This window comes from Pelophylax lessonae, assembly GCF_965119305.1.
Source record: "Pelophylax lessonae genome assembly, chromosome: 10".
NCBI lineage: Eukaryota > Metazoa > Chordata > Amphibia > Anura > Ranidae > Pelophylax > Pelophylax lessonae.
In genome coordinates, this window is record NC_138777.1 from 76,291,151 (window position 1) to 76,579,508 (window position 288,358).

Below are 288,358 nucleotides of genomic sequence, written 5' to 3' on the forward strand. Positions count from 1 at the left end.
TGGGCACCAATCTTTGGCCATATTCATTGGCGAGATGACGTAACTTGGAAAACAAAATCAGAGAAATTCCCTGCTCAACTTGCCAACCAGCCTGCAAATCCTGTCTAAAAGCTTGCATTAAAAACAAGTTTAGTTTGCACACATTTGCAAATACATGCGTAAGCTACAGAGCCCCGTCCAGGCACCCCGGTATTTTCTGTAGTCTTTAGTCAAAATTTTAAGAGCCTCCACAGTAGAAGCACATGCATTATAATGGATAGGCAGAGGGCAGGTGAGCCTTAAGGGAGCTCCCCTGGAGGGAGCCCCCTCCCCCTAAAGGCACAGGGGTGCACTGGACACCCAGCACATAGCACTACGGCAGCAAAGGTTCGTACCAGACCATTATCTGAGCATGCAGCTTGGCAGGTCAGGAAAGCGGGGGGGGGGGGAGCCTCCCTGCCCCAAAGCACCCCCCCCATGTTGAGTGCATGTGGCCTGGTATGGTTCGGGGGGGCACTTGCTTGTCCTCTCCCTTTCTTGACCTGCCGGGCTGCATTCTCGGATAAGGGTCTAGTATTGATTTTTGGGGAGGACCCTATGCCATTTTAAAAAAAAAAATTGGCATTGGGTTCCCCTCAAAATCCATACCAGATTTGAAGGAACCCCACGCCATTTTTCCCGTTTTTGTTTTTGCTGACTTTTTTACATTTAGCTGACTGAAGGCTTCCCAGCCTGCTCCTTAACGACCAGCTATTTACAGCTTGTTTTGAGAAAAAAAAAAATGCATGTAAAAACGCATCAAAAACACAACACTTGCATATTTGCTGCGGGTCCATTGAAGTCTATTATACACAAAATGCAATCTGCTGTGGAAAAAGTCCCTGACCCTTTCCAAAAATGTGACGGGTGAAAAAACTCATACAGTGCATCTAGAAAGAATTCACAGTGCTTCACTTTTTCCACATTTTGGTATATTAAAGTCTTATTCCGAAACGGATTAAATGTATTATTTTCCTCAAAATTCTACAAAAAATACCCCATAATGACAACCTGAAAGACGTTTGTTTGAAATCTTTGCAAATTTATTAAAAATAAAAAACAGAAAAAAAATCTCATGTACATAAGTATTCACAGCCTTTGCTATGACACTCAAAATTGAGCTCAGGTGCATCCTGTTTCCACTGATCATCTTTGAGATGTTTCCAAAACTTGATTGGAGTCTACCTGTGGTAAATTCAGTTGATTGGACGTGATTTGGAAAGGCACACACCTGTCTATTTAAGGTCCCACAGTTAACAGTGCATGTCAGAGCACAAACCAAACCATGAAGTCCAAGGAATTGTCTGTAGACCTCTGAGACAGGATTGTATTGAGGCACAGATCTGGGGAAGGGTACAGAAAAATTTCTGCAGCATTGAAAGTCCCAATGGACACAATGGCCTCCATCATCCGTAAATGGAAGAAGATTGGAACCACCAGGACTTTTCCTAGAGTGAGCCGCCCAGACAAAATGAGCAATCAGGGGAGAAGGGCCTTAGTCAGGGAGGTGACCAAGAACCCAGTGGTCACTCTGACAGAGCTTCAGCATTTCTCTGTGGAGAGAGGAGAACCTTCTAGAACAACAACCATCTCTGCAGCACTACACCCTTTCAGGCCTGTATGGTAGAGTGGCCAGACGGAAGCCACTCCTCAGTAAAAGGCACATGACAGCCGCCTGGAGTTTGCCAAAAGGCACCTGAAGGACTCTCAGACCATGAGAAACCAAATTCTCTGGTCTGATAAAACAAAGATTGAACTCTTTGGCCTGAATAGCAAGCGTCATGTCTGGAGGAAACTAGGCACAGCTCATCACCTGGCCAATACCATCCCTACAGTGAAGTATGCTGGTGGCAAGATTAGGCTGTAGGAATGTTTTTCAGCGGCAGGAACTGGGAAACTAGTCAGGATCAAGGGAAAGATTAATGCAGCAATGTATGGAGACATCTTTAATGAAAACCTGCTCCAGAGGGCTCTAGACCTTAGACTGGAGTGAAGGTTCATCTTCCAACAGGTCAACGACCCTAGGCACACAGCCAAGATAAGAAAGGAGTGACTACGGGACAACTCTGTGAATGTCCTTGAGTGGCTTAGCCAGACTTTAACCCGATTGAACATCTCTGGAGAGATCTGAAAATGGCTGTGCACCGATGCTCCCCACCCAACCTAATGAAGCTTGAGAGGTCCTGCAAAGAAGAATGGGAGAAACTGCCCAAAAATAGATTTGCCAAGCTTGTAGCATCATACTCAAAAAAAAACTTGAGGCAGTAATTGGTGCCAAAGGTGCTTCAACAAAGTATTGAGCAAAGGCTGTGAATACTTATGTACATGTGATTTTTTTTTTTTTTCATTTTTTATTTTTCAAAAATGTTCAAAGACTTCAAACAAACTTCTTTCACATTGTCATTAAGGGGTATTGTTTGTTGAATTTCGAGGAAAATAATGAATTTATTTCCATTTTGGAATAGGGCTGTAACATAATAAAATGTGGAAAAGTGAAGCTCTGTGAATACTTTCCAGATGCACTGTAGATGTGACTGTAGTGCCTTTCTGCAAACTGCAAAACGCAATAAAAAAAATGCATAGGTGTGATCCTAGTGTTAGGATCAGTGGTGGGATTCAGCCGGTTTGCACCGGTTCCATAGAACCGGTTACTAACTTTCTGCAAGTTCGCAGAACCGGCTGAATCCCTCTGCGCGTCTCAGGACGCGCAGTACAATTGAATGTCCCGCGCTTGGACCGTGCAGCCACAGACGTGGCGGCCGGGGAGCGGAGCAGTGCGCCCTGACCCACCCATTCTGTGACAATAGCGAATGAGAATTCGCTATTGTCACACGGATCCTCCTCCTGGCCAATCAGGGAGCGGGTCCTCCCGCTTCCTGATTGGCCGAAAGGCAAACACCGTGCTATTGGACGAGGAGGAGGTGCCGCGGGAGGACTGAGGACTCGGAGACGCTGGGAGCCGGGGACTGAAGAGGAGCTGCGAGACAGTCCGTGAGGTAAGTGCATGGGTCTCGCGGGGGGATCGCTGGCACTCATTGGGGGCAATGCTGTGGCTGGCACTCTGCAATCATTGGGGGCAATGCTGTGGCTGGCACTCTGCAATCATTGGGGGCAATGCTGTGGCTGGCACTCTGCAATCATTAGGGGCAATGCTGTGGCTGGCACTCTGCAATCATTAGGGGCAATGCTGTGGCTGGCACTCTGCAATCATTGGGGCAATGCTGTGGCTGGCACTCTGCAATCATTGGGGGCAATGCTGTGGCTGGCACTCTGCAATCATTAGGGGCAATGCAGTGGCTGGCACTCTGCAATCATTATGGGCAATGCTGTGGCTGGCACTCTGCAATCATTAGGGGCAATGCTGTGGCTGGCACTCTGCAATCATTGGGGGCAATGCTGTGGCTGGCACTCTGCAATCATTAGGGGCAATGCTGTGGCTGGCACTCTGCAATCATTAGGGGCAATGCTGTGGCTGGCACTCTGCAATCATTGGGGGCAATGCTGTGGCTGGCACTCTGCAATCATTGAGGGCAATGCTGTGGTTGGCACTCTGCAATCATTGGGGGCAATGCTGTGGCTGGCACTCTGCAATCATTGGGCATTGGGGCAATGCTGTGGCTGGCACTCTGAAATCATTGGGGGCAATGCTGTGGCTTGCACTCTGCAATCATTGGGGGCAATGCTATGGCTGGCACTCTGCAATCATTGGGGGGCAATGCTGTGGCTGGCACTCTGCAATCATTGGGGGCAATGCTGTGGCTGGCACTCTGCAATCATTAGGGACAATGCTGTGGCTGGCACTCAGCAATCATTAGGGGCAATGCTGTGGCCGGCACTCTGCAATGATTGGGGGCAATGCTGTGGCTGGCACACTGCAATGATTGGGGGCAATGCTGTGGAACTCTGCAATGATTGGGGGCAATGCTGTGGCACTCTGCAATGATTGGGGGCAATGCTGTGGCACTCTGCAATGATTGGGGGCAATGCTGTGGCTGGCACTCTGCAATGATTGGGGGCAGTGCTGCGGCACTCTGCAATGATTGGGGGCAATGCTGTGGTCACTGTGCATTGAAAGGGGGCACGCTGGTCTCTCTGCATTGAAAGGGGGGCACGCTGGTCACTGTGCATTGAAAGGGGGGCACGCTGGTCACTGTGCATTTAAAGGGGGCACGCTGGTCACTGTGCATTTAAAGGGGGCACGCTGGTCTTTCTGCATTGAAAGGGGGCACGCTGGTCACTGTGCATTGAAAGGGGGCACGCTGGTCACTGTACATTGAAAGGGGGCACGCTGGTCACTGTGCATTGAAAGGGGGCACGCTGGTCATTGTGCATTGAAAGGGGGCACACTGGTCTCTCTGCATTGAAGGGGGCATGCTGGTCACTGTGCATTGAAAGGGGGCATGCTGGTCATTCTGCATTAAAAGGGGGCACGCGGGTCACTCTGCATTGAAAGGGGGCACGCTGGTCACTGTGCATTGAAAGGGGGCACGCTGGTCATTCTGCTGGGAAAGTCGGAACTGGTTACTAAAATTTTTGAATCCCACCACTGGTTAGGGTGTATTTTTAAATCAGTCAGTTTAGCAAACAAGTCACCTATCTTGTCAAGCCAGAAGGTGCCGAATATGATTAGTTGTCCAGGTGTTCAAGCACATCAGTGACATTCTTTAGAAAATTATGCAGGACAGTCACACTTGTAAAATAAAATCTTCACTTTTACTTTGTCACATTAGAGAGGGACTTTCTCCAGGTGAAATCACTTTTCTTTTTAAGCCTGCAGGTCTTTTATGTTCTACTCCTGCTATAGTTTTATTCAATATTTCCCTTAACACTTTAGGCTCAGATATATTGTAACAAGCTGGCATAGCCTATTGCCACCCTTGCTGTTTGCAGAGCTGATGATTGGAAGGGTTAACAGTCTACAGGGCGGAGGTACATCAACAGGTCCAGTGACGACATAGGATGATACAGTTTCCATTCTCTGTCTTTGATACAATTTTGATTGTTACCTTCAGGACTTCTCACACCCTAGACACTCTGCGGAGGAGATTCAGGACACCATGATGCAGCAAGGCCCTGTTGTGTGGGCACAGGTATGGACAAGTAATTATTTAGTTGGTGTTTGGCATAGAAGGGGTGAATACCCTGCAAGAAAAAATAATTGGGTGCATTTAAGCAGCCTTTTGCCAAGTAGAGTGTCACAATAATTAATGTTAGTGCATAGTAATGTGCAGGTAGGTTGATTTCTTAATTGCAGGTCTATGCATAGAAAATGGCTTGGTCATTGGGCACTATGGTATAGTAAATGTTCTGCAGGACAGCAGTATTGGGTAGTAGTTTTTCAGATCATATATCGTACAGTTTGAGATAGCAGTACAGGGGTATTATGAAGAATATTGTAGGCGAGGTGCTATTTAGATTGAGACAAAAGCGCATTTGTTATTTAGCATTTTGCAGCTAGCACAATTTTTGTATAAAACAGCTTCAGGTAGAAAAAGATTTATAAAAGATACTTAACGAGCTCCATACTATGCATACTTTCTTATTTTTTACTATGCGTGACATAATTACATAGAGGTCTGTAAAAGATCTATAGGTTACATGACACATACAGTGTCAGAGCCTGTATCGGAATAAAATGTAGACGTATGTATCCAAGGGATTACTCATTTGCCCATATCATCCTACATGTTGGACAAGACAGCACAAGAGCTAATTAAGCTTTGTTAGACGTTTTGTGGGTGATAAAAGCAGGGATCCATTCCTTTATTATCATAGTTAGGAACTTTCATGCACACAATTCTACTTTTGCAAAGAGATTGGGCAATATGACAAGTGGCAAGCTAAACTGTATTTACATGTATGGTGTAGGGTTGCCACTTCCTCCTTTTAAACCAGGACACATATTAATTACACAGGTTCTGAGGCTGATATAATGCACATAAGGCACTAAGTGAGTTTAATTACCACCGTAATCAGCCACAGAACCTGTGTAATTAATGTGTGTCCTGATTTAAAGGGATGGGGTGGCAACCCTAGTATGATGGTCTCCCACTTTTTTAAAAAGTTGAATATCTACAACTGTTTATCCAATAGAGAGTGGTTTTAGGTTATCCACAGGATATATGACTAAAAGGGGTATTTTAGTGGATAGAATGAATGGGTCAATCCACTAAAAGGGGTATTTTAGTGGATAGAATGAATGGGTCAGTCCACTAAAAGGGGTATTTTAGTAGATAGAATGAATGGGTCAATCCACTAAAAGGGATATTTTAGTAGATAGAATGAATGGGTCAATCCACTAAAAGGGGTATTTTAGTGGATAGAATGAATGGGTCAATCCACTAAAAGGGGTATTTTAGTAGATAGAATGAATGGGTCAATCCACTAAAAGGGGTATTTTAGTAGATAGAATGAATGGGTCAATCCACTAAAAGATGATATGGTAGCAATATGTGGAGCCTGGTTAGCTTAGTCACCCCCCTGAGTTTTTATATGTTTTGGACACATCAGCATTGAGATATCTCCCTGCCATAATTCCTCACTTTGTTCTTCTTGGAGTTTCTGATGTTCCTGCCAACCTTTACATGTTTCAACTCCTCCTGTTGCTTTTTTCATCATATAAAAGGATTAAACCCCTTATAATGGTCACAGCAGGTGTGCAGAACCAGGAACTCAAGAACAGAGGTCTCTCTAAAGCCGTCTATAGACTGGGTTGCAGGAAAGAAAATCGATTGATTCCCCCATCAACACAGACAGTTTTGATGAGGGAATCCCTCCTGAGGAGTCATTGTGTTCTCACAATTGGGGAGGTGGGGGCGGGAAGCCGCCCCCCACCGGGAGAAAACAGTCATTATTGCTAGGGGCTATAGCAGCTGCTGTCAATAATCACATGTAAAATCTGGCAGTCTGGTTGTACCCAAGTTAATAGATCAATCAACTTGGGTACATTCATTCTACCCATACATGTTTTGAATCTTGAATTTGGAACCGTCTATAGCTGGATACACACTAGACAATTTTCTTTAGATTTTTTCCTTCAGACTTACGGAAACTATATAATATGAGGTCAGACCTAAACACTTTCAATTTGTATGCAATCAGGCAGTCCCTTGCACTACATAGAAAAGTTAAATCTAAAGGAAATCTACCAACAAAAGTTGTATATTGTGTATCCAGCTTATGGCCAGTTTAACAAAGTCATGCAAGGCAAAAGAAACTATCTGATGGTTTCTAATCTCCAGCATTTACCATAAACTGAAATATCAGTTTTTTCAGCAGAACAGGCCTTTAAAGGAGATAAAGATAAAGTCACTTTGAAGGCACCAAGGTTCCAAAGTCCTCATCCTTTAGAATAATAGGCAACATGGAGAACATGAGCATGATGGTCTAGTAGTTCTTAACATGTTTTACTGTGTGAGTGTAGCTGCGCGTTGAGTTTTATGGCTATTCAAATAAAAGATATCAATATTTATTACATTGTAAACTTTATGACTATTCAGAATACCTTGAAAGTTCCTTAATCTTTCTTTCCTATATTTTTCTTCTACTTGGGGTGTTGATACATGTAGATTGAACAGTCATAGGCCCATATACACTCCGTATTGCAATCAGAATGCCCTTTTAACATGAATAAATTCTAAACTGATTCTATAAAAGCTAACTAGAGGGGGGTTTTATGACTCTAGTGGGGTTGATAGGGCTAAGCTATATGCAATTGTAATCTCTAATACTTAGAACTTTAGCCACTTCTTGGCTTTATCTGCTGTAACTTGACTAGGGTTGCCACCTCATCCCTTTAATCCAAAACACATTAATTACACAGGTTCTGAGGCTGATATGATGCACATAAGGCACCAAGTGAGTTTATTTACCACCTTAATCAGGCACAGAACCTGTGTAATTAATGTGTGTCCTGGTATAAAAGGATGAGGTGGCAATCCTAACCGTGGCGTGTTGCTAATGAGCTGATTGCCAGCAAGAAGCTACATTGCTAAATAGCAATAAAATCACCAATGTAGTTTAGCCCTGTCACTGTGCTCCACTGGGCGTGGGACTGCCATGATTGTTCTGTTTACTCTGGATAATATGCCAGTCCTATATAAATATAGGTAATAGTAACACAATGATAATGAAAACCATTGAAAACCCTATTGTGTGATAGCCCATATTCATTTTTCTTATACCATAGTAACAAAAGTATCCTTTCTATGAGTACGTCTACCAGTCTAAAACTATTGTTGATGATCAGTATGGTATAAATCAAACTCTGTTCTGTGTTCCTATTCTGACACTTGCAATTTCTGGTGACATTGGCCTGCTCCTTCATCCTTCTCTTTCAAATGTTGGGACTATAGAGCAGGGGTGTCAAACTCAATTTAATTGCGGGCCACATCAGCATTATGATTGCCCCCAAAAGGGCTAGCTGGTTGTATCTGCAAGACTAGATGCCCAGAGCATCCCCTACCCTTACGTAAGACATCAAGAGCCTCTCCACCATCAGAAGTTGAGTCCCTCTCCCTCCCTTACATCACAGTGCACCCTCCTTACCTTGAGCTGCCTCTGGGAAGAAGCTGGAGGCATTGCTGGAAAGCAGAAAGTACAGGGTCTGGAATAGGACCAGAGGAGGACTGGAGCTCTCTTGCAGCTGCAGGAGAGGTGCAAGGGCCACATAAAATGGCCTGGAAGGCCGAATTCGGCCCACGGGCCTTGGGTTTGACAGATGTGATATAGAGGGTAATTCTAGGGGTAATTTTTTGAGCAATGAGGAGATAGAAATTCAGGCCAGTAGTTCTGGATGCTGCTGAAACCAGATCTTTCAAGTGGGCAGGAGTGCAAGGACAGAATTGTCTGACAGTTCACCTAGGGATCAGATCATTTGGAACAATCACACCTTCATATGGTCCCTCATTCACTTGGCATGTACAATTTATGATTACTGGCACATTATTCAGTTCCCCAATAGTAATATTGTGAGACACTGGGGTTGATTACCTAAAGGCAAATAGACTGTGCACTTTACAAGTGCAGTTGCACTCTGCAAGGGCAGCTGCTCCAGAGCTTAGTAAATAAGGTAAAGCTTCACTTTGCAAATAATACCCAGTCACGTGCAAGGAAAAGAAAAAAAACAAACATTTTCTTGCTTGCACATGATTGGATGATGGAAGTTAGCAGAGCTTCTGCTCATTTAATAAGCTCTGGAGCAGTTGATCTTTCAGAGTACAACTGCACTTTGCAAAGTGCACAGTCTATTTGCCTTTAGTAAATCAACCCCAGAGACTTGGCTATAACCATTTACCGTATATACTCGAGTATAAGCCGAGTTTTTCAGCACATTTTTTTGTGCTGAAAACGTCCCCCTCGGCTTATACTCGAGTCAAGAGAAAAAAAAAAAAGTCCCTGCCCGCTCCGACGTGCTTGAGCTTTAAAAATGGCGCCGCCCAGTGCATACATGTCATTGCGCACGCGCCTCCGCCGCTCGGGAGAGGCCGGGAATAGCCGAAAGTATACGAGCAGCGGCGGCGCGTGCGCAATGACGTGTCGGCGCCGGACGGCGCCATTTTTAAAATGAATGCGCCTCTGGAACAGGTAAGTGAAACTGCTGCACTACCTGCCATTATGCACCTGTACCATGCCCACAGCACTGCATCTCCTGTAGTATGCCCACAACCCCGGATCCTCTTGTACCATGCCAGTCACCCTGCATTCTCCTGCACCATGCCAGTACCCTGCATTCTCCTGCACCATGCCAGTACCCTGCATTCTCCTGTACCATGCCAGCCACCCTGCATTCTCCTGCACCATGCCAGTCACCCTGCATTCTCCTGCACCATGCCAGTCACCCTGCATTCTCCTGTACCATGCCAGTCACCCTGCATTCTCCTGTACCATGTCAGTCACCCTGCATTCTCCTGCACCATGCCAGTCACCCTGCATTCTCCTGTACCATGCCAGTACCCTGCATTCTCCTGTACCATGCCAGTCACCCTGCATTCTCCTGTACCATGCCCGCCGCCCTGCATTCTCACCCTAGGCTTATACTCGAGTCAATCATTTTTCCCATCTTTTTGTGGTAAAAGTAGGGGCCTCGGCTTATACTCGGGTCGGCTTATACTCGAGTATATACGGTATGCTCCATTCGTCAAGATCAAATTAAATCTCTTGCAATGCAAGTGTCACACAACTGTAAAATGGTGCAACAGATTTTTATTGGCCACCTTTACCGGCACACTACATTTTATCTCTGTCATTCCACCAACCCTGACTAGTAGGGAGTTCCTTTAGAGAGAACATCTGTAACAGAGAGAAGCATTTACCCTGCTCCCCTTACTGACATTGTTAAAAAATGTGAGTCACAATCATTATACTGTATATAGGAATAAACTGGGCCTTAGCTAAGTAAAAGGGTTTTTCTAATTTACTGGGATGATGAATAATATTTTGTGGGCGAAGAATTAAGAGACAAGAGCTGTACAATATATAATTAGGTTTTCCTAACAGCTTAATAAAGCCTAGCACACACCACTAGTTTTTTTTCTTTTTTTGTTCAACCAAGCTGGCTGAACAAAAAATGACTGGCAGCTGAGGTCAGAACTGCTGTACTAACAATCCCATGTTAGTACGGTACTGTTCTATTGTGTTCTGATAGGAGGACAGCCCTGCCAGAACACTCCGGTCAGCACTCTCAGCCGTTGGCTGAAAGCATTGACCGGAAGCTGGTCGGCAGACCTTTATTGGTCATGAGCCTTTGATAGAAGATGGCCAAATAGCTGGAATCTGTCAGACCAGCTGCCATACACATGGGCCGAATGTCAGCGGGTTTCTATTAAACGGGCCAATGTCGGCCAACATTCAGCCCGTATGCACTAGGCGTAAGGCTTGAGTGGGCCTCGCTGGTTTCTGTATTTTAACCAGTTCTGGACCAGAAGGATTTGCCCCCTTAATGACCAGGCCATTTTTTGCGATTCGGCACTGTGTTATTTTAATGGACAATTTCTCAGGCGTGCGACACTGTAGCCAAATAAAATTGATGTCCTTTTTTCCCCACAAATAGAGCTTTCTTTTGGTGGCATTTGATCACCTGTGCGATTTTCATTCTTGCACTATAACCAAAAAAAGAGCGACAATTCTGAAAAAAAAAAAAAGAAAAACAATATTTTTCACTTTCTGATATATAACATTCCCAAAAAAAAAAATGTAAAAATCAAAATTTTTCAACCTTTTTGGTCAGTTTGTATTCTGCTACATATTTTTGGTGAAAAAAATCGCAGTAAGCATATTTTGATTGGTTTGCGTAAAAGTTATCGCGTCTACAAACTAGGGGAAAGATTTATGTACTTTTTATTTATTTATTTACTTTTTACTAGTAATGGGGCATTCTGCAATTTTTAGCGGGACTGCGACATTGCGGCAGACAGATCGGACCCCTAACTGACATTTTTTACACTTTTGGGGGGACCAGTGACATTACTTCAGTAATCAGTGCTAAAAATATGCACTGTTACAGTAATAATGACATTGGCAGGAAAGGGGTTAACACAGTGGTGATCAAAGGGTTAAATGTGAGCCTAGTGGAGTGTTTACTAACTGAATGGTGAATGGGCTTGTGAAATGATCGTAGAGACCTGTGATCCTATATAGGAGCATCACAGGCGCTCTGTGATCATTTCAGAGAGAAGAACGGTCAGCTGTGTTTACAACAGCTGACTGTCCTTCTTCTCTCTCAGCAGGGAGCGATCGCGGGTGCCCGGTGGCAATCACGAGTCCCGGCCCCGTGGATCGGCATCCCCGCTGCCTAGTGAGGGTCAGAAGCGCGTTCGCCCCCCAGCACCATGCGCGCGACCGACATAGGGCTATGTAGTTTTGCGCAGCCGAGCCAGCCTGCCGCAGGCAAGTGGTTAATGAAAGGCACTAGCTTCCCATATATCCATAGGTATGAAATGATCATTACCCAAACTTGCTGGTTATAGCTAAATTGAGACACAACCAATTGTCCATAGGTACTTTATCGGGATAAATGTTCTTGAGGGAAGAATGATTTGGCTGGATTAGATAATCCTGGAAATCACTATAGTCAGTGGCGGCTGGTGCTCCATGGGTCAGGGGGGGGCGGCAGACGGACCACACCATACCCCGCCCCCCCGGACCACACCAAGCCTGCACACCATACCCCCTCCCCTGGGTCGCCGGCTCACTCACCATCTGGAGGGCAGGCAGGCAGCAGTGGCTGCGGCGGCTTCCCCTCAGTCTCCTGCGTTTCCTCCCTCCTCCTTGGCCAATGGCATGGCTTCTCCTTTTAATTCGGCCAATCTGGAAACGGGTCTCAGGACCCGCTTCCTGATTGGCCAGGAGAAGGATCTGTGTGACAATAGCGAATATTCAGTCGCTATTGTCACACAACCGGGTGGGTTCAGGGCGCATTGCTCTGTGCCCCGAGCCCACCCTTTTATGAAGCCTATTAGAGCCTCTGGCTTAAAAAAGAAAAAACCATTGGAATCCATGCGTCCGGTGCCCTGCATGTAGATAAGGGGGCGGATGCACGGATGGGGGGGCAGCGCCCTTGCGCCCCCAATGGACGGGCCACCACTGACTATAGTTATCACTGAGATATGATGGTCATAGAGGTATCTGGCATCACCCGCCTCCCTCTTGCACAGGAATAAACAGGCAGACTCAGGCGATCCACTGTTATGGCGCTTTTCCACTGCATGGAACTGAACGGTTCGGCTCGCTTTTGCGCTTTTCTACTGCATGGTACCGCATGGTACGGTGTAGGAATGGTTCGGTACGGTACGGCGGTGCTTTTCCACTACATGGAACCGAACGGTACGGCTTGCTTAAACGGTACCGCCTCGGTTGTGGTTCCAAGAGAGCTGTACCGGTACCATATCCCACAATCCTTTGCATGCAGCCTTGACTGTTTGTCACTACTAGCCACTGATTGGTCAGAGAATCGTTGTTATCCCACCCACTTACTATTAGTGGAAAAGCAAACCGTACCAAACCGTAGCGAACCGTTCCAACACCGTACCATGCGGTACCAGCAGTTGAAAACCAAACCGAGCCAAGCAGGGCCGAGTGGAGCCGAGCCGGTACTTGCAGTGGAAAAGTGCCATTAGTGTTTTTTGAAAGACCTCTCCATGGTGCTATCATGTCTACATATGCCTGACTGCTATCTAATATCCACAGCCCACTTTAGCTTTCTTTTAAATATTTGGCTACACTACCTGCTTTTATATTGAACATTTACTGGCAGGTTGGACGGCTAAGTTTGGCAAACATGTCAAGATTTCTCTTGTTCAGCCTAGCGCGTCCAATGAGAGAATACCATAGATTCCCCAATTCAAACAGCGTGGATGGAGAAATCTTCCAGTGCCAGCTATTGTACTCTGATTGCCGGCACCCACAGCTGGCAGAATACCCGAACAGAGATCACAGCTGATTGGCTGCAGCCACTGTTCAGCTGACTGTTTTCTTTCAGGTTCCATTGATTTCTCATTTGAACTTTGTTGAGCCTGTCATTCTGGAGCCACACATTTTTTTTTTTTTTAAAAACATGCTGTAGTTTAAAATAATAATTCACTTTAAAAAAGTGCTGAGCACTGCATCTTTTGTCAAGGTGCCGCAAGCCTGCAATGCAACAGGGTGTGCTCCGTCTGCCAAATTCAGGGTAACTCAGCCAGTGCGAACAAGCCCTCCAAGTGCACTAAGCTTCTAAAGCAGCCATGAATTTAGAAAACACATTGTAACACATTAAAATTATATTAAATCCAAGAGTAAGCTGCTTGGAAAACTGATCGCATGTATATTAAAAGAAGCAAATAATAAACTGACTTCTGTACACATCTCTGCGCTCATGTCATTGGAAAAACATAAAAGAAAGATTTCGGCCTCAAGTGCTGACTCAACATCTATTAGTATTTTATAATCTGCAATACAGTTTTCTGTTTACAGAAGTTTTTTTTCAACTTTTTATTTTTTTTATATATACTACACAAATTAAAAAGTGTATGCATAGCCAAATTTATTTTTTTATTTTACTTTTGGATAGAGTAGAGAAGATTTAAAGCCCTGTAAGGGTATTTATTTTGTGTGGACTTTTGGGGAATTTTCTCTTTACTTCTTATCTCAGAGATACATAAGGAAGTTAGCAAGATTCCCCTCTTAAATACACTATATTACCAAAAGTATTAGGACACCTGCCTTTACACCCACATGAAAATTAAAGCGGTTGTATCCCCTGTGTAAAAAAAAAAAACCTGCAGGACAATGGCATAATGTGCTAGTATGCATCGCATATTAGCACATTATGAAATACTTACCTTAGAACAAAGCCCCCACATGGTTGCCCGGACACCGCTGTGGGAGCTGACATGTTCCCTCGGCGTCTCTTCTGGGTTTATTTTCCAGCAAGGAGTCGGCAAGGAGCTCTGAAGGCCCGGCAAGATACATCGGACCTTCAGAGCGCATTCGCCGCTGGTGTCATCGACTGCATGCAGGGTGAATATCTCCTAAACCATGCAGGTTTAGGAGATATTAATTTTACCTACAGGTAAGCCTTATGATAAGCTTACCTGTAGGTAAAGATTAAAAAGCGGAGTATACTACCGCTTTTATGACATCCCAGTCTTAGTCCGTAGGTAGGGTTCAATATTGAGTTGGCCCACCCTTTGCAGCTATAACAGCTTCAACTCTTCTGGGAAGGCTGTCCACAAGGTTTAGGAGAGTGTCTATGGTAATGTTTGACCATTCTTCCAGAAGCCCATTTGTGAAGTCACTGATGTAGGCACTGATGTAGACAAGAAGGCCTGGCTCGCAGTCTCCACTCTAATTCATCCCAAAGGTGTTCTATCGGGTTGAGGTCAGAACTCTGTGCAGGCGAATCAAGTTCCTCCACCCCAAACTTGCTCATCCATGTCTTTATGGACCTTGCTTTGTGCACTGGTCCAAATTATTTGCTGGAGGGGGGGATTGTTTTTCAGGGGTTGGACCTGGCCCCTCATTTCCAGTGAAGGGAACTCTTAGGGTGTCAGCATACCAAGACATTTTGGACAATTTCATGCTCCCAATTTTGTGTGGGAACAGTTTGGGGTTGGCCCCTTCCTGTTCTAACATGACTGTGAACCAGTGCACAAAGAAAGGTCCATAAAGACATGGATGAGCAAGTTTGGGGTGGAGGAACTTGACTGGCCTGTCCAGAGTCCTGACCTAAACCCAATAGAACACCTCTGGGATGAATTAGAGTGGAGACTGTGAGCCAGGCTTTCTTGACCAACATCAGTGCCTGACCTCACAAATGCACTTCTGGAAGCAACATTCCCATAGACACACTCCTAAAATTTGTGGACAGCCTTCCCAGAGGATTTGAAGCTGTTTTAGCTGTGAAGGGTGGGCCAACTTAATATTGAATCCTATGGACTAATGGGCCATACACACTATAAGATTTTCTGAAGACTTTTTCCTTTAGACTTACCAAAACCATATAATATGAGGTCAAACCTAAACACTTTCAATTTGTTTGCAATCTGGCAGGCCCTTGCACTACATAGAAAAGGTAAATCTGAAGGAAATCTAACCACAAAAGTTGGATAGTGTGTATCCAGCTTTAGACTGGGATGCCATTAAAGTTCCCAACTTTTGGTAATATTTTGTAGTTGTCTCTGGAACAGTTGTCACCATTGGACAAATTCCCCTCACCTCTTGTTCCGGAGACAATTCTAAAATGTTGTAGTTCCCCTTACTGTTTTTTTAGTGACAATGATCACCAGTACAGATAGAGGGAGAAATCTCTGTAAGGCCCCTTTCACACGTGTGCGACTTGTCATGCGATTTGGGACTGCAAAATCGCATGACAAGTCATTCTCCATTATTTCCAATGAGCCCCATTCATATCTGTGCGACTTGAACTCGCACCGACTTCAAAGTAGTCCCTGCACTACATTTGGCATGATTTTGATGCATTTTGAGGAAAAGACATTATAAGCCCAGTCAAACTCGCGGCAAAAAGTTGCGTCAAAATTGTGGTAAAATCATGCGACTTTGAAGTCACACAAGTGTGAAAGGGGCCAAAAGGGCGCACTGACAGCAATAAAAATTCTAACTCTTCCCCACCCTATCCAAAACCAAAAAAAAAAAAAAAAGGTTTTGCCTAGATTGAAATATGTAAAGTGTTTAATAATTTCAATAACATTTTTAGATAAACATATTTTTTAGAATTTCTAAAGACCTGATTATTTTTTAAACAACCCTACAATGCCTCTAAAACAAAACAGAGCAAGAGAATACCATCAGCACACCACGGATCTCCAAAATAGGTCTAAAGCTTTATTCAAGGGATCACATTATAACAGAAGCAACCTTTTGGAGCCTTGCAGGATCCCCCGACACATGCCTAAAAAAAGGGGTCCTGCGAGGCTCCGAAACATTAATTCTGTTATAGTAATGTGTGCGCTACATAAAGCTGTGGATCCATTTTGGAGATCCGTGTTTTGCTGGTGGAGTGGTGCTAGGGTTGCACTGAAACCTGTATCGGTATTGGTGCTGATACTAAGCATTTGCACAGTACATGTACTCATGCAAATGCACTGATACTACAAACGATACCTTCCGGACCGGTTTTCAGTGCAATTTCAGGTGCGGTTCAGGAGCAATTCCAATGCGAATTGTAGTGTATGAGATTACAATTTGCAGCTGAACCGGACCAAAATCGCACAGGACTCTTTCAAATCGCATTGCAAATAGGCTGTAAAAACTCACTGAAATGCACATGAAAACTGATGTGAAACTGATCTGAAACGGATGTGAAACTGATGTCTCTGCAAATGAAATCTGTGCGGTTTTCCCAACAGTTTTCATGCATGTATGATGTGAACAAGCCCTAAAATAGCTATCAGTAATTGATATCAGCAGTACTTAAGAAAAAGTATCGGTACTTGTACTCAGGCTTAAAAAAACTGGTATCAGTGCGTCGCTAGCTGGTGGCATTCTCTCACTCTGATTGTCCTTGGTTCCAGCCAGTGGTCGCTGCAACACCCGCTTACATGTACAGCCATTTCTGCAGGAACGTGTACGTTGGCAATGGTACATTGGAATTGTAAAGGAAAACAGATGCACCCGGTAATAGTAGAGAATGTAAAACCTTAGGGCCCTTTCACACGGGCGCTCTGTATGTCCGCAAATCATCCTATTTTTTTGCGGATGATTTACGGACATAATGTAAGTCAATGGCATTGCGGATGTCAGTGGAATACCATCCGCTGACATCCGATTTTCTTCCTTTCAGTTCAAAGAACGGAGAGGAAGCAAAATCGGATGTCAGCGGTGTCATCCGCTGACATCCGCAATGCCCATAGTCTTACATTATGTCCGTATTTCATCCGCAAACGGATGGGATGATATGCGGACATACGGAGCGGATGACACAACTGTCATCCGCTCCGTGAAAAAAAAAAAAAGGACCGGAGCAGAGGCAAAAAACTGATCGCCTGTGTGAAAGAGCCCTAACTCTCTAGTGGGTGAAAATTCCATTCTTCACTCTCTTGAAAAACTAACAGTACCACAGCTGTGTGACACTTTTAGATGTTAAGGATATCATGCCCTGAATGGGAACCATGGTTCCTTGTAGTCTCTTCTGCTGTAAACACTCTTTCCCTGCCTGCTAGCAATTTTTTACTGACATATATGTGACAGCCTCGCATGTGTAGCTCATTGTGTCCAATCTCAGCATTCTCTGAGGTTTTCCTCCATAGCCAGCCAATAATGATTGTGGGGTAGCAACAGGGCATTGAGGGGGAGCACAGAGTTTGCATTGCTGGTAGAGAGCATACAAGGGGATAAGTCTGCCATAATTGTCAAATTATGGCAACAGTCCTGGAGACCACAATTCTGTTAGGTTCCACTTTAAAAATGGCATCCTATCCTGCTTTACATAATATAACAAGAGTGATGAATTCTTGATTGTTTTAGTCCTTTTTTGCCATAACCTATGTGGCCAAACTGTCCTGTTGGGTCCCAAGCCCTACTTCATAGAAATGATGGTTTGCATACACCGCCCTGAAAAAGCCTTAAAAAATAAAACAAATGCAGCCACCACATCTAAGGACTGATAGGCTGCAATATATTACATTTTTGTTTTTGAGTTTAGATACACTTTAAAGCCTACATACTGCATAGTATACTGGGATTTGCAGTTCTACAATGGACTGTAGAACAACAGAAAACATTTGCAAAGAGATAACTATTACAATTTCCTTTCATGACAGTGGAACACTTCACCTTTTGGGCTTTTCCACCTGTGTTTGTCCTGTGTGGTGGTCAAACTACATTTTATAGGATCAGACTGTAATTAACTTATCATTGTCATTTAAAACATGACCTGCTAACCGGTCAAAAGGGCAAGCCTTCAGAGAACAGGAGGTGTGATGCTGAATGCATTCATTAGGTCACTAAAAGAGCATACAATGAGGGACACAAGGCCAAGCAATTCATCTGTCCAAAACTGAAATATCCTCATACAATTACTGGGGCTAAATAGTTCTGAGGGAACATTTTTTTTTTCAACTGGAAATCCAAGGCATTCAAAGGCCAAACTTTGCTGAGAAACATTACTCGCAATACAATGGAATGGGGGAAAATGACTGCCTCTAGAAAGTACCAACATATATACTGCATACATATACTGTGTATATATATATATATATATATATATATATATATATATATATATATGTAGCACTGTCCCTGTAGGACTTGCTGTATGATGACTTGTTTGGCTTCCTCTGATTACAAATGGCACTTTTCCACTGCAAGTACCGGCTCGGCTCTACTCGGCCCTGCTTGGCCTGGTTTGCTTTTCCACTGCTGGTACCGCATGGTACGGTGTTGGAACGGTTCGGTACGGTACGGTATGGTTTGCTTTTCCACTAAAGTAGTACTAAAGTTAAGTGGGTGGGATAACAACGATTCTCTGACCAATCAGTGGCTAGTAGTGACTGCATGCGAAGGATTGTGGGATATGGTACTGGGTATGGTACCTCTTGCAACCACAATCGAGGCGGTACTGTTTTTGAGAGCCGTACCGTTCGGTTCCATGCAGTGGAAAAGCGCCGCTGTACCGTACCGTACCGTACCGAACCGTTCCTACACCGTACCATGCGGTACCAGCAGTGGAAAAGCACAAAAGCAAGCCGAACCGTTCGGTTCCATGCAGTGGAAAAGCGCCAAAAGTTACTTAGGGTACAGTTCACACATCCCTCCTTACTCCCGATGGCTCATCACTCAAAAAACAGTCCAGGGGTATTGGGGTTTTTAGTGTTTATTTTGGAACTTGGATGCGAGAAGGAAATAGTGGCATACTCCAGCTGGAACTATTCACAATGGATAAGGACAACTCTCACTTGGCCACATCAGGTTGCTTGTGGAAGCACCTGCACTGCCTAATCCATACTGCCACATGTATGGAAAGGGTTAAGTCTCCTTGCTCTCTCTCTTCAGCAATAGACTTGTTGAACTATATCCTCTTCAGGATAATCACTAGCATCCCCTTTACTGACACCTGTTCACTGACTCTTCTAGCTGCAGGGGTGGCCTCCTCTCAGGTCAGGTCCTTTGACACAGATCGGTACTCACTGTACTGCAGAATCAGATCCTCCAGTGTCTCCCCCTCTCAGTCAGCTTCACCGGACCTCTGTGTTCAGTTCCTGGCTAGCACTCTCCAGGTTGACTACCTGAGGCCGCATGGCACCTCTACAAAGGAGGAGGCAGCCGCCTCTTCTGGAAGAATGGTCGAACACACCCACAGACACACTCCTAAACCTTGTGGACAGCCTTCCCAGAAGAGTTGAAGCTGTTATAGCTGCAAAGGGTGGGGTGGGCCAGCTCAATATTGAACCCTATGGACTAAGACTGCGATGCCAATAAAGTTCATGTGCATGTAAAGGCAGGCGTCCCAATACTTTTGGTAAAATAGTGTGTATGTGTATATGTGTGTATATATATATATATATATGTATATATATATATATATATATACACAAATGTTCAGAAACTTGACCTCCCCTTCCTCCTGCATATTCCTACTGCCCGTTGATAGAACAATATGAATGTGAATGGACAAATGATACGTGCACTACTCAACAGTACCTGAAAGAGTTGTAGCTGTAAGAAATGTATTGGTAAGGTACCTCTACTTGCATTTTTTTTTTTTATGTGACAGAGTCTCTTTAAGAGTTGAAACACAGTTTACCATGCAAAGCACACATTAACCCAAAGTGTGTTACATGCATTAACGTGACAATGCCATTCATTTTGCCATCTCATAGTAAGACAATGCAGCTCCAACGCACATGCATTGCTGCGTACCACAGCACACACACTACCATGCTTTGTGTTTCATTGCATTAATAATATGCTGCATGGGTGTTTTTTGTCCATTCTTGTCTATTGGCGGTTTAAAATTGGGCTGTCTTAATGCAACGCATGTTGACATGTGACAGAATTGAAGACACAAAAATGGCAATGAGTGAAAGGGCTCTCAAGCCCAACTGAGCTTTCAACTTAAAGTAGCTAAATACATTGCAGGTGCATCAAAATATAAGGTATTTAAAATCCAACAATTTGGTTTCTTTAGAAAGCAGCCGCAGACTGGGTAGAAAAGCCTGACCCCTGCCAGCACACTACAGGGAAGAAACCTTTGCTATCTGTGTGGAAGCAGTGGTCTCTCCAAAGATCAGAAACACCCCCTTTTGAGTAAGAGCTTGATCTGCAAGAAGCATTAACTTTAATGATTACATATCTATAGGTCTGATTCAGCAAGGGGAGCAAGGAGCGTGTTGGGCCTCTGCAGAGAGACCTGTGCTGGCAGGGGCAGTGGTGTATTTTAGTTTTGTGCTGCCCTAGGCAAGACTAAAATTGGGCGCCCTCCCCATGTAAATTTTCCCCACTCCTTTTTTAACGCATGTGTCTTCCTCCAAAATTGAAGGACTACAAGTCCCAGCATGAACCCCTGAAATCTCATAAGAGGGGGGGTGAGGGGGTGGGAGAGAGAGGGTGGGTGAGGGAGAGAGAGAGGGGGGGGTGGGTGAGGGAGGGAGAGAGGGGGGGATGAAAGGGAGAGAGGGATTGGGTGAGGGAGGGAAAGAGAGGGGGTGAGAGAGGGGGGATGAGAGAGAGGGGGGAATCGAAGAGAGAGAGAGAGGGGGGAATCGAAGAGAGAGAGAGGGGGGAATCGAAGAGAGAGAGAGAGAGAGGGGGGATGAGAGAGAGAGAGGGGGGGATGAGAGAGAGGGAGGGGGGGGATGAGAGAGAGAGAGAGGGGGGGTGAGCGAGAGAAAGAGAGGGGGATGAGAGAGAGAGCGAGAGAGAGTGGGGATGAGAGAGAGAGAGTGAGAGGGGGGTAAGAGAGGGGGATGAGAGAGGGAGATGAGAGAGGGGGATGATAGAGAGAGAGGGGGTGAGAAAGAGGGAGGGAGAGAGGAGGGGTTAGAGAGTGAGAAGAGGGGGTGAGTACGAGAGAGAGGGGGGTGAGAGAGGTGGATCTAGCAACCAGTGGCCAATAGAGTCTCAGGTGGTGGGGGGTGGCTTTTTTGCTGCCCCCCTGCAAAGTGCTACCCTAGGCCTGGGCCTTGTTGGCCTAGGCCAAAATACAGCACTGGGCAGGGGGCAGGCTTTTTTACTCTGGTTGTGGCTGCTTTCTTAATAAAAATAACTACTGTATAACATTGCATGCCTTTGATGCATCTAAATTGTTTTTGGCTGGTTAAAACAGAAAGCTCATTTTCATTTTGTTCACTATAAGAAAGGTATGCAGCTTGGTCTGAAATATGTTTTCTTGCACTGTGAAAAGTCAACAGGCTTCTTTCACTCTGATTTTTGGTTTTGAAATTCCATTTAAAAGTCATTTGGGAAATGACAAAAGGCGCTAAACCTTTTGCCAATATTAGTGTGTTTGCTGAAGAAGCTATTTACATTGTTCCTGAATCAACAGTGATCTTGTATAAGACAAACAGTGTTTGAAAGGCTCACCTTTGGCATGATCTAGTATAGTAATAATGGCATGCACAGCACAGGCTTACAACGTTCCTGTTGTTTTATGATGACAAAAAGGCTTTGGACATATTCCTTATGTAACAAGATCCATCTATCTGATTTTTTTTTCACCTCAGCTTTGCCTTGTGAAATAAACAGTTCAATTTTGTCTTAGGCCCCCATTCACAATAATGTTACGGTAACGTGAGGTACCGCTTGCTTCTTGTGATGGTGTGCTGATTCACCCCTGATAAAGTCTCCAGTATACAAGGAGTTTTTCAGACCGTTATCTTGCATCTATAAAGGGTCTCGCCACAAAAAAAGTAATCTTTTAGGCTGGCCATACATGGTACAAATTTCTTTCCTGCAACCACATACTTACCAACTGTCCCGTTTTTGCCGGGACAGTCCCGGCAAATAGGAGCCTGTCCCAGGTAATTTACATTGTCCCAGCAAGCGCCCGTTAATCGGGCTGCCCGTAAATGCCCGTTATGGGCAGCCGTGTGCTTGTAAAATAAATGGTTGCGGGCCGACATCGTAACTGCGCATGCTCCAATCTCGGGAAAGCTTGTACAAGCTTGGCGCAGTTGCGTAATGGCGCCATTAAAACCTAATTATTTCAGATAGTGTAATTGGGTTTTATCGTACTTATTTACACCTTGCACTTTATTGATATTTACATATTACATTTTTTGTATGGTCACACCTGAGCACATTTCACACTTTAGAATTGCAGGGAATTGTGACCATTAGATTGTAAGCTCTTCTGAGCAGGGCCCTCTAAATCCTCTTGTATTTTATTGTATTGTATATGTACTGTCTCCCTCTAATATTGTAAAGCGCTGCGTACATTTCTATAGAAATCCTTATTAATAATAATAATAATAATGAGAATTTTAAATTTTATTCAGAAGTAGTGAAGCTGAATGGGAGAAATTACTCCAACTCTGCTACTTTGGCCTTAAGTTTGAAATTCCCTGTTCAATTTCCTGTAATTCTCTCTTTATTGGGTAGACCCTATAATCTGATGATAAGTAGGTGGAGATTAATTATCTGGAGTGGGCGGTGCTTCAGGGAAGTGGGTGTGGTAAGTAATTGATAGCTGTGCTGCAAAGTGTCCCTGGAAATTTTTTTCAAATGTTGGCAACTATGCAGCCACAGGTTTCCTGCAAACACAGCAGACCGTTGTTCTGTCAGCAATCAACACATGGCATCTGTGCTCCTCCTATTTAGGAACACAGGTCCCTGTTTTGATTCCATAAGCCCCCCCACACAGTTAGAAAACAGCCCCTAGGCATACATTTAACCCTTTGCTCGCCCCTGGTGTTAACCACCTCCCTGCCAGTGTCATTAGTACAGTGACAGTGCATATTTTTAGCACTGATTACTGTAGTAATGGCACTGGTCCCCCCAAAAGTGTCAATAATGTCAGTGAGGTATCTGATCTGTCCGCCGCAATGTCACAGTCTCGCTAAAAAACGCTGATCGCCGCCATTACTAGTAAAAAAATAAAAATGACATAACTCTTTCCCCTAGTTTGTAGACGCAATAACTTTTGCGGAAACCAATCAAAATATGCTTATTGGGATTTTTTTTTACCAAAAATATGTAGCAGAATACAAATCGGCCTAAAATGATAAAAAAAAAAATGATTTTACTTTTTTTTTTTTTTTGGAATGTTATATAGCAGAAAGTAAACAATATTGTTTTTTTTTTCCAGAATTGTCGCTCTTTTTTTGTTGATAGTGCAAAAAATAAAAATTGCACAGGTGATCAAATACCACCATTTGGGGGGAAAAAAAAGGACATCAATTTTATTTGTGTACAGTGTCGCACGACCGCGCAATTGTCAGTTAAAGTAACGCAGTGCCGAATCGCAAAAAAATGGCCTGGTCATTAAGGGGGAAAATCTTCCGGTCCAGAAGTGGTTAAAGTGGTAGTAAACTCAACATCCTGACTTTCCTCCATTAAATTCATTTATAAATCATGTACATGGTGCGGCGTTTGCATTCTTTCTAACCTTTGCCGTTCTGTAGAAATCGAGCCAGGCTCAATTTGATGACGTCACCAGCGCATGTACACATTGGAAGCGATTCACAGCGCGCTCTGTGTGCCATCAGTCCATTCTGGAGGATGCCGTGCCCAGGTCACCCACTCTCTGCGGCATTGCATTGCAATCACGGCAGAGTACAGCGACAGGCACGGCTTCCAGAAACACCCCAAAGCACATGCATGAGATTCTATCCATCACCACAAGAAAGGGCAGAAGTTACTTATAGCATAGAGGCAGAACACATCAGTCAACATGGCGTTGTCGGCTTTGGATGAAAAGCATAGAAAAAAAAAAAAAAAAAAAACTGGCTGCAAAAAATAAAAAAAAGACAGAGGGAGATAATAAATGAGGCGGAATGGTGAAAAAGCACTGTACTGGCTGTATAGAATGTCAGGAATTAAAAGGCTGAGTTTACTACCGCTTTAGGGTATATGTGAACCCTCACCTTGTAAAACAACCCATTCAGTTTAAAATAGAAATGAAAGGCAAAATATTTGTTTATAAATATAAAAGCATCATAAATACTTTTTTTTTTCTTTTTTTATAAGTGATCACATGACCTCTGTTCTCTGCTTAAAGCGGTAGTATCCCGCTTTTTGACACTTTTACCTACAGGTAAGCCTATAATAAGGCTTACCTGTAGGTACAATTAATATCTCCTAAACCGGCACGGGGATGGGCTTGTGGAATCAACACAGAGATCTGTGTTCCTAAATAGGAGGATCACAGGAGCTCTGTGCTGATTCCTGAGAGAACAACGTGTGTTTATTACACGGGGAGTGATCACGGGTGCCCGGCGGCAGCTTCCCTGCTGGCCCCCAGGATCGCTCCCGTGGATCGCATTACTGGTACGGTAATTAGCGCAGCCGAGCCAGCCTGCTGCAGTATATATGCGACAGGCAGTCGGCAAGTGGTTAAACACATTACACTTGTTAGGCACACAGTTAACCCCTTGATTTCCCCTTGATGTTAACCCCTTCCTAGCCAGTGTCATTAGTGCAGTGTACAGTATTATCACTGATCACTGTATTAGTGTAACTAGGGAAGTCAGTGTTAGTTAGTGTCCTTCTTAGCCAGTGTCTGCTAGTGCCAGATTTACCGCCACACTATCACAGTCACACTATAAGTCGCTGATCACCGCCATTACTTATTGTTTGTACAGATCAGTATATTGATCATGATGAGAACTATACTAGTGTCCCCAATAGTATAGTGTTCCCAAAACACAGTTTGGTTTTAAACAAAGACGTGTATCAAAATATATTTTGGTAGAAAAATATACTATGTATATTAGTGCGCCAGAGAGGTGGTTTCTAGAACCTGGTATATGTAAATAATTTATATAGAAAACTATATAAATAAATAAATAATATAAATAAATAAATTCCGTGATAATAAATTAAATGCAGCTGCTAGTAAAGTGCGGGTGCCAATGTTGAAAGAGAAAGTATTCACAATAGTGATACCTCTAGCGCTTGCTGTTCCCTAGTGGAAATACATATAATTACATAAGTGCTAAAAATACATTGTGGAAAAATTAAAAGTTCAAATATATATTAATGGTATTGAATCACTTCAAAATAATTGTCCATCCAGTGTATAGTGATAAATCAATCAACAAATTAAATAAATCAGTAAAATTAATAAAAGTCCAAATCCAATATGTGTAACTAAAGTACTGATGCTTCTTCCTTAATAGCTTTGGTGCTTCCTTTCCCGTGAAAAATAAATAAATTGCCCACTCACCAGATACTGTGGGTCCTATATGTCTTATGACATTAGAACCAATCGTGCTTCAATAAGAAGATCCTTTCCAGGTTCGGATTCCCTCTCCCTGGATATGGACAGGCGCTGCGGTTAATCTTTCACCATGGGATGAGTCTCCTCCAATCACGGTCCAATGTATGAGATGTGCTTCCCTGTAAATCACCTCCAATCACAAGCCGTGATGGGGGAATAAATGGATAGTGTGGTATTGTTTTTCCAAAAATTTTATTACACACACTCCGCACACTCAACGGTATAAATCCATAAAAGTCCAATAGGTGAGTAAAAAACAGGTGTCATACACTTCCACAGTTCAAATAAAATTGCAGCAAGGTGAGGAAAAACCGTGTTCAATCCAAAAGTGACAAACAAACAGGACAGGATCGTCATACACGTGCGCTTGTAGAGTGGAGAGCGGTAGTTCCGGTTTGCGTTCCACCCAAGCAACGTATGACGTCACGGCGTGAATTATATTGTGGCCTAAATTTATGAAGAAATTTGATTTTATTGGATATGTTTTATACCAGAAAGTTAAAAATATGTTTTTTTTCCCCCTAAATTTTCACATTTTTTACGTTTATGTAATAAAAAAAAAAAACCCAGTGGTAATTAAATACCACCAAAAGAAAATTATATTTGTGTAAAAAGAATGATATAAATTTCATGGTCATGTAGGGGGTTAATCCTTCCTGAGGGCAAGTGTATAAAGAAATCTATGGTGTTCAGAGGGAAAGATTTTATTGATATGATTCCTTCATGCTAGTTTTCTAGTTATGGTTTAGGGAGGGGTTAATGGATCTCTTGTGCGTTTCTGGTGGAATTTCCGCTTGCTTAGCCACTTCTGAGCGTCTACAGAAAACACCAACAATGCAAAGACTAGTTGTTCAGGTCTTGCTACTAGAGAGCCCCGGGGACAGGTTCTAACAGCAATGGTATTAGAAAAGGGAAAAGTATAGTTGTTTAGAATTTGGCTTCTTTACCTGGCAAATGTGTTAGGACCGTGTTATCATTTGATCTGCAGCCGTGTTCTCAGACCTGTTCCCAGGTAGGACATGCATCTTCTATTGTAAGGATACATTCCATTACAGTTGCTGGGTCAGCAACTTTTAACCACTTGACTCCCAGGGCAATTCTGACACGTGTCACGTACTGTACAGTGCATGCAGAAAGTATTCACAACAATTCACTTTTTCTACATTTTGTAATATTACAGCCTTATTCAAAAATGGATTCAATTCATTATTTTCTTCCAAATTCTACAAACAATACCTTACAATGACAACGTGAAAGAAGAAGTTTGTTTAAATTCTATGCAAATGTATTGAAAAAAAAAAAAAAACACATGTACATAAGTATTCACAGCCTTTGCAATGACACTAAAAATTGTGCTCAGCTAAATCCGGTTTCCACTGATCATCCTTGCGATGTTTCTACAACTTGATTGGAGTCCACCAGGGATGAGCTCGGGCATGTTCGAGTTCGTACGTGCCCGATCCCGCCAGGTTGTCGACACTGCACTCCGCTAATCACAGGCAGTGAGACGTTTCCCGATCCGCAGCTGCACAGATCGGGAAATGTCTCACTGCCTGTGATTAGTGGAGTGCAGTGTCGACTTCCTGGCGGGATCGGGCATGTAGCGACTGAAACACGCCGAAGCTCATTTCTAGAGTCCACCTGTTGAAAATTCTGTTGATTGGACATGATTTGGAAAGGCACGCACCTGTCTATAAAAGGTCCCACAGTTAACAGTGCATGTCAGAGCACAAACCAAGCCGTGAAGTCCAAGGAATTGTCTGTAGACCTCTGAGACAGGATTGTATTAAGGCACAGATCTGGAAAAGGGTATAGAAAAATTTCTGCAACATTGAAGGTCCCAATGAGCACAGTGGCCTCCACCATCTGTGACTTGAAGAAGTTTGGAACCACCAGGACTCTTCCTGGAGTGGGCCATCAGGCCAAACTGAACAATCGGGGGAGAAGGTCCTTAGTCAGGGAGATGACCAAGAACCCGTTTGTCACTCTGACAGAGCTCCAGCATTTCTCTGTGGAGAGAGGAGAACCTTCCAGAAGAACAACAATCTCTGCAGAACTCCACCTATTAGGCCTGTATGGTGGAGTGGCCAGGTGGAAGCCACTCCTCAGTAAAAGGCACATGACAGCCACCTGGAGTTTGCCAAACAAAATTCTCTGGTCTGATGAAACAAACATTGAACTATTTGGCCTGAATGGCAAGCTTCATGTCTGGAGTAAACCAGGAACTGCTCATAACCTGGCCAATACCATCCCTACAGTGAAGCATGGTGGTGGCAGCATCATGCCGTGGGAATGTTTTCCAATGGCAGGAGCTGGGAGACTAGTCAGGATCGAGGGAAAGATGAATGCAGCAATGTACAGAGACATCCTTGATGAAAACCTGCTCCAAAGCAAACTGGAGCTCAGACTGGGGTGAAGGTTAATTTTCCAACAGGATGACAACCCTAAGCACACAGTGTCACGTACCTGATCCGAAGCCGGAGTGTAGAGAGGGCTCCCCTTGCGGCTAGGTGCAGAGTACCCCTGGAAGTGGGACAGGGAGTGCTGTGCCCGAAGTAGCACGGGTTGCCGGTTGGGGTGACCAGGATGGAAGCAGGAACCAACTTGTTGAGAAGTCCCAAGCAGGTCTGGAACACTTTGGCAAGCCAGGCAGTTACAAGGTGCAGACAGGAACAGACTGGGAGAAATACTGGAGCGAAGTCAGGAGCCAAGCCGAAGTCAAGTATTGGAGAAGACAACAGGAATCCGAGAGCAAGCCAAGGGGTCAGGAGCCAGGAGAAGCAAGTCAGACAGTCCGGGTCGGCAACGGGAAGGCAAGATCAGCAGGTAAACAAGGCACAGGGAACACGGGAGGCTGTTGATCATCCAGCAACTAGATGTTGTGGCTGCTGGCTTTAAATAGGCCGTTTGGCGCCAAGCGCCATTACGCATGGCGTACGCGCGTGCGCATTGGCGCACGCACATTCCTAACTGCGTTTGCCCGTGTTTGGGCGCGCATGCGCATTCGCGCCAATGCGCGAATTCGCTGATTCGCCAGGATATTGGTAGTTCCCTGACAGTGCCCCCCCCCCTGAGGGGCAGCCTCCGGATGCCTAACAGAGCCTGTTTTTCAGGGAATCTTTTGAAAAAGTCACGTAACAGTCTGGGAGCGTGTATATTTCCAGCAGGTTCCCAAGAACTTTCCTCCAGAGAATAGCCCTTCCATTTGATTAAATACTGGACTTGCCTTCCTCGTCTACGGCAGTCCAGGATGGATTCCACTTCATATTCCGTTTCTCCATCTACTACAACTGGAGGTGGAGGCAAGCTATCTCTTCCAGGAAAAGGACCAGGATTGGCCGGTTTAAGCAAAGACACGTGGAAGACTGGGTGAATCTTGTAAGTATCTGGAAGGCATAATTCAAAGGCCACAGGATTGACCATCTTCTTGATCGAGAAGGGACCAATGAATCTTGGACCCAGTTTCTTGGATGGGCAGGCCAACTTAAGATTAAGAGTGGACAGCCACACTTTGTCTCCCACCTTCAAGGCCGGGCTATCCCTCCTTCTCTTGTCATAGCATTCCTTATAGGCTTCTTGTGCCTTTTGCATGGTCTTCTGTAATAGCAGAAAATTTTCTTGCAGGAAGGCTACCCTATCTTGAACAGCAGGTACTGTAGTCTCAGACACAGGGTTAGGTAAAAAGGATGGGTGAAACCCATAGTTTGCAAAAAATGGAGACTGGTGGGTGGAAGCATGAATTGTGTTATTGTAGGCAAACTCCGCACACGGGAGTAAGGATACCCAGTTGTCTTGCGAAAATGTGGAAAAGCAGCGGAGATATTGCTCAAGGGTTTGGTTGGTTCTCTCCGTTTGACCATTACTTTGGGGGTGATATGCTGAAGATAAGCAGACTTCAATATTCAAGGCTTTACAGAGAGACCTCCAAAATCTGGAAGTAAATTGTACTCCACGGTCGGATACAATGCTGCCGGGTAGACCATGTAGCCTCACTATTTCCTTGACAAAGGTATGTGCCGTGTCCACGGCCGAAGGAGTGCCAACCATGGGAATAAAATGGGCCATTTTGGACAAGCGGTCTACTATCACCATAATTGTGGAGAATCCCTCTGAAGAAGGTAGGTCCACTATAAAATCCATGGACAACATCTCCCATGGTTGTCTTGGGACCGGAAGTGGTTTCAACAGACCCCAGGCTTGGACGTGACTGCCTTTACTCCGAAGGCAGGTGGTACAGGAACTCACATAGTCCTTACAGTCCTTTCTTAGGTTTGGCCACCAATAGGATCGCTGAATTAGCTCTAAGGTCTTTCGGACCCCAAAGTGACCGGCAAGTTGATGGTCATGAAGAGCTTTAAGGACCGTGAGTCTGGCTTCCTGGGGTACAAAGAACTTGTCTTCATGCAAAAAAAATTTCCCCTGTCTTTTGAGAGTAGCAGTCTCAGGAGCAGTACAGCGGGCAGAGGCCAGTTCAAGGGTGGTCCTAAGATCAGGCTGGAGTAAAAGAAAGTTTTGAGAGGACAGAATTGTACTGGGGGTGACATCCACAGGGGTTTCAGGGAACATCCGCGAGAGGGCATCTGCCTTCCCATTCTTAGAGCCTGGCCGGTATGTGAGATGGAAGTTAAACCTTGAAAAGAATAGTGCCCATCTGGCCTGCCGAGGTCTTAGGCGTTTGGCTGATCTGAGATATTCGAGGTTCTTGTGGTCCGTGAATATCATTATTGGGTGGGCTGCGCCCTCCAGCAAATATCGCCATTCTTCTAATGCGGCCTTGATGGCCAATAGTTCTCGGTCCCCTACATCGTAGTTCTTCTCGGGCTGACTGAGTTTTCTAGAAAAAAACGCTACTGGGTGAAGCAATGCCTTGGGTCCCTGGCGTTGCGATAGGACTGCTCCCGTGGCCACTTCTGAAGCATCAACTTCAAGGACGTAGGGTAAGGCTGGGTCTGGGTGTTGTAGCACCGGAGCACTGGTGAATACAGCCTTGAGCTTGTCAAATGCACTTTGGGCCTCTGGGGACCATTGGAACCGAGTGTTTTGCCGAGTCATTTGCGTAATGGGGGCAATGATGCGGGAAAAGTCCTTAATAAATCTTCGGTAAAAGTTTGCGAAACCCACAAACCTTTGGATGCCCTTTTTGTCAGAGGGGGCAGGCCACTCCAGGATGGCAGACACTTTCTGAGGGTCCATTGCTATTCCATCAGTGGAGATAATCAGACCCAGAAATTGTATGGATGACTTCTCGAATTCACATTTTTCTGCTTTAGCATAAAGCCCGTGTTTTCTGAGAGTGGCCAATACTTTTTGTACATGTATTCTGTGCAACTCCAGGGTAGTAGAAAAAATAAGGATGTCGTCTAAATAAACGATGAGGAAATTGTCCAGGAATTCTCGGAAAATATCATTTACAAGGTGCTGGAAAGTGGCGGGGGCATTACACAGCCCGAAGGGCATAACCAAGTATTCGAAATGCCCGAAACGGGTTCGAAAGGCAGTCTTCCACTCATCGCCCTCGCGGATCCGCACCAAATTATAGGCACCTCGTAAGTCTAATTTAGTAAAGACTTGAGCAGAACGAAACCTCTGGAAGAGTTCAGGAACGAGAGGGAGTGGGTACCGGTTCTTTATAGTTATTTTATTCAAGTCCCTGTAGTCCACACATGGCCTGAGAGTGTGGTCTTTTTTCTCCACGAAGAAGATTCCGGCTCCGGCCGGAGAGGAAGAAGGACGAATGAAGCCCTTGCTGAGGTTTTCATCGATGTATTGGCGTAGGGCTTCAAGTTCCGTCTCTGAAAGTGGGAAAATACGGCCAAAAGGGATCTCAGCACCAGGCAACAATTCTATTGGGCAATCATAGGGACGGTGAGGTGGTAGAGAGTCCGCCTTCTTCTTATCAAATACGTCCAGAAAACTATGATAGGCGGAAGGAACGTCTTGGCTGGCATTGGAAACAGGCTGAATGGCAAGACAGCTGGCAGGAGGAGGTATCTCAGGAGTCATACAATGTTGGAGGCAGTACACTGATTTGAAGGATACTTCCCCTTTGGACCAGTCTATCAACGGGTTATGGGCCCGTAGCCACGGAATTCCCAGAATTACAGGAAACATAGGTGAAGGAAGGACGTCAAAGTGAAGAAGTTCCTTATGGCCAGGGCCAGTAGTGGCAAGTACGGGTAAGGTCTCCTGAATGACGGGCCCGGACCTGGGAGTGATGCCGTCTGCAAGGTGGATTTCCAGTTTATGGCGCTTGGTCTGGAGTGGAATGTGAAGGTTTCTTGCCACAGAGATATCCAGGAAACAGCTGCAGGCTCCGGAATCAATGATTGCTGGCAGCTTGATCTCTCCTTCTGCCACCTGTAATGAAACAAGAAGGACTAGGTGAGCGGGAGAGGGTCCCGGAATTTGGAGATGCAGATGGTTGAAAGCAGCGGGCTTACTTGGTCTCACTGGGCAGTCACGGAGAAAGTGTCCATCTTCCCCACAGTAAAGACATAAGTTCAATTGCCTGCGACGAAGCCTTTCAGCAGGGGTTAAGGCTGAGCGGACCACTCCGATCTGCATAGGCTCTTCAGGAGACATTGGGCTGGTAGCAGTGGGTAGAGGAGCAGGAGATGGTGGCACCTTGGGTAACATCCAAGTAGGCTGATAAGACTGAGCTCGTTCAGACCTGCGTTCCCGCAAACGTCTGTCCAATTGGATGGCGAGTTGAATGAGCTCCTCTAATGAGGTGGGGGTCTCTACTCGTGCCAACTCATCTTTCAGGGTTTCAGACAGACCTAACCGATATTGGTATTTGAGGGCGGCCTCATTCCACCCTGTGTCTGCGGCCCACCTACGAAAGTCCACTGTGTAATCCTCTACAGGGCGTCGGCCTTGCTGTAGCTTATGGAGCGTAGCCTCGGCAGTGGCCATACGTTGTGGGTCATCGTACAGCTGTGCCATAGCCTCGAAGAAAACCTCAACGGAACTGACAGCAGGATCCTTCTGTTCCAGTAACTGATGGGCCCAGGACTGAGGTTCATCAGACAACAGGGAAATAATAAACCCCACTTTAACTGTCTCTAAAGAAAAAGTTCTGGGTTGCAGGGCCAGGTATAACAGGCAGGCATTTTTGAATGACTTAAACTTGCGGCGATCCCCCGAGAAGCGTTCAGGTATAGGTACTCTTGGTTCTGGAGGCGGAGCCATCATCGTAGGAGTTGGAGCTGACTGTCCTGAAGTTGCAGGAGCGGAGGTGGAGACTGCAGCGGGTGGATTTGGAGTCGCTGCCAGAGATGGTGTAGTCAGGTACTGTAAACGACCTTCCAGTTGGAAGTACCCATCCTGAAGATTCTTCACCGCCTGGGTTAATGCGGTCACTTGCTGGCACGGGGTTTCCAGCGGGGAGGCACCTCTCTCGGCTTCTGACATGGCTGGATGATACTGTCACGTACCTGATCCGAAGCCGGAGTGTAGAGAGGGCTCCCCTTGCGGCTAGGTGCAGAGTACCCCTGGAAGTGGGACAGGGAGTGCTGAGCCCGAAGTAGCACGGGTTGCCGGTTGGGGTGACCAGGATGGAAGCAGGAACCAACTTGTTGAGAAGTCCCAAGCAGGTCTGGAACACTTTGGCAAGCCAGGCAGTTACAAGGTGCAGACAGGAACAGACTGGGAGAAATACTGGAGCGAAGTCAGGAGCCAAGCCGAGGTCAAGTATTGGAGAAGACAACAGGAATCCGAGAGCAAGCCAAGGGGTCAGGAGCCAGGAGAAGCAAGTCAGACAGTCCGGGTCGGCAACGGGAAGGCAAGATCAGCAGGTAAACAAGGCACAGGGAACACGGGAGGCTGTTGATCATCCAGCAACTAGATGTTGTGGCTGCTGGCTTTAAATAGGCTGTTTGGAGCCAAGCGCCATTACGCATGGCGTACGCGCGTGCGCATTGGCGCACGCACATTCCTAACTGCGTTTGCCCGTGTTTGGGCGCGCATGCGCATTCGCGCCAATGCGCGAATTCGCTGATTCGCCAGGATATTGGTAGTTCCCTGACACACAGCCAAAATACCAAAAGGAATGGCTATGGGACAACTCTGTGAATGTCCTTGAGTGGCCCAGCCAGAGCCCAGACTTGAACCAACTGAACATCTCTGGTGAGATCTGAAAATGGCTGTGCACCAACGCTCCCCATTCAACCTGATGGAGATTGAGAGGTCCTGCAAAGAAGAATGGGAGAAACTGTCCAAAAATAGGTGTGCCAAGCTTGTAGCATTATACTCAAAAAGACTTGAGGCTGTAAATGGTGCCAAAGGTGCTTCAACAAAGTATTGAGGAAAGGCTGTGATACTTATGTGCATGGGATTTTTTTTTATTTTTTATAAATTGGCAAAGATTTCAAACAAACTTCTTTTCACGTTGTCATTGAATGAATTTCATCAATTTTGGAATAAGGCTGTAACATAACAAAATGTGGAAATAGTGAAGCGCTGTGACTGTATATGTAAAATAAATCTACATTTTTTTTTACTAGAAAATTACTTAGAACCCTCCAACATTATATATTTTTTTTTCAGCAGAGACCCTATAGAATAAAATGGTGGGTTTTGCTATTTTATATGTCACATGGTATTTGTGCAGTAGTTTTTCAAACTCAATTGTTATGGAAAAATACAGTTTAATAAATGTATTGCACACAAACACTGTATAATACCCATTTTTATTGGTAAAATAAAAAACATGATTTTACACTGAGTAAATAGATACCTAACATGTTACGCTTTAAAACTGGATACACCCATGAAACTGTGATACCTAAAAATCTCCGTAGGCACACTTTAAAAGCCTTTACAGGTTACCAGTTTAGAGTTCCACAGGAAGTCTAGAGCTAAAACTATTATTGCTTAAAAAAATTTTTTTTTATTCATTTGTTTTATTTAAAACTTTTTTTTTTTTTTTTACAGTCCCTTTAACCACTTAAGCCCCGGAAGATTTTACCCCCTTCCTGACCAGGGGGTATTTTGTGATTCGGCACTGCGTGACTTTAACGGACAATTGCGCGGTCGTGCGAAGCTGTACCTAAACGAATTTGACGTCCTTTTTTTCCCACAAACAGAGCTTTCTTTTGGTGGTATTTGATCACCTGTGCGATTTTTTGATCATGCGCTATAAACAAAAAAAGAGCGTCAATTTTGCAAAAATAACAATGTTTTTCACATTTTTTTATATGAAATTCCCCCCAAAAAAAATGTAAAAATCAAAATTTTTTAACATTTTTGGCCAATTTGTTTTATGCTACATATGTTTGGTAAAAAAAATCGCAAAAAGCGTATTTTGATTGGTTTGCGCAAAAGCTATTGCGTTTACTAACTAAGGGAAAGATTTTTGTCATTTTTGTTGTTTTTTTTTTAACGAGTAATGGCGGCGATCTGCGATTTTTTCTGCGGTAATGCGACATTGCAGCGGACAGATCGGACCTTTGACTGACATTTTTGACACTTTTGGGGTTACCAGTGACATTACTGCAGTAATCAGTGCTATACATATGCACTGTTACTGCAAAATGACACTGGCAGGGAAGGGGTTAACTTTATTGGGGAAGGAGGGGTTAAGTGTGTCCCTAGGGGCTTGCTTCTAACTGTGATTGGACATGGCTACTGGTGTAGGAACAGAGATCAACGGTCCTACATAGTAGAACCGTATGATCACCATTCCTACACAGGGGAGAATGACAGGCGGCTTGTTTACATCAGCCGCCTGCCTCTCTCCCTCTGCACCGACGATCGCCGAGTGACCAGCGGACATCGGGGCCGCCGGTCACACGCACGGACTTGCTAGGGAACGAGCCGGGGCGGGAGCGTGCCTCCGCGGGCGCGCGCTCGCCCGCTATTGGCTCCCAAGCAAGTGACAGGCTAGTGACGTATATATACGTCACTTTGCCTGGCCGGGGCTGACCGCCGCCGTATATAGTCGTGCGGCGGTCGGCAACCGGTTAAAAGCCTTTACAGGTTACCAGTTTAGAGTTCCACAGGAAGTCTAGAGCTAAAACTATTATTGCTTAAAAAAACATTTTTTTATTAATTTGTTTTATTTAAAACTTTTTTTTTTTTTTATACAGTCCCTTTAATTTTTTTTATCACATTTTATTGCTATCACAAGAGATGAACAACATCCCTTGTGATAGCAACAAGCATAACAAGGCCTCTTTATGGAGAGATCTGGAGGCGGTGGTCATGGCTGTTAAAGCTCTTCAATCCTAAAAATTATGTCCCAGTTTAGGGCCATTCTGATCGGATCCATTCGAATGGCTAAGCACTAAAAGGATGGTACCCGAGCCTTGGCTAAGAAGTTTTTGCCTGTAATGTGACCCATCTGGGCGCTGGACCCTGATAAATGGATACCCTGGTTATTTATTATCTCAAGGAGTTTTCCAGCAGGGTGTTCTACAGGATGGCTGTCATGGAGTTGCATTAACTGTATTTTTTATTTTTAAATGAGCAGAAGGGACGGCATTTACAGTAAATGAAAAGTGTCCCTTGTCCTGATGGCTGTGATGTTCATTGACATCTTCAGTCCTCTGTCCCACTGATTAACCCTCAGCTGAGATCTTCTGGTGCTGCAGGGGTCAATACAAGCTGCTGGACCTGTCAGACGCATTCATCAAAAGTGTTACATAGTTACAGTATCTCACAAAAGTGAGTACACCCCTCACATTTTTGTAAATTGTTTTATTATATCTTTTCATGTGACAACACTGAAGAAATGACACTTTGCTACAATGTAAAGTAGTGAGTGTACAGCTTGTATAACAGTGTAAATTTGCTGTGCCCTCAAAATAACTCAACACACAGCCATTAATGTCTAAACCGCTGGCAACAAAAGTGAGTACACCTCTAAGTGAAAATGTGCAAATTGGGCCCAATAAGCCATTTTCCCTCCCCGGTGTTATGTGACTCGTTAGTGTTACAAGGTCTCAGGTGTGAATGGGGAGAAGATGTGTTAAATTTGATGTTATTGCTCTCACTCTCTCATACTGGTCACTGGAAGTTCAACATGGCACCTCATGGCAAAGAACTCTCTGAGGATCTGAAAAAAGAATTGTTGCTCTAAATAAAGAAGGTCTAGGCTATAAGAAGATTGCCAAGACCCTGAAACTGAGCTGCCGCATGGTGGCCAAGACTGTACAGCGGTTTAACAGGACAAGTTCCACTCAGAACAGGCCTCACCATGGTCGACCAAAGAAGTTGAATGCATGTGCTAAGCGTCATATCCAGAGGTTGTCTTCGGGAAAAAGATGTATGAATGCTGCAGAGGTTGGAGGGGTGGGGGGTCAGCCTGTCAGTGCTTCAACCATACGCCACATCACTGCATCAAATTGGTCTGCATGGCTGTCATCCCAGAAGGAAGCCTCTCCTAAAGATGATACACAAGAGAGCCCGCAAACCGTTTGCTGAAGACAAGCAGACTAAGGACATGGATTACTGGAACCATGTCCTGTGTTCTGATGAGACCAAGATAAACTTATTTGGTTCAGATGGTGTCAAGCGTGTGTGGCGGCAACCAGATGAGGAGTACAAAGACAAGTGTGTCTTGCCTACATTCAAGCATGGTGGTGGGAGTGTCATGGTGTGGGGCTGCATGAGTGCTCCTGGCACTGGGGAACTACAGTTCATTGAGGGGACCATTAATGCCAACATGTACTGTGACATACTGAAGCAGAGCATGATCTTCTTCCTTCGGAGACTGGGCGGCAGGGCAGTATTCCAACATGATAACGACCCCAAACACACCTCCAAGATGACCGCTGCCTTGCTAAAGAAGCTGAGGGTAAAGGTGATGGACTGGCCAAGCATGTCTCCAGACCTAAACCCTATTGAGAATCTGTGGGGCATCCTCAAACAGAAGGTGGAGGAGCGCAAGGTCTCTAACATCCACCAGCTCCGTGATGTCGTCATAGAGGAGTGGAAGAGGACTTAAATGGCAACCTGTGAAGCTCTGGTGAACTCCATGCCCAAGAGTTTTAAGGAAGTGCTTGAAAATAGTAGTGGCCACACAAAATATTGACACTTTGGGCCCAATTAAGACATTTCCACTTAGGGGTGTACTCACTTTCCCCCATCTGAAAAAGTTTGGAGGTATGCTATACTGTATAAGAGGATACCTTTACTTTTGCTTCTTAGTAGCTGTATTAATAATAATATTAGGCAGCATATTTTTTTATAATCTTTTTTGTTATTACTTTGGAGCTATTGAAAAAAAAATTGAAAAAAAAAAAAATGCTAACAAAAGTGGAGTAGCTGTGCTTAAGGCCAGCCATAGAGGAACCACGGGTTGCAGGAGAGAAATTTTCGTTGAGCCATTATGTTCTCCTGGCAGCCGCTAGCAATAATTGCATGTAAAATCCGGCAGGCTGGTTGTACCCAAGTTGATTGAACAACTTGGGAACATTCAGCCTGCCCATACATGGTTTGAATCTTGGCCGGTTCCTAGAGTAAGCCTAGGTTCACATTACTGAGTATTGCAAACAAGCACAAAATCATACACTTTCCCAGCATGCAGAGAAACGCGCTGCTCATTAGCAGGCACGCAGAGGTGCTATTAATTCTTAACGGCACTCCCACACATCAGCAACTGCGTGTATTCATTTGTGCACGCCTCAGAATGTCTCAGCCCCATGAGGTATGGTGCTGCACAATTAAAAATGAAAAGGTCCAGGGACTTCTCCCTGAATTGCTTGCAGGTACGGTAGCCCATTGAAATGAGTTGGCTGCCCTACATGCAGCATGGAGTCTGACAAATGTGAACCAAGGCAAGGTGCCCAGGCAACAATGTATCAAAATAACAGCGTCACAGACAGGTGGGTTATATATATATATATATATATATATATATATATATATATTGTTTGACTGCTGCTGTTTCTAATTGTTGACATATATCAATAAAAACAAGTGTTAAATGCAAAAATGAGTAGCGCAAGTCCACACACCACAATGTGTACTCTCTTTAGTGCAACCTCCAAAATAAATGTAATAACCAATTGTCTGGAAAAAAAAAAAAAAAAAAAACTCCAAACCTTACCCCTTTACAACTAAAAATACATACAAAAGAGTGCAACATTAGAAAAAGTGCAAATGCAGGAATTTGTGCAAACAATGATAATGTGCAAACAATGATAATGTGCAATTTTTTGATGTTTGCAGTGCACATTATCATTGTTTGTTCATTATCATTGTTTGCACAACTTTCTGCATTTGCACTTTTTCTAATGTTGCACTCTTTTTGTATATATTTTTAGTCGTAGAGGGGTAAGGTTTTGAGATGATTTTGTTTTGTTTTTTTCAGACAAATGGTTATTACATTTGTTTTTTTTAGTGGCTGAACACATTAGGTGTAAACTGATGGAGATAGCATTAGTGTTTATTTACTCATTTATGTATATTTTTTTTCTATGTGTGTGTTCACATTCAGTATGTTAAAAATCAAAGTCTCTATCATTTTCATGTACGTCTTCCATCTAAAATATCTGATTGATCCTACCAGTTACCGTTCTTCCTTGCTCTGATCACACAAAACAAGATCTGTTCTTGTGTGGTCAGTTTTCATCCTTTGCCTGGCCATTCAGAGGTACAAGACACTGTGCAGACACACAGCATGCCTGTATTGGTTAGCTTGTTCAGCCACCACAACCCCATCCAATCACAGCCTGCCTCTGACACACAAATGTTTCATTTTGGCGAGCCTGCAGTATGGGAAGTTTCAGGTTGGGACAGAGAACCTCTTATGAGGGAGAGGCAGGCCTAGCCGGTTCCTGTTTAACCACTTCCGGACATATATACTGCGGCAGGGCAGCCCGGCTGTGCAAAATCATGTACATGTACGTGATTTTTGAGCATGAGATTTTGGGGTGCGTACGCGCCGCTGAAGCGATGCTCCCACTGTGATTGGACACAGTAGAAGCCAATCAGCAGGTCTGTCGTTCAGTGGAATGACAGAACGGCGGTCTGCCTATGTAAACAAAGCAGACTGCTGTTCTGTCAGGGAGGAAAAAAGCGATTTTGTGTTTCAGGTCTCTCTTTTCCTCCACTCAGTCAGAAAGCACTCCCTAGGAGCACACTTAACCTCTTGATTGCCCCATTCACTGCCAGTGTCATTTATGCAGTAACAGTGCAATTTTCTTTTTAGCACTGATCATGGTATTGGTGTCACTGGTCCCCAAAAAGGGTCACTTAGTGTCAGATTTGTCCACTGCAATGTCGCAGTCCCACTAAAAATCGCTGATCACCGCTATTATTAGTAAAAACAATAAAAAGTCCATAAATGTATCCCATAGTTTGTAGATGCGATAACTTTTGCGCAAACCAATCAATATACACTTATTAGGATTTTTTTTTACCAAAAATATGTAGCAGGATACATATTGGCCTAAATTGATGAAAAAAATAGATTTTTTTAAACTTTTTATTAGATGTGTTTTATAGCAGAAAGTAAAAAATATTGTTTTTTTTTTTTTTTTTTTTTTCAAAATTGTGGTTCTTTTTTTGTTTATAGCACAAAAAATAAAAAACCAAGGTGATCAAATACCACCAAAAGAAAGCTCTGTTTATGGGGAAAAAAGACATCAATTTTATTTGGGTACAACATCACTTGACCAAGTTAAAGCAATGCAGTGAAGTGATTAAAAGAGATAAAAAAGTGAGGAACATTCACCTTCTTACTCCATAGCAGATAAGGGATGAGTGAAGAGGGATTTCAATAGTGTCCGGCATAGAAAGACATTACAACTCACATAAAAATTAGTATTTATTAGTATCAAAAGAGTTATGTAAAAAGAACAACAAATAACTATAATATGGAGTACATCATATCAAATAGTGTATCTCACAGAAACAGTTAAACATCAGATGTGGGTAAATCTGAGGCTGTATCTACGCGTTTCGCCCAGGGAGGAGGGCTTCTTCAGGATCCCATAACAGATATAATAGACACCACTTCAGTGAGAGATGAGGAGAGTAAATTATTGCCCCGGTCAGCAATGTTATTGTGAAGTGACCAGATCTAGGATATACTCCAAAAAGAACATAAATATGTATAAAAACAGTATAAAGCGAAATCCGCAGACATAGACAGAACGCCCTTAAATTGATCAGAGATGAAAAGTGTGCTAGCTAGCATTCACTATGTCTATGCAGGCACTGTGTGCAACTGAATGAATAAACCAATCCCTCAGGGGGTCACAGATAAAGCCACCTCTGCCTATTATATAGGACAGTGAAGGAGAAATGATCCTCTGATAGAAAACAGCCATATATACACAGGAGCAGGACTGCTCACAAGCCTCCCTCCTCGCCGCACACCGTCAGCAGAATGTGGTTCTTTTTTTGTTTATAGCACAAAAAATAAAAAACCGAGGTGATCAAATACCACCAAAAGAAAGCTCTGTTTGTGGGGAAAAAAAGACATCAATTTTATTTGGGTACAGCGTCACTTGACCAAGTCAAGTTAAAGCAATGCAGTGCCGTATCGCAAAAAAATGGCCTGGTCATTAAGGGAGTAAAACCTTCTGGGGCTGAAGTGATTAAAAGAGATAGTTTAGGCCAGCCCTCAAAATATCCACTCACCTGCTTGCATTTGCCAAGTAAAAAAAACTTGAGGGCGAGTGTGAGGCTGCCTCGGAGAAGGGGGCGAGTGCCGCCAGCAGGCGGGTTTAAATGGGAGCCATTCTCCTCCCAGCAAATGACCAGGAAACTGGGGATGAGAGAGGAGAGAAAGAGGAGAGCCTGCCAGATATCACAGAGCGGGGATCGCCCACTGTGACACAGCTTTGATTTGATTTGCCCAGCGGCCGCCGTTGGACGAAGTCCCGCCTCCTGGACTGACTCCTATGATAGACAGCAGACTGGTCCATTTCCGGGACGTGTGACGTCAGTCATAGGAGCCGGTCTAAGAATCGGGACTTTATTTGATTGCGGCAATTAAAATCAAAGCTGTGTCAGTGGGAGATCCTCGCTCTGTGTAATCTGGCCGCCTCTCTTCTCTGTGATCCCTGTGCATTGGTGAAGCTGGGCTGATGGGCCTCTGTGAAGCCTTCAAGGGTAGATGCTTAAACATGAATTCCATCGATATCATTCCATATTGTGTACACTTACCTTGGGCCATATATTATATATCTTTTTCTCCTTTGTGTTACAAATAAACATATATGTGACTAACGGCCTGAATACACGATTAGACTATCGCCCGATCATTCGACCACTGACTTTTGGAAAAGTATTTGTTGGTCGAAAACGTTGCCAAAATACACGGCCCGAATATCGGCCGACCGCTGCCCGCCGACCATCGAAACAGTCGAATCGAAAAACATTTCCGGGCATGAGTGATGAGGTTATACAGATTTCAAATGAACGACCTCAACACCAACGTATAGAATATCGTTAATTCGCAAACGAGACGACAGAATTTTTCGGGTTTTTGAAACAGTATTTTTCGTTCACAATATCGATATCGCTCATTGATGGCTGGGCATTAACGAGTAGGATATCGGCCGATCGCTCGCTGAACGGAAATTTTCGGCCGATTTTCTTATCGTGTATTCGGGCCATAAGGATTCAAAGAGCATCTGGCCATACACAAGGACTGTGTACAAAAGAAAATAACAGATTCTTCCGGATATACCACTGGAGGCTAATTATCTAATTAGATACAGGCACTGTACAGGCACTTTAGCTGATCTGGTTTCTGATTTCCCATTAGGACCACCTCTAAGCAACTTTCGTCTGATTGCCTGAATCAGCTGAAATTCAAAAGGTGTATGACTATCACTTATCATAACTATGATAAAGGATGAGTCACTGCTGGGATGATTCATTGAGTTTTGCCGATGGGCTGCTTGTAACTGACAACATACTTCACAATTTAGAAGAAGACTAGAGCTCTGCCTGCTGGCCGAATAAAAAGGCTACAGGATATCAATCTTTCACAATGTTTCAAGTTCATCTGACAAAAAAAAAAATAAACATTTTTTTAAACATTCTATGGTTCTAGGGCTGGCTCACACCCAAACTGCACAGGAACGCAGTCCGTGCGCCTGTGCAACTCAGTGTGGTGCGATTTTCAGCCCATTCAGATGAATGGGCCCTCTGATTCCTCCTGTATTGAATTGTATTGTAACTGTACTGTCTGCCCTCATGTTTTAAAGCACTGTGCAAACTGTTGGCGCTATATAAATCCTGAATAATAATAATAATAATAATAATGGGCTGAAATTGCATTGGATTGCACCAAAAGTGCATGCACTACTTTTCAAAAATGCACTGCATTTGCGATCTGTGTTTGGGGTGTCGGTAGGATTACAGTGCCTTGAAAAGGTATTCAAACCCCTTGAAATTTTCCACATTTTGTCATGTTACAATTGTAAATGTATTTTATTGGGATTTTATGTGATAGACCAACACAAAGTGGCACATAACTGTGAAGTGGAAGGAAAATGATAAATGGTTTTCAAAATTTCTTGCAAATAAATATTTGAAAAGTGTGGTGTATATTTGTATTAAGCCACCTTTACTCTGATACCCCTAACTAAAATCTAGTGGAACCAATTGCCTTTAGAAGTCACCTTATTAGTTAATAGAGGCCACCTGTGTGTAATTTAATCTCAGTATAAAAACAGCTGTTCTGTGAAGCCCTCAGATGTTTGTTAGAGAACCTTAGTGAACAAACCGCATAATGAAGGCCAAGGAACACACCAGAAAAGTCATGGAGGATTTTAAAACAGGGTTAGGTTATAAAAAAATATCCCAAACTTTGAACATCTCACGGAGCAATGTTCAGACCATCATCTGAAAATGGAACACAGAAAACAAGTGGAAGAAGGTGTCCTGGTCAGATGAGACTAAAATGTAACTTTTGGCCTAAAAGCACAATACTATATGTGGCAGAAAACGAATACTGCACATCACCCTGAACACACCATCCCCATCGTGAAACATGGTGGTGGCAGCATCATTTTGTGGGGATGCTTTTCTTCAGCAGGGACAGGGAAGTTGGTCTGAGTTGATGGGAGGATGGACCCAAATACAGGGGGATCTTAGAAGAAAACCTGTTAGAGTCTGCAAAAGATGTGAGACTGGGGCAGAGGTTCACCTTCCAGCAGGACAACAACCCTACACATACAGCCAGAGCTGCAATGGAATGGTTTAGATCAAAGCATATTAATGTGTTAGAATGGCCCAGTCAAAGTCCAGACCTAAATCTAATTGAGAATCTGTGGCAAGACTTGAAAATTGCTGTTCACAGACAAGCTGACAGAGCTTGAGCTATTTTGCAAAGAATGGGCAAAAATATCACTCTTTAGATGTGCAAAGCTGGTAGAGACATCCCCAAAAAGACTTGCAACTGTAATTGCAGTGAAAGGGGGTTCTACAAAGTATTGACTCAGGGGGGCTGAATACAAATGCACACCACACTTTTCTTATATTTTTTTTTTTTTGTGGAGGATGCGGGCATTGATCCCATCTTTTCTTATATTTTTTTGTAAAAAACCTTAAAAACCATTTATTATTTTCACTTCTCAATTATGTGCCACTTTGTGTTGGTCTGTCACCATAAAATCCCAATAAAATTCATTTACGTTTTTAGTTGTAACATGATAAAAATTTGGAAAATTTTAAGGGGTATGAATACTTTTTCAAGGCACTGTATATTGACACTCATAGCAAATCGCACACTCAGTGCATTTTAATCACAGTGTGAAAAAACGTGCACAAAACGTGGGTTTCCTCAGGGCTGGGACAATGAGTGGGCAGAAGGGACGGCTGCCCTGGGCACTGTGGTATCATGTGATGTAGGAAGGGGCCACAAGAAGATTGAGGGGGGGATTTGTATTTGAATTTTGGGGGTGGCAGGAAGAAAGTATGGTTCTGGGAGGGGGTTTGTGAAGAGTGGCGATTTATGGGATTTGTGTTGGGAGGGGGAAGAATATTTGTGCAATGAGAGGGGATTTAGGGTAAATTTGTACTGGGAGGGAGAAATTTGAAGTGGGGGAAGAAGGTGTGTGCTAGGAGGGGAAATTTTGGGGGGGATTTGTATTAGAATTTTGGGGGTGGCAGGGGGTACTGTAATTATGATTCTGGGAGGGGGTTTGTGAAGAGTGGCTATTTACGGGATTTGTGTTGGGAGGGGGAAGAATATTTGTGCAATGAGAGGGGACTTAGGGTAAATTTATACTGGGAGGTAGAAATTTGAGAAGGTGTGTGCTAGGAGGGGAAATTTTAGGGGTAGAGGATTTGTGCTATGAGGGATGAATTGCTTTTTGGGGTGGGGGGGATTTAAGCTTGGGGGTTTGGGTGATGAGGGGGGCAAAGATTTGTACTGAGAGGGGATTTCAGTTTCAGTGGGGGTGGACATTTTTTTTTGGGGGGGGGGGGGTTGGCGCGATTTGGCATGTTCGCCCTGAGCTCTAGATGACCTTGTCCCGGCACTGGGTTTCCTGCACCGCATTCCCATGTGAACGAGCCCTTAGTCTTGGACATATTTGATAGGATGTTTTGCTATGCTTGCTTCCTTTCAAAGCAATGGAAGGTTTAGAGATGATGAAATAAAGTGCAGCTCGTGACTCCTAAGAATCTTTGCTGCCTGTGTCCATTCAAAAAATCTGGGATAGGTATGATGGTCAGCCTTCAGACCCAAATACAGTATGTGTATATATATATACATCATATGTCTCTCAATGAAACTAAATGAATGATGTCTGAAGATGAGTCAAGTGCAGTCACTGTGTAGAAGATGTCTTATACAATAACACAAGAACTGGAATGTGCACATACCTTGTTATTGCATATTTTCCCAAACATAGTTGGTAAATCAGGGGTATGGGAATATGGCTTATAAATATATATAAGAAATATAAATATTGCAAATGCTAGATATCTGGATGTCATTGTTGATCCTCTTCTATGAAGCTTGTAGAAGTGATCAGGCGGCTTTACAGCCACCTTTAAAGTGTTACTAAACCCACAACAGTAAAATCAGTGTGTATATGCAATAAAGCATACTTGTTATACTCACTGTGGAGGCTAAGGAGTCAATCCTGCACATTGTGTAAAAAGGCTGTTTGATCCTGTGTTCTTTGAAAGTCTCCAATCCATCTCCTGCTAGTACAGAACCTTGGGGGCAAGCTGCTCATGCTCAGTTGGGTTTGTAATGCTAGAGAGGGATGTGAGGGGGGAGAGTGGATGTGATCAGCACAGGGCCAATCAGAACTGTCCAGACAGAGGGTCAGTGGTACTGCAACCTCATAGGACAGAAAGAAGGGAATGAAAACTCCTCCTACAAGCTTTAACCAGACACTGATAGAAGTCACAAGACTGCTATATACTGCTGATGAGAAATGGTATTTAGCAGTTTATATTTACTAAAATAATTGCATTTCCGTGTTCTGTGTACTGTGGGAGACCAAATATTAGTAAACGCAGTGTACTGGGTTTAGTAACACTTTAATTTCTATGTAAAAGCCCTGAGCCTGCTTATAAAATATAAAGCAAGCTCGTGGCTGCATCCGTGAGGTTGTTTCAACCCTTTCAATGTCATGACATCGGATATCTGTCATTGGCAGCAAAGGGTTCAAATTTACTCGCTGTTGATTGACTCCACTGTCTCACTGCTGGAAGTCCATTTCAAGCATCCACTACTCTTTAGGTAAAATAATACTTTTTAACATTACTCTTGAACTTTCCTCCTGTTAGTTTGAGGTCATGCCCCAGTGTTTTTGTTCCCAGATTGAAAATACTGCCCTTGTGACCCTTATTTACACCCTTAACCCTTTCCCACCCACCTCAGCATCCCCTTAACCAGGCCATTACACCCAGAGGATGGGAAGGTCTGCCTAATCATGAGACCATTGTGAATGGCTGCCACAGTGGTCACATGATTGAGAACTGGTCCTGCTGGGTGCTAATAATATAAAGACTAAAGCCGGCCATAGACGGTTCGAATCTCGGCTGGTTCAGCAGAGACTTCCTGAAATTCGATCCATGTATGGGTAGACTGATTGCATCCAAGTTGACCCATCCATTGACTGGGGTACAACCAGCATGTAGGATTATTTCAAGCATGCGTCATTTGCAGGTGGCTATAGCCGCTAGCAGTAATCACTATGTTGCCCTGACAGGGATGGCTCCTAGCGCCCCCTGCTGGCAGAACACAATAGCTCGGTGGGAGGGATTCCCCCATCAATACAGACTGTGTTGATGGAGAAAAGGAGTGACCTGTGATTGCAGGAAAGAAAATCGCATCATCTATGGCCTGTCTAAGAGCTGTCTTCGAGAGCTCAGTTTCTGTACTGGGGACACGCAGTGACCACTCTCTGCATAGAAACCTTTGCCACCCATAGATGCATATCTGCAGCATGTGGGCGTTAAAACTCAACCTTGTTGCTGCCACACATATGCATTTTGTGGGCAGTAAGTGATTAATGTATTTAAAGATTTCAATCAATGTATTCTTTGTTTCTTTGGGATTGAACACTTGAGTTCCTCAAGTCTCTCCTAATTAAGGATGAGCTCAGACATGTTGGGATCCTAGACTGAACCCACCTGTGGGAGCCCGCCTGGAACCCGTCACTGTACAGTACTGGGCCAATCATATGCAGCCATGGCATTCCCCTCCCTGCGGATGAACATATACTGTACATGCCACTTGTATACATGTGCCTTTAGGGTGGGAATGTCTTGGATGCTTATGATTGGCCCAGTACAGTAACAGCTACCTGGCAGGACCTCTCAGGAAGGTTTAGATTGGGATCCCAACACGTCTGAGCTCATCCATACTCCTAATATGTTTTATTTCTCAGACCTTGCACCATTTTTGTTGCCTGTCTCTGGACTCAGTCTAACTAATCAATATTTTTGTAAGTGAGGTCTCCTGAACTATACACGGAATTGTAAGACCCCGTTCACACTGGGGCAACCTGTCAGGCTGTGGACCCATTCTAATAGGAGCGACACAAGTCGCTCCGACTTAGAAAAGGGTCCGGAGCTTTTTTGGGGCGACCTGGAGCGACCTGCATTGACTTCAATGTTATGAAGTCCGTGTCGGCCGCTCCGAGGTCGCCCCGGCAAGTCGGATCACCCCAGTGTGAACGGGGTCTTAATGAGGTCTAACTTTACCTCTTCGGAGTGGAATCAGAAAATCTGGCCATACACTGCTGGAATTTCAGGTAATTCCTACTGGCATCTCTGAAATTGGAGCAATGTACCGGTACAACTCTGTACCACAAAAGTTGAACACTCAATAGATTTTTGTCAAAGGAGCTTGTTGGAAAATTGTCAGTTGAAGAGTGCCTGCATTAAGTGAGATGTAGGCACTTTTCTGACAGCCCAGAAGATCAGATTCACCCATCCATACATGATGAACTAAATAGATCTTTACTTGTATGGCTAGCTTAACTCCTTCCTCTTGCTAGTGATTCCTCTAGTGATACACCTCAAAATTATATTTGCTTCCCCAGTTGCTGGTCCACACTGTGCCTGAAATGAGCACCCCAAATCTTTTTCTTCTGTAATTCTGGCTAACACTATACCCCCCAATATTGTTCTCTGTGGGAGCGAGGATTCATTTTCCCTTCCTTTAACCACATATTTCTCGGAGGTTAAAGTTCAAAGTAAAATCACAACCTGAAGCAAAATTGCAGCATAATTTAGGGTATTTCCACTTGCATACTTGGATAGCTGGTAATGTCTGGAGTTAGGAAATCCCTCTTCCTTATTTATTTATAGGAACAGGTTGGCGGTTTATGGTATGCAAATCTTAAAAAAAAAAATTCCAGGTATGGATATTTTATGGATCTAGCTTGGACCAATGTAACTATGTATATACCATAACTGGCAAATGCCCCTGGAAGCTGGAAATCACTGAACTAGACACCACTACTTAGATGATCTCTACTTGCTTCAAGGTCCCGTGCTGAGTGGCCTGGCATGCTGAACTGTGAACACAGGGGGGTCAGCTGCTCAGCACAGGCACCATTCAGAGAATGCTTTGCATCTTCTGAATGAATGGAAAGCATTCTCTTAATGGACTAGGTGGGATGTTGTTCTCAGTCTCCCCTTCAAATCAATGTCCTCAGTTCCCACTTTACATCACATTCCCCCTTCATAACACAGTCCCCCTTGCAGGCCCAACAGGCTCCTTCTCACATCACGGCCCCCCATCAGTGTTGTATTTTGGTTTTGTGCTGCCCTAGGCAAGACTATAATTGGGCGCCCCCACCTATGTAAATTTGCCCCACTCCTTCCTTTTTAACGGATGTGACTCCCTCAACAACTGAAGGACTCCAAGTCCCAGCATGAACCCCTGAGATCTCACGGGGGGGGGGGGGGGGGGTGAGGGAGGGAGAGAGAGAGAGAGAGAGGGGGGATGAAAGAGAGAGAGGATGAAAGAGAGAGGGGGGGTGAGTGAGGGAGAGGGGGGTGAAAGAAAGGGGGGAGGGAGAGAGAGAGGAGGATGAGAGAGAGAGGGGGGGATGAAAGGGGAAGAGAGAGAAAGGATGAGAGAGAGGGGGGATAAGAGAGAGGGGGGTGAGAGAGAGAAAAAGAGAGGGGTGAGAGAGAAAGAGAGGGGTGAGAGAGAAAGAGAGGGGTGAGGGAGGAGAGGTTGAGAGAGAGTGGAGTGAGAGAGAAAGAGGTGAGAGAGAGAGAAAAAGAGAGGGGTGAGAGAGAGAGAGAGAGGTGAGAGATAGAGGAGGGGTGAGAGAGAGAGAGAGAGGGGGTGAGAGAAAAAGAGAGAGAAAGAGGGGTAAGATATAGAGGAGGGGTGAGAGAGAGAGAGATAGAGGGGGTGAGAGAGAGAGAGGTGAGATATAGAGGAGGGGTGAGAGAGAGAGAGAGGGGGTGAGAGAGAGAGAGAGAGAGAGAGAGAGAGAGAGAGAGAGGTGAGAGATAGAGGAGGGGTGAGAGAAGAGAGAGAGGGGGTTGAGTGAGAGAAAGGAGGGGGGGGTGAGAGAGAGAGAGAGAGAGAGAGAGAGGTGGGAGAGGCGGCTCTAGCAACCAGTGGCCAAAAGAGTCTCAGGTGGAGGGGGGCGGCTTTTTTTGCTGTCCCCCTGTAAAGTGCCGCCCTAGGCCAGGGCCTTGTCGGCCTAGGCCAAAACACAGCCCTGCTCACATCACAGCTCCCCCTTCCTCACATCACATTCATCCATTAAATTAGCATCCCCCTTGTAAATAAAGGCCCCCTCTGTCATTCATAGGGGATGGGAGATACTACAGGTCTGGACAGAGGGCGGGAGTTGCCCAACTCTTTATATTGACAAGGAAGTTATTGGTTGCTAGGACTGCCTCGCGTGTGAACAACCCATCTCCCGCTTGTTAATTTGAAAAGTTTGCAGTGGCAGGTAGGTGAGGATACACAGGAGAGGAGTCCACTCACGCTGCGTGGTGTGGCTGCGATATGGACAGGACTGTCACTCGGTCTGTGTCTGGACCACTGTCCACCATTTAGAGCCGGTTCACACTAATCCGACTTGTCAGGCTACTTGGTCGCCTGACATGTAGCTTCCAATGCTGTGCAATGGAACCGTTCTAATCATAGCGATTCAAGTCGCTCCGACTTAGAAAAAGGTTCCTGCACAATTTTTTGGCAAAGTCGGAGCGACCTGCATTGACTTCTATTATGAGAAGTCGCTGCAAGCCGCGCTGAAGTCGCGCTGCACGGGCGACTTCATTAGTCGCCCCGAAGTCGGGCGACTTTGAGTCGGATTAGTGTGAAACCGACTCTTAATGACATTTAATTCTACAATGTTATAGGACTTTCAATAACATGTCCAGATGTATACACTATGTATGGTGTAATAACAGGAAAGATATATAAAAAATGAACAGTGTTCAGCCTGTTATAATATATTCTACAAGCACACTGAGAGGTTATGCCTTCAAATGTCCATTTAAAACTTTGTGCTTACATTTTTATTGGCCAGCCATATGTTCCTCATTGGAAAGAATAGAGCTCTCCCTTTGCCTATTGTCTCCCTTTTTATCTGTATTGAGTAACACTTTCTTGTTTTTCAAGGGGCGGTCTACATATTGTAGATGTACAATACCATCTGCACAGAGCCTGGGGGAAACCTGCATATCTGTGTGTCTACATTTAACTACCATATCTATATTTCATGTGTATACCTAGCAAACGCGATACTTGTTTTGCAGCAAAAGCAATACAGACTAAAGAAGTATAGGATGTGCATATGTGAAACACAGGGCACCCATTAGGGGAACTGTAGCATAGTTGAGGGTAGACTGTTCTTGAACATTATGACAGACTTACCTCTGTATATCCTCTGTGTCAGCAGAGTTTAGTGTGGTCTCTTGCCAGTCCATCCACCACCTTCTTCTCCATTTTTTTCCCGATTTGGAATTCTTCCCCTTTACTCAGTCCCTGACGATGGAAAACCTGCACATTTGCACCAAAGTTAAACTTGTCAGGTACCGGGCTCCAGTGTTTGTATCTTACAAATTCCACAAATGGGCTGGGAGTTTACACTGCACTGTGCATTTGTCACCACCCTGCCCCCTCCTTTTGCCCACCATAGTCTGGTCCTCTCTTGATCCAGAAGTAAAATATTTTAGGTTTTTTGGTAAGGTTGCATTGGACAAGTCAGCAACTGGAGCTAATGCCTTGTGAATAATGCCAAGGTTTGCAGACTTCTGACTGTGTCCACATCAACTACTGATTGTGGAGATAAGGCCCGTACACACGTACCGATCGTCGCCCGAACGATCGGCCGTCTTTTGTCCGAGGGCTGTCTTGTCTGTTGAAAAGTGCAAAAGACTGCACACGAATTTTGTCGGCCAACAACAGCCGACTGCAGAAGTGATGTCATGTGATGGAACTTTCCTTGTCTTTTTTCTTTTCTGAGCATGCCCAGTCTTGCTAATCGGCTGTCTGTCAGCCAAAATCTGTACTGACTGGTGAACAATCGGCCGTTCTGGTGTCGGCATACAAAAATTTTAATGCTTGCACGACAGATTCTGTTCGGCCGAAAGCGCACTGTCGGCTGTCGGAAGCATCATACTAACAAGCCAAAAATCGGCCGATCGTTCGGCGGCCGAACATTTTCGGCCGACAATCGGTACGTGTGTACGGGGCTATAGTTTAGGAACAATGTGCATAAATAGAGGTCTTGGAAGCTCCAGCCAGTTGGAGAACAATGATCACATTTTCGGTGCATGCAGTGCTGTATCTTGGCCTAGGCCAACAAGGCCCAGGCCTAGGGCGGCACTTTGCAGGGGGGCAGCAAAGAAGCTGCACCCTGCACAAAAAAAAAATAGCCTCCTCCAGGGTGGGCAGGAAAAGGGTCCCGCCAGGCTTATGGGACAAATTGGGCCAGAGTCCAGGTGGCAAATCAGTCTGGCACCCCCATAAAGCGGTCACACTGCTACCTGCCAGTATCATACTGGCAGGTGAGGACATTCGGACAGACCACAGATCACTGACCACACTTAATACAACTGGCCCGATGGCTGCCAATGCTAATAAAAGTGCCACTGCAACCTAATGCTCCGCCTACCCTCCTCCGCCCCCAGGTATGACGGGCATCATGTCAATTATCTAATTTCATCTCTTTAAACATCCTTGTCCTTGAGCGAGCTTATTGAATTGCATCTTATTCAATTAAGACTTTTAATTATATATGATGGCAATAATATTTTGGACCTGCTCACCTCATATGTGCGATCGCAATATGTCACTGGGTTAGTAAGATTACTCCAATCTTATAAGATATTTGGACTTGTGTTTGCTGCCACTAATTATTCCACGTATTTGTATAATGACTCCGGACTTCCTATTTATTATACAAATAAGTGAAATAATCCGATGATTACAATCACTGGCAGCAAACACAAGTCCAAATACTTTAAAAGAAATGAGTAATCTTACTTATCCAGTGACATAAAGCTGTACTAATGAGCACTGATTAGCTGGCACTGATAAGCTGCACTGATGGGCACTGATGGGCACTAATATGCTGCTCTGGTAGCCACTGATGAGGCAGCAATATGCAGTACTGATAAACTTAACTGATGGGCACTATTGAGACTTCACTAATAAGGCAGCACTGATTTGCTGCACTAATGGGCACTAATGAGGCTGCACTGATGGGCACAAGGTGCACTGATAAGCTTCACTGATCGGACTGCACTGATATGCTGCCCTGATGGGCACGTATAGGTTGCACTGATGGGCACTAATAGGCTGCGCTGATGGCCACTGATGAGGCTGCTCTGATGGCCACTGATGAGGCTGTGCTGATGGCCACTGATGAGGCTGCGCTGATGGCCACTGATGAGGTGGCACTGATACATTGCACTGATAGGCACTGATATAATGCACTGATAGGCTACACTTATGGGCACTAATGAGGCTGCACTGATTGGCATGAGGCACACTGACAGGGCTGCACTGATATGCTGCCCTGATGGGCACAGATATGTTGCACTGATGGCCACTCATGAGGCTTCACTGATGGCCACTGATGAGGCTGCGCTGATGGCCACTGATGAGGCAGCGCTAATACGCTGCACTGATGGGGCTGCACTGATAAGGCAGCACTGATGGGCACTGCTATGATGCACTGATAGGCTGCACTAGTGGCCATGGATGGGGCTGTACTGATGGCCACTGATGAGGCTGCACTGATGGGCAGTAATGAGATGGCACTGATAAGGCTGCTCAGATGGGCACTGATGAGGCTGAACGTATGGGAACTGATGAGGCTATGCTGATGGTCACTGATAGACTTGTGGTCTGGGGTTCACAGATGACAGGGCGGGTCATAAACAGTAAGGGGTGTGGCCTTTTACAGGAAGGGGTGGGTCATATGTATATTAGGGGGTGCACAAGTTTAGTCAGGCCTAGGGCAGCACAAAACCTAAATACACCACTGGGTGCATGACAAAATATATTCAAGGTGTTTTGGAGTAATTGGACTTCTTCTTTGGTAGTGTAGCACCCTGCTAGATAGGCTGCTAGGATGTCAGGCAACTGTCATTTTGTCTTCTTTGTACTCATTAAAGGAATTGTTGATTTCTTTGGGTTGTTGTAGACCTCACAGGTTACAGGTTTGACTGCTTCCCCCTGCCTTCTGGAAGGTTCCAAAAGCATAGGGGTGGGAGAGTCAAATGGGCAGCTTGAATATTTATTGTGCTTCAGCCAATTCTAGGGGAGGTGTGTCCTGTAGGTGGCTGGGGGGAATATAAATGACCTGGGGTCTGAAGCAGCCGGGCGTCTTGTCCTGTTGGAGACGGTTTACATTCTCAGGGCCTGCGGTCCCTTTGGGGCAGTACTTCTGGAGTTTGCTGATGTTCATCAAGGTTCTATCTGTGGCAGGGCTGGGAGGCCTATTCTCAAGAATCTTTGGAGCCAGCAAAGAGACATCACCTTAGGATCTGGTCTGGAGAGCTCTCAGAGGAGTGTCTGGTGGAAGCTGGAGAGTGTGTAGCTGTCCTGTTGCATTGTGAGCATTATGCTCTCCTTCACTGAAGAGTGTCTGATGGAAGCTGGAAGTGAGTAGCTATCCTGTAGCCAAAGAGAGCCTGGAGGAGGCTAGGAACTGTGCAGTTGTCCTGTGACATAGAGGTGTCTGGTGGAAACTGGGAAGTGTTCAACTGTCCTGTGATATTGTGAGTATTTACCTCAGCTCAAGATCCCCGGGACTGTGTCCTGTTTTTTTTGTAATAGGTGCCAGTGATAGCTCTTACTGAGACAGCTCTTACAGGGTCTCAGTTCTGGCCATTACCCTTTGTCTTTGGTATTAAGTTCAGAGAAGCCTAGCCTAGTGAAGTATGTCCTATACCACCCTGCACCCCTCTTTTCTGTTTAGGTTTATCAACAATAAAGCTTAAAAAGACAACCCCTGAACTGTTTACTGGAGACAGAGTGAATGGACTGTTGTTAGGGTGAGTGATGGCCTCTGCACTGTTTGTGAAGGAAAAACTGTTAATATCAGTGACTCCTTTGAGGGTGGGGCTACAGTAGTTTTAGAGCTGCAGGTCATGTGGACTGACGTCCGTGTCCCTATATGATATTAGTTCTTCACTGCAGGTGCAACAGACACTCCAGAACACTGTTATTATAGGAGACAGATTATAGTCCTCATGGCCAACAACCCTAAGCCCAAAGCCTTAAAAAAAGAGAGGAGCCCAAATCCCCCGAAATGTACTGGCTATTTTTAATGTCATACACCAATAAAGTGCTCTTTTGTTGTTCTCCAACCGGTTGCAGTTTCCAAATTGTTCTTTTTATGATCGGTACTCCTAACCTATCTCCACAATCTGCATATGACTGAAAGAATACACTTGAGATCCCTTCACAAGTTGAGCCGCCATAGACCTATCCACCACCGACAAGGTTTAGTGCTACTTCATATGTACATTATAAATTTCTGTATGAGTTACTGACATGTATTGCTCTTATTCTATTCCCAGATTTAATGTTCCACCTTTCATTAGGAGCTGTATCCTATCAATATGATGGCCAACAGAGACCTTAGAAGCAGACTATTCAGTTCTGTGGGTGCAATCAACATACTACAACCAGAGTAAACATATTCTTTCACAAGATGCTAGAGCAAATTAATCTTCTAGAGCAGCGTTCTCCAAACTGGGGCCCAAGGGCCAGATGTGGCCCTTTGCTAGCCTTTATCCGGCCCTTGGGGTAGTGCCATCTTAAGAGCATTAAAGGGCCCGGGCAATGCAGTGAACTGGAGCCCTGCCTACACAATCACCTACGAGAATAAAAATGCAAATTATGCAAATGTAAAATTATTGATAAGGCGATATTTATTGGTACAGCAGTGCCAGGCTAATGACAGCTTCCAAATTCAGCGCCTAGGTCCAGTGAACACACACGGACGGGAGTCATACTTGACTGTCCTGTATGCGCCTGTTCCCGTGGAGGTGACCAGGCATTCCTGCAGTTGTGGGCTCCCCCTCCACGGCCCAAGTGACCTGACAGCAGTGCAGGGCCGACAGGCGCTTGCCACCTGATAAGTTCGGCAGCGGGATGTATACGGGAATCAGGACTAATGCTTGGCCGGGGCTGGTTCGCCGGGCAAGTGGGGCCCCCGGGCAACTGGCCAGCGTGCCCATTTGGTAAGATGGCCCTGCCTTGGGGTACTATTCCTCCTACTGATATGAGGCACTAATCCTCCCACTGACATCAACAAGGGCACAATATTTCTTCCACTAATACTAATAATGGGATACTATTCCTCCCACTAATAGGGGTGTTCTGTCAGAATACCATACCCTATCAGAATTCCATACCTCCATCATTTCCGGTTGCGGATCAGCTGTGGCTTCGTCATGAATCAGCTGTAGCCACGTCACAAGTTCTACTGCGCATGCGCAATATAGGTAGGGCATTTTGATAACATCGTAAGGGTCAGGCAAAAGTCCAAGTGTGCATGCGCCGGCGCATGCGCGTCAACGGGTCGGGCAGCGGGGTCTCTGATAACAAACATCCATCCGATCTCCATGGCCCACACTGCGCTGACCCGACGCTGCGCCGAGTCGCCACTGCAGCGACCCGACAATCTGATCTCCATGCCCCACACTGCGCCGACCTGACAATTAGACAGTGGGCGTGCGTGTGTGTGTAGGGAATAGGATTGTCCCATTATCGGCTCGGTGCAGTGTATGCCATGGAGAACGGATGGATGTTTGCTATAAGAGATGCCGCTACCCGATCCGTTGGTGCGCATGCGCCCGCACATGCGCAGTAGGACTTTTGCCTCACCCCTTACGATGTTATCAAAATTCCCTACCTATTCCGTGCATGCGCAGTAGGACGTGTGACACGGCTACAGCTGGTGCATGACAAGCCTGCACCGGAAATGACGTAGGTAGGGAATTCTGATGGGGTAGGTTTTTCTGATAGAACAGGGGCATTAAATCTTCTCCTACTTACCACCAACCCTAGGGACATATTTATTCTCACTGATGCTGGGCCCGGGATATTTTCTGCCTCCACTGGCCACAATCTGGCACTCCTAAAATCTGAAGAACAATAAATTGAAAAGTTTGGAAACCCCTTTTCTACAGTGTCATTCAGTTCCTCCAATTCTATTGAAAATGATATACACTAGTAAAAATTATTCTGTGCCCTATGTCACTCCGTAGGTATAGAAAAGCTTGCATAATTTGGCCTTTTGTTACATATTAGGATTCCTCTATTACCTAATAAACCTATTATGTAATTAACGCAGCAAATTTCACAATCTGCCATCTACTGGATCTTGTCACCGGATAGAAATGCTGAGATCTGTAAATACAACTGATTTTGAGTTTCTTTTCAATAATAAAGTGACAAGTACTGAATAATTTTTGCAGTATAAAGTGCTATTATAAACTGATGTCACAGTTACACATTCATGACAGTAGAAGTGATAGTTTCTGGTCAGAATAGGAGCTGGGAATCTTCTGCTTTTGTGTTATTACAAGGAACGCAGAGGAGAAAACCTTGACCTTTGTTTTTTTTTCCAGCGTCTTTGTTTTACACCCATTAGATCAGTGTTATGTCTACTGGTTTTATTCCCAGACCACACAGCGGGGGCCTCAAAAACAGATTAGTAGAAATTAGGAACTATATAGAATAATATTTTACTAAAATTCTTATGGCATCTCCCTGTAGAATTTAGCGTGTGAGTGTTCTGTGTGTTCCTGTTTAGGCCCCATTCACAACCTGAGCGTATCATTTTCAGGCGTTTCTTTGGGCGTTTTTCAGGCGTTTTTTCAGGCGTTTTTTGCAGGTGTTTGAGGCTACGTTCACATCTTGGCGTTGCTATTTACAGGCTTTTTTAAGGCATTTCTTCAGGCATTTTTATGGGCGTTTTTTCAGGGGTTTTTTCAGGCGTTTTACAGGCGTTTTTACAGGCGTTTTTGTGCAGGTGTTTTTAGGTTGACTAGTAACCAATGGAAAAAAAAAATAAAAACGCCTGTAATCTGCCCAAAAAGAAGTTCATGTACTTTTTTGAGCGTTGGGCGTTTTGCTTAAAACGTCAAAACGCTCAGATGTGAACAGGGGCCATTGAAATTAATAGGATTTTTCTTGTTGGGTGTTTTTTGAGCTGATCCTAGAGCAGAAAAACTCCCCAAAAACGCCCCAAAACGCCTACATGTGAACTTAGCCTGAGGGCAGGCATTGACATCTAACAAAAACGCCTGTAATCTGCCAAAAAAGAAGCTCATGTACTTTTTTAAGCTTCAGGCGTTTTGCTTCAGGTGACAAAACGCTCATATGTGAACAGGGGCCATTGAAATGAATGGGATTTTGCTTTGTCTGCGTTTTGAGACTTCATAGATGAGCGTTTTACGAGCTGAAAAATGCTCAGGTGTGAACAGGGCCTCATAGTCGAGAAGAAAGTACTGATTTAAGAAGATGTTTTGCAAGGAAAGTACAATTCATAATAAATAATGATCAATCTGTTACATATAATGTAATAATGATAAACAAAGACATGACACTAACATAGCCATGTTTATCAACAATGCCATGTGATCAAGATCTTGATAAACAGAAATGTGATTGCCAGGACAGAGCTCACATTGTAATCACATTGTTTTGTTTATAAACAAAGGATAAGGGTTTCCTGTTTGAGTTACAGCCTAAGGGTCCTTTCACACGGCCGCTCCGTGTGTCCGCAAATCATCCAATCCGTTTGCGGATGATTTGCGGACATAATGTAAGTGAATGGCACTGTGGGTGTCAGCGGAATACCATCCGCTGACACCCGATTTTCCTCCTGTCAGTATACTTACATTATGTCCGCATATCATCCGCAAACGGATGGGATGATATGCGGGCACACGGAGCGGATGACAGAAATATCATCCGTGTGAAAGGAGCCTAAGTGCCGGTTCACACTACCGCGGCACGACTTCGGGGGCGACCTGTGAAGTCGCGTGCACTGCAATTTCGGCGCGACTTGCACAGACTTCATATAATGAATGTCAATGCAAGTCGCTCCGATGTCGCCCGAAGTAGTACGGGAACTATTTTCTAAGTCGGAGCGACTTGAGTCGCTCCTATTAGAACAGTTCCCGTAGCACTGCATGGACCGCAACTTGTCAGACTGACCAGTCGCCTGACAAGTCGCAGTAGTGTGAATGGGCACTTAAGCCAGTCATAGATGGTGCTATTTTATTTCCTGTCCTGCAACCTTGGGCTAAGCTATTTCGTTCTTCCAGCGAGGGTGGGGGTCCGGGGGGATGCCAATCTGGCCGGGAGAACACACAGTGATTATTGCTAGCAGCTATAATTGCTGTCAATAATCGCATGAAAAATCCAGAAGGCTGGCTGTACCCAAGTCGATCGATAAATTAAGTTGGGTACAACCAGCCTGCCCATACATGGTTTAAATCTAAATCAACTATCATCTAAATCTATAAGGCTGGGTTCACACTGGTGGGAATTGGATGTGCATGTCAGGAGACTGTGACCAGCTCTCAATGAAGCCGGTTCATACAGCTCTGGGACAGCTGCGGAGCAGTTTTCAGAAGGGTCCTGTGTGTCTTCTGGTCTGTTTCAGGTCCAAATTCAGCCAAAAATTCAGACCAAATTTGAACCTGAAATGGTGAACAGGGATGCACCGGACCCCCTGCTGCGAGCCGCTCCGCACACAATGTGAACCCAGCTTTAATCAAATCCAAACTTTCTATGGTTGCTTATAGACAAGCCATAGATTATGCATGTTTTTCCTGCAACCACAAGTTGGAGGAAAAAAAATCACTTGATTCCCCCATAAACACAGTCAGTGTTGATGGGGGACCCCCCCCCCCCCCCTGTGGAGCCTTTATGTTTTACCGGGAAAGCACAATGATTTCTGTTAGTGACTATCGCCACTGGCAAAATTCACACGCTGGTTGTACCCAAATCAATTGAAAGATCAACTTGAGTACAATCGGCCTGCCCAGAGATAGGTCGAATCGTGGCTTGTCCCTGCTGAACTGGCTGTGATTCGATCTATCTATGGTTGGCTTAAGTTTGGATAGCAAAAAAAAAAATCAACACAAGGTGGGGGGATACTTACATTTATTCAGAAGTGTCCCCTGCACTGGTGACTGCTGTCCTAGTTGAGCTCCTCTGTCCTCCCCCCCCCCCCCCCCAGACCCCCACAGTGACAATCCCTTGTTCTGCGGGGGGGGGGGGTAAATTCAGCCACTGAAACTGTCACAGGCATTCAGCGGGAATGCCAACTAAGCCCACCCTTTCAACCCCCTTCTCCATTCTTAGAAGCTGTGCTATAGCTGGCATCAATGAAAAGCAATCGATGAGTGGAGGATGGGCAGTGCTTTGCAATGATGGAAGCTATAGTACAGCTTCAGTGAATGGATGGCTATACTAATGCAATGCACAAAAAACTGTACTTTATAGTACACTGCATTCTGGTGTGAATGGACCCATGTCCCCCAATGTGTCTATAATTATGCGGTCCTATATGTAAACCAAAAGCAATATTTCTTTTGAGCTCGAGTGGTATGCAAGAAAGTGTGTGGTCTTTGTTGACACCATCTAAAATCTTGCTGCCCTCTCAGGACCAAGGGTATCCAAACACACTGAAAGACAACAACAAGAAAAGGGCGCACCAACTTTGTGCATTACCACTAAAAAAGTTTAATAAAATCAGAAAAAACAACATACATTAAACTCTCAAACATATGAAAGTAGCACACATGTAAAAATAAATTGGACCCAGGGCCGACCCTACCATGGGTCCCATTGGGTCCATTGGACCCAGGCAGCACTTGGAGAGGGGTGGCAAATTGATTCCCAAGATTTTTTTTCCAGCAGTTTTGGGTGTCATCAGTTTGCAGCGCGTTACAGGGGGCATTTCCCCATCTCATACTGCTGCCCGTAGTGCAAACTAATAAGGAGGCAGAGTGTCTCCTCCAGGGAACGTCCCTCACGTAGTCGTGGTGTGCGCAATGACGTCAGACGTCCATCTCACACAGGACAGGCTGGATCTTCTAGAGTGGTGAGCGCGGTAGACACAGGAGTGACAGGAGAACTCAGGACAGACAGTGGGTGTTTGGTGGACTGGTTTGGTGGTGGGTTATGAAAGAAGGTACCAGTATATATAATATTTTCTAATTTTTATATTGATATAAAATAATGGATGTGGGGGCCTTTTGGTGGGCATGATTTTTTTGGGGAGGGGGGCAGCATTGCATTCTTGGACCCAGGCAGCACAACATCTTGGGCCAGCTCTGATTGGACCCAATCGCCTCCAAAACAACCAGGATATTCCTACGGTGCTGAGTGACGTGATAATATCCGCATATAGCTGTCTGACATGTTTTGAGGGAGGACCCTCTTCCTCAGTGGCAAAACATGCTACTCATGTTTTGGCTCTGAGGAAGAGGGCCCTCCCTCGAAACACGTCAGCCATCTCTATGCGGACACCATCACGTCACCCAGCACCGTAGGAATATCCTGGATGTCTTGGAGGCGATTGGGTCCAATATATTTTTACATGTGTACTACTTTCATACGTTTGTGAGTATAATGTATGTTGTTTTTTCGGATTTTATTAAACCTTTTTAGTAGTAATGCACAAAGTTGGTGCGCCCTTCTCTTGCTGTTGTTGTCTTTCACTATATGTAAACCAGCCTTGTTTTTTGGCACATTTCCCCTAATGGGTTTACTCAAGGACGCACCATTTGCAGTCACTGCATAGAACGCATGGAGCAATGAATGTTTGGCCTGCCATGCACACCTTGCCCAACGCACAGACAAAGCAATTTACCTTGATTCCTATGAGTTAAGTTCACACCACAGTGCTGCAGTGATCGACCGATATCGGTTTTTCGTTGCCGATACCGATATTTTGGCCATTGCATATTGGTATTGGCCGATATTTTCGTACATTTAAAAATGTTTTAATTTTTTATTTTTATCACTTGATAGGTACTCTTGTGGAGGGATCTAGGGGTCTAAATGACCCCAAACCCCTCCTCTGCACTTAAAAGCATTCAAAACGCCAAGTTTGGCTATTTTGAATGCTGTTAAATCTGGCGCCGAGTACCCGGACGTGGAGACCCAATCAGAGCCGAATGCGGCTTTGATTGGGTCTTCGGTGGCCGTGCAGGCTTGTTGCCCAGGTCTCCCGCCCCACCGGAAGGCGGCGGGAAGGGGGGGGGACATCCCTCCCTCCTTGTAATGACAGCCGAGCAGCTTCTCAGCCGCATCAGTTGTCATTACAAGACAGCCGACCCTCAGCTATGGATGCCGGTACCGGGGTGATGCCTCTAGCTGCAGGCATCCCTCTGGTACAGCACTTTCCCGAAATATCGGTAATGCCGGTAACCTCCGGGGCCGATTCCGATATATCGGGGAAAGGGCAGATCGGCCCTCGATATATCGGCTTTGCTGATAATCGGTCCATCTCTAGTGTGCACCACAAACAAGCAGGACATGCGCAGCGTATTGTGACGCACTACAGGGCATCGCAAAGTGCTGATTAAACATGAGTAAACTGTCATATTGTGACACTTCATCAAGGCTGAAAACAATAAACAGTGCAGGCATCATTTCAACACGTTGGCACGGCTCCCATCATAGCGCACACCAGCAACCAGGTATAATGCGGCCACTGGTGAGAACGAGCATTTCAACTGTATGTATAGTCAAGAGAGGAATCAGAACCCCTGTCATGTTTTTATGACTGTCAGCATACTAGATTCACCCTCTGTGCTATCCATAAGCTTCGGACAGCCAATTCCAGGATGGCAAGCAGAGAGGAGACAAGAAACCTCCATTTCTTGATGTCTCCTGTGGTCAATGAACCGCGAGCTTTCATCTCTGAGCGTTTCCTGCTTCACAGCTGTCAGAGTGTGGGAAAACAACTGACTGAGTGCAGTCTGTGCTCAGTCTGAATGAGGGGAGTGCAGAGGAATCATTATAGATCCAAGAAACCCTTGATGCCTCTGTAAAGAGTACCTGTCATTCCACACATGCTATCACACATTGGGCTTCTCAGCAAAAAAGTTAAAAAATGTTTAAAAAATAAAAGCGTTCAAAGATTTAAAATAATAATAATAATTAAAAAAAAAAGAAATACATTTGAGCTCACTTTACCGCCGCATGCACGCACATATGAATGCAAACGCACACATACATAGTAGTCATCGCTGCACACATCATAGTGAGAGGAATAATTCTAAGGCCATTGATTACAGTTAACTCTATATTTGATGAACTGTAAGGGCTCATTCACACTAGTGGTTAGGTGGCAGTATAAGTCTGTGCGTTTTTATTAGCCTCCCAGCGGTCAAGGGTGTACATATGTTGTGGCAGGAATTATACCCCTGTTACTTTTGGCGGGTGTAGCACCCACTGAGCTGGACCCATTCAAGTGCCCCGGAGTTGCGCGCAGTGCATAACGCAATGCATCGTTTTCTATAAGTGATTCTTGAGCCCTGGTTCACACCAGTGCGGCTTTGAAATCGCTCTTCTTCAACGCGATTTCAAAGCGGCAGTTCAGCACGGTTTACACCTGATTTCATTGCGGCTTGCGACTTCGTTTAACAGAAGTCTTTGCATGTCGCAATGAAATTGTAAAAAATCTTAAAAAAGTAGTGCAGGAACTTTTTTTAAAGTTGCTGCATCATGAGTCGTGGCGATATGATTGCCGGCAATGCGGTGTGACTTGTCATGCGATTTAGATGCGATTTAGAACTCAAATCGCATGACAAATCGCACCGGTGTGAACCAGGACTTAACGTTCAATAGGGCCCCTTCACACATGCTTTGGTCTCTGAGGTTGGGTTCACACTTATGCAAATTGGATGCGGGTTTCCCTGGCATTAAATTCGCATGACAGGAGAGTGTGACCGACCGGCTCTATATGGAGCCGGTTCACACAGCTCCGGGGCGGCCGCGGTCCACACTGGTAAGGGGTCCTGTGCGTCTTCTGGTCTGTTTCAGGTCCGAATTCAGGCAAAATTTTGGACCTGATTAACACCTGAAATGGAGAACAGGGACTCATTGGACCCCTTGCTGTGAGCCACTGCCACAGCTAGTGTGAACCTGGGCTGGGCTCACATATATGTGAGTTGGATGCGTTTTAGATCCCATCCAATTCGCATGACATGTGAATGTGACCTGCTCTCTATGGAGCTGGTCCACACATGTCCGGGGCAGCCTCAGTGCGAAAAAGGATCCAGTGCGTTTTTGTCTCCGGTTCAGATGCAAATTCTTGTATGGCTGAATTTGCGCCGGATTCGGACACAACTCGCACAGGACCCTTTTTTGGGTCTGCACCAGAATCGGATCGCATGGGTGTTCACACCTATGCGATCCGATTCATGTCCGATACGGAAAGCTTGCACTGCCATATGTGAACTGATCTGGGGGTGTCGTTAACTTTGTATTGACACCCCCAGCGATTCGCATATGGCAGTGTGAACTGCCTGCGAGTTGAATGCGATGGGGTAATCCGCAGTGGTTTCGCAGGGTTCCTGCATTGCCTATGTGTGAACCAAGACTTACAGAAAATATGGATATTTTATTTTGTTTGTGTTTACTAAAGTTATTTTGAATGTATTTTTTATTTATTTTTTTACAGAAAATATAGGATTTACAGCTGTTATACGTGTCCTTTAGCTTTTACAAAATATCTTGTGTAACAATGTTTTGCGTTTTTGGGCCTCTTTCACACTTGTGAAACTTGTCCTGTGACTTGGGACTGCAAAGTCGCATTATAAGTCGTACCCCATCATTTGCAATGAGTACCGTTCATATCTGTGCGACTTCAAAGTAGGGTTGCTACCTCTTTAAACCAGGACACATATTAATTACACAAGTTCTGAGGCTAATATAATGCACATAAGACACTAAGGTAAATTGATAGCCATCTTAAACAGCCACAGAACCTGTGTAATTAATGTCTGTCCTGGTTTAACCACTTGCCAACCGCCGCCCGACTATATACAGCAGCGGTCAGCCCCTCCCAGGCAAACTGACGTACCGGTACGTCACTAGCCTGGGAGCGAATAGGGGGCGAGCGCGCGCCGCCGGAGGCACGCTCCCGCCCCCGCTCGTACCCGAAGAAGCCAGGGCGTGTGACCGGCGGACCCGATGTCCGCCGGTCACTCGCGATCATTGGGTGGAGAGGGAGAAAGGCAGGCGGCTAATGTAAACAAAGCCGCCTGTCATTCTCCCCTGTGTAAAAGCACTGATCACTCGGTCCTGCTATGTAGGAACGTTGATCTCTGCAGTTACACACAAAGCCACATCCAATCACAGTAAGAAACACGCCCCTAGGGACACACTTTACCCCTCCCTCTCCAATAAAGTTAACCCCTTCCATCCCAGTGTAATTTTTACAGTAACAGTGCATATGTATAGCACTGATTACTGTAGTAATGTCACTGGTACCCCCAAAAGTGTCAAAAATGTCAGTCAAGGGTCCGATCTGTCCGCCGCAATGTCGCAGTACTGCAAAAAAAAAAATCGCAGATCGCCGCCATTATTTGTTAAAAAAAAAACAATAAAAATGACAAAAATCTTTCCCTTAGTTAGTAAACGCAATAACTTTTGCGCAAACCAATCAAAAAATGCTTTTTGCAATTTTTTTTACCAAACATATGTAGCATAAAACAAATTGGCCAAAAATGTTAAAAAATTTAGATTTTTACATTTTTTTTGGGGAATTTCATATAAAAAAAACGTGAAAAATATTGTTTTTTTTGCAAAATTGTCGCTCTTTTTTTGTTTATAGCGCATTATCAAAAAATCGCACAGGTGATCAAATACCACCAAAAGAAAGCTCTGTTTGTGGGAAAAAAAAGACGTCAATTTTGTTTAGGTACAGCGTCTCACGACCGCGCAATTGTCCGTTAAAATCACGCAGTGCCGAATCGCAAAATAGGTCCTGGTCAGGAAGGGGGTAAAATCTTCCGGGGCTTAAGTAGGGTGAGGTGCCAACTCTACTTCAAAGTATTTCCTGTACTCACTTTAATGCGACTTGAGATCCATAGACCTCAAGATTACACAGGCATTGTGCGACTTTCAGGACGTACAAGTGTGAAAGCGACTATAAAAATGTGCATTTTAGCATGTGTGCAAAAAAAAAAAAAGGCTATGGCAGGGAAAAAGTTAATACCCACAAAGACATGTTTTATGAGGAAAAAAAGTGATATGCCCTTTTTATGACAGCTTGTCTATTGCATTATCTGTGGCCTAACAAATGGCTTCTCTTTGGGGTTGAGGTGTATTGTTTTCAATGAGGAACTGACCCGAATAGAGAGAGAGAGAGGGAGGAAGATTCCTTGCTGACAGTGAGAGGGGGATGTAACATTCTTGTATAGGAGAAAAAAAAACAGGGTGTGAGGAGTGAAAGAAAGCAGCAGAATGCAGTTGAGGGAGATGAGAGAACGCAGGCGGGCTTGGAAGGAAAGAGGGCTTGCAGAGAGATGTGTGGAGACAAGGTGTAGGAGCAGGTGTGACTGACATATACAGGTGTGAAAGAGTCTACAAGAAATAGGAAGGAAGTCAGCGTCAGGAATTGTATAGAACGTAGCAGAGTATACCTAGACAGGGAGACTAGGAAGGGACAGAGACGCGGAGGGACAGGAGCATTAGGTCAGAGAGGCGTGGTATAGCTTTAAAGGCAGGGACAGGTAGGAGCACTTAGGTAATGGCAGGGTGGGGCGTAGAAGCAGGCTAAGAGAGTAGAGAGCAGCCCAGTGACAGGAACAGTCTGCTGCATACAAATAACGCCTTAGGAGAAGCCAAGGAAGCAGAGCCAAGGCAGGCCCACTCCGGTATAGGACAGGATTTAGTCTGGGTACAAGCAGGTGAACGTGGCATTGGGATTAGATATCTGCACAGTGTGGGAGATTGAACTTCCACCCTCAAGGCTTGAAAATGCAAGACAGTCACTTCCTTATGTCGGCCCTGCAGCCAAACCTGGAGATCACCTCGCTGGCGCTTCCTACCGACTCGCAACTGGACCGCAAGCTGCGTGAAGAGAACCAAGAGCTGCGCAATGCCCGAGTTCAGGAACAGGTCCGCGCCAGGATGATGCAAAAGGGGTCTACGTCATCAAAGGCCAGCTCCGTATATGGAGGTAAGAGAGATCTAAATATCTCATTGATTTGTGACCTAATCTTGACACAGCTTCTAAGAACATTATAAATGTACTATGCTGTTATTCCAGAGCACCGGCATGAATGGGGTTAAGGAAACGTTGCTGTTGCACTTGTTAGACTTGATAACCTATAGTTAGGCTAACACGCCCTCCCCCTCTATGCTCTAAAAAGAGTGGTCATTAGCCCATTTGTACAAGGGAAGGTCAACCCATTCATTGCCCTATTGGGTTTGCTTCGTTGATCATATCTAGTTTGCCATGCTAATCACTTTCTGATTTCCTTTTTGATCGTGCCAGAACAAACATTATTTGACAGTTCTTTTACACATATAGACCATCTTTCTCCCCCCCCTCCCCTTCTCTTTTTTACCAATTTGTTAATCTAATCCAGTGTTTCTCAACCTTCTTTTCAATTGAGGCACCCTTTAAAATCATAGACAGTCTTGGGGCAACCCATTCTAAAATGTAAAAAAAATTCTCATAGTTTAACATAATACAGCAACATCCACAGGTAGGACACCCAACGTTTGAGGTGATTTACTCCTCCAATGCAAATACAATTTTGCACACTGGTACTGACTAGTATTGCAATGTTTCTCTTATCCCTCAATTTATCTCCATCTATCAGCTAATGTGACCCCCAATGCTGAGGGAGAGGGGCAGAGGAGGGTCAAACAAGGATGCTGTGGAGGCAACAGACATCCTCCTTATCAACTGATGATCTTATTTGTTAGGATGCCCGTGTCTAAAAAAGTCGTAATAGTGCATAGTGAAAACCTGTGGCTTTTTGTAACTAAAAAGCAGGCTTCATCCATCTACTGGCCGTTATACAGCACATGATTAATTTTTAGTCATTTTGCCAAGGCACCCCAGTGTGCCTGGGCACCCTGGTTGAAAAACGCTGATCTAATCGGAGGTAAAGCCATGCTTCAGGCCACAACGGCCAATCGTGGTCCCTGATTGCTGGTTGCTGTGGGTAACGGATCCACTTTTGCAAAACTTTCTTGCTTCCAAATTTTTAGAACTGGCTTCTAGCCTAGAATGTTAGGGTTGTCCTTGTGTATGTGTTAAATCACGGGGCTTTCAACACATAGAACATCAATCAGTTGATTCATCCTGTAAAATATAACATGACTTGGTTATCCTGTCCTGATTCATCCTGTAATTAAGTACTGTTTGCAAACAAATTCTTGTTGTAACTAATAAAAACAGGGAACTGGGATTTTCTCCATTTGTCACCCTACCCAGCCCCAATTTTTTTGAGCTGCTAGAATGTTTTATTGCATTCCTTCTCACTTTAGTGTTTTAGGACTGGTCTTGTTAAAGCCTCTTAACATGGTAATTAAGGGTTCTTTACCTAAGTGCTTTGAAAGGAAGTTGTGCACTAATCTTGACAGGCCAGCAGAGTGATTGTCATATCCAATTGCTTTTATAAAGACTTATTGTGGAATATGAAATAATTATTCACACAGCAGCACATAGTAATATACCTGTCATGCAAACGATGCAGCCCCACCCTGGAACAGCCTTCAACATCTTTGGACCCCTGAGGGTGCTGACATTCATCCATGCCATTTCATTTACTCCACTGTGCCCATCTGGCATTTTACATTCACATGTGGCTGCTACTGAACACATTGCCTGGTGACTTTATATAAGAAAATGAAAATTTACTCTTCTCCTTCACAAATGTTTAATGAAAGTGTGACTACAGAATTGGTACTGACATCCCTTTTCCATTCTGTTTTTCAGTGTATGGTTGTATGATATTAGTTCTGTTTAGGGCCCATTCACATGGATGACTTGGCTGTACGCCATCAAGAATCATCGCTTCTTTACAGCGGGCAGCGCAAGTGTTTTGCGATCAGCCATGGTCAGCAGCCTGTACAAATCAATGACCAATATCGGGGCTGTTCACATATAACTGGAAATCATAGTGGTTACATGCGATTAGGGACAGATGAAGCAAACTGTCTGCATCCATGGCTGTTCATCTGTTCCTAATTGCAAGTAACTGTTCAGATGTGGGGTTGTATGCGAACCGCCATGGGTACCTGTCATTAAATGGTACAGGCTGCTGGCCGTGGCTGACAAACACCTGAGTATACCCACCACAGAGAAATGCTGATTCTTGGTGGTGTATGGCCCAATTCAGCCTTGTAAGCACTAAAAGTGTACGTATAGCTCAGTGATGGCGAACCTATGGCACGCGTGCCACAGCTGGCACCCAGGGCGCTCTCTGTGGGCACGCCAGCTGTTCTGGGAAGCTGCTGATGCCTTGGCCCTCTAATCGTCCCTCCCCCGCACGGCAACGGCGCTGTGACAAGGGGAGAAGTGAGCATGGGCTGTCAGTGTATCTCCTCCGCTCACCCCCTTTACGCAGCGCTGGACAGGGACAGAGCGGCACTTGCAGAGATAGCCGCCCACTGTGATTCCTCCTGCCTCCCCATTAGCTGCAGCCAAGCACCAATGGGGAGGTTGACAAGTGCATCATGGGACATGTAGTCCCGGAAGACTATAGGTCCATTTTAGTGTCCAGCTCAACATCGCCACCCGGAGAGAGAGAGAGAGAGAGAGAGAGAGAGAGGAGTCATTGCCATAAGGGAGAGAGACTGGAGTAGCATACGGTGAGCCAGGGGACAGAGAGGATACCACCCCTGCAGTGCCAGTTGCGGGCCTTGCCACAGGCAACCCAGGGAGTGGACATCTGTTCAGAGGAAGCGTTGCTATGTTGATGGGATTGGTGAGAGGCCCTTGCAGCCATTATCTGTGGCTGTTCCTAATTGCAGTGTTGGCACTTTGAAAAAAAATAAGTTGGTTTTGTGTCGCAGTTTGGGCACTCGGGCTCAAAAAGGTTCGCCATCACTGGTATAGCTAAACTTTTTTTCGTTTTGGGTGACAATGAGTTAAAACACCTGTCTGTTTATCATTTTGCTGTCTGTGTACCTTACTGGAAATCTCATTTCCTGTCCCAAAGATGCAACAGGAAGTTGCTAGAAATCTTCCAAGTGACGTGAGTTCCCCCTGGAAAGCTGGCCATACGTGGTTCAGTCTTTTTCCATTTAGCCAATGGGCTGAACGAATATAACTGAACTGATTTCCCCCAGCCATACATTTGAGGTGGGTGGGGGAATCCTGCCCGCTGTGGTCTTGTATTCGGACAGTGGGACTTCCCTGCCATCAGAATACACTGATCAGCACTGAAGCCAATTGCCTGCAAGTGTGCATCAAATGGAAATTTTCCAGCAGGTCCATTTATGAGAAGTCGATCAAAAGATTGATTTCTCATGAGCAGAAACAGCCATAGATGGATTGAAATTTGGAGGGGTACTGCTAAACCGGCTGAATTTTGATCCATGTATGGCCAGCTTTAGACAACTGTACCTGGAACATGTCTACATTGGCAGATTTCCCCTTATCTAGAGACAAAATTGCTAATATTGTGGATTTCTCTCTTCTTGGTGACAATGGACACCAATATACAGTAGATAGATTTGTATTGCTGTCTATGTCTCTATCCTGGAGATCTATACCACTAACAGAGGGTCTAACCCTTCCCACTCTATCCAAACATTTAAAAAAAGTTTTTGTCTAGAGATACTTTTTAGGCTACTATGTGTACATGATTTTACCACCCAGGGGCTACTTTCAGTATTTTTCATATTTTAATTTTGTTTTGCTTTAATTTTGTGTTTTTTTTTTTTTTTTTGCAACTCCTTCAGGGAGACATTCACAAGGCCAGAAAAGTGGAGATCACTGACCGACCCCAGAATCTATACAAAATATTGTTTTGCTGTCCTTGCCCCACTGGGTACATTTCCCATTACTTCCTGTCCTCCTGACACCAGGACCAGAAGTGAGGGACACAAAGGGCAAATCTTAAGCCTCGTACACACGCACCGATTGTTGGCTGTGAATTTCCGGCCAACGTCCGATCGGCCGATCATCGGCTTGTTAAGCCTCGTACACACGCACCGATTGTTGGCCGTGAATTTTCGGCCAACGTCCGATCGGCCGATTATCGGCTTGTTAGTATGATGATTCCGACAACCGACTGCGACTTTTTGGCCGAACAAAATCTGGTGTGCATGCTATAAAATTTTTGTTGGCCGTCAACAGAACGGCCGATTGTTCGTCATTCAGTACAGATTTCGGCAGACAAAAATCTGATGAGCAAGACTGGGCATGCTCAGAGAAGAAAAAACACAGGGAAAGTCAACCATCACATGACATCACTTCTGAAGTTGGTTTTTGTTGGCCAACAAAAGTCCAGTGCAAGTCTAGAGCACATTTCAACCAACACAACAACTCTGGACAAAAGACGGCCGATCGGTCGGCCAACAATCTGTGCGTGTGTACGAGGCTTTAATCTATTTGCAAACTACTAACGACAATACCATTTTGTTAGCTTTCTTTCTCTTTTTTTTTTTTTTTTTTCTTAGTAGAGGGTAAGAAGCTCTATTTCTGTCTGTGTCCCAACTGATCTGATTTTCCCTTACTTCATGTCCTGGTGTCAAGGAGAAAGGAAGTGATAAGAAATGTCTCCAAAGGGGACATACAACAACAACACACTTTTGTTGTTGTCTCTATCCTATCTGAGATATTTCTGACATAGGACAGAGTGAGGAAAATATCTTCATAGGGACAAAGCCAGATATAAATATTTGCTATACGGTTTAATCCTTCCTTCCCCACTGTTTCAAAAACAAAGATTTTGGCTAGAAAGGGACTGAAAGCCTTTTAGATCCATGAGGCTCAACATCCCATCCTTTGGCACTTGCTATGTGGCCCTTGGACCCCAGAAGACATTAGTGGGAGAAGTTGAGACCCTGTTCCTCCAAGTTGATAACTTCTATATTTTTTATATTTTTTATTTTTAATGTAAAAATTTTGTGCCATTATTGGTTTTTACCTTTTTGGGTCACGAAATCCTTTAATAATCTGATGAAAGCCATGGACCCCATCCCCAGAAATATTCACATAAACAAAACTTTGCATGCAATGAATATATGTACTTTTATTACATTTGATTGCTTCATGCATGTCACGTGGCATGCACAAAGTTTGAATTAAACATTAACAACAAAAAACTTGCTCCTTTTTAATGCAAAAAGTACCGTATTTATTCGAGTATACGTGTATAACGCGCACCCCTGAGTTTCGATTAAAAATCGGTATAAAATTTTGTTTCACACCAAGCATTGTAATTGACAAAAAAATGTTGTTGAACACGTGAGGCCATGATAAAAATCATTTATAAAAACTGGTATAAACACAATACCGAAATAAAATTACCGGTAACAATATTTATTTAAAAAGCTCGATTTCCGTGAATTTCAGCATGATCAACAACTTTGAGCTTGAATGAAGCGTCATATGCAGAACTTTTTCTCATGATACCCTGAGTTGCCATCTAACGGGTACCAGTATATCAATTAAAATATGAAGAACACTGAATTACGGTACGCAAAACACTGAATTGTACAAAAGCAATGCTTAACGTAACGTGTGGGCGAGGCGAGGAAATGAAGCGGCGACCATACAGCGGATAATAAGAATTCTCACCCCCAATTCGGGCCGCCCACTGTACACGATGAGGGGACGTTTTTTCTTCGCCCTTGAGTACAGTGAGTGGCTGCAGCCGGAAAAGGTGCAGTGCGAACTCACTATTCGCCTGCGCCCTCAATGGACCGGCCGCCACTGCCACCCCACCCCAGCCCTCGTTTATAACGCGCACCCAAACTTTGATTTCTTTTTTGGTAGAAAATTTTGCGCGTTATACTCGAATAAATACGGTAATGACCACTTAGTACAGAAATACAATCCTCTTGTGCAAATTTACCAATCCTAATGGGATAGTAGCCCGGATCCCCTTACATCTTAAATTACATGACTATTTATGCAATAAGACACCACACCATCTGTTTATGGATAAAATAAAATTAGGCCGCGGCCGTTTTAGGCTCCGTTCACATGTTGGCGTATGGATCGCGGGCAGAACCGCCGCGGTTCCGCCTGCGATCCGGAAATTATTGCAAATCGCGGGACGCCTGTGCGTTGCCCGTTGATTTGCAATAGCCCCCCAAACGCTGAGCGATGTTGCCGCGATTTCCGCCTGCCGAATCGCGGTAACATCGCGCAAAAAAAATCGCGGGACGCAATACGCTCCAAAGAAGCTCTTGTACTTTTTTGGGTGTAATGCGTCCCGCAATTTTTTTTTTTTTTTTTTTTTTGCGCGATGTTACCGCGATTCGGCAGGCGGAAATCGCGGCAACATCGCTCAGCGTTTGGGGGGCTATTGCAAATCAACGGGCAACGCACAGGCGTCCCGCGATTTGCAATAATCTCCGGATCGCGGGCGGAACCGTGGCGGTTCTGCCCGCGATCCATACGCTAACATGTGAACGGAGCCTTATTATTTGTATTAATAATAAATATCAAATCAAACAATATAAAATCCAACATTCAAAATATATAAATACTGAAACACAACAAACCCGATCACCACAATCCAGGCTGTACATAAAGAATAGGATTTAAAATATTATCCAAACACACAATCACATTAAATAGTCCCCCTTTGCATAAAACAAAGGTGACCCACGAATAATAAATCTGGCCGCGACAGCCAAGGGAGGGGGAGGTGAAAATAACAAAGTCCTTCTTCTACCTTCTTGAGGTGGTCTGAGGGATTAGGCGGCAGCGGAGCCCCTTAAATAGCCCTTAGAGCGGCACTTTAGGGGGTAAAAATTAGCGGGAAGCCGGGGTGAGAGCCCCAATCTCCCCAGATACAAGGGAGATTTGGGCGGGAAGCTTGAATAAAAATAGAAATCTCCCCAGATACCTGACTTTGAGCGGGAAGACAAGGGCAAACTCAAGACCTCAGGTCAAAAATTCAAGCCACCTCAAAGGCCCTATACCTATTAGACTGCTAGCTAAGCCTAAAAAACCTAATTCTATCTGCCCTGACACTATCCCATGAGCAAAGTGGGCATATTTATGCCCCTTTCCTTTCATTCTGCTCAAATAAGCTGCTGCTACTACTGCTCTTGCTGCTGCTGCTACTACTACTACTCTTGCTATTATAGAGTGGTACAAGATGGTTGTGCAGAGAACGATGATAAAAATGTAAATAGTAAACATGGTTCAACAATGAGTCAGGAGATGCTTAGCTGTCGGTGCTATAAACCATGGCGAGGTATGATTTATTTTATTGAGGAACCATTGATTGGGGTAAGGGAGAGGTGTGTGTATTTTTTTTTTTTTTTTATCTGACCCTCATGGACCCCCTGAAACCCATTCATGGACCACAGGTTAAGAATCCCGTGTTTAGAGGTTGAGGCGTTTCTCAATGTATTACAAAAAATGCTGAAATGAGAGTCCCCTATATTACCGTAGCTATGTCAGGCTTGGGATTGCCAGGAACAAGTTGAATGCAGTGTCCCTAATTGCAGGTCTGAAGTCCTTTTTAATGACTATTTACTACATCTACCCTGCACATCTAGAGCCCTTTAATGGATATTTACTACATTGCATTTGTATGAACTCCCAGTGTTTTCAAAGATTCCCTCCTGGGTGCCCTGGTTTCCTCTTGCAATTCAAAAAGCTACAGCAAGATTGATTGGTTTCTAGCCAAACTTGTTTTTAAATTGAAATAATGTATGGATATTAGTGTGTTCCTCTGCAAACAATGATGTCACTGGTCTGGGTACACTAGGGAGCTCTGTATGATAAATTGAAGCTTTATTTTAAATTTGGTAAATGCATAAATAATCTTGGTAATATGGAATCTCCCATGTCATTTTATCTGCAGGCAAGGTGCACTGCTTACTGTATAAGGCCATGTTTATGGCCAGGGAAATTAGTGAAAGAGATATTTGCTTAGCATCACGTGATGCTAGAATTTAACAACCTGTGTGTAAAGTTCATAGTCTAAGTTCTATAAGCAGAAAGAATGAGCTGATGGTTCTGATATTTGTATGAGTAGAAGATGACTGCTGCCTGCCAGCTGTTGGATCTTGGTTCATTCTGAGATTTGCTGGTACCTGCAGTTGGCATATGTAGTTTTAAATAAAGGCCCACCTAAAGAGGCATTCCAGCCATAACTGTATTTTAGTTTGGGTTTATTGGGTGAACATTATAACCATTGTCAAGTTCCTAATGCTGTTTGTGTCTCCAGTGGAGGTATTTTCTTTCACTTACTGTCTAATGGCGCTTTTCCACTGCATGGAACCGAACGGTATGGCTCGCTAAAACAGTACCACCTTGATTGTGGTTCCAAGCGTACCGTACCGGTACTAAATTCCACAACCCCTCCCATGCAGCCTGATTGGTCCTCACTACAAGGCAGTGATTGGTCAATAATCATCACGGTCATTGTTTATACGGCAGTAGAGGCAGTGCAACTACGGAGTAATCCTGCCCACTACTTATCAGCACTATAAACAGTGGAAAAGCAAACCGTACCGAACCGTTCCAACACCGTACCATGCGGTACCAGCAGTGGAAAAGCAAACCGGGCCAAGCAGGGCCGAGTAGAGCCGAGCCGGTACTTGCAGTGGAAAAGTGCCATTAGAGACAAAAAGGGAAGTGAGGAGAAATTCCGCCATCAACTTTGCAACCAGAAAATATGTCCCTATTAGAAGATTTCCACTCCAATTTTATGATGCCATGATAATTGTAACCTTTTGGATTTCCCCTCACTTTCTTTGGTTAGTAGGACAAATAGTGATAGAACCTTCGCTGTAGAAAAACCGAACGCAATAAAAACTTGGATGAGGAGGTGGCAAGCTGGGCCATGATGTGAGTTTCCAAACCATGTATCAGATTTTATTTATTTTTTTAAGGCATTTCTTAAGTACAAAAGGATTCTATTCAACCCTCAAAGTATCTTTGTAGAAGAATAGAACATCCAAAATATCGTTGAGGGTCCAGAGGAAGTTTATACATCAGCATGATCCTTTAAAAACATTCACCATGTTTCAGGGGTTCTAAGTGAATGTAACTCTTGGTAATGTTCTTTAACTACCTGCATGGATATCCACAAAACCATGACTAAGTCACTATAGAAGAAACCCATAAATTTTAGTATTTTTCTGCTTTCCTTTTCTTGACCTAGTCATAAGCATAAATTTAAGGTTTCAAACCAATCTTGCATTTAATAATCCCAATTCTACCAATGTATTAAGTTGGCCCTCACATTGGGCCACTTTTAATTTTTAGGAGGTCATTTAAGCCTTGGCCATATTTGTATGTCCTTTTGGAATCTTCCGTGCATTTGTAAAATATCTGTAGCCACATTTTTTAAAGTAAACCTGTATTAGAAAAAAAAACAGGTTGAAGTAAACTTCTTCGGGGATGGCATCAGTAGCCAGCAGACTGTTCTCAACTGGAAAGTCCCGTCGCAGTGCCCCCCGATGCTATGAACCTTTATAGCTTTTTAGGAGCCCTTTTTACTCCCCACATTTCAAAGCAGTGTTTTGCCAGCCAATTGAGATGTGCCCACATTACATCAAGGAATGAATTGGGAGTGATTCTTCTGTGTCTGGTTTCAGGAGCCTGCAAAGTTCAAACACAGTACTCGGCTCCTAGGGTGCCATTATATGGGTGGAGTGATCTGTTGCCATCTGTCCCCGAAGAAATAGAATTTATTTGTCAGCACTGACATAGAATTAGAATCTTTCTGCTGCTCTAAAAAAACATTGACCCATGAATATGCATGAATGTAATCGAGAACGGATGTTTTTATATGCTGGGCAGACACCTAAAGAGATTAGCTGGGAAGTGCCATCTAGCTTCATTGCCAGGCTTTGACACAGGATGCAGTGGATCCCATAGATCTGCTATTGCTTTTGATCAGGTTATGACCAGCCAATTGTAGGATAATCAAAGTGTTTTGCAGTATTTTTATCTCTTACCCCCCCCCCCCCCCCCACCCCCAATAAATACAAACTACTGTCCTTAGTGCTCCCTGGGTATTAAGCTCAAATAACGGTGTCACGAGATTGGCTTTGGTGGTGGAGATATTTCATAAACACTCTTGGTGCCGGTTCACACTAATGTGATCACAGACGTCGCATATGATTCGGAGCGCACTGCTCCTAAAATCACATGTGATGTCTGTGCGGTGTGAGTTCAGCCATACAGTTTGTATGGCTGAATTCGCACAGCAATCGCGGTGAACACACACAGGACCTTTTTTTTTTTTTTTTTTTTTTTTGGTCCGCAGCAGAATCGGATCGCATGGTTCACACCAGTGCGATCCGATTCCTGTGCGAACTGTCGGATCACACTGCAATATGCGATCTGATCTGGGGGTGTCGTTAACTTTGAATTGACACCCTCAGTGTATCGCATATGGCAGTGTGAACTGCCTGTGCTGCGGATGCGATGCAGGAACACGCAGTGTTCCCGCATCGCAATAGTGTAAACCGGCACTAAAGGCCCATACACAGGATACGAAAATCGGAAGGAAAATTTCGTCCGACGAGCGATCTGCTGATTTTCGGATTGTTAGTATAGTGCTTTTGACTGCCGAATTTTCAGACGACAAAAACTGGATGTGCAGGCTATAAAATTTTTATTGTACGTCAACACAACGTCTGACTTTCATTTAATTAGTACAGTTTTCGTCTGAAAAAAAACCGTAAGAGCAAGACTGGGCATGCTCAGAAACGAAAGAACACATAGAAAACAATTCAACACATGACATCACTTCTGAAGTTGGATTCTGTCGTACGGGAATTTTCCTATGACAGTAACCTCTTCACTTTCCACATGAGACCAGCATGCAACAAAAAACGGACGACAGATCGTTCGATAATCTGATCGTGTGTACGGGGCTTTAGTCTGGCCAACACGAACAGGCAGTGATGGGTTGATCATCCTACATGTGCTTGTCCAAGGGTGTGTACATTTTTGTTACTGAACGGTCAGATTTCCCTATGTATGGCCATCTTTAGAATATTTTCACACATATGCTGCATGTGCTGACAGGATCAAAGTGATTCCTATTGACCTTGTCAGAGATGAAGCCAAAATGATGAGGTCTGCCAGGATGCATGCTAGGATTTAATGTTTACACTTATTACAGACCTATAATACAGTTTTCTCATCATTTTAAAGTATAACTCTAGCCAAAACATCCTGAAAAGCAATTTCCATACAGACTAGGAAAGGTTTATCATGCCTCCCTACTGTAAAAACTTTGAGATTGGGCTGTTAAACACAGGTAACAAGTTTGTTTCTGTGAAATCTTATTTTCCACAGATCCTTTTTCTAGAAATTTCATTATAAGAATTGACAATATTTAAAGCAAATAATATGGAACCGGAACGTTGAACACTAAAATGCGTATATGAATTATTCAACTCTGGACCAGTGTTGAGAATAACTTCTCAATGCTGGAAGTATTTAAGACCTATAAGAAATATAAAATATTCCTATTTGGTTGGTTAACCCTTTATGCTCATGTGTAATATGTTTTTTGTGAACCTCATATATTCACTTGAAAGTGCTCTAGGGCCTTCAAAAACATTGCATGTAGCTGAACACCATACAATAGGTCTGCTCACATCATGTCCCTTCAGCTGCGCTCTGGGCACCTTTGCCATCTAGGCCTCTGGTGTCCAACCTGCAGCCCTCTGGGCCCCTGTAGACCCTGATCTGTATTCCATATTGCCCTGTATAAGCAATAATATCCAGCAGTCTCATGTAATATGTCTTCAGTTTCTGACAATCTCCTGCAGCATGCCCACAGTTTGACTGTCTCTTGTTTCACGTCTGTAGTTTCTGAACATCTCCTGTACCATGCCACACGGTCTCTGAATGTCTCTTGTATTATATCCATAGTATGACCATCTCTTGTATCCTGTCAGCAGACTCTGACCATCCCTTCTAGGGTACACGCAGACTCTGACCCATCTCTTCCCTTGTATGGTACACACAGACTCTGACCCATCCCTTCCCTAGTAGGGTACCTGCAGACTCTGACCTATCCCTTCCCTTGTAGGGTACCCGCAGCCTCTGGCCCATCTCTTCCCTTGTAGGGTACCCGCAGACTCTGACCCATCTCTTCCCTTGTACTGTACCCGCAGACTCTGACCCATCTCTTCCCTTGTTTGGTACACGCAGACTCTGACCCATCTCTTCCCTTGTAGGGTACCCGCAGACTCTGACCCATCTCTTCCCTTGTAGGGTACCCGCAGACTCTGACCCATCTCTTCCCTTGTAGGGTACACGCAGACTCTGACCCATCTCTTGCCTTGTAGGGTACCTGTAGACTCTGACCCATCTCTTCCCTTGTAGGGTACCTGCAGACTCTGACCCATCTCTTCCCTTGTAGGGTACCCGTAGAATCTGACCCATCCCTTGTAGGGTACCCGCAGACTCTGGCCCATCTCTTCCCTTGTAGGGAACCCGCAGACTCTGACCCATCTTTTCCCTTGTAGGGTACACGCAGATTCTGACCCATCTCTTCCCTTGTAGGGTGCCCGCAGATTCTGACCCATCTCTTCCGTTGTAGGGTACCCGCAGACTCTGACCATTTTCTGTCGTGTATATGCAGTCTTACACTGAATAGTCACTGAATTTTATGAGTTACCCTTTGCTGTTGAGGGCTGCACTTGAGCCCCCATATCAAGAAAGTTAAGCACCACTGATCTAGGTTTTCCATAATAAGAGCAGTAGTTGGTCTCTTGTTCTGTGACTGTGTTGCTCTATGATTCAGGCGGTGTAGAAAGTGATGTGCTTTTGGCATGTTTTATCATGTTCCCCCTTTTAGATATTGCAGCACAGACCCACTTTACATACACGCAGTGGAACATTCCTGTGGAATGATGTGCTCCTTATTGCTGGTGACTGTCCTCTGTCTGGTCAGGGAGGGGTGAATGCTGTGTCCTCTGCCGCTGTGTCACCTGTGTGTAACAAGGAGGGGCATGGAAGGGCGGAGGGAGTAGGGAGTGTACATGCCTGTCGCCTGGGTGTTGAATTTCGGATGTCATGTGTATAGACCTGTTTATTAGTATGAGTAGGAAGGGGCTAGGTGGGGAAGTTAGAACCATACTACGCCAAAAATGACTTGCTATACAACCCACGAAGGAAGGAAAAGAACGATTAACAGAGGCGTAATAAGTTACCCCTCCCCATACCAGTCCTCTTAATTATATAGCTTGCATCAGAATGGTCTTTATTACACTAGCAAAGATCCTGTCCTTCCAACACTGATGCTTTATTTATATAAATACTAATTACTTACAGTAGTTCAACTACCGGTTTCTTATAAGACTCTGGGATCCCGGAGTTCTATCGAATAGTGCACTGCTTGAAAAGTTTACAGTGTGCTGTGATGGAGGAGGGGAGATGAGGCAGGTGGATATGCTTTAGATTTTAGAAGAATCCTTTTATGTCCTCTGATAAAGCCCTGTGTACCATCAAACATTACTACTCTATGTACAGCTGGACTCCAGTATTTTATGGTGACCAGAAACCCACCAGAGCAATGAGTGGTCACGCAGGGGGACACGCATGTAGGCAGGAAGTGGCTGCAAAGAGGCAGCAGAAGATCAGCAACGCTGGGATACTTCTTTCATCCTTTTTTGTATTTTACTTAGTGTCACTAATGCCTCGTACACACACAACGATTATCGGCCGACCGATCGGCCGACTTTTGTCCAGTGTTTTGTTGGTTGAAATGTGCTCTAGACTGCACATGAATTTTCTCGGCCAACAACAACCAACTTCAGAAGTGATGTCATGTTCTTGTTTACTTTCCGTGTGTTTTTTCTTCTCTGAGCATGCCCAGTCTTGCTCATCAGATTTTTGTCTGCCGAAATCTGTACTGACTGACGGAAAATCGGCCGTTGTGGTGACGGCCAACAAAAATGTTATAGCCTGCACACCAGATTTTATTCGTCCAAAAAGTCAAAGTCGGTTGTCGAAAGCATCATACTAACAAGCCGAAAATCGGCTGATCGGACGTTGGCTGAAAATTCACGGCCAACTATCGATGCGTGTGTACGAGGCATAAGGCTTCATTTAGATGTGCAGTTGGGTGGGAAAAATGTGCAGTAGAGACAGGTTTTTAGCCACCACCCTCAAGCTACAATAGGCAGCAGATGAGGGTGTTTTACATGCCGCAGTCACGATGCATTCAAATGAGTTTCCCACTATAAGTGTCATTCTTTCTGGTCAGCCTATAACCCTGACCAAACGGCGTTACATTGGAGTTATTGGCCCTCTCTGCTGTAAGTTAGGGGCAGCAAATTACTTGCCTTTCCCCAGGGGGCGCTGACAACCCACGCTATGCTAAAAAAAACTGGCTCCTAACTTTTTTAGCTTGCTCCTAGATTCAAAGCAAATTTTTGTCAAGCCCTGACCTAAGGGATCTTTTGAAGGTCTGAACTTTGAAGAAGTGAGGCACTGCTCACTTACACGAAGGTTAACTTTTTTTTTTTTTCTTGAAGTTACTGTGTGTCTTCCAGGGAAAAGGGCAACAGGTGAAGAGCACAAGGTACCATCATCTTCACTTTGTTCTCTGCTTACTTACCCATGGAACCTAGAAGAAGAATCCTCTGAGCATGGGATATGTTTCTCTGGTTGGACTTGCACAGACCAAGGACCCACCCCTGCCCCAGTGCTTAGGCTTTGCAATCGGCTGTTTGAGCATCCAGTACTGGCAAGTGGTGTTGTGTGCGTTTTTTTTTTTTTTTTTTTCTGCTTCAGATGGCCAAATGGGGGAAGTAGATATTGGGACATTAAGGTTTGCCATAGATTATTGCTGGTTTCCAACCCCTGTTTGGGCAGCTGATGAATACAATACTCTGCTGTTTATGGCCGTCTTCATTCTACATATCATGATCTGAAGTGAACGGTGGGAATAAACCAATTCTATCTCTACGAAAGGAAGGTAGATTAAAGCAGATAAGTAATGACCCCGACAATTGGCTTTTTGATTAGAAGAAAGGCCTTTCTTGAGCTGTGTAAGTATCCAGTATGACAACTTCACCCTTTGCTTGCCCAGTGCCATTGTTGATGGTCAGAATAATGTTCTACCAGTCGTAGTCAACTAATATAGAACCTTCTACCATGTTTGCCTTTAAAATACTTTTGTCCCTGCCTTACTGTGTAGCTAGGGGGTTCTCTGTGTAGTTAGCCCTACCTTACTCTATCCAAAATGTGGGAAAAAAGTGTTTGATTTTTAGTTCTACTTCTTCCTTCAAGAGGTTGTAAACCGATGTTGTTTTTTTTTTTTTTTTTTTTTTCCCTGAAAGAGAAACACATAATGAGCTAGTATGCACCGAATACTAGCTCATTATGAAATACTTACCTTAGAATGAGCCCCCGCCGTGCCGCCCGCTTACCTCTATGACGGGCGACCTGTTCTGTCGCCCATCTTCCGGGATTGCGGCATCCAGCCATCTGATTGGCCAGAGCCGTGGTGACGTCACTCTCGTGCACGCGTGCGGGAGCCGACTGTCACGGCACGGGGCTCTGAAGAAACGGCACCAGCGGCCGTTCCTTCAGAGTGCATGCGCCAGTGACGTCACTGGCTGCATGTAAGGTAAATATCTCCTAAACGGTACATGTTTAGGAGATATTTACAGTACCTATAGGTAAGCCTTATCATAGGCTTATAGGTACAACATGCAGTGGAGGGTTTACTTCCTCTTTAAAGAGCGAATGACACCTCACTAAGCTATTATGAAGGCTCCTTCAACCTGGACTGCTGTAGATAACCATATGATATCTGAGAGCATCAAGCTGAATAGCTGTAAGTGGATAAAGATATCTCTGGGTATACTTTGCATGAAGTGAGAGGGCATTTTAGCTTGACTTTGGACCCACAGGAGGAGTCTTTATCTACAAAATATTTTATAGTTTGATGCATTTGAAAAAGACACATGCCCATCAAGCTAAACCTTGCATTCAATGAAACCTAAGCCTACAATTTGATACATGCAAAGAAAGGCAAAAAATATGGTCCATTATGACTCCCAACTGGGAAAAATCCTTCCTGACTACCAAAGACAGTTGTGTAACTCCCTGGATCAACAGTCTATGATGGTCTTTTTTATAAATTTAGTATTCACTTTTATTTTCAACATTGTTATCATTGTGACATATCTTAGATTTGACTTGGCAAAGTATACAAAGAATCAAATGAAAGCGGCTGTCAAAAAGTGCAGCAACAGAAACTGCAGACATCGCTGAGCCCTGATCTCCTGTCTAGAGGGTGTTGTGTACAGAGTGTAGAGTCTATATGCATAGTCTACCGAAAACAAACGGTTCTTTACCTCCTACATTTTTTTTTGTAGAGGTTTTGAAAAACGTATTTTTTTCTAAATGTTATTAAATTAAAATCATTTCATAGTCCCACATTGAAATCTGATCATTCCAGTTTATAATATTACACCCTTCACCCAAAGTTCACTTCCCCCTATTCTGTGCATTGTAGGTAAACTGCTCACTACAGCCTATTGACCGAGATTAACCAGGCAAATGGCCTGATTATCTCTTTATAACCTATAAACATTCTAGCACTCTACAGCACAAATATTTACTGCAATACCTCTGTCAATGGCATATTTTAGAAGTGTTGTGCAGATCAGCCAAAAATGGCCCTTGGGTACAGTGTCTGACGCATAAAGGACAGTCTGCATCCCGTAAACCACCTGGGTTCTCACTGATCCACACAAACTGGTGGAAAGAAAGTGTGTGTTGTCTAGAGCAACAACTCGGGCAAGGCCACCAGGTCGATCACAGCACATGTGAATAGTAACTTGACATAGTCTAAAAGGCCTGCCTTTACCATGAGTGCTGGATAGGCATTAGGCCAGTTTGACCGAACTTCCATTTGAGGATATAGCCCATTGAAACAATGTTAATCTCTGGCAAACTGCTGAAAAAGCTCTGGCAATCATTCTTAAACTTGGGTGGCTGGGCAAACAACTGTTCTGAAGCTGAAGTTCCTGAGGTCACTCGTGATTTGCCTCAGTGTAAACTTTTAATAGAGTTTAGGCTCTGCCCCACCACTGTATTTGGGTAGTCAATCACCTTGGAGCTACTTAACTTGGCTACCTATGTCCCTGCTCCCATCAGTCAAAGCTCCCTTTCTCTAGGGGCTCAAGGGATCTTCATTCACATCAGTTCCTGACCTCAAGTAACTTTAAAATTTAAGGTCCCCATCTTCCATATATGTACATACTAGGGTCAGTTAGGACAGGAGTCAGTTAACCTACCAGCATGTCTTTTGGAGTACCTGAAGGAAACTCATGCAAGCACAGGGATAACATGCAAACAGACCAGGATTCAAGCAGGGGACCCCAGTGCTGCTGCCAGTGTCAAATACTAAGCCACTATTCTGCCTAGCCCAGTGGCCTAGTGGAGAACCCATTGTAGTACCTTCCTCCCAGGTTTACCCCTAGAGTTTATAACCCTGCCCTTTTTATACCCATACATATGTCGCGCCTTGCAAACAATATGGGAAACGCCGCACAAGTGAGCACTGCAGTGTACAAAACACTAGTTAACGCAGAATCGCAGAATTGCATATTTGTATCTTCTAATACATGTTATACTTTAAAATCGTACTTCCTATAGCAATGAATAGGGGCTGTGATGCAAGCATAGACATGGATCAGAGAGAGGGTTATGCCTAAAAGGTCCTTTCAGTTGCTTGTTACATTTGGAGCAAAAGCTCTTGTAGCTTAAATCCACGTCTGAAACTGGTAAGGTAAAAAAAGTGGTTGTGTTGGCCACAAATACAGGGATCTGATCTGAAAGAACACCGATCTATATTGTCCTCCTTTGATCCAGCATGCGCATTCATCATGCAGTGCATGTCGGATGCCCCCAATTTTTACATATGCCTCTTAATCACTGTTCAGCTCTCGTTTTTCAACAACATTTATTCTTTTTGGATTTTTTGCAACCTCAGCCTCACAAAATTGGTCCTCTTGCATGCTGAATATGGGTTAGAATTGTAAAACTACAATATCAATTAAGCCATGCTAAAGTCTCCTTTTAAAGGAATTGCTATTTGCTTGAAAAACCACCTTTAACATTTTTTAGGCGTTTTCACAGCTTGATGAACCAGGTCTATTGTTACATGATCACAATTGGACAAACACCTGTAGAAGATCTTGATGTGCAATGCAGGTAATTGCTTACCCGTGATCACTTAGGAGACCAACATTCATCATGAGGGATCTAATTTGTCTATTATATTCATATTTTCTTGCATGCTTCAGTCCTTGCCTAAACTGGGAGACCATTTTGACCATCTTATGTCTGCAGATCAGGAATTTTCTGTAGAACAATGGATTGGGTTGGTGAGAAAACATGCTTGGATTGTGTTATTCCCCCCCCCCCCCCCCCCCATCCAGCTTGCAATGCTAACAGCATCTAACTATGCCCCTCTTCCTGGTTGGCAGCATACATCAGATCAATTGGCTGAACCTCACGTGTATAGTGTAGGAGAAGGCACCAACAAATGGCTTATTAGTAACCAAACTATAAGGTTTGTTCAATACATACACAACAGTTATTGTGCATCTCCTATCTTAGGAAAGTAAATAGTTCGCAAGGTGTAAATACCCTTTCCATTCTCTTGTCTTATCTTCCTCTTGTCTTATTCTCTCAGTATAAATACACTTATCTGTTTGACAAATGAAGGTTTAAACCTATAAACACCAGTAGTTCTTCTTCTTTCCTTTTTTTTTGTTCAACCCAGCAGGAGGGCCTGCGGTACTTACTATCCGATATTAGTACAGCGATCTCTCCCGCTGAGCTGTTGTGTTCTGACAAGGGTACAGACCCTCCCCCACCAGAACACCCTGGTTAGTGCTCTAAGCCATTGGCTGTGAGCGCTGATCGGGAGCCGATCAGCATACCTTTTTAAGGAGTATGGCCTTTCGGCAGAAGCCTTCTGTCGGATTGACTCAGTCCGAATGTCATCCGGTTTCTATTAAACCTGCTGGTGCCACCCGACATTCGTCTTGTGTACTAGGCTTAAGGCCAGCCATACACAGTGCAAATTTTTCTTGGGGCATCTGATCTGGCCATTGTTGCATCAACAAATTTTGTCTTTGTTGTTTTTTGAAGCTGTTAAAGTGACTCTAAACTGGTTAAAAAAATTATATTTAAGTTTGTATTCCTAGTGCAAACTTGCTGTAATCCAGCTTCCTGTTAGAGGGTGGCTACATTTGTTCACCATGGTCCCGCTGTATGTAGAAATGTAGCAACCTCTCTCTTGCTGGCTCCCAAGATAGACCATGGGATTTGTAGTGTGTGTACAGCAGTGAGTATGACCACTACTAATGTGCACTGCTCATTCCAAACAGAAGTAAAAGTAATAAGGAGAAGATCAGTTACATGAAGGCAGTAAGAAAGCATTTCATGAAAAATAAATCACAGGACCATTAGGTAGTGGATGTATATGGATTATTTTTTGGAAAATAAGGCCCCTTTCACACAATTGGACCGATCGGGTCCGCCTGTCTGTTTTTCAGGCAGACCTGATGGGGTCACCCATTGACCTAAATGGAGAGGCGGATGTCCGCTGACACTTGCCCGCCATCGGATAAAAATGGACAGGCTTCCATCAGATGGGGGAGTAGAGGAGAGCCGGTGTTCTGTCAGATTTCCCTACCTACATCCTTTCCGGTTGAGATCAGCTGTGGATTCATCGTGCAGCAACTTGTAGCCGCATCACACGTCCTATTGGGCATGCGCAGAATAGGAAGGGAATTATTTTTTCTTTTTTTAGGTAGGGAATTTTGATAACATCGTAATGGGTCAGGCAAAAGTCCTAGTGTGCATGCGCACCAATGGGATCGGGCAGCGGGATCTCTTATAACAAACATCCATCCGATCTCCATGGCCCACACTGCGCTGACCAGACACTACACTGACCTGACAATCCGATCTCCATGCCCCACATTGCACTGACCCGACAATGAGACAGTGGCCGTGCGCGTGTGGGTAGGGAATAGGATTGTCCCATTGTCGGCTCGGCGCAGTGTGGGCCATGGAGATTGGCTGTATGTATGTTATAAGAGATGCCGCTGCCCGATCCGTTGGTGCGCATGCGCCCGCTCATGCGCAGTAGGACTTTTGCCTCACCCCTTACGATGTTATCAAAATTCCCTACCTATTCCGCGCATGCTTAGTAGGCCGTGTGATGCGGCTACAGCTGGTGCATGACGAACCCGCACCAGAAATGACGTAGGTAGGGAAATCTGATGGGGTAGGGTTTTCTGATAGAACACCGGATTCTTGACAGGTCCAACTCTGCACAGTGAGTGGCAACAGACCTCTCACCTGCCTGCTCAGCTGGGATCAATGAAGCAATCCCCACTGAGCAAGCGGAGTTACTCCAAACAAATCCACCCCATGTGAAAGGGGCCTAAGGGTTTAGTTTAGTATTACTTTAATTAAGTCTGGGATTCTATTCAAGTTGCAGGTCTGGGCAGTTTTAAACAGCTTTCTTTTGTACCTAGCACATCCACATTGCAAGATGTTGGCTTTTCCCAAATGAAACCCACAATCAATTTGAATTTTGTTTGTTGGAGGAATAGTTTTTCATCCTTCTCCTTTTTAGAATTTTCTTACCACTACAGTTGAAAATTATTTGACCCCAGTAACCATTAGAAAACTTCTTCTGAGAGTTAACATTAAAGTCTATGGCACTCAAGTTGCATGAAAGTCAGACCAAGTAGTACATGAGCTACTTTGAAGTTGCTGCGACTTTAAGCTGTGCATTTATGAATGAGTATCATTGGAAAACAGGGAAGAACATGTTGTGCAACTCCCAATGTCCAAAGTTGCATGACAAGTTGCACAAGTTGAAAGGGGCCTAAAATCCAATCTTTTACATTTAACAAAAGTATGTAATATGAGGACATGGACATGCCTAAACAATCCAATTAATGTAAATTACTTGGTCCTCTTGTACTACATGGGTGATGGTAGATCTACCGATTTTGTAGAGTGTATGGCTACCCTAAAGCTAGCCAAACATGGGTCGAAATTTTGCCAGGAATTGGCTGAATTTTGATTCCTGTAAGGCCATTTCGATTTGAGAGGAGTTGATTTAGTCATAAGACTCCTCCCGAACGGGACTGTTGGAAAATTTGTGCTAATCAGTGTATTTTGGCAGCTGAGGAGTTCCACTGTCAGAATACAGTAGTGCAGGGGATGGGGGAATCTGTTCTTTTTTTGATCAGCCAGCTGACTATTAAAAACCCGATCCAAGAGAGGAGGCAGCTAGAAGCTCGTCTACTTAACCACCAATGGTGGAATTGCCTAGAAACGGTAGAATGCTTTAAGGAGGGGAGATGTTGAAGCAACTAATAATTAATAACATTCAAATAAAATATGATTTGTGTCGCAATTGTACAGGGAGTGCAGAATTATCAGGCAAATGAGTATTTTTGAGGATTAATTTTATTATTGAACAACAACCATGTTCTCAATGAACCCAAACAACTCATTAATATCAAAGCTTTGTTTTTAGTTTTAGCTATTTTAGGGGGATATCTGTGTGTGCAGGTGACTATTACTGTGCATAATTATTAGTCAACTTAACAAAAATCAAATATACAGTATACCCATTTCAATTATTTATTTTTACCAGTGAAACCAATCTAACATCTCAACATTCACAAATATACATTTCTGACATTCAAAAACAAAACAAAAACAAATCAGTGACCAATATAGCCACCTTTCTTTGCAAGGACACTCAAAAGCCTGCCATCCATGGATTCTGTCAGTGTTTTGATCTGTTCACCATCAACATTGCGTGCAGCAGCAACCACAGCCTCCCAGACACTGTTCAGAGAGGTGTACTGTTTTCCCTCCTTGTAAATCTCACATTTGATGGACCACAGGTTCTCAATGGGGTTCAGATCAGGTGAACAAGGAGGCCATGTCATTAGCTTTTCTTCTTTTTATACCCTTTCTTGCCAGCCACGCTGTGGAGTACTTGGACGCGTGTGATGGAGCATTGTCCTGCATTAAAATCATGTTTTTCATGAAGGATGCAGACTTCTTCCTGTACCACTGCTTGAAGAAGGTGTTTTCCAGAAACTGGCAGTAGGACTGGGAGTTGAGCTTGACTCCATCCTCAACCCGAAAAGGCCCCACAAGCTCATCTTTGATGATACCAGCCCAAACCAGTACTCCACCTCCACCTTGCTGGCGTCTGAGTTGGACTGGAGCTCTCTGCCCTTTACCAATCCAGCCACGGGCCCATCCATCTGGCCCATCAAGACTCACTCTCATTTCATCAGTCCATAAAACCTTTGAAAAATCAGTCTTGAGATATTTCTTGGCCCAGTCTTGACGTTTCAGCTTGTGGGTCTTGTTCAGTGGTGGTCATCTTTCAGCCTTACCTTGGCCATGTCTCTGAGTATTGCACACCTTGTGCTTTTGGGCACTCCAGTGATGTTGCAGCTCTGAAATATGGCCAAACTGGTGGCAAGTGGCATCTTGGCAGCTGCACGCTTGACTTTTCTCAGTTCATGGGCTGTTATTTTGCGCCTTGGTTTTTCCACACGCTGCTGGCGACCCTGTTGACTATTTTGAATGAAATGCTTGATTGTTCGATGATCAGGCTTCAGAAGCTTTGCAATTTTAAGAGAGCTGCATCCCTCTGTAAGATATCTCACTATTTTTGACTTTTCTAAGCCTGTCAAGTCCTTCTTTTGACCCATTTTGCCCAAGGAAAGGAAGTTGCCTAATAATTATGCACACCTGATATAGGGTGTTGATGTCATTAGACCACACCTTCTCATTACAGAGATGCACATCACCTAATATCCTTAATTGGTAGTAGGCTTTCGAGCCTATACAGCTTGGAGTAAGACAACATGCATAAAGAGGATGATGTGGTCAAAATACTCATTTGCCTAATAATTCTGCACTCCCTGTATATGCTGTATTGTTTGTTCTTTATTTGTTAATTTTTTTTTTTTTTTTCCCCCCTCGAAAGTGGAGTTACCCTTTTAAGTGAGGTCTCATACTATAGTAGGGGGGGAAAAAAAAAAGGAAAATGATGCAATAGCGAAAAAGTGTACAAATGGCACCAGGGACACATGGGCACAGCTACTAGAGGCCAGTAGGTATACAGGAATAATAGGTAGGGTATAGGCATAAAAAAAACCTTTAGGAAATTTCAGGTAAACACTAGATATCAGGGAGTATTCCTCATTCACAAGCCAATAAATCTGGCTTCTTGCCAGCCAGTGTGGACAAAATAGGAAACCTCTAAACCAGTTGTAATGGCAGAACCTGTAGGACAAAGAATCCATCCGGCTACAAGAGACCGAGCATATAACTTGGGCAAGTTGCTTGATACAACCAGTTGATCTTGTGGTGTTTTTTCTTTTTTTTTTCTGTGGCATTTTATAGAATGCAGTAAATGCAGTCCCCATATTGTTGCATGCAGTATGTTCAGCATTATATACAAGCCCATCTAGTAAAATGTAGTTCTTTGGAAGTCACAACCTTTGCACGCCCTTCCACCATTTTGACATGTTCAGGGTGTGCACAGTACGCAATAACTTTTTTTATTCTTGGAGAATTTTAGGTTAAGGGTCTTTTTGCTCTACTAGACTAACCCTACAAAGGCTAAAAGGAAAAATGTGTGAAATTCCTACCTGGAACTCTTTGCCCCGAGGCGGATTCAATTTACAGTCTTTGACGTCTGAAAATGAAGGAGAAACGAACAATTGTAAAATGAATACATGGCAAAGGGAAGAGCCTAAAGATGCTGGTGGCTGTTGTTTCATGTCGGCATTCTTCTGAAAATGCTAGTTCTCTGGCTGCCTTAGGACTCTTAAAATTGAGTCGTTCAAAAACAAGCATGAAGCTGCAGAAGTCAGAAGAAAGTTCCTACTTCTAAACTACATATGTTCCAGGCAGTGACTTAAAGGCTCAGTCATTGAAGCAACCTAATCCCAAGCAACTATCATTTTGAAAAAAAAATAAACTAAATTGTCAATATTTTGGCAGCCTGCATATGTTTCAGTACAGGCGTGCATTAAAAGGAAAGTGACGTGGTTTTGAATTTAAAAAAAAAAAATAAAAAAATCTAAAAATATATTCCTATTTTGGGAACATATTTGGCATTCATATTTTGAACGCTCCTTTTGAGCCAGCAGGTAGATATTAGGTCTACCTTTTTCACATCCTTTTCCAGTGACTTTTTAATCCCCCTTATTAGGAAAAAAAGGCTAGTTTGTACAGAGCTCAGTAGCTCAAAGTGAATTTGACGCATGTGCGCACATCTGAGGTAGAACCTATTCCTCAGACATCTTGGTCACAAAAGGCCAGTGTCAAGGCATGCAGTTCTACTGCTAGAATAACAAGCCACAGTGCTCTGGGAATCCTTTCTCATAAAACATTTATTTGGAAATAATATTATATTCTGTACATTTAATAAAGATTACATCTAAAAAAATCAATTTAAAAATTGGCACAGAACCATTAGAATTCAGAACCTTATATACAGTGGCCATGAAAAAGGTACAGTAAAGCCACCAGTAAACATATAAAAGCTATTTGAAGAAAGTTGGTGATACTGAGAGATTTCACTCTTCAAAGAGGGATTTGGAAAAGCTGCTTTTGGAAAGCTCAGTACTATAGTCCCAAAAATATCAATCTGTGGAGCTGAAGGGTTTCAGGTTCACATTTCCATCTGGACATATCATATGATTGCACATAATACACATGCCCTATTGGAGGCTTTGACTTAGAAACATCATTTTGTTACAATATGGCACCATGAAATTATTTTTTTGCAAACTTAGTTGTCCATGAGACTCTGAGGGTCCATTCACACTAGCGCGACTTGTCTGGTGACTTGGTCGCCTGACAAGTCGCGGTCGGTCGCTCGCCATTGAATAGTACAGGACCCGTTCTAATAGGAGCAACACAAGTCGCTCCGACTTAGAAAAAGGGTCCTGTACTACTTTGGGGCGACCTGGAGGCGACTTGCATTGACTTCAATTATATGCTGTGCACCGCGACTTCACAGGTCGCCCCAGCAAGTCGTGTCGCGCCAGTGTGAATGGACCCTTACGGTTAATGAGAAGATCTTTAACCTAGTCGTTGTTGCAGACTTTCTCCTCCACTGTCTTGTAAAATTGTCAGTGGAACATCAAGGGGAAATCTCATTAGGTTTTTTTGTGCATGAGGGGCATTTGCCCGCACAGTGTAAAAATGGGTGGCACAGGTGGTGTGTACTGCCAACAGCCTGTCAAAATCATTGACTTTTTATGTTCAGGGCATACATCCCTGTATGCAAGTACCCCTTGGAACCATGTACAATCAAAACAAATTGACCATTGATTTTGACAGGCTGCAGTGGGTTGTATGCACCATCTATGCCTATCGGGTGCCAAATTAGGCCTGGTGTGTGTGTGTGTGTGTGTGTGTGTGTGTGTGTGTGTGTGTGTGTGTGTGTGTGTGGTTTTTTTTTGTTTTTTTTTTTTGCTGTAGGGGAAAATGTGCCCTTGTGTGTGAGGCATAATGGAGTCCCAGATTGAGGTAAAACAGACCAGGGGTTCTAACCCTTCCTAATTTATTTAAACTAAAAAAAAAAAAAAAAAAAAAAAAGTTTTGGCTTGACATAAGAGCTACTCTTTTCAGGCTGGAGATGACAAGGGTTTAAGAGAGATTATCAGAAGAAGTTGACCTCTAATCTTTATGAGCATTAAGCTGGTCATACACTGATCAAAATTTAATGTGTATGGCCGCCCTCATGTGATAGAAGTCAGCTCTTTGATATCTGTTGAAAAGACCAGCTCGAAAGCCTTTCCTGATCAGCAGCTGCAGCCACTGATCAGTTGTCACAATACAATGTATTGGGGGGGGGGTCCTCAATCTTCGTCACTGTGTGGATCAGGGGTAGGCAACCCTTAGAGGTGGGGATCTACCTGAACAACATGGGGAAAAGTCAAAGATCATCGGGCACAGTGTTGCCTCCTCACACCTGATTTAAACCTATGTTTGTCATACTACCATGTTGCAGTCATGTGCATTGCATGGCAATCATGGGTTTAAATCTGGTGGTGAGCAGGCAACGTATCTCCTTCTCACCGCCTTTCAAACACACTCCGGTAGATTTTCAGAGGAGCAGCAGTGCCTGCTGTGAGCCTTAGTTGCATTTGGCAGAGACACCCTTAGGGCTCGTTCACACAGTTGAGGGGTTGGTTAAACCCTGTGGTGTATTAGTGGTTTTACCGCCCCCAATCTCTACCCCCCCCCCCCCTTTAGCTGCTGTGGCAGCAGCCAAAGGTGTACACATGACGCAGCAGGAATTAAACCCCCATGTTGCTTTTGGTGGGTGCTACTGTCTGCCAATTGTGACCCATTGAAGTAAATGGGGCCACTCTGCAAGTTCACCCGCAACTGCATGCTTCTGCATGGGTCCAAGGGGTTAAAGCAGGTGGAGAGAAAGCCACACAATGCTGCCTAATTTAACCCCTAATTGCTGTACTGCACGAGGGTGCAAGGCACTTGCTGAGTGGTCTCATTCACTTGAATGAGTCATGCTTTGCAGGTGCTACATCCGCCATCTATGACAGGGCATATAACTCCTGTTGCAACATGTGCACACCCCTGGCCACTGCAATTAAAGGGGGTGCGGTTGGGCAGGGGTGATAACAACAGTCTTAACTTTGGGCAGTGCAGTGTATCTGCAACTTTCCTGGGTTAGCTGCATTCGGGAGATTTTGTGTGCTTTCAGAAAGTGCACCAAACCCATAGGATATAATAAGTCTAAGGCTAAGCACAGCAAACCCGCAGGAAAGCTGCAGGTACACTGCATTGCACCCGCGGTGTGGGCAAACCATAGCACATCAGTGTGAAAACAGCCCCATACTATTAAGCCCAGTGTATTGCTTCACACTGACCTGAAGATCTCTTCTTTCCCGCTGCTGGCACCAGTCTGTAGACAGCTAGCTGGGATAAGAGGTGGAGTGCAGTTGGTATAAACTCTTAGTCCCGGTTCACACTTGTGCAATGCGGGAAGGCTGCAAATTCGCAGCCTGTTCCCGCATCGCAAACGCACATCTGGCAGTTCACACTGCCATATGCGATACGCAGGGGGTGTCAATGAAATGTTAACGACACCCCCAGTTTGATCGCATATCGCAGTGCGATCTGACAGTTCGCACAGGATCGGATCGCACAAGTGTGAACCACTGTGCGATCCGATCCTGATGCGGCTGGAAAAAAGGGTCTTTGCGTCTTTTGTGCGGGTGCAGTGCAAATTCAGCCATACAAAGTGTATGGCTGAATTCGCATCCGCACATCCGATCGCATGTAATGAAGGAGCAGTGCGCTCCGAATTACATGCGATCGCCGCACTCGCAGAAATGTGAGCCGGCCCTTACTGTTTTTTGGTGTGTGTTTTACTGTTTTTTTTTTTTTTTTGTATTTTTACTATTTTATTGGTTGAGCCAGATGGACTTGTGTCTTTTTTTTTTTTTTTTTTTTTTAACTGACTAACTACGTAACTCAGCATTGGACAGGAGCCAGCACTACAGAGGAGGCATCCGCTTTTGCGGTTCCTGCCCTCTACTACAGCTCCGCTGATGCTCTGGAATAGCGGGTCAGCAAGCCCAGACCGCAATCTACCAGTCACCTGTCTGATCTACTAGTAGTAGATGGCAATCTTCAGGTTGCTGACCCCTGGTGTGGATGCAAGAACGTGTGTGTGTGTGTGTGTGTACGTTTCTGCCTGCAGGCTGAACAAAAAGAAAAGCTGTATGCCCATCTTTAGTGTGATTTAAGACGGAAGGGTGTAGTCCTTTTTTATAACTTCTATATACTTCTAGGCATTATTCCAAGTCACCCTCGAGATACAGCAATTTCAGAAATGTAATAGTATAAGTTTGATTTGGGCGGGAGCATGACAAGTTGTGATAATGCAAAACAAGCATTGCATGCCTGACAGCAGCTCTGCAAAAAAAAAAAAAAAACTCTTTGTTATGGTCTGTATCCAGCATCCAGAATACAATAGGTCCTAGTAATCAAATAACAGTGATCTGTCACTGATTTATGTAACTGTGGATCTCTAAGTTTTCTACAGGTTGTTCATTATGGTGGCTGGCTGAACTGTTTTTAAAAAGAAAGCATTCCCTTTAAAATCTCCCTGCTGTTTTGGGAGATAACCCTCATGACTAGGGTAGTTCAGATCCCACCTGTTTAACCATATTACCTGGATCAGTACCCAACACAACACTAACTCAGCATTGGGATTAAATGGCTGGTTTGGCCTTTTTATTAAACAAAAACCTAAATAACAGGAAAACATAAAACAGGCAAACCAATCCAGATCAAAGAATGGTTGCAGATCCTTAATGATACCATCTCCCACAGCTTTGGAGTCTGTGGTACCATTAAGTTAGGTTCTGTCCCCAGCCGCCAAAACGCCACCTCTAGGACTATCCTAACTGACCACAGACCCCCTACCACCTTATACTACCCAATCGGTCTAGACTGAACCAGACCAACCATAGGACTCCATACCTGAGATGGGTCCCACCGTTTTATCGTTCAACACCATGTTTTGGACCCTTGTCAAGGACCCCAACTGCCACAGCGGCAAAAGTATGAAACCTTACACTTGTGCCCACTGCCACACCCGGAAAGCCCTCTGGATACCATCCTTTAATTCCAAGGCCCACAGGTCAATACCCACCGCATTGAGATGCACTCCATCCTCTCTCAGGTACAACTATGTGTCAGTCTACAGCTCCACATGCCTAACCACTAATCCACCATTCCTAGCTGAATCTGCCCACCTCCTTATTCACCTTTATCCGGGCATTATTCAACTTCTCCACTGACCTGGCCCCTCTCTATGCAGGGCGGGCTACAATATCGGACCATACTTTGATCATGACAGGAAAGGAAGACCTAAGTTGCAGGAAGTCAAGTTTCACATCCCTAATCAGTTCCCTCATAAAACATAGACCAAAGTCGTTCCCACCAGCATGTAAGACCAAAACATCTGGCCGTCTGTCCAGCGGGGCAAGCTAGTAAACCTCAGGTAAGACCCTCTGCCAGAGTATCCCTGGCACCCCAAGCCATCTAACAATGCCCTCCTCTCTTGAAACTCCCAACTGCCATCCATTGGGCCTAACCTCTTTGCACCCCAGAACACATAAGAGTGCAACAGAATCCAGATGAGACACTGGGGAAAATCTGCAAAGACATAAAGATGACCTTGTAGCAACTGTACCGGAGGTTCTGGCAACAAACATAAATAATACAAAGAACGACAGGAAAAACAGACAGGAGGAAACACACCACCCATTACTGATAGAGTACAGCAGGTGAGGCCGCACATATAATTTGTATCTCTTGGACTCCCATTCCTTTCACCATACCTTTATTAAGATCCCACCGTGACTCCTCTGTGGCTGCCCCTATGTGGAAAGAATGGAAGGAACAAGCTCCAGCAACCAACCCCGGTTCCGATAGACACTTAGGGAAAATTGCAAGGGATTGAAACATGGACCGAAATGAATCATCCGATTGGATGAACAAGGCACCCTTCTTTCTGGGACACATATTCAGGAATTGTTCCGTTACTAAGACTGGACAAAGCCTAGTGCTAATGCCTCTAAACAAGTCAACATGCACTCCCTTGCCTCTCTAGTCAGTCTTGGATCGCCTAATCCAGAGCTTTACTGATGAGGCAAAACACACAGCCTCCCCCACCAACATTCCCCCCAGAACTCTCCTGGACGGGCTAACCAGCTCGCTAATCTGGAAAGCACCAGAAAAGAAAAAAAAAAAAAAAAGCGGCTCAAACAGTCACCTCATAGATGAAGAAACCATAGGCAAACGATCCAGCACTGAACTCAGTACTGAAAAGGAGACTAGTCGCCTACAATCACAACTACGCCTTGCCCTCCGGTAACCCTTAAGCGCCTGACACAACACAGAAGACTTGGTGAAATCTGTAAAACCTGCCAACCTAAATAAAAATGCAAATCCCAACAATTTTCGATCCACCATGGACACTGAGGTATCCATTTCTCTAAACCTTTCACCCTAATACTCTTGAAATAGCTTTAGTCTCAGGAACCCATGATACTCTTGAAATACTCCCTAATACTCTTGAAATAACTTCATCTCAGGAACCCATGATACAACCATCTCATTGGTAGTAAATGAGGAAAACTCACTTTACGTTGGTGGCTATTTGCAAAAATTACCCCATCCCTTAACATCCTCATTGGGCTCAGGCACCTGGCTCTGCTATGTGTTGCTGACCCCATAACTTACCTACATATGCAAGTACTATCAAATGGGGGGGGTAAATCGGCCACAACTAAAAGAACCCATAGCGACCTCATGCACCTTTTTCAAAATGTGGCCTGCAGGGAAATTCCAAAGTCATTTTGTCAATGTGATTTCCTGCGGTTCCCGCACCCACAAATGCACTGCGTATTTACATGCGTCGGGGTGGCATTCAGAATGAATGGCAGCCCCGTGGGTTTTCTCAAGCAGTGTGTTTTTCACTGTGGGTAGTTCAGGAATCGCTGCAATTTCAGCACAGCCACATGCATAGGCATGAACCAAGCCTGAAAGAACCCCTGCCAGGGAATGAATCGGTGGGCCGCGGCTGTTTACTACAGTCCTCGGTCATCTCTGAATCTCTCATTCAGAGGCCGGGCGCAACCTTATGACGTTACGTCTGGCTTTGGCAGTTTTAAACACCGCCATTTCCTCGGCTAGGAAGCCGTGTGTGTGTGTGTTGTGTTATATAATATAAATATTGTTTTTGGCCTTCCAGCCTAGAGGAGAGATGGGGGGGTCTTTTATAGAGCTAAGATCTCACTGTAAAGAGGACCTGTCTTTCCCTATTCTTACATTATTACATTCCTTGTAATAGGTATAAAAGTGATCAAAAAAAATTGTAAAGGGAAAGCATCAAAATAAAAAATTAGAGTAAAATAAATAAAGCGTTACTGTGTGCTCGTATGCGGAAGCGAACGCATACTTTGTTCCTGTCCCCATATGTAAACGGCTTTGAAACCACACATGTGATTTATCTCCGTGAAGGTTACAGCGGGAGCAATAATTCTAGCCCAAGACCTCCTCTGTAAGTTTAAACAGGTAACCTGTAAACCTTTTTTAAAGCATCGCCTATGGAGATTTTTAGGTACTGAAGTTTGGAGCCATTCCACAACTGTGCACAACTTTAAAGAGTGACATGGTGGGTATCTATTTACTCGACGTAACGTCTTTCACATCGGGCTAACTTTAGTGCATCCCCCCCCCCCCCCCAAAAAAATGCATTTGAGAAATTGCTGTGCAAATACAGTGTGACATATAGTTGCATCGACCACCATTTTAGTCCCTAGGGACTCTGCTAAAAAAAAAAAAAAAAAATAATATAATGTGTGTTTGGGGGTTCTGAGTATTTTCTAGCAAAAAAATTCTGATTTCTACATGTAGGAGAGAAGTGTCAGAATTGGCTTGTGTGGCAAGTGGTTAATACTCTGGACCTATCTTTAAGAGTGTGTGGACTGCCTTTTTTTTGCTTGCAAAACTGGTGGTATATGAGAATGCAGAACAGGATTTCAGCTGCAGGTAAATGCACCTGTCAAGGAATCCTGAATGATCTCAGAAGCATCTTAACTGATCCCATTGACACAGCCCCAGAGTCCGTTGACCCAGGCTCAAAATGTTCAACATTTTTTAACCGTAGACCTAAATAGCAGTTGGACAGGGAAAGTTTTGAATGATTGTTGATCAGTGGAAAAAAAAAAGTAGAGCAGCCAAGCCTCTATGTATTATCCATGTAAGGAAGGAACTAGTAAACCGAATGACATGTTTCATATGAAAGGTTTTATACATTTCTTGGCACAGCTACAGTGATAAGCCTTCCTTTGTTACTTCTGAGAACAGAAAAGGCCCTGTGATCTTCCATAGATGGTTACTATGAGCGGATTTTGTTTGTACTTGCGTAGGTGTTTGCACACAATAAATTAATCTGTTTATTTTATAAATTTATTATGAGATTACAACACCAGCACAGTGCCCATCAGCAAATTCAATTCCACTATTGTAAACTCTTTCGGGGGCTAGTCCACCCAAAAGTGATATTTTATTTCTAGTGCGAGAACTCGCTTTAAGCAGTAGAGCTTTAGCCCCGGTTCACACTACTGCGAGTGTGGCGATCGCATGTAATGTCAGAGCGCACTGCTCCTTCATTACATGCGATCGGCTGTGCGGTGCGAGTTTAGCCATACACTTTGTATGGCTAAATTCGCACCCGCAGCAAACTCGCACAGGGACCCTTTTTGGAAGCCGCATCAGGATCGGATCCCACAGCGGTTCACACTTGTGCGATCCGATCCTGTGCGAACTGCACAATCGCATTGCGATATGCGATCAAACTGGGGGTGTCGTTAAGATTACATCGACACCCCCAGCGTATCGCATATGGCAGTGTGAACTGCCGGGGGTGCGTGTGCGATGCGGGAATAGGCTGCGGATTCGCAGCCTTCCCGCACTCGCATAAGTGTGAACCGGACCTTAAGGACATCCCACTCACTTACAATTTATTTATTTTTTTATTTATTTTTTTAACCACTTAAGCCCCAGCCCTATTTCGGACACTTTTTTGTTTACAAGTTAAAACCAGTATTTTTTCCTAGAAAACTACTTAGAACCCCCACTTATTTTATATTTATTTATATATATATATATATATATATATATATAATTTTTTTTTTTAGCAAAGACTCTGGAGAATAAAATGTCTGTCATTGCAATATTTTTTGTATTTTTGCGGTATTTGCGCAGTGGTCTTTAAAACGCCATTTTTTTGGAAAAATTTTGAAAAATCACATTTCACTGCATTTAAAAAATAATAAACAGTAAAGTTAGCCCATTTTTTTGTATATTGTGAAAGATGATGTCACGCCGTGTAAATAGATACCCAACATATTACGGTCAATAGAGATCTCAATAGGCGACACTTTAAATTTTTTTAACGGTTACCAGTTTAGAGTTACAGTGTAGCTCTTTTTAACTATTGCTCACGCTCTGGCAATCACGGTGATACCTCACATGTGTGGTTTGAAGAGCGATTTCATTCGCGGCTCGACTTCCGTATACGTTTTTTTTTTTTTTTTTTGCGCGAGCTGACGGGGGTGGCTAAAAAAAAAAATATATATATATATTTTTTTTTTTTTTTACTATTTATTTTATTTTTTTTAACTTTATTACAGGTTTTTAAAAAAAAAAAAAAAAATCTGATCACTTTTATTGCTGTCACAAGCAATGTAAACATCCCTTGTGACTCCAATATGCAGTGACAGGTACTCTTTATGGAGGGATCGAGGGTCTAAAAGACCTTAGACCCCTCCACTACACTTCCATATATGCAAAACGCCGAAAACAGTATTTTTGCATAAAGCCGTTTTTTAAATTTGCCGCCTTTTGCAGCACAGTAACCCGGAAGTGATGTCATGGACACCGCCTCCGGGTTACGTCATCGGAGACCTGATCTAAGCCGTTTCCGGCTTTGATCGGGACTCCATCCAGCCGGTCAGATTCAGTCTGCTGGATCTGCCCACAGCATGGACCAACACCTGGCTCAGCCTCTCAGAGCCTGAGCCGGCCACTCCGCCCCCTCCACAGCCCAGCACTCTAGTGAGTGTCAGTCATAGCTCTCCGCTCTGCCCCCTCCTCAGTCACCAGCTCTCCAGTGAGTGAGCAGAGAGCTGTGACTGACAGTCAGGGCTGCCGTTAGAAATCGCGGGGCCCCGTACAGACTACCTGGCAGGGCCCCCCCCCCAAGAAAATATTAAAGATATATTTAGCTAAAATAACAACAAAATCACTATTAGCAGACACAAATATAACATAACTCACATAATTCCTGCTAAATCTAAAAAAAACGATGTTAATAAAAATGAAGATGAGATGAAAAAAATATACAGGCTGGGCAGTTGGAGCTCTGGGATCAGAGAGAGAGAGAGAGAGAGAGAAACAAAGTTACAAATAAACTCCTGAGCAGAGATAAGTGCTGGGAGGGGGGCCCACACAGGGAGGGGGATTAGTGAGGGACAACTGTCTCTTTCTCAGCAGATAAAAGCTGATAGCAGGGAGATCTTGTTTTTGTTGTCCATCACTAATCCCCCTCTCTGTGTGGGCCCCCCTGTGTGCTCGGGCCCTCTACAACAGGGCTGGTGGTCCCCCCCCCCCCCCCTATCAGCGGCCCTGCTGACAGTCACCAGCTCTCTGCTCAGGAAACCCTGAGAACTGAGCGATCAGCGGCATTCGATTGCTTGGTTCTCAGTGTTGGAGCCAGCAGGGGACAGATGCAGCTTTGGATGGAAAACTGCATCCACCTAGGTAAGTGATTTAACAAAAAAAAAATTCCATACATCTTTTTAAGTACTGACCTCTCCTCAACAGAGTAAGGAGGCTAAAGTAGTTGAGAATCTTCACACTATAAATTGTGTAAATATTCATTTCAGTTATCAAGGCATGTAAAAAGCAAATTCCTGTGTATTTCATCTGCACATAACGTAAGTGGATATTCACACATTATTATGTGAATATTCTCAACAAATTTTAATAAATCAAGACCACAACATCCATGCTGCCCTAAGGGAACCAGTCCTTCATACCCCCAGGTTGGAAACCTTTGTAGATCCCAGACCTTGCCCATTTTGACACCTGAAAATCAATATTTAAAAAGCACCAAACCCATGTAGCTGTCTGCTTAATCGTGAATGTGCTGTATGAAACCATTTGATGAATATCAAGACTGAAAACCTTGATGTGTTCAGCACATATCCTTCTTCTAAATAAGCGCTCTAAGTGAATCAAGGATCAATCATTAGGACTCCTTTACATGAGCACACATGCGTGCAAAGGTAATCGCTGGCTGTGCAGATAGCTGCGGCTGTCGGCAACCTGTTAAAATAGCGAACCTTGTTGGAGGCTGCACTTTGCCACTCACAGCTGCAGCAGGAATCTGAAGATGCCTGCCTCTACAATTCCCAATAGCCTTAATCACCTGTGTGAATGTAGCCTACAGGTGACAAAGTCCAAATACAGAAGTATTGTTTAAACTCAGCATTTGTTGGCTCACTATGTGATGCTGTTTTATGTATTCACGTCTGGTGTTTTTGCAAATGTGGCAATGCATCTGTTTGACATTTTTTTGGTTATTGAGGCATCTATCTGCATTAGAGTTCAGTTCACCTATGTCAGTCTGCATGCTCATACAGTGAGGGTGTGGTTGCCTAATAGCTCTGAAGTCAATTGTTTAATCTCTCCCATTGATCTGCTCTTTTGATGACCGAGCTGCTTTGGTTTGCTGTGTGCCATGGCAGTACAGTGCCAGGAAAAGGTGCCAGCTATAGACAATTATAGGGTGTGATCACGCAGGACTGTGCATTGATTTTATTCGGTGTCCTACATTCTCTGTGCAATGTCTTCTATCTGTGCACTACATACAAAGTGGGAAATGGCTACATTTAAAGGCTTGTCTTCATGCCGACGCCTTAAGAGTTCCCTTAAGCGCCGGTTCACACTACCGCGACGCTACTTCCAGGGGCGACCTCCGAGATCGCGGTGCGAGCAGCGCGCCGCGACCTCGGAGCGGCCGCCACGGACTTCATAACATTGAAGTCTATGGCGGTCGCCTCCTCGTCGCCCCAAAGAAGCTCCGGACCCTTTTTCTAGGTCGGAGAGACTTGTGTCGCTCCTATTAGAACGGGTCCGCAGCTTCCCTATGGGAGGGCGACCTGAGGCGACCAGGTTGCCTCACAGGTCGCCCTAGTGTGAACCGAGGCTTACTGGAACTAAAGGGCCAAACCCAACCCCTGAAAAACAATCTCGCACCATAATCCCCTCCACCAAATTATTTGGACCAGTGCGCAAAGCAAGGTCCATAGAGAAGCATATGCGAGTTTGGGGTGGAGAAACTTGACTGGCCTGCACAGAGTCTTGTCCTATACCTGATGGAACACCTTTTGGATGAATTAGAGTGGACACTGCGAGCCAGGCCTTCTCGTCCACATCAGTGCCTGACCTCACAAATGCGCTTCTGGAAGATTGGTCAAACATTCCCATAGACGCACTACTAAACCTTGTAGACAGCCTTCCGAAATGACTTGAAGCTGTTATAGCTGCAAAGGGTGGGCCAACTCAATCTTGAACCCTATGGACTAGACTGGAATGCTAATAAAGTTTTGTGTGTGTGTGTGAAGGCAGGCGTCCCAATACAGTATCTCACAAAAGGGAGTACAGCCCTAAGTAAAAATGTCCAAATTGTCCCAATTAGCCATTTTCCCTCCCCGTTGTCATGTGACCCATTTGAGTTACAAGGTCTCAGATGTGAATGGGCAGCAGGTGTGTTAAATTTTGGTGTTATCACTCTCTCACTTACTGGTCACTGGAAGTTCAACATGGCACCTCATGGCAAAGAACTCTCTGAGGATTTGAAAAAAAGAATTGTTGCTCTACATAAAGATGGCCTAGGCTATAGGAAGATTGCCAAGACCCTGAAACTGAGCTGCGTCACGGTGGCCAAGACCATACAGCGGTTTAACAGGACTGGTTCAACCAAACCAGTTGAGTGCATGTGCTCCCCGTCATCATCTCCAGAGGTTGTCTTTGGGAAATAGAGGTATGATTTCTGCAAGCATTGCTGCAGAGGTTGAAGAGGGGGTCAGCCTGTCGGTGCTCAGATCATACGCCACACACTGCATCAAATTGGTCTGCATGACTGTCGTCCCAAAAGAAAACCACTTCCAAAGATGGTGCACAAAGCCCCCAAACAGTTTGCTGAAGACAAGCAGACTAAGGACATGGATTACTGGAACCATGTCCTGTGGTCTGATGAGAACATAGATTAACTTCTTTGATTCAGATGGTGTCAAGTGTGTGTGGCAGCAACCAGGTGAGGAGTACAAAGACAAGTGTGTCTTGCCTACAGTCAAGCATTGTGGTGGCAGTGTCATGGTCTAGGGCTGCATGAGTGCTGGGGATTGAGTTGATTGAGAGAACCATGAATGCCAACATGTACTGTGACATACTGAAGCAGAGCATGATCCTCTTTCTTCAGGGACTGAGCCACAGGGCAGTATTCCAACATAACGTCCCCAAACACACCTAAGACCACCACTGCCTTGCTAAAGAAGCTGAGGGTAAAGGTAATGGACTGGCTAAGCATGTCTCCAGACCTAAACCCTATTGAGCATTTGTGGGGCATTCTCAAACGGAAGGAGGAGGAGCGCAAGGACTCTAACATCCACCAGCTCCGTGATGTCGTCATAGAGGAGTGGGAGAGGACTCCACTGGCAACCTGTAAAGCTCTGGTGAACTCAAGAGGGTTAAGGCAGTGCTGGAAAATAATAGTGGCCACACGGAATTTTGACATTTGGGCCCAATTTTCACTTTTTCACTTAGGGGTGTACTCACTTTTGTTGCCAGTGGTTTAGACATTAATGGCTGTGTTGAGTTATTTTGAGGGGACAGCAAATGTACACTGTTATACAAGCTGTACACTCACTACTTTACATTTTGTAGCAAAGTGTCATTTCTTCAGTGTTGTCACATGACATTTATTTTTTTATATATATATATATATATATATATATATATATATATATATATATATATATATATATATATATATATAATATATTATATTATATAAAATATTTTACAAAAATGTGAGGTGTGTGTGTATACATACATACATACATACATACATACATACATACATAGTGCTGCCTTCACAGACATCTCAAGTCTCCTGCAAGTCGCGGGAGACTCCCGCTTTCCGCCCTGAGCTCATGGACACCCGCAAGCTCAGGGCAATGTCACAGTCAGGAGATGTTGATGCAGAGTGTCAGCGCCTGTGCAGTGAGAGTAAGAACGCCCAACGGAGCCGCTGTAGATCCGGCTCACAGGCGGAGTGATATGATCACATGTACTCCGCCTGTGGGAGGAGCAGGCAGAGAGGAAGCAGCGGCTTTGCTCTCTACAGCCGCATCTTCCACTCCAGAGGCATTTTGGCGCACGCTGGATCATCGGCCACAACTGACCAACTCTGACCTAACCTAAACCCAAAGGCCAGCACAGACAAGAGAGCAGCACCAGTGACCAGGCCAGCACCAGTTACCAGTACCAGTTACCAGGGCAGCACCAATGACCAGGTGTACTGATTACATTTCATTTCATTATTCTCTGGTTGTGTTAAATTGGAAAGGGGGGGGGGGGCACCTCCCTGAAATGAGTTTTTGCAGGTTGGGATGTCTGCCTTCAGATCCATGAAGAAAAAAATCTTCATCTGAGGTTCTGTAAATGGACTGTATTTTTATGCTGTATGCATATAAACGTTTGGGCCTGAATCCTTGGCGGCAGTAGCAACAGAGGATGCTAGGAGGCAATAGCCACCTGTGTCTCAGCAACAGAGGATGTGAGGAGGCAACAGCCACCTGCGTCCTAGCAAGCTGTAAGCTGCATTAACCCTGTCCACTTGTACACATGTAACCCTTGCTTAAACAATGCTCAGAGAATATTTTTTTTTCCGCAAAATTTTGCTTCCAGTTTCTAGCGGTGTCCAGCATACTAGTTTGTGTATTTTCATACAGCCATGTGTATGTACTCTACAGATAGAAATAAAATGTTACATTCTCAATCTCTGAAAGCTGAATTATGTTTTTTGTGGACTCGATAAACCATGGTTTGCAATTTCGAGAAGGGTTTTTTTTCCTGTAGTCATTTTGCAAGCTGCAGATTTAAGGTGACCGATGATCTGTCCTATTCCATCACACATGGAGACAAGAATGCATGAATGCTTATTTGTAGTAAAAAGGTTCTTGTTGAGACTCATACAGATACACCCGCCATGGCTCCCTCCCTCCCTCCTTCCCGCCTCTACAAATCATTCACTTGTTATCAGCAATGAGAGTTTGTTCTCTGGGAACTCCCCCATGAATAGAGGCAAAGTCTGAGACACAGCTGTGTGTGGGTGTGTTTGGGTGTGTATGTGGAAGTCACTATGGATATGTGTGAGCCTGGATCAATCATGCTGTGTGAAGGACAAGATTTGCTAATGCTGTGAAGTAGAAGGACTGAGGAGTGTAGAATTGTTTGTTTGTCTGTGTAGTCGCATCTATTATGCATCAGCAGCAATGAGCATTTCATTGTAAGAAACATAGGTTTTATGTGTGCAAGATCCAGCAAGTGCCTGCTTGGAAGCAGATAGGAAATGCCACAGACTCTGATGATCCTAGCCCATTGTATATGGATCCTAATGTGGTATTTTCTATATAGTCATTCTGACAGATTACAAAGTAATATTTACTGATGGTGGGAAAGTTAGATGTAGACTACTTGTCAGCTGTATGCTAATAATAAATCCTCTGCAATGTTACATTTATAACAGTACGGTGTTGCCACAAGGGACTGTACAAAAGAGTAAAAAAAGTATTGCGTGTTGAAAAGCCTAGGTATTCTATAAGACTCAATTCACACTAGCGCGACTTGTCAGGCGACTTGTCAGCCTGACAAGTCACGCTCCCTCGCGGTCCATTGACTGCTACAGGACCCATTCTAATAGGAGTGACACAAGTCGCTCCGACTTGGAAAAAGGGTCCTGTACTACTTCGGGGCGACCTCGGAGCGACTTGCATAGACTTCCATTATGTGAAGTCCATGCAAGTCGCTCCGAAGTCGTGGTGCATGGGAATGCACAAGTCGGCCCCGAAGTCGTGCCGCCTCAGTGTTAACCGACTCTTACAGTAGTACAGTGTAACCATAAGGAGTTGTGCATGAGTGTTAAAAATAATACTTTGTTGCATGGCCCAGGTATGGTCTAGGCCAGGGATCTCCAAACTTTGTAAACAAAGGGCCAGTTTACTATCCTTCAGGCTTTAATTGGGCTGAAATGTGGCAAGTTGGATTAGAAGATGTCCTGATGTTGGTAACCAAGCCCCATTGTTGATATCAGTGGGAGGAATAGTGCCCCATCATTGATGGCCATGGGAGAATAAGTGTCCTATCGTAGCTGTCAGTGGGCAGAATAATGTCCCACTGTTGGTGTCAGTGGCAGGAATTATGCCCCATTTTTAATGTCAGTTGGAGGAATAGTGCCCCAAGGGCCAGATAAAGGCAAGCAAGGGACCTCATCCGCCCCCGGGGCATGGGCTGGGTTGTTGTACGCCCCCCCCCATGGACTGGGCTGTTGCATTCCCTGATGCTTGAAGTGTGAAAACTGTATTCAGCTGAGCGACTCTCACACAAGTGCTGTACTAGAAAAAGTTTCATTATTTGGCAGCAACACTAATGCCATCCTGTACTTGAATGCAGCTCCCTCAGGTGACACCCTACCTGCAGGAGCCCTGACGCTTACCGGATGCTAGGTAACAAACATGGCATATGTGCACACAGATTAAAGGAAACCTTCACCCTGATTAAAATTGCTAATATGAGAGCGTTGCTAAATAGCTGAGAGCAAAAACTGTCAGCACATACAGTACACTGTAAATCTTTCTGAATCTGGCCCTGGTTATGTGTTCTTTTTAATTGTGCCATTATTCAAATAGTACAAGGAGTGCAGAAACTTGAGAGATCTTAGTTGAGATCAAGCAGAAATAATAATTAAAAAAAAAAATATATATATATATATAAAATCATAGACCGAATATAAAGTCCAGATTTTGGGGGTTGAAAGGGTCCCCCTTCCTCTGGGTTTAGTAGGGATGAACAAAGTGGGCACTGGACTTGTAGACTATGGGGGATCCTCAGGGGTAACCAGTATGACTACTCCAGGTTATTCAGTTTTTAGGTTAACTGGCATCAGAAACCATCAATCATACTACATAACTACATACCCCTCAGGATACTCCGCCATACTCATTTCTGCTATACTTCTTATGACCTGACTTGGAACACCTGCTTTAAGAAATCAAGTGCCCCATATCTTTTTCTTTTCTTTTTTCTTTTTCTTTTTCTTTTTCTTTTTTCTTTTTCTTTTTCTTTTTCTTCTTCTTCTTTCTTCCCTCAGTATAGCAGACTGTGAGCGGGAGGGGCAATTTAGGAACCAATAGGACTTTTGACTTCAGACGACAGCATGTTGACAGTAGGAAAAGCAGAGTGAGCAGAGCTGATGACTTTTATCATTTTGTTGCTGCTCCTTTAAATTATCTAATCAGAATGCTGTGGGCAGGGAGGTGAAATCGGTGTATTCATTAGCCCTCTCAAAGGAAGTGGTGTTCCTCTCCTAGCTCTGCTGTCTGGCAGAAGTGTATGAATCACTAAAGTGTCTGGACAGAATTACAAATCCTTTTTGATAGATAAGAGTTCACCCACATGTATTTCAGAAGCAGGAAAAACAATGATTTAAAGCTGGCAAGTGCTGAAAAGCAGAGATATGTCCCAGGGCTAAGATTTCTAGATCTGCACCCTTGTCTGGTAATGAGGGGAAGTCAGTAAGCCCACTGACCTTTGCCAACCTAACCTTCTTAATGTGCTCTTCATCATGCCTGATACAAGTAGCAACCTCCCTAACCACATTCCAGAGCAGATAACATGGAGCCTAAATAAATAAATTGCCCCACAGAACAAGGGAATAAGGGAAGAATGTAGTTGTTTGCCACTTAGCCCCTCTCCAAACGCAGATGGGAAATAGAAACTCTTTTTTTCTAGAGAAGTGCCCTTGTCGTATCCCAGGTTATAGTTGTCATCATTTTGTGCCAAAAAAAACTAAAACTGTACTCTGCTTAATAAGTTTGCTCCTCCGCCTCTGTGCCATGGCGTGATGGTGCCAGTAAAAAGCCCAGGTGTGAAATAATTGTGCAGAGGGAGATTATGTTCCTCTATAATTTCACACTCCCTTATTCAGTTTCCCATTCATATATGGTTAAACTGAATGTAGAGTCTGCCTTTTGCTTTCAGCACATAAAAGCTTGAAAATTACACTTCTTCATTTCGCGTCAAAGATTTTATTTATTTATTTTTTTCATTTCAGTTAGAAACCCCATTGTATCCTATGTGGCTAATCCTTTCTATATGCTACAGCTTGGAAACCCCATCAAGTTATAACATTTCTTATGCCGCTTGCACTGCTCAACGTTGCTCTGTTGAGGGGAACCAGTCACCCAAATCTATCTGGGGAAAGTCAGTAAAAATTTCCGGGGAACACCGAAGTTCTTCCTGATTCCCCCTCTCATGCCACTACTGTATCCTACACCACCACAGAAAATTCCCTATTTGAAAAGTTTCTCTTTAGGCCCCATTCATAAAGGGCATTTAGCCCTGGTTCCTGGAGCTCCATTCATAAAGGGCATTTAGCCCTGGTTCTCCATTCATAAAGGGCATTTAGCCCTGGTTCCTGGAGCTCCATTCATAAAGGGCATTTAGCCCTGGTTCCTGGAGCTCCATTCATAAAGGGCATTTAGCCCTGGTTCCTGGAGCTCCATTCATAAAGGGCATTTAGCCCTGGTTCCTGGAGCTCCATTCATAAAGGGCATTTAGCCCTGGTTCCTGGTGCTCCATTCATAAAGGGCATTTAGCCCTGGTTCGTGGAGCTCCATTCATAAAGGGCATTTAGCCCTGGTTCCTGGAGCTCCATTCATAAAGGGCATTTAGCCCTGGTTCCTGGTGCTCCATTCATAAAGGGCATTTAGCCCTGGTTCGTGGAGCTCCATTCATAAAGGGCATTTAGCCCTGGTTCCTGGTGCTGTAACGGTTAGTTGCGGGCGGAAGGTGCAAGTGTCGCATGTACTCCATTGCTGGCAGCCTGTCAAACTCTGAGAAGCTGACAGCTGCTGGGGTGGACAATGGACAGAGTCTGACAGCTGCTGTGGCTGGATGGGACTGGGTGGGGCACCTAGCGGTACAACGTTTAGGGCAGTATGTGCCCAAGGAAGAATGCCCATAATGCAGATGACTTGTGTTCCAAGCATTCGTCTCTGGGGTGCATATTTCACTAAATGTTCACATCGCTATGTGCACTGTCCAACCATAGTAGCCAGGGCCGCTGATAGGGGGGGGGGGGACCACCAGTCCTCCTGTAAGGGGCCCAGGCACACAGGGGGGCCCCAACAGCACGGGGAATCAGTGCGATTGGGCAGAGGCGCAAATACAGAATGAAGCCCTGTTCGGCTCTCTGCAGCAGCTGAAAGCCAGTTTCTCCCCCTTCTGATAGCTTTCAGCTTCTGCAGGGAGAGACACAGACACCGGGCATTGTTCCTGTAATTGTTTCTCCGACACCAATCCCCCTCCCTGTTCTGCCTGCTTCTGATCCCCACCCTTGTGCCCCCCCTTTCACTGTGCGCCCCCTGCCCCCTTGCAGCGCTGCAGGCTTCCCTGTCCTGTAAAAAAAAAAAAAAAATTGTATTAAAAAAAAAAAAATGTAACGTAATAGATTAATAAAAAAAAATTTGTAAAATAATTGTAAACCTTTTTAAAATATATATATATATATATATATATATATATATATATATATATATATATATATATATATATATATATATATATATATATATATATATATATATATATATATATATATATATTTATTATTATTATTATTATTATTATTTTTTTTTTTGAAAAAACAATTAAAAAGAGCTTATTCACACAGGTTCTCTGTTATGTTTGTGTCCGCTAATAAGGATTTTAGTGTATTTCTAGTGAAAATATTGTCTTGATATATTTGTGGGGGGCCTGCCAGGTAGGCTGTATGGGGCCCCGTGATTTCTAACAGCAGCCCTGATAGTAGCTCTCAGGCTCATTGAGTTTGACAGACTACTGGCAGTGCTGCTGGTTAGGGACACCTGTGCCCTCCTCCCTCAGCTAAACGCTGGAGCCCCATGCACTTGAGCTAATTGGGCAGTGTGCATGAGGCTTTAATGTTGCACAAGGTGCAAATCACAAATGCAAGTATCAAAGTGAATTTTTGACCAATCAGCCATAACCGTATGACCACTGAGAGGTAAAGTGAATAACATTGATTATCTTATTACAATAGCATCTGACAGTGGGAGGGATATATTAGGTAGCAAGTGAACATGTTGTCCATGAAGTTGAGGTTTTGAAAGCAAAAAAAAAATAGGCAAGAGTAAGTATTTGAGTGACTTTGAGCCAAATTGTAATGGCTAGATGACTGGGTCAGCAACTCCAAAATTGCAGCTCTTGTGGGATGTTCCAGGTCTGCAGCGGTAAGGAACATCCAAAAGGGATCCAAGAAGGAAAAATTGTAACTGGGTCATGGGCGGCCAAGGCTAACCAGCGTAGTCTTATCCAATACAGCTACTGTAGCTCAAATTTCTGAAAGTTAATGCTGATTTCGATTTAATGGTCTCAGAACAAACTGTGCATCAGTTTAATGTGTATGGGGCTGCGTAGCTTCAGACGGTCAGAGTGCCCATGCTGACCCGTGTCCACAGCCATAAGCACCAATAATGGGCACATGAGCATCAGAACTGGACCATGGAGCAATAGAAGGTGGCCTGATGTGATTGGTCATGTTTTCTTTTACATCATGTGGATGGCCAAGAGTGTATGCATCGCTTACTTGGGAAAGAGATGGCATCAGGCAACAGGATAGGAAGAAGGCAAGCCAGTGTGATGCTTTGAGCAATGTTCTGCCTGGAAACCTTGGGTTCTTCCTAGGGATAGGCCAATATGTTTTTTTCAGGGTCGATACCAATATTTTGGTCACAACGTAGCGGTATCGGCCGATATGGGCTGATATTTTGTATATTTGAAAAATAAAGAATAAAGACAATTTTTTTACATAAATCTGATACTGAACATGTTAATTTTTGTTTAATGCTTAATGGCTGGCTGGCTGGCACCCTGTGGTGGCTGGCTGGCACCCTGTGGTGGGTGGGTTGGCGGCTGGCTGGTACAGAACCTGTGGGCAGCTGGCTGGTACAGGGCCTGTTGGCGGCTGGCTGGTACAGGGTCTGTGGGTGGCTGGCTGTCTGGCAACCTGTCTGTGGGTGGCTGGCTGTCTGGCAACCTGTCTGTGGGTGGCTGGCTGACTGGTACAGGGCCTGTAGGTGGCTGGCTGGCTGGTACAGCCTGGCCTGTGGATGTGGGTGGGTGTATGGCTGTGATGCACTCCAGTGAGACTAGTCCCGACTCCAGATGAAGCTGTCAATGGCGAGGGAGGCAGAATGATGTCACAAAAATATTGGCAATATCGGTCAGTTCCGGGGCCGATATATCTGGGAAAGTGCATATCGGCCCCCTATATATCGGCCTTGCCGATAATCGGTCTATCCCTAGTTCTGCCATTCACGTGGATGTTCTATTGCAGTCCATGTCTTCATGGGTCAGGACTGTTTTGAATTAAAGGGGGGGCCTACTCAATATTAGGTGGGTGGTCATAATGTTATTGCTGATCGGTGTAAATGCATACAGTAACGTGCCAAAACACTCTACTGATGAAGAGAAATAGATCAACCTAGACGATAATTTTGTGTGTGTGTGTGTGTGTGTGTGTGTGTGTGTGTGTGTAAAAAAGAAAAAAAAAAAAAAGAGCCTTTTACTAAAAAATGTTATATATACACTCTTAAAGCAATTTAAAACCAACTAACAAGTCCTTGGATGAAATCCAAACCACAAAACCTTGCAGCCACTTCTATAAGGGAATATCTTCCCACGCAAGGAAATAATGATTCTGTCAGGCTGGTATATGGGTTTATAAACGAACTGACAGATGGAAACAGAAGAGTGCGAAAAGATGGAATACTTTTTCAGATACAATTGTCACCTACTGTCTACTGAACTTCTAATCCACTGTACACGTTACTGCATGCACATAGTGAGATGGCTCTTAGGGTGAGGTTCAGACATTCCACATTGGACAATACAGCCTCCCAAGTAAAAATAGAATGTGACTTTCGGGAACAGGCTCACTTTTATTTTTGCACAAACACTTCTACAGTATATATGTGTGTTTGTTTTATTTTTTTTGTGCTGTAAAGACTAAGTTGATCTCTAATTTGACATTTCCTAGACCACATGTAAACACTCTATTTTTCTTCTGTTAGTTTTCCTGTATGGCAGAGAAGATATTTGCGTATGTAAATGATTCTTTGTAAATCCGGCATTCTCTCCTGAATTTTTTGCATAACATCATTTAATATTCCCCCAACTATAATGTCCGCAAGAGTGATTTTATTACACTGTGTAATGCAAAACCATAAAACTGTGTAATGCACCTTGTATCACAGTTGTGCAAAAGCCTGAAAACTCCAAAGCAAAGGGCTCACCACCACCTTAACATGAATTTTACTGCACTGTCTTAATGAAACCCAAATGTTTGACTTTATATTAAAGCCGTATTAAACCCAAAAATGTATTAATGTTGCCGCTTACCAATGATTAGATGTGGTGGCTGCATTCGTTTTTTTTGTTTTTTTTTTCTCCCTCTGTTTCACCTGGTGATCCGGCCAGTAACGCACATCCTGTATTAGAGTGCCCCCACTCTGGAAGAAGGAGCACAGGCTGCACCTATAGACAGCAGCATTGTCAGTCTTGGGGAAAGGGGATGTGCTAGCAGCTTTACATACACTAACAAACTAACAGTTTTAAACCAACTCCAGCTATTTACTCTAGAAGCAGTTAGAGAAAACAGTTTTTTTCCAATTGGGATGAAAGTTTTACATCAGTAAGTAAAAGCTGATCATTGTAAGCATCCCTGCTAGTTTTAAATGGTTTGTCTGGCGTCTATATATGATACATCTGCAAGAGAGCTTGTTCTTAACCACATAAGGACCAGGCCTATAAGTTAAAATCAGTCCTTTTTTGCTAGAAAATTACTGAGAACCGCCAACGATTTATACATTTTTTTTTTTTTTTTTTTTTTTTTTTTTTTTTTTAGCAGAGACCCTAGAGAATAAAATGAAGATTGTTGCAATACTTTGGCACACCGCATTTGAGCAGCAGTCTTACAAATGCAATCTTTTTGGGGGAAAAAAAACATTTTTTTAATTAAAAAAAAAGAAAACAGAAAAGTAAGCCCAATTTGTTTCTATAGTGTGAAAGAAGATAATGTTACTCTAAGTAAATTGATGCCCAACATGTCATGCTTCAAAATGTCCCACGCTCGTGGAATGGCGACAAACGTTGGTACTTTAAAATTTCCATAGGCGACGCTTTAAAAATTTCTACAGGTTACCAGTTTAGAGTTAGAGGAGGTCTAGGGCTACAATTATTGCCCTCGCTCTAATGATTGCTGCGATAACTCACACGGGTGGTTTGAACACCGTTTACATATGTGGATGCGGCTTGTGTATGCGTTCGCTTCTGCGCGCAAGCTCAGAGGGATGGGGAGCTTTGCATTTATTTATTTTTTCCTTATTTTATTTCAGAATTTATAGATTGCATCTGTGAAAGTAAAGCAGTCACTCTGGGTGTAAATTTGTCTACAGGGGCATAAGGGAGTGATTTAGGATGGAATATTCTGCTCTAAAGGAAAAAACTACAGTGGCCCCCCCCCCCCTTACTCTGGAGGTCTACACTAATAGTGTATTGTGCCTTTTTTTTGTTTTTGTCAGATGTCTTTAAACCAAAAATGTGATGTGCAGGGTCCTCCTCCTCTTCAAATCTACTCTGGGATCAGCGCCAGGGCTATCTTTAGGCAAGGTAGGGGCTGCTCCAGATTGCACATCAGTCGGGGGCACCACCGCCCCCCCCCCCCCCTTTCAGGCAGAAGGACTGCTGTGTGCGGGCTGTCGGAGCTTTTTCCTGGGACACACGGCTCCCAGACCCACTGCCACCTCTTCAAAATTCTGCCAGAGCTGTGTGTTGCTAGGTATAAGAGGTGGGGTATAGTGGTGTGGCTCACCAGTTAAGCAGGGCTGTGAGTGAGGAGGAGGAGAGCTGGTAGAGCGGAGCTGTGAGTGATGAGGAGAGCTGGCAGAGTTGATCCAAGTTCCGGGCTGCTGCTACCTTGTGCCGTCCGCACCGGACAGAGCAGAGAAGCTACCGGGATGCAGCCTCCTCCACGGAATGTGAGTACTACCCTAGCCTGTCGGTATACCACCCTAGCCTGTCGGTATACCACCCTAGCCTGTCGGTATACCACCCTAGCCTGTCGGTATACCACCCTAGCCTGTTGGTATACCACCCTAGCCTGTCTGTATACCACCCTAGCCTGTCTGTATACCACCCTAGCCTGTCTGTATACCACCCTAGCCTGTCTGTATACCACCCTAGCCTGTCTGTATACCACCCTAGCCTGTCTGTATACCACCCTAGCCTGTCTGTATACCACCCTAGCCTGTCTGTATACCACCCTAGCCTGTCTGTATACCACCCTAGCCTGTCTGTATACCACCCTAGCCTGTCCGTATACCTGCGGGCCGCGGCTGGCGTGCGGACGCGAGCCAGTGCTGCCACTATTTGTCTTCAGTCCAGGTCCAGAGGCGCAGGTGCGGGCCTGCGGACTACTGCTACAAGAAATGGATGGAGAAGCACCATAAAAATCTCCACCCCCCCCCCCACCACCGTATACATGGACAGGGCAAAGGTGGTGGAGTCGGGGTGGAGCCAATGGGAGACTGCAAAATGTGGTTTCGTCTAGGGTGTCAAAAATCCTTGCACCAGCCCTGTCTGGGGTGTCCTCAATGATGCAGAGAGCAGTGTAAGGTCTATGCATCAGTGGCGGCTGGTGAATGAAAATTTGGGGGGGGGGGGGGTTGTCAAAACCAACACCCCCTCCCCGGCGGGACAAATCTACCACCTCCTCCCGGGACAGATGGATGGACGACTGGCTGCCTGTCCTTACCTGTTCCTTCCCTGGCGGCTGCGAGTCTCCTCTGGCCGTACGACTCCTCCCTCTTCCTGGCCAATGGCCAGTAAAATCGCTTCTCTTTTCAGCCAATCAGGAAAGGGGTCTCACAACCCACTTCCTGATTAGCTGGGAGGAAAATCAGTGTGATAACAGCGAATATTAATTTGTTATTTGTCATACAACTAGGTGGGCTCAGGGTGCAGTGCTCTGAGCCCTGAGCCCACCTTTTTTTGAAGCCTATTAGAGCCTCTGGCTCCAATCAAGTGCTTCAAAAAAAAAAAAATCCCCTATTTGAATCCATGCGTCCGGCACCCTGCATGTAGATTAGGGGGCCGGACGCATGGATAGGGGGGCGCCCCTGTGCCCCCAATGGCCGGGCCCGCCACTGCTCTGAATTACACTTGAGTACAGTTTGCCATGGTGATGCCTCTTTAGATGGCAGGTCCACGACTCCCTGTGCTCCACAGTATTTTCTCGGCCTTCCCAGATAAATTACACTGGGTATCATTTAACCCAGAGACATGGGACATCTACTGGCAATAACTGGGGCATCCTAAGAAAAACAAAGAATAAAAATTTAGCCTGGAGATGGGTTTAAGCAAGCCAGTTGTGAAACAGTGTATAGAAAACTGTACATGGCAATTCTACTTAATTTACCTAACAATTGATTTAAATAAAGGCGCTTCCTAATGCAACATGTCTTCATTGCGTGTGTTTCCGTGTATGAAAACTCCTGCATTGGAGCGCATTGCACTGTAGTGTGACTAGGCCCTCTGACATAGTGCTCTTGCCCTTGTTGACTGTATAAGATTGGCTGGAAGGTGGAATACATCGTTTTCTGCATTAGACAGCATGGGAAAAAATGAAATTGGGCTGTCAACTGAAACTGCAGAGGACTGAATATACTGGAAATTAGCCAATGATGGAACTAGAATTGGCTCTTATCTTTTTAAAAATTGAAAAAAAAAAAACCACAGTGTCATTTATCGTTTGTCAATGTTCTTAACAATGTATCATTTCTTCTAAACACTTGGCATCCCAGATACAGCTATTGTATGATCTCATGTCCTGCATGTAGAGAGGAATCCTTGTAATGTCCCTGGGCTGCATTCAGTTTGTCATGAAGGCCGTGTTTCTGGTTCGGTTGGTGTGACTAGGTGCAATTGTTGTCTGCCGTAGATTTTGTGGCAGACCTATTTCCATCTGAATAATTAACTGGTGTGGAAATAAATATTACAAATTGCGAAAGAGGTCAGCAAACAGGCTAGCCAAAAGTGTGCTATGTAATAAAAGGATCTATATAAATAAAGTGACTTAGAGATCTATTATTTCACAGTGAGTGATAGCAGTAATTAAATTGTATCTGGTAACCTATAATTTCATAGGGATGATTTCAAAATAAAATGTCTCATTGGAATTCAATGATAGGGTGTTCTCATATCCAATCTACGGTTAAAAGGGGATTTTTGTATTATATCTCTAGCCAAAACTTTTTATTGATTGGGTTTTTTTTTTTTTTTTTGGATAGAGTAGACAACTGTTTAAAGTGATTGTAAAGGTTTGTTTGTTATTTAAATAAAAAAAAAAAAAAAAAAAAAAAAAAAAAAAAGTAAATATTTATCTGCTCTGTGCAAGGGTTTTTCACAGAGCAGCTTCGATCCTCCTTTTCTGGGGTGCCCCGGTGGCGCTCCTGGCTCCTCCACTTTATCGGGTGCCCCCACGGAGAGCTGCTTTCCATGGGGGCACCTGTGCGGATGCGCTCACGAGTCCCACTGCGGAGTCCATTGACACAGCGGGACTCAGCCCCACCCCATGTCACAGGAATTGATTGACAGCAGCCGGAGCCAATGGATCCCACTGCTATCAGTCTATCCAATGAGGACCCGAGACAGCAGCTGGAGTTGTGCTTATCGATGGAACGTTCAGGTGAGAATAAGGGGGGGTCTGTAAGACAGCTGCAGCAACGAACGTTTTTTACCTGAAAGCATTAAGGGGGCAGCCTGTTCAGGATACAGTATGTAAATACTTGAAAGTGAACATATGACCAGATCATGTACACTAAATCCCAACTCAATGTTTTTTCCCCCCCGGCAGGTGCCATAACAAATGAGCTTTTATAACCTTGAAATGCTTCCCTGTTTACCAACCTGGGCTTCATTCTGGCCCCACCATCACCACCACCATTGCTGATAACCTTCTAAAATACAATGACATGATTAGTATGTTGTTCAAAGTGCTTCAGTATGTCCCTAACTAACAAAGATAATGTCGATCAGAAGTTCTTACCTCACTTGTTGCATTTTAAAAGTGTTTATACCCAAAAGGTTTTTTTGGTTTCTTTATTACTTTTACCTTTCTGATCAACCTCCGTTTAACAGACCAAAGTGGCAGTTTTAGGGTTGAGACAAACCATTTATCACTGGCAGGGGTGCTTACAATGGTCAGCTTTTATTTATGTAAAAGGAGATAAACCTTTTGCTGTAATTGCTTAAAAAGTGTTCGCTGGAGTTCAACATTAACTGCTTGCTGACTGTATACTGTATATATACGGACTCAAGGGGCTCTCCTGTTCAGGATCACATACCTGTACATGATTCTGCACTTCCAGGTCTTGGGTGCGCTGCCGGCGACCTGCTCCCACTTGTCTTGTCTTGGTTTGCTCCTGCTGTGTCCAATCAGTGGGTCCTATGTCCATCAGGACCTGACGATTATTCAGGAAAGAAGCAAAACGGCGGTCTGCCTATGTAATCAGGGCAGAATGCCATTCTGTCAGAAGGGAAGGTACTGATCCTGTGTTTCTGCTGAGGCAGGAACATGCATCTCTGCCTTCCCCTAGTCAAAGCACCCCCCCCAAAAGTAAGGACAACTTGGGAACACATTTAACCCTTTGATTGCCCCTGATGTTAACCCCTTCTCTGCCAGTGTCTGTACAGTGACCATGCATGTACTCTATCACTTTATTACTGTATTAGTGTCACTGATCCTCAAAAGTGTCAGGTGTCCGATTTGTCCACCGCAACATCGCAGTATCGCTAGAAGTCGCTGATTGCCCCCATTATTAGTAAAAAAAAAATACCCCTTTGTAGATGCTATAACTTTTACGCAAACCAATCCATATACGCTTACTGGGGAAGTTTGATTTTTTTTTTTCTTTTTTTTACTTTTTTATTGGAAATGCTTTATAGCAGAAAGTAAAAATATTATTTTCTTACAAAATTGTCTGTCTTTTTTTGTTTATAGCACAAAAAATAAAAACTGCAGAGGTGATCAAATACCACCAAAAGAAAGCTCTATTTATGGGGGAAAAAGGACAAAAAGTTTATTTGGGTACAGTGTCGCACAATGGCACAGTTGTGAAATTAACACCGTATCGCAAAAAATGTCTGCTCATAAAGGGTAGAAAATCTTCCGGAGGGCAAATGGTAATTTGTTAGTCGAGTCCATTTAAAGCTGCTAGTACATCCAACACTACCCTCTTCTTAGATTGACTATGCTGCTGTCCCAAAGGTGGCTCCATTGCTCCTCTATGGGGCTATGGAGTTGATGCCCTAAGGCAGGAAGTGGGTTACTGACCAGATCATTGGGGGGAAAAAATGGGGCGGGGGGGGGGGAGCCTAAAAAAAAAAAAAAAAAAAAAAAAAAGAAAATGAATGCAGGCAACACTATACTGTTTGAATCATCAATTCAGAGTGTTAAGATATTCAGTATGACTCCTGATGGAGAATAGCAATGTAGTTCTCTCAAGACAGGTTTCTTTAAAACCACTGTGGTGTTTACTAAATAGCAATGTGTCAGGCTCCCCTTTGGTGTAACTATAGGTGCTCGGCAGCTCTAATTTAGGCTTCAGCTATTAAGATGGCTGACTGTAAAACCGGACCGAGGCCTAATGACATCTTCGCCTTCTCTAAATATCTGCCTGCTTCACACCATTGCTTGGATTATATGCTTTCTCAAGAAATTTGGCAAAGAAATTGTTCACTCATGTGCATGAATGCCAGAAATGCTTTATACAGACCAATTAACCTTCACATTCATTCACAAAAAAGGCCCATAACTCTGCCAGTGACAGTGTATTCAGAGTAATTGCTGACCGAGTTGGTTACCAAGGAGCCTCAAAGACCCCAAAAAAGCCTTTCGGTTGATATAGAAACCCATGAGAAAGTAACGGCTTCCTTTAAATTTTGTCCTGTAGTGTTTTTTTTTTTTTTTTTTATCCTGTCCTCTAGCCAGATGCTCTTGTAAATGATATACTATGCAAGCTAGTTTAGCAGCTCACATGCCTTTAACTGTATGCAAGTGTGTATTTTAGTAGGGAAATGTGAGGTGTATCCTAGGCCTCTTTTATTAGAGCTGGCGTTCAATGTTTTTTATATCTATCACTCAGGACAGGGGCTTTTGGTGAGGACTGCAGCTAGCTACTTGCCTACTGACTATGGGCCCTGGCTTGTGAGGGAACACTGCTCTTTGTGGGGTGTACGCTGGGGGGACCCTTGGAGTAATGTTTCTTTTGGATTCAAGTCCACATCTCCCCAAGACACAGACTCTGGGACTCTAAGCCCAGGATTCATGTTAAATCCCTAGCTGCCTATTGCCAATAAGGGACATGCCTATTGCCTCATGGCAGATGCTAATATCATCTCAACCACCTGTCTTCCACACATTGTTGATTGTGCTGATTAACTACCCTATTGTTTATTGTGGGGATGTTTTTATACTTATAATAATGTGTATTGCGCTTCATGAGCTCGATGACGGCAAGTCTGCTAGTTAATACAGCTATTTCTGTACACAATTTCATCTGCATATGATAATATAATCAGGCGCCTGACCTGGTGGGGTATATATTCCGTGTGTTTGTTAAATAAAGGTTCCAGATCTTAAACAAGCTATTCTCGGCTAGTTTTGTATGGGGGCGGCTAGAATATCTGATAGTTATGTTCAAGACTAAAAGAAGTGGTGTTCTGACGGAAGCACATTGTGGGGTCACAGTTCCATTATATATATATATATATATATATATCTATAATTGTGTATGTGTGCGTATGTGTGTGTGTGTGTATATATATATGTGTATATAATATTTTTTTTTTTTTTTTTTTCATGCACTGATGCTCCATATAGAATAATAGTAAAAATGCATAAAAAGGAACTTTAAATGGGCAAAAGAAAAAAAAAAAAAAAAAAAGATGAAGGCGGACCAGACATAATTCTACAGTAAGAGTGATTTACGTTCAAAAGGCGAAAGTGGTTTTTTTTTTTTTTTTTTTTTTGGAGAGAGGAAAGCGTTTGTCAGCATAATAAAGTGGTTGTATCACTGCTTTCACAGTATAGATTGAAAAAATATCTATACTTTTTTTTGTATTCAGCACATGTTACAATGCTATAAGCTCACTTTGCAGATCTTCTGAACCCTGATGGTCATTTAGAATCCTACACAATATAATCCTGACTGAACTGTACTCTCAGCTGCCAGGATTAGATTTCTTTTCTTTATTGGAGCTACTGCTATTGCATCGAAATGGAATGGAGATACAGGTAGGTTTACCATTATTTAGGTATGCTGGTGAGTCTGACTCTGATTAGAGTTCTTGTGTAGGTAGGCAGATTTTTTTTTTTAATATAAAACACTGGCTGTTATAAAATTGAGAACATCCTTTTGTTGATCTATAGCTCTTGTAGATGTATGCACAGTATGTATTCTAGCTGAAGGCCTCTCCCATTTTGATGAGAATTTTTTTTCTCGTTTAAACTTTGTTTAAACTGGCCCATGCCCATTTACCAGTGATGAGCTTCAGCTAGTAGTTTTGATTGCTGTCCTCCTCTAAACTGTCTTCCTAACCCAACCATAACAATCCTGGTGAGCGTTGTTTGCTTGGACTTCTACTACTCCTGACTAAGAACTCCAAAGAACAATAAGGGAAAATGCATACCCAATTGAAAAAAAAAATAAAAATAACCAGCCTTTGCTGCAATTTTCACCTTAATCTCAAGATTTCGCCTGAGTACTTTTGTTGTGTAGTTGTGAAACTTAATCTATTTCTCCCCGACCCATGGGGACTTTCCTATTCTGGCTGAGTATTATCAGCATGGGACCCTCAGGATCTCCCAGCACTGGACATTTGGAACACCTGCAGGGCAACAATCAGTGGTCAAACCGCAACTTCCCGGAATACTTTCAGATCCATCCTAGACATACCCATCAATGAACCCCATTGTGATCCCGATGGGACAAACCGTACCCAGAAGGCAACTCCTATAAATTACAGGAGCAGTTCACACAAAGAAATGCCTTTTCAAGAGCTTACAAAGTTAATAATGTAAAGCCGGGGCCTCCAAACTTCCTAAACAACAAAGGGCCAGTTTCCTGCATTTCAGACAATAGGAGGGCCAGACTGTGGCCAATGAGAGTAGAAAATTCCCCAGCATCGATGGGAGCCCACAATCTCTCAGGTTTGGTGGTCAGTGCGATTTTAAAAAAAAAAAATGTGGTCAGTAGGAGGAAAAATTCCCCATGATTAGTATTCGTGGCAGAAATGGTGCACCATTGTTGGTGTCCGTGGGAGCAATGATACCCCAATAATTGGTATTAGTGGGAGGAATAGGGCCTCACTGTTGGTGTCCATGAAAGCAATGGTGCTTCATCGTTAATGTCAGTAGGAAAAAATAGTGCCTCAAGGGCCAGACAAAGGCAAGCAAAGGGCCACATCTGGCCCTCGAGCCACAGTTTGGAGACCACTGATAAAAAAGTACAAATCGGCCTCCCACAAGGGATTGATGGCACACAGCTTTAAGGTTGCAAACAGTTTGTAATAGAGTTGAGAGACAAGAGGGGCATCTACCTAAAAAGAGGGGGTGTTTTCAGAGCCCAGCATCCCCATACAGGGGAAGTTGAGCAGTATATAATAATGAAAATTCATATTACACCATCCAGCTCACCCACAAGGGGGAAGCGCTACAGTAAATGCTGTGCAATTATACCATGAACTTTGACCGTTCAACTGCAGGGTATACAGTTAACCACTTTTCCCAGTAAAGACTACCCCTCCGGAAATCTCACCAAGTAATTCATCTATCACCTTCTTCCCATGGTGCCCATCAGGGATGGATGATATAGCCAAATACACACGTACACAGTGCACCCCTGAACTCTACACCCCTGAATAATAAAAAGAGTAGATACATATTACGGATCCAACGAGCCCTTTGAGGGTAACCATACTCCTGATGCCATATATCCCAGAACTGTTGCACTGAAAATACATTTAAGACCTACTGCTGATGGGATTGTGTTTGACACCCCTGCCTTTTGAGGCTAGCTACTGGATAAAAGTACACCTATGGTGACCAGGTCACCCAGAAACCAAACTTTAGCCACCCTTCTTTTTCTGTTAGCTTCTTATTTCTGTTTTTGGATCTCGTTAAGAACATCTGCTGTCCTTTGTATTTGCCACCAGTTAATTTGCTTTCATGTCTGTGGGCCTTATTACCGTTCATGTAACAGTATTCACCATTATCATGCAGGAAGGAAAGTGTAGATGGATATGTACACATTACTGCTGTGTACTTTTCCTTTCATCCTCCGTTATTCATCACCTCCGGTTCTGGACAAGTGTTTGCTTTCACATTGCTCTACATTGGCCTTTTTATTGTCCCAATCAGGCATATTGCTTTTCAGACCAGTACAAGCATTTGTTTCTAGAGACATGATGTATTTAGTAACCTAGAAGACCAAATATGTTTAATGAACTGAAATGGTGTCTTGACCGATAGAAAAAAAAATTCGCAGAACTTGAATTGTAAATGCAACTGCACATAATTTTGTCTTTGGTCCACCTGCAAAGTCTCACAAATACCTGTTGAATTTGCTGGTAAAGTCCACCTAATGCACTACCTGTGATGGAGGGACAGCTCCTGTGCTTCACTGTTCATGAATTCTCAGCAGCAATGTCTCTTATGTAGTCTGTGCCAATCAATCAGTGCCAATTAGTGTTGAGCAAACACGGACTGTATTATTTGGGTCCGTACCGGATAATTGGATTTTTGTTACCCGGACATGGACCCGAAAACTTTACTGTATGTTCGGGTTTAAAATCCGTGTTCGGTAATTTTATTTCCTGTTTTGTATGTAATGGCGCGGTTTTAATGGCGGGCTTTCAACAGCCAATCAACAAGCGTTTAACTGGTGTGCCATAGAAGCCATCACAGCCATGCCTACTAATAGCATGGCTGTGATTGGCCAGCTGAAGCGTGTGACCCAGATCTTTATAAGCTAGAGACACAGCTCGCTGTGCGTCAGTCTGCTCTAGTGTAGAGAGAGAGCACACACAACTGTGCTGGCTGCTGCTGATTAGGGACAGACAGGGAAAAAAAACATTGTGCCCGAAAAGAATGCAGGGACAGGTCGGAGTGTAGGCAGGGAAAGATATTTGAGCATTTTAGGGACAGGCTGGAGAGAGTAGGCAGGGAGAGATTAGGAGACACAGGACAGAACAATCGTCCGTTAGCGATCTACATCAATTTTGCTGTGTGGGGGGTGGTGCAGTGAACAATCTTTTTGCCCTCACTTGAGCCCACTGAGGAGGAGGAGGGAGAAAAAAAATATTTTTATCAGTCTGTTGTGTGCAGCGTTCAGCTATATTTTACTACAGATTGCTGTTCTAATCTGCTATTTAAAAATTACAAATTTAAAGGGGAATTTTTTTTTTAAGAGCACTTGCCATGCTCTTAACTACATTTTGCTGCCATTTGCAGCACTCTAGCCCTTTCCATTGGTTTTTTAGAGCCATTTTAGTGCCTGAAAGTTCGGGTCCCCATTGACTTCAATGCGGTTCGGTGTCCGGAAAAAGTCCGGGTCACGGACCCGGACTTTTTTTTTTTCAAGTTCGGCTGAACCCGCCGAACACAGACATCCAGGTGTCCGCTCAACTCTAGTGCCAATCAATTAGATCCTATCTTATGTTTTTTTTTTTTTTTTTGACTGCAGTAAAACTCGAAGAACCTTATTACTGTACTGTTATCCTCTTCATTATTTTTATAGTATATAGGGAATAGAGGGTTATAATAGGAATATGGTGTACGTTTTCGTTATTATGTAATTTTATGGGTACCTCTGAACTTCCAGATAGCCTAGCAATTCCCAGTATGACCACTCAACAAGTATAATTTGCAAATCCATTCCTTGTCTCAAAAAAAAAAATACATAAGTAAAGGAAGGAAAGTGAATCCATGCAATCCAAATACAGCCTACGCAATGTAACTTCGCAGCATGAAGTCAATTGACTACTAGTAGCTGGGCAGAAGTCAATGAGCTTTATCTGTCAAGGCAAAGTGCAATAACCCACAGTAACATCTGATCATTTTTTTCACTGGAGGGACTTCAACAAACTGAAATGTGAGTGCTATGACTTCTTACACTTTGTGCCTCTTCATAACTCTGCATGGTAATTTGCTGAATGAGCTTTTACATATGAAGGGTGTAGTTATAAACCTGTCTTAACAGTCTTCAGGGCAACAGGTTAACAGCCCGCATCATAAAATTCTAAAGTGGTGGTACTTGCCGGTGTCACCATGTCAGGGAACTAGGTCCCCAGGAGAGGTTTGTGAACAACTGGAAAAGGTGAGGGGTCAGGTCAGACTGTAATAACAAATATGTAGCCAAGTGCTGGCTATATAGTTTTTTTGCCATCATGGGACCATCTTCTTAATGAAGATTGCATTGAGCTTTGTTCCCTCTAGTGCCTAGCGTGGGGATCATGACATAATTCCCTAACTGCAGAGAGAGAGAGACCACTATTAAAGCAGAGGATCGTGGGACATGTAGTCCAGAGAGCCAGGACCTCAATATATTGAATGCTGTTGCAAACTACAAGTTCCAGCTGGCTGCACAGGGGAGGAATTCTGGGTGAACCAAGAAATAAAATGGTCCGGACAGGGGCTTGCTGTCTTGGGACTCAAGGCCTGCAGCTACAGGAGCAAGAGGCTAGGTTCCCCTGGTTGGCGTAAGAGGGCGCCACGGCCTGGATAACACAGTGAGCCTTATTCCTGGAGGCAGATCCACAGTTGCCAGGTTTTCATCGGCAGAATGGCTATCCGGAGTCGCTCTCCTTTATACCTACTGATGCTGCTAAATCCCTGGGTCCTCGGGTGCACAGCCAGGCATCTTCGATTTGGTTGCAGACCCTACAAGAGCCTGTTCCAGGACACTTGATCTTCCGGAGCCTTGGTATCCTCAGACACCTGTTCTGATGTCAGTCTAAGATCAGAGTTCCCCTTACTTGTAGATATTTCTCTTGCTAACAAAACTTTATACATATTGGCAATACATATACTTTAATTCTGGTATGGTGTAATTCAGTATCAGATAGAGGTGCACAGCTGTATTCTGCTGACCATGTTTTGGTTCATTTAACTTACTGTAGAAGGATGAAACCCCCTTGTAAACATTTTTTTGTCTTTATTTACTTCTGGTATGCATCCCGTATTTGCTCTTTTTAAAGTAGTTGCATTCTTTGATTATTTTCACATAATTTAGGTCATAGTTCAAGGATACACCTCAACCCAGAGTTATTTTCCTACATACCTGCTGTAAAATATTTACTGAATTCCAACTGTCTTCATCCATGAGGTTGACAATAGTCTTAATGTGCATCTGTCCCCTATAGCTACACCTTGTCCTAATTTGCCTACAGACAACAGAATGTTCACCTGATTTAGTCTGCTATAATCGGATGCAGCAATCTTATGTCTATATCTACTTCTGGATCATGGTAGACCTCTCCTGACTGAGCCAGTGTGGGAAGTGACAATCCGCTGGTTTGTAGATTTCATGTTAAATCCTATTTTTATGCCACATCAGATAAGCTGGCACTGGGGATGTCCAAATGGCTGCATCTTCATGGAAGCCAACGTGCGTGTTTGTACAATATGAACATGTGTGTTTGTAGAACGATTGCACTATGGCTAGTTCATAAAATCTATAGGCACCTAACCCAAACGGGGGAAACCTGGCACTAAAAGCATGTGTGGCCAATGTGTAAAGGTGCCTAGCAACAGAACTTTGCTCTTTTCACAATAGCATACTTGTACAGAAGTCTTCCCCCAAACTGCACATTCTTTGGCTGTCCCTTTTTGGGCAATAGAATCGGTCAGTGGCGTTGTAGTTATGTTCCCAGCTGATTGCTTTTTTATTATTTTTTTTTTAAATTCTAAAATAATTGGGGTTTGTTTCATGCTACAGCTAGTATTTCCACAAAAATCATTCTACAGACTCAAAGTTGAACTAAAAGATGCTTTAACCACTTGCAGACTGCCTAACGACTATTTACGTCGGCAGTCAGCCCCTCACAGGCAAAGTGACGTAGTACTACGTCGCTAGCCTGTGAGGCTCTAGGGAGCGAGCGCGCCCTGCTGGAGGCGCGCTCCCGCTCGCTCACGGACCCCCCCACGCGTGTGAGCGTTGGACCCGATGTCCGCCGGTCACTAGCGATCGTCGGTTACACCGGGAGAAAGGCAGGAGGCTAGTGTAAACAAAGCCGCCTGTCTTTCTCCCCTGTGTAACAGCAGAGATCATACGGTCCTGCTATGTAGGACCGTAGATGTCTGCTGTTACATCCCAAGCCACATCCAATCACAGTTAGAAGCATGCCCCTAGGGACACACTTAACCCCTCCCTCTCCAATAAAGTTAACCCCTTCCCTGCCAGTGTCATTTTTACAGTAACAGTGCATATGTATAGCACCGATTACTGTAGTAATGTCACTGGTACCCCCAAAAGTGTCAAAAATGTCAGTCAAGGGTCCAATCTGTCCGCCGCAATGTCGCAGTCCAGCAAAAAAAATCGCAGATCACCGCCATTACTCGTTTAAAAAAAAAAATAATAAAATAATAAAAATGACAAAAATCTTTCCCTTAGTAAACGCAATAACTTTTGCGCAAACCAATCAAAATACGCTTTTTTTTTTTTTTTTTTACCAAACATATGTAGCAGAAAACAAATTGGCCTAAAATGTTAAAAAATTTTAATTTTTACATTTTTTTTTTTTTTTTTTTTGGGGAATTTCATATAAAAAAATGTGAAAAATATTATTTTTGCTAAATTGTCGCTCTTTTTTGTTTATAGCGCGTGATCAAAAAATCGCACAGGTGGTCAAATACCACCAAAAGAAAGCTCTGTTTGTGGGAACAAAAGGACGTCAATTTCATTTGGGTACAGCGTCGCACGACCGCGCAATTGTCCGTTAAAGTCACGCAGTGCCGAATCGCAAAATAGGCCCTGGTCAGGAAGGGGGTAAAATCTTCCGGGGCTTAAGTGGTTAAGGTTATCAAAAAAGCTGCTCATTGCTTATGCCTTGTAAATGCCTTTGGAATCGGATAGTCTCCAGACTAGCATTTGCAAACCAGGATTAAACTGTGCCTACTTTTACGTGTGTAAGGTTTTACCTATATGATTAACGATTGCCCATTCTGGAACACCTATAGCTTTCTCTATTCCTTGCACTCCCCCCATTCATTTCACCTCTAAGAGCCCATGGAAAGCATGAGCAATCTTTAGCCTTGAACACGGTTAGGACTACTGCAGGGGAACAGGACAGCAGGGAGCATAGGGAGTGTAAGTATCTGTTGAAAGAGAGGTGGAGGGGAAGCTATCAAGAAAACTTTTCACCTTGCCATTAATGAGCTAGTGACAGATTCCATTTAAAAACAGGAAATTTAAATTTGCTATAATAACATTCTTCTGGACATTGCGGCACTTCTATGTGCAGATTTCTGAATGTCCCTGTAGAAAGAACACGGAGCAGTGAGTTAGTTGGCAGGGCTAGTTGGATTGAAATGTCGAACAACATTTGATGCTTTTCATGCTGTGTTAACTAGTTGAAATAAAAGGGGGGAAAAAAAAATCTGATTTTCTGTTAAATGACCTAAAACTTCCTGATTAGTCTTGCTTCAGCTTTTATGATGTCCACGCTTGTAGAGTTCTTGTGGAGATCATAGAACTTCTTTATTTTGATGAATAACACTCTCTCTCTTTCTTCTCTCACACAGAGAGCTACACCACTCGATCCCAGTACAGTTCCATGCCAGCTTCCTACAGCTCCCGCTCCCAGATCCTCAACCCCGATCAAAGGATAGCTGTAAGTACCTGTTGACTGAGCTTTGAAGGGTGGGGTGACATTTATTTACCACTATTCATACAATGTATGAGCATCTTGTAATGTTTATAATCCACTGCAAATCCTATCTTTATTGCTGGCTCTTAGTCATGTTAGAACTAGCGTTCCCACTTTACTTTTAAATTGGCCTGTTTTTCAGGCAATACTTTTCTATCTAGGAAAAAATAGGTTTATGCTAAAATTAAAGTCTGCAAGTTGTTACAAGACAGTCACCTGTGGTCACAACTCAAACCCTGAGGGCCCATCCATGCTGTTGAGACCTGGTGCCTTGCATTAATGAAAATTTGAGATAAGACAACCTACTTATTTGAATAATTTTGCTGCAAAAGCACTAGCCTGCACTAAAAATTGGACACATCATTTTTTTGCAATACAGTGTACCACAACGCACCAGGAGTTGTTCTGTTCTACAGTGCAGATGCATCAAAGTGCAATTGAAAATGAATGACTGTCTCAAGCTCAAATTGTGGTTTCCAAAGCATGCAGCCAAAAGTAGAATAATCCATTCATTTAATACCTTTCCTGACCATCTGGATCATACACAGCATAGACGAAAAGTAATAAATACTACTACTAAAAGCTTTAGGTGTCTCTCCAAAAACCATATAGTAATCTCTATATATAAACTATAAAAATTAGAAAAACAAAACCGTATGTCCGAGAAATTTTTTTGGCTGGTGACCCAAGATAAGTGCTTAAACACCACAGATTATTAAAAAAACAATTACAAAGCAACAAATGCCAATAGGCTCTGTGACCAAAAATTACAGAAGCCAACTACTAGGATTAAGCAGTACCAAAAAAAAAAAAAATCCTAAAGGTGGAGGTAGTCGCATTGAGGATTTAATATATAATAGAAGCATACACCTTATTATGTGTTGAGTTAAGGCAGCCTATTTATTTTAACAGGCTGGAAAAGCACAAATCTGCACTATAATTTGGAAATGCATCATTTATTGCAATACAGTGTACCACAAAGCACCATGAGCGGTGCTCTGCAGATACATTGGGGAGCAATTGAGAATAAATTATGGATTCAAGCTCAGTCTGCGATTTGCCAAATCTTGCAGCCAAGCAAAATAATCCAGTTATTCAACCTCTTTCCTGACCTGGACCATACAGAGCATTAACATAAAATAATAAATACTATATATAAGAGGAGCTTTAGGTGTCTCTCCAATAACCATGCATCATTTTTTTGTAATAGAATGTACCACAATGTGGCGTTTGTGCTTTGCAATGCAGGTGCAATTGAGAATGAATGACTGACTCAACTCAGACTGTGGTTGCTAAGGCATGCAGCCAAAGCAGAATAATCCGGCCCTTCAACACCTTCCCTGAGCTTTTGGATCATATAGAGCATAAACGAAAAGTAACACAGGGAGCACAAACATAAGTCTGAGTGATGAAACACGTCAGCTGGAGTCATTGCATGCATCATGTGACCATTGGAGTATAGGTGAATTGCCCTTCGGGAGCTTATGGGTGAATGTTAACACTACCATTCCCTACAATAACATTTGTCAGTGCTGTGAATCACTCATAAAATGTGAGTTTAATATTGTAAAATATTGTTTTGGAGTAAAATGGGTTGCATTATGAAGAAGTGATTGATCTTGTTTATTTTGGGAAGGAGTTCTTTCTGATGACGACCTCATTTGTCTGAGAGGGCAGAATACACTGAGAGATTGAAATGTGAGCAGACTAATCTTTTCATAACAAAGGATGGAAACCAAGTGAGTCGCCATCTATAAGGAAACACAATCTGGGTCATAGACACCCTTTAGATTTCCTTCAGGGTGCAGAACCGAAGCTGTTGGTGCTTGCACCCAATTCATGTACTTGTAACAGACCTAAATCAGTTTGTGCCCGCACTGGGGTTGGAGTGTCCATACTGGATATTTCTTCCTCGGTGTGCTTCCACTTTCCCTCCCTGGCCACTGCATCTGTCACACTAACAGGTGCATAGCCAAGGAGTCTTGTCCAGGGGTGGGTGGAGCTTGATGGGGGAACAGCAGTGGGTGGATCCATAGTATCGTTTAAACCTGCCCACAGCCCTGTGCTGTCAATCAACAGCCAGGTGAACCTGATAAGGAACTTGTCACTCTGTTCCCCATCAGGCTCTGCCCACTAAGGCACAAGTAATTTCCTAAATATAGGCATTGCCATATTTGGGTATTAACCTCCCTTGTATTCTTGAATCTATGTTTAAGTTTAACCTTTGGCTAGGGAATCTCCTAGCCAACAGCTAAAAGGGGACAGAATATAGTACTGTGCAGGAAGCTGTCACCTTTATGACAGCTCCATAACACAGACAGGTCCCACTCTGTGTACTGGCATACCTTTTTGTATGCCAGCTCAGACCTGGTCTTTATTACCGCCAGTTTCTAAATCTGAGAACTGACCGTAATCCTTTTAGAAAATGTCACTGCAATAGCGACAGGCTCTTAAAGTCACAGTAATAAGGACTACCTGAATTTGTTTCACCTGTTGGATGAGGCAAATGCTTGCCTGAATAAGATGCAAATAGTTCTTAAGGATAGTTAGTCTCGAGCAGGATAAGTTGGAAACCCTTTTGGGGGACGATACCCTCAGAAAACCTCTGTATACACGATGCTTCACCCCTCCATCCGGACTGGTTTGGATGGACTGCGGGCAACATGGAATGAGGACGGGCAGGGGTTGGACGAGGAGGACTGGGAGGAGATATGGGATGGCCCATTTAGATGCCTGGTGGCAACTAGAGATAAGCTGATACAATTCAAAGTGTTGCATAGGATTTATTTAACCCCACAGCGTCTACACCGTATGTTCCCTACCGTCTCGGCCTCTTGCCCCTGTGATTCTGCGGGATTCTCCCATATTTTTTGGGGGGTGTCCTGCGGTTGGGGGCTTCTGGCGAGAGGTGACGAGTTTTTTAGGTCTGCTCTTATTACTGGAATAGTTCCTCTGACAGTTAACGATAGGTTTTTGGAAGGGTATGGTTAACGCTATAGTTCCTCTGTATAAAGATGCTTACACGTCCAGTGGGTCCAAATTTGATAAAGTGTGGCAACGGTGGGTGGATTCATCGCAAACTACTGACGTCCAAGATTAATGATTTGCTTCTCTACCTGGAAGTGACCTAGCTGGGAACGAGCTCCATATTTGATTACAATGGGTGGACTTGATGTGCTTGCTTGATGGATCCTGATGGTAGGGGGGGGGAAGGATTCTATTCTGTCATATTACATGATGTAATTTCTTCTGGAAAGATGGTTTAAAAGATGCATTTTAGGGTGGTTCCAGCCCTGTTTAGCAGGTTGGGGTTGTTACTGCCTTACATGTTTTATAGTAGTAAGTAGAGGATTATGTTTTGTTTTGAGTCGGGGCAGGCCCCTATTGGCTTTATGTTTTTGCAAAAATTCTCAAATAAACAGAATTAAAAAATATATATAGTTCTTAAGGAAACAGCCAGATAACTGCCGTTGCTAGCTTTAATGAATTCCCCCAAATGTGTTTTGGGTTCTCAATGTGGATGGAAAGAGCAGGATGGTTACCAAAGATTGCTGGGGGTTTTATTGGACATTTTCTTGGTGTTTTTAATTACAGGTTTTTTCATGGACATTTATTTGGTGCTCTTTTTGATTGCACAATTTATAGTAATACTATAGTAATTGTTTTCTAGATTTTTACCTAAACACTATTGTATTCTATGTAGAGGTGCAGAGGTGCATGGTTTCAGTATTTATCAGAGGATATCTAAAGCCAGTATAAACCGTATAATTTTGTGAAACCCTAAAAACTAGCTGAAAAAATGTATAATTTGCTTTTTTCAGTGTTTCTGTACAGTACAGTGTGTAGCTATGCTTGTATCTTTTTTCCAATTGATGAGGTAACATTTGGCACAAGATGAACTGATCTGGTAGATGCTGAACTATTAACGAGCAAGCAGGCAGAGTAGGCAGGTGCTGGTCCAATATCCACCATCATGGAAGCTTGGGGGGCATATCCTGTTCTCCACCAACAATTCCTAAACAATGGCCTACACCACTTAGTCCTATTCTATTCTGCCTGTCTGGCTGCTCTCTGTTCATTCATTAAGTGCTAAATGAATTGTGTGCAAGGTGAGCACAATTAGAGACCATGTTCACAATGGCTAAACCAGGGTTCATCCAGAGGTTCCTAGGGGTTCCTTGAACCGTGTGCAATTTCTGCCTCTCAGATAAGTTCCCACTGACACATTTTTGATCTTTTTTAGCTAGCTGTAAGGGTGTAATTCTTCCCAATGACCACAAGTGTAAGCAGCATTCCTCTCACGGACCATCACGCTAATGTATCATGTGTTGTAGATATAGTAGTGGTTCCTTGAGACTGGAAAGTTATTTCATGGGTTCCTATTGTATGTGTTGAGGAAGGCTGGGCTAAATTATACCTAAGAAAAGATCTTAAAATAAGTCCATTATTTCAGTTGATATATAGACGTGTTTTATGTGTTGGGGGCGTGAAAGAGAAAATGTAATTGTATAATAATATTGATGAGTAATATTGTGGATTTTTTTGTTTCACTACAGTCAAGCCGCTCAGTTGGATATGGTACCCTCGGGGGCATGCGCTCAGGCTACTCTTCCCGCTCTGCTGTGGATGTTGGGGCCTCACAGAGAATCAGTGTACCTCCTCCGCAACAGCAGCAGCAGCAACAACAACAACAACAACGATACTCCACCACCTCCCGTCCATCCTCCTACCATGAAAGGGCCTATACAGGTCGAAGAGAGTTTGATACCGTGTCTCTGAGATCACTACGTATTGGAGATGGTGATGACCGATATGAACAAGTGGCAGCTTCTCAACCCGCTTATTATACTCGTCAGATGTCTTCTGTCAGTGCAGCACCCACAATGCAGAGATCTCACTCGGGAACCTTTGGTCAGGATGGTGGCGGTGGCGGTGGCTCATGGGTTGAACGAGCAGAGGTAGTACAGACTCGGACAATTCGTGCACCTGCCATGCGCACCCTGCAACGCTTTCAAAGTAACAACCGCAATCGTGCCGCCTCTGGATCATATGGCACCTTGGTTGCACCTCAACAGATACAACAGTCTGTTGGAGCAGGCTCTGGGTATGTGACAACTACGATGGAGCAGACCTCTCGAGCCCCGTCTGTGAGAAGCCTGGCAGAGTCTGCACACCAAGTTCAAGAGATAAGAGGCATGGATGTTTTTGATGGGAACAAAAGCCTGATAAGTCAGCATTCATTCACTAGTGGGTAAGTTTATACTAAAGTAGCGATTCTGCAATTTCTTTTTCTATGAGGTCTTGCATACTTGTGAACAGATGACACCTGAGCATCACTATCTCGGAGAGTAGTCCACCACAGTGTGAGAACCACATACCAGAGCTTTGTATTTTGGCTCACTGAAAAGTTGAGGAACTAAAAAACAGTGGCAGGGAGCACACATAAGTGACAGTGTTGGATCATTAATCACAATAACCTGTCTTCTGTAATATTCTGTTTACACTAGTAGAATTTCAATCAAATTGTTTGGCTTTAAGAAACAAATACAAATTCTAACCATGTATGCGCTTTTCAAGTGGGGACATCCATTCATGGTATAAGCAAGCAAAAATGTTAAAGTACTCTATTTTGAACAACATTCTAAAGTTAGTACTTAACCCTGTACTGAGTATTGTAGCACAAATACTCCTATAAATGTTCCTACAAATGCTAAATCAAAAATCTACTAGTGTACAGCCAGCTTAACCACTTGCCTACTGGGCACTTTTACCCCTTCCTGCCCAGGCCAATTTTCAGCTTTCAGCGCTCTCACACTTTGAATGACAATTGCGCGGTCATGCTGCACTGTACCCATATGAAATTTTTAGCATTTTTTTCACACAAATAGAACTTTCTTTTGGTGGTATTTAATCACCTCTGGGTTTTTATTTCTTACAAAATAAAAGAAAAAACATAAAATTTTGAAAAAAAAAAAAAAAAGTTTTTCTTATTTTCTGTGAGTAAATTTTGAAAATAAATACATTTTTCTCCTTCATTGATGTGCGCTGATGAGGCGGCACTAATGGGCACTGATAGGCTGCACTGATGGGCACTGATGAGGTGGCACTGAAGAGGTGGCACTGATGAGGAGGTACTAATATGCCGTACTGATAGGCGTCACTGCTGTGGCACTGAGAGGTGGCACTGCTGGGCGGCACTGATGGGCACTGAGAGGCGGCACTGATGGGCACTGATGGACACTGATGGGTGGCACTGATGGACATTGATGGGTGGCACTGATGGGCAGCACCATCAGTGCCCACACTCAGTGCCCTTAGTGCTGCTAGTCAGTGCCTAGGTGAGCAGGCACTGATGGGCACTGACTGGCAGCACTATGGGCACTGATTGTGGGCACTGATGGGGGGGCACTGTGGGCACTTATGGCATTTTTTCCCCCTCTTGTGTAATCAGGGCACTGGTGATCAGTGCCCTGATTACATTCCTCTGTGTCCCCTTACCTCTGATCACCTCTCCTCTTCCTCACACTGCAGTCTGTGTGAGGAAGGAGAGCTGGCGATTAGAGATGATCTCATATGTTTACATATGAGATCATCTCTCATTGCACGGTCCGATCACATGGTAAATGGCCGCTGTGATTGGCCATTCACCACGATCTGTGATGGGCTGTGTCCAAGGGACACGGCCGACACAGATTTTCCCCGATGCGCGCTCGTGGGAGCGCAGGGGGAGCCTGTCACTGGGAGGCCGTTTAAAGACGGCCTCCTGGAAATTGGAGCCCGCGCTGTAGCCATCTTTCGGCTATAGCGTGGGCCGGAAGAAGTTAAAGTCTTTGTTACCCCAACAATTCATATTCCTGATGTGTGTCTATTGTACCATGTACTTATGTTAGAAAGTATCCTGTTCACTTCGTGTGAATTACCCGGAGATCCTGACAGTTCCCCTGCTTTCCTATTTCAAACTGACCATTCTAGGCCTGGAAGCTCATCCCTCCCAGCGTGGTCAGTTTTCCGACTGCTGGGAGCACAGCCTGCCTGACCTCCAATTGTCAGGTTTGACATGCCCCCTGCACAGCCATTCACCGGAAAGATCAGTATACTGCAGTTCTCTGCCTCTTGCCCCACCCCCCGCAGTCTCCACCCCCAGCTCACCAAGCCCCTTATGCAGCTGAGAACAGGTTATGTGATCACTTTAATTTTTATTTTTAAGCTATATACACCTTTTACCATTTATTTGTTTATACTGAATGGACTGTGAGGGTTCACATATACTTTGGTACTTTTCAAATGTATCCAGTGATAAATATGGTATGTTATTCTACATGGTGAGTCCTGTCTTTTTGCCTGTATGCATTTCTCAGTTTGATTATTTAAAAATGCATGATCTGACTGCAAATGAAACAAAATGTTGCCAGGACATCAGTATTCTGTTGTTGCTGTTAAACTTTACAGTATTTTCAGAGACAGATATACACTACATGGCCAAAAGTAATTAAACATCTGGCTATCTTACCTAAACCATAAGGCCAAACCTATGTGGACACCCCTCCAATTATTTTTTTTGTACAATTTCTGGTTTTGGAATGGAATGTCCAATTAACTCAGTTATGATCCCCAGTAGTCTACAAACCTTTGGCCCTTAATATATACGGCTAGAACCTGGAGGCACAGGACCCCTGGTATACCAATCTGCTACTTGGAGGACACTTCTCTTTTAAATGAGGTTGCTTTGCTCATTGTGGGCAAGTGTAACTGCAATACACATTGCTGGAAGCAAGTGTGTAAAATCTGCCCTATGGTCTCAAGTTCCACAAATTTGTCTAGACATTTGGCTATATGATCTGGAATAGCCATCTCTGTTAAGGTGTTTCTGGGTTGCTGCTACTATTCTTTTTTTTTTTTTTTTTTGGAAGTGTAGTGTTCTGTTTATGATCCCTTTTTGTTATGTTCTACATGTTGCACCCTGTAAATAAAAAATATTAAAGTTTAGAAGTTGCCTTTCAGCATACAGTATATTGTCTCCATGTACATGCTCATTGAATCACACTGATTCTGGCAAAATGCCTGAATAAAGTTAAAGTAGAACTACAGGCAAAACTTGTAAGGTTTATTTTTGTCATCTTTGTCCCATTGGGGAGATTTACCTGCACTTTCTGCCCCTTAGCCAAACAAAGTGAGAGGAAATCTCTGCAAATTTAAGGGAATCTTGTGGGGATCCCTAGGTCACCAGAAACATACCTCCCAACTTTTTGAGATGAGAATGAGGGACACCTATTAGAAAAAGTATGTAGGTATAGGACACACACCCTGCCACATCCCCTTGAGGGGGAATTATACAAAAAAAAAAAAAAAAAACTAGTTAAACCCACAATTTTTTTTTTTTTTTTACCACTACTATTCCTTTATACTGGCTTTTGAAATTTACAGATGCACCAATTTATGAATTGGATGAAAGGTTTAGCACTGTGAAACACATTTTGAAAGATATAAAAAGTGCATTTTATATAAAATTATATAGATCAGACCATAATGTGAGACAAATGAGGAGGACAGAGGGACTTTGTTCCAAATCGGGGACAGTTGGAAGCTATGCCAGAACTAGTGTCCCCATTGGAATATTTCCCCTCTATTACTTTTCTGGGGACTACCCAAAATATGGGGTTTGTCCTTTTATAAAGGTAAGCAGGACAAATGGAGAGAGTAGAATGGTAAGCAGGACAAATGGAGAGAGTATATCTCCCTAACAGGGAGCAATACAAACACAGGTGTTCTAATCCATCTCCACTTTTTCCAAAACGACAAAAAACTACAAAAATAAATTTGCCTGTGTAGTTCTACTTGTCTTTTTCCTTTGGTGTTGCTTCCTCACTTGCTGGACCTGTGAGAGGTCGCTCCATTCTGTTCCCTAGCTTGCAAATGGGATTCTGAATTGTGGCCAGTGAGGGAGCAACTTTAGGTAAAGCAAAGATTTACTTTTGTGACATCAGCCTAATCAGAGAAACAAAAATTCTTCTACTGCCATGTGCAGATGATGGCAGTATTTAGGGGTTCTATGCACATAGTTATTTTAAATCAAGAACCCAGGCATTACAATCTGTTTGCTCCCTAAGGTTGGCCCATCTTCCCAGGCACTAAAGTTGGTGTCACACCATGTAAGAATGTCATTATTGTACATTATGGGAGGAGTGAGATCACCTGGAAAGGAGACAGAACTGTAAATGCTGATAGGAGAGTACCTGAGAGATTAAGGAGTCAGTAAATGAAATGGCATACTATGGCTAAAATATCGGTTTTGGGTAAATTGCCTGTTTTTTACCCTTCAAATATTTGCTAAAGAACTTTTATGTTTTATCAGCTGCTGATGGGCAACCTATTCGGCATTTAAAAAGTATTAGGCTTACGTTTTTTGGCAAAAGGTATGGTACATACATAGAATGAATGAAAAGTGTTCTTCAAAGTGGTGCCGGCTCTCTCAATTAAAATCTTTAGTCCTTTGCTACCCCACCTGCAGTAGTAAGGTAATCCTCCAGTGCTACGGTGGGTAATATGAGGTGCTGGACCTGGTATAATCACTATGAAAGGTCCACCTCCTTTACTCATAAAACCTTTTTCATTGTTGGAAGCTATGGTACAGCTGTTATGAATGGAGGAGGAGGGGGGGGGGCAGAAAGGCCAGCCATAGTTGGCACTCTTGACAAGTGCTTATGGCAGGTCTAGTGGCTTGTTTTACCTCCCACAGCACCAGAGGATTTCCGCTGCAGGGGTATGGGAGAATAAAAGATTTTTTACTAAGGACAGCCACCAGCACAAGGGACAATTTTCATTCAATAGAAGGACCATCCCTTATGCTTAATATTAAAGCTTGTTTGGCTGTACTTCTCCTGTGGATCACAGAAATGCAGTTTGTTTTGCATTCCTGTGACCTGTTTTCAGCAGAAGGTGGGCTGAAGTCCGCTCTCTCCTGTGGTCATTCGGTCCAGGCTTGAGTGTCATCATGACCATAGAGTTGGGATCCGCCCACATGCCTGGACCGACACCTGGCTCAGCCTCTCAGTGGGCCGCTGAGAGCCTGGGCCAGCAGCTCCTGCCTCTCTCCACAGCTCAGTAAGCGGGGAACGGGCAGACCAGCTCTCTGCTCCCGCAGCTGTGAGAACCGAGCGACAGACAGCTTGGTTCTCGGTATTAGAGGGGTGGGGGGGGACAGATGCTGCATCCGCCTAGATAAGTATGAATCGAACACAAAAAAAAAAAATGTACATCTTTTATTATAAAAATATTTATTACAGGTCGCCTCTGAGTTACAAACATCTGACTTATGACTCATGCAGAAGAACGAAGGCAGCGTGCCATCACGCTGGTCCTGGAAACCGCCGGGAGGCCATCTTGTTGCTCACTGCATGCTGGCACTTGCTCTCCGGCAGACCAGTTGGCAATCCCACATCACTGCATGGCTAGTTAACCCTTCCCTTTGCAATCCAAAACTTTAAAAAAATTTGATTGGAGTTACACTTACAAAATGTACCTGTTCCAATTTGCTTAATGTACCTGTTCCAATTTGCATACAAATTCAACTTAAGAACAAATCTAAAGAACCTACTGTATCTTGTTCATAACCCTGGGAATGCCTGTATTTGTGTGTGTGTATGTATGTATGTGTGTGTGTGTGTGTGTGTGTGTATATACTGTATATTATATATATATATATATATATATATATATATATATATATATATATATATATATATATATATATATATATATATATATATATATATATATATATATATTTTTTTTTTTTTTAGTTTACCTACATGACGCCCGCGCTATAGCCAAAAGACGGCTACAGTGTGGACCTAAATTGACATCCTCCCATGCACTATCGGCCTGCGTGCTCCCTGCGGAGCGGCCCGGCTCGTTCTGTGATCAGCAAGTAAATGAGACTCACCTGATCATAGATCGGAATAAGGAGGCGGTCCCACCCTCTTGCCATGTGATCAGCTGTCAGCCAATGACAGCTGATCATGTGAAGTAAACAGCAGTCGGCGATCAGCTGTTTTTTTCTCCTCACACTGTCAGTGTGATGAAAAGAAAACAATCGCCGGTTGCTGTCAGAGGGACATCGGTCCCAAAGAGGAGAGGGCAAATTGTGCCCACCAGTGCCATCTACCAGTGCCCACCAGTGCCATCTGCCAGTGTCCACCAGTGCCACCTTTCAGTGCTCACCAGTACCACCTATTAGTAGCAATCAGTGCCCCATCATAAGTGTGACCAGTGCCTATCATTGCCCATCAGTGCCACCTATTATTGCCCATGAGTGATGTCTATCAGTGCCGCCTTTCCAGTGACACCTTATCAAGGCCGCCTTATCATTGCCCACCAGTGCAACCTATCAGTGCCCATTAGTGCCGCTTCATCAGCGCACATCAATGAAGGAGAAAAATTACCGGTTTGCAACATTTTATAACAAACTATAAAAACTGTTTTTGGGGGGGGGGGGGGGGGTTTCAAACTTTCCTGTCTATTTTTTTGTTGAACAAAAAAAAAAAAAAAACTCCAGTAGTGATAAAATACCACCAAAATAAATCTCTTATTTGTTTGAAGAAAAAAAATTATAAAAATTTCATTTGGGCATAGTGTTGCATGACCGCGCAATTGTCCTTCAAAGTGCGACAGCGCTGAAAGCTGAACATTGGCCTGGGCAAGAGGGGGGTTAAAGTGCCCGGTAGGCCAGTGGTTAAGTAATAGTTCTATATTATTCTCTCACACAGAACTGCATAAAGGACAATCTAATACGTTCAATATCAGAATGGCATGGTTAAGGTCCCTTCAGACCTGTGCATTTATAGTAACATCCAGTAAAAGGTGCTTGATATTGCAACATCCTTATGCACTTTGGTGCCATTCATTTGGAATACAATTCAATGCAAAAGTATAATAGTTGTCAACTGACTCATGCTTAATCGTACAGTATGGGATAACGCGCTAAAGGACTTCAAGTAAAAAAACTTTGAGCTGCTCCAAAATGTCAGTTTATTGCAACTTTTATTGAAAAAGTTTGTTCAATGAGTCATCAGTAGTGTAGCCGGCTACAACTATTGACCGCTATCAGTGTGGTGTGAAGCATTGTGTATTTCTCAGTTTAAGGACATGGTTTATATTACATTAGATGTGTTATGCAATCTGTTCATGATTCCAATCCTAAAGTTTCAGGTTGAGTTTCTTTTATGGTTTTTTATTCTGCATTGGTGAGATTTGATACCGAGATTTGCACATGCAGTAAGTAGTTGGTTTGCAACTAATGATATGTTAAAAACACAATGTATAAGTTTTGAAACAAAGCATTACAGAGTTGAAATTTCAAGAGAGAATGATATAGGAAAGGTTCTTCATGTGTTGGCATTCATTTTTTGGGTCTTATATGAATTTGGGAACCTGCCTGGAAAGGCTAAGGCCCTTTTTCACTTGAAGGGTCCAATAGGGGTCCGCCTGTTGGTTTTTTAGGTGGACCTGATCAGACCCACTATTCACCCCTATGGACTTGTATCCTATTACACCTGCCTACCTTCAATCAGTCCACTAGAAAAAAAAAAAAATGAAAGGGGGAGTCCATTTTACATCCGACCACCCATAAGCAGAGCGGGTTATGTCCATGTCCGCTCTGCATAAACCTGGCAGACACAGATCTGCCATTTGTCTGCTCTGTCCTGATCCGCAAGGGATCAGCAGACAAATCCCCTGCTGATCCAAATGGAATGCACCTGTGTGTGAAGGCTCCTTTTAGAATTCAAACCTTGTACTCTAAACGGAATCCTCTGGAGCAATGTTCAATTAAGTTTGTTGCATTTTTACCAGGTTTTTTATGAACCCAACAAGTCCTACTTTGGTATATCTGAACTGACTTTATTCCTTTAGTCCCATATAAGGAAATGTGAATGCAAAAAACTAAACTCCCCCCACATTTCAGGTAAAGTACATTTACCTGAACCCATAGTGTCTTTGGCTTTTTTCCCAGTCTGATGCCCACACAAACCCATATTCTAGTCAGGGACACAGATATTCAGCCATTTTCTACCAGCCTTTAATCGCAAATGAGAAAAAAAATAAAGTCGGCCTATGGACTCTCTGTATCATATGAGTCGGATCATTTCATTTGGTTTAGAATGATCATTAGATTTTTTTCAAGGGAAAACTGGATTCAGCTGCAATTAGTGATTTTGCTGCCTTAAAGTCAAAATGAAAATATTTGGTTTAAATTGGTTAAATACATTCTATGTACATTCTAATAAAGAGTGTTAATTTTAAAATCTTAGGCTGGGTTCACACTTATGCAAATTAGATGTGGGTTTCCCTGCATCCAAGTCGCGTGACAGGAGACTGTGACTGGCTCTCAATAGAGCCAATTCACACAGCTCAGGGACGGCCGCAGTCCACACTGGAGAAGGGTCCAGTGCATCTCTAACTCCATTTCAGGTACAAATTCAGGCAAAAATTGGGACCCGATTCGCACCTAAAACCTCAAACGGGGAGGCATCGGAGCCCCTGCTCTGACCCCCCCCCCGGCCACAGCTAGTGGGAACCCGGCCTTAGACTGAGTTCACAATACCTTTTGCGGTAACATGCACACATTGTGTTTTGCTGCAGTTCCATTTATTTTAAATGCCACCCCAAAGCACTGCCATGCTTGCAGTGCATTCCTGAAAAAGGGTCTGGTGTGGTTTTGACTTCACCGGGCTGCATTGGTAGCCCTATTTAAAAATTAATGGGCTGCCTTAATGTGCAGTATGTTAATGTTGCCTCAAGTTGTAATGCATGTTACCATATTAATCCATGTGGAAGCAGTGGGGTCTATGCAGAGGTCCATCATGCCCCCTGCTAAGTCAGAGCTACTTAGATACTCAGTGGCACTACAGCAGAAAATGGTGGGAAGTGTTTTATTAATGACTTATCTGAAAATGCAGGTAGAGGTTTAACAAAAGTTACAGTGCATCCGGAAAGTATTCACAGCACTTTACTTTTTCCACATTTTTGTTATGTTACAGCCCTATTCCAAAATGGATTCAATATTTCTCCTTCGTTCATTGACTGACATGGCTCCAGATCTTCTTAAACCTTGGGTTTATGCTGCCCCCTACAGGAGTAGGACACTAGGCAGAAAAAGTTCGGCTATGCCTATAGGGCAATCCCAGGGGGTATAATCCCACTTCCTGCTATAGGTCTTTAGTTTTTTTTCTACCTAGTCAGGACTTGTGTTTTGGAGTTTTCCCAAAGCGATGTAGATCAGCATTTGGCCTTTGGTACTATCACAGGCCAAATTTCCGCCCTGGCGATTTTTTTTTTTTTTTTTTTTTTCTTTCAGTGCCCATTGGCCACAAATTCCTTGGTTCACACCTTTGTTCAGGGGGTCCGCCAGCTGGCTCCCTCCCCAGTGAGATCTCCGTTACCTCCGTGGGACCTCAATTTGGTGCTGTCGGCTCTTCGGAAACCGCTTTTCCAAAAATTTGTGAGGTTTCTCTGCTTACTCTGTCACAGAAGGTAGCCTTCTTGGTGGCTACTACTTCTGCGTGCAGGGTGTCAGGGTGAATGACAAGATAACGCAGCCAACTCCATCTGGTGGTTCAGAGACAAAGTGGTGCTTCGTCCCTGCCAGTTGTTTCTTCCTAAAATCGTCTCTGGTTTCCATTTAAATGAAGACATGGTGTTGCCTCCCTTGTGTCCTAAGCCTCCTAAAGAGATTGCCTTACATTATTTGGATGTGGTTTGGGCAATCAGGGTGTACCTAGAGCCAGAGGCGACTGAGTCGTTCCGAAAATCTGATTCTCTTTTTGTCCACGCAAGGGGCTGGCCGCACCTGCTGCGACCATTTGTAGATGGATCAGACAGATGGTGGTGCAGGCTTATTCCATTATGGGTCAGGATCCTCCTTTTCCTGTTAGGGCGCATCCTACGACAGCGCTTAGTGCTTTTTGGGCCTTCCGTCATCAGACGTCGGTAGTGTAGGCTTGCAAGGCGGCCACCTGGTTGTCCTTTCACAAAATTTTATAAGGTGGATGTGTTGTTATCTGCGGATGCTTCTTTTGGTCTCAAGGTTTTGCAGGGCACTGTTAGAGGATTAGTCCTCTTTGAGGGTGTTTTTTTTTTTTGTAAGGTGAGCTCCAGTTGTTCCTGGCTGAGCTCCTGTTTTACCTGGTTGGCTTTGTTTAGCCTTTGGGAAGTGTGTTTTCTTTCCGTGTTCTTCCCATCCCTCATGTTGACAATGCTGTGGGACGTCCCAAGGGTCAAGAAGATCTGAAGCTGTGTCCTGCAGTGAACGAAAGAGAAAACTGGATTTTTGTCTTGCCGTTAAATCCTTTTCTCTGATGCTCTTTGACGGACACAGCACCTGCCCCTCTATTGAGTTGGATTTTATGTTCTTCTGACTCTGCTTGTTACAAAACTGAAGACCTATAGCAGGAAGTGGGAGTATACCCCCTGGGACTGCCCTATAGGCATAGACAAACTTTTTTCTGCCTAGTGTCCTACTCCTGTAGGGGCAGCGTAAACCCCAAGGGTCAAGAAGGTCTGGAGCTGTGTCAGTGAACATCAGATAAAAGGATTTTACGGTAAGACCAAAAATCCATATTTTTTATTTTATTTTTTTTCAAAATTTTACAAACCATATCCCATAATGACAACATAAAAAAAGTTTGTTCTGAAATCTTTGTAAATTTTATTTAAAAATAAAGTCCCATGTACACTGTATTCACAGCCTTTGCCATGATACTCCAAATTGAGCTCAGGTGCATCCTGTTTCCACTGATCATCCTTGAGATGTTTCTACAACTTGATTGGAGTCCACCTGTGGTAAATTCAATTGATTGGACATGATTTGGAAAGGCACACACCTGTCTATATAAGGTCCCACAGTTAACAGTGCATGTCAGAGCACAAACCAAACCATGAAGTCCAAAAAATTGTTTGTAGACCTCCGAGACAGGATTGTATCGAGGCAGAGATCTAGGGAAGGGTACAGAAAAATGTCTGCAGCATTGAAGGTCCCAATGAGAACATAACCTCCATCATCACTAAATGGAAGAAGTTTGGAACCACCAGGACTCTTCCTAGAGTGAGCCACCCAGCCAAACTGAGCAATCAGGGGAGAAGGGCCTTAGCCAGGGAGGTGACCAAGAACCCAATGGTCACTATGACAGAGCTCCAGGATTTCTCTGTGGAGAGAGGAGAACCTTCTAGAAGAACAACCATCTCTACAGCACCCCACCAATCAGGCCTGTATGGTAGAGTGGCCAGATGGAAGCCACTTGTGACGGTACTCACCGTCACTGGGAGTGAAAGACAGATACTTAATGGACACTGAGAATATGGTTTGGATAACTTCAAATGGGAGAGTAATATTTATCAACAATATCTCTTAAGAAATATGAAGATTTGATCCCACTTTACACTGTGAGACCTATAGCCTGTTGCCATGAAGTCTGTGACTCCTAAATAATCAAAGCAATGCTTTAGATGTGTATGCTATGTACTTCAATGTAGGAGACGGGCAGACTGTCACTGGCAGGCTCTCCCTATTGTCTATCTGTTGAGGTGTGATGTGGATTGTGTTAAGTTTGTCTGTTCCATTGTTAAATGTTAATGACCTCACATTGTTTTTATCCAGATGGCTAGATAATTCAGGTTAATTCTATTTCTGTATACAATTTCATCTGCATATGATAATGTAATCAGGCAACCCCTGACCTGTGTTTGGTCATTTGATCAGGAGGGGGAGGTCCATGCTGTATATAAATTCTGTGTTCAATCCACTACAAGCTAAGTTGTTGGCTAGCTTTGTATGAGGGCAGCTGGGAAAATCTGATATCTATGTTCATGACTGGGAGGAAGCCGATGGAAGTCCAGAAGTACAGTGTGGGTTGAAGTTCCGTTACACCACTCCTCAGTAAAAAGGCACACGACAGACTGCCTGGATGTTTTTCAATGGCAGGAACTGGGAGACTAGTCAGGATCGAGGGAAAGTTGAATGCAGCAATGTACAGAGACATCCTTGATGAAAATCTGCTCCAGAGTGCTCTGGACCTCAGACTGGGGGGAAGGTTTTACCTTCCAACAGGACAACGACCCCAAGCACACAGCCAAGATAACAAAAGTAATGGCTACGGAACTACTCTGGGAATGTCCTTGGGTGGCCCAGCGAGAGTCCAGACTTGAACCCGATTGAACATCTCTGGAGAGATCTGAAATTGGCTGTGCACCGATGCTCCCCATCCAACCTAATGGGAGCTTGAGAGGATCTGCAAAGAATAATGGGAGAAACTGCCCAAAAATAGGTGTGCCAAGCTTGTAGCATCATACTAACAAAGTATTGAGCAAAGGCTGTGAATACTTATGGACATTGGATTTTTTTTTTTTATTTGCTTTTCATTTGCAAAGATTTCATGTAAACTTCTTTCACGTTGTCTTTATGGGGTATGGTTTGTAGAATTTTGAGGGCAATAATGAATTTAATCCATTTTGGAATAGGGCTGTAATATAACAAAATGTGGAAAAAGTGAAGCGCTGTGAATACTTTCTGGATGCCCTGTAAATCCTTGAATATGTTTTCCCTACCGCTGTTGTAGTTTATGGGTGAATTTGAGAAGTCACTAAAGCCATTTCTAGTACTGTTGCAGCAAATTATGGTTTTATCTCAATTCATTACTAGGATCTGATTGGTAGGTCTAGCTTAAAAAATCAAGCTTCTTTGTTTTCCTGTGCTTGATGCAGCATGAGGCTTCATAACACAAATAATCTCTTCAAGAACTAATCAAATTATTCTGCGTTACATTTCAGGTTCGATGACATTGACATGCCATCAGCTGTGAAATATTTAATGGCAACTGATGCCAATCTCCAGGTGCTAGGAGCAGCCTATATACAGCACCGCTGTTACAGTGATACAGAAGCTAAGAAACAGGTGAGTGATTGTTTACTTCTGGGAAGTTTCATTATAATTAGTTTAAACCCAAAATAGCTTCTAACCCGTCATGGGCTTTACATGATTATACTCATGGTAGCTTCATATTGCGTATATTGTTTAGGCTCGAAGTTTGCAGGCCATCCCCAAGCTGGTGAAATTGTTCAATCACTCCAACCAAGAGGTGCAGCGCCATGCCACAGGGGCAATGCGCAATCTGATCTACGACAGCCCTGACAACAAGATGGCGCTGGTGGAGGAAAATGGCATCTATGAGCTTCTAGTGGCACTTAAAGAACAAGATGATGAGCTCAAAAAGAATGTAACTGGTACGCTTTCACTTTTCTAATTCTAAACTGTTACAGAGAATGTATTATGCTCAGTTTAAAGCAGCAGAATAATTTGTGATTAAACACACAGTTCTTCCTACCCACTATGGGCAGCACAATCTTATGTATTGAACAGCATAGAGAAGGTGAAGTCAAGTTGTCCTTCACAGCCCCAGGTCAAAAACATGACAAGGTTCTTATAGAGCCAAGGAGGTAATGCCATATGTGACCCCCCCCCCCCACCCCCACTCCGATTCCCAACCTGGTTTGAGTATTCCATGTCAGACTTGGCAATGAAACAAAAACCTAAAGTAACAAGCCCAAGTAGACCTAGAAAGATAAATCATTACGTTTTCCATCTATGCAAAATGGGGTGGATGGAGGAGTCTTCCCTGACGGCTATTTTACAGACAGCCTGCACCTGTAGTTTTCAGGATACCGAACAGTGACTGCATATATTTGGATGCAGCTGCTGTTTAGCCAACAAATTTCCTCCTTCAAATTTCAGATGGCCAGAATGCTAACATGGCCTCAAATTTTATCCAGTTTATCAGGAACCAGACAAAATGCACTCCATGTGTGGCCAGCTTAAGGAAATAAATGACACAACCAGGAACATTTTTAAGGGGGAGGGGCTGCTACAGTGGGGTTGTTGGGGATTTTATTTGGGGTGCCTCTTTCCCATTGCAGACAGTTAGACTGGAGTTTGCAACCTTGCCTACCTATGGGTTCACTTGGCCCTGACTTCTCTCTGCACACATAAAAGGCCTGAGGAGTGCTTGGAGATGGAGATGAGGGCTTAGCTGTTGAATTTAGACAAAAAAGTTACAATTTGCAAATCAGTCACAATAGTGTTTAGTTAGGTTGGACTGCATGTTTTGGAGAAAGAAGAAAAGTATTTTAAAAGGCTGATGGTGCAAAATCTGAAGGTATTATAAAGTCGAGACGCTTGGGAAATTGAAAGGTTCACTTTATACATGCTCACAAATGCGGAGTTTATCTAAACTTAACCACCACATACATCTAAACTTGACCGCAACATACAAAGTATAACAAGCCCAAATACTAGGTGTAACAACCCCCTGCCTCGCATAGGGTTGAGGAGCAGACTCTTCTCCAGCAGGGACAAGGCTAGCATCTACCTCGATGTAAATAGGATAATTCCCCCACCTGATTTTGACCCACCCATGTAGTAACACCGAAGAGTCTACGTCTCAGTAGTAGCCCCTTTTGTAAATGGTGAACATCCTGAAATTGCTCATTGGACTAAAGTATTCTCATTCAGACACCAGCAGATAGTGATAAAGGTATAGTCAAAACTATAGGCCCTGGTTTGACTAATGTTGGTAATAGATTATTTTTTAATGGAAGTCTTCTCGAGAGGGAGCACTCCCACAATGAACGATAATTCAGCTGATCCCTGCTGAATCGACTGAATTTTGACCCATCTATGGCCAGATTAAGACCATGAAAAGGGTTTCTCTTACCAATGGCAAAGCTTCCTTTAACCACGTGACGAACAATCATGTACATCATTGTGTTCACACTAAGGCCATGGCTGCAGCTGTCAGCCATACCCCCCCTATGAAAATTTTCAGCTGGCAATTCTCGAACCTGTAAATATGGTTGATTAGCCGTTGGATTACATTTACAAGCAGCATTGATTAGCCGCCGGATCACATTTACAAGTACTGCTCTCCGGTGTGCATACCTTGTTTTTCAGGCTCTCCCATCACCCTGCCAGATTGGAGCCTGAGATCCAATATCACAGTTGAGGCCGCTTATAATAGAGGTGATCGAGGACCAGAACGTCCTCGATCATCTCTATGGTCTAGGACAGGGGTCTCCAAACTTTCTAAACAAAGGGCCAGTTTACTGTCCTTTAAACTTTAGGGGGGCCGGACTGTGGCCAGTGGGAGTAGAGAATGACCTGGTGTCAGTGGGAGTAAACCGTGCCCCATCATTCTAGGGGGAGGATTAGTGCCCCATTGTTGGGGTCAGTGGGAGGTATAGTGCCCCATTGTTGGGGTCAGTGGGAGGTATAGTGCCCCATTGTTGGTGTAAGTGACAGGAATAGTGCCCCATAATTTGTGTCAGTGGGAGGAATAGTGTCAGTGAGAGGACCACTGCTGCTTCATTGGTGACAATAGGAGGAATAGCGTGGCAGGAACTATGCCCCACTGTTGTGGACAGTGGGGGAGTAAAGTCCCAAAGGCTGGATAAAAGCAAGTAAAGGGCTGCAGTTTGGAGACCAGAAGCAACAAGCATGTCGTCACTAATGGTTAGGGAGTATGTAAACCAGGCAATTTTTTTTTTATTTATTTTCAGGAAGTGTGTGTGTGTGTGTGTGTTTTTTTTGTCTTGTTTTGTTTTTTTCTTTTTTTAGGCTGGGCTCACACTCCCCTGTCATGCAAATTGAATGAGGGTTTCCCCGCATCCAATTCGGAATAGTGTGAACCAAGCCTAAGGGCTCTTTCACACGGGCGGTCCGATCAGATCCGCCTGTCAGTTTTTCAGGCGGATCTGATCGGATCCTCCATGCAGCTCTATGGGGCAGCGGATGTCAGCGGAGACCCCTCCGCTGACACCCGCTGCCATCCGTATCCGATCCTGTCCGTGAAATCTGGACGGAATGGAAACCTATTTTTCCATCTGTTCAGGGATCGGATCGGATGAGAGCGGACAGGGGGTCCGCTCTCATCCGATCCCCCATAGAGAGAAGCGGGGGTTGTGACACCTCCCTCTCCGCACTGCAAGCGGAGACGGAGCTGTCATCCGCCGGCTCAGCGGGGATAGCGGATCGATCCCCGCTGAGCAGCACGTATCCGCCTATGGAGGCAGGCCATGTGAAAGAGCCCTAAATGTGATCCTTTCAAGGGTAGAGGACTATAAAGAGGACCTGTCATGCTTAACTGCTATCACAAGAGATGTTTACATTTCTTGTGACCGCAAAAAAAGTGATCAAAAAATGTTTTTAAAGCACCCCCGTCCCTCCCAGGCTCACGCACAGAGGCCAACTCATATGTAGGTGGCGCACGCATATGTAAATGGTGTTCGTACCACACATGTGAGGTATTGCCTCGAACGTTATAGTGAGAGGAATAATTCTAGCTCTAGACCTCCTTTCTTACTCTGAACTGGTAACCTGTAAAAAATTTTAAAGTGTCACCTATGAAGATTTTTAACTATTGTAGGTTGTCAACATTCCACAAGCATGTGCATTTTTACAGAGTGAAATGTTTGGCATGCATTTACTCAGCGTAACATATTTTATATCTTACTATAAATTAGATTATATATTGTGGGTTTTTGCAGCGACCACCGTTTTGTCTTTTAGGACATGAGCCTTAAAACTTTCGAAGCAAAGGGCCAGCATACTGTTCTTCAAACTTTAGGGGGGCCGAACTGTGGCCAGTGGAAGAAGAAAGTGTCTTGGCGCCAGTGAGGGTAAACCATCCCCCATCATTAGTATTTAGGGAGGAATAGTGCCCCATTGTCGGTCTTAGTGGTAGAAACTATGCATCACTTTTGCTGACTGTAGGGGGAAATAACGCCCAAGGGCCAGTTGAAAGCAAGCAAAGGCCCGCATCCTGTCCTCAGTTTGAATACCACTCCTCTAGGGCCTCTGTTAAAAAAATTATACCTAATATTTGAGGGTTCTAAGTAATTTTCTAGCAAAAAATACAGATTTTTACTTGTAAACAAAAAACTGTCAGACCTGGTCTTCAAGTGGTTAAAAGCCTAATTTAATTTTTTCCACTTCTTCTTTTTTTTTTTTTTAGGAATTTTATGGAACTTGTCTTCCAGTGATAACCTGAAATCAAGACTAGCACGTGATACTCTAAGTCCCCTGACAGAGAGGGTGCTGGTTCCACTTTCTGGGTCATCAGGATCTGCACTCATCCAGCAGAATGCATCAGAGGCCGAGATATTTTACAATGCCACTGGCTTTCTCCGGTATGAATGAAATTTGCTGGGCTTTAGTAGGTGGGTTGGAACAAAATTGATTATTTGTCAGATCCATGTTATGTATTCTTCTAAAGGAACCTGAGTTCTGCCAGTGAGGAGACCCGTCAGAAGATGCGAGAGTGTCCTGGGCTGGTGGACGCCCTGGTTGGATACATAAACCAAGCTCTGCAGGCTGGCAAATCTGAAGACAAGGTGAGGAGCAATCGCCACTTTTTACAGCTCATGTGCATTTTTAACACACCTTTAGTGGATTTAAGCTCTGACCAAAGCTAATGCTCTGTGCATCAAAGCAATTATCTTTTTTGTTTAAAAAAAAAAAAAAAAATAGTTTTTACCTTTTTTTTTTTTTTTGATAATCCTTTGTTGCACTCGGTGTTGCTGATCCCATGCAGCCTTTTTTCAGTCCTTCCTACCTACACACATGCAATCCAGAACGGCTGCATTGCATTTTTCAGTGCAGATTTCCTGATGGTGACAACAATGGATCGTGTGTATTCCAATTGTAGTCTTCATTGAAAGCTTGATTGACAACATAGGAGTACAAATTGGAGTGTTTTCACTTTTAACCACTTGCCGACTGCCTAACGCCGATCTACGTCGGCAGTCAGCCCCTCACAGGCAAAGTGACGTAGGGCTACGTCACTAGCTTGTGAGGGTCTAGGGAGCGAGCGCGCGCCCCCGGAGGCGCGCTCCCGCGTGGTCACGGACCCCCCCGCGCGTGTGACCGGCGGACCCGATGTCCGCCGGTCACTCGGCGATCGGCGGGGGAGAGGGAGAATGTCAGGCAGCTTGTGTAAACAAGCCACCTGTCATTCTCCTTGCTGTTAAGACACTGATCACTCGGATCTAGTATGTAGATCCGTTGATCAGTGTCCTTACAGCTGAAGCCACAGCCAATCACAGTAGAAAGCACGCCCCTAGGGATACACACAGCCCCTCCCTTCCAAATAAAGTTAACCCCTTCACTACCAGTGTATTTTTACAGTAACAGTGCATATATATAGCACTGATTACTGTAGAAATGTCACTGGTAACCCCAAAAGTGTCAAAAATGTCAGTCAAGGGTCCGATCTGTCCGCCCCAATGTCGCAGTACCGCAAACAAAATCGCAGATCGCCGCCATTACACGTTAAAAAAAAAAAAACAACAAAAATGACAAAAATCTTTCCCTTTGTTAGTAAACGCGATAACTTTTGCGCAAACCAATCAAAATACGCTTTTTGCGATTTTTTTTTTTTTTTTACCAAACATAGGTAGCATAAAACAAATTGGCCGAAAAAGTTAAAAAATTTTGATTTTTACATTTTTTTTTTTGGGGAATTTCATATAAAAAAATGTGAAAAATATTGCTATTTTTGCAAAATTTACGCTCTTTTTTTGTTTATAGCGCGTGATCAAAAAATCGCACAGGTGATCAAATACCACCAAAAGAAAGCTCTGTTTGTGGGGAAAAAAAGGACGCCAAATTCATTTAGGTACAGCGTCGCACGACCGCGCAATTGTCCGTTAAAGTCACGCAGTGCCGAATCGCAAAATACCCCCTGGTCGGAATGGGGGTAAAATCTTCCGGGGCTTAAGTGGTTAAGACAGTAATGGATTAAAAGACCTTCATGGCAGAATAACCATGGATTTTATTGAGAGCTGCATATTTAAAGCTATTAAAAATGATTTGGTTTACATTTACTTTAGCTATATGCTATATATTTAACACAGAGCTGAAGAATCTACTGCTAATACAGTATACTTGGAACTGGCTGTGAACAGCACCAGGATGCATTTACTCCATCCCAGACTTATGGTCCAGGCACTATTGGAGCACAATGCAACCTCGATGCAGAATGATGACAGTCCCTGGGATTGCATGTGAGCTCCAGTGGTTCTCTTGGAACAGAGCAGAGCTGCTCTGCCAAACTTTCCTGTAATTCAATAAACCAGTAGTGATCCATTGCTGACACATAATAATTTATGCTTTTAGGGAGAGTCGCAATTGAGCATGTAAGCTTGAGCTCTGTTTAGCATTTTTGCAATAAGTTTTACAGCAAAAGCTGTTTTTTCTCCTTTGTATAAGAGGTAAAAACTTTAGAGTAGAACTATAGGCAAATTTTTCTTTTTTTATTTTGAATCATGTAAGGGAGGATAGTAACCCCTGTCAGATTTTTTTTTCACCATCTGTGTCCTATTGCAGAGATTTCTAGTCACTTCTTGTCCCATAGCCAAGCAGGAAATGAGAGGAAATCCATGCAAATCAAGGGAATTCCTTGGGAACCCCCCGGGCACCAGAACTAGTGTCTTCATTGGAAGATTACCCCTCTATTACTTTGCTGAGGACAACCCAAAATTTGGGATTTTCTTTTACTTTCAATGATAAAGATAAATAAGACAGAGAGAGTGAATCTTCCTAATGGGGGCACAGACAACAATAAAAACTGACAGGTTTTCTAATCCTACTCTATTCTATCCAAAAAGAGGTTTTTTTTTTGCCTTAAGGTATACTTTAAACTTTGACTTTTGTACATAATCTGCTGTGCGCTGTAAAAAAATCTCACCTTGCGTTTGCATGTTTTATTTAGGGGAACATAAGTGATGAACTACTGGAAAATTATTATTTTTTTTTTTTTTCTTGATAAAACTTCTAAAATTAAAATGCAGCATTTGACTATTACCAAACCTTTTAATTCTCTTGCAAAAAAATGCAAAGTCTAGAAATAGAATGTCTGTCTATTTTGTCCATATATAAATATAATCTATTGAAGCATAGGGTTACAAGGCTTTGCTCTAGAAGCTAATCAAGAAAGTGTGCAAATGGCACTTCATCCATTCCTTGTTTCTTTGGTACCAATGGTACGGAGATCATTTTTGGTCATGGCAAACCGAGAGCGAAATGTAACTATAACTAGGATGAGCATGACTGAGGCTATGGCTCTTACTATGTTGATTTATCCAAAGGGTTGGCCATTTTTTGTAAATACAACTTCATATACCTTTCTAGAGTGTTGAAAATGCAGTATGTGTGCTCAGAAACCTGTCCTACCGATTGTATGATGAGTTGCCACCATCTACCCTGCAAAGACTGGAAGGAACCCAGAGGGGACGCACCGCGGCAGGAGACGCTGTGGGTTGTTTCACCCCTCAGAGCCGAAAACTGAAAGAGGTAATTTTTTAAAACTCACTGCCATAATCTATTGGACACAATTTTACTAAGATATCACCAACTTTAAAATTGCAGGTAATAGCATAGGAAATGTCAAGTAATCCTTACATGCAGTGTATTTTCTTTAAATTATCAACTTGCATTGTGCTTCTTACCTTGCTGGAAAATTTGAATACTCTAAATCGTTCGATCCCTTCCTTGTTGCATGGCATAGGCCTCCTCTCTTTTGAAGAGTGTCTAATACTCTGTGCTGGCCCAGCTCCTGTACCCCTCCCTTCACCTCCCTACATAGCCTTTTATGTAGCTTCTGGGGAAGGAGCAAAGGAGAATACTATAGAATGTCGAGTGAGCGCTCTGAGTGTACTAGAGCTGCTGATCTCACACCCAAGGTGGTGGTGTTGGTGCCTAGCAGGGCTTTTGGATCTTTTAAAGGTAAATAACGTGCAACAAAATATGTTAAAGTGAAACTAAAGTTCTGCTGTCAGTGAGCAGACAGGCTCTTTATTGCAGAAGAGACATTAAATGTTTCTTCTGCAATAAGGTGCACCTACATGCCTACTCTCGGTTTCCTCAGGCATGTTAACTGAGCTGTGCACATGCAGCTCAGCTTACACTGCTATCCCTGGTTTCTGTGTGCTGGGATGACAGCCTCCTGCGGGATGTATTCAATAAATTGGAGGGTTGCCTTCGCACACAATGAGAGTCCTAAAAATACTATACCGGGAGGTCCCCAAAACCATTAAATAGCAGGAAAGAATACTAAAGTTACCAAGCTGGGTGACCTGCTGGTATTTATGTAGTTATCCAATTACACAGACTCTTATATAAAAATGACAGCCTCCTGCACGTGCACAGGAGTGACGTCATCCCACTCCGACCAATAAGGATGGCCAAAGACCTACACACAACAGAAGATGTTGACTAGGAATGAGACTGTCGGAGAGAAGGTATGTTTAGTTCTGCTTTAAAAATGCCTAACATTTTTCAGGAAGATCTTTCTTGAAATGAATGATCTGGTGACAGGATCTCTTTTATGTACAATTATGTCATCCTTGGGTCAGTGATTGAGCCTTGTAGAACAATTGTTATGCTTCTGTTGCTTATGGAACACCCAAAACTCCCATATGGTCATAGATGGCAAATATGTCAGTGAGGACTGGCTATTAGTGTATCCGAGACTTGCAGGAAGCCAGAGGCTTACTTGGCCCACCATGTTCCAGCTAGAAGCAAATTCACACTTTTGGCTGACTTAATTAAAGGTTCACCACACAGATGATCTATGTTTTTACCTTTCATTGTTGCTCATTACCAGACTCACACTGTACCTCACTCTTTCTTACAGCAACAGGGCACAGACCTTGCCACTTTTGCAGAGATCTCAAAGGATCCGAAGGGGGTGGAGTGGTTGTGGCATCCACAGATTGTCCATCTATACAACCGACTACTGCAGCAATGTGAACTCAACAGAAACACAACAGAGGCGGCAGCAGGAGCACTACAAAATATCACAGCCGGAGATCGCAGGGTATGCAATAACCTGTTTGAGCGAATACTTGTTCAAAGCCTGAAAATGACTACAAGAATTTATAATGTGATCGCTTGATTAGAGATAAACTGGCCTGTGTATTTTTTTAAGGTCTTGGTAGAAATATGCCCTAAGAGGAATACTACAATATAAACTATTAACATAATAACCAATATCTTGTGGAAAAAACGTGTGTGTATATATAACATGTAGAAGGTATTCAGTGTAGTAGCAAGTGGTTAGAATATGAATGGGGTGTAATCAGGGCCGGTGCTTCCCCTAGGCAAACTAGGCAGCCGCCTAGGGCGCATTGCCACCTAGGGGCGCATCCACGAGGAAGGGAAGGGAGCCCACCAGAGTGCTGCCTGCATGATGATCCTCTTTGTCTGGAGCTGAGTGGCATAAACCCTGGGCAGGATGTAACTCTCTACACTGAGCTGGTGGGCAGACATTCATTTCCCTGGGTCGGTATTAAGCAGGGAGCAGAGGAGAGCTGAACCTGACCCGGAGCTCGCCACTGGAGGGCGGTACCTTTACTGGAGCAGAAGAGACAAGGCAGACATCAGGGTCCCCAGGTTTGACATGGAGGAATATGGGGGTCCCTGTGCATTACATGGAGTAACCATCAGATCAGGGTCACTGGATATGACATAGAGGAGTTTTTAACCCCTTCTCTTTTTATTTATTTTGGGGGGGGGGCGCGCAAGTAGCTGGTCTTGCCTAGGGTGTAAAATGGTGTAGCACCGGCCCTAGGTGTAATGTAGAAATAGCTGAGAGATGTCCTTTTGACATGACATAAGTCGTTGTAGGGGTGTGATGGGTATGATATATATTATGATAATCAACTTTCTGAAATGTGCAGGTTTAGAGCTTTGTATGTAAATATGTTTGTGTTTTAACAGTGGGCAGCTGTCATGAGCCAGGTGGCACTGGAACAAGAACGAATTCTGAACCCCGTTCTGGACCGTCTTAGAACTGCAGATCACAGCCAGCTGCGTTCCCTAACAGGGCTCATCCGCAATCTATCAAGACATGCCAGGAACAAGGATGAGATGTGTGAGTGCTCAAGTTTCTTCTCATATTTGATCATTTTGTTTACCATGTATGAGGTTTTTATTATGCTGATTACTGACCACGTGTTATCCATTATACTGGATCTTGTTGCAGTAAAACAACTTTTCTTGGCTTAGAGAGCCTCCAGGTGGCAAATAAATCTAATTGCCTGTCTATCCAATTTAAGAAATATAGTAACTTTGATAAGGTCAGAAAGTTTACTGAGTTATATAAATTTGCATTGCACCCACATGAAGCAGGGTTTTTACAGTGCCTCTGCTTCTTGGGAACTGGTCTGACTGCCTCCAGCAGGTTCACAGTGAAAGTTTATTTTCTCAGTTTGGCATCTCTTTTCTTAAATCTTACCTTGCATTACTCTGTATCAATAGAGTTAGAATTTATAGGGGTATATAGAATTAGATGGACTGTGGTCTTTCATCCTTGCTAATTATGTTATTGATGTTACAGCCACCAAGCTAGTCAGCCATCTTCTGGAGAAGCTTCCTGGGGACAGCAATGATAAAAGTCCTCCTTCTGAAGTCATCGTGAACATTGTCGCTGTGCTCAATAACTTGACTGTGGCTGGACCTCTCGCAGCACGGGATATAGTATATTTCAATGGGCTCAGCAAACTAATGTACATCAAGAAGAATCGAGATGGGTAAGTGGTGCTAGACAAGATAAGTACACAGTACATTGTATAAGGCTAGGTCTAGTACCAGAACAAGAGGTGAGATCTAGGTGGTAGCAGTAGCACACATTATTTAATTAAAAAAAAGTGGCAGATTACTTATTCACTCATATTGTACCTTTATGCGAAGTACTTTGTAATGTTAAAATAGATAAAACTAGATCAAACACGTGAGGCAGAACCCCAACACTGTTATAAGTTGGTGTATAGCTGGATCAGGATTTTGCTATATTTAGATTCATTGACCTGTCATTTAAGAGGTCACTTTCCTAAGCTCTGATCGGCCCAAAGAGGGAGGTGCCTGAAATGAAAGTAGAATGAAGAAACCACCAGATGTATGGTTGGCAGTCCAGTTCAAATTTTATTTTACTGATTTCAGGTCTTTACAGATCCCACCAGTGGCGGCGCAAATGCAAAAAAAAAACTAAATTAAATGTAATTTTACATTTTACACAAAAAAAAATGGGCCTTTCAAGGCCTCCAAGGGCATAGTCGATTTGGGGCCATCTCGCCCTCCCTTAGCTTCCTGCCCATCCCTCCAGCACATCAGATTGTGAATATATATATATATATATATATATATATATATATATATATATATATATATATATATATATATATATATATATATATATAGCAATATTTCCAGGCATTGGGCCTGATGTGGGTCTGCCATTGTTACCGGTAACACTTCCAATACATTGAAGTTGAAAAGCCAAGTGTGAGAGCTGAGACAATAACCATTCCGGCATCTTTGGTTTATTTTGTTTATTTTATAATAGAGATGGGAGAAGGGAATGAGTGGGGGACTCCTCCGGTTCAACTAGGTTTAACCGGGACACTCTGAAAAAAAGATGCCTGTTGGCGCTATCCTGACGCCAGCTGAATGCCGACCAACGCTTCCTGGCGCTTGAATTACTGTTCTGCTGAAAGTGCTGAAACTTCGACTTTAACTCCTTGGTTGACTCAGAAGATCCAGGACTGTAATAATCCTTGACTCTTGACACTCTGTCTAGCTCAAAAGTCCTGCGTATGACTCCCTCCAGCCCTTCACTGACTGAGGTAGCTTCTCATAACTGCTTGTGCTGCTGCAACTCCTAACACTGCACACTTGACTTGACTCTTCAGGGCCCAACCGCTGGCGCCCCCTCTACACTTCCAGGGTCCTCTCACTAGGCAACCCCCTTAACACTTCAGGGTCCTTTCACTAGGCAACCCCCTTGACACTTGCAGGCTCCAGGATCCCTGGGACCTTCACTGGAGTGGTCCCCTCTACACTAGGCAGACCCCCTGGAGCAGTTCACAGTACTCACGACCTTGGGAGGCTTTCCTGGATCTGAACCCCTCTTCCTCCGCTGGTCCTCGGCACACCGGATCCTTTCTGCAGCTCAGCTCAGCTATCCTTTCTGGATTCTCAGGCAGCCACCTGAGACAACCGATCCTTCTGACAGGAGGGGAGACAGCCGTACTCCCCCCCCCCCCCCCCCCCCCCTGGGACTCCCACCAAAGATGCTGCATCATGCGTTCCCCTCAAACTTATACCCACTTCCAGAATCCTCTGCGGCAGAATCTGCCTTCTGGGGTAGATACAGGCCTGAATGGGCCACTGATTGGGTTTCCTCCACTGCCCAATGAGAATTCTCTCATGGAGCCAGTGGGGAGACTCCCCTCTCAGCAGCCACACCTGGGAGACATGACAGTCCAGCTGAAAATCATGGCCCTGCTGTTAGGCAGCCAAAGCCCATTATGCGTTTACCTAGCACCTACTTTGTAGGGTGCTATTAAGACCTTTTTCTATATGAATAATCTATTCATATTTTCTGAATGATGTCACTACTTTCAATAAAGTGCTAAAAGCCGACAATCACTGGACCAACCAGCTACAAACTAAGATGTTCATTCCGGTCATTTGTATTCCTCTGTTGCCTTGGGTGTAATCCTGATATAAACACACTTGTCATAAATCAGACTTGGACAGAAAAAAACAATCAGTATATTCTATGTATGATGTCACTACTCTGATAAGATACTGAAAGCAGATGCTCCTATACCCATGTCCTATAAAGACATGTTATGGGGGGGGGGGGGGAACCAGGAGCCAGCAAGCAGCTGGGATGACTTCAGGACATCATATGCCCATGCCTCATATAGGGGGAAGTGTATAGGTACAACACATGAAGGGGGGTTGGCTGACCCCCAATGAAATCACACACCAGCCAATCCACTATGATGATGGGAGACAGCTCCTGGGGTCACACCAGGACTAGATGAACTCATTCATGCAGATCTCCTATCTTGGGGATGCAGGGTAACCATCCCCATGCATAATTAATTAAAGGTATTTGAAGCTTATTGGAATCCCTGGATGTGCGGCTATTTCTTTTTCTACAAGTGTTCCCACGGAGGCGGGCCGGGGCCAGCACTCTATGGGATATCCTATCTTCTGGCAATTACTACACACCATACACCTGGAGCAGCGTCTTTCTTTCTTCAGTATCCCCATGCATAAGATGCCAATAGTTCCATTATGGTAAACAATATTATGTGCTGATGCTGCATAGGACATAATAAAATATTTGCCTGCAACGCCCACACACCCATGATTGCTAATGTGAAATAATTATAAGTGCAATAAAATAAGGGATGGGGGGGGGGGGGGGGAGGGGCGCGCACTGCAGTCCAATCAACACCCGTCCCACAGATAGCAAAGTCACTTCCCGAAGTACACTGCAGCGCAGCAGCAGCAACACACAGGAAGTCGAGGACAGCATGACTGGTGGGCTACTGCGCCAACTGGGCCAACTCCGAGAGGCTCAGGCCTTGCATTCCACTGTGAGACCAAGATGAGTCGACTCAAGAAACCAGAAGTTGCGCAGTTCAGCTCAAAGCACCGCCCTACGTCCTACGGACTGCAAATCATAAATCACCACATGAAGCTGAATGCAGCAGTGGGAGTTTTCAGGCCCATCGCTCTGCCCCCCGAGGACACTCTAAAGGAAGCCAGTTTCTCGAGGGCAGGGGAGGACTGGCAAGGGGGGCAGGGTGGCAATTGCCCCCCGGGCCACTCTGAAAAGTAGTAAAACCTGGTAAAAAGGCCTCACTCAGGGCTGGATTAATGTAGGGGCCAGACACTGTATACAGCTGCAAGTCCAAAACCAGGTGGGCATGGATGGTAAGCTGATTCGATGGTTCAATGGGCCACTTGACTAGACTTGCCCCCCAGACCTAAGGCTGCCAGCCCTCCCCTGCTCGAGGGGGCGGAGAGCTGAAGTTACATCAGTGAGGAGAGCTATGAGAACTGATTGGAGGAAAGGGGCACACCCCTTTTATACAGCACACAGGAACAGAGCTGAGGCTGTCAATCAGTTGGAGCTCCCTCTCCTGTCATCATGTTTTTCTTGGTGTCAGGTAAACTTGTCAGCAATAACTCATGCTTCTAGCAGAGAAACGAGGCAGTGGACAGAAATGACACTTTGGGGGGGGGGGGGGGGATTTACTAAAACTGGAACACAAAAAAATCTGGTGCTTTTTAAAAGCCTTGCCCATGGAGATTTTTAAGTACCGTAGTTTGTCACCATTCCACGAGTGCGTGCAATTTTTCAAGCATGACCTGTTCGGTATCTATTTACTCAGCGTGACAAAATCTTTCACATTCTACAAAAACAATTAGGCTAACTTTACTGTTTTTTTATAATTTATGAAAGTGTATTTTTTTTCATAACAATTGCGTATGGAAAACCACTGCGCAAATACAGTGTGACATAAAATATTGCAATGACCGCCATTTTTTTTCTCTAGGGTCTCTGCTAGAAAAAAAAAATGTTTGGGGGTTCCAAGTCGTTTTTTCTAGCAAAAAATGATTTTTAACTTGTAAGCAAAAAGTGTCAGAAAAAGGCAAAGTCTCCATGGAGTTAAAAGCAGAAACCAGTTGGAATCTGTTACAATTTTTGTTAAAATCCTTGCAATGTACATAGACCATAGGGAATTTTTTTTTATTTCCCCCCCCCAAAATTAAAGTTACTCTGTGAAGAATTACAAGAAATGAGAAGGTATTCATCTATAGTTGATTAGTATCTGTAGGCTATAATGCTAGAGAGCAACACATTATGATGAACATGTCTCTTCTTTAGTCCAGACAGTGAGAAGGCCTCCCGAGCAGCCTCCAGCCTCCTTACCAATATGTGGCAATACAGCAAGTTACATCGGGACTACAAATCAGTAAGTAGATTTTGTACAGCACTTTTACATATACCATTGACCTCCCCATATAATCTACATTGTTCCAGCAGTGAGGTGAAGAGTGAAGGTCATGACTCGGTACAAGGGTTTTTTTTTTATATTGTGTGCCTAATATGTTAACTCTTATAAAAGGGGGTTTATGTGCTGAAAAAAAAGAGACTGCCTGTGTGGATAGCAAGACTGAGTTTGCTGACCTCTTGAAAATGCTACCCTCCTGGCTGCCATACTGATCCCTGCACATACATTAAGTGCTTTCTGAATCAAAAAAATATGCAAATTTGGATTTCTTACCCGACTGTATGCTTGTTGCTTATTTTAAAGAATTCAGAAGTGACAGCTACGGGCATCTCCAGGAGCAGGTCAGCAACTGAAATGGTCCTAGTTCCCTCCAATTCAGGTTTTCTTTTTTTTAAGATAAACTGTATCCCCAACATCCCTGACATGTAATATTTTCTTAATTGGAAGCAAAACCTTAAAGTGTATGTTTAGCCAAATGAAAAAAAAAATTATCAATTTTTGTCTCTTTTAACCAGAGCAATTTTTACGTTTCTGCTATGGGCCCGTTCTTCAGAAGAATTGCTTAAAATAACAAAGTAATACAGGACAAAAAAGGCTTTCTTTTGGTGATCTTCTCTTGAATTCTTTTATTATTTATGCTAACCATAGACACGTGACAAAAAAAACACACCTTTTCTACTTTTGATGGGTGGTAATTTAAAAAAGTTATTTTAAAAATCTATGATTTCTTTTACAATTTGTCCTGTTTGCAATGCTTTGTACCAGAACAAAATTTAAGTGCCATTTTAAAGGCATTTCCATTTTTTTTATGCAACAATTAAAAAAAATGGATAAAAACAAAAAAAAGTTTAATTTATTAATGGCTAAAAATAGAAAAAAAAATCAGCAGTAAAATAATAGCTAGAGGCAGAAGGGGAAGGAGTTGTTTGGGGTTTTAATAGGAACACGTTTATTTTTCAAAGAAAAAACGTTTTTATTTGTTACTTGACGTGTAGCGTTAGCCCCCGTTCACACTCAGGCGACCTTTCATCCTGAACGCGTTTACCCGCGTTTAGCGCTTGCGTTTTCATGAGGCCTTTTTATTTAATTATATATATATATATATATATGTGTGTGTGTGTGTGTGTGTATATATATATATATATATATACATACCCCTAACCCAAAATCTGCATAGTTGGGTCACCCTGGCATGGCAGAGTCAGGTCACCCTGACATAGCAGAGTGGGGTCACCCTGGCATGGCAGTCAGATCACCCTAAACTCCAGTCACCCTGACATGGCAAGAGTGGGGTCACCCTGGCATGGCAGAGTCGGGTCACCCTAAACTCCGGTCATCCTGACATGGCAGAGTCAGGTCATCCTTACATGGCAGCTGCATGACCCCACTCGGCCATGTCAGGGTGACCGGAGTTTACAGCTGCCATGTCAGGGTAACCTGACTCTGCCTTGCCAGGGTGACCCAACTCTGTAGATTTTGGGTTGTTGTTGGTTTGATGACACGTGTCTACAAGCATTACACCGAAGGCCTAGGCCTATGCATTAGGCATTACATGTGTAAAGCTTGTAGACATATGTGTCTACAAGCATTCCACATAAGGCCTAGGCCAACGCGCCATCTGTGTTTTTCCTATACTTGCAGTCGACTTGGACATCCCCAGTCTGTGGAAGGCAGCAGGGAATGCATTATCCACATACATTAAGGTGTCAAGATAAGAGTTTGATACCACGTTGGGACTTACTGTACAGTGCAGGAGAGTGATTATTGTGGTATCTTCCGAAGCCAATGAATGCTGCCACGGAAACAGCAGGGAAAAGGACAGGGCATGCTATATGCACCACTTGGTGTATTTTATTTACCTTTTTTTTTTTTTTTTTTCTAGTGTGGGTTGCATGGTCCAATCTTGTTAGTTCTGCCAGAAAGCCCATGAACTGACAACACTAATTCTGATGCACTAAAGTACCATGCATTTTTTTTTTTAGCCCTGCCCAAGTTCTTCTCTACTAGACTACCTCTCATCCCTAAACCATAAGAGGGAGGTCAGCAGCCTCTGGGTGCACACCACATAGCTCATGCAACCTACCAGTCCAATACATATTGATGGAACAGCTAAAAGAAGTTTGTACCATTTTATTGGATAGTGTGTGGTCTCTTAAAGGGCCTGTGTTGATGGGCTTTTGTGAACTTCTACCTTATCAGTATAATAGGAATAGAAAAACCCGTTGATGCAGTTTAGGAAATTAACTATAGCAGATCAAATGCCTCTGTCAATAAACTCTCCATATGTAATTTCTGAAGCATTTTAAACTGATCTAAAAAAATGCAGAATGCAGGTGAAGGCAAGTTGCATTTACCCATCAGCATAAGGCCGAAGTGTGAAACCTGTTTGGATCACGGTACATGATCCTATTGTCAGGACTATACTGCTAGGTGGATTGACAATTGGGCAGGGGATAGTGGAGAGGTTACCTCCTTTGGGGGATAAGAAAATGTTTCAGTTTCTAGTTATAGATTTATATCCTATATTTTATATTGCAATATTCTGCTGCACTTGGGAGACTGTTCCTGATCAATTGCATTATCTGGTCCAAGGGAGTTTCCAAACTAATGTTCCTACCTCATATAGACACATACCAACCTGTAGGCCAGGGTTTCTCAGCCAGGGTTCCATGGAAGCTTAGGGTTCCCCTAAGAGGTTGCTAGGGGTTCCTTGAGCAATAGGCAGTTTTTGCCCCTCAGAATAGTTCCTACTGACACCAGCTTTCTGTAAGGGGGTACTTCTTTCCAATGACCACAAGTCCTAAGGAGAAATCTTTCCACTGACCATCACACTAATGTATCATGAGTTGTAGGTAAAGTATTTTTTACCAGGGATTCCCAGAGACCAGAACATTACTTCAGGGGTTCCTCTGTGTTGAAAGGTTGAGAGGCTGTAGGTAGAAAGTGATTAGCCTATCTGTATATTTTAGTAGTGTCAAAGAAAACTGAAACGCTTCAAGAATTTAGTGCTACTGGCATTATCTGAATCCAGGACCTCAGTGTTGTAAGACATCAGGGCTAACCAATACACAATCATTCCCACTAGTTAGATGTGCCTCCTCACTGAACACCTTTTTTTTGTTTTACAGAAGGGCTACCGGAAGGAGGATTTCCTTAGCTAATGATGCAGCATCCAATTTTCGCCAGTCTTCGCGCCGCCTCAGAAGATCAGCAAGAAAGCACTGACCGATGGACTACTTTCCTAGCCATTCCTACTCTCTCTCCTGTGTACACCTAAGCACTCTTGATATGGCACAGCAGAGACTGAGGGGGACAGTTTATGTAGCTAGGTAGAATATTGAATAGCGTTAAGCATGTGTGCGAATGTATTTTGTAAGAAAAGAAGAAAAAAAAATAAAATGAGTTTATGGGATTGTTCGTGAACACGGGTGAATGTGCGTGTCTTGGTTTGTAGAGCTAATGCAAATACATGTACTATAACAGAAGCGATAACCTGTGCCTTTCTACTATTGTTAGACCTCAACACCCAGCAGGCTGTACTGGCCTCAGGGGTAGTGATTATTTTTTTTTTTTTTTTTTTAACTCCTAGATTTGCTGCTTGGAAGTAGTATGGGTCTGATATACCCTCAGCAGTTTATTTGATCCCTTTGACAAATAGATGTCCCTTTTTAGGAAAGAACCATGCAGTGTCCAAGAGCCAAACTGTATTCTGATCATGTAGAGAACTTTATAAAGAAATTAGGGTTGGGCAGTATGTCCTTGGTGTGAGTGCATGTATGTGTGTTGCTATGTACAGATTGGTTAACTGCAGATGAATTTGGTTCGGGGTGATAGTCCCCCCCCTAGTCCCAGATTTGTTTTTTAAAATGAAAAGACAAATGTTTCCGATGGCTATAAGCATTGGAATCACCTTTTGAAGAGAACTACACGTCTCTATTTGCTTCTCACAAGTGGTGCTTTATTGGGTTCCATTATTTGTACAGATTGGGTTGTATAGGGGCACCCTTGGCCCTTTTTATATAAAGATATATAATGCAAAGAGAAAAAAGAATAAGTTATAGCACATTTTTAAAAAATGTGTCCAAAACACAACGGTGAACTTTAAAGAGCGTCTTTCCATTGTTGTGTGTATTACAGAGCACAATATTCATTGTATAATGGCATTCGGCTTGCTTAATAAGGCAAAACACCATTAAATTTTCTTTATTTAGAAAGTATTCCTTGGTAATGGGATATCCGGTCACTATGAATTACTGAACTTTGCATATCACCCTAACACTGCCTTATTAAATAAGCCTGTATACATCCATTACTATGCAGATTTGGGTTTTAAATCTCAGGGGAGCATTCCGGTTTTTGCGCTTATGTCCTTTTTAACTGACTTGCTCAAATGTGCCTTAGCCCTTCGCGGGCTCTTGTAAAATATAGCACAGTGTTTTCGGTACTTAGTAAATAAAAAAATGTTGAATTCAGAAGTTGCTGTGTTTTGTTCTTTCTCGTGATGAAAGGGTTAAGTGTGGGAACTTTACATAGGAGCAGTCCCTTGCATTCCTGGGCGGTGGTGGAATCTCGATTTGGCTTTGCTGGGGCTTGTTCTTCACCAGGATCCCCAGGGGGTGAAGACTGCATCAGACACACGTATTCCCTTAAAGTGCCGATCTGTTACATAGAAACATATATGCAATAAACAGCAATAGCATTTGACTGTGCGCCCTCTTCTGCCATCCTCCTGTGAAAGCCAGATTTTTTTTTTTTTTTTTCAATAGAATAAAAAGGTTAACGCGTCACTAAAAAGGTTATCAGCAAGTGCAAAGGAGTAAAGCAAACCCTTATTATAGTATACACTGATGGGGAGATCGACTGACCAAAGTGGTCAGGCTAGATGGAGAATCAGATGGGCATCCGCAGAACTTTTTTCAGGGGGGGGGGGGGCATGATTTTTTTGAGGGGGTGGGGGGCAGCATTTCATTCATGGACCCAGGCAGCACAATGACTTAGGCCAGCTTTGGGGGCATGCTCCCATGCTACACAGCGCAGATGGAGGAATCTCCCGCTACAGCTACTCTGTAGCGGCCACCTGTCAAATTTCCAGAACAGCGGCTGAATCTAATTTGATACAGCCATTGTTCAGATGACCATTCTCTGCCAGGCTCCTTCAATTTTTCAATTGAAGGATGTGGGGCAGGAGGAAGCCGTTGGGGCCAGCCATGTAGTACATTTCATCAGCTGGAAATTCATATAGTGTGTACCCAGGTTTAGTCATGAAATACTATACTCAGACTATATACTGCTTTACTAATAAGTTACTCATTACATGTCTGGAACATATATTGCCTTTTTCTAAAACTGAAGTCTTTTCTCCACCTACATACTTTTTCTTCTACTGAATTTAAAGTTTGTTTTCCTTTCTGTACAATATAGCCTGAATTCCTTTCATGACTGGTTATCAGTATATAGAAAATGTTTTTGTGGTGATGATAGGGGTTGCTAGGAAAGCTATAATTATGGTGAAATACAGATAGCATTTTACATAAGTCACAGAGCTCCTGAGGCTATCAGACACACTACACGGTGAAAGTCATTCTGCAGAGTGTCTAGTCTAGAAGTTCCCAGACTTTTTATCACCAAGACCATTCTTATCACATATGACATCTGAGCCTCACCCATAATATGTCATACTTCGCGTATTGGTGAAATAATATAAAGAGATGTTAACCTTCAGCTTACATACAGCTACATTACCAATGCTCTAAAGCCTAGTACACACAGGCAAATATCGGGCGGTTCAATAGAAATTGGCCGACGTTCGGCCCGCGTGTACAGCAGCTGGTTAATCTTTCGACCGTCTTCTGTCAAAGGGGCATGACCGAAAAAGTTCTGCATCCAATCAGCGCTCTCACCCAATGGCTAAGAATGCTGATTGGTGTGTTCTGGCGGGGGACCGCCCCCCCCCCCACTGTCAGAACACAATAGGACAGCAGGGGAGAGCGCTGTACTAACATCGCATAGTACAGAAGCTCCTCCCGAACTGTCTGTTTTTTATTTCTGTTCAGCCTGCTGGGTTGAATGAAAAAAAGGTAGTAGTGTGTATTAGGCTTAAGTCTATTTACACTGCCCAAAAAAATTAAAGGAACACTTTTAAAACACATCATATCTCAATGAGGAAAAATCTCATGCTGGATATCTATACTGATATGGACTGGGTATTGTGTTAGAAATGAAAGGATGCCACATCGTTTGATGGAAATTAACATAATCAACCTACAGAGGGCTGAATTCAAAGACACCCCAAAAATCAAAAGTGAAAAAATGATTCAGCAGGCTAGTCCATTTTGCTACATTTTCATTGCAGCAACTCAGACTGGTTCTTAGTAATTTTTATGGCCCCCACGTGCTTGTGTGCATGCCTGAAAAAGTCGGGACATGTTCCTAATGAGACAACAGATGGTGTCCTGGGATATTTCCTCTCAGATCTTGACCAGCACATCACTGAGGTCCTAAACAGACTGAGGTGCAACTTGGTGGCGTTGGATGGATCGAAACATAAAGTCCCTGAGGTGTTCTATTGGATTTAATACAGGCGAGCCATTCAATGGTATCATTTCCTTCGTTCTGCAGGAACTGGCTGCATATTCTCGCCACATAAGGCCAGGCATTGTCGTGCACCAGGAGGAACCCAGGACCTATTGTACCAGCGTAGGGTTTGACAATGGATCCAAGGATTTCATCCCGATTCCTAATGGCAGTCAGGGTGCCATTGTCTAGCTGTAGACATCTGTGTGTCCCTCCATGGATATGCCTCCCCAGACCATCGCTGACCCACCACAAAACCGGTAATGCTGATGTAACGGGCAGCATAACTTTCTCCACAGCTTCTCCAGACCCTTTCCCGTCTGTCACATGTGCTCAGGGTGAACCTGCTGTCATCTGTGAAAAGCACAGGTTGCCAGTGATGGACCTGCTAATTCTGGTGTTTAATGGTAAATGCCAATCAAGCACCACGGTGCTGGGCAGTGAGCACAGGGCCCACTAGAGGTCGTCGGGCCCTCAGACCACCCTCATAAAGTCTCTTTCTGATTGTTTGGTCAGAGACATTCACACCAGTGGCCTGCTGGAGGTCATTTTGTAGGGCTCTAGCAGTGCTCATCCTGTTCCCCGTGCACAAAGAAGCAGATACCAGTCCTGCTGATGGGTTAAAGACCTTCTATGGCCCTGTTCAGCTCTCCTAGAGTAACTGCCTGTCTCCTGGAATCTCTTCCATGCTCTTGAGACTGTGCTGGGAGACACAGCAAACCTTCTGGCAATGGTACATATTGATGCACTGCCTGTCCAATCTCTGAAGGGTCCAGGTATCGCCTTATGCTACCAGTAGTGACACTGACCTCAGCCAAATGCAAAACTAGTAATAACAGTCTGAAAAAATGAGTGGGGAAAAAAATTTCAGTGGCCTCCATCTGTAAAACTATTTCCGTTTTTGTAGGTTGTCTCATTGTTGCCCATCAAGTGCACCTGTTGTTAATCCATTTCAGCTGCTTTGGTGTTAGTGAAATTAACAATCCTCTCTGCTACTTAACTGACCAGATAAATAATCCAGTAGTTTAATTGACCTGAGGCTGTACTCTAAATAAAAAGTGTTCCTTTAATTTTTTGGAGCAGTGTACTTACAGTACATCCCTAGAAACATTTAAATGAATAAATTAAAGTAGTTTTGTTTTGCTAACTGAGCTGCTTAAAGCAGAGCTTACATTCTCTTTTCTCTTGGTTTTTATAAATGTTCTCCTTTTGAACTTCCTCTTCATATTGGCCCCTGGCCACACTACCTGACCAAGGTATGTGGGTGCCCGCTGTGCAAGCTGGGACCTATGGAGTCCCATTGGAGTCTCCACTATGTGTGTGCTTCTCGTTGAAACTAAATCCTTACTTTTTTTTTTCCTGTTTGTTGTCCTAGTGCGCTCTGCGTTTGATAAATAAAAATAAGCTGCGCTAATGAGAACTGATGGGTATGTGCAATAAACCAATCACAATAGTATTAAAGTGATTATGGAATTCACCCACAATGAATAATATTAAATGAGCACCAAGTGCCAGGTGGGCAACAAAAATTGTGAATATGTGTATATCTGGTGACCATTGGATCACAAACATATGAATAAGTATTGAATGAATAAACCTAAAACAGTAAAAACACTGGATGACCAGTGAAAAGCAAAAAATAAAGTGCAATGATTGTGACCGTAAAATCACAAACACAGGAATATTAAGGTGAACAATAAATCAAATAAGGTTAGTCCATAATAGAACTTAATAGAGTCCCAAAAATACAATCCAGAATCAAGGTGATGAGTGAAGTGAATGGAAATGATCCTGTAATGCTAATCACCACGGTGCTCCCACACAAGTGACATGCATATCTCCTTACCAGATTCTGGTATAAATGAGCCTCTATGTATGGTTCCTCACAGCGCCACTCTGAAGAGATCCCAACTCCAGCAAACCCCCAGGTTACGGCCAGAAGTGGATAGTAGTGCCAGTAATGTCCACAAGATGGCGCTCAATATACCATAAAGAAAAAAGTGGACTAGATAGTGTGATACTGTAAAGCATTTATTAAATAAATATAAAATAACACTCGTATGATACAGATAAAAACTCGCATGTTCAAGAAGCCGGTCGGCTCTCGTGTAGCCCGTCCTCAGTGCAGCGCAGTGACGTCAGCACGCCGTACCCTACGCGCTCGTCTGCAAAGACTTCTAATGGGGAAGTTTATGTGTAATGCTTAGGTTGTAGAACCATAATGTTAAGAAGTGGTCAGAAACAATAAATTGGCCTTGTTCTTGATTTGAAACATTTTATTTCTAATAAAAATAAATGAATAAAAAACCCCCCCACAAAGGTACAATCTTATGTGCAGCCATTCGTAGTACCACAGACACATGCAGAGAGAGAGGGACACAGAGCCACGTCTCTCCTTCTCCTCCACAGCAGTGATTCAGGTTGGGTTCACACTACTGTGAATTGGATGCGGCTTTCCTCGCATCCAAGTCGCAAGTTAGGAGACTGTGATCGCTCACATATCTCTGGAGCGGCTCTGGTGCAAATTGCACAGGTGTCCTGTGCGTCTTCTGGTTTTTCAGGTCTGAATTTAGCCAAAAACTCAGACTGAAATCAGACCTAAAATGGTGAACAGGGACGCACCGGACCCCTGCTGTGAGCCGCTCTGTGCGGCAATGTGAGCCCAGCCTGAGAGTGGCTTTCGAGCCAACCTGATTTTTGCTGTGTGTCCTTTTTGGGAATGGCTGCGTGTAAGGTTGTAGTTCTAAACAGGAATGTGCAAGTAGAGGAGACTCTGCCGGGGCTCTATCGGAGGATACAAAATATAAAAACTAGAGCATGTAAGTTATGCTATTAGCATTGAATTAAAAAAAGAAAAAAATGTAACACCTTCCCACCGACTGTACACATTTCTGGGGGGGCGCATATATGTGTACATGTGTTTGTGCTGGGAGCGTGCGGCACAGAGACCAGGCTCTCATTAAAAAGCCCCAAATCCAATACAATGAAGAACCGGGAGGCCCTGTTTCAGATCACCTGTTCTGACAGCCTCTGATTGGCTATCACAGTGGTCAATCACTATACAGCCTGCCCTAGTGTGGTTTTTCTTTTCTTCTCTTGAATGGAGAAAAAAATGAATTGTATGTTTTTCTCCTTGCTAGAGGAGAAAAGTGTAAAACAAAGGAAGTGTGTGTTTAAAAAAAAAAAAAAGAGAGGAAAAAATAAATAGAACAGGATTTGATCTAGGTCAGGGCCATGGTAAGACTCGAGTCAAAACCAGGAAGTGGCAGAAATCGGTTGTAGGAAATCAGCAACACTGAATGGAAAAAAAGTTAAACCTGGCAAGAGTTTAAGATATACAGTACAGTGCTTTAGCAAAGTAAATGTCATCTAGTTAGGGTTTACGTCTATATAAGGGAAATTTTTATAGCAAAAACAACCGACAGATGAACACCAGGTTCTTTGGACACTGCAAAATGATCTATAGTGATGGTGTTCGGCTGCCTTGATCTGTTTGGTGTTTTTTTGCAGTTGAATGCTGTTTGAACTTGGCTCAGACAATTTAGGCCTCTTTCACAAAGATCGATGGTAAAAACAGGCAGTTGAGCCACGGTTTTAGCACCCACCTAAGACCTGCAATACAATGAAAGGGGACTGTTCACATGCTGCCACCACAATGATTTGCGTTGTGGCCCCAGCAAATTTACCACCGCCTGTTAAACTCTGCCACTGAAGTCTATAGGGTCATGCCACAACCCTGAGCCAAATACTTGGCTTGTGGTTATGGCATGTTAGCCCCATCAAAAATTGCTGATCAGCAATACTGAACGTACAGCATTTAGGTTCCTATCTGTGCACCCGCTTCTGCCCGCATGTCAATTTTGACATGTGACTGTGTCTGTGCAGCAACTACATCTGCATCCACTTCTATGGTCTGCCTGCACTGATCTCTGAGGTGGATTCAGATGCAGATAAAAGTGTCTCCGTACGAAGGACGGATCTTAGCACCAATCTGAATGAGCCCTTATATTGGTGGCTAAAGCTAGTGCAAAAATATGAAGAATGCATAGTGCAATATAAATAGTAACAGATAAATGATACATTTTTTTATAAAGTTCTCTAAATTTGGAGCTAAAAGAAGAACACTTGGGGAGGAATGAAGGACCGGGTGATTTGGTTCTAAAAGAGGGACTGTTGGGACTCTTTGCTTACTGTCCCTGGAGGGAACACAGTTGTCCTAGCTTAATATGAAGAAATACTACAATCAGAGGAGGGCAACATGGAGACATCTGTCAAAGATTAGAAAAACAAACCCTACAGTTGTAAAATGTGTCATTTTTATTTGCTTCTACAGCATTGTCCTGAAAACCTGCACAAAGGTGAAGTGAACTGCAAATGTACGTGCAATAGTCTACATTGCCATCTTGTGGTTATATAGAGTATTACATCTTCCAACAACATCAAATCAACATAAAAAGTCAAATAAGGCTTCATGCAACATGCCCATACAGGGTGCAGAGCCTGTGTAGTGACATTCCTGGAACCCGTTGCTGCCACCTACAGCCAATGATTGAGATGCATTAGAAGAGGTGGCAGTACACGATTGTACGCCGAGGGTTGGTTAATGGGAGGCATGCACACTGATGTATGCTCCAAATGCAGCGGTATGTGTTCAGAGGATATGTCTGTGCACATGTAGGTCCTTTTCAAGGGCACAAGTTTGTGCAGCTGCCTCTTTTAATGCAGTTCAATAGGGGCCTGTACAAGGCGGTAGGGGGTCCCAGGAATGTCATTACGCAGGCTCTATATGGTGTACAACATGAAGCCTAGGCAATTTCACTAGTGTTTTAACAATTTTTCTAGCACAGGTCACATTGGTATTTTTTGTTTAATTAGTTCACTATTTTTTTGGTGATTCATTTCACTTCTCCACTTCTTTCTATGTGGTCAAAGACATAGAGCTCGGATTTAGTTATTTTTATAGTTGAAATCCTGGCAAACAGCTTAATAATACCCACATGTCTTACCTGTGAAAGGATTTGTATTTCTGTCCATCCTGTCTTGAGCTTTACAGAGCTCTGATACACATCAAAGTCCTATCAGGCAGGGGAGCCCACTCGGTACCACTTACACATCTTGTTCTCCCTCAGCCTATGACTGGACTCTGAAAGGAGAAGCAGCAGACTAATTGAGCTCCTCTACATAGTTACAAAGTTAGTCAGGTTGAAAAAAGACACATCTATCTAGTTCAACCAATAAAAGGAAAGAAAAAATAATTTTACAGTCCTATATACGTCCCATACCCACAGTTGATTCAGGGGGAAGGCACAAAAAAAAAAAAAACCCAATAAAGCATGATCCAATTTGCTACAGCAGGGGAAAAAATCCTTCCTGATCCCCCAAGAAGCAATTGGATATTCCCTGGATCAACTTTACCTAAAAATGTTAGCATCCAGTTATATTATGTACATTTAACAAATAATCCAGGCCTTTTTTAAAGCAATCTACTGAGCTGGCCAGAACCACCTCTGGAGGGAGTCTATTCCACATTTGCTCAGCTCTTGCTGTGAAGAAGCCTTTCCATATTTGGAGATGAAATCTCTTTTCCTCCAGACGTAAAGAGTTCCCCCTTGTCCTCTGTGATAACCTTAAGGTAAATAGCTCAACACCAAGTTCACTATATGGGCCACTTATGTATTATGTATACATGTTGATCATATCCCCCTTATCTCCTCTTCTCAAGAGAAAATAAATTCAGTTCCTCTAATCTTTCCCCATAGCTGAGCTCCTTCATGCCTCTTATCCGTTTGGTTGCCCTTCTCTGCACTTTCTCCAGTTCTCTCATAACCCCTTTTTGAACTGGAGCACCAAAATGAACTGCATATTCCAGATGAGGTCTTACTAATGATTTGTACAGGAGCAAAATTATATCTCTCTCTCTGGAGTTCATACCTCTCCTAATACCAGAGATGTATAGTAACTAAGTAGAACTACTTCACAACTGTACTTAAGTACCGAAAGTCGGTATCTGTACTTTCCTAGAGTAGAAATTTTTCCTCCTACTTCCACTTTTACTTCACTACATTTTTTCAATGATTTCAATACTTCTACTCCGATATTTTTTTTGTGCTGCATAGTTTTTTGTTACTATTATAAAAATTACCACTGCCAGAACAGTAGATGGCAGGTTTCATGAAGCTCAAAACATGTGTATTATCAGCGCATACGAAAATAAATGCTACTGTATGTATAAATAAAAGCTGCATTTGAAATAATAAAAAACAAAATGATGTTCAAACTTTTGACTTCTTTCTTTAATAACTACATAACACAGTACTTGTACTTTTACTTTCAGTACTTGAGTAGCAAAATTTAAAAAAAAAACTACTTGCAATACTTAAGTACAAAAAATGTTGAATACTTTAGTACTTCTACTCAAGTCACTTTTTGATTGAGCACTTCCACTTCTACTCAAGTCACTTTTTGATCGAGCACTTGTACTTTTACTCAAGTATGGGTTTCGAGTACTTTATACAACTCTGCCTAATACAAGAAAGGATTTTGCTCACTTTGGAACCTGCAGCTTGGCATTGCATGCTATTATTAAGGCTTATTATCTACAAGAACAAACACCCAGATCATTCACCATTTACTCCCTGTAGTATGTATGATGCATGCATATTCTTAGCTCCCAAGTGGATAATTTCACATTTATCAACGTTAAACCTAATTTTCCACATAGTTGCCAAATAAACAGTGCATTGAGGTCGGCTTTTAAGTTGGAGACATCCTGTAAGGAAGTTACTCCACTGCATAGCTTGGTGTCATCTGCAAAGGCTGAAATGTTTAATCCCAGACCCTATATCATTTATAAATATATTAAAAAGTAGGGATCCCAACTCTTCTGTCTTTCATGAATCCATATTGTCTGTTGCTAAAAATATTTTGTTTTCCAGCAAGAACTCATCCATGTGGTCTTTTATTAAACTCTCCAGTATATTCCAGACTACAGAAGTTAAACCAACATATAGTTACTTGTCAAAGACTTTGATCCCTTTTTAAATATAGGCACCACGTTGGCCTTATGCCAATCCAGTGGTACTATTCCAGTCTTAAACGAGTCCCTAAAAATTAGAAACAAAGGCTTTGAAATGACAGAGCTCAATTCTTTTAGGATCTGTGGGTGTATGCCATCTGGTCCAGGTGCTTTATTTACCTTTATGCTGTCTAAATATATCCGGACCATATTCATTTTGAGCCATAGTGGATCATTTGGGGCTGTGTCAATACCATCCCCATTACGGACTTGAGCTTCCCCATGCTGCTTTGTATATACAGAGCTGAAGAAGGTATTTATTAAATTTGCCTTCTCTTTGTCCCCGTCACCTACTCTAGATTATTTACTAATACGATTACCTTTTTACTATTAATATATTTGAATAATTTTGGGGGTTTATCTTACTATCTTTTGCAATTCGTTCATTTTGAATTTTTGCGACCTTGATTTGCTTTTTACATATTCTTTTATATTCTTAGTAACATTTAAATGATGATAGTGTTCCTTCATTTTTATTTTTTTTAAAAGCTCTTTTCTTATTATTAATAACTTTTCTAGCTTTGGTTGTGAGCCACATAGGTTTTATTTTTAGCCTTTTAAACTTATCGCCCATGGGAATTAACTTTGCAGTGTGTTCACATACAGTCTTTTTGAAGAATTCCTATTTCTGTTCTGTGTTCTTCAATGCCAATATTCCCTCCCAGTCTAAGACTTGGAGAGCAGCCCTCATCCTTGGAAAATGTGCTTTCTAAAAGTGTGTTTTTATATTTCCAGTATGAGCTTGTTGCTTACAGCTTACATTAAAAAAAAAAATCATGTTCTGGTCACTGCTACCCAGATGTTCTCTTATATGAACATTAGTAACAGGCTCTGCATGGTTTGAGATTACCAGGACCGGCAGAACATCATTCCTAGTTGGGGCCTCTATGAACTGTACCATAAAGATGTCTTGTAATTGAAAAGGTACAAGATTATAGTGTTTTTAAGGTGCAAAAACCCTACCATCTTGTACCTTTTCAATTTAAAAATTTTCAAGGGTGTGGTGCAGTTTTCTCTTGGACACTCATCTTTATTACTTTATACTTATCTTGTTTATAATTTTTTGCCCTTTAACTGTTCCAGCAGTACCATTACTCCAGTCAATTTCCAGGTAGTTAAAATCCCCCATTATTATCACTTTCCCAGCCCTTGTAGCCCTTTCTATTTGTGCGAGGAGCTGAGTCTCCACCTCATTAACACTGGGAGGTCTATAACAAACTAATGATTACCTTTGCAGTAGGCACACCCATGTACAATTCCCTCCATAATGCTTCAGCTCATCACACTCTCCATCAACTAGGTCCTCTTTCACACTCACTTTGAGATCACTTCTCACATAGAGACAGACACCACCACCCTCCGTTTTACCCTGTCTTTCTGAAAGAGAGCATAGCCAGGAATTTTAATAGCCCAGTTATGTGAAGAATGAAGCCAAGGTTCAGCAATACCAATTAAGTTATACTACTCTTCGTGCACCAAAGCTTCCAACTCACCTATTTTGCTTGGCAGACTTCTGGCATTGGTGAACAAACACTTTAATTCATTGACACAGTTTACACACTTATTTTGAATATTTTTTATTTTAGTGCAATTAGAGCCATTTCCAATGATTGTTTGTTACATGGGAACCTTCATATCACCTGCCATAGCCCTTCCCCCATTCCACCCACCAATAGAGACTAACACCAGTCTGACCTGTTTGCCCCATTATAATCAAATTCACCCTCCCCCCCCCCCAATCCTGTACAAAGTTTCAATCAGGTACTTGCACCATTAACTATTGATAAAAGGAATTGGGGTATTGACATTCACTGTCATGGGGTTATGGGGATAGGGAGATTGACTTTCACTGCCAAGATCTTCAATGGGGGGCAGGAAGGAGGGTTATTTTTAACTGCACCTGACCACCCATGTGGGGGTGTTGGTTGGTAAATTTCACTCTAACCATGTGGAGGGTTTAGCACTCACTAGAAGCATAACAAAAACAAGAGAAGGGCGCGACGACCTAGTGCAATTTCATTAAGCATTTACCGAAAAATAAAACAAGCGATGTCATTCATCATACTCACAAATGTAAATGTTCAATACACATATCAAAGCACTGTATGGATAAATCTCCTGCAGGACATGGACTGTTCCAATGCTGCAAGGAGGTCAGATGGCATCTATATAGATTGGTTGACGCGTTTCAAGGGAGAACCCTCTTCTTCAGAGCCAGAGACACAAATGACCCACCACACACATATACTTATATATACCTTCAGATGGGGCTGCCCTTTATTATTTAATCCCCCCCCTCACATATCCTTAGTGATGTATATTGTTTAGAGGCAACAAGCATCATCTAAATCTGGATATATTATGCAACATATCATAAGCATAGTTCTTATAGTACAATGTATACATATACATACATATGGCATGTAGGTTTGTAAGTGATATGTTTATAAGCACATATCCGTTTATGCTCAGAAATCCACAAAAAACCCCAGCAGTGTACCCATTGTTAGTATTCTTCAAAACCTTCACTCTGTTCCTTTAGTGAAGGTTTGCTTATGATATGTTGCATAATATATCCGGCTTTAGATAATGCTTGATGCCTTTAAACAATATACATCACTAAGAATATGTGAGGGGCGGGACTAAATAATGAGGGCAGCCCCACCTGAAGGTATATACAGTATCCCACAAAAGTGAGTACACCCCTCACATTTTTGTAAATATTTTATAATATCTTTTCATGTGACAACACTGGAGAAATAACACTTTGCTACAATTTAAAGTAGTGAGTGTACAGCTTGTATAACAGTGTAAATCGCTGGCAACAAAAATGAGTACACCCCTAAGTCAAAATGTCCAAATTGGGCTTAATTAGCCATTTTTCCTCCCCGGGGTCATGTGACTCATTGGTGTTACAAGGTATCAGGTGTGAATGGGGAGCAGGTGTGTTAAATTTGGTGTTATCGCTCTCACTCTCTCATACTGGTCACTGGAAGTTCAAGCTGGAACCTCATGGCAAAGAACTCTCTCAGGATCTGAAAAAAGAAGTGTTGCGCTACATAAAGATGGCCTAGGCTATAGGAAGATTAGTGAAAAAAGTCTGGTGCGCTACAAATTATGTGCAAATATAAATCAAGACATTTGCATGTGTATTATATATAAAAACATATATTCAAATATTCAAAATCCAAAATTCTATAAAATATGAATAAATCCAAATAGAATGAATTATTCCAAAACTGGTGATAAATAAAGTCCCAAAATTCCAATTTAAATTTCCAACAAGTGAGTGTCCAAAACGTGAAATGATGATAGTGGTGTTCAAGGGATTCTTAGCAAGGAATGTCACAGTTTCCTCATTTACTTCTTACCAGAAAAAAATATGTATAAGGGCATTAGTAGCAATCAATCCAGATGGATCCTCTTATGTCACCACGGGTGAGGGTGAAAATAAAGCGCCTTCACCTATTATATACAAATAGCCTCTTACCAGATTATGGATTTTGGAGGGCTTTGAGGTGTATATTCTTGTTATCTTGCACTGGCAGTGGTGAAGAAAGAGGAACTTCTGGCATATGTACTCAATTCAACATCCATGATTAATCCACATATGGGAACAAGGAAGGAAGCCAAACATAGTGCATTATCCCCAAAAAAAGGTTTTATTATAGGTATAAACACTTACATTTAGTTCAGAAAACAAGTGCCTCTGGATGTCGCTGTCCGCGGTTGTCTGCAGCTCAAACCACGGTGTAGTGTATGACGGCGCGGCTCCTCCTTGCTCTGACGCGTTTCTTCCCTATTGGGCTTCCACGGAGATAGGAGGGATAGGAAGATTGCCAAGACCCTAAAACTGAGTTGCAGCAGGGTGGTCAAGAGACCATACAGCGGTTTAACAGGACAGGTTCCACTCAGAACAGGCCTCGCCATGGTCGACCAAAGAAGTTGAGTGCACATGCTCAGCGTTATATCCAGAGGTTGTCTTTGGGAAATAGACGTATGAGTGCTGCTGTCAGGAAAGGAATCAGCATTCAGCAACAATAGAATGCTGGATGCAGAGCAGGTGTGTCACCACGCCCATCTCCCCAGCCCTGGCCCTATATAAGTTCCTATGTTCCTGTTTATCCCGGCTAGCTCCTTTGACTTACCTGCATCTCTCCTTCGTTTGACCTCGGCTTGCCTGACCACCCCTTACTCTAAAAGACACCTCTGCTGGATCTCCTGTGTACCGACCTTGGCTTGGATCCCACGGACTCTCTCTCTTGTGCGGCCCTCTGTACCTTCATCTCCTCGGACTGATTATCTGTGTATGACCCTCGGCCTGGCATTAACCTTTGTCTCTTTTCTCTGAGCATCTATAGATCTCCTGGAAGCGGTCCTGAATCACCATCCATCCATCCATCCGGGATCCATCCGCATCCAGTGCTCCTTGGGACGTGTCATCTCCTGTTTCACCACCAGGGGTGATCCGCACCGAGCTGCAAGGGAAGCCCTCTCAGCACTTTGGCCTCCACCAAGGTAACTGACAGCATAAACCAGCCATGTCAGAGGCCGACAGAGGTGCTTCCCCGCTCGAGGCTCTGTGCCAACAGGTTTCAGCCCTGACCCAGGCCGTACAAAGACTACAAGATGGTTACTTCCAGCTGGAAGGTCGGGTACTTAACCTAGCCGGCTCCTCCTCCCCGACGGACCCTACTCAGCCTGCCACTAGCTCGCTACCGGCTCCGTCCCAACCGGATCAAGCTAGCTCCGCCCATTCAGTTTCAGTTCCGCCACCAGAGCCACGGGTGCCCACGCCAGAACGCTTCCGTGGGGAGCGAAGGAAGTTCAGGGCCTTCAAGAATGCCTGTTTGTTATATGTGGCTCTCCAGCCCAGGACCTTCTCCTCTGAATCCATTAAAGTAGGGTTTATAATTTCCCTATTGGCTGACAAACCTCAGACTTGGGCACACAACCTCCTGGAACAGAAGAGCCCGATCCTAAATTCCGTAAGCTCCTTCTTTGAGGCTATGGCCCAATTATATGAAGATCCCCAGCGCACGGTCACCGCAGAGTCTGCCTTACATGCCCTACAACAGAACAAACGCCCGGCCGAGGACTACACTGTAGATTTCCGTAGGTGGGCAGCCGACACGGACTGGAATGAGGCAGCATTGAAGTATCAGTACCGACATGGCCTCTCTGAAGCTCTAAAGGACGAGCTTGCTCGAGTAGAGACACCAGCATCCTTGGAAGATTTAATCTCCCTTGCCATCCAGATGGACAGGCGTCTCCGGGAAAGACGCTCAGAATTCGTTCCTCCCTAACCCCCGAAGAGCGACAACGTCGCCGCCAGGCGAACCTCTGCCTATACTGTGGAGCTCCTGGCCATTTTCTCCGCAACTGTTCTGTGAGGCCTAGTAAGTGCTATTCACGGTCTGTTCTGAACTGTCAGGTCTCTGAGCCGTCCCCTGCTCACCTTACCCTTCCTGTCTCCCTACAGGTAGCCGAAGAGAGGATCTAGCTGACGGCAATTATTGACTCCGGAGCTTGTAGTTGTTTCCTGGACTGCACTCTAGCTAAGAAACTAGGAGTCCCCCTGCAAGTTAAGGAGCAACGGCTTCAAGTCTTTCTGGCCTATCCGGTTCTTACTATAACAACCCCGGGCCATCAAGAGTTCATCCGCTTCAATGTCTTGTCCTCTCCCTTATTCCCGGTAATCCTAGGCCTACCTTGGCTCCAGGCTCACAATCCCCACATTGATTGGGTAAAGAAGAAGATCTCCTTCTCATCCAAATACTGCCAGGATCACTGCTTCCCTCCTGGACCCAATGCCCCTGCCGCTTGTCTAGCCGTCCAGCCGGTCCCAGACCCCATTGAAGACCTTCCTGAAGCTTATCGGGACTTTAGGGATGTATTTGACAAGAAAAAGGCTGATGTTTTACCCCCTCACAGGCCCTACGACTGCCCTATTGAACTTCTCCCAGGGACAGAGATGCCTTTCGGAAGAATATTTCCCCTGTCTGAGAAGGAATTGGAAACTCTTCGAACCTATGTCAATGAAAACTTGGAAAAGGGGTTCATCAGGCCCTCGTCCTCTCCAGCGGGTGCTGGAATCTTCTTTGTTGAGAAGAAAGATGGCACATTAAGACCCTGCGTTGATTACTGGGAGCTCAACAAGGTGACCATCAAGAACCGCTATCCTCTCCCTTTGATTCCAGAGTTGTTTCAGCGCTTCCGGACTGCCCGGGTCTTTACTAAATTAGACCTCCGAGGGGCATACAACCTTATCCCCATCCGAGAGGGGGACGAGTGGAAAACAGCATTCAGGACCCGGTTTGGCCACTTCGAATATATGGTCATGCCCTTCGGGCTGTGTAACACCCCGGCCACTTTTCAACATTTGGTGAATGACATTTTTCGAGAGTTTCTGGACAACTTCCTAATTGTGTACCTAGATGACATCCTGGTCTTTTCTTCCACTCTGGAACTCCACCGGATCCACGTTAAGAAAGTACTAGCCACCCTGAGGAAACATGGGCTCTATGTGAAACTGGAGAAGTGTGAATTTGAGAGAGAGTCCATCCAGTTCCTAGGGCTCATTATCTCAACAGGGGGTGTATCTATGGATCCGCAGAAGGTGAAAGCAATTTTGGAGTGGCCAGCCCCCACAGACAAAAAAGGAGTTCAGCAATTTGTGGGTTTCGCTAACTTTTACAGAAGGTTTGTGAAGGGGTTTTCAACAATTATTACACCCATCACACAACTTACGCGCCAGCAGATCCGCTTCCGCTGGTCACCGGAGGCTCAGTCAGCCTTCGATGAGTTAAAGAACCTGTTCGTGACCGCACCTATTCTCCAACATCCGGACCCAGCTTTACCCTACATCCTCGAAGTGGATGCCTCGGAAGTAGCCACAGGGGCTATCCTGTCCCAGCGACAAGGCCCAAAGGCCTTACTACATCCGGTAGCGTTCTTCTCTCGGAAAATGTCACCCCCAGAGAGGAATTACGATGTGGGGGACCGGGAACTCCTGGCCATTAAATGTGCCTTAGAAGAATGGAGGTACCTGCTGGAAGGTGCAATGCACCCTATTATGATATTCACGGATCACAAAAATCTAGAATATCTCAGGGCCGCTAGACGCCTAAGACCTATGCAAGCCCGGTGGGCTTTATTTTTCTCACGCTTCAATTTCCATATCACCTACAGGCCAGGGTCGAGGAATGGAAAAGCGGATGCCCTGTCCCGGATGTTTCCAGACTCTCCCAGCACAACGGAGCCCAATACCATCTTGTCAGCTCAAAACTTTTTTCTGATCCACGCTGACCTACAAACCTCAATTCAACAAGCCTCTACCCAATGTACAGGACTTGAAGCCGAGTCTCTAAAGAAACGGGATGGACTCCTCTGGTACCAGGAAAAAATTTTTGTTCCCGCACAAGTGAGATTGATGGTCCTCAAAACCTTTCATGACCACAAACTTGCCGGACATTTTGGGGTGAGAAAAACCTACGAACTTATTCAACGCCGCTTTTGGTGGCCTCAACTGCACCAGGACTGCAGAATGTATGTGAATTCCTGCATTACGTGCCAACGGAGCAAAGGGGCAAAAGTCAAGTCATGGGGCCTGTTGAGGCCATTACCGATTCCAGAGCAGCCCTGGAAAGGTTTATCTATGGACTTTATAGTTGAACTACCGCCCTCAGAAGGGTTTACCACCATCCTAGTAGTCGTAGATCGACTTTCAAAAATGGCTCATTTCCTGCCCATGGTGGGCACTCCTTCTGCCTTGGAAACAGCCAACGCATTCATCAAAGAGGTGGTCAGGTTACATGGACTTCCGAATAATATAGTATCAGACCGAGGCGTTCAATTTACCTCTAGATTTTGGAAGGAGCTCTGCAAGGCCTTGGCGGTTGGAGTGTCCCTGTCCTCTGCCTACCATCCACAAAGCAACGGGCAGACGGAAAGAACAAATCAAACTCTAGAACAGTACCTCCGATGCTTTTGCACCAGCTCTCAGGACAACTGGGTCTCCCTGCTCCCATGCGCAGAATTCGCTTACAATAATTCTGTACACTCCGCAACCAACCAAACCCCCTTTTGGGCTAATTATGGCTTCCATCCTTCTTTCTTGCCCAACTTGGACCAGGAAATCACGGTTCCCGCAGTCCTGGATCGTCTGGCTGCCATTAAAGCTAATTTTCAGTTACTACAGGACAATATTCAGAAAGCCCAACAGGATTATAAGAAATTCTTTGACCTCAAACGGAAGGTGAACCCTGCACACAAGGTGGGAGATAAGGTCTGGCTCTCATCAACTAATTTAAAACTTTCTTGCCCATCCAAGAAGTTGGGGCCAAGATTCATTGGTCCTTTCGAGGTCAAGAGAGTGGTGAACCCTGTGGCCTTTGAATTAGTCTTGCCCGGTTCTTTCAAAATTCACCCGGTGTTTCATGCCTCGCTACTGAAGCCCGCAATACCGAGCCCATACCCGGGGAGAGAAGAGGTACCACCTCCTCCAGTTGCAGTGGAAGGGGAGCCTGAATTTGAGATTGAGACTATCTTAGATTGCCGACGGAGAGGCAATCGCACTCAATACTTAATTAAATAGAAAGGATACCCCCCGGAGGACAATTCCTGGGAACCATTGGGTAATATCCATGCTCCTAAGCTTCTGAGAGAATTTCATAGCAAATTTCCGGAAAAACATGGTCAGAGGGCATCCAGAGGCTGCCCCTCGGGGGGGGGGGGCACTGTCAGGAAAGGAATCAGCATTCAGCAACAATAGAATGCTGGATGCAGAGCAGGTGTGTCACCATGCCCATCTCCCCAGCCCTGGCCCTATATAAGACACTCTCTGGCTGTGCTTCAGTGCTGGTTTATCATCAGCTCCTGTACCTGTGACCTGTTCGATTGCCTGTTGTTCCTGTTTATCCCGGCTAGCTCCTTTGACTTACCTGCATCTCTCCTTCGTTTGACCTCGGCTTGCCTGACCACCCCTTACTCTAAAAGACACCTCTGCTGGATCTCCTGTGTACCGACCTTGGCTTGGATCCCACGGACTCTCTCTCTTGTGCGGCCCTCTGTACCTTCATCTCCTCGGACTGATTATCTGTGTATGACCCTCGGCCTGGCATTAACCTTTGTCTCTTTTCTCTGAGCATCTATAGATCTCCTGGAAGCGGTCCTGAATCACCATCCATCCATCCATCCGGGATCCATCCGCATCCAGTGCTCCTTGGGACGTGTCATCTCCTGTTTCACCACCAGGGGTGATCCGCACCGAGCTGCAAGGGAAGCCCTCTCAGCACTTCGGCCTCCACCAAGGTAACTGACAGCTGCCATCAGTGCTGCAGAGGTTGAAGGGTGGGGGGTCAGCCTGTCAGTTCTCAGACCATATACCTCACACTGCATCAAATTGGTCTGCATGGCTGTCATCCCAGAAGGAAGCCTCTTCCAAAGATGATGCACAAGAAAGCCCACAAACAGTTTGCTGAAGACAAGCAGACTAAGGGCATGGATTACTGGAACCATGTCCTGTGGTCTGATGAGACCAGGACAAACTTATTTGGTTCAGATGGTGTCAGTGCTGCCAGCATTGGGGAGCTACAGTTCACTGAGCGAACCATGAATGCCAACATTTACTGTGACATACTGTTGCGGAGCATGATCCCCTCCCTTCGGAGACTGGGCCACAGGGCAGTATTCCAAAATGATAACGACCCCAAATACACCTCCAAGATGACCACTGCCTTGCTAAAGAAGCTGAGGGTAAAGGTGATGGACTGGCCAAGTATGTCTTTAGACCTAAACCATATTGAGCATTTGTGGGGCATCCTCAAACAGGTGGAGGAGCGTAAGGTCTCTAACATTCACCAGCTCCGTGATGTTGTCAAGGAGGAGTGGAAGGGGACTCCAGAGGCAAATAATGGTGGCCACACAAAATTTTGACACTTTGGGCCCAATTTGAACATTGTCACTTAGGGGTTGACTCACTTTTGTTGCCAGCGGTTTAGACATTAATGGCTGTGTGTTGAGTTATTTTGAGGGAGCAGCAAATTTACACTGTTATACAAGCTGTACACTCACTACTTGTAGCAAAGTGTCATTTCTTCAGTGTCACATGAAAAGATATAATAAATTATTTACAAAAATGTGAGGGTTGTACTCACTTTTGTGAGATATTGTATATGTAGATTTGTGAGTATGATGAATGACATTGCATGCTTATCTTTTCAATAAATGCTTAATGGAATTGCACTAGGTTGGTGCGCCCTTCTCTTGTTTTTGTTATCCTAATGGGATGGTAGGAAGGAGAATTGGTCATCTAACAACCCATCTTAAATAACCCTATATACCATACCTTAACCTGTATGAAAAAACACATTTTTTTTTTTTTTTTTTTAAATAAAGGCACTCGGACTACAGATTGGATAAAACGGCCGCGGCTTCTTTATTGACTGGTATTCAAAAATAACATAACCATCTTTATAAATATCAATATAAATAACAGACCAACCCAGTCATAAAAAACTCGGGTTGTCATTCACAGAAGATCAAAACAATTGATCAACATCCACCATACATCACCAACATAAATCACCAATATAATAAAAGTACACGTCCCCCTCAAACAGAGGTGACCCAAACCAGTCAATTTATTAGAAGCCGCGACAAACCAGGGGAGGGGGGGAGGGAAAATCCAGATGAAAGGTATGAGGAGATTGAGCCCCTGAGGGGCGGGAAGCCCCTTAAATATGCTTCTCCCTGAGGTAACCTCCACCCCATAGGCTGAGGTGAGCGGGCGGAGAGAGGGGCTCATTCGCTAATTCCCTTGAGAGAACCACTAAACTGCCTGACAACTACCTGTTTATCTAAAAGACCCCACTAAACCTGCCTGGTAACTCATCCTGGCGGGAAAACTAGCTGAGCTATGGACCTCATTCACTAAACTAAAACCCTGCTCTATTTCAGTTTTAACCCTTCCACCATCCCATATTAAAGAGGGGCTAATTTAGCCCCCTTTCCAATATGGGATGGTAGGAAGGAGAATTGGTCATCTAACAACCCATCTTAAATAACCCTATATACCATACCTTAACCTGTATGAAAAAACACATTTTTTTTTTTTTTTTTCTAAATAAAGGCACTCGGACTACAGATTGGATAAAACGGCCGCGGCTTCTTTATTGACTGGTATTCAAAAATAACATAACCATCTTTATAAATATCAATATAAATAACAGACTAACCCAGTCATAAAAAACTCGGGTTGTCATTCACAGAAGATCAAAACAATTGATCAACATCCAAAAGACAGGCAATGCCTCATTGCCTGTCACCATACCCCCGAAGCGCGGCCAATTCAATTAAAGAACCCAAGTTAGCATTGAATATGTCAAGGCCAATACCTGAGAGGTGAACACCATCCTCCCGGTGCAACCCAAGAATACCACCCTCCAAGTCCGAGTGCCTGTATGAAAGTACACCCACCTGTGCCAAAAACTTTTCCAAAGCACGATTGACTCTTTTTTTAATTTTACCATATACACGCCAACGGCCTGATGACCAGTCCAGCCTGTGTACGATCTCCGAAAACATAACCACCATTTCCGGGAATCTCAACTTCAGACTGCGCAGGTCGTCCCGAATCTGAAAAATCAAATCTAGTGTCCTCACTTTACCTATATCATTACCCCCCAAGTGTACCACCAGAATGTCAGGAGGGGGTTGGGATCCAAACAGATTCTCCAGGCTAGGCAACAACTCCTCCCATCTCATGCCCCTCTTACTGAACCAGGAAACTTGAAAACGATGTTGGTCCAAGCCAAGGAGTTCGGAATATATCCGTCGCCTCGCTCGTTGCTGGGCCCAGAACACAAAAGAGTGCCCCACAATCCACACCTGCAATGGATTACCTGAAAGGAGCAAATATGAGGTTAGGACGAACATAAGAGGTGTAACAATCTGATTTCCATCTACCAATGTGTTTAATCAATCCAACCTCCAAACCCGCCCTAGATGCCTCAGTTGCAGCCCCGATCCGAAATGAATGGGACGAGAACCGCAACTGACCCAAACCAAGCTACTGTAAACACTTCCGAAACACAAAATCAAATTGGTATCTAGTAAGTGTCTTACCATTCGCATGTATCAAGAAATATACATTATCACCTGTCCTGACCCTTAAATAGTCTGAAACCAGCATCACCGGGCAAACCGGAGAACCCCTAAACCTGTTCAGATGGCACCAATGTCCCAAACCCCTCTGATCCGTTTTGGATTTGGCCAAAAACAAACTCACTCTGTCCACTGTACAGCAAACATTGGTAAATTTAAGACCCGAGTCAGCAATAGCGCGCACTGGGATAATTTCCGATATTCGCAAAGCCGCAAAAAACAGCAAGGAAAAAATTGCCCGGAAAAGAATGGCTTCATACGTCGAAAAACATATACCCGACACTGCGGAACATAGACTTTGCAAAATGTCCAACGTAATAGGGCGACGCAAATCCGCATGAGCCGTTCTCCTTCTGTAACCCTTCATTGCCTGTTGCACCGAGAAAAAAGATGCGCAAGCCGGATGACCCCGCAACTTGACAAAGAAGGAAACGCCTGCCAGCAGTTTATTGATATGTGACCAGGAGTACCCCTTCTCAAAAAGTGAGTTAAGAAAAAGCAGGACCAACTCCTCTGAGAAGGACTCCCGAGGGCTGTACACGGAAGCAAGAAAGGACAACCACACAGCAAACGCCGATTGGTAGCCCGACCAAGTGCTGTGCACCAAGGAATGCTGTACATTGTCCATCACCAGCTCTAAACCAAATCCCACAGGTGAGTCGGGCAAGGCACGCCTACAGAATCCGCCTCTGGGAGGAGCTGAAAGAATCTCTGAACCTGGAAACAAGATAAAGAATCCGCCAGGTCATTGCTTTTCCCAGGAACATGGGTAGCCTTAATCCATACATTCAGCTTTAAACATTGGAAAACCATGTACCGGAGCAAAGCAATGACCGGCGGAGACCTAGACGACAGGCAATTGATGGCGTACAGAACACCCTTGTTATCCGTACTAACCAACAAACGCCTGTTTCTAAAGAAATCACCCCAAACCTCCAACGCCACCACAATTGGAAATAGCTCCAGTAAAACAATGTTTTTAATTAATTTGGATCGTCTCCATCTCTCACACCAACCGAGTGCACCAGTGAGTCCGCCAAATTGCGGCGAAACCCACCGAGCCCGCAGCGTCAGCGAAGAGCATGAAATCCGAATCCAAAACAAACTCCTCCTGCCAAACAGCTCTCCCGTTAAAATTAAGCAGGAACTGTAGCCACACCAACAGATCCTCCCTCATATCGTGTGTCACTCTAACGTGCGCCGAGGGGGACTTCAAACCCGATATCGAAAGGTACAGCCTCCTGGAAAAAGCCTTCCCCACAGGTATTACCCTGGAGGCAAAGGCCAATAGCCCCAGAAGCGACTGCATCTCTCGCAAACATACCTTTTTCTTTCGCATTACCAGGTACAACATACCTCGCAGACGTCGAATCTTGTCCTGAGGCAGCCGAAATTCCATCAGATTTGAGTCCACGGTGATGCCTAAAAACTCGATACAGGTGCAAGGCCCCACCGTCTTTTCACCCGCCAATGGGATACCAAATTTCTCACAAAGCATGAAAAAAGTATTAATAATGAATTCACAATCAGAGGTGTTCGCTTTCCCCATAAACAGGAAGTCATCCAGATAATGAATTATCTGGGACTTACCTGACACCTGCTTCACCACCCATTCCAAAAAGGTGGCAAAGCACTCGAAATAATAGCAGGAAAGCGAACACCCCATAGGAAGACACCTGTCAAAATAGTATTGTCCCTCAAAAAATATACCCAGAGAGCTGAAACAGGAAGGATGCAAAGGCAGTAAACGAAAAGCGGATTTGATGTCCGCCTTTGCGAGTAAAGCCCCCTTACCCAAACCCTTAACAATGCGCAAAGCATCTTCAAACGTAGAATAATGCACAGATGCATCGTCTAAAGCAATCTGGTCGTTTAAGGAATCACCCCGCGGATGCGACAGGTGATGGATCAAACGAAAAGCATTCGGTTCCTTTTTAGGAACAATACCTACAGGGGATATTCTGAAGATATCGAAAGGGGGGGAACAGAACGGACCCACAAACCTACCTTCATCCAATTCTTTATTAATTTTATCCAAAACTACATGGGACATACCAACAACAGATGGCAGATTGTTAACAATAGTGCACCCCCGGCCCGAAAATAGTGGAAGACGGAATCCTAAACTAAAACCATCAATTAGCAGATCCGCCTTCCAGCGGTCAGGGTATGCTTGGAGCCACGGCAGCAGCTCTGCCAGCCTCACCGGCGTTTGGGCCTTTTGGAACACCTCCCTGCTGAGCTCCCGCCATCCGCTTGAAACATTTGGCCACCGGGTGAGCCCGGCGCAAAATGCGCATTTATGCCGGTATTTGCAAGTACCCGGCCATCGACACTGCGCGTCATTAAATGCAAAGCAGATCCCTCGCTTGTAAGCCGAGGGGCTGCTGGCTGAGGCACCTGTGCACCAGGTGCTGCACGGGGCTGAAAGGGAAGAAATAAATCCAGCCAAAGTCCAACATCCTTAGAACCCCAAGACAGACCCGGATGCACTGCCATTTTCTGCCTAAAGGCCACATCGTAGTTATACCACGCCACCCCCCCCCGAACCCCTTATAAGCTTCCAGAATGATCTCGACGTGGTGAAACAGACCCACGCTCCTCTCTGGAAACTTCTCACACAAAATAGCAGAGTAGATGCAGAAAGCTTGGATCCAATTGAAAATTGATTTAGGGACAAACCGCTTTCTATCATGCTCCTCCTCCTTCTCACCCTTGGACATAAACTCCCTAGAAGAAGGCAGCAGGGACAACAAATCTATATAAGCCCCTTGCCATATCCGTTCCTTTAAGGAGTCCGGTAAATGCATACCCAGGGGTGACACCGTACATGTCATAGGCTCTTTCATTACAGATTCGGGGAGATTTTGGGATTTTGCAGCATCAAAGATGCTATTCCTACTCTGCACACTAGCGGGCGCCCAGACATCACTAACCTCCGGCACCCCTTCCTCTGGTTTGGACAGGGGAAAATTCTGGCAGAAATCCCTAAATGACTGAAAAAATGTATCCGGGCTAGTTACTCCCGGCAACTCACCACCCGGGAAAGCCTGTCTTCTGGGGGGATGTGGATCCTCCGGCTCGGACGCCTCCGCCTGTGCCTCTTGATAGGGAAAGTAGATCTGATCGCTGACCTGGAGGGGCGCACCCTGATCAGCAGCGGGCGGCCTCCCTCCAGACTGACGTCCCGCAAGCAGCGCCTCAGAAGATCTTGACCCCGTCGCTCCGCTCCCGCGATCCAATGCAGCCGCTACCGGACGTCCAGCTGGTGGCACCGAAGATGAACTTGATCCCGCCGATCCGTTCCTACGGCCCGATGCGGCCGCTCCCGGACGTCCTCCTCGGTCCGCGCTCTCTGCTCTCTGCCCGGCCTGGCGCCTCGTATCCACCGGAGAGAATCTTCGTCTCGGTGTCCGCTTCCGCTTCTCGGGGCCGACTGCCCCGGAAACGCTCCGAAAAGTCCCGTCACCGCCTACGTCACCCGACCGGTGACCGGTGTCTACATCCGGTGGATTCAAAACCACTTGACCCGCGGTGAACTATGACCCGGCCGTAGATCCACCGACTCCTTCCGCCGGCAACACAGGCATATTCCCCGACGGGCCCGCTACCTCCGTATCCCTCGGCAGCTGCAGACATCTCCGGAGCCAGTCCTCTCCTCCCGCTTCACCCGCACGCTCCAAAAGCTGCCGAATAAGGGACATAGGAGCAGTGGCAAACAACAGGCACCAGAAGTAGAAGAAATCCGGATGAGGGAAACAGCGCAGATGAAATCCAGATGAAAGGTATGAGGAGATTGAGCCCCTGAGGGGCGGGAAGCCCCTTAAATATGCTTCTCCCTGAGGTAACCTCCACCCCATAGGCTGAGGTGAGCGGGCGGAGAGAGGGGCTCATTCGCTAATTCCCTTGAGAGAACCACTAAACTGCCTGACAACTACCTGTTTATCTAAAAGACCCCACTAAACCTGCCTGGTAACTCATCCTGGTGGGAAAACTAGCTGAGCTATGGACCTCATTCACTAAACTAAAACCCTGCTCTATTTCAGTTTTAACCCTTCCACCATCCCATATGAAAGAGGGGCTAATTTAGCCCCCTTTCCAATATTCTTGAAGACACCCATGGTCCTGAGAGGGCAACGAGACCGTAGGCGCCTCGAATAAATTAAAAGTTATACTTTTTCCTCCTAAAAGCATAAAACCTGAGCACAGGAGAGTAACTGTTTGGGGTTTAGCACTCACACCAGTGCTGGGGGCTATTATTGTGTTCAGTGACACCAAAGTTGGGGGGTTTCTATTATTGCATCCACTCACATTAATGCTGGGAGTTAATTTTGCGTTTGCTGACCAAAATGCTGTGGGTTATTATTGTGTCCACCGAGACCAATGTTGAGAGCAATTATTGCACTAACTGACAGTAATGTTGGGGTATATTATTGTGTCTACTGACACCAATGTTGGGATTAGAGTTGTGTTTTGTTGGTTGGAATGTGCCTAGACTGCACACGAATTTTCTCGCCCAACAAAATTCTACTTCAGAAGTGATGTCATGTGTTGGTTTGCTTTCTTTGTGTTCTTTCTTCTCTGAGCATGCCCAGACTTGCTCATCAGATTTTTCCCTGTCGAAATCTGTACTGACTGCACGAAAATCGGCCGTTGTGTTGACGGCCAACAAAAATGTTATAGTCTGCACACCAGATTTTTTTCAGCCGAAAAGTCGGAATTGGTTGTCGGAAGCATCATACTAACAAGCCGAAAATCAGCGGATCGGTCGCCGGTCGAAAATTCCCTGCCAATTTTCGACGCGTGTGTACGGGGCTTTACTCCCAAGCCTCTTCCCTGGTTCATCATTGCCAACTCACCTGTGACACGGCACAGATTAGTGGGTCCCTATGAGTGATTTGGTTGTCTCTGCAATGCTGGACCTCCTGACTGAAGGGTCATCTGATCTGGGTTCAGTCCAAGCGCCCAGGTTCAGTCAGACAACGCCATAGTAGTGGCATATATTACTCGTTTGGGCAGAAATCAGAACTTTCTCTATGGCAAGAAAGGCTAAGAAGACCCTGTCCTGGGTTGAACCTCATGTTACAGCCTTCCTTTGCCATTTACATCCTGGGTGTGGACATTTGGCAGGCAGACATCCTTAGTTGGCAGTGACTGGATCTAGAGAAATTATCTCAAACCACGGAGGTGTTCCAGGACCTGCGTCAGGTTAAATGTTGAACTCCTGGCCTTCAGGTTCAACAACAAACTGAACAGGTTTGTCTCAAGGTACAGGGATCCTTTTCCAAAAGCAGCTGATGACATGGGATCAGTACGCCTTTCCTCTTCTGAAACAACTTCCTCATCTACTTTGTAGGATCTGAGATTTTTTTGTCTTAACATTATAATGACATATCATTCATTTCTATTCACTGCAGTGCATTGCGGATTGGTATTACTGTGTCATGTTGAGCTACTGTAAAAAAAAGTATTGAATATAGTCCTTTTTTTGTAATGCATTTCACTGCACTACAGTGTTGTGAACTGTCACTATAGAACAGCCTTTTTGAACCAGGGTGCCTTGGCAAAGTGCCTACAAACTGGCCTTAAGTTGTATGCTGGTGGGTGGATAAAACCTGCCTTTTAGTTACACGAAGCCGCAGGTTGTCATTGCACACCATTACAACCTTCTAACTGCCAACCTCCTATCGACCAATGACATCATCAGTTGATTTCAGTTACCTGCATATCATCCTTGTTTGACCCTTCTCTGCCTCTCTCCTTCAGCTTTGGGGTCACATTAGCTATGTGATAGAGAAAAACATTGAGTGAAAAAGTGAGGGAGAAGAGAAACATTGGAATACTAGTCAGTACCAGTTTGCAAAAGTGTAATTGCTTTGGAAGAATAAATCTACGTGTATTGATGTTGCTGCATTATGTAAAAGGATTAGAATAGTTTTTACATTTTAAATTGGGGTGCCTCAAAACCTCAGTCCATAATTTTGGAGGGAGCCTCGAGATGGTGTGGAATTTTAAATGGTGCCTTGACTGAAAAAAAAGGTTGAGAAACACTGCTATAGAAAATAAGGCAATTTGTCTCTATGCGTTGAACTGCAATCCCAAAGCACCTGGTGTGAACAAGTCCTTAAGATCAACCATTCTTAACATCACTGACTTCACTAGCTGCATGCTCATTGTGGGTCAGTGTTTAAAGAGTAAGTAAAAACAACACATTTCTTTTATTTTGCTCCATTTGAAATAATTTTACTAAATCTGTTGATCTGATAAAATACAAAAAACACCCATTGATGTGCCAAAAAAGCTTCCTGTGCTCTCTACCTGTGTGGACTGATCACTTACACTGTTCTCTACAATCGCTGAGCACTACAGAACCCCAACCCTTCTGTATATGAAAGAGGCTGGGTTCTGTAGTCCTATCTTTTTTGTTGCCCTAATACAGTAGGGTGAGTGTTTTCACCCTAAGACAGGAAGTGTGTTACTGGAAGAGACACCAGGTGAAAATAAAGATAAAAAATACCTGAAAAAAAGAAAACAAATGTGGCCATCGGTTCTAAGGACTTAAAGAGGAGTTCCGCCTGGAGAAAAAAAAAATTAAAAGTCCGCAGCTACAAATACTGTAGCTGCTGACTTTTATTATATAGACACTTACCTGTCCAGGGAGCCCGCAATGTCAGCACCCCAGTCCTTTTTTGGATCGGCTGCCGGGTGCTGTCGCCGCCATTCTTTCTAAGGGAAACCGGCAATGAAGCTTTTCGGCTTAACAGCAGGTTCCCTACTATGCAAAGCGTGCTGCACATTCTCATAGGCTTGGCGGCGGGGGAAGGAGAAGGTGGATGAAGCTTCTGGTGGATGGTGCTGCGGCGCTGTCTCCCGGAAGTGGGGAAGGGTACCTGTCAAAAACCGTTCCCCCCTCCCACCTGAAAGGTGACAAATGTGGCACCGAAGGGGGCGGGGGAGCAAATGAGTGGAAGTTCCACTTTTGGGTGGAATTTCGCTCTAAATACGCTTTAGGAAAGTATAGAAACCAGAGACAGCCAGGCAACTAGCATTTATATATGGAAGGTGAGAAAGCCACCATATGTTTTTCGATGCAGGTTCCTTTTGAAGCCAAATTATATTTGTGGGACAAACACAGATTAATACTCAGACAAAAAAGTAAACATAAACTTTAAAAAAAATGGGGCAGACTTGATGGACCATTTGGTCTTCTGACGTCACTCTTCTATTCATCTATGTGTGCCATACCCGATTCTCGTTTTGCACAACAGTGCGTATTCAGGGGCCTTTGAGGATGCACTATCGTGCGAAAAGCACATCGGATAGAGCTTGTGTGGTGGTGCCACGCCGCCAGGAGGATGTAGGTATAAGCAGGGGAGGACAGGGCCAGGGGGCAGGGGGGCAATTGGGGCTCTGATGCCCGTAAAAAAGCTGCACTGCTTCTGCCACAGACACGCCTAAAGGATTCCTGGTGAAGAGAAGTAAAAAGTCCCTGCCTCTGACCTACTGAGTGTGGGATGAAGATAAGGCCAGAGTGCAGGCCACCCCCCTAGCATGGATAGTGTAAACTGTGTCTGAGCAGAGGCTGGTTCCATGCCCCACTAAGGAATCTTCTCCCCTGGCCAGCCCCAACTGAGCTGTCCCAGCTCCCCCCAACCGCCTCCTGCAGGGCCAGGTCAAGAACCCAGATTCAGCCGGTAATTAGAGAGTATTTGGAGCAGGACTTCAGCTTGGAATGGGGGTCTGCACCATTGGCCTCTGGTTTGTACTTGCTCTCTGGGCCGAAAGTTGCCAGTCTGCCCCTGGGTATAAGACTGGAGATTTCCTCAGATTAATGTCTGCGTTTATTACCACAATGCAAGCTATTTATGAGGCACATTGATTTGGCAGCTAAAAAGGCAGTGAATGTATATTGCATGCGGGTGGAGGCTGGTGTTTTTGAAGCACTTTTTTGCAGAGTGGCACTTTATTCACGTGCCTGGTGTGGAGTGGATGTTATCCCTCAGTATTACGCTATATGTTCTTCTCCTGAGTTCAAGCTGCTAAAGAATTCATATAGGGTAACTGGTTTGAATCGTCAGAAGTTGTCTTCAACATTAACAGCTTATTTGCATTTATGCTGCACTTGAGTGAGCAGCCTGTCTTTCTGGTGAGTGTGGAATACAGCCATACTGGAACACCGGTGCACTCAGAATCTGGTCACTGATGAACTTTATTTTTGACTATTTATTAATTTATTATATTTCCCTGGTCTGATGAATTTGACATCCAGCAGATGCATGCATAATGTGATCACTGTTTTTATTATTTAACCACTTCCGGACCGAAAGGTTTTACCTCTTTAATGACCAGGCCATTTTTTTGCGATACAGTTTTTTTTATCTGCGCGTTCGTGCGGCACTGTACCCAAATATAATTCACATCCATTTTATTCCCCACAAATAGAACTTTCTTTTGGTGGTATTTGATCACCCCTGCGGGTTTTTATTTTTTGCTCCTATAAGCAAAAAAAGAGTGATCATTTAAAAAAAAAAAAACAATATTTTTTACTTTCGCCTATAAATAACATCCAATAATTTTTTTTTTAAAAAATCAAATTTTTTCATCAGTTTAGGCCAATATGTATTCTGGTACATATTTTTGGTAAAAAAAAGTCCCAAAAAGTTTATATTGATTGGTTTGTGCAAAAGGTATAGCGTCTACAAATGATGCAATATTTTTATGGAATTTTTATTTCTTTCTTTTACTAGTAATGGCTGCGAATAGCGATTTTAGTGGGACTGCAATATTGTGGCAGACAAATCAGAAAATCTAATGGACACTTTTTGGAGTCCAGTGACACTAATACAGTGATCCATGCTAAAGAAAAATGCACTGTTACTGTACTAATGACACTGGCAGGGAAGGGCATACTTGCCAACTGTCCCTTTTTTCCTGGGACAGTCCCTGCAAATAGGAGCCTGTCCCAGGTAATTTATATTGTCCCTGGAAGCGCCTGTTAATCGGGCTGCCCATAAATGTTACGCAGAAGTAGTGCAGCTGAATGGGAGACTTATTCCAACTCTGCTACTGTGGCCTTAAGTTTAAAATTCCCTTTTTAATTAACTGTAATTCTCTCTATATTGAGTAGACTCTATAATCTGATAAGTAGGCGAGATTAATTATGCAGAGTGGGTGGAGCTTCTGTGAAATGGATGTGTTAATTGATAGCTGTGCTGCAAAGTGTCCCTGAAATTTTTTTTTAAATGTTGGCAACTATGGAAGGGTTAACATCAGGGGCAATCAAAGGGTTAAGTGTGTCCCTAGGGGGTGCTTACTAACTGTGGGGGGTTGCACTGATTGGGTGAAGACAGAGATCCAGGTTCCTGCTTAGCATCTCCATCTTGTCCCCTTGCAGAACGGCGATCTGCCTTGTTTACATAGGAAGATCACTATTGTACCTCTCCCGGGGATGATCGCGGGTGGCCGGCAGACATCGGGTCCGCCAGACCCTTTGATTGACATCCCCACTAGCCAATGACAGCGTGATGGCACCATCTAGTAGCTATTGACTGAAACAACGTACAGATGCGTTTTTTCGCACAATAGCACCACTTTGCTGCAGTAAATACACAGCGGCTGGTCTGCAAGTGGTTAAATGAATGAATTTCATATTTTTTTATTTCATTCACGTATATTTCATGGTATTTAGAGCTCTGCGATTTATATGATTTTTTAAAACTAAAAGGGAGAGTATACTACCTCTACTTGCTAGCAGCTCCGTTCAGTGTGTAGCGCTGACTTTTTGACATATTTTGCTCTATATATATGCGAAAAACAATGGGGGGGTGTGACAGTATTCACCGTCACTGGAATTTAAAGACAGATAAGTAATGGTTTGGATTGCTTTATATTTGTCAGCAATATCTCCATATAGAAATATTAAGATTTATTCCCATTTGCCATGAAATCTGTAATTCCTAAATGCTGTGTATATTACATATCTTTCAATGTCAGAAAGGTTTTCCTTTTGTTTGTGTATTGAGAGGGAATGTGGATTGCCCTGTCTCATTGTTAAGTGCTAATGACCTCCCATTGTTCTGTCTGTCTGCCTTAAGAGAAATGTATTATGGGATGTATAAAGATATGTGGATTGGATGCTATGGGGGAGGGGGGATTGTCCCACATTGTATATTTTTGTGTACACTGTATGAAAATGTAAAACTCTGTTCCGATTGGATGGTGAATGTTGAGTACAGTCTTCAACAAGGTCCACCTGGGTGGTACCTTTTGGGTGAAAACTGTGTATAAGTCTGTTCAATAAAGTTGTTCTAAAGTTAGTTCACCCTCATCTAGAGTCCTGTCTCTTATTGGGGGAATCTGCTGCAAGGGATTGCTATGGTCCTCCATACTCCCTTAGGCTGCATTCACATGTCAGCGTGTGGATCGCGGGCAGAATCGCCGCGATTCCGCCCCCGCGATCCGGAGATTATTGCAAATCGCGGGACGCCTGTGCGTTGCCCGTGATCTGCAATAGCCCCCCAAACGCTGAGCGATGTTGCCGCGATTTCCGCCTGCGGAATCGCGGTAACATCGCGCAAAAAAAATCGCAGGACGCAATATGCTTCAAAGAAGCTCTTGTACTTTTTTGGGCGTAATGCGTCCCGCGATTTTTTTTTGCGTGATGTTCCCGCGATTCGGCAGGCGGAAATCGCGGCAACATCGCTCAGCGTTTGGGGAGCTATTGCAAATCACGGGCAATGCACAGGCGTCCCGCGATTTGCAATAATCTCCGGATCGCGGGCGGAATCGCACCGCGATCCATACGCTGACATGTGAACGGAGCCTTAGAGAATCACTAAGCTCTTGTAAGAGCTTGTGTAAGAGCTTGTTCGTGCTGCACTCTCTGGGGAAAGGATGTTCACCCACAGGAACCTGGAGCCTCGTCGTAGGTCCAGGGTGGGTAGGAGATTGCGAGACCCTAACCAAGCTGCGGCGGTTCGTGGGGTCTGAAGTGATTACGGTGTCTGGTGGAGTGCTTGGAGCCCCTCGGGAAGCACTAGGAGCATCTGTCAACGGAGGTACGCGGTCAGGGGTGCCCTGTTCCGTTACAGGGAGATTTACTAAAATGGGTGAAGCCGTGCTTGGTAACCAATCAGCTTATAATTTCAGCTTGTTCAATTAAGCTTTGACAATAACACCTAGAAGCTGATTGGGTACTACTACTACTACTACTCAATACTTCCATATCAAGCCAACAGAAAAATAAATGGATATCTAAGATGTATAATATATGTTTTACTTTATCTTAAATTACATTACACATTGATAACATATGTTAATAAAAGGAAAAATTACATTTTTTATAGCAATATTTCTTTATATACAAACTATATTAACAAAAAAATAAAATAAAATAAATGATACATATACACATTTTTGTAAATGTGCAACTGATTCTTTGGTAAATAATGACTCACAGTATAGACAGCATGGTTAATAGGTGACTGTTTTAGCATAGACTGGGAATTCTTCATTACAAATTGTGATTTATTATTGAGTAACAGCTGGTTCATACTCCAGTCACATGATACATTCCTAAAAAAATGCACAGACTCACGGCAATATTTTACACATATTACCTTACCTCCCCCCAAGGGCCATGGCTCTCATTCCAGCTTACATTTTTCTGTTGTGTAAAGGACCAAGAATTGTTCTGTAAGATGTCTTTCTAAACTGTTAAAGCAGGGGTCCTTAAAGCCCAGCTTCAGGCAGGACTTCCTTCACAGGTTTCAAGGAGGCAAACATTTTTGTTCATCGTTGATAGGACCTCACTTTAATGGAGGCATAATTCTATGTCTTACAAATCAGTTTACATAGTGGAGGAAGCCCAGCTCAAGCTGTACTTCCTGGGCATTCCAGCTGTAAGGGCTGCAGGTCTCATAGACTTCCAACACTACGGTCACATCTATGCCCCCTTTTCCTCTAGCCCATTCCCAAATCAGGTCCTAGAGAGTGTATGTTATGAATGGTAAGGAGGAGAGGGTGGAAGAGATGTGACTGTAGCATTGGGAGTCTATAATACCTGCAGCACTTATAGCCAGGGCGGCCAGGAAGTGCAGTCAGAACCAAACTAAAGCTGGTCATACATATATAAAATTTAATTAGATAATTTTTTTTTTTAAGAACATTCATTATTTTCTGATTGTTAGTAGGGGTTGAATCCGCATTCGTTTTCAACAAAAAATTCAGAAGGAGCGGCATGAAAATTTCTAACAGTGTATGTGGTTTTCATTTTGGAAATTATACTATATCACCAAAAGTATTGGGACGCCTGCCTTTACACGCACATGAACTTTAATGGCATCCCAGTTTTAGTCTGTAGGGTTCAATATTAGGTTGGCCCACCCTTTGCAGCTATAACAGCTTCAACTCTTCTGGGAAGGCTGTCCACAAGGTTTAGGAGTGTGTCTATGGTAATGTTTGACCATTCTTCCAAAAGCGCATTTGTAAGGTCAGGCACTTATGTTGGAGAGAAGGGCTGGCTTGCAGTCTCTGCTCTAATTCATTCAGGGGGTGTTCTATCGGGTTGAGGTCAGGAGTCTGTGCAGGTCAGTCAAGTTCCTTCACCCAAAACTCACTCATGCATATCTTTATGGACCTTGCTTTGTGCACTGGTGCACAGTCATGCTGGAACAGGGAGAGGCCACCCCCAAACTGTTCCCACTGTTCTTCTGGAAGAATGGTCAAACATTCCTTAACCTTGTGGACAGCCTTCCCAGAAGAGTTGAAGCTGTTATAGCTGCAAAGGTTGGGCCAACTCAATATTGACTAAGACTAGGATGCCAATAAATTTCATGTGCGTGTAAAGGCAGGCGTCCCAATACTTTTGGCAATAAAGTGTACATGTAAACCAAAATTGAATGTTTAAAGCAAAAAAACAGTGGGGGTGTGCACATGCCACAGCAGGAATTATACCTCCTCTTGGCCACTCTATAACTGCGGCATTCAGGGGTTAAATTAGGCAGTGAGGAGGCAAGATATCACCTTCTCACTGCCTGTCAAATGCCTCTGAAAAACTATCCCAGCCACACACATGGACCTTAGCTCTTGATCCCCTCCACCTTTTACTTACCTTACACTTCACTACCCGCAATACCCCACAACCCTCTCCACCCCCACCCCCCAACTGGCGCTCTCCTCTACCCCCTGATGCTGATGATCCTTAGGGGTTGTGGGCAGGCTGTTAGCATCCTCACTTACAATGCAGAACTGCTGGTCCTACATTGTACTAGACAATAGTTACAGTATGACCGACAGACAGAGCGCAATGGGGAGGAGGCTTTTGGAGACTAGTTGCACTTTGAGGAGGAAGTCTGTGGGAAATTCCTCTTTAAAGTGGTTCTTAAGCCACGTTATACCCTCCTGTCTGGTCTGTTTAATAATCCTGTGTGCCTGTGCCCCTGTGTCTGTGTTTTAAAAAAATAAGCCGTTCTTTACCAGTTTTCACAGCGCCGATTGCTGCTCACGTGACCCGCCGGCTCTCTCCTCTCCCCATATGACAGCTGCCTGCAGTGGACAGGGCTGAAGATTCCCCACTGATGTCAGTCGGGAGGGGAGGAAACGGGGAGGGGGAGAGGAGGAGAGAGGCCGCGGGTCACGTGAGCGGTGAGTGGCGCTCTGAAAACTTGTAAAGGATGGCTTATTTTTATGAAACACAGACACAGGGGCACACAGGATCATTAAACAGACTATAGACAGGATATGAAACTTTAAAAGAAACTTCAGCAGCAGGAGGGGAGGGGGCGGTCACTGACACAGGAGCAGAAAGGCAGGGAGGGAGGGGGGAGAGAGGAGGAGGACAGGGAGGGTGCAGATGACAGAGGCATGTACACTGACCACAGTGTCAGGGCTCAGCAGCCATGGTATTCCGTGGTCAGTTTACATAGGGGAAGGACATAGCCAGGCAGCATCAGCCAGGTATTTTAGGTGATAGAAGGGGCCAAATTACACAGCACAAACATTGTGCTGTATAACATGCTTTAAGGGAGCAGGATCAATTTTTTTTAGGTTAACAAACGCTTTAAAAATAAATTCTGCCGTTTCCCCTGTTAAAATAAATACTCACGAGTCGCACCTTCATGACATTGTCGAAAAGCAGCGGACCTTAAAATAATGCCCCCGAAAAAAGTTTTGCAGATGCCCATGGTAGTCCCACTGCAAAGGCAGTTTTTTTTTATTTTGCCCTGCTTCAGGAGAGGAGGTAATGTATGATTGAGTAAAAAAAAAAAAAACTCTTTTCTATCATTTCCACTAAAATATTGTCACATTCCTGGGACTGGGAGCTGTTTAGGAAGCTCAGAGTTCAGGCATCAGTCAGAAGAATAAAGGAGGAGTGTCAACATTTTAGATAAATAATTGCAGGCTCATTGGAAAGACTCAGAAGTGCACTGTAATTCTGTAACACAAGTCAAGCACTGCCAAGCAAACAAAATCAAAACACAGAGAATGATCTATAACTGCATGAAATAGTTGATTTTTTTCCCCCAGTATAGTTTTGTTTTCCCTACTGTATTCAGCACTGAGTAAATTCCAGACACAGAGGATACTATGAATTTACTAATGCTTTTGGAAAAATGCAGAATTTTTAAATTCTTAGGACTCATGCACATGGGCGTAACATTTTCTGTATTTTTTACGTGTAGCGCCCTGTCCAGGTCAGGCTAAACTTAGTTTTTGGCTCTGCTGTACTCGTGATGTAGCAATCTGTTTTTTGGTCTGGTCAGGTTTCCCTAGGCTTGGTGGTTGACTCCTCCTGCCTGCCTCTGTAAGAAGCTTCCAGAAATAGCTGGAAGAGTCAGCCACTGAATATTTATCTGACCCCCTGCTGCACCCCTGGAGGCAGGCGGTGTACTGAAGAGCAGCTTTTCGGCCTCAGCATGTACTTGGCTGAGGGCCTGAACTTGGACTGAAAGATGCCCTAGACCATGAGTGTCAAACCTTTTGGCTTCTCTGGGCCACATTGAGTGTAGAGAAATTTTCTCAGGCCGCATATAAAATATATACTATAGTTAAGGTATATAAGAAATAAAATGCTGCCGCGCCCTTCCCGCGCTGCCGCACAATCTGCACTAATTTAACACAACTAGAGAAAGATCAAATGAAATGGAATCAGTATACAGAGGCTTACTTCCTCTGAGAGATATTAAAGGAACACTCTAACTACCATGACCACTTCAGTGATTTGAAGTGGACATGGTGGTAGGAGTCAGAAACACTGCACTTGCTCGACCCCCCCCCCCCCCCTCTGAGGCAGCCTCTGCCTACCGTTAGTTGGAAGTTGCTGTGGCCATGCCCCCGACCCGACTTCCTTCCTCCCTAGCAAAAAAAAAATTGTCAGGGGGCAGTGGGCCACATTGCCTACGGTTCCGGGCCGCAGGTTGGACATGCCTGCCCTAGAACATGGATGCTCAACCTGTGGCCCTCTAGCTGTTGCGGAACTACAATTCCCATCATGCCTCTGCCTTTGGGAGTCATGCTTGTAATGGTTAGCCTTGCAATGCCTTTTGGGACTTATAGTTCTGCAACAGCTGGAGGGCCACAGGTTGAGCACTCATGCCCTAGACCAGGGGTCTCCAAACTTTATAAAAAAAGGGCCAGAATACTTTCCTTCAAAGTTCAGGGGGGCTGAACAGTGGCCAGTGGGAGTAGAAAATGTACAGGCATCAGTGGGAGTAAACAATGCCCAATTATTGGTATAAAGGGGTAATAATAGTGCCCCATCATTGGTATCGATTGGAGGAATAGTGCCCCATCACTGGTGTCAGTGCTGGGAATAGTGCTCTAGCACTGGTGTCAGTGGCAGGAATAGTGCCCCAACATTGGTGTCAATGGGAGGAATAGTGCCCCTGTATTGTTGTCAGTAGGAGGAGTAATGTCCCATTGTTGGTGTCAGTGAAATGAATAGTGCCCCATCATTGGTGTCAGTGGAAGAAATAGTGCCCCATCATTGGTGTCAATAGAATGAATATTGCCCCATTGTTGGCATCAAAAGGAGGAATAGTACCCCCATCATTGATATCAGTGGAAGGAATATTGCCCCATCATTGGTGTCAGTCATGGGAATCATATCACATCGTTGGGCTTAGTGGCAGAAACTATATCCCACTGTTGCTCACAGTGGGAGGAATAATGCCCCAAGGATAAATCCAAGCAATGGACCACAACTGGCCCCGGGCTGCAGTTTTGGAGACCACTGCGCTAAACTGAGTCTGTTGATGTGCTTAGAACTTGTGCCTAGGCCTGACAAACTCTGAACAAGTAAGGGAGACCTGAGTTATTTTTAGTGGCGAATTTGAGGTTAAGCGCTACATGCGTTCTTATGTTTAAATAAACCCTATTTGCCCACACTGTTGTTCAGGGCCAACATGTAATTACCAACAATGTGTGTCCAGCAGCACCACTGCCACTGATTATACACTCCCCTGAATGAGTCGTTCTTGTGATGGCAACGCATGCCCAGAATTACCTTGGCCTTCAGCCATTCATATCGGCCTGAGGTCCTTCTGTTCATATGTGCTGCTGCTGCATTCATGACTCATTTAGGAAGAGATGTAAACATCAAAAGTTTGTAATCAGCAACAGTTTTGCTGCTGGCTCTACATTGTTTATATTTACATGTTGGCACTGGGCAGTGGCGACAGCCAGTAGGGTCCATGTGTGCTGGCCACATGTGAACGGTGCACGCACACGTAATGCAAACAGGGTACAGACAACTTTTAACGCAGGATCTTGCGGGAAGCAAATAGTATTATGCCCATCTGTATGAGCCTTAAAATTGTAAATATACAGGGGCTGCATTGGGGAGACACCTTAGCTACTGGAACCTGTTTTTCTAAGGGTGCACTCATACTAGCACTTTGAACCGATCCAGGGTGTGGGTCAGCCCCTTTAGTGGTCAGTTTGGGTAGTATGAGGTTCTGAAGTGATCCGGAGTTAAGATTACCGTGCCCGGGGCCACTTGGGTGAGGTAGTCCTAGGCACGGCTCACTTGTGGTCCAGAGCAGTTCGCTTTGTGAGTGCAAAATATGCAAGAGCACAATTATCTCTATTAAGGACTTTGTACTGAAACAGGAATCACTGGTCTGGTTAGCAGGGGAGTACTGTTCCTTAATAAAAGTGAGTGCAGACCAGTGGGGCATTGGGGAAGGTGGAGAATCGAACTCGGATGTGGTTCAGTTTAACCAGTCCCAGTATAAGTGCACTCTTTAAAGCATATATAATATAATATAATATAATATAATATAATATAATATAATATAATATAATATAATATAATATGTATCCCTAAGTCGTCAAGCAGCTTGTGTCTGAACTGGAGGTGCATTGGTCTCAATTGCTGGGAATTTTTTGATTTGTGACAGATGGTTTAAAAATAAATGACAACATACACCAAATATGGTTAAAACTGGTCTCAATTCAAAGCTGACTGACGAATATAAAAAAAACTTTTCAGTTCTATCGCTCAGCCTGCAAGCCCCGGGGCCAATACAGACAGTCTTTGTTTTCCTTACCAAGGTGCTTTCCCAAGCCAGTGAAGAAAAATACTTGTTAGATTTGCTTCTAGCAGTTAAATGGTTTGGTTTGTTTATTTCACACTATCTTACTTTTTTGTGCCGTCCATCTCTTTTCTCTTTAATGTTTTTCTTCTCTGATCTTTTATAATTATTCTTGCAGAGATAAATATCAAATGTATCAAAAGTACTTTAAGGGAGCTGTAGGGAGCACAAATGTGAAAGCATTGATTTGTAAAGAGGCTGTAACAGCAGTGATCTTCAGTATAGAACCCAGCTGGGAGAGCCACCAGGAAGCTTTCACTGTACTTGGCCAATCATAAGCGGCCAAGGCATTCCCCGCACTTCAGATGCATGTATACATGTCCCTTGTATATGTGCAGCTGTGGGACAAGGAATGCCTTGGCCACTTATGATTGGCCAACTACAGCCTGGAGGGATCGCTCAGCTGGGTTCAGGCTGGGATCCCAACATGGATGAGATCACCCTAATCTTTAGCAATCTCGAGAAACATATCTCCAGCCTATGACTATCTTTTGAAGCAAGTCCCTTACCTCCTGTATTTTGTTCACAGTCTCTGACAATCTCTTGTTGCATGTCTGCAGTCAGATTCCTGTAGTATTGGGTTCATTTAATATTACACTGAACAAAATTCTAAACGCAACACTTTTGTTTTTGCCCCCATTTTTCATGAGCTGAACTCAAAGATCTAAGACTTTTTCTATGTACAAAAAAGCCCTATTTCTCTCAAATATTGTTCACGAATCTGTCTAAATCTGTGTTAGACCCCTTTCACACGGGCTTTTCGATCAGGTCCACCTGTCAGTTTTTTCAGGCGAAACTGATCGGATGCTCCATGCACCTCTATGGGGCAGCGGATGTCAGCGGAGACATGTCTGCTAGCACCCGCTGCTCTCCGATCTGATCCTGTCCGTGAAATCCGGACGGATGGAAACCCTATTTTTCATCTGTCTGGAGGATCGGATGAAAATGGACAGGGGCTCCTTTTCATCCGATCTCCCATAGAGGAGAGCGGGGCTCTGACAGCTCCATCTCTGCAAAGTAAGCGGAGACGGAGCTGTCATCCGCCTGCTCAGATCGGCAGATCGATCCACGCTGAGAAAAACTGAGTCCGCTGAGTGCACCACTCGTGTAAAAGGACGCTTATGGCACTTTTCCACTGCAAGTAGTGGCTCGGCTCCACTCGGCACTGCTTGGCACTGTTCGGCCCTGCTCAGTTTGCTATTCCACTGCGTAGTACGAGTCGGCACATTTCAGCATTGTATAGGCTCTACTTGGCTCGGTTTGCTTTTCCACTAAAGTAGTAAGTGGATGGGATTACAACGATTCTCTGACCAATCAGTGGCTAGTGGTGACAAACAATCAAGGCTGCATGCAAAGGATTGTGGGATATGGTATAGGTACGGCCCGCTTGGAACCCCAACCGAGGTGGTACTGTTTAAGCGAGCCATACCGAGCCGTACCATGTAGTGGAAAAGAACCGCTGTACCAAACCGTACCGAACCATTCTAACACGTACCATGTGGTACCATGCAGTGGAAAAGCGCCAAACCGAGCCAAACCGATCCATTCCATGCAGTGGAAAAGCCATTAGTGAGCACTTCTCCTTTGCTGAGATAAATCAATCACCCTCACAGGTGTGGCATATCAAGATGCTGATTAGACAGCATGATTATTGCACAGGTGTGCCTTAGGCTGGCCACAATAAAAGGCCACTCTAAAATGTGCAATTTTATCACACAGCACAGTGTCACAGATTTTGCAAGTTTTGAGGGAGCGTGCAATTGGCATGCTGACTGCAGGAATGTCCACTAGAGCTTTTGCCCGTGAATTGAATGTACATTTCTCTACCATAAACCGTCTCCAAAGGCGTTTCAGAGAATTTGGCAGTAAATCCAACTGGCCTCACAATCACAGACCATGTGTAACCACACCAGCCCAGGACATCCACATCCAGCATCTTCACCTCCAAGATCGTCTGAGACCAGCCACCCGGACAGCTGCTGCAACGACCGTCTTTCATAACCAAAGAATTTCTGCACAAATCGTCTCAGGGACGCTCATCTGTATGCTCATCATCCTTATCGGGGTCTCGACCGGACTGCAGTTCATCGTCGTAGCCGACTTGAGTGGGCAAATGCTCACATTCTATGGCATCTGGCACTTTGGAGAGATGATCTTTTCACGGATGAATCCCGGTTTTCTTAGATCTTTGAGTTCAGCTCATGAAAAATGGGGGCAAAAACAAGTGTTGTGTTTAGAATTTTGTTCAGTATTTATATGGCGCTTTGTAGATGCCAGGGGCTGTAGCTAAGGCCCCCTTTACCATACCAAGTCATTTGACCAACACTGCTTTACAAAACTGTTGGCAAGTACAACACAATTATAGTCTCACAAATCACTATCAGCTGGATCAACACCTCTGCGACCCTGTGTGTGTCTATTAGTGGGATCTATCAGACATTTTGCTTGGAGTGGAAAAACTGGGCTGTGTTTAAACTTTAAAAACTCTATGAAGAAAAGAAAAAAAAAAGGGACAAAATCACACCCATACCATTATTTCCTGGTAAACGAATAGGATCTGAACTCATAGGAATACAAAAGTAATTACACCTTTATAAATATAGCATATATTTTCACATATATGTGTGCTCTATAATCAAGGCATCCAGTCATACTGCACACATTTCTCAGATTATATCTACATAATAGTAATGGTAGAAATAGTATAAGGTTACTAAATTTTCAAAGTGAAGTCCAGAGATACCCTACTCTCCACACCCACTTTTAACCAAATACCCTAAAATCAAATCCCAATTTGTAGCCACACCCACAAAATGAGGCCCCAATTTTTAACATCCTCAAACAATTAGTTGGGGACTTTTGGAACAAGACGCAGACATTCAAGGTGTAAAGACAAACAGATTTCAAATAAGAGGCAACAATAATTGTATGTATAGTAAGGAGGTAGGTAATACAAAAGAAAAAACACAAATGGCTCCATTTTGGGTTGGCACTTGCGCAGTACAATGTGTTTCAGGGACATATTTTTCTGGTCGCAGACACCTCAAAACAGGGACTGTCTGTGGGAAATGGGGAGGAATGGTAACCATACATCAGGGGGACTAATCGAGGTGTGCTCAAAATTTGATTACCCAGAGATCTCATGATTGAATTTTCCAGAAACAAGCATCCTCAGATCAGCTATTAGTGTTTTTTATAGCTAAGGAGGAAGAAAAGAGAAGGACAGGAGAACATACCTTGAACAAGCTTTTCTTTGGAAATACTATACAAATCTCCCCCACCAAATCCAGAGTGGATGATTTCTATTTTTCTGTACATTTCCCACATCTATGGCTACCAGCAGACCTCCACATGGAATGCTTGTAGAGGTCTGGTGGTAGCCATAGATGTGAGAAATCTATGGGTTACTAAAACTAGCATCATTAAAAAGATAATAGGGTATACAATGAATTTGCTGTGACAGGAAACCCACGCAGACACGGGGAGAACATGAAAACTCGAGAAAGGTAGTGCCATGGTTGGGATTTGAACCAACACCCCTCGTACTGCCATGCACAAGTGCTAACCACTTAGCCACTGGGCTATTTTAAACTAAGCTTGCAATAAGGAAATTGCTGACCTCTCCTTCTGATAATGCTAGCTCCTTGACTGTAATTCTGATTCAATTGCTTCCATATTGACTTACTGATCCAATTGCCTTTGGGAAATCTGACTTTCCTGATTTGTCTGTTTGTCCAGTAAATCAAAGTATTGAAGCCTGACACAGACAGGCAACTAGCTCTATTCCATCTGATCCCCCAGCAGCTACATAAAAGAGGTGGTGAGGGGAGGGGCGGAGGAGCTTGGCCAGCACAGATGGTAATTATACACTCCCAGAAGAGGAGACGGCTATGATGTGCAAAGAGGGAGGAGCCAGTGCTAGGAAATTGACTCTTCTTAAAAAAGCCAAATTTTCTAGCAAATTTAAAGGCACATTGCAAGTCAATAGAAATTATTAACGGAAAGGAAAAACACAACAAGGCAGCATTTACAATCTTTGATTTTGCTATGCTTTTACCTGCAATTTTTTGGTTGGTGACAGGGTCTCTTTAATACTAACCATGCACACAACTATTTCATGCACTTCCAACCAGATCTTTCGTCGTAAAAACAACAGTATGCATCAAGTCTACCTACGACCAACACTTTCTGTTAAAACTATTTAACAATAAATTGTGTTGATGGTGCTCTACATTATCAAAGTGGTCAATTTTCAGAATTAAAACCAGGTTTGAAATAGTGCTTAATTGCTGGTGTACAGTCAGCATATATGTAACAGCTCTTAATGATAGGAGCAGGGCTGTAACCAGCTTTACCTACGAGTGGTCTTACTATGAGTACTACACAACAGGTGGTCAGAAGGGGCAGCTGATATCTACCGGCTTATAAAGGAAGGGGATATCCCAACAAGGCATGACTATGCAATGAATATCAATAATAAACCTGAGACACTTTTACACATTGAGGCCCCTAACTTACTATGTCCTCCACTTGCCATATCAGCCATTGCAACACCCTCATATATTTCACAGTTTTATCCTCCACTACTCTTGGTGCTTCTATCAAAAACAAATCCATACCTGGAACATTGATCTATTTTCAACACATATAAAGGTTCTGTTGTGTATTAAAAACAGTTTTTTTTTTTCATTATTAAATTATAAAGAGAGTAGTTAAGGGCAAACTAGGTAGACATTGGAAAACATAGGATGGTAGGAGCTCCTACCAAGAGATTTTGACTTTAGTTTTTGTCTATGTAGATTTTCTTGTATTTCACATGTTCATATCCCTGAATGATACACGAGAATCATCAGAGCAGTCATACAGACATAAAATGATATAAAGTATAGTGCAATAAGCATTGGTATTGTGAATTTTACCTGTGTCATATGGTTACTGTTCCTCGATTGCATACAACCATGCATTAAGAAGAAACCTAACCAATATTGACCACCAATGATTACCAAGGTCTCTGCTTGTTTTAAAATAAAATAATACTCTCTTCCTTCCATTTCTCGCTATGTCCACACCAAGGTCTTTAGTCTTGCTGTTTTTTTTTACATGTTATACAGTCTTTATCTTCCCTCATTTCTCTAAAGGTCGGGTTCGGTCACCAGACAGTAATAATCTGCTCTGGCTGAGTAGTTCCGAGATCCTAAGTCGGAGATGTCTACATCTGCAGCGTTCTCCCTGTTTCCCACTTGCCTCACTGGAGCCATCCGAGGTGGTGGAGCTTTATAAAAAGTCCTTCGGACTCCTGGAGGGAAAAGATCACTTTAGTGGGAGAGCAAAAACACAAGACACAAAGTGGTACATAGAGGTAAAGCATGCTTGGGTCAGGTGGTACCTAGGTCTCCATCAGGGTCAGGATCTGCAGTCTCACTGTTTATAGTCAACATGGGGTCCTTATCATCTTGATTCTGTAGCTGTGGGTCCCCTCTCCCTTCTGGTAAAGGCATTTTCCGAGGCAGAGCAAGGCGCAACTCCTTCCAGAACTCACTTGCAGGAGACTACAGAAAAGAGGCAGTGTCACTAGTTATGCAAATCAATACATGTTTTACTTTGGGGAAGCAAAAATCTTGAGCTTTGAAGGAACTTTGAACACAAGCTTCCTTATGTAAAAAACAAAAGTTAAAGCAAAACTTTACCCATACCAAAAACAAAAGTTAAAGCAAAACTTTACCCATACCAAAATGGTAAAAAAATAATGTTCTATATTAATAATTAAGCTACCAAAATGAGTGTGTGCTGTAAATTGCCTCCAGCATTGCTCCTGTTTCTTTTTGCTGGAGGCTGCCATTTTGCTGAAGCTCAGGGCCCCTGAGCAGCAGTAAGTCTTTGCTGTCAGTAGATCCGCCTCTACATTTTCGGCACAGTGCTCAAAAATAGACAGCAACCAAGCATGTACAGAGCAGGGTGAGACAGTTTATTACTGGATTTTAAACATTATAGACACTTATTTTTAAAATGTTTACATAGCGATACTCGCAAAAGGGGCCAGCATGAAGTGATCTAGCATGACTTCATTTCTGACTACAGTTCCACTTTGAAATACATTTAGTATGTGAGTCTGTTGCACATCATAACTAAATACTTTTCAGATACAGATTTGACTTGGTACTGCTGGCAGGAATCTAAAGTATGTATGCCTAAGCAAAATGTCAGATATATATGTACATATGCAGTACATATCTCCACTACACACACATTTTTCCATTTTTATTCTCTTTAAATATGCTGTAAGTACATTAAAATACCTGGCAGAAATCCAGTGAGATGGTACTTCCTTTGCTGCACCTACCAGCCCCATCAATCATCATCTCTGACCGGTTCACTAATGTCTCATTTCCACTGAGTGGTACGGTACGGTTCGGAATGGTACACATTGCGTTTCCACTGCCAATAGTACCCTTTCATGATAGGCGTGGTGTAGCAGGAAAGCTGTGATAGACGATTCTCTGTCAACCAATCAAAGTTCTGCAGAGTATAGCTCCACCCTGTTGGTACGGTACTAATGTGCTTGGTACCCCAACGAAAGGGTACCAAAGAGTGGTACGGTACGGTTGGTTCGGAATTAGGGTACCATTCATAATGGAAACGGCATAAATAGCGTACCGTACCGAACCGTATCAGAAAGCTCAGTGGAAACGAGCCATTATATGGACTACGGAGCATCTCCCCCTGTACTATGGGGATTAGGATAGTAGGGTCTGTTCTGTAGTCTTAACACACTTTCTGCCCTAAGGTGCTCCTTCATAAACTAAGTACAGCAAATGAGCATTGCTACCCTTAGACAGAAAGTGTGTTACTAGTAGGATCACCAGGTTAAAATAATAAAAAATAAAAAAAATATGATAAAGAAAACCAAACACAGCCACCTCATGTAAGGACTAGTAAGCTGCAATATATTAAATGTAGATGCTTGGGTTTAGATAAACTTTAACTATATACAATTGAAGCAGAACTGCAAAAAAAAAAAAAAAAAGATAGAAAAGAATAGCCGAATTAAGAAGCACAGGAGATTTTTAACTTTTATAACACCCTACACAAGGGTTTCTCAGCTAGAGTTCCTCCAGAGGTTGCCACTTTTTGACACTTCTTGAGGTGGCGTTCTTCCCACTGACCATCACACTAATGTATCATGAGTTGTAGTTCTAGTCATTTTTCGCAGGGGTTTCCTGAGAACAGAAATGTATTTCTCGATGTTGAAATGGTTGAGAATGGCAGGATATACGGGCACAGATATGACTCATCCTGGACGAAGATATACCCGATAACCCTATGCACTTTCTTTTGCATGTGCCGCACACTCCTCTTAGCCGCTATCGCAAGAACGTCTTGCCGCATCTTCTGAATGCGGCTCGCCGCCTGGTCCCCATTTATTGGAAAACGGCGCAGATCCCATCTCGGGGCGCATGGATCAAAATGGTGAATGTTATCATGGCGGCAGAGGAGTGGATGGCCCACTGCAAGGATAGATATGCAAAATGGGCAGTCTGGCTGCATTACCCACCTCCTGCAGTCACGGACGGTGCACTCCCTAATTCCTCAACTTGATGCATGTTCCTGGTTATTCCCCATACCTTAATCTACCTCTAGTTCACCAACACCTTTCCATCTTCCTTTTACCCCCTTGTACCCCGATCTCCCGTCCCGCCCTCTCTACCTTCCTTTCCTGTCCCCATCGCTTCCCTGCCTCTTTCACGCCTTACCATGCTGCTATTTTCCCCCCCTTCCTCCCCCTGTCTGAAGGGTACCGTCGGGAGTTTGAACCCGCTTCCACTGAGAATGTTCTTTTTTCATGATATTATATGCCAACTCAGGACTGGTATTGCCCTTTTGCCCCTTGTCTGCCCTGATTTTATATGTTAGATTCTTAGCTTTGTTTTTTGTGATTGTTTCTTGCAAATGTTTTACTCCTTTGTTTGCTTAAACATAAATAAAGATTACTTAGAAAAAAGAAATGGTTGAGAAAAGTTGCCTTACACACTCCCCAGTTACCTCCATGGGTGATACAGTTGCATGCAAAAACCAAGCTCTTCCTTCTCTAGAGAGGCAACGACAGAACTGAGTAGTTCTGATTGGTCAGCGTGGTCATGTGCTGGTGCTGACTAATAACAACCCTTCTGATCCATCCTGGTCACCATCTATTTTTTTGGGATGCTGACTCATAGATGACCAATGATGTAAATCCTGCTGCCTGTGCAGTTCTTGGCTATGTTCACATAAGTCTGCCACAAGCCAGTCTCCTGCTGTGGCCCACCACTTACATTGTTGCAGTCTAATGCCTCGTACACACGCAACGATTGTTGGCCGTGAATTTTCGGCCAACGTCCGACCGGCCGATTTTCGGCTTGTTAGTATGATGCTTCCGACAACCGACAACCAGCCGAACAAAATCTGGTGTGCATGCTATAAAATTTTTGTTGGCCGTCAACACAACGGCCGATTTTCCGTCAGTCAGTACAGCATTCGGCAGACAAAATTCAGATGAGCAAGACTGGGCATGCTCTGAGAAGAAAAAACACATGGAAAGTAAACCAGCACATGACATCACTTCTGAAGTTTTTGTGTGCAGTCTAGAGCACATTCCAACCAACACAACAACACTGGACAAAAGACGGCCGATCGGTTGGCCGATAATCGTTGCGTGTGTACGAGGCTTAAGGCCTGCAGAAGACTGATAACATCATATCAAATCAACTAGACTGGAACTCAAGAATGTTTTTTTCAGTGATAAAGGGTACAGCTTTTTTTTGAAAGCCTCTCCACAACACTTATCCCAATAAAGCCTTTAGCTAAAAATTAAACCTAATAGCTAAACTAAACCCCAGACCATTAACATTACCCAAACTCCTGAATGAATCCCTAACACGAACTAACCCCTTTTTCTTAATATGTAACATGTTCTGCATTAGGACCTGCTGCTGTGAAAGTTCGCAGTGACTTTGCTAGAAGATACCAGCACCAAACGCCCACATACTTATCGGAGTTTCCGTTGTGTGTCCTTCAAAAGGTTAAATGGCTTCCATACACAGTACATTGACTTTATTTTGTGTTTCCGCCCTCCAGGCTGAGGGTTTTTCTACACCATCTCTGCCGGGTGAGCAGTTATGTAAGCACTACTATTGTTATTACATGGATGAGGGGCTTGCTTCTTAACTATTCATTTCATTTTTGCATAAGTCTACTTGGAATTTTTATCCTTTGTTTTGCTTTTCCCAATGCATGGACTACAGTTTGTTTTATGGAATATACTTTTTTCTTGATTTTATTTTTTGTGATATGACAAATCTTTTTGTCACTTTCTGGAACCAACTATGGATGTTGTTTTAAAATCAATTGGCTCTCCAACAAAGGTGATCTGCACAGCCACTGAACTGAGAACATAGGTTCCAAGTGCTTCTTAAAGATTGAAACTGTTGTGTTATAATTTATTTTGTGTGCATATGTATGGCAGTGGTGGGAGAATTTGCTTTTAAGTTCCTTTGTATACAAAGACAGATGTTAATATTTTAGTGTTTTCTGTAAAGTGCTGAATTTAAAAAAATGCTGGCCCTTTATGAATGACAAGGATTAAATAATATATGTATGCCACGATTACCATTTGCTAGGTATTTTGTCAGTTTTGGGTCATTGTCTGTACAATCTTGGAATTGTTGTCATGCAGTGACATGATAAAGATCAGTTTTCCCCCCAAGTGCTACCATCTCTTCTCACACATACCACAGAGTCAGCCTTCCAAAGCAGCACTTTTAGTAATCCTCTCTGGGAATTCAGCAGTTGGGTGACTTCTGTCGGCAGTTCCTTGTACTGGTTCTCAAACAGAATAAAGACCGGCCTGCGGGAGAGTTCCAGCAGGCGTAACAAACCATCCCTGAGGATAAGAACACACATTGGTCACGATCATGGCATCATTAGTGCAGACTGCATACAAAAGGTTGATTACTTTTGGCAAACCTACCTGAAGCTGTTTTGACACCATTCTTGCTCTAGATACGCCAGTGACAAAATCACTATCAATCGACGGCAGCGGCTGACATTCATAAGCAACTCAGCAGAAGGTTCTAAACATAGAAATGTGTTAATAAACCTTATAATCCACATTGCCTGTTAGGTTAAGATATTTATGTTGAAGCCTACCTTTTGAGCCTGTAAAGTGGAACTTTACCCAACCCCTCTAAAAAAAGATGTTGTTTTTCCTCTGCCCACCTGGTGCGGTGTTCTACACAGGAAGGATATTCACCTGCCCAGTGGATCAAGCATTGCCCTGCTGCGATTCCCTCTCTGTAGCTAGCACTCAGGTCCCGTGCCACTATCTTGTTCCGGGATGTCATCGGGAGGCACAGGCACTCTTCTCAATGACATGCCACTAGCCCCATCCCCTTCTACTTTAGTGAATGGGTGCTCCCAGGTGCCTCTTTACCCGTCAAATTTCCCAAGAGGCCAAGAGGTAGCAGAGAGTACTGACATCTATTTGCCTAGGTGAATGACAGAAGAGGGGGTCGGGAAGAAATCAGTTTTTATGAAAATATTAACAAATAAAAAGAGAAAGAAGATAGCTGTGCAGTGGAGGGGGCAGGATGGAGAGGAGGAAACTCATCAAGAAAGGTAAAGTTCTGCTTCAAGAGACTGGTGGCTTCATGTAGAGGTCACCTAGTACAGTTTTATCATTGCAATTATAGATATGAAATTGTGGTACAAGGCTCAACTACAGCCATTCTCAACCAAGGTTCTGTGGAACTCTAGGGTTCCTTCAGAGGTTGCTAGGGATTCCTTGAGCTGTGGCCGATTAACTTCCCATTTGATGGTGTCCACCTAGTTTCAGGTCCAATGCCACTTGGCAGAGCCAGTTTCGTAACACCATTGATCTTTGGCAATCTTACCACTGGTCACCAATGTAAGGAGCATTTTTCCCACTGACCACAAATTTTTTGAGGGTAAGAAAGGCTGCTCCACTATATAATCCCACTAAAACTAAGGATATAGCCACAAGTCTAGAAGATGTGAATAAGTGCAGTTGACAGTTTATCATCTGCCATATTGCTGAGGACACAACTATGTTCTTAGCAATATGGTGGCAGACAGTGTCCTTGACTGAAAAAGTGAACAGCGCTTGTCTACAGCAGCATTATACAGGCAAAGTCAGCAAGTAGATCAATCCGAATAGTCGGAACAGCAATTCACAAAGATCAGTCTGGCTGAGGGAGTTAAGAGGACAATTGTTCCTCTATAGTTTCCTGGGTTGCTGGGGGAGCTATCCGATTGGATTTTGGTGCCCCATGTGACTCTGACAGCTATGGTATGTCTATTTAGGACCCTGCACCCGGGTTTGGCGCACATTTCCAGTGTGGGTAGTGTAGGGACATGTCACCTATCTGTCAGGGACAGTAATTAGTGGCAGGGAGAGGTTCCAGATGAGTAGGGAAAATGCAGGGACACATCATGCTTCCTGGAAGCCTCCCCACTTAAGTAGGGACTGGCCAAGCTGTATCCACCCCTCGAGACAGATGTTGTTGCACACCTGAGACCTACTGCTACACCCAATCCTGTAACTTTCTGCGAGGGTGTCCGGGCGGGTTGTTTCCCTGCTACAAGAACAAAATTGGTGACCGCACTCCAACGTGGATAGAAGCAATGAAGTTTTATTCATCACCACATAATTCATACAGAACTGACACATCATAAGACAGGTACATAGGTTGACGCGTTTCACAACACTATGATCGCTTACCCATAACCATGTTGTGTCAGTCCTGTATGAATTTTGTGGCGATGAATAAAATTTCAATGCTTCTATTAACATCGGAGTGCGGTCACCAATTTTGTGCTTGAAGTGTTATCTGGACTATGGATCCGACTCACACCTGATTCATAGCCTCACCTGAGCGGCTTGCCTGTTTTTGATGTGTACATGTTTCCCTGCTAGGTCCCCACAAGTCTGCCAGTCTACAGTCCAATAAAGAAGAAAGCAACAAAGAGGTGCTGGGACTTACTAGCTCAGGGTAGACTGCTCATAACGGGTAAGGCTAACCTCCAGTGGGAACCCCAGCAGGTTTCTAGAAAAAACATGTGGAAATAGTGCCAGACCCAAGGATAAAATAGTCCAAATTCAATAATTAAAAATATAAAAGAAAGGAGGCGCAAGCACCTAGTGCATTACCCTTGGACACCTTTAAAATATTTATTAAAATGCCAAAAGCATACTCACAAACATGAAGAGCAAAAATTGCATAAAATGAGTCCACCACGATGTGGAAAAGACATGTCCCTATATTAGGGCCATTGATGAGTTTTGGGAGGTACGCTCCCTTCCTCAGAGCTCCAATTATTAGTTTGTACTAAAAAAAACACCACATTTTGGGGTCAGAAAAAACTCTCCCTTCATCGGGGCTTCGGTTAAAGTAAGATCCTTGAATCGGCTCAAAATAGAACTTTCCTGTGTGAATCTGGGTAGGGAAGCTAATTGCTGGATGGAGAGTTACTGGTCAGCAGTATCTGCAGGAGCACTTAAGAAAGCTCTATTTTGAGTCCACTTAAATTCTTATAAAAATATTTGATCCCCTGCTGATTTTGTATGTGGAATAAGTATTTGACCCCTTTGCAAAACATGACTTAGTACTTGGTGGCAAAACCCTTGTTGGCAGCCACAGAGGTCAGACGTTTCTTGTAGTTGGCCACCAGGTTTGCACAAATTTAGTTTTTTGTCCCACACCTCTTTGCAGATCCTCTCTAAGTCATTAAGTTTTGACGCTGGCGTTTTGGAATTCGAACCTTCAGCTCCCTCCACATATTTTCTATGGGATTAAGGTCTGGAGACTGGTTAGACCACTCCAGGACCCAAATGGGCTTCTTCTTGAGCCACTCCTTTGTTGCCTTGGCTGTGTGTTTTGGGTCATTGTCATTCTGGAATATCCATCCAAGACCCATTTTCAATGCCTTGGCTGAGGGAAGGAGGTTTTCATCCAAGATTTGACAGTACATGGCCCTGTACATCGTCCTTTTGATGCAGTGAAGTTGTCCTGTCCCCTCAGCAGAAAAACCCCCACGAAAAGCATAATGTTTCCCAATCCATGTTTGATGGAGGGGATGGTGTACTTGGGGTTATTGGCAACATTCCTCCTCCTCCAAACACGGCAAGTTGAGTTAATGCCAAAGAGCTCAATTTTGGTCTCATCTGCCCACAAAACTTTCACCCAGTTCTCCTCTGAATCATTCAGATGTTCATTAGCAAACTTCAGACAGGCCTGTACATGGGTTTTCTTGAGCAGGGGGACCTTTCGGGCACTGCAGGATTTCAGTCCTTCGCGGCGTAGTGTGTTACCAATTGTTTTCTTGGTTGCTATGTTCCAAGCTGCCTTGAGATCATTGACAAGATTCTCCCATGTAGTTCTGGGCTGATCGTTCTCATGATCACTGAAACTGCACGAGGTGAGATCTTGCATGGAGCCCCAGACCGAGGGAGATTGACACTTTTTTTGTGTTTCTTCCATTTGCAAATAATTGCACCAACTGTTGTCAAACTTGTCACCCTCTCACCATGTTTCTTAGCAATGGTCTTGTTGCCCATTCCAGCCTTGTGTAAGTCTACAATCATGTCCCTGACATCCTTGGATAGCCCTTTGGTCTTGGCCATGGTGGAGAGATTGGAATCTGATTGATTGATTGATTGCTTCTGTGGACAGGTGTCTATTATACAGGTAACAAGCTAAGATTGGGAGCACTCCCTTTAAGAGAGTGCTCCTAATCCCAGCTTGTTACTTGTATAGAAGACATCTGGAAACCAGAAATCTTGCTGATTGATAGGGGATCAATTACTAATTTCCCTCATTAAAATACAAATCATATTATAACTTTTTTTAAATGCTTTTTTCTGGATGATTTGGTTGTTATTCTGTCTCTCACTGTTAAATAAACCTACCATTAAAATTATAGACTGATCATTTCTTTGTCAGTGGGAAACATACAAAATCAGCAGGGGGTCAAATACTCTTTTCCCTCACAGTATAAGACCCCTGAAACGCATTGGCTGTATTTTAGTACAAGCTAGTAAATTAATTTGAATTCTTATCCTTTGGTCTGGCATTCCTTCCATTTGTGCATGTTTTTTTCTACTAATCTACAGTGGCTGCATAGTTTTTGCCCCATACCTACACAGTTATAGTCCGCTGATAAATTGATTCCCCAATGGAAAGTGACTGTATGGTACTTACACCAACATACTCCATTGACAGTTTTCCCTCAAATATGTGCTTTGCCATGATATTTCTGATTAAAAAAAATTTCAGGCCTTTATGGTGTTCTTGGCAAAATTACAGTGGAGAGCACCGTTGAGAAAAGTACGTGTCTGTGTCGCCACTATACAGTCACCATGGGGTCGTGTATTATTAATCAGCGTTGTACAGATTACAGGAAATACATATACATATTTTAAAAGGATCATGAGATGAGCTAACACGCAAAAAAAATATATGGTGAATACTATCTTTTGTGAAGCAGTATACATTATATATTTTAAAAAAAAAAACAAGAAAAATAATAAGTGACACTGTATGGCAAATTGGGTTTAATTTTGAGAAATGTAAACTTATGCATTGGGGAGCTAAGTATATGCATGCATTATAGATACTAGTGGGTGTAAAACTGGGGGAATCCATAGTGGAGAAGGATCTGGGGGTTTTGGTAGATTATAAGTTTAATAGAAGCATGCAATGACAAGCTGCAGTTTTCTTGTATTAGGGGAGGTTTGGACAGCAGAGAGAGAGATATCATTTTGTCCCTGTACAAATCATTAGTAAGACCTCATCTGGAATATGCAGTTCAGTTTTGGGTGCCAGTTCACAAGAAGGATATCGGGGAACTGGAGAAAATGCAGGGAAGAGCAACCACACTGATAAGAGGCATGGAGAAGCTCAGCTGTGAGGAACGATAAACTGAACCAAACGTATTCTCCCTTGAGAAGAGGAGATTGGGGGGGGGGGTTTATGATCAACATGTACAAATACATAATTGGTCCATATAGGGAACTTGGTGTTGAGTTATTCACTTTAAGGTAATCACAGAAGACAAGAGGGCACTATTTTGGTCTTGAGGAAAGTAAATTTAATCTCCAAATACGGAAAAGCTTATTCACAGTAAGAGCTGTGAATATGTGGAATACACTCCCTCGAGAGCTGGTTCTGGCCAGCTCAGTAGATTGTTTAAATAAAGGCCTGAATTATTTCCTAAATGTATATAACATAAATGGATACCAATACTTTATAGGTAAAGTTGATCCAGGAAAGATCAGTTTGCCTGTTGGGGGATCAGGAAGGAATTTTTTCCTCTGCTGGAGCAAATTGGATCATGCTTTATAGGGCTTTTTTGTCTTCCTCTGGATCAGCTGTGGGTATGTATATGGAAGTTTTCTATGTGTGTGTGTGTGTGTGTGTGTGGCTGAACTGGATGGACTTGTGTCTTTTTTCACTATGTAACATTGGGGAGAATTTACCAAAACTGGTGCATGCCGATTCTGGTGCAGCTGTGCATAGTAACCAATCAGCTTCTAGGTTTTATTGTCAAAGCTTAACTGAACAAGCTGAAGTTAGCAGCTGATTGGTTACTATGCACAGCTACACCAGATTCTGTATGCACCTGTTTTAGTAAATCTCCCCCAATGTAACTATGTAAGTGTTCACAAAATTGAAATCCTTATGTAAACCATGATATGTTTTCAAGAAACACATTGTACATGTTTCAAGGGGCAACATAATTGAAGCCAACAGAAGTGGCAACATTCATATAGACCAGGGATCCTCAAACTATGGCCCTCTAGCGGTTGCGGAACTACATATCCCATGAGGCATTGTAAAACCCTGACATTCGCAGGCATGACTAGGCATGGTGGGAATTGTAGTTCCTGAACAACTGGAGGGCCATAGTTTGAAGACCCCTGATATAGACCATAAAGCCGTTGACTTTGCTGTTAAGGGCTTAGTACAATATAGAGGACTACTATAGGGTAATAAGATCAGGGTTGCTGTTAGAAATCGCGGGGCCCCGTACAGACTACCTGGCAGGGCCCCCCCAAGAAAATATTAAAGATATATTTAGCTAAAATTACAACAAAATCACTATTAGTAGACACAAATATAACATAACTCACATAATTCCTGCTAAATCTAAAAAAAAAAAAACTATGTTAATAAATAAAAATTAAGATGAGATGAAAAAAAATATACAGGCTGGGCAGTTGGAGCTCCTGGATTAGAGAGACAGAGGGAGAGAAACAAAGTTACAAATAAACTACTGAGCAGAGATAACATTAGAGCCAGTGCTGGGAGGGGGGCCACAAAGGAAGGGGGATTAGAGGAACAGAGATCAGATTCAGGTGCTGTAGGAAGATTTCTGTATTTGTTGTCCATCACTAATCCCCCTCCCTGTGTGGGCCCCCCTGTGTGCTCAGGCCCCCTACAAGAGGGCTGGTGGTCCCCCCCCCCCCCCCCCCCTATCAGCGGCCCTGAGTAAGATGCTTGGATGCCAAATGAATTTACCTGTATTAGGCAGGAGACTTCTCTCATCCAAGTGCAGTTTGTACCCATATCTGTTCTCCAAATGGGGTTTTAGGATAAAGTTTGTGAACTTTGTGTCAATGTTTGATGGACAGAAGGAGACATAAGCATCGAACAGACGTCCATCTGCAGGCAAACACAGATGTGAGTTCTTGTGCATCCACCATATATAAAATTCTGAGTCATTCTGTTCATACAGTGCTTGTCAAGTCAAAGCTATAGGACATTTAGGAAATATATTGGAAGAAAAACACAGAGACTTCTATTGCTGACCTGTCTTTCCAAAAAATGCTAGCTGTCTGGCTGTCACACGGATCCTCTTGCTTTGAATCCGTGACCCTAAACAAGTATGTAGATAAGGGTTTCTGATGTTTCCCCAACTCCTGAGCGGCATACTTGTTCTGGAATAGTGTTCAAGTCACCAGACAGCTAGCATTTTCAGAAATTGCTCTGCAATATTAATCCAGTGTGATATAATTCTGTTATAATAAAATAAATATTCTGGATATTTTTCCCCAGTGTAAGCATTCAAAATGGCTTTAACTATAAGTTGGATATACATTTTTTATAAATTATATGATTTGTGTTACAAACTTATTTCACCAAAGCAGTGACTGTAAATCAGTTATACTGAATATACGCAATTTATTTCGAATGTTATTTTGTAGTGTATTATCTTTACTATTTTTCTGTGCCATGAAATGTACAGTATAGAACTTATATAGTACTTTTTTTTTTTTTGGCTGGTATTTAAAACTTGCACATTTTTTGTTATGTTAAATGCCAACTTTTGTGACATTAAATGCCAACTCAGGCCAAAGTTGTTGTTTTTTTTTTTTTTTTTTATTTCTGACAGTATCCCCATTGAAAAGATTATACCTCTTCCCATGACATGAGGCAACCTGTTACCAGGACAGGATACAAAGTGACACACAAACCTCAATTAGGACCTGACATAGGATATAACCCTTCTCTTTTCTACCCAAAACTATAAAAAGAAAAAACATTTTGGAATGGAGTTGGACTTTGAAGTGTATGTAAACACTAATGGCTCTTTCACATTGGCAGTAAAAACAGGCAGCTGAGCTGTAGTTTTACCACCCCTGGCTGCCCCATCATAATTCTAACATTACAGCCTGACAGGGATGTACACCTACCAAGGCCGTGATGCTTTGTGGATGCAGCATTTTTAACTTGAATGTGACAGATGGCACTCCCTGTCAACTTTGCCCATTGACATCAATGGGGTTGCACCGCAAACACAAACCAGAGTACAAAAAAATAAATAAAAGCAGACATCAGGAGGCAGCAATAGCTTCGTGAGTGTTTGCCTGCCAGAGCTTTAAAGCATTCTGAAAAGTGATCCACTGTGGAACGTTTTTCGGAAAGCAGTAAGCAAACCGCTTGTCTGAAAAAGCACTAAGGATGAATGTCTCTCATTTGTCTGCTTTTGTTTTATAAGCTACATTTGCACATGTGACTAGCGCCCAGCCGAGCAGGAATCTGCTAATTACTGCAGCTGTTTCTACCATCTATGAGCAGCTAGCTGTGTCCACCGAGCTCTGTACATTACAATGTCACAAAGTGCATCAGCAGCGATCACCGCTGGTAATTGCTGGATGCATTGGCAGCCACATGTAGCAGGCTGTAGCTAGCTGCTCACAGGTGGCAAAAACAGCTGCGGGAATCAGCACATTCCTGCCGTTATCATTCATTTTAGCACTAGCCGTCTGTGCAATGGTAGCCCTAATTATATTCCATTTAGTGTTTTGTTATATATGTTTATTAAGGGCCCTTTCACACGAACGATCCGATCAGATCCGCCTGTCAGTTTTTTTAGGTGGATCTGATCGGATCCCCCATGCATCCCTATGGGGCAGCGGATGTCAGCGGAGACATGTCCGCTGACACCCGCTGCCATCCGCATCTGATCCTGACCGTGAAATCCGGATGGATGGAAATCCTATTTGCCATCCATCCAGGGGGTGGGATGGGATGGGATTGGATGAGAGCAGACAGGCGGTCCACTCTCATCCGATTCCCCCATAGAGATGCATGGGGCTCTGACACCTCCCTCTCCGCACACAGAGCGGAGAGGGAGCTGTCACCTGTGATCTGTGTATCGATCCCCCGCTGAGCAGCACAGATCTGCCTACAGAGGCGGACCGTGTGAAAGAAGCCTAAGTTAAAAAATACCGGTTAATCCTGCCGGAAATCTAGTGCTGCCTTGTGCACCCTACAACGTTATCTCAAGCAGTCTAATTAGCCCTCCCAGTTCTTCTCTTGTACAGCAGAACACCTACAACTAAAGCCTCGTACACACGCAACGAATTTCCGCCGACCGGTCGTCCGTCTTTTGTCCAGAGTGGTGTCTGTTGGTTGGAATGTTCTCTAGACTGCACACGAATTTTCCCGCACAACAGAATTCTACTTCAGAAGTGATGTCATGTGTTGGATTGCTTTCTATGTGTTCTTTCATCTCTGAGCATGCCTAGTCTTGCTCATAAGATTTTTCCCCATAGAAATCTGTACTAATGAGACGAAAATCGGACGTGTTTTGATAATCGACAAAAATTATATAGCCTGCACACCAGGATTTTTTCGGCCAAAAAGTCGAAATCGGTTGTCGGAAGCATCATACTAACAAGCCGAAAATCGGCAGATCGGTCGTCGGACGAAATTTCCCGGCCGAATTTCTACTCGTGTGTACAAGGGCTTTAGGCCCCTTTCACACGGGCTTGCCGATTGGGTCTGCTGTCAGTTTTTTAGGCGGACCTGATCGGATGCTCCATGCACCCCTATGGAGCAGCGGATGTCAGCGGTGACATCCCTGCTGACACTCGCTGTTATCCGATCCTGTCCGTGAAATCCAGACGGATGGAAGCCCTATTTTCCATCCGTCCGGAGGATCAGATAGGATCGGATGAAAACAGACAGGTGGTTGTTTTCATCCGATCTCCCATAGAGGAAAGCGGGGATCTGACAGGTCTGTCTCTGCAAAGTAAGCGGAGACGGACCTGTCATCCGCCTGCTCAGTGGGTATTGATCCCCACTGAGCAAAGCGGAGTCTGCCGGGCGGAAAGCCCGTGTGAAAGGACCCTTTGTTAGGAAGATGAGGATCAGGGGAGCAATTCATTAGTCCTAACACACTTCTTGCCTTAGGCTCGGTTAACACTGGGGACGGCTTCAAAGTCGCCCAATTCTGAAGCCGCCCATGCATCGTGACTTCAGCGGGCTTGCAAAGGACTTCTTTAATAGAAGTCAATGCAAGCCGCACCTAAGTAGTGCAGGAACCTTTTTCTAAGTCGGGGCGACTTGAGTTGCTCCGATTAGAACGTTTCCATTGCACTGAATGGAGCACGATTGTCAGGCAGCTGAGTCGCAGACAAGTTGCCCCAGTGTGAACCCAGGCTTATGGTGACAACCCCTCCTCCTTCACAGACACAGTACACTAAGTGTTGTCAACCCAGGATAAGAAATATGTTACAGGCAGGATCACTAATTAAAGAGAAAGAAAAGAATAGCCTGAAAAAAAGAAGCAGTCACAACATCTAAGGACTTGTAATTTGCAATATATTATGTTTTTATTCTTGGATTTACAGTCAGGTCCATAAATATTGGGACATCTACACAATTCTAATATTTTTGGCTCTATACACCATCACAATGGATTTGAAATTAAACAAACAAGATTTGCTTTAACTGCAGACTTGCAGCTTTACTTTTAAGGGTATTTACATCCAAATCAGGTGAACGGTGTAGGAATTACAACAGTTTGTATATGTGCCTCCCACTTTTTAAGGGACCAAAAGTAATGGGACAGATTAACAATCATAAATCAAACTTTCACTTTTTAATACTTGGTTGCAAATCCTTTGCAGTCAATTACAGCCTGAAGTCTGGAACACATACACATCACCAGACGCTGAGTTTTATCCCTGGTGATGCTCTGCCAGGCCTCTACTGCAACTGTCTTCAGTTCCTGCTTGTTCTTGGGGCATTTTCCCCTAAGTTTTGTCTTCAGCAAGTGAAATGCATGCTCAATTGGATTCAGGTCAGGTGATTGACTTGGCCATTGCATAACATTCCACTTCTTTCCCTTAAAAAACTCTTTAGTTGCTTTCGCAGTATGTCTCGGGTCATTGTCCATCTGCACTGTGAAGCGCCGTCCAATGAGTGCTGAAGCATTTGGCTGAATATGAGCAGATAATATTCCCCGAAACACTTCAGAATTCATCCTGCTACTTTTGTCAGCAGTCACATCATCAATAAATACAAGAGAACCAGTTCCATTGGCAGCTATACATGCCCACGCCATGACACTACCACCACCATGCTTCACTAATGAGGTGGTATGCTTTGGATCATGAGCAGTTCCTTTCCTTCTCCATACTCTTCCCTTTCCCATCTCTCTGGTACAAGTTGATCGTGTTCTCATCTGTCCATAGGATGTTGTTCCAGAACTGTGAAGGCTTTTTAAGATGTTGTTTGGCAAACTCTAATCTGGCCTTCCTGTTTTGAGGCTCACCAATGGTTTACATATTGTGGTGAACCCTCTGTATTCACTCTGGTGAAGTCTTCTCTTGATTGTTTGACACACATACACCTACCTCCTGGAAAGTGTTCTTGATCTGGCCAACTGTTGTGAAGGGTGTTTTCTTGACCAGGGAAAGAATTCTTCGGTCATTAAACCACAGTTGTTTTCCATGGTCTTCCGGGTCTTTTGGTGTTGCTGAGCTCACTGGTGCGTTCTTTCTTTTTAGGGATGTTCCAAATAGTTGTTTTGGGCACACCTAATGTTTTTGCTATCTCTCTGATGGGTTTGTTTTGTTTTTTCAGCCAAATGATGGCTTGCTTCACTGATAGTGACAGCTCTTTGGATCTCATATTGAGAGTTGACAGCAACAGATTCAAAATGCAAATAGCATACTTGAAATGAACTCTGGACCTTTTATCTGCTCCTCGTAAATGGGATAATGAGGGAATAACACACACCTGACCATGGAACAGCTGAGCAGCCAATTGTCCCATTACTTTTGGTCTCTTAAAAAGTGGGAGGCACATATACAAACTGTTGTAATTCCTACACCTTTCACCTGATTTGCATGTAAATACCCTCAGATTAAAGCTGAAAGTCTGCAGTTAAAGCTCATCATGTGTGTTTCATTTCAAATCCATTGTGGTGGTGTATAGAGCCAAAAAGATTAGAATTGTGTCGATGTCCCAATATTTATGGACCTGACTGTAGATATGCTTTACACTTTTTATCTATGGTGTCTGAGTAAGATTGCTGAGAAATGATTAACAGCTGTCTTTAATCAGAGCGGTTTTATAAGGCAACCTCTCTGTACTCTGTGGGAGTTCTGGCTTCCTGTGATATGCCGTTATCATGACCTCAATTCCAATAAATCTTTGAAAGAGCACCCATGCGAGTGCTGAATTCTTATTACACCTTGTAGAGCTGTGTTTAAAAGTACACCTGAGTGGCTTTTATAATAATGATTAAAAAAAAGCTCCTTTTTTGTGAAAATATCAGGATCACTTTGAACAATGGGAAACTCTATTCTTTATACTCTCCATGTTGGATGCACATTTGTGTGGGTGAACCCTGATGTGCCGTTGTTTGCAAGAGCATTACAGTGTACAGCTATTCAGCTTTATGGCAGTCTGTATGCAGCACATGTAGTTCTCTGGGCACGGGAAAGATTCAGGAAATTACACTAGGCAGGTAAAATACCTATAAAAGCCCAAAGTGCATTAACCCTTAATCTGGTAATATATCCAGCTTTTAGAAATTAAGGAAAATACTTATGTTGCATTGATTTATTATCTAACTTAAAAAACAAAAATCAGATACTTTATAAATAATAAATAACATCTAAATCAGAGGTAGACAAATTAATAAAATGTTCAGGTAACCATCCAGCTCATAGCTGGATCCAAATGGCCTCATGTTATTCTATAGAAGTTAGAAAATAGTAGTGTTTTAGAAGAAATGGAGTTCTCACCATTAATTTCCAAATCTGCGTATTTATCTCTGTACCAGAGACGTACATTCAGGCGACATTTGATATATAGAATGGTACCAACAACAAGAACGGCAAGGACGCTGAGTGCGAACAGGACAGCCGCTATGTGTCCTGCTTTATCTGTGGAAAGAAAATGACAAATACTTTGATGATTTGTTGAAGGATCTCATTTTAAAGAGGACCATCTGTAATGTTACAAGTATTATTAAAGTGGTAGTAAACCACTTGATTGTTTAACAACCAAAAGACAATTGCCTTATGTAACTTTGACCTGTATAAGCTTACAGTTTCCTCTACTTTGTAGAAGTCTTTGTCGACTCGTTTATATGGTATATTTGTCTCCTGTGACAACATAATATGGACTTTTTTATTACCTATGTACATTGCAAATACCCAAATTTGTTCAATAAAGTTACTTTTTGACCTTGAAAGTGGTAGTAAACCCTCTGTTTGTATTTTTACCTACAGGTAAGCTGATATAAAAGCCTCAAATAGCGATATAATGCAGTGATGTCAAACCTTGACACCCCAGATGTTTTGGAACTACATTTCCCATGATGCTCATGCACTATGTATTGTAGATGAGCATCATGGGAAATCTAGTTCCAAAACATCTGGGGTGCCAAGGTTTGCTATCACTGATATAGTGCATTAGATCAAATGAACGTGATAAAGTCCATGTGGAAAATTCAAACAGAAATTGTAAAATACGGTAGTGTCCTAGTGCTCAAATGAAACTCAGGTGTCATCAAGTTGATTATCCTCCACCAAATAGAAAGAACATAAACTCACCAGAACCGTATACTGACAGCAAACACATAATATGGTATAATAGATGTCCCTCTGGAAATCAATGATGTCAACGGCAGAGATTACGTGCTCTCACACATTCAGAACGGTGTCATCAAAAAGATATTCAAACCGGTCAGACAGGATGAATCACCAAGCATGAGAAAAAATGGAATCTCATTGTGTAGTATTTATTAAAAATATATAAAATGAAAAAAAAAAAACATAGACTCACATGAGTCAAACACCAATGATAAACAAAGTCTGGTTGTAAAATAACATGAACAAGGTCCAAAAGTGCAACAAAACTAATGGCTCGTTTCCACTGAGCTTTCTGGTGCGGTTCGGTACGGTACGCTATTTATGCCGTTTCCATTATGAATGGTAATTCCGAACCGTACCGTACCACTTTTTTGGTACCCTTTCGTTGGGGTACCAAGCACATTAGTACCGTACCAACAGGGTGGAGCTACACTCTGCAGAACTTTGATTGGTTGACAGAGAATTCTCTATCACAGCTTTCCTGCTACACCACGCCTATCATGAAAGGGTACTATTGGCAGTGGAAACGCAATGTGTACCGTACCGAACCGTACCGTACTGAACCGAACCGTACCATACCACTCAGTGGAAACGAAGCATAATTTACTGTGAATGCCGCCAAACTAAATCTAGGATGGCGGCTGGACCTCAGACGTGTATCTCAGCTCTGAGCTTTAGATTTAGTTTGGCAGTATTCAGAGTAAGGCTAAATGTACACAGGACGTTTAACCACTTAAGCCCCATAAGATTTTACCCCCTTCCTGAACAGGCCCTATTTTGCGATTCGGCACTGCGTGAATTTAACGGACAATTGCGCGGTTGTGCGACGCTGTACCCAAATGAAATTGACATCCTTTTTTCCCCACAAACAGAGCTTTCTTTTGGTGGTATTTGATCACCTGTGTGATTTTTTGATCATGCGCTATAAAAAAAAAAAAAAAAAAAGAGCTACAATTTTGCAAAAATAACAATATTTTTCACATTTTTTTATATGAAATTCCCCAAAAAAAAAAATCTAAAAATCTAAATTTTTTAACATTTTAGGCCAATTTGTTTTCTGCTACATATGTTTGGTAAAAAAATCGCAATGAGCGTATTTTGATTAGTTTGCGCAAAAGTTATTGCGTTTACTATCTAAGGGAAAGATTTTTGTCATTTTTTTTTTTAACCTTGCTAGCGGTATCCCCGAGCGTGACTCGGGCTAGGAATTTTCTGCTATTAGCGGTATTCCCGAGTCACGCTCGGGGTGAATGGCAGAGCTATGCAGACAGCGCAGCGGAGCGTCTCTTACCTTAACCTGGCGATCCAGCGATGAGCTCTCATTGCTGTGACCGCCAGCCGAGATCTCCGCCGCTCGTCTGTCGGTAGGAGGACTTCCTAGTTCCGTTCCCTGCAACAGGTATATATATATATACACACACACACATATATATATATATATATATATATATCTATATACACACACATATATATATATACACACATATATATATAATATATAACGCATGAATTATAATCTAATCAATAATATAATTTTATTATATATATTATATATTAAATAATAAAATAATATTATTGATTCGATTATAATTCACTTGTTTGTGTTTCAAATTTATCACATCTGGGATGTCTACTAGAGACTTGTTTTGGTCAGGTTTAAGTCAGTAATTACTAAGAATTGTAGGCCTATAATACATAACACCAAATTTCCATGAAAAGAATTGTACCGCTTTTGGAACAGAATTCCTGACAGAATCATACCGCCAGGGAGGTTAACAAGTAATGGCGGCGATCTGCGTTTTTTTTTTGCGGGACTGCGACATTGTGGCGGACAGATCAGACCCTAGACTGATATTTTTGACACTTTTGGGGGTACCAGTGACATTACTGCACTAATCAGTGCTAAAAATATGCACTGTTACTGTAAAAATGACACTGGCAGGGAAGGGGTTAACTTTATTGGAGAAGGAGGGGCTAAGTGTGTCCCTAGGGACGTGCTTCTAACTGTGCAGGGATGTGGTTGGTTGTGTAACAACAGAGATATACGATCCTGCATAGCAGGACCGTATGATCTCTGTTCTTACACAGGGGAGAATGACAGGCGGCTTTGTTTACATTAGCCGCCTGCCTTTCTCCTGCTGTAACCGACGATCGCGAGTGACCGGCGGACATCGGGTCCGCCGGTCACACGCGCGGACTGCTTAGGGAACGAGTGGCACACGCTCGCCCCCTATTGGCTCACAGGCTAGTGACGTACCCATACGTCACTTTGCCTGTGAGGGGCTGACCGCCGCCGTACAAAGTCGTGTGGCGGTCGGCAAGAGATTAAAAACCTCCTTTGAAAGCTGGAACTTAACAGCTATGGAAACGACGTTTAAAACGTCAGTTGTATCGCGTTTGCATGCCGCATTTAGCTGCCTTTGCACTCAGATCCTTTTTTAGAGGTAAAAAAATCCTTCCCCATTTAAACAGTAAAAACGCAAGCGCTTAACGCGGGTAGCCGCGTTTGGCATTTGAAACGTCAGTAAACACACGTTCTGAACATCCTGAACGCAAATAATTGCTTTCCAAAAAACGACACTAAACTCAACTGCCTCTAAATGACTGTAAACGACTCAGTGTACATGGACAGATAAGATAACATAGAGGAGAGTTCAGGGGCTTCTGAAAAAAACGTCAAACTGCTCCTAAACGTCCGTTTTCAAGTATCAGTGTACATGAGGCCTAAGTGCATCAACATTGTCTGCATTCCTTTTGTTGCACTTTTGGACCTTGTTCATGTTATTTTACAACCTGACTTTGTTTATTATTGGTGTTTGACTCATGTGAGTCTATGCTTTTATTTTCATTTGATATATTTTTAATTAATACTACACAATGAGATTACATTTTTCTTATGCTTGGTGATTCATCCTGTCTGACCGGTTTGAATATCTTTTTGATGACACCGTTCTGAATGTGTGAGAGCACGTAATCTCTGCCGTTGACATCATTGGTTTCCAGAAGGACATCTATTATACCATATCGTGTGTTTGGTGGAAGATAATCAACTCGATGACAGCTGAGTTTCAATTGAGCATTGGGACACTACCATTTTTTACAATTTCTGTTTACATTTTCCACATGGACTTTATCAGGTTCATTTGATCTAATGCTCTCTATCATCATACTTGCCAACTGTCCAGTTTTTGCCGGGACAGTCCCGGCAAATAGGAGCCTGTCTGGGGTAATTTACTCTGGGGACTGTCCCGGCAAATGCGCTTTTTCGCCGAAGCAATTCCATGTCATGTCATCGCTCGGGGTCACCTGGCTCTGTCTGTATGAACTCCCGCTCACATCCTTGCCCCAGCTCTGTGACACGCGCCTGCCATCTGGGAGCAGCTGCTATTGAGAAAGGTACTGGCTCTGTCTGATTTCTTTTAAACATACATTTAATACTGCAATTAGTCAAAATAAGGGCTTTTATTCACATCTAAAATAAGAAAAGAGCTTTCTGTGTCTGTAATCCAGCAGCTAATAGATTCCTCCGTGCTGAGAATCTATTAGATTCTGGATCACTTTTCAACAAGTGACTCAGCTAATTTCCAGTAATTCTCTCTTTATTGAGTAGACCCTATAATCTGATGATAAGTAGGCGGAGATTCCTTATGCGGAGTGGGTGGAGCTTCAGGGAAGTGGTTGTGGTACATTTTCAAGTAAGTAATTGATAGATGTGCCTGGAATTTTTTTTCGTATGTTGGCAACTATGTATCATTATTTGAGACATTTGTTGTGTCACACTCAGTTTGTGATTCCTAATATCAGTCACAGCACTGCAACCTTATATTGATTTATTACTATTAGTGTTGGCACTATTTTGCACGCTGCTGACCACATATTGTTTTGGGCGCTGACAAATATTTTCTTGTTTTAAAAAAAAGCCTGTAGGTAAAATGAATATCTTCTAAATGTGCACCGTCTAGAACAGGAATGGGCAAACTACGGCCCAGCGGACCTTTTAATCCAGCCCGCGGAGCGCAGCGGGTCCTCCCGCTTCCTGATTGGCCAAAAGGCAAAACCCATGCCATTGGCCAAGGAAGAGGCGGGAGGACTGAGGAGACGCCAGGGGACTGAAGAGAAGCGCTGCCTGAGGTAAGTGAGTGCCCTGGTCTCGCGGGGGGGGGGGGGCCTGGCATATCTGCATTGAAAGGGGGCACAGTGGCATATCTGCATTGAAAGGGGGAACAGTGGCATATCTGCATTGAAAGGGGGCACAGTGGCATATCTACATTAAAAGGGGGCACACTGGCATATCTGCATTGAAAGGGGGCACACTGGCATATCTGCATTGAAAGGGGGCACACTGGCATATCTGCACTGAAAGGGGGCACACTGGCATATCTGCATTGAAAGGGGGCATGCTGGCATATCTGCATTGAAAGGGGGCACACTGACATATCTGCATTGAAAGGGGGCACGCTGGCATATCTGCATTGAAAGGGGGCGCACTGGCATATCTGCATTGAAAGGGGCCACGCTGGCATATCTGCATTGAAAGGGGGCATGCTGGCATATCTGCATTGACCACACCGTCCATCTACTCTTGGTCCGGCCCCCGGGTCCAATATATGAGCCCATTGCGGCCCTCGAGTCAAAAAGTTTGCCCACCCATGGTCTAGAAGATATTCTAAATAGCAGCAGCCGGTGACATCACCGCCACATGCACTCTGAAAGAACAACATGCCCATGTTGTTTCTTTAGAGCTGTGCGCTGTTCCTGAGTGACTTCATTGCGGTTCTGCCAGTTAGATACCCTGAGCTCGCAAACCCAGAAGGAAGAAAGTGTAAAGATGGAAGCTTCTGCAGCGGTGACAGCGTGCCACCGGAGGGCTTAACCGCCTTAGCGGTAATCCCGAGCGTGACTCGGGGTTGATTTTTCATTGCAGGAACGGTAACCCCGAGTCACGCTCGGGGTGGATTGCAGAGAGCGCAGCGGAGCTTCTCTTACCTTATCCTGGCGATCCAGCGATGATCTCTCATTGCTGCGACCGCCAGCCGAGAGTCCCGCCGCTCCTCCGTCCCTCCGTCGGTACGATCACTTCCTAGTTCCGTTCCCTGCAGCAGCAATGCTGCATGGGAGCGGAACTAGGGAGGGAAATTCAAAAAAAAAAAAAAAAACGTTACACAAAACACACTTTATATTATATTATATATATATATGCATATATATATATATATATATATATATATATATATATATATATATATATATATATGCATATATATATATATATATATATATATATATGCATGCATGCATATATATATATATATATATATATATATATATATATATATAATATACTCACACACACACACACATATATATATATATATATATATATATATATATATATATATATATATATATATATAAAATTATATTATTGATTCAATTATAATTCATGCGTTATATATTATATATATATATGTGTGTGTGTATATATATATATATATATATATATATATATATATATACACACACACATATCTGTATATAATATATAATGCATGAATTATAATCTAATCAATAATATAATTTTATTATATATATTATATATTAAATAATAAAATAATATTATTGATTTGATTATAATTCATGCGTTTGTGTTTCAAATTTATCACATCTGGGATGTCTACTAGAGTCTTGTTTTGGTCAGGTTTAAGTCAGTAATTACTAAGAATTGTAGGCCTATAATACATAACGCCAAATTTCCATGAAAAGAATTGTACCGCTTTTGGTATGTAATTCCAGACATAATCATACCGCCAGGGAGGTTAAAGGAGTTGTAAAGGCAGAAGGTTTTTCTATCCTAATGCATTCTATACAGTATTGTGATGAGGCTAACCCAAAAGAGAAATATTTTAATGTACACTATCCCAAGAACATTACGGAACATTCAAAATGTACATTTTAAACTATGGTAAATAGTCTTGCAATATTGTTCAAGACAACACAAAATAATTTTACAATAGTAAAATACCAGATTTGTGAAGAGTAAATGAGGCATATACGGTCTGATATTGGCAAGTAAAGTTCCCATAATCCTCTTCTGTGGTGAGATTAACATTCAAAATGCTGGTAAGGAACCTTTCAGAGCTGTTGAGAGTATTCCTGGAAGTAAAGGTTATTTATTATTCAGCTAAGTTAACTTAGTGTATACATAGATTCTGTTCTTATACTCATTAATTCTGGATGCCTAAAGAGGAACTCGGCTAAACAATATCTGCACCTAAACTGACTCCATATGATAACCCTACTGCAGTTTTTGAAAAAAAAAAGAAGCCCTTTTCAACCAGGTTTTTATGAAGTTTTAGGTTGTCTTTAGATGTTGCTAGGGGGTTTCTTGAGTAGTGAGCAATTTACATGCAACATCAATGTCACTCCAGTGATGTGACCAGTAGATCCTTTCCTCTTGTTTCATTGGTCAGTAACCACTAAAACCTGTGATGTCTTAGCATCTTCAGCAGGGCATTCTTCCCACTGATCACCAATGTAAGAAGCATTCTTCACACTGATCACCAATGTAAGGAGAATTCTTCCCACTGATCACCAATGTAAGGAGCATTCTTCCCACTGATCACCAATGTAAGAAGCATTCTTCCCAATGATCACCAATTTAAGGAGCATTCTTCCCACTGATCACCAATGTAAGGAGCATTCTTCCCACTGATCACCAATGTAAGGAGCATTTTTTACACTGATCACCAATGTAAGGAGCATTCTTCACACTGATCACCAATGTAAGAAGCATTCTTCCCACTGATCACCAATGTAAGGAGCATTCTTCCCAATGATCACCAATGTAAGGAGCATTCTTCTCACTGATCACCAATGTAAGGAGCATTCTTCCCACTGATCACTAATGTAAGAAGAATTCATCCCGCTGAAAACCAATATAATTGGAATTCTTCCCACTGATCACCAATGTAAGAAGCATTGTTCCCCCTGATCACCAAAATAAGTGGCATTCTTCCCACTGATCACCAAAGTAAGAAGCATTCTTCCCATTGATTACCAATGTACAGAGCATTCTCCCCACTAATCACTAATGTAGGGGGCATTCTTCCCACTGACCACCAATGTACACTAAAGAATTCTTCCCATTGGCCGCAAATATAAGTGGCATTCTTCCCACTGATCACTAAACCAATGTAAGAAGCATTCTAACCTCTGATCACTAATGTAGGGGGCATTCTTCCCACTGACCACCAATGTAAGAAGCATTCTTCCCACTGACCACCAATATAACTGGAATTCTTTCTACTGATCACCAATGTAAGAAGAATTCTTCCCACTGACCACCAATATACTGTAAGTGGGATTCTTCCTACTGACCAGCAATGTAAGGGGCATTATTCCCACTGACAACCAATGTAAGTGGCATGCTTCCCAGTTACCATCAATGTAAGGAAAATTATTTTCATTGTCCACCAATTTAAAAGGTGTTCTTCCCACTGATTACCAATGTAAAGGGTAATCTTCCCACTTACCACAAAAGAAAGGAGCATTCTGGCCACCAATCACCAATGAAAGGAGCATTCTTTTTTACTGACCAGCAAGAATAATTGAATACTGTTCATGATACTTTTTTTATTCATACTAACATCCTTCTCAATAGGCCAAGCAGTAAGTACTGGGGACTGAAAAGTGTACATTTCCTCCTAACATGACATTGTACAAGTTCCTATAACCTTTTCCTATAACCCTGAAGAATGGTTTCCCTAAAAGGGGTACTAACCCCTGCTTACAAATGAGACTACTTTCTGTATTCATACTCCTAATTCCTTTGTATGCCATATGTCAAGATATGTACTTGTATAATCATAGATACAATAAGCAATTGTACTCACATAATATATTGCTTGTTTAATCAAAAGCTTATTGAAACAGAAAGGTACAGACTGCGGCAGAGTTTATTTTCACTGGTTATCCACTGGTAAAGCGTTTATAAGCATAACAATTCAGATTTGGCAATGATTTTTATAAACCATCCAAAATCCACAATCTAGATTCTTACCAAAAACTCTGTTCTCTGTACACCTCTGGGGCTGGGTCTCCATTCTTCAGCCAGGTTAGGTTAGCATTACATGAGTCAATAAAGCGCAGTGTACAGTTCAGGGACAAACTGGAGCCCAGGTGTGGCCATAATTCCTGTTCTCCAGAAGATGGTGCAATCAAAACTGGCAGAGTCCCACATTCTGTGGCTGTTGAGGCAGAGAGCCATGAGCATTCATTCCAACCATTGTAAGATAACAGTACATTCATTATTGAAATACCCATACGGCAGATAAAAAAAATGTATTTGTATTTAAAATTGTATATATATGATTATTCATGTTAAAATAATAAATAGATCAGCAAATCTCGAACAAACATGCTTTGGCTCACATTTTAGAAGTTTCTATATCAGAAAGTAAGAAAGCCCTTACTTTAGGAGTTATATGTGGCAATTAGATTGCATTGAAGGTGCATTTCTGATTGGTCAGATGATGAGTCTGGGATGCCTACAACCAAAAACGTAAATGTATTTTATTGGTATTTTATGAGATAGACCAACACAAAGTGGCACATAATTGTGAAGTCGAAGGAAAATGATAAAATGGTTTTCGAAATTTTTTACAAATAAATATCTGAAAATTGTGGCGTACATTTGTATTCAGCCCCCTTTACTCTGAAACCCTTAACTAAAATCTGGTGGAACCAATTGCCTTCAGAAGTCACCTAATTAGTAAATAGAGTCCACTTGTGTGTAATTTAATTTCAATATAAATACAGCTGTTCTGTGAAGCCTTCAGAGGTTTGTTAAAGAGCCTTCATGAACAAACAGCAGCATGATGGCCAAGGAACACACCAGACAGGTCAGGGATACAGTTGTGGAGAAGTTTAGAGCAGGGTTAGGTTATTAAAAAAATATCCCAAGCTTTGAACATCTCACAGAGCACTGTTCAATCCATCATCCGAAAATGGAAAGAGTATGGCACAACTGCAAACCTACCATGACATGGCCGTCCACCTAAACTGACAGGCCAGGCAAGGAGAGGATTAATCAGAGAAGCAGCCAAGAGGCCCATAGTAACTGTGGAGGAGCTGCAGAAATCCACAGCTCAGGTGGGAGAATCTGTCCACAGGACAACTATTAGTCGAGCGCTCCACAAATCTGGCCTTTATAGAAGAGTGGCAAGGAGAAAGCCATTGTTGAAAAAAAGCCATAAGAAGCCATGTGGGGGACACAGCAAACATGTGGAAGAAGGTGCTCAGGTCAGATGAGACCAAAGCAAAATGTTACGTATGGTGTAAAACTAACACTGCACATCACCCTGAACACACCATCCACACCGTGAAACATAGTGGTGGCAGCATCATGTTGTGGGGATGCTTTTCTTCATCAGGGACAGGGAAGCTGGTCAGAATTGATGGGAAGATGGATGGATCCAAATACAGGGCAATCCTAGAAGAAAATCTGTTAGAGTCTGCAAAAGACTTGAGACTGGGGCAGAGGTTCACCTTCCAGCAGGACAACAACCCTAAACATACAGCCAGAGCTACAATGGAATCGTTTAGATAAAAGCAAATCCATGTGTTAGAATGGCCCAGTCAAAGTCCAGACCTCAATCCAATTGAGAATCTGTGGCAAGACTTGAAAATTGCTGTTCACAGATGCTCTTCACCCAATCTGGCAGAGCTTGAGCTATTTTGCAAAGAAAGGGCAAAAATGTCACTCTCTAAATGTGGAAAGCTGGTAGAGACATCCCCAAAAAGACTTGCAGCTGTAATTGCAGCGAAAGGGGGTTCTACAAAGTATTGACTCGGGGGGCTAAATACAAATGCACGCCACACTTTTCGCATATTTATTTGTAAAAGATTTTGACAACGATTTATCATTTTCCTTCCACTTCACAGTTTGGTGCCACTTTGTGTTGGTCTATCACATAAAATCATAATAAAATACATTTATGTTTTTGGTTGTAACATGACAAAATGGGAAAATTTTAAGGGGTATGAATACTTTTTCAAGGCACTGTATATAGAATCTATTTATACAGCACTTTTATTTAATGGATCTATTTTACTTCTGAAATTGCTCTTCAGGTCAATTCACAAAAGATTATCAATCAAAAGATTATTAGTCCATAAAATGACACTCTACTTTAATAAAAAAAAAAAATATATATATATATATATATATATATATATATATATATTCAAGTTTGTATTCTTAATTTGGCCACCAAATCTCCTAGTTCCTTTTTATTTTTGCTGCTGTGATCCGACTTAGGGATAAACAGGCATTCTCTTAGGCTGACCATAGATGAGTCAGTATTTTTTGTTCAACCAGCCAATACTGTATATACAGTAAGTCCCCTACTTATAAACCGGGAGCTCATTTGGAAGTCCAACTTGTTTGTAAGTCCAACAAGGATCAGAGCTTGCAGACAATGGCTGCAAGTGCTGATCAGTGTGTTCTGGTGGGGGGAGTCCCCCTGTCGGAACACAAGATCACAGCGGGGGAGATCACTCCACCAACATTGGTTGTGTTAGTATTAGGCATCGACCGATTATCGGCAAAGCTGATACATCGAGGGCCGATATGCACTTTTCCCAATATATCAGAATCGGCCCCTGAAGTTACCGATATTTCGGGATAGTGCTTGTACCGGAGTGATGCCTGCAGCTAGAGGCATCACCCCGGTACCGGCGTCCATAGCCGACGGTCGGCTGTCTTGTAATGACAACCAATACGGCTGAGAAGCCGCTCGGCTGTCATTACAAGGAGCGGGAGGGGACGTCCCCTCCTCCCGCCATCTTCCGTGGCTCGCCCGGGTCTCCCATCCCACCATACTTGGCGTTTTGAATGCTTTTAATTGCAAAGGAGGGTTTTGGGGTATTTTAGACCCCCAGATCCCTCCACAAGAGTACTTGTTAAAAATAAATAAATAAATACATTTTTTTTTTTAAATGTACAAAAATATCGGCCAATATTGTCCGATACCGATATGCATTGGCCAAAATATCGGTATCGGCAACGAAAAACCAATATCGGTCGATCATTAGTTAGTATAGCAATCTGTCAGGTTTTTTTTTTTTTTGCGTTCATCCTGCTGGGTTGAATGAATAAAAAAACAAAAAACTGAGTTTGTGTATCCAGCTTTGCACAGTTGGACATGCAAACACACGTTTGCATCTTTGAAAGATCGCACGTTGAACGTTCATATGTAGGGGACTTACTGTACTGTATAGAAATGGCAAAGGATACACAAATAGGAGTGATGTCTCAGAGGTACATTCAATAAATAATGTTCATTGCAATTAACTAATGTATGTGAAGTACATTTACTAATATTTATTGAATATAAAGCATGATTGTAATTTGTTGGATGTCTTCTCTGCCACCTAAAAAGTCCCATCCATATAAGTTTTTGCTTTTTCATAAAACCAGCAGGCCTTACTTCACCACATTTATTTTCATTGGTTATATATATACTTCTATTACATAACAAATGCCACAGCTTATTTTTGTGTAATGGCAATGAATAGCTCAATATAAAAGCTATCATTATGAGCTCTAAGGTATATTATTTTCAAGACCCTTGGCCCTCAGACCTAATATATAGTGGAGTGGTAAAATAATTTGTTTTGCAATAGCAATTCTGGAGTCCTGGAAAAAACACCGATACCCGATCTCCAAATACTTGTTAGGTCAGAAAACATACATTACACCAGACATCAGAGATGTCGACCTAGCAGAACAGTTTAGAACAGATTTTCTCAACAAGGGTTCTATGCAACCATAGGGCTCCACCAGAGCCGTGGTTCTCAACTCCTGTCCTCAGGACCCACTAACAGGCCAGGTTTGCAAGATAACTGAAATACATCACAGGTGATATAATTTGCTGCTCAGTGATTGCAGTATTCTAGTCTGCATCTCCTCAAAGTAATACTTAAAACCTGGCCTGTTATTGGGTCCTGAGGACAGTTGAGTTGAAAACCACTGCTCAAGGTTGCTAGGTGTTCTTTGAGTAATAAGCAACCTCAGCCTCAACCACTGACACCAATGATCTTTTTAGCTGTAAGGAGGAATTCCTCCCAATGACCACTAATGTAAGGAGCATTCTTCCCAGTGACCATACCACAAACGTACCATGAGCTGTTGATATAATAATTATTAGCACAAGTTCCCTGAGCTTGGAAAGTTTATTCAAAGGTCCCCCCATGTGGGAAAGTTTAAGGAAGACTGGTTTAGAGGGTGATCAGAAAGTGGTATGTATTAACCACTTGCCGACTGCCTAATGACTATTCACGTCGGCAGTCAGCCCCTCACAGGCAAAGTGATGTAGGTCTACGTCGCTAGCCAGTGAGGCTCTAGGGAGCGAGCGCGCGCCACCGGAGGCGCGCTCCCGCTCGCTCACGGACCCCCCCGCGCAAGTGAGCGGCGAACCCGATGTCCGCCGCTCACTCGCGATCCTCGGTTACACCGGGAGAAATGCAGGCGGCTGAGGTAAACAAAGCCGCCTGTCAATCTCCCCTGTGTAACAGCAGAGATCATTCGGTCCTGCTATGTAGCTGTTACATCACTAGCCACATCCAATCACAGTTAGAAGCACGCCCCTAGGGACACACTTAACCCCTCCTTCTCTAATAAAGTTAACCCCTTCTCTGCCAGTGTAATTTTTACAGTAACAGTGCATATTTAAATGTCACTGGTACCCCCAAAAGTGTCAAAAATGTCAGTCAAGGGTCCGACATGTCCGCCGCAATGTCGCAGTCCCGCAAAAAAAAAAAATCGCAGATCGCTGCCATTACTCGTTAAAAAAAAAACAATAAAAATGACAAAAATCTTTCCCTTAGTTAGTAAACGCAATAACTTTTGCGCAAACCAATCAAAATACGCTTTTTGCCATTTTTTTTCCCAAACATATGTAGCAGAAAACAAATTGGCCTAAAATGTTAATGTTTTTTGAGGGGGAATTTCATATAAAAAAAATGTGAAAAATATTGTTATTTTTGCAAAATTGTCGCTCTTTTTTTGTTTATAGCGCATGATCAAAAAATCGCACAGGTGATCGAATACCACCAAAAGAAAGCTCTGTTTGTGGGGAAAAAAGGACGTCAATTTAATTTGGGTACAGCGTCGCATGACCGCGCAATTGTCCGTTAAAGTCACGCAGTGCCGAATCGCAAAATAGGCCCTGGTCAGGAAGGGGGTAAACTCTTCCGGGGCTTAAGTGGTTAAATCACTTCTAAGGTGCAAGTACCATTCAGTCTCTATTCAGACATAATAATATACAGTATACTGAGAGTAATATCTAGCGCGCACACAGCACAACAAATAATATTGTGCAGACTATATACATACAAAACAGATACTGAGAATTATACCCAGCATACAGAATACATGAAGATGTACGGTTGTGTTTACATGCAAAGGACAAAAATAGAATTATATCTATTTCGTATAACATAAATACTATGCAAGTAAATATTGTAATTCTTTTAGAAAAGTAACCAAAACAGCAAAAATCCAGACTATGTGGCAAAATATAAGTGACCTGACAACTATTCAGGGGAGAAGGCCAGGCCGGGTCTTTGGTGAATGAGAAGAATCAAGGGATATTGGTACATCAAGCATGTTGGAAGGGGGAGAGATGTAAGAAATAGAGATTTTGGGGTGTGTTGATATGGTTGTATGCAAACACAGCATGATAGCGTGCAATACCCCACTGTTGGTCCTATGCACCGTATATTTCCTCATTATGGCATAACTTACCTCTATATAGAAACTATCCAGCCTCCAGACATTGTAGATAGGGTTGTCCCTGGAAAGTATTTTACTAGCCTGGCTGGTGAAAAAATAGCTTTTTACTGTAAGGTCCCTGCATTACATTGTAGTGTCCTAGTCTAAATTTGGTGCTGCTGGGCTAAAGTCAGCCTGAGCATGGATTGATAGTTCTGCTTTCCTCAGATTTTCCCTAATCTTGGTGTTACTCTATACTTCTGCCTGCTGTTGGGGAGTGTCCCTATCAATAATTTAATTATTCTAAATTGATCTAAATATCACCCTGGAAAACCACTAGGAGATTTATTGCCATTTGTGAATACTAGGTGAGGATATAAATACTTGGGGTGACCTTGATAAGCTATTTTCACCTCCAGGCTTTTCCTGGTGAGGAGGTAGGTACTGTGGTGTTTCCTGTCCTCCCAAGGCTACTGACTGGGAAGAGTGTGCTGAGTTAAGAAGATGCCTAATTCCAGGGTCCTGAAGGATTTATAACAAAGTAAAGCAAGACATAGGGCGAAATTTAAGAGTAGATTTAGGGACTTTAACCACTTCTGGAATGAAAGGGTTTGCCTCCTTCATGACCAGGCCATTTTTTGCGACTCAGAGTTACTTTAACAGACAATTGCGCCCTTGACACTATACCTAAGTAAAATTGATGTCCTTTTTTTTCCCCACAAATAGAGCTTTCTTTTGGTGGTATTTGATCACCTGTGCCATTTTTATTTTTTTGCGCTATAAATAAAAAAATAAGTGACAATTCAGAAAAAAACAATATTTTTTACATTCTGCTATATAACATTCTGAAAAAAAAAATGTAAAAAATCAAATATTTTCATCTTTTTAGGCCAACCTGTATTCTGCTACATATTTTCGGTAAAAAAAAAATTAAAATTGCAATAAGCCTATTTTTATTGGTTTGTGCAAAAGTTATCAAGTCTACAAACTAGGGGAAAGATTTATGTCATTTTTATTTATTTATTTTTTTACTAGCAATGGTGGCGATCTGCGATTTTTAGCGGGACTGTAACATTGTGATGGACAGATCGGACCCCTAACTGACATTTTTGACACTTCTTTGGGGACCAGTGACACTAATACAGTGATCAGTGCTAAAAAAAAATGCACTGTCTCTGTACTAATGACACTGGCAGGGAAGGGGTTAACATCAGGGTCATTCAAAGTGCTCCTAGGGGTGCTTTCTAACTGTGTGGGGGTTGGCTTAATAAGAGGAAGACAGAGATCCGCGTTTCTGTTTAAAATAAGCACAAGATCTCCATCTTCCTCTCTGACGGAATGGCCGCCTGCCTTGTTTACATAGGCAGACCACCGTTCTGCCTGTCCTGTGAACAATCGGCAGGTCCTGGCGGACATTGCTTCCCCGTCCAATCCAATCACAGCGGGAGCGGGTCACTGGCAGCATGCATGTGCGCCCCAGAACCTGTGCACGAAATCACGTACAGGTGCGTGAAATCACGTACAGGTACGTGATTTCGCACAGGAGGACCGCCTTGCCGCGGTATATCTGCGTGGGGCGGTCAATAAGTAGGTAAATCACAATTAGTCTGGGCCTTGTCTTACCAAATGTCTAAAGGTCTCTGGCTGGAGTTCCTATTGGTTGTAGAAGTGTTCAGGATTTGGAATGTTGTAATAATAAATACAGTACACAGCTTTGACCTTTAATGAATTGTGTACTGTGCATACTCCCAACTGAATTATTATCTCTCTGTTGCCTTCCCTTTTATTATATAGTATATCATATGGTAACTCCATTGATCTGGGATATTGTGAAATGACCATTGTACAATTTGAAAAATCAGCTGGACTACGGGGAATGCCTTTTACAATGTTGGCTACACATCATGAAACTTTGTCAAGCAATGTGACCGAATTTAGCCCTTATTTTAAAGTGTTATTGGATCCAGAACTGATAAATCAGTCTCTAGGTCAGGATTTTTCAACCAGGGTTCCGCAGAACACTAGGGCTCCATTAGAGGTCTCCAGGGGTTATCGGTCAGTTGCAGGTAACTGACGGGTAGATCGTATCCCCTGCATGCAGAGCAGTGCAAGGAGTTTCTGCACTGTTACCCACTGGTCCCTCCTCCCCTCCTGTCCATCCCAGGTGCCATCTCCTCGGATGGACAGGAGGGGAGGATGGGCGGGTGGGGAACAGCGCACCACAAAAGGAATGATCACAGCCGTTTCCCTGCTGTGCTCTGCTTATTAAGGAAATTGGTACTGTAACGTGCCCTATGTAATATGCCCTGCTGTGTGCCCCATAATGTACTCTGCTGTGTGCCCAATGTAATGTGCCTTGGGCCCTCTCACGTGGGCTTTCCGCCTGGCGGCGGGGATTGATCCGCAGATCCCAGCTGAGCAGGCGGATGACAGCTCTGTCTCCACTTACTTTGCAGAGACGAAGCTGTCAGATCCCCGCTCTCCTCTATGGGGAGATTGGATGAAAATGGACCTCCTGTCCGTTTTCATCCAATCCCATCCAATCCGATCCTCCAGACGGATAGAAAATAGGGTTTCCATCCATCTGGATTTCACAGACAGGATCAGATCAGATAGCAGCAGATGTCAGAGGACATGTCACCGCTGACATCTGCTGCTCCATAGGGGTGCATGGAGCATCTGATCAGGTCCTCCTGAAAAAACTGACAGTGGACCTGATCAGAAAGCCCGTGTGAAAGGGGCCTTGCTGTGTGCCCCATAATACTCCTGCTCCCACGTATTGTGCCCTGCTCCCATGTAATGTGCCATGCTTTCACATTTTGTGCCCTGTTTCCACGTAATGTGCCCTGTTCCCACATAATGGGCCCTGTACCCACTTAATGGGCCCTGTTCCCACATAATGGGCCCTGTACCCACTTAATGGGCCCTGTTCCCACGTAATGGGCCCTGCCCCCACACAATGTGTCTTGCTGCCATGTATGTGCATTGCCCTCGTGTATATACAGTTACATAGTTAATCTGGTTGAAAAAAGATACAAGTCCATCCAGTTAAACCCAATAAAAAGAAAATACGCGAAACGAAACTTCCATATATATTACCCTATACCCACAGTTAATTCAGTGTGCCCTGTGCTCACACAATGTGCCCTGCCCCCACACAATGTGCCCTCCTGACCCCCTGTACACTGTTTATCTAACGTTGCACCCAGAATTGAGTATTTCTGCAGAAAATGCAAATCAAAGCTTCACATTAAATAGGTATTACCAACTAACGACGTATCAATACTTTGCTTGACTTTAAGCGGTTATACCGGGATGATGCCTGCAGCTTTCTTTTGGTGGGTTTTTTATTTTTTGCTAAATGAGCAAAAAAATATCAAATATTTTACTTGTACAAAAAACGTTTCTGGTATACAAGTTTGCAAATAACGAATCTTTCTTCATAAATTTAGGCCAAAATATATTCTGCTACATTTCTTTGGTAAAATAACCCAAATCTGTGTATAATATTTAATCTGTGTGAAAGTTATAGAGTCTCCAAACTATGGTGTATATATTTGAAAATTGATCAGTAATGATGTATTGATGGCCTATCTCATTGCTTGGGGCCCTAAATCAGGGGTCTTCAAACTATGGCCCTCCAGGTGTTCAGGAACTACAATTCCCATCATGCCCAGGCATGTCTGTGAATGTCAGAGTTTTACAATGCCTCATGGGATGTGTAGTTCTGCAACAGCTGGAGGGCCATAGTTTAACCTCCTAGGCGGTAATCCCGAGCGTGACTCGGGGTTGATTTTTCATATCAGGAGCGGTAACCCCGAGTCACGCTCGGGGTAGATGTGCAGAGAGCGCAGCGGTGTTCTCTTACCTTATCCTGGCGATCCAGCGATGATCTCTCATTGCTGAGATCGCCAGCCGAGAGTCCCGCCGCTCCTCCGTCCCTCCGTCGGTGTGATCACTTCCTAGTTCCGTTTCCCTGCAGCAGCAATGCTGCATGGGAGCGGAACTAGGGAGGGAAATTCAAAAAAAAAAAAAAAACGTTGCACAAAACACAAAACACATTTTATATTATATATATATATGCATATATATATATATGCATATATATATATATATATATATATATATATATATATATATATATATATATATATATGCGCATATATATATATATATATATATACCGGTATATATATATATATATATATATATATATATATATATATATATACCGGTATATATATATATATATATATATATATATATATATATGTATATATATATATATATATATATATATATATATGCACACACACACATATATATATATAAAATTATATTATTGATTCAATTATAATTCATGCGTTTTATATATATATATATATATATACACACACATATATCTATATATAATATATAATGCATGAATTATAATCTAATCAATAATATAATTTTATTATATATTTTATATATTAAATAATAAAATAATATTATTGATTAGATTATAATTCATGCGTTTGTGTTTCAAATTTATCACATCTGGGATGTCTACTAGACTCTTGTTTTGGCCAGGTTTAAGTCAGTAATTACTAAGAATTGTAGGCCTATAATACATAACGCCAAATTTCCATGAAAAGAATTGTACCGCTTTTGGTATGTAATTCCTGACATAATCATACCGCCAGGGAGGTTAAGGATCCCTGCCCTAAATAGTCAGGACAGTACAAACACCCCCCAAATTACCCCTTTTTGGAAAGTAGACAGTCCAAGGTATTTAGTAAGAGGCAGCTTTGTATTGTAGCCAATCAGCTTCTAACTTCAACTTGACAATAAAACCTGAAGGCTGATTGGTTTCTATGCAGAGCTGCACCAGATTTTCCATGCTCCAGTTTTAGTAAATCTCCCCCAACTGTCATGATCAATGTGATTGGTCCTGGTGATCACATGGTCCTGGTTCCAGCCTGGTACAATGATCTGTCACCTGCTGTGTCTGGTGTACACAACAGGTGACAGATTGCACTGCAGGGTGGCCAATCACTAGGAGGATGTCACAGGATGTCCACTCAGGATGAAAGAGCTCCCGCTCGGCCGTCATTCTGCTATAGGCCCGAAGGGAAGCAGTTAAATATTTTTGGTTTAGTCATACTTTAACTAAACCACCCCCCTCAAGAGGCAGAATATCACCCTAAGGCAAAGTGACATGGATCTGATCTTTAGACTTACACCAATGGAGAAATGATTACTGGCTGGATTGTGAAGAAATAAGAAAATAAAAAAACAGAAAAACAACTTTCTAAAAAAGTAAAATATAGTAGTACTTACAGTATCTCACAAAAGTGATTACACCCCTCACATTTGTGTAAATATTTTATTATATCTTTTCATGTGACAACACTGAAGAAACGACACTTTGCTACAATGTAAAGTAGTGAGTGTACAGCTTGTATACCAGTGTAAATTTGCTGTCCCCTCAAAATAACTCAACACAGCCATTAAAGCGGAGTTCCACCCTGGATTTTTTTTTTTTTTTTTTAATACCCCCGGGACAGTCAGGGCTAGTACATTCCACAATGGCTAGCCTCTGATCTGTCCCGGGTTGCACTTACCTGTTAGGACAAATACTTACCTTGCAAACGTCTTGTCCAGCGCTGCCATCTCAGATGTGGGCAGCTTGAAGCCAGCGAGATCCCCTTCGGCGTCTTCTTCCGCCTTCCTTGGTCCCACGATGCTCTGCGCCGGCCCCGACGTCACTTCCGGGTCGCGCGCGTCATCCCTCTACAGCTTCTGGGCATGCCCAGAAGCTGTTTAGAAGGGGATGACGCGCGCGACCCGGAACTGACGTCGGGGCTGGTCCAGGCGCAATGATTCCTGGGAGCTATGACGTTCAGCTCCCAGGAATCATTGCAGAGCCAGGAAGTGACGACGGGCCGCGGCCGAGGAAGGAGGAAGAAGGAAGTAAGGTAAGTATTTTTTCTTCGCTACGAGGTAAGTAAAAAAAAAAAAAATATGCGATTATCCATTTCTTTTTCAGGTGACCCAGAGCGAGAAGATGGAGGTAAGTATAAAAATAGGGTGGAACTCCACTTTAATGTCTAAACCGCTGGCAACAAAAGTGAGTACACCCCTAAGTGACAGTGTCCTCGCGAATCACAGGTCACACTTACAATCCCTGTTACTTCTAATGGCACCCTGATCACAGCGCGATTTTCACGCGATTGTTACCCTACAAATCACGGTAAAAAAGAATCACGGCGATTCCACCCGCAATCTGGGATGCCTAGATGTGAATGAAGCCTAAGGGTCTATTAGAATTCATGTTCTGATGTTTAGTAACTGTGGAGCTTAAGACAGGTATGAACCTGGAAGAGCTCACAGCTGAGCACTCCTGGGTTCATTCCTAGCAGAGCAGGGACCTCCAATCTACTCCACCTTCTGGGCTATTCTGAGTGCCCCTACACGAGAGCCCAGAGACCAGGAGGAAGGTGAAGGGGGGGTGGCACTGTACCACCACTTCACGTGCACAAGTGATTGGGTGGCTGTGCAGTAGAATGGATCACTTCAAAATCAAACTGTTAAGCCGCATATTTAAATAAAACAAACCTGCGGCCATTATTACAGTCCTGGGTTTGTTTTAATCACTCCACTGATCATGCATTATATCAAGGGGTCTTAAGCCCTCAAAAACAAGCAGGCATGTGAAGGAATGTTTAATAATTTACAGAAGGGGTGGGAATTCTAAATTGCTTGAAATTTTTTATTGGTATTGTCAATATACAGTAAATACCATGAATACATTTATTGTGTTTTTATGGACACTACTTTAGGATAGGTGCACTGCAGGTATTAATCGAGGAACTGTCAGATAGCTGTGAGCTTCCTCTTTGTCATTTTATGATCCTATGGAGAATCACCAAACATATATTTGAATACTGGAACGTTTACCTCTTCATTATGCAACTCAATCCTAATAAACCATTTAATACAGTCTTTTATTATATGTCAAGGCAACCCTACAAAGGCCATGAGCCAAGTTAAGTTTTATTAGATGTAATTATTAGAAAATTGGGCCCTATATATAACAATCATAAATCTCCACTAACTGTTATTTATCCAGCTGGAAACCTTGTCATATTACACAATGACTACATGTAATTGTGTATTGAATACAGTATGTGAAAATTTTCCCTTGTATAATCTGGCAATTCAACAGGTCTGCTGAATGGCCAGCTCATACAAACTGGCTAATGTACATGGGTTGGGATCTTTACATATGTGGCTAAATATAAGGTGCCCATACACAACAACAAATATTGAAGATGAGACATGCTATATCTCTTTTGCAGTAACACAAACATACCTGCCTGCTGTCAATCTTTTAATGAATGTACACTGAGTTGCGCATGCACAGCTCAACATGCTTTCCCAGCACACTTCGGCTGTGTTGACTGACTTCCATGTGCATGATGATATTACCCCCCACTTGCCAATAAAGAAAGCCAAAAACCAAGCACCTAGAAGTAGCCCGAGGAGAAGGTGACAGCGGCTGGCAAGGGACCAACACCAGCAGATAACATGGCTCCCCAAATCATCACGGACTGTGGAAAAGTTTGCATTTCATTTGGAAATCAAGGTCCCAGAGTCTGGAGGTAGAGTGGAGAAGCACAGAATCCAAGTTGAAGTTTTCACAGTCAGTGATGATTTGGGGAGCCATGTCATCTGCTGGTGTTGGTCCACTGTGTTTTATCAAGTCCAAAGGTAAGTGCAGTCCTCTACCAGGAAATTCTAGAGCACTTCATGCTTCCCTCTGCTGACCAGCTTTATGGAGATGCTGATTTCATTTTCCAGCAGGACTTGGCACCTGCCCACACTGCCAAAAGTACAAATACCTGGTTTATTGATCATGGTATCACTGTGCTTGGTTGGCCAGCAAACTCATCTGACCTAAACCCCATAGAGAATCTGAGAAGATGAGAGACACCAAACCCAACAATGCAGATGAGTTGAAGGCCACTATCAAAGAAACCTGGGCTTCCATAACACCTCAGCAGTGCCACAGTATGATCCAATCCATGCCTCATTGATACAGTAATTCATGCAAAAGGAGCCCCGACCAAGTATTGAGTGCATACTATACTGTACATGGACATACTTTTCAGTAAGCCAACATTTCTGTATCAAAAATCCTTTTTATTTTTTTGATCTTATGTAATATTCACATTTTCTGAGATACAGATTTTTGGGTTTTCACTAGCTGTATGCCATAATCATCAAAATTAAAAGAAAGAAATGCTTGAAATACATCACTCTTTGTGTAATGCATCTCCAAAAAATATACGAGTTTCACTTTTTGAATTGAATTACTGAAATAAATTAACTTTTTGATGATATTCTAATTTTATGGGATGCACCTGAAGTTCTGCTTTAAAGTGGACTATCGTTCAATAGATGCACTGGGCGCCACTGCACTTCCACCGATGACAAAAACCCAATATTTTTGCTTAGCTTATTTTTTTTAGTCTGCCCAATGCATGCCCCAGCCACCATTTTAACCTAAGCGAGAATTACGTTTTCTCCTGTTTTAAGCCTCCTGGGACATGCCACATATTCCAAGAGGCTGCAAAAGCAGGGACTAAGAGTGGCTGGTGGGGAGAGCTGGTATGCATCAGCGGGGGACGTCTGCCTGAACCTGTGTTCCGTGAAAAAAACCTACTCGTAAAAATTTCATACCCTCGTCACTTCTGGTGCACCTACGTCAGCACCTACGTCATTGAACAGCTGAGGAGCTGACTAGTGCGCATGCTCGGAGGGTATGGATTTTTCACGGTAGTGTGTGTAACGTTACACCCCCTCAGCTCTTACATTAAAAAAGCTCGGCTGCAATATGAGTCATCTCCGCTCCTATCCCTGTCACTTCCCTGATCTGGGCTAGTAAATATAAAAGCGGCGGCGGGTGTATGAAAAGATAAATCACGGAGCCGAGATCTCCGTCATTTAGATTTCATACACCCACCGCCGCTTTTATATTTAGTAGCCGAGATCAGAGAAGTGACAGGGATAGGAGCGGAGATGACTCATATTGCTGCCGAGCTGTTTTAATGTAACCGCCGCAACATCTGATGCGGTGTAACGTTACACACACTACCGTGATAATTTCATACCCTCCGTGCATGCGCACTAGTCAGCTCCTCAGCTGTTCAATTACGTATCCGGGGCTGTGAGCATGCGCACTGCTACTCTGCTCAGCTGTTCCTCACAGGAAGTGACGTGGGTATGCAATTTTCACGGGGTATACTTTTCTAACGTTACACCTGCAAGTGGCAGCTGTGCTCCTGATGACAACAGAGAAGAATATGGTGGTGCGGGACTCTTGAACAGAGGATTGCAATAAGACAATGCTGGATTCCATGGGCAGGTGAGTATGTTCATTGGGGATAACCCTACATAACAGCTAAAACTAAGGGGAAAGTAGTGAAGTTCCTCTTTAGGGTCATTTACTCAGGTATTGAATAGCCAGAATAAAATAATTGAAGATTATGCTGTAAGAGGGCCTTTTTAGAGCATGTAGGTTGTCCATGTATGACTTCCCTATTTTTGTTTTGTACACTCCGGGCAGTCAGTGTGTAATATCTGAGCAGGTGAGAATAAGGCTAGGTTCAGATCTTTGCATGTCGGGAATGCACACAAAATCTTGCACTTTTCTGGCATTTAGAAAAATGTGCTGCCTTTTAGCAGACACGCCGTGGTGTCATAAATTGTTAATGCCCCCCCCCCCCCATTTGCACACGCCAAACTGCATGGTGTCGCAGCATGAGGTTCGGTGTGGCACATTTTTGGAAAAGAGTCAAGGACTTATTTTCTGCATTTCTCACGCATACGGCAGTTTAATAAAATGAATGGGCTGCCCTACAAGCAAAGCACAAAAAACGCACAGAAACACATCCATGCTTGGTCACACCAGTAGGATTAAACCAAGCCTTATGCCCCATACACATGATCCGAAAATCAGACAACAGATCATCTGACTTTTTTTTGCTTGCTAGTCGCATTTTGAAACTGAATAGGTTACTAAGGTTATGAAAATTCTCGTACAACGGAAAAAAAAAATCGGAAGTGATGTAATGTATTGTATTGTATTTGTATTGTATTTTTGAACCAAAACTGTACTGATTTAACGAAAGTCGTACAATCTGGTATCGTACGAGAAAAATTTGCCCCTTTGGATAATATCAGATGAACCCTTGGGATTGGCTCTCGAAAGCTGTGTATTAACGGTCAGATTATTATATGCTTCAAAAGCAGTATTTGACGTCCGATTTTCAGATCGTGTGTACTGGTCATCACTGTTAGGCCACTTTCACATGATCGGACTGATCGAGTCTGCCTGTCCGGTTTTCAGGCGGACTTGATCAGGCCATCATTCTCCTCTATGGGGAGGCGGATGCCAGCGGACATTCGTCCACTGACATCCGATTTGACAAAATCGGCTGAAAACGGACGTATGGCGATATGTTCACCATTCGTCCAGTGGGTCGGATCGAATGAAAACGGACAGGCTGCCCATTTTCGTCTGATCTCCCCTCAGAGGACAGGTCCATCTTTGCACAGTGAGGGGAGACGGACATGTCATCTGCCCACTCGACGAGGATCAGTAGAGCGAAACCCGCTGAGCAAGCAGAGTCCATCAAAACAGAATGGCCTCGTGTGAAAGCAGGCTAGGTGGCTAAATCATTTGTAGAATGTAGCAAAGATTGAGAAGTGTTGAGTGGAAAATCTGTTAGTGTATGCTTATTGTGAAATCAGTGGCATAGATATACTGTAAACACAAAATCAATAGGCTTGTACTGTAGCATGAGCAAGGGGCATGCAGAAAGTAAAAATGTAAACGGGTGCCAATTCTCACCGGTCATTTTCCTGGGATGTCACTGGTTTTTCTCTCACAAGGGGAAGTTTCGGTGCTGTTGACAGACAGAGAAGAGCATGTGACACCAACACCCATGACACACATATATCAATGGTGACAGTAAAATCCAATCTGGCCACATATAAAGCAACGCCAAACACATTTGTCTGCTTACACAACAAATTAACAAAAAAAAAAGAGATAATAGGAATGTGACCAGCCCAAGGTCACACAAACATTCCAGGTGCACTCAGCCAAGAATCTTCTTTCGCTGTTACCACCCTACTCAGAGATGTTTCGCAACCGAAGCAAAATTTGCAGAAGAGATAGGGGGCCATTCACAGCACATTGCATACAATGGACAGGAGAGGCAGAAACTGAGCATTCTACTATAAGCAGACATACGATCAAGGCAAGGGAAGAATGCACAGGGTCTATTAGGAAAGTAATGGAGATAGAGAGAGAGAGGCGCAGACAATTCAGAAGTTTCCCAGGAAATAAAAAGTGCAAGGTAGCTGTACGCAGAAAGGACCACCCAAAATACTTACGACTGGAGACATACAGCTATTACTTACCACTGATCTCGTCTGTACTATGCTGAACGCCTGCACCCACAACACCTGTGAGAGGAGGAGCAGGAGCAGGGGGAGGAGGAGAAGCAGGAAGTAATATCTCTAATCTACCTGTGTACAGTATACTGAATGGACTTCCCCTGACTGCACCATGCTGTGCACACACACTGCCTTATCAATGTCACTGCATCCCTCTATTCTGTTCTCTCTGTACAGATACTCCCCGCATTTCATCAGGGTTGTGTTCCCCACCCCAATTTGTAAAGTCAAACATGATAATTACTGCTTCTTTTTTTAACTAGATGCAACATTATAATTATATCCATACTGTATATAGCATTGTTCACAAGGAGTGATTTGATCCGTGCCCCGTGCAGGACCGTGTGTTTACCAGTACAAGTATGCAAAGGTGTCTGTGAGTCCCAATGGGGTAGTCCCATTCATATCTATTGGGACACAGCGACTGTACGGACACAGCGAATGCACAGACACAGCAAATGCACAGACACAGCGAATGCACAGACACAGCAAATGTACGGACACAGCAAATGTACGGACACAGCGAATACACAGACACAGCAAATGCACAGACACAGCAAATGTACGGACACAGCGAATACACAGACACAGCGAATGCACAGACACAGCAAATGCACAGACACAGCGAATGCACAGACACAGCGAATGCACAGACACAGCAAATGTACGGACACAGCGAATACACAGACATAGCGAATACACAGACATAGCGAATGCACGGACACAGCGAATGCACAGACACAGCAAATGCACAGACACAGCGACTACACAGACACAGCAACTGTACAGACACAGCGAATGCACAGACACAGCACTGTACGGACACAGCACTGTACGGACACTGTACAGACACTGTACGGACACAGCAACTACACAGACACAGCGCGACTGCACAGACACAGCAAATGCACAGACACAGCGACTGTAAGGACACAGCGACTGTATGGACACAACAACTGTACAGGCACAGCGAATGCACAGACACAGCAAATGCACAGACACAGCAAATGCACAGACACAGCGACTGTACAGACACAGCGACTGTACAAACACAGCAAATGCACAGACACAGCAAATGCACGGACACAGCAAATGCAGACACAGTGACTGTACAGACACAGCAAATGCAGACACAGTGACTGTACAGACACAGCAAATGCACAAACAAATCGACTGTACAGACACAGCGAATGCACAGACACAGGGAATGCACAGACAAAGCGACTGTACAGACACAGCGAATGCACAGACACAGCGACTGCATGGACACAGCGAATGCCAGGATACAGGGAATGCCAGGACACAGTGATTGCCAGGACACAGCGACTGTACAGACACAGCCAATACATGAACACAGCGAATGCATGGACACAGCGAATGCACGGACACAGCGACTGCACAGACACAGCGACTGCACAGACACAGTGACTGCACAGACACATAAAATGCAAAGACACAGCGACTGTACAGACACAGCGAATGCACGGACACAGCTACTGCATGGACATAGCGAATGCCAGGATACAGTGAATGCATGGACACAGCAAATGCATGGACACAGCAATTGTTCAGACACAGCGAATGCATGGACAATGCGACTGCACAGACACAGCGACTGCACAGACACAGCGACTGCACAGACACAGCAAATGCATGGACACAGCGACTGTACAGACACAGCGACTGTATGGACACAGCAACTGTACAGGCACAGCGACTGTACAGACACAGCAACTGTATGGACACAGCGAATGCACAGACACAGCGAATGCACAGACACTGCGACTGTACAGACACAGCGACTGTACAGACACAATGACTGTACAGACACAGCGAATGCAGGGACACAGCAAATGCACAGACACAGCGAATGCACAGACACAGCGAATGCACAGACACAGCGAATGCACAGACACAGCAACTGTACAGACACAGCGACTGTACAGACACAGCACATATACGGACACAGCGAATACACAGACACAGCGAATGCACAGACACAGCGAATGCACGGACACAGCAAATACACAGACACAGCAAATGCACAGACACAGCAAATGCACAGACACAGCGACTGTACAGACACAGCGAATGCACAGACACAGCGACTGCATGGACACAGAGACTGCACGGACACTGTACAGACACTGTACGGACACTGTACAGACACTGTACGGACACAGCGACTACACAGACACAGCGTGACTGCACAGACACAGCGAATGCACAGACACAGTGACTGTACGGACACAGCGACTGTATGGACACAACAACTGTAGTGATTTGATCCGTGCCCAGTGCAGGACCGTGTGTTTACCTGTACAAGGATGCATAGGTGTCTGTGAGTCCCCATGGGGTAGTCCCATTCATATCTATTGGGACACAGCGACTGTACGGACACAGCGAATGCACAGACACAGCGACTGTACAGACACAGCAAATGCACGGACACAGCGACTGTACAGACACAGCAAATGTACGGACACAGCGAATATACAGACACAGCGAATGCAGGGACACAGCAAATACAAAGATACAGCAAATGCACAGACACAGCAAATGCACAGACACAGCGACTGTACAGACACAGCGAATGCACAGACACAGCGACTGCACGGACATAGCACTGTACGGACACTGTACAGACACTGTACGGACACAGCGACTACACAGACACAGCGTGACTGCACAGACACAGCGACTGTACGGACACAGCGACTGTATGGACACAACAACTGTACAGGCACAGCGAATGCACGGACACAGCAAATGCACAGATACAGCGACTGTACAAACACAGCAAATGCACAGACACAGAAAATGCACGGACACAGCGACTGTACAGACACAGCGACTGTACAGACACAGCAAATGCACAAACAAAGCGACTGTACAGACACAGCGAATGCACAGACACAGGGAATGCACAGACACAGCGACTGTACAGACACAGTGAATGCACGGACACAGCGACTGTATGGACACAGCGAATGCACGGACACAGTGAATGCACAGACACAGCGACTGCACAGACACAGCGACTGCACAGACACAGCGAATGCCAGGACACAGCGACTGTACAGACACAGGGACTGCACAGACACAGCAAATGCGTGGACACAGCGAATGCACGGACACATCAAATGCACAGACACAGTGAATGCACAGACACAGCAAATGCACAGACACAGCGAATGCACAGACACAGCGAATGCACAGACACAGCAACTGTACAGACACAGCTACTGTACAGACACAGCAAATATACGGACACAGCGAATGCACAGACACAGCGAATGCACAGACACAGCGAATGCACGGACACAGCAAATACACAGACACAGCAAATGCACAGACACAGCAAATACACAGACACAGCAAATGCACACACACAGCAAATGCACAGACACAGCGACTGTACAGACACAGCGAATGCACAGACACAGCGACTGCATGGACACAGAGACTGCACGGACACTGTACAGACACTGTACGGACACTGTACAGACACTGTACGGACACAGCGACTACACAGACACAGCGTGACTGCACAGACACAGCGAATGTACGGACACAGCGACTGTATGGACACAACAACTGTAGTGATTTGATCCGTGCCCCGTGCAGGACCGTGTGTTTACCTGTACAAGGATGCATAGGTGTCTGTGAGTCCCCATGGGGTAGTCCCATTCATATCTATTGGGACACAGCGACTGTACGGACACAGCGAATGCACAGACACAGCGACTGTACAGACACAGGAAATGCACGGACACAGCAACTGTACAGACACAGCAAATGTACGGACACAGCGAATATACAGACACAGCGAATGCACAGACACAGCTAATGCACGGACACAGCAAATACAAAGATACAGCAAATGCACAGACACAGCAAATGCACAGACACAGCGACTGTACAGACACAGCGAATGCACAGACACAGCGACTGCACAGACACAGCACTGTACGGACACTGTACAGACACTGTACGGACACAGCGACTACACAGACACAGCGTGACTGCACAGACACAGCGACTGTACGGACACAGCGACTGTATGGACACAACAACTGTACAGGCACAGCGAATGCACGGACACAGCAAATGCACAGATACAGCGACTGTACAAACACAGCAAATGCACAGACACAGAAAATGCACGGACACAGCAAATGCAGACACAGCGACTGTACAGACACAGCGACTGTACAGACACAGCAAATGCACAAACAAAGCGATTGTACAGACACAGTGAATGCACAGACACAGTGAATGCACGGACACAGCGACTGTACAGACACAGTGAATGCACGGACACAGCGACTGTATGGACACAGCGAATGCACGGACACAGCGAATGCACAGACACAGGGACTGCACAGACACAGCAAATGCGTGGACACAGCGAATGCACGGACACATCAAATGCACAGACACAGTGACTGCACAGACACAGCAAATGCACAGACACAGCGACTGTATAGACACAGCGAATGCACAGACCCAACGACTGCACAGACACAGCGACTGTACAGACACAGCGAAAGAACAGACACAGCGAATGCACAGACACAGTGAATGCACGTACACAGCGACTGCATGGACACAGCGAATGCCAGGACACAGCGAATGCCAGGACACAGCGATTGCCAGGACACAGCGACTGTACAGACACAGCGAATGCATGGACACAGCGACTGCAAGGACACAGCGACTGCACAGACACAGCGACTGCACAGACACAGCGACTGCACAGACCCAGCAAATGCACAGACACAGCGACTGTACAGACACAGCGACTGTACAGACACAGAGAATGCATAGACACAGCGACTGCACAGACACAGCGAATGAACAGACGCGGCGACTGCACAGACACAGCGACTGTACAGACACAGCGAATGAACAGACACACCGACTGCACAGACACAGCAACCTCACAGACACAGCAAATGCACAGACACAGCGAATGCACAGATATAGTGACTGTACAGACACAGCGACTGTACAGACACAGCGAATGAACAGACACAGCGACTGCACAGACACAGCAACTTCACAGACACAGCAAATGCACAGACACAGCAAATGCACAGACACAGCGACTGCACAGACACAGCAAATGCACAGACACAGCGAATGTATAGACACAGCGAATGCACAGACACAGCGACTGCACAGACACAGCGACTGTACAGACACAGCTAATGAACAGACACAGCGAATGCACAGACACAGTGAATGCACAGACACAGCGACTGCCAGGACACAGCGAATGCCAGGACACAGCGAATGCCAGGACACAGCGAATGCCAGGACACAGCGACTGTACAGACACAGAGAATGCATGGACACAGCGAATGCATGGACACAGCGACTGCAAGGACACAGCGACTGCACAGACACAGCGACTGTACAGACACAGCGAATGCACAGACACAGCGACTGCACAGACACAGCGAATGCACAGACACAGCGACTGTACAGACACAGCTAATGAACAGACACAGCGAATGCACAGACACAGTGAATGCACGTACACAGCGACTGCATGGACACAGCGAATGCCAGGACACAGCGACTGCACAGACACAGCGACTGTACAGACACAGCGAATGCACAGACACAGCGACTGTACAGACACAGCGAATGCACAGACACAGCGACTGCACAGACACAGCGAATGCACAGACACAGCGACTGTACAGACACAGCTAATGAACAGACACAGCGAATGCACAGACACAGTGAATGCACGTACACAGCAACTGCATGGACACAGCGAATGCCAGGACACAGCGACTGCACAGACACAGCGACTGTACAGACACAGAGAATGCATGGACACAGCGAATGCATGGACACAGCGACTGCAAGGACACAGCGACTGCACAGACACAGCGACTGTACAGACACAGCGAATGCACAGACACAGCGACTGCACAGACACAGCGAATGCACAGACACAGCGACTGTACAGACACAGCTAATGAACAGAGACAGCGAATGCACAGACACAGTGAATGCACGTACACAGCGACTGCATGGACACAGCGAATGCCAGGACACAGCGACTGCACAGACACAGCGACTGTACAGACACAGCGAATGCACAGACACAGCGACTGTACAGACACAGCGAATGCACAGACACAGCGACTGTACAGACACAGCTAATGAACAGACACAGCGAATGCACAGACACAGTGGATGCACGTACACAGCGACTGCATGGACACAGCGAATGCCAGGACACAGCGAATGCCAGGACACAGCGATTGCCAGGACACAGCGACTGTACAGACACAGAGAATGCATGGACACAGCGAATGCATGGACACAGCGACTGCACAGACACAGCGACTGCACAGACACAGCGACTGTACAGACACAGCGAATGCACAGACACAGCGACTGCACAGACACAGCGAATGCACAGACACAGTGACTGCACAGACACAGAGACTGTACAGACACAGCGAATGAACAGACACAGCGACTGCACAGACACAGCAACTTCACAGACACAGCAAATGCACAGACACAGCGACTGTACAGACACAGCGAATGCACAGATATAGCGACTGCACAGACACAGCGAATGAACAGACACAGCTACTGCACAGACACAGCGACTTCACAGACACAGCAAATGCACAGACACAGTGACTGCACAGACACAGCGAATGCACAGACACAGCGAATGCCAGGACGCAGCGAATGCACGGACACAGCGAATGCACGGACATAGCGAATGCACGGACACAGCGAATGCACGGACACAGCGAATGAACAGACACAGCAAATGCACGGACACAGCCACTGCTCCCAATATGACATCGGTGTGAGTGCATGTCCCTGAACTCACTCTGGGTGCATTCAGGGCCTTGCATCTGCTCCCATACGGATGTCACATTGGGAGGAACAGCTCTGTCTATGCAGTCGCTGTGTCCCAATAGATGGCTTTGGGACTGCTGGTATGGAGATGCATGAAAAATTACAAACAACTGCTGAAATATGAAGGCAATGCCTACATCCCTATAATCTGAAATGTATGTACAGATCTCCCTCGGTGGGATTTTTCAGGGCATAAATCAAAAACAGTTAAAAAAAAAAATGCACAACTTTTATTACATGTATCTTGCATGGAAATAACAATGATCAACAAATCGGAGCCACCTGACATGTGCGCCAGCTTCCCTGCTGACGTGCAGGGGCAGAAACGCGCCACCAGAGCGACCGATGCCTGCCCGGGAGCGGCTGCCTGCCGCATTAAATCTGCGGCGGGCGGTCGTAAAGTGGTTAATTGTTGTACAAACATAGCCTGAATGAACTGTTGGTAACAGAGATAAACACCAAACGCGTTTCGAAAAATCTAATTTTTTTTCTTCTTCAGGGTATATGGCTACATATCTCATTAATTCTGTTGTGTGAAAAAACAAAATATAGTCAAAATACAAACAGTATGGCCCCGTTCACACTGGGGCGACGCTACTTTGCCGGGCGCCAAAACGCTTTAGGACAGTTGTGTTTTTGGTGTGTTTTTTAAATCATGTGTCCTTTTTTCTCAGGTGCAGGCCAATGTGAGGCCATCACAAAATTCACCGAAAACATGGCAAAAAAGTATATACGTATTTACCGCGTTTTTGCAACAGCACGTTGTGAAATCACATTTCAAGTATGGTGTGCGAGAAGAATATATGCCATGTCTTTTGGATCCAAATCCCTGGGTCCCTCTTTTCTTTTAAGTTGTCCCTCTTTTTGAACCCTTTAAAGCTTAACTCAGGAATTCTATTTTTTGCATACTTACTGTACATTGGGCCAGCTTGGCACGATGTAAGTATGCATATCTGACATCCAGAGGGCAACACAGTGGCTAAAGGCCCGTACACACGTACCGATTGTCGGCCGTAAATGTTCGGCCAACGTCCGATCGGCCGATTGTTGGCTTGTTAGTATGATGATTCCGACAACCGACTGCGACTTTTCGGCCGAACAAAATCTGGTGTGCATGCTATAAAATTTTTGTTGGCCGTCACCAGAACGGCCGATTGTTCGTCAGTCAGTACAGATTTCAGCCGACAAACATCAGATGAGCAAGACTGGGCATGCTCAGAGAAGAAAAACACACGAAAAGTAGACCAGAACATGACATCACTTCTGAAGTTGGTTGTTGTTGGCCGACAAAATTCGTGTGCAGTCTAGAGCACATTTCAACCAACACAACAACACAGGACAAAAGACGGCCGATCGTTCGGCCGACAATCGGTGCGTGTGTATGGGGCTTTAGTGGTAATCATTTCTGCCTTGCTGCAGTAGAGTCCTCAGCTTGAATCCCAACCAGGACACAACCTGCATGTTCTCACTGTCATGTTCTCATACTTCAAAGACATTAATTAGCTCATATAATTGTGAGGCATAAACCTTAGATTGTAAGCTCCTTGATGGCAGGGTTTAATAAGAATATACAGTATGTAAAGCACTGTGTAACGTGTTGGCGTTTTATAGAAAACCTATAATAATAAGATATGGAGGGTTGCTAGGGATGCTGTAAATCACTGTAGTAGCCTGTGCTACATGCAGTCATTGGCTAGCCATGAGCCTCCAAGTTCTGTGTGAGCGGCTTTCCTCTACATACTTACCATAGGAGGTTACTTGCTCAGCACTGCCGCCATTTGTAGAACACCTTGTATGTTTTCAATGAAGACATTCTCTGATTGGATGAGGTGAAGAAGAGGGGTGGTGAGGTCACAATCTCCACCTTATCCAATAAGAATACACCTTGTATTCACTGAAAAATGGTGGAGGCGCTGAGCAAGTGACCCCCTGTGGTCAATGTACAGAGGAACCTGGATGTTGGCTATCACTGTATGTAGCATGGCCCTTTACAGTCCTCAGCAGCCTTCTGGATATCAGATATGCATACATTCTTCTGGCCCAGTGTAAGTGCAAAAATAACATACCTTGACTTCATCTTTAACTAATAAAAGTGTTATATCAGCCTTTCCTTTTTGTACTGCATTTTTTAAATGTTTTATATAGGAAAAGTAGTGGTGAACATGTGCACATGAGGGGTTTACCCAATTTTTTCAAAATACATTTTTCATGGTCAGCATAACTAGTAGCATGCCAGAGACATGTTCTTTACCTACTTTGTACTAAAAGGTGTCCCTCTGTTTCATCTCAGAATGTTATGAGTAAGTTATTAGGCACAATGGACATCTCTTGATTGCTAAGATCTGATTTTTTTTTTCTTATGTGTGTAACGCTACCCCCATAGGAGCCGCTGGAGTATTACCCTGACAGTCCTTACTACTTCACTGGCAGCCAGGTGCAAGGTATTTTCTACAGCCAGGCACACATACACTTAGGCTCAATGTAGTTAAAGACCAGTCTAGGGGTGTTGTTTTGTAGTTTTATTGTGTAGGAACTTGGATAGAGTAGGGGATTTTAGTAGGATACTCTGGATAAAACTATGCACAACTTGAGGACTCTAGCTGATCTAGAATTAGGTAGTAGGTGAAGTCCCTTGCTGATGAGCAGATGGCGGACTTCTCCTGTGTAGCAGTGTAGAAATCAATAGCATGAGCAAAGTCTCTTGTAATACTGGACAGGTAGACAGAGCTTTTCAGTTACAGCAGATTGCTTGGCAATCCAAAATTAGTAAAACTGAGCAAAGTCCCATGCAGTAATCACAATTGGGCAAGCTCTTCAGATCACTAGCTAGTGATGCCTTTTAGTTGGACCCTTGGCTGACTGTTTTAGCACACAGGGGTAGCCAAAAAGAACAGGCCCCTCGATCACTGGTCTGTACTCACTGGAATTGCAAACAGATCCTCAGGCACAGCTCCCCCTCATCCAGCTCTTCAGTAGCACCAGGGTCGCTCATTTACTTTAGCTTTAGACCCTCAGGTCAACCACCTGAGGCCGCATGGCAGCAAGTAGCAGGGGTGGCAAACCTGCCTCACCCCCGGCTGGTGCACTCCACCATCTGGGAAGGGAAGGACCCAGAGATCGCCTGTCTTCTGAATATAAAGGCCTATCCCAGCATGCTCAGGGGAACCTCCCCTGTAATTGGCTGAGACTGCTACATACACCTGCTGCCCATTGGTCTAACTCCCACCCATGTTCCAGAAAGCTCTACTAGTTTCTATAAAGTGGGAGGAGTCCAAGCAAACTCAACAGCACCAGAACACAGGACCAGCCCTAACTAATAAATTGCAGCATTCTGTTAAGCAGACCTGCTGAAGATAAATTTGCCTCTAGCCCCACCGTTAGGCAGAAGAGAAAATTACACCAATCTAACTATTTACATCATATAAAAAAAATAAGGCAAATAGGAAGAGTAGCCTAAAGCACCAAATGTAATGAACCTCCGGGGAATGGTTACAGAAACATTTTAAAGCAACCTACAATGAGTGTAGAAAAAAGTATCACATTTTATTTTACATACAACATAAACAAAATCCAACACGTAGAGATGTTAGGTAAAACAAAACACCTTCCCACCATCACCATTAAAAAAAAAAAAAAGACCACACGGTGCACCAGACACCACACGCTCACATACACAGGAAATCAAATCATAAATGTTGAAAATGCTAGAAGCAATAATCCAATAAAAAGTGCATGGAATTCACCAATTTTGACTCATTGAATGGTGCAGGAGGTATAGAACAAATACAGATCAATTAGAATAACCATAAAAAATAAAGGTAATCAATGTTCTAAAGATACTGCAACATTGAACTGAGTCAGTGGATGCGTGCCAAGCAATAGCATATAATGGACACTAAACCTGCTGAATGCATGTGATGAAGCAAAAACTCCATTACCACAACCCAGAGAAGTGAAACTCTAAACAATGAACTGGGATGCCAGACAACAGGTGTCCATCTGATGAAAGGCAATTAACAAGACATAAAGCTAAGTAGGGCAGCAGTAGCACGAAATAGCAGGTAAGTGGCAGTGGAAAATCAATAGCGAATGACAATGCAGTAGTTACATAGTTACATAGTTTGTGAGGTTGAAAAAAGACATCAGTCCATCCAGTTCAACCTATGATGTGTGTGTGTTTGCTGTTAACCGTACATTGAATACCCCTGTATGTTGTGGTCTTTAAGGGGCCCATCTAATAGTTTTTTGAAACTATCGATGCTCCCTGCTGATACGACTGCTTGTGGAAGAGAATTCCGCATCCTTACTGCTCTGACAGTGAAGAACCCCTTACGTGTTTTAAGGTTAAACCATTTTTCCTCTAGTTTTAGTGAGTGGCCACGTGTCTTATTGTATTCCCTTTCTCTAAAAAGTTTGTTCCTTATGCTAGGGTCATCACCAGTACAGTATTTGTACATTGATATCATATCCCCCCTCAATCGTCTCTTCTCCAGCGAGAATAAGTTCAGTGCTTGTAGTCTTTCCTCATAGCCGATGTCCTCCATTCCCCTAATTATTTTTGTTGCCCAAGTATTAAAGCGGAGTTCCGGCCACAAAATCGACATAATCGATTTTGTGGCCATCCGCTTCCTATTTGTCACCTGAAAAAGAAATGGATAGTTATGATTTTTTTTTGTACTTACCTTGTTATTGTAGAAAAATATACTCACCTTTCTTCCACTTCCTCCCTCGGCGGCCCGTGCCGTCACCTCCCTTTTGCAATGATTCCTGGGAGCTGAACGCCATCGCTCCCAGGAATCAATGCGCCGGCACCAGCCCCACTCGTCACTTCCGGTGCGGCGCCGCATTCCGTGCTAAACAGCTGCTGGGCATGCCCAGAAGCTGTGGAGGAATGCGGCACCGCACCGGAAGTGACGAGCGGGGCCGGTGCAGGCGCATTCTGAGAGAAGAGGACACGGAAGAGGATGCAGAAGAGGATCGCGCTGGCTTCAGCTGCCCACATCCGAGATGGCAACGCTGGAGAAGAAATTTTAAAAGTAAGTATTTCTTCTTGCAGGTAAGTGCGAACCGGGACAGATCAGAGGCTATCCATTGTGGAATGTACTAGCCCTGACTGTCCCGGGGGTATTTTTATTGAAAACATTTTTTCGTGGCCGGAACTCCGCTTTAACCATGGACCAGAGTGTCACAAGCTCATCACATGTAATACCAGCATAGGTGGCCAGTGAGCAGTATATACCAGTCAGAGCAGCAGGTGAGTGGCAGAAGAGGATATATGTCAGAACAATTGAATAGTTGCAGCAGAGTACGGCACCAATAGGCAAAGTACGGAGAATTTAGCAAGGTGACCACTCAGATTGTTAGGCAAAGCCCGTAGTATATGGGTCTCGATTCAAGGTCTACACTCCCTCATAAACCAGACAGTCCAAGTGTAAAGAGCTGATCCTCTCACTTAACTAGGTGGCAATAGTCACAGCCAAATCAAACTGGTTCCTGGTCCCTGGTGTGTCCGTGTCTCCTTCTTTCACATGCTTTCAGTATGCCCCTGCCATCTCCATCAGAATATATTGTGAATGCAATCCCACCATGCCTTGAAACGGATGTGTAGTAACCGCTCTACACTGCATCTCCCACTGCTCCTACCGTGGCTGCTCCCGTGGCATGCTCCAAAGTTATTGAAAATGATGACCAGCGTCATCACTGGCATCTGAAGCAGTAGAGCATAGCATCTACATGTTTCTCTGATAAACCAGCTTCTTCAGGACGTGGCGCCCCCTAGCTGGACCATGTTTAAATACACTTCCTGCCCAAAACTTAAAATTGCATTTTAAGGGCACATGCAAGTGGTTAACAAATCTATATACAAATAGTTTTTTAAGAAAGAAACAAAATATAGCACATATAATGTCCAATCAAACATATTTAGTAAACGTAGTCATGCACCAAAAGCCTCAAGGGGCCATTTTTTTATTTAAAAAAAAAACAGAAAAACTGTTTTTCTATATAGCAAGAAGAAGGGAAAAAGGGGAGAAAAACGTTTCATAAAGAAAAAGATAGTACAATGTCAATCTCAGAAGACCTGTAAATTCATATTTATTCAGCCCATTGGGTACAAGAGTATTTAATTTATATATCCATATTTTTCTTTTTTAAGGAGAATCCTATCAAAATCACCATGTCTATTGCTAAGTCTTAGAGCAAGTGAAAGTCCTAAGACACTTGATCCATGAAATTGGAGAAAGTGCTGTGCTAATAGGCTTTTAGGTTCTTTTTTCCTTATATCTCTAAGATGCTCACCGATGCGGATGCGCAACTGCCTCTTTATTTTGCCTGTATACAACTTATTGCATGGGCACTGGATACTGTAAACCACACAAGTAGTAGCACAGTTAGTGAGGTTTTTGATAGACTATACATGTGTTCCATCTGCATCAGTGAAAACATTGGTTCGTTCAACATGCGTACAGATCTGGCAATAACCACACTGGACCATCCCTACTGTTCTGGGAATTGAAGAAAGCCATGTGTCGTCCTGATAGTGCACGTACTCTGATTGGGTCAACCTATCAGAGAGAATGGGGGCTCAACGATTGACCATGTGGGGATAATCGCCTACAATTTTCGATTGAAGAGGGCATTGGTGTAAAACCGACCAGTGGGATGTCAAGATCTCCTTAGCATTATTCCATTGTGCCCCGTACTGTGTAATGAACCTTGTTGGTCGGGGGGCCTCCTTGGGGGAATGGCAGACTACTTTAGTAGTAGGGTAGAGCGGTCTCTGTCTGAGGCCTCTTTTTTAGCTTTTTTTCAGGACTCTATTAATGTAGCCAGCTCCTTGAATCTATTGTACACTTCTTTTTTTAAGTCTAATTTTTTAGTGCAATTCCTACTTATTTAAAGGAATTGGCCCACAGGAATACCTTGTATTAACGGCAAAGGGTGGAAACTGTCTGCATGTAATAATGTGTTGGCCGCAGTGGGTTTACGGAATGTAGTAGTTACCAATCAAATACCTTCTCTGGGGATCTGGAGGTCCAGGAAAGGAATCGTCACATGGTCATGCATATAAGTCACTTTGATGTTATGATCATTAAGATTAAATTCATTAATTAACTCATGTAGTTTATCCTACCGGCCCCTCCAGACCATAAGGACATCATCAATATAGTGTACCCATAGGGCCACATGTTTCATGAAGGAGGGCAGATTGTATACACTTAGTTCCTCCCACATGCCAAATGCAGACATGCATAAGATGGTGCCCAAGGAGCCCCCATGGATGTGTATGAGATCTGTTGATAGTCAATCCCATCAAACTGGAAAAAGTTATTATTCAATGCAAATTCCAGAAGATCCAGAACAAATTCATTCTGGTGGGCCATTTAAAAAAAAAAAAATAAATGTTTGAATATAAAGTGTTCCATAGCTCTCAGGCCCCATGTATGTGGGATTGATGTATACAATGATTCAACATCAATGCCAACTATAATACAGTTGTCATCCATAACAAACTTTTCCAGCCTGCCAAGTACATCCATGGTGTCTTTAACAAACTATTCCAAGAGGGGGACCATAGGTTTTAATAGTTCGTCAATATATTGCCCAACCTTCTCTAAAGGTACCATTAATTGCAGATAGAATTGGTCTTCCTGTGGGATTATTGAAATCTTTATGAAGTTTCGGAATCACATATAAAACTGTGGTGTGAAACTCTTGGGCTTTTAAGGTGGTTAAGTTCTCTTTTTGAAAGGAGTCCAGCTTCAAATGCCAATGTTAGTCTGAAGTGGAGTTCATCTACAGTTTTCTGAAAGGGGAAAGAGCTAACTTTAAGGTATACATCTTTGTTACTAAGTTGTCTCCTAACTTCTTTACCACAATTTCCTCCTTAATAATAATCACATTTCCTCCTTTATTGTTTTTTTTTTTTTTTTATTATGATATCCTTAGCCCTACTTAATTCATGTAATGCCAACCTCTCCGACCTAGATACATTATCTGGTCCTTTTGATTTCCAATCAATTTTCTTAAGATCAAGTTTAACTTGCTCAATAAATTGATAAATCCATTTATTTTTAGAGAGTGGAATCATTTTTTCAGAACTGATATTAAATTCAACCTGCCTTATGGTAAGGGTATACCCATCGCTTGTAAGATCTTCATCAACTGTGCATTTCTCCAGTAAAGCCAATAGATCTTTTAGGGCCTGCTGGTCCTCCTCCTGTACTACTGCGCTTCCTCCACCCAGAGTATAGTCCCTCTGTTCATGTAAATACCACAACAAGACCTTGCGTAGAAACAAATTAATATCCTTATATACCTCAAATTCCTCCATGTTATTTTTAGGGGAAAAGGATAGGCCCTTATTGAGTATATGTCTCTCCTTGAGGGGAAAATTGTTATCTCCTACTGGAGCTAAAGGGACACAATATATCTTCTTTTCTGATTCTTGGTTCTGTTCCTTCGATCTATTTCTATTTTTTTTTTTTTGTTCTTTTTGTGTTTTCCTTCCTGTTTTGAGTACCTGGTTGTTCAAGAGAGCCCCTTTCTGATGGAAATGTGCTTTCTTTGTCCTTATCTAAAAAAACCAACACACCGTGAAGTCCCTTCAATATCTGTGTCACTAACTGTAACCTCTGTTTCTGACTGTGAGTTAGGTCTAGACCTTCTGCGTCTAGAGCGGTCTCTACCTCTCTGGGAGGATAGGTCAAAAATATCCCCTCGTTCCCAGTCAAATAGATCTCTTTTGAATTTAGTTTGTTTTGTAATTCTTAAATTTCTTTGTACCTTCTCTACCTCTCGCTTCACAATCTCGTTTTGCCTAGCAAACTCCTCATAATCTTTAAGGGGATTTAGGTCCAATGTGCTTTTATCAATTTCCACTTTAAGGTCCTCTACTTGTATTTTCTCTTCTTCAACTATGAGTTTCATTAGTTCAATCCCATGTAAAAAAACACAAATCCTTCCATTTTGGTAAGACGCTATCATTGTGGAAATGCTCCACAGGTATCACTCTATCTCTTAAGCCCCTGGGGATGATTTTTTGGCTATATAAGTTTCCAGCGAGGAAACATCCCATTTGAAGTTCAGATGTCTAATAAGTAATTATTTATGTATTTTAAATGTCCTCCTAATCTCTTCTTCTTAACTTTCTGTATTAATCTGATCTCCCCTTAGGACAGCTCTAATTTCTACATCCACCTCCTCACCTAGAACATAAGCTATAGGATTAGATATGGAAGAAAAGAAATTAATAAGAGAAAGCAAAAAGGAATTTTCTTTTTAAAATAAAAAAATGGCCCCCGTGGGGCATTTGGTGCATGACTACATTCACTAAATATGTTTAAATGGACATTAAATGTGCTTTATTTACTTTCTTTCTTAAAAAAACTATTTGTATATAGTTTTGTTGACCACCTGCAAAAAGAAACATTTTGGATATTCAAATTAAATACTCTTGTACCCAATGGGCTGAATAGCGAGATTAATTTACAGGTCTTCTGAGATTGACATTGTAATATCTTTTTCTTTATCAAACGTCTTTCTCCCCTTTTTCCCTTCTTCTTGCTATATAGAAAAACTGTTTTTTTTTTTTTTTATAAAAAAATGGCCTCCTTGGGGCATTTGGTGCATGGCTACATTCACTAAATATAATGGATTGGACATTATATGTTCTATATTTTGTTTCTTTCTTTAAAAAAACTATTTGTATATAGATTTGTTGACCACCTGCATGTGCCCTTTAAATGCAATTTGAAGTTTGGGCAGGAAGTGTATTTAAACATGGTCCAGCTAGAGGGCGCCACGTCCTGAAGAAGCTGGTTTATCAGCGAAACATGCAGATGCTATGCTCTACTGCTCCAGATGCCTGTGATCACGCTGGTCATCATTTTCACCAACTTGGGAGGGTGCCACGGGAGCAGCCATGGTAGGAGCAGTGGGAGATGTAGTGTAGAGTGGTTACTAAACATCCGTTTCAAGGCATGGTGGGATTGCATTCACAATATATTCTGATGGAGATGGCGGTGGCATACTGAAGGCATGTGAAAGAAGGAGACAGGGACACACCAGGGGCCAGGAACCAGGTTTGATTTGGCTGTGACTATTCCCACCCAGTTGAGCAATAGGATCGGCTCTTTACCAGTGGCGGCCCGTGCATAGGGGGCGCCAGGGCGCCGCCCCCTTAAAAAAAAGGAAAAAAAATGACAAAAAAGAACAATAAAGTTATAGAAAAAAAATTGGTTCGCCGGCCTATGTGGTGGCTAAAGGGGGGGTGGGGTTTACGACCCAGAAAGGCGCCGATTGGCTGCCTTCTGGGGGCGTAGCCTGGGCGCAGGAAAGAGCGCTTGGCCACCCCCACCTTCGTGATATCCTGGCTGTGATTGGTCCAGTCTCCAGCCTGGACCAATCATCATCCAGGACATCCGATCGCTGATGTCGCAATGGGGGCGGTGCCGGTGCATGCGTCAGTCACTCACTGTCACCGCCGCTCACCTTCCCGCCGGTTCCCGCCGCAGAAGAGGACTTCCCACTGCCGCAGAAGAGGACGAAGGATCAAGGAGGGGAGAAGCCGCCGCCGATAGCCGAGCCGCCGCCGCCAGGTAAGTGCATTGGGTTGAAGGGAGCATGCACGCTGGTCTCTGCATTGATTGGGGGACAATGCTGTGGGCACTCTGCAATCATTGGGGTACAATGCTGTGGCACTCTGCAATCATTGGGGTACAATGCTGTGGGCACTCTGCAATCATTGGGGTACAATGCTGTGGGCACTCTGCAATCATTGGGGTACAATGCTGTGGCACTCTGCAGTGATTGGGGACAATGCCGTGGTGCTCTGCAGTGATTGGGGACAATGCTGTGGCGCTCTGCATTGAAAGGGGCTCGCGCGCTGAACTCTGCATTGATGGGGGCACGGAACAGTGTTCATTGCATTGAAGGGGGCACGCACGCTGAACTCTGCATTGTGGGGGCACAGCACAGTGTTCATTGCATTGAAGGGGGCACAGAACAGTGTTTATTGCATTGAAGGGGGCACAGCACAGTGTTTATTGCATTAAAGGGGGCACAGCACATTGTTCATTGCATTGAAGGGGAAACAGCACAGTTGCATTGAAGGGGGCATGCACGCTGAACTCTGCATTGTGGGGGCACAGCACAGTGTTCATTGCATTGAAGGGGTCACAGCACAGTGTTTATTGCATTGAAGGGGGCACAGCACATTGTTCATTGCATTGAAGGGGGCACAGCACAGTTGCATTGAAGGGGGCATGCACGCTGAACTCTGCATTGTGGGGGCACAGCACAGTGTTCATTGCATTGAATGGGGCACAGTGTTTATTGCATTGAAGGGGGCACAGCACAGTGTTTATTGCATTGAAGGGGGCACAGCACAGTGTTTATTGCATTGAAGGGGACATAGCACAGTGTTCATTGCATTGAAGGGGGAACAGCACAATATTCATTGCATTGAAGGGGGCACGCACGCTGATCTCTGCATTAAAGGTGGCACGCACGCTGGTCTCTGCATTGAAAGGGGGCATGTACGCTGGTCTCTGCATTGAAAGGGGGCATTTACGCTGGTCACTGCATTGAAAGGGGGCATGTACGCTGGTCTCTGCATTGAAAGGGGGCATATACCATCTCCTGTACCATGACCTGTGCCATGCCTATACCATATCTGTGCCATGCCTATACCATATCTGTGCCATGCCTATACCATCTCCTGTACCATCACCTGTGCCATGCTTGTACCATCACCTATGCCATGCCTATACCATCACCTGTGCCATGCCTGTACCATGACTTCAAAGTCACGCAATGTTTTACTGCGTTTTTTTGACGCAAAGCAATACCTATTACATTTTTCTTTTTGCGCCCCCCCCCCCAAAAAATTTTGAGCACCAGCCGCCACTGCTCTTTACACTCGGAATGTCTAGTATATGATGGAGTGTAGACCTTAAATCGAGATCCATACACTATGGGCTTTACCTATCAATCTGAGTGGTCACCTTGCTGAACTTTCCGTACTTTACCTATTAGTGCCGTACTCTGCTGCAACTATTCAATTGCTCTGACATATATCCTCTTCTGCCGCTCACCTGCTGGTCTCTTTGTCCCTGCTGCTCTGACTGGTATATACTGCTCACCGGCCACCTATGCTGGCATTACATGTGATGAGTTTGTGACGCTCTGATCCATGGTTAATACTGCTGCATTGTCATTCGCTGCTGATTTTCCACTGCCGCTTACCTGCTATTTCACGCTACTGCTGCCGTACTTAGCTCTATGTCTTGTTAATTGCCTTTCATCAGATGGACACCTGTTGTTTGGCATTCCAGTTCATTGTTTAGAGTTTCACTTCTCTGGGTTGTGCCTGAGTTATTGCTTCATCACATGCATCCAGCAGGTTTAGTGTCCATTATATATTGCTTGGCACGCATCCACTGACTCAGTTCAATGTTGCAGTATCTTTAGAACATTGAGAACCTTTATTTTTAGCGGTTATACTAATTGATCTGTATTTGTTCTGTACCTGTTGCACCATTCAAGGAGTCAAAGTTGGTGAATTCCATGCACTTTTTATTGGATTATTGCTTCTAGCATTTCCAACATTTATGATTTGATTTTCTGTGTATGTGAGCGTGTGGCGTCTGGTGCACCGTGTGGTCTTTTTGTTGTCTATTTTAATGGTGATGGTGGGAAGGTGTTTTGTTTTACATAATATTTCTACATTTTTTGTTGAAATTGTGTTTATGTTGTATTTCAATAAAATTTGATACTTTTTACTACAATCATTGTAGGCTGCTTTGATATGTTTCTATAACCATTCCCCGGTGGCTCATTAGATATGGTGATTTAGGCTACACTTCCTATTTGCGTAATTTTTTTATATGCTGTTTTTTTGCCATAGAGCCCCACTCTTTAATCTACGGTGTATTTAACCGATTGCCGACCGCCGCACGAGTATTTACGTCGGCAGTCAGCCCCTCACAGGCAAAGCGACGTAAGGCTACGTCGCTAGCCTGTGAGGCTCTAGGGAGCGAGCGTGTGGCGCCGGAGGCGCGCTCCCGCGCGGTCACGGACCCCCCCGCGCGTGTGCCCGGCGGACCCGATGTCCGCCGGGCACTCGCGATCGTCCGCTACACCGGAAGAAAGGCAGGCTGAATGGAGATCAGACGGTTCTACTATGTAGGACCGTTGATCTCTGTTCTTACACTAGTAGCCACAGCCAATCACAGTTAGAAACACGCCCCTAGGACACACTTAACCTCGCCCTCTCCAATACAGTTAACTCCTTACTGCCAGTGTCATTTTTACAGTAACAGTGCATATGTATAGCACTGATTACTGCAGTAATGTCACTGGTAACCCCAAAAGTGTCAAAAATGTCAGTCAAGGGTCCGATCTGTCTGCCGCAATGTCGCAGTCCTGCAAAAAAAATCGCAGATCGCCGCCATTACTCGTTAAAAAAAAACAACAAAAATGACAAAAATCTTTCCCTTAGTAAACGCGATAACTTTTGCGCAAACCAATCAAAATACGCTTTTTGTGATTTTTTTTTACCAAACATATGTAGCATAAAACAAATTGGCCGAAAATATTAAAAAATTTTGATTTTTACATTTTTTTTGGGGAATTTCATATAAAACAATGTGAAAAATATTGTTATTTTTGCAAAATTGACGCTCTTTTTTTGTTTATAGCGCATGGTCAAAAAATCGCACAGGTGATCAAATACCACCAAAAGAAAGCTCTGTTTGTGGGAAAAAAAGGACGTCAAATTTGTTTAGGCATAGCGTCGCACGACCGCGCAATTGTCTGTTAAAATCACGCAGTGCCGAATCGCAAAATAGGCCCTGGTCAGGAAGGGGGTATCGTCTTCCGGGGCTTAAGTGGTTAAGAGTGAATGGGTAGGTTACTAAAGGTTGTTCACTACACCCTAATTTACTAGCATTCCTATTTTTCTTTTTCTAGTTAACTATTTACATCCTAGCACCTAAACTAGAAGCAAGGATTTTTGCTGCCGTAGGCAAAATAAAAATTGCCACCCCCCCCCCCCCCATATGCTCTCCCACCCCCATTCCAAGTTGCTGAAGGGGTTAAAACCCCTTCAGTGACTTACCTCAGCGCTGGGTCAGGCTCTGCCTATTCTCCTCCTCCGCCGATGTCAGCCGGCGGGGGAGACCTAATGCGCATAGGCGGCAATGGCCTTGCACACGCATTAGACCTCCCCATAGGAAAGCATTATTCAATGCTTTCCTATGGGGATTTCGGCAGCGCTGGAGGTCCTCACATAGCGTGGCTTGCTGAAGCGCTCAGGTGGCACAGCATAAGGAGTGCCGCACTGGCCGGCGGCCAGTCCATTACTGATTCCGGGTGCAGGATGCCGGCGCCCCCTGCTGAGTTGCGCCTTAGGCGGCTACCTAGCAGTGGCGGCTGGTACATAGGGGGTGCAGGGGTGCCGCCCCCCAAGGCAGAAAAAAAAGGTGTTCCTTTAATTGCAGCGGGGCGCCGGCCAATGCTGCTGCTATGGAGGGGGTGGGGTTTTTGTCCTCATGTGCTTTTTTTCCTGAAGCTTATTGGCGGCCTTTAGAATGTGCTCGGGGTGCAGAGCGATGCGCCCCGAACACTCTCACCTCTTGCTTGCCATCCTGTGATTGGTGCGGTGGCGGTGGGCGGTGCATGGGCATCACCGCCACCGTCTCCTTCCCGCCTGAGCCGGCCCAGACGACAAGAGAGGATCCAGAGCCAAAGCATTCCCGTCCCGACTCCTGACCCCTGCTGCCTGCTGTGAGCCTCAACCTGACTGTCTTCAGTACTGTAAGTGACTACTTCGTTCGTGTTTCAGCCAAAAGGCTAGGGGCACGCTGTATTAACTCTTCATTGAATGGGGACACGCTGTATTAACTCTTCATTGAATGGGGGCACGCTGTATTAACTCTGCATTGAATGGGGGCACGTTGTATTAACTCTGCATTGAATGGGGGCACGCTGTGGTAACTCTGCATTGAATGGGGGCATGCTGTGGTAACTCTGCATTGAATGGGGGCATGCTGTAGTAACTCTGCATTGAATGGGGGCATGCTGTAGTAACTCTGCATTGAAGGGGGCATGCTGTATTAACTCTGCATTGAATGGGGGCACGCTGTGGTAACTCTGCATTGAATGGGGGCACGCTGTGGTAACTCTGCATTGAATGGAGGCATGCTGTAGTAACTCTGCATTGAATGAGGGCATGCTGTAGTAACTCTGCATTGAAGGGGGCATGCTGTAGTAACTATGCATTAAATGGGGGCACACTGTGGTAACTCTGCATTGAATGGGGGCATGCTGTAGTAACTCTGCATTGAAGGGGGCATGCTGTAGTAACTCTGCATTGAATGGGGGCACGCTGTAGTAACTCTGCATTGAATGGGGGCACGCTGTAGTATCGCTGCATTGAATGGGGGCATGCTGTAGTAACTTTGTATTGAATGGGGGCACGCTGTAGTAACTTCGCATTGAATGGGGGCTCGCTGTGGTAACTCCGCATCGAATGGGGGCACGCTGTGGTAACTCTGCATTGAATGGGGGCACGCTGTTGTAACATTGCATTGAATTGGGGCACGCTGTAGTAACTCTACATTGAAGGGGGCATGCTGTAGTAACTCTGCATTGAAGGGGGCACACTATACTTTGATTACAGAAGGTCCCTTTCACACTTTTGTGACCTCAAAGTCATGCAATTTTTTGCCACGTTTTTTTGCCGCAAAGCAATGCCTAGTATTTTTTTCTGTTTGCGACCCCCCCAAAATTTTTGAGCACCAGCCGACACTGCTGCCTAGGTCACCTTACAGGTAGCACCGAGGTCGCCTTACAGGTAGCGCCGGCCCCGACTAGAAGGGTGCTACGTGTGTACATATTTGATGACTTTGAAGAACCAAAACCACTTTGATATAGTGAATGCAGGTCATACAGGGCTTTGTAAGAAAAAAAAAAAAAAAAAAGGCTCCAGCTGAGGTCCACCTAGGAACTCCTTTTCTGTTAAATACAAATGTGAACTAGTGTAGGTAGATTTATTTGGTATTACTCATGTTAACTGTGTGAGTCTGTAATTAGGTCAGGTTACTGTAGGTCAGGCTGGATGGCTCTACAGGGCAGGGCTCTGGTAACTCCCTCTGGATCTAGAAGCTTGGAGAAGCTTCTGGAAGATAGTCAGAGGAGGCCAGGAGTCTCTGATCTGAATACTTGAGGTAATCTGGCCAATCCTCAGGCAAAAGGCCTAGCATGGTGACTGGGTCAGCCCTTAAATTTGGTGGAGCCTGGCCAGCAGGAGAGTCGGATGGGAGATGGAGTGCTGAGGGGGCTGTTATGTGGCCTAGGAGGGGACCCTAGGTTTGGGGTTGTGTCTCCAGGCTTGGAGCTGAGGAAAGGAAGAAGAGGAAGCCTAAGAGAGAAATCTCCATTACCTTTGGACATCTGGGCTGGCATTGGAAGATTTGATCAGTTGGAGGCCTGAACAGAAGTCTTGCCCAGTGCAGTGGGCAGCAAAGGACAGTATGAGTGCCTCAGCCCACCCAGGGCATACAAGGGGAAAGACTGCCAGACATAGCATACTTTCCAAGGACAGCATTGTGTCCCAATCCCTTGTCCTGGGGAGTTCCTCAGAGCACGCAGGTGGGCTGTTAGTATTTGCAAGTTTCAGAACAGAGTGAAGTTCTGCTGAAGAAATACAATATTCCTGATTACAGTTAGGACTTTGTGCTATTTAACTATAGGGGACTGAGAGCTCCTGGTTCATAAAGAACTTTGCCACTAATCCATAGAGGCTGCAATTTTTCTGTAGGGAGTACAATCAAGGATCTTCATCTCTTTTTTGTACATAGAGAAGGAAGTTTGTCCTCATTTGTTGTTCTTCAAGTCAAGTTGGGCATCCTATAATCCCATACTCTATCCAAGTTCGTTTCCCCAATAAAACTGCAAAAACAAGCCCATAGACTGATTTTTTGTGTCTGGATGCAAGTTGGAAATGTGTGTTGCCTGGCTGTGCAGGAAAAGGGAGAACCAGTAACCAGTGGCTCCTACGGGGGTAGCGCTACACAAACTGGACGTTTCCATGATTTTTAACACTCTGATGGAGTCAAGAGTGCAGAGATTTCCCGTAGCATGCTGGCATTAAGTGTGCCAGGAAAAATATATGTCATATACACACAAATACATACAGCAATGATTACATTTAGGGTAGGCATAATGCTTTTTGGCCTCATCCTTTCAGGCCGCTGAAGCCCCTGAACCAAATACTGTAAAATAATAAAATGGAAGCTGTTAAAATCAATTTATAACTAGCAATAATCCAGATTAGACTACTTTCAGTTTATTTATTGCTATTTATGCCACCAATATGGGTAACAAGAACTAAAATTCTGAATTCTGCAAATTTCTGTAAATATAAAAGAAAATTAGAGGAAGATATCTTAATAACTAGGTACTACGTATACTATTATGTATTGTATAATTCCTTTATTTTGTAAAAGGTTGTGATACATAACATGAAAAATAGTGCAATAAGAAAAATGGCATGGTACAGAACATACATTGTTGACAGATACATTGCTCCGCATAGCTCCAGAGCAAGAAAGCAATTCGAAAAAGGGTATAACGTAATTCCAGGAAGGATGTATGTTTGAAAACATGTACCGCATAAAAGTGGCATTAACAGATGTAAGAAACAAAATAATCGACAACCAATTTTCGAGATTATCATGTGTGCCGGTGACAAACGTGACACCGGCGGGCAGACTCCTAGACAATCACTGGTGTAGAAATCTATTTCAAAACCAAAGAGTCAATCAAAATACATGTGGGGATTAGAGACAATTAGATGGAAAGGTCTCACGTGACAGAGACACAGTGCTAGCAGTGTTGTATTTTGGCCAAGGCCAACAAGGCCCAGGCCCAGGGCAGCACTTTGCAGGGGGCAGCTAAAAAGCCAATCCCCTCCACCTGACACTCTATTGGCCATTGGTTTCTAGAACCGCCTCTCTCACCCTCCTCTCTCTCACCCCCTCTCTCTCTCTCTCACTCACCCCCTCTCCCCCCTCTTCTCTCTCTCCCTCCCTCTCTCTCACCTCCCTCTCTTTCACCCCTCTCTCTTTCTCTATCATCCTCCTCCCTCTCTCTCATCCCCCCTCTCTTTCTCGCTCTCCTCCCCCTCTCTCACCCCCCTCTCTCTCTAATCCCCCCTCTCTCTCATCCCCCCACTCTCTCTTCCCCCTCTCTCTCTCTCACTCCCCCTCTCTCTCATCATCTCTCTCTCTCATGCCCCCTCTCTCCCATCCCCCCTCTCTCTCTCTCTCTCATCCCCTCTCTCTCTCTCATCCCCCTCTCTCTCTCTTTGATTCCCCCCTCTCTCTTTCTCACCCCCCCTCTCTCTTTCATCCCCCCTCTCTCTCTCCCTCCCTCACCCACCCCCCTCACCCACCCCTATCTCTCTCTCTCTCATCCCCCTCTCTCTCCCTCCCTCACACACCCCTCTCTCTCTCTAGCCCCCTCTCACCCCCACCCCCCCATGAGATCTCAGGGGTTCATGCTGGGACTTGTACTCCTTCAGTTTTGGATGGAGTCACATCGGTTAAAAAAAGGAGTGGGGAAATTTTACATGGAGGGGAAAGGGGGGCGCCCAATTTTAGTCTTGCCAAGGGCAGCACAAAACCAAAATACACCACTGAGTGCTAGATGCATATGGAAGGGTCTACTGACATAGGTATAAGGCGAATAGTGGAAAGATAGGAACAAGGAAAGAGGAGACAATGGAAGAAGGAGAAGGACTAGGGAAAATAAGACAGAAAGACAGAGTGACACCCAGGCCCCCCAGACCCATCCCCCCGCCACCCCTACCCCTCAGCCAGGATAGGGGAACTCCGGCAGGTATGTGTCAGTGGGGGTAAAGTAGTCCCATGGTCCCCATTTGTCCTGGAAGATGCCTTCCAGTTAGAAAGAGTAGCTGACAAACCCTAAGCTCATTAACCTTGGGAAACCACAGAGACCTCGCAGGTGGAACCGCTGATCTCAAACAGAGGGTTTAACATGCTTTGGCAGCGACTACTATTATGTATTTAATTACAGGAATAAAATTCCAAATTTTGCATATATCCCTTTCCTTTGCTTCAGCTAGAGATGTAAATAATTAAATAATTAAAAAAATAAAATAATAGATTAAAATGTCAAAAGCAATCATACAAAGCCCACGTGGCAAATTAGCCTGGTTAGTGTTGATAGTGATGTGCAATCTGTTGTATTAACAGCAATTTAACACCTATCCCTTTTTCACATGTTTATTCTGACTGTTAAATTACAGAACTTGTTACCATATCGCTCAGCAGAGGCTGCTCCAAAATATGCCAGCATTGAGCATGTATGATTGTTCTGCCCATATTGGTCAGTGCTGTTGCAGATTATACTGCAATGTTGTTGATGTTGCTGCCATCTAGTGGTCAGAGTTAGTTATTTGCCAGAGCTTATAGTAAGTAATGTTTTCCCTCATAGGAAGAGGCTGTAACCTTTAACCTGGAAGTGTATTTGCTAGAGATTGACAGGAAAAGGTATTCCCCTCAGAGGGAAGGTCAGTAACCTTTAACCTGGAACTGTATTTCCTCCATTTCATAACTATTCCTGACAGCATTCAGAAGAGCTCTTATCTATTCCAGGACTAATGAGAGAATTGTCTGTAAGTACATCCACTGATGGAGTGAGGCTGCTGTATAATGTTTAATGTACTGACACATATGTTTTGTTTATGCTTATGTTGTAGTTTTACAAAGTTATTCAGAAAAAAGAATACATACAGATTTGATGTCTCCCGTTTCTTGACTTCTGAATTATTGTTAAGCTGTCTGACTAGTGTTATACAACAGTTCAATAACGCGAAGCAGAACAGTAAAAAGACAACTACATCCGGTCCGGAATAAACTGAGACGCCATTACTGCAGCATGAGTCTAAGATCAGGAACAAAGTACAAGGCTGATGTCACGCCACCGCCGACACAGCAAGGCAGGGAGAACATTCCCGGCGCCCAGCAAGACGATGCACAATCGCATGCATCCAGATCTTCACGGGCTAGCAAGATGTCCTCATCAAGTTCCTCAGCGGATAGAGCTCGTGCCAAGGCAGAAGCTGCCCGTGTCCAGCTACAGTACGCAGAAAAAGAAGCCAAGATGATGCAGGAGTTAGCAGCAAAGAAAGCCAAGATGATGCAGGAGTTAGCAGCAAAGAAAGCTGTCATGGCACAAGAAGATGCAGAATTAGAATCAAAATTGCTCATCCTGCAGCGACAAGCTGCAGTTGCAGTTGCTCAAGCAGAGGCCGATGCCTACATGGGAACAAGTCGATCAGGAAGTGAAAAATCATATAAAGGCGCAGAGGTTCCAGAAAAACCTCTATTCTCTGCAGATCGTACAAGTGAGTACATCCAGAACCTTACTGATGCGCATACAAAGGAACAGTCTCTTAAACCTGAAGCAAAGGAAGTCAGGCCGAGATCAACAGACCCCCTGAGCAGGCCCAATCAACCACATGAGGTCAACGGCTGCCAGCAAATCAAGAATGAAGCACCAGAAACCCCTAAGAACAAAAAACAAGTGTTCCCATCGCCTCAACCTATAGATTACATGCGCGAACAACAATGTGCAGTGGACGTCACCAAATATCTCATCCGCAAAGAAATGGTTAGCTCAGGCTTTCTCCAATTCGATGACTGTCCTGAAAACTATTGGGCATGGAAATCTTCCTTTCTGAATGCCACTGAAGGCCTGAACTTATCACCAGCAGAAATGCTTAATTTAATGATAAAATGGCTTGGTACCGAGTCAGTAGAGCATGCGAAGAGGATGAGAAGAGCAAACCTGTTCAATCCTAAAGCAGGACTCAACATGACCTGGAAAAGACTAGAAGAAACGTATGGATCCCCAGAGGTAATAGAAGGAGCACTGTTGAGAAAACTTGAAGTCTTTCCCAAAGTGGGCTACAGAGACAACGTGCGGCTACAAGAACTAAGTGATCTTCTACTAGAGATAGAATATGCCAAAGAGGATGGCTACTTACCAGGACTTTCATATCTAGATACAGCTAGAGGCACTAATCCCATAGTAGAGAAACTGCCCTCAAATCTGCAAGACAAGTGGATGTCTGTGGGAGGTAAATTCAAAGAAGATTATGGAGTTGCCTTTCCCCCTTTCTCTGTGTTTTCTAGGTTTGTCCGACAGCAAGCGAAAATCCGAAGTGATCCCAGTTTCGCCTTCACCACCAGCGGCAATCAATCGCACAGACCTGAGAGACCTCACAGACCTCACGGTAGGACCTCTGTATCCACACACAAAACAGCTGTACCTTCAGAAGTCACAGACTACCAAAGCACCCACAAGGTACACACCATAGAAAACCCTGATAGACAATGCCCAATACACAAAAAACCACATCCACTAAAGAAATGCAAAGGCTTTAGAAGCAAACCCATTGCAGAGCGGATGTCCTTCCTTAAACAAAACGGCATCTGCTTCAAGTGCTGCGGGTCTACTTATCACATTGCCAAAGACTGCAAAATACCAGTAGAATGTACAGAATGTGGCAGTGAGAGACATATTGCAGCTTTACACCCTGGCCCTGCTCCTGCTCCACTAGAGACTGTAGAACCCAGGAAAGATCAGGGCAGGGAGCAACAAGAGACCCCACTCTCCTCAGTAATGTCTAATTGCACTGAAGTATGTGGACAAGGCAAGAGTGCACGATCATGCTCAAAAATCTGTTTAGTGACCGTGTATCCCACTGGCAAGAGAGAAAGAGCAGTGAAAATGTATGCAGTGCTAGATGAACAGAGCAACAGATCCCTTGCAAAGTCAGATTTCTTTGATATCTTTAACCTCAAGGCAAGTGCTGTTCCATACACTCTAAGGACATGTGCGGGGACAATTGAAACCACAGGGAGAAGAGCTACTGACTTTACCATTGAATCCTTCAATAAGAAAGTGCAGTTCCCGCTTCCTACCCTAATAGAGTGTGGCATGATACCTGACGACAAAACTGAGATTCCCTCTCCAGAAGTAGCCCATCACCACCCTCACCTCCGCTCAATTGCTCACCTTATCCCAGCTGTTGAGCCAGATGTTTCTATCCTTCTACTTCTTGGGAGAGACATCCTTCAGGTACACAAGGTGCGCCAGCAAATAAATGGACCTTATAATGCCCCCTATGCACAGAGACTGGACCTGGGGTGGGTCATTGTAGGAGAAGTTTGCCTGGGGACAGTGCACCAGCCTGACAACATTAGCACTCTGAAGACGTCTGTGTTAACAAATGGACGCACATCCCTTCTCAGTCCCTGTCACAATAGCTTCGTTGTCAAGGAAAGCTTTGGCAGGTCAACACAACACTGTGACTCTTTTACACTATATGGTAAAGAAGAAGTCAATTCCAACATTGAAACAGACAATCTAGGGATTACAGTGTTCCAGAAAACTAAAGATGATGACAAACAGGCCCTCTCTATAGAGGATCAGACCTTCTTGCAGATTATGGATAGAGAGGCTTACCAAGATGACAATCACAGTTGGGTGGCCCCTCTCCCCTTTCGCACACCCAGACGTGTTTTGCCTAGTAACAGGGAACAAGTCATGAAGCGTTTGCATTCACTTAGAAAAACACTGCAGAGAAAGCCAGAGGTGAAAAAAGATTTCATTGAATTCATTAAAGGGATGCTAGACAACGATCACGCTGAAGTCGCAGAACCACTTGAGACAGACAGGGAACACTGGTATCTACCGATGTTTGGTGTCTACCATCCACACAAACCTAACCAAATCAGAATAGTTTTTGATTCCAGTGCAGAGTATAAAGGAGTCTCTTTAAATGACGTACTTTTGAGTGGCCCTGACCTAAACAATACTTTGCTAGGTGTCCTCATGCGCTTCAGAAAAGAGCCTGTTGCTTTCACAGCAGATGTGCAACAAATGTTTTATTGTTTTCTTGTCAGAGAAGACCACAGAGACTTTCTACGTTTTCTCTGGTACAAAGACAATGATATAGACAAAGAAATTGTCGAGTACAGAATGAAAGTGCACGTATTTGGCAATAGCCCATCTCCTTCTGTCGCTATATACTGCATGCAAAAAGCTGCCCAGAAAGATGCAGAGCGCTATGGACAAGAAGCCAAACACTTTGTATTGAGACATTTCTATGTAGATAATGGACTCGCTTCTGCTAGCACACCTGAAGATGCAATTTCCATCCTCAGTAAAGCAAAGCAAATGATGGCAGAATCCAACCTGTGTCTTCATAAAATTGCTTCCAACAGCCAAAAAGTAATGGAAGCCTTCCCTGTAGCAGACAGAGCTAAGGACCTTAAAGATCTTTGCCTGGGTACAGACACTCTTCCCCTGCAGAAAAGCCTAGGCCTAAGTTGGGATCTAGAATCAGATAGTTTTGTTTTCAGAGTTTCCTCAGAGGAAAAGCCTTTTACACGTAGAGGCATTCTATCTACTGTAAATAGCCTCTATGATCCCCTAGGGTTTGTATCGCCTGTGACAATAAGAGGTAAGGCCCTAGTTCGGGAACTGTCATCTGGGAAAAGTGAATGGGATGCATTGCTTCCACAGGAGAGACTAAGTGAGTGGGTTCAATGGACAGAATCCTTGCAAACGTTAGAGCACCTAAAGATAGCCAGATGCTATGTGCCCGTATCTCTATCATCAGCTTGCAGGAAGGAACTGTGTATCTTTTCAGACGCATCCACCACAGCTATAGGTGCAGTAGCTTACTTGAAGGTAGTTGATGCAGAAAATGTGTGTCATGTTGGATTTGTCATGGGAAAGTCCAAATTAAGCCCTAAACCAGCCCACACTATTCCTCGTTTAGAGTTGTGTGCTGCTGTACTTGCAGTCGAAATGTCTGAGCTAATCAAAGATGAACTAGACACTGACTTTGATGCTGTGAAATTCTTCACTGATAGCAAGACTGTCCTAGGGTACATTTGCAACACCACTAGGAGGTTCTATCTGTACTTGAGGAGATTCTTCTCAATTCGTGGCCCAGCAAAACTGTTCAGTTCTGACAAAGGAACAAACTTTGTAGGAGCCTGCAAAGAACTTAACATTTGTGACAGTGAATCACAATTGCAAGACTTTCTCCAAGACAGAGGATGTACATGGGTCTTTAATCCTCCACACTCCTCACACATGGGTGGTGTCTGGGAGAGACTTATAGGTATTGCCAGGCGAATCTTGGACGCTATGTTGCTACAAACCAAACTTGCTAACTTGACCCATGAGACTTTAAGCACCTTTATGGCAGAAGTGACAGCTATTATGAATGCCAGGCCTATAGTTCCTGTGTCCTCGGACCCAGATACACCTATGGTCCTTACCCCAGCAATGTTGTTGTCTCAAAAGGTGAACTCTTTGTCTGCTCCATCTGGAACCATAAGTACAACCCAAGTCCATGCGAAACAATGGAAGCAAGTACAATGCTTGGCAGACACCTTTTGGAAAAGATGGAAGAGAGAGTATCTGTCAAACCTGCAACGCCGCAGGAAATGGACTAAGGATCGCCCAAATCTAGAAAGTGGGTGATGTTGTTCTGTTGAAGGACAGCCAAGAGAGCAGAAACGAGTGGCCCGTAGGACTTATTGTCAATGTTCTACCTAGCAGGGATGGCAAGGTTAGAAAGGTTGAGGTCAAGATTGTAAAAAATGAGACTGCCAGAATTTATCTCAGGCCTATAACTGACATTATAGTTTTGATCTCAGACTAAGTAGGATTCCATTTACCTGTTTATGTTTTTTCTGCATAGCAGTAATTGTTTGGGTAGTGACATAATAAATTATGCCAGACAGGGAGTGTTCTGCCCATATTGGTCAGTGCTGTTGCAGATTATACTGCAATGTTGTTGATGTTGCTGCCATCTAGTGGTCAGAGTTAGTTATTTGCCAGAGCTTATAGTAAGTAATGTTTTCCCTCATAGGAAGAGGCTGTAACCTTTAACCTGGAAGTGTATTTGCTAGAGATTGACAGGAAAAGGTATTCCCCTCAGAGGGAAGGTCAGTAACCTTTAACCTGGAACTGTATTTCCTCCATTTCATAACTATTCCTGACAGCATTCAGAAGAGCTCTTATCTATTCCAGGACTAATGAGAGAATTGTCTGTAAGTACATCCACTGATGGAGTGAGGCTGCTGTATAATGTTTAATGTACTGACACATATGTTTTGTTTATGCTTATGTTGTAGTTTTACAAAGTTATTCAGAAAAAAGAATACATACAGATTTGATGTCTCCCGTTTCTTGACTTCTGAATTATTGTTAAGCTGTCTGACTAGTGTTATACAACAGTTCAATAACGCGAAGCAGAACAATGATATATACCCAAAAGACCACAAGAGGGCACTCGCAACTTGGTCTAAAGGTGGACCAGAATCAATGACACAAAAATAAAGTAAAAAAAAAATAATAAAACAGAAAATGTAACTTACAAGTAGCTGAAGCTACGAAAATCCACTGTTGCAAAACAGCAGAAATAATGAAAAACTAGGCTGTGTGCATGCAAACACTTTCTGCTAGAGCTCAAGGTTTATGGTCACCCCTTGCTATTGATTGCTACCTATGTGGTTGCATGTAATTGCACAAATTTAGAACAGTGTGTGAATAAGCACTACCACATGCCACATTGTACTGCTGCATATGTGAAATAACTGGCAGTCATTTATCATGAATCATGACTAATGAAGATTATCCATGTGTGCTCAGCCTTTATAAAGTTGAGAAAATGGAATTTAAAAAACTGACAAAAATCGAAATCATAGCACATATAAAATGCAAGGCTGATCTATGTACACAGGCATTGCAGGGATGCATTATGTAGCTGCTTGTCATGTACCTGAATGGAGATCATGCTGAACAGGTGGGCTTCTCTTGCACTTCTTGTCCAACATCCCTAGTAGTGATGATGGTGGATGTGAGGACACAGAATGGCACCAGGGCCAATGTTGCAGGTAGAATCAGCTGTCGCCTGTGTGGGACAAACAACTGTTGACCATCAGGTAAGTGCCAGATGCAGGAACACGATCAGCAGATAGAAAAGCAGCCAGGACACAAGCTGAAAGTGTTATTAAATCCAAAATCAAACATTTAGTACATTGACACTTACAAATTCTTAGATGTAATGGCTGCATTCGTTTTCTATTTTCGGCGTTTTTTTTTTCTATTTTCATCTATTGATCCAGCCAGTAAGGGTCCTTTCACACGAACCATCCGATCAGATCCGCCTGTCAGTTTTTCAAGTGGACCTGATCGGATGCTCCATGCATCCCTATGGGGCAGCGGATGTCAGTGGAGACACCCGCTGCTCTCCGATCCGATCCGTGAAATCTGGACAGATGGAAACCCTATTTTTCCTCCGTCCAGCGGATCGGATGGGATCGGATGAGAACGGACAGGCGGTCCTTTCTCATTCGATTCCCCTATAGAGGACAGCGGGGATCTGACAGCTCCATCTCAGCACACAGAGCAGAGAAGGAGCTGTCATCTGCCTGCTAAGCGGGGATCGGCGGATCGATCCCCGCAGAGCAGAACGGACTCCGTCGGCGGATGCGGGCCATGTGAAGGGCCCTAAGTCTGTTGTTTTTCAAAAGTCAAAGCTCTCCAGCATAATGTATCAGTTTACATGGGTGACATAAACCACTTAACACTGGCAGGGGCAATTAATATGATCATCTTTTTTTTATTCATATGAAAACCCTTGTCCCAGAAGGAGAAAAACTGTTTGCTTTAACTGATTATAAAGTGTAAGCTGGAGATTGGGTTCAAATTTGTTAGTGTATTTAAAGTGTTACTAAACCAAGGAGCCTGCATTCACTATATCTGGTCTCTCATAGTACACAGAACATGGTTTTGCAAATATTTTAGTAAATACAGTATAAACTGCTAAATACATTTTCTTATCAGCAGTATATAGCACTTTTGTGACTTCTATCAGTATCCAGCCAAGTACTGGTTAAAGCGTGTAGTAGGAGTTTTCTGACAATCCTATGAGACTGCAAGACCCCTGACCCTCTGTCTGGACAGCACTGATTGGCCCTGTGCTGATCACATGCATCTTCCCATGAAAAAAAAAAAATGATCTAGCAATACACACCAAACTGAGCATGTGCAGCCTGACTCCATAGACTCTTTGTTATCAGGAAATTATTGGGGACAGTGGAAGGAGGGGAGGATCAGAGTAGACAGGATCAAACAGCTTTTTTACACAATGCGGAGGATTAACCCCTTAGGTTTCAGAGTGAGTATAAGTAGCATGCTTTACTGCATATACAGACTGATTTTACTGTTGTGGGTTTAGTAACACTTTAAATCTGATAATATATTTAACACTCAAAGCAGGAAAATTAGCC

The 288,358-nt window shown here is 43.7% G+C and overlaps 2 protein-coding genes across 3 annotated transcripts; one reads left to right on the forward strand and one right to left on the reverse strand.

Annotated features, from left to right (window-relative positions):
- The first annotated feature begins 4,991 nt into the window (after nt 1-4,991).
- PKP3 (plakophilin 3) lies at nt 4,992-165,478 on the forward strand. Of its 2 annotated transcripts, XM_082269847.1 has the most exons (14): nt 4,992-5,108; nt 66,816-66,981; nt 128,861-128,949; nt 133,542-134,236; nt 146,806-146,929; nt 147,054-147,258; nt 151,041-151,215; nt 151,302-151,419; nt 154,217-154,378; nt 155,721-155,903; nt 156,806-156,959; nt 157,425-157,617; nt 161,778-161,865; nt 165,033-165,478. In XM_082269847.1, the coding sequence occupies exons 1-14, from the start codon at nt 5,076-5,078 to the stop codon at nt 165,063-165,065; spliced, it is 2,418 nt and encodes an 805-aa protein (XP_082125973.1). In that variant the 5' UTR covers nt 4,992-5,075; the 3' UTR covers nt 165,066-165,478. The 2 variants fall into 2 exon arrangements, with proteins under 2 accessions (XP_082125973.1, XP_082125972.1); XM_082269846.1 differs by lacking the exon at nt 4,992-5,108 and having other exon boundaries at nt 66,414-66,981.
- A 44,689-nt stretch (nt 165,479-210,167) lies between these two features.
- SIGIRR (single Ig and TIR domain containing) lies at nt 210,168-253,535 on the reverse strand. The gene is made up of 9 exons (XM_082270722.1): nt 253,435-253,535; nt 236,820-237,006; nt 234,783-234,913; nt 227,909-228,049; nt 221,883-222,026; nt 215,315-215,417; nt 215,077-215,227; nt 210,698-210,860; nt 210,168-210,607 (listed from the first exon to the last, which is right to left on the reverse strand). The coding sequence occupies exons 1-9, from the start codon at nt 253,439-253,441 to the stop codon at nt 210,444-210,446; spliced, it is 1,191 nt and encodes a 396-aa protein (XP_082126848.1). The 5' UTR covers nt 253,442-253,535; the 3' UTR covers nt 210,168-210,443.
- Between the last annotated feature and the right edge of the window lie 34,823 nt (nt 253,536-288,358).

What these genes read in the sequence shown, in the direction of transcription:
- PKP3 (XM_082269846.1), top strand. Translation starts at nt 66,780, where the DNA reads ATGCAAGACAGTCACTTCCTTATGTCGGCCCTGCAGCCAAACCTGGAG. An exon ending in GGCCAGCTCCGTATATGGAG is followed by an intron (nt 66,982 to 128,860) that starts GTAAGAGAGATC and finishes TCTCTCACACAG; the next exon opens with AGAGCTACACCACTCGATCC. An exon ending in ACCCCGATCAAAGGATAGCT is followed by an intron (nt 128,950 to 133,541) that starts GTAAGTACCTGT and finishes GTTTCACTACAG; the next exon opens with TCAAGCCGCTCAGTTGGATA.
- SIGIRR (XM_082270722.1), bottom strand. An exon ending in TACAGAGAACAGAGTTTTTG is followed by an intron (nt 234,914 to 236,819) that starts GTAAGAATCTAG and finishes CTTTACTTCCAG; the next exon opens with GAATACTCTCAACAGCTCTG. An exon ending in TGGTGTCAAAACAGCTTCAG is followed by an intron (nt 215,228 to 215,314) that starts GTAGGTTTGCCA and finishes TCTTATCCTCAG; the next exon opens with GGATGGTTTGTTACGCCTGC.